Source organism: Dendrobates tinctorius, unplaced genomic scaffold (assembly GCF_039654945.1).
Source record: "Dendrobates tinctorius isolate UK_male_01 unplaced genomic scaffold, ASM3965494v1 ptg000192l, whole genome shotgun sequence".
Classification (NCBI taxonomy): Eukaryota; Metazoa; Chordata; class Amphibia; order Anura; family Dendrobatidae; genus Dendrobates; species Dendrobates tinctorius.
Genome location: NW_027361859.1, coordinates 8,952,892 through 9,197,884, shown reverse-complemented (window position 1 = coordinate 9,197,884; position 244,993 = coordinate 8,952,892). Strand labels below are relative to the sequence as shown.

Sequence of the window (244,993 nt, the reverse complement as noted above, 5' to 3'; positions counted from 1 at the left end):
CCATGACAGTGATTAACACATTAGCCAATGATGGGACAGTAGTAGTCCCATCATCCGGCTAATGTGTTGAATGTAAAAAAAAAAAAAAAAAAATTACATGCTACATACATGCTACATACATACTACATATATACTACATGCAACATGCATTCTACATACATGCTACATACTACATGCATGCTACATACTACATACATGCTACATACATACTACATACATAATACATATATACTACATGCATGCAACATACATACAACATATATACTACATGCATGCAACATGCATACTACATATATACTATATATACTACATGTAACATACATACTACATATATACTGCATGCTACATACATGCAACATACACACTACATGCTACATACATGCAACATACATACTACATACATGCTACATACATACACACTACATGCTACATACATGCAACATACATACTACATACATGCTACATACATGCAACATACATACTACATACATGCTACATACATACCACATGCATGCAACATGCATACTACATATATACTGCATATATACTACATGCATGCAACATACATATATACTACATACAATACATACATATAGACATACAGTACATATAACTGTAAAATATCAGTATTTCTATAATAAAAAATATACAGAGTCTAGTCCAGCTAGCAGAAGCTCTGGTTAGAGTGTGACTGAGCTATTCTGGATTCCTTGGCTCACACAGCTGTCTCTCTTGTCAAATGTATAGGTCAAGATAGTCAAAGCTGTCAAAATGTGACTATTTAGAGATAATGAATGGTTCTAAAGATCTCAGACTTTAGGCTTAAATATCTCAGACTAAGGTAATGCATAAATAACTGTATACATATTGTTAAAATAACTACGGTTCACTTAATATGGAAGAACTTCTGAACATAGTGGCAAGCCACCATATGTGGTTGTAATTTATAGGTCAGAATAGTATATAAAGCCGGTCTAACTCTTGTTCAGGAGATCTCATATCCCTTGAGACTCTCGAACACCCGGACAGCTGCTCAAGACTATATGTAAGAACAATGCTCGTTTTCTCTTCAAATAATTATTGCATGTCATGAACTTACTTTTCTTCATTTTTGTAATCACTTTTTGAATGAACAATTAAAAACAAGATTTATTTTATCCTCAACATTGCTTTTACTTTTTGATTCTCAACCGTGCAAGAAGATATATATATATATATTTTTCTACATTTTGGCGAGCCGTAGCCAGCCTGATCTTTTGTGCTAATTTTGGTTGGCATTCCTTCCTCGATTGTGCAAGGGGGGAGCACGAACTCTGCTAAAAACCACCTGTTGTACAAGCTTCCTCAGGAATTCCACTATTTCACGGCACAAAAATCACACTGAACCTGAAGACGACGGGTGAGGATCGTAAAGAGCTGCATGCGTCTCATCCAGACGGAGATCTGAGGATTGCATAAGGACACAGAGGACCATCCATTGACGGGAAAGACTCTCAATAGGTGAGAAAAAATATAATGGATTTTATACATGATTATGCTAAGAAAAGTAACATAGATTTCAAGTTTGTTCATAATCATACGGATGCCCAATTATGGTCTAGTTTGTATAATCAATGTGAGGCAGAAAATGTTAAAATTGACAAAAGGTTTTTCTCAGTTAGAAAATTACAAAGGAAACTTCAGAATGTTATGCAGCTAGTCCATGTGTATAATAGCTTAGTCTTTGAGAAAACTGAACCTAACACCTATAAAACATGCATTGTCACACAAGACATTAATCACACTGACACACCAGGTGACACACAAGAGTCTGACGGGGATTACTTTGATTGTCCAAATTGTTTGATTTTGTCAGAACATATAGAACAATTGGAAGATCAAATAGATACCAGGACAGAGTTATTGTCTAAATTACGACAAGATATAAAGAGGGTTTCTGTTAACACAAGATCAACAGGTAAACAGGAGGACAGTGTTGCCTCTTCATTTGTACCAAATATGCAAAATCCAGATGCTTCAGTAGAGGAATTAGAGGCAGTAGAATTACAACGGAAAAAATTACATGACAGAGCAGCACGCATTAATCTGAAAATACACGATCAGTTAATGAAAATTGTAAAAGACATTCCAAATTACAATGATAAGATGGATGCCTTTTATAATGCTGACACTTTTGAATCAAACACAGACAAATACAATCTGAATGATGAGCAAAAGAATAAAATATTCAAAGTTTGGTTACCTTCACATATGGGAAAAAGATTACAGACCACACCCAGATTAAATGATGAGAATGAAATGACACATAGTACAAAAGAAGACAGACTTAGACAATTAGTATTATTTACAACTGGAGAAGACATGCCTACAGTTGATATTTTAGGGAGTTTACAAACAAATATTTCTGAAGACCCATTCTCTTTTTTGGTAAAGTTTGAACAGGCCTATAGGATGGTAATGGATCTCAGGCCTCACGAAGAGCCAGCATCCATGATCAAATTTTTTGTAAAGAAGTTCAAGTACTTAGATCCTGCCTCAGTGCAATTGGCTAACACTCAGCCATCATTGCAAGAAGCAACAGTTTTTATTGACAGAATAAGGAGATCCATGAAACAAAATCAGGTCAAGGCTAAAATAGCGATAGTTCATGAGAAGGAAGACAGTCAACTGAAACCTAGAGCCACAGTATTCTCCAAGAGCAGGGATTACATTGAGCATAGAGGTAAAAATACTACACAAAGGAACAATATCCATTGTTATTTTTGTGGTATACCTGGACACTTGAAGTGGCAGTGCAGGAAATTTTTGAGAGCAGAATCAGAGATGGGTACACAAGGAACAGGTAAGCTTGGAAGGGAAAACGGACTCATGCCAAAATCATACACCACACCTTCCGCACCTGCATTACAATTATCTGCACCTGCTCATACTGCCAACAGACAAACACAGTCACCATATGCACCATTAATCAGACAGATCAGAGAGATGACAGTGAAGGAGACTGAGTCAAGGAATAGAATTCCAAGGTCTTTTAAAAAGGACACAGGTCTTCTCCCATCTCCTTCATCTTTCTGACAATCACAGACTATTCCTGAACCACATCCATTGGAATTTGTGACTCGAGTTACATTGGATGACTGTGGAAGACCATTTATCAAAGTAAGTTTAGCAGGCCAGAATGTTGTATTCCTCATTGACACAGGAGCTCAGTTAAGTGTTACAAACCTTGATTTGAAGCTAAACCCAGATTCACCAGTTTGTACAATTGTCGGTTTCAGTGGAAAAGGTGGAACTAAAGCAACCTTAGTTCCCAATGTGATTTTGGAAATACCTAGTTCTTTCAAAACAGAAATTGACATCTGGTATTGTCGTGATTCTGAAAATATACTTGGCACAGATTTTATGCAGAAATTCGGATGGGTAGTTGACCTAGGAAATCAAGTGATCTGGAAAGATTCCAATGGTTGTAAACCGGTAGTCATTGATCCTAATGATTATAGCCATGTTGGAAGTATTTGCTTGAATGATGTGGTGTCATCTGACCATTTGTGGCCTGACACTAATGATGACAAGGTATTGACAGAAATTGTACAGCTTTTTCCTTCTCTTTGGGCTCAGTTCAGGAATCAGGTTGGAACAATGAAAGACGTTATCGTGAATGTGGAGGGACGTGATCCCCCGCCACAGCGTCAGTATAAATTGCCTCCAGAATCAATTGACTCTATGTCAAAGATCATACAGGAATTGTTAGATCAAGGTGTTATCCGAAAGGCTAATTCTGTAAGTAACAATCCTTTGTGGTGTGTTTTGAAATCTGATGGTTCTTATCGAATGATATTGGATTTACGGATGTTCAATAAGCATACACCCAATGTCGCACCAATTGTGGCAGATACTCATGACATGATGGCAAGGTTAAATGCAAAGGCCAAATACTTCTCTGTACTGGACATCAGTAATGGTTTTTTCAGTATACCTCTTGAAAAGAGTTGTCAGTATAAGTTTGCATTTACTTTCTTGGACGAGCAATATCTGTTTTGCAGGTTACCTCAAGGAGCACATTTGTCACCTAGTGTTTTTCATCAGGCATTGGCAAAGGTATTATCCAGATTTTCGAGGCCTGATTGCATTCTGCAATATGTGGATGATATTTTATTGTCTACAGAGGATAAAGAGACACATGTTTCTCTTCTGACAGAATTGTTTGAGTTGCTGCATGATGCAGGGTTGAAATTGAACACCAAAAAGGTCAAATTGATGCAGACTGAGGTCAGATTTTTAGGGGTGCTGTTGAGTCCAGGAAAAAGGCAGCCACTGCAGGAAAGAATTGAGGCAATTGCTTCCCTACCAATTCCGACATCACACAAGGCATTGAGACATTTTTTAGGTCTTATGAATTATTCAAGGGATTTCATTGAGAATTTTGCAGATAAGGCCAGATCTTTATATGATCTTTTGAAAGGTGAAAACAGTGATTACTTTGGTCCTTGGGGTGATGAACAGCAAACCTCATTTGAACAATTGAAAATGAATTTACAAAATGCACCTGCTTTGTCCACAGTAGATCCTTCGGCTCCATTTGCTTTGCAAGTGCATACATCAGGAACATCTGTTTCTGCTGTATTACTGCAATTACAGGGAGAAGAGTGGAGAATTTTGGGCTATTTTTCAAAACTTCTCTCACCTGTTGAAAAAGGTTTTGAGACCTGTGCAAGACACTTGGTAGGTGTGTACTTTGCAGTCAAAGCAACCGAACATATTGTCGGGTTCAACAAAATCATTTTGCAAACTCCTCACTCTACACTAAAACTTCTCTTTGAGAATAATATCCCAGGTGTGTCACATCAGAGATTTGCTCATTGGTTATTGTCATTGTCTCCCAAACAAATTGAGGTAGATTACAAGGCCAAATATGTTCTTCCTCAGCTGATGCAATATGAAGGACAAACTCATGATTGTTTACAGTCTTTTCAGGATCCAAGTCCATCACTTTTCAGACGGAAAGCAGAGGTAACAGACGAACCAATTTTTGTAGATGGTTCCAGATTCTATTCAGATGGGCACTATTATTCAGGATATGCCATTTTTTATCCCAACAGAGGACAGGTTGTGAAGCACAAATTACCGAGTCATTTTTCAGCTCAAAGAGCAGAGCTAGAAGCAGTAAAAATGGTACTACAGCTGAATGAAGCAGATGATCAGTGTCCCATTACAATCTACAGTGATAGCTCTTATGTTGTAAGATCACTGACAGATTACTTGTCAGTTTGGGAAAAAAGAGGCTATGTAGATTCATCTAATAAGACTCTTGTTCACAGTGACACACTGAAGACAATTTTCAGGATAGCATCAAAAAACCCTAATGGTTTTGCTATTGTCAAGGTTCCGGCCCATAAAAAATCTGATGATGAATTATCTGTTGGAAATGCAACCGCAGATATGCTAGCCAAAGAGGCAGCCCTGACAGGAGAAGAGGTGTTTGAACCTGAACCTCTCGAGGTTTCAGCAGTTCAAAGAACAGACACGCATATCCCTTCTTTTGCGGAAGAACAAGAAAAAGACTCATCTCTTGTTGCTTCCCGGGTTGATCCAAAACCTCCCTTTGTTTGTGAAAACGGGGTTTTGTGTCATGACTTAAACGGGGAGTTGCGTCCTGTTGTCCCAAGACATCTACAGGTTGAGTTCACAAAATACAATCATGAAAGTTTGGGTCATTTGGGCCAACAAAAATTGTTAGGCATTCTCAGAGAGAAATTTTACTGGGAAAAGATGGAAGAGACAGTGCAAAGTGTTGTTCAATCATGTCTCATTTGTGCCCAAATTAATCCAAGACCAAAAGGACAGAAACCGCCACTACTCCGAATCGCACCTGCAGAGGGTCCATGGTCTACGTTACAAATCGACTACATTGGACCGTTACCATCAGGTAAAAATGGTCTCAGGTATGCATTGGTTGTAGTAGATGTTTTTTCTAAGTGGGTTGAAATTTTACCTGTCAGGAAAGATGATGCTTTGTCTACAGCTAGAGCATTAGTTAATCATGTCTTTTGTACTTGGGGGATCCCAAGAATGATCACCTCTGATCGAGGAAGTCACTTTACAGGAAAAATCATGCAAGCCGTTTGTGCTATTCTAGGGGTACGACAACAGTTTCATGTACCCTACCATCCACAGTCTGCTGGTATTGTGGAAAGGATGAATAGAACAATAAAATCCAGAATTGCCAAGATGTTATTGGACAAAGGCAATACTTGGGTTGATGCAGTACCTTTTGTACTGTTGAGTGTAAGAGGAACAACCTCTGCCACAACTCAGTTTACTCCTTTTGAACTGATGACAGGAAGAAAAATGCCATTGATTTTTCCTCATGAACCATTTTTGTCTACACCACAAAAAGATGCTGTTGTAAGGTCCAAATGGTTGCAATTGTTGCAGGAAAATTTGAAAACGATTCTTCCACATGCTGCATCAAGAATGCAGAGAATGGAGCCACCATATGTATCCAAATTCAAGAAAGGGGCTCTAGTGATGATTAAAACTTTCAGGAAGAATGGACCTTGGGAAAGTAATTGGGAAGGTCCCTTTGAAATTATCGAAACCATGGGACAAGTGATGATACTTGTGCAACGAGCATCTAAGGTGGTTAAAAATACCCGCAGACAACAAAAATTGTGGGTACATGTTGATCAATGCAAACTGTATATTGCAAAATAATGATACTGCATTTCTTTTAGGAAGAAATGGATTCCAATAAGAACTGGAATACGAAACTCCACGTCCTTGATGGAAGGGATTCAACACCAATCCTTCAGGAGAAAAAGACATTTCCCAGGAAAAGCTACTATCTGATGGGAATCACATTTCTGCTGTTTTGTACTGTTTCAACTGTGATCTACGCTGAAGATATTTCACACCATGGAACAAATACTAGTGAAGTGAAGGAACTTTTCAAAGGAACTTTACATCCAAGGAAACCAAGAGGAACGAATCTACAAAGCTTAATAGATGAAGACATACCGGACGATTCAGTAGATATTACTGGAAACATTTGCATGGGTTTTGGTGCAAAATGCTGTATTGAGCTACACTTCATACATGACACTGACATAATATTACACGCAGCCACAGGACCTAAGACGAAGTTCACACAGTTACAAGGAGATTATATACACAATAATAAGACAGGCACATGGGAATGTAGTCCTACAGATGTGTTATTCTGGAATATAGAGATAAGAGGTGAAGAGAGAGCTGTGTGGTCAGGAGACATTACAAATGATATGATCGCAAAAGGGAAAGTTGAAACATCCAAAACAGATGCTTGGTTAAGGACACAACTATTTGGGAAAGTTTTAGATCCTGCATTTCTTTCTATTACAGAAGGAGACGAGGATTGGGTAAAAACATGGAACTTTCAGATAACCAGAGAACCAGTACAAGTACAGGTATCTGTAGTTTTTACAGTTTCAAATACTATAGCTCCAGAAGTAAGGGTTACACCACAAGCAGTATATAGTCAAGAAAATATGTCTCCTTTATTACTAAAATGCAGCACGAGGTTAGAGCTACCTTCAGAATCTTTGTTAATATGGACCAAAGATAAATCATTTTTGGGAAGTTTTTCAAATGGTCCAACAAATGTTATACACAGAGGTCAATCCGGTAACGTGAGATGGTTAAATAAGGATTTTATTTTTTCTGTAGATAATCCATCTCCTAAGGATTCTGGACTTTACCAATGTTGCATTTTAACGAAATATAACTACAAACAATGTAGAGATGTAAAGGTAAATATATGGTCAGCAGTAGATAATGTATGCACACAGACAAGATTTCAACCATCTACTCCTTTTCAGATTAATCAGTTCCAAACTAAACCTCTGTTACGAGATGGAGTGTTTCTGATCATGGTATGGACCTTTAACATGTCTAACTGGAAAATCTCTTCTAGATATCCCCAGTGTCAACCACATCTCACTAACATGGAGATGGGAATAGAACAATGGTTTGGGAAAAGAACTTCAACACAGGTTAGGAGTAAGAGGGGAGTGTTAGAAGGTATTTTGGGGGGATTAGGAACAGTAGGAAGTTTAATTAACACTATGGACATTCATACACTTAAATCAGATCTGGAAAATATTGGGTATATTGGAGGAAAAGGGGTAAAGATTCAGAAAAGCTTGAATCAAGTCCTTGAAAAGATGGTTTTGAACACTGCTACTGTATTGGGATTTTCTGTATCACATCTTCAAGATGCTACTTTAGCTTTAATGGAAAGTGAACAGGAATCTCAAGTGGCCAAAACATGTCTAGAAATTCAGATTGAATATTCCACCAATCTGAAAATGATTGCACAAGCCTTACAAAGTGGAATTACCCCTTTAGGGCTAATAAGAAATTTGCCCATAGAATATAACTTTGCGTTAAACCATACAGATTTGTGGGTAAATAAGTGGTTAGGATGTGAACAGAACATTTGTGTAGGAACATCACTGATTCCAGTGTCAGGAAGAGAAGAAACCCTGGTTCCTATAGGTGTTCTGGGAATTCCTGTCAGCCCTACACAATTGTTATATTATCAATTACAGTACACAGATTTTGCATTTGATGGTACAAACATTGAACAATTAGACATTTCGTCATGCTTAAATTTTGTTTCCAAGGTAATGTGTCTACCTGGACAGGATAAAGTCATTTATCATTCATGTTTCCATAATCATACTTCTTGTCATGCCAGAGTTGAGAATGTCCACACGATACATGACTTGGTGACACCAGTAAGCGCTAACAAAACTTGTTTCCAAGTCATGTCAGGAAGAGAAGCAGTTTCTGCATTCTTCTCATCTTGTGTACATGTCGAAAATCTGACAATGGGTTTATATTGTATTGAGGGAAATGTTAAAACTCTCACAAAGAAGGAAGGAAGTATTAATATTACGTCAATAGGCTCAAGACGTCTGAAAATCCTTCCGATCCAGTTCAATTTGTCACAAGTCAATAAATTCCCTTGGGATTTGTGGACAAATGAAATAAAGAAAGACAAGGGTTTATTAAATCTGCTGACAAAACAATTAAAAGAAACTGAAATTGTATTTAGACATGAACAAGGTAATCTAAATGATATTGAACATGAATGGACGAGTATGTCAGGCTCATCTTGGTGGAGAAATTTAGGAAAATCTGTAACCAGTTGGTCACAGTCTTCAGCGAAAATGGCAGCAGGAAATGTATTGTCTAATCCGATCGTTATTTTATTTATCATAGTTTTGCTGTGTATAATATATCAAATAATTATTATGTGTAAAATTAGGAGAATTTATAAGAATATAAAGATAGAAATGAAAAAGGAAGATGATATTTTAAGAGAGATGTTAAAACGGAAAAAAATATAACTCTCTGATCTAATTTTTGTTTTTACAATAGGTTTGAAAATTCAGATGACATTCAGGGCAGATGGTGATACAAGGTTTTCAGAATAAAGAATGAATGTGATACGAATGGTGAGAGAATGAGTTAGGATTGATTATGATATTTCTCAAATCATAATCAGGGGGGACTGTAAAATATCAGTATTTCTATAATAAAAAATATACAGAGTCTAGTCCAGCTAGCAGAAGCTCTGGTTAGAGTGTGACTGAGCTATTCTGGATTCCTTGGCTCACACAGCTGTCTCTCTTGTCAAATGTATAGGTCAAGATAGTCAAAGCTGTCAAAATGTGACTATTTAGAGATAATGAATGGTTCTAAAGATCTCAGACTTTAGGCTTAAATATCTCAGACTAAGGTAATGCATAAATAACTGTATACATATTGTTAAAATAACTACGGTTCACTTAATATGGAAGAACTTCTGAACATAGTGGCAAGCCACCATATGTGGTTGTAATTTATAGGTCAGAATAGTATATAAAGCCGGTCTAACTCTTGTTCAGGAGATCTCATATCCCTTGAGACTCTCGAACACCCGGACAGCTGCTCAAGACTATATGTAAGAACAATGCTCGTTTTCTCTTCAAATAATTATTGCATGTCATGAACTTACTTTTCTTCATTTTTGTAATCACTTTTTGAATGAACAATTAAAAACAAGATTTATTTTATCCTCAACATTGCTTTTACTTTTTGATTCTCAACCGTGCAAGAAGATATATATATATATATATATTTTTCTACAATAACATAGAGTACATACTTACCGTCACTTGTCACTTTGATCCCCGAAGCCATTGTCACCTGAGGGATAAATATCAAAATAAAAAAACACCAATATACTTACCCCGATCCGCAGAAGTCCACGAGGGTCCCACGTCCATCTTGCGTGGAGAACAGCAGCATCAGCTGATGCTACCATTCTCTACCAGCTCCAGGAATACAATGACGGAAGGTAGGTATCCTTCCGCACTGTATTCCTCCACCACTGTAAAAAAAAAAGTCCCTAGTCTCACTTTATGCCATTGCTGCGTGGGAATTTCCCACGCAGCAATGGCATAAAGTGAGACTAGGGACTTTTTTTTTTTTTTAAAGTGGTGGAGGAATACAGTGCGGAAGGATACCTACCTTCCGTCATTGTATTCCTGGAGCTGGTAGAGAATGGTAGCATCAGCTGATGCTGCTGTTCTCCACGCAAGATGGACGTGGGACCCTCGTGGACTTCTGCGGATCGGGGTAAGTATATTGGTGTTTTTTTATTTTGATATTTATCCCTCAGGTGACAATGGCTTCGGGGATCAAAGTGACAAGTGACGGTAAGTATGTACTCTATGTTATATGTACTGTATGTCTATATGTATGTATTGTATGTAGTATATATGTATGTTGCATGCATGTAGTATATATGCAGTATATATGTAGTATGCATGTTGCATGCATGTAGTATATATGTTGTATGTATGTTGCATGCATGTAGTATATATGTATTATGTATGTAGCATGTATGCAGCATGTATGTAGTATGTATGTTACATGTAGTATATATGTAGCATGTATGTAGTATGCATGTTGCATGCATGTAGTATATATGTTGTATGTATGTTGCATGCATGTAGTATATATGTATTAGAATCATAGAATCATAGAATCATAGAATCGTAGAGTTGGAAGGGACCTCCTGGGCCATCTGGTCCAACCCCCTGCTCAAAGCAGGATTCGCTAAATCATCCCAGTCAGATGTCTGTCCAGCCTCTGTTTGAAGACTTCCATTGAAGGAGAACTCACCACTTCTCGTGGCAGCCTGTTCCACTCATTGATCACTCTAACTGTCAAAAAGTTTTTTCTAATATCTAATCTGTGTCTCTTCCCATTCAGTTTCATCCCATTGCTTCTAGTCTTTCCTTGTGCAAATGAGAATAAAGTTGATCCTTCTACAATGTGACAGCCCTTTAGATATTTGTAGACAGCTATTAAGTCTCCTCTCAGTCTTCTCTTTTGCAAACTAAACATCCCCAAATCCTGCAACCTTTCCTCATAAGACAGGGTTTGCAGACCGGTCACCATTCTGGTCGCTCTTTTCTGAACTTGCTCCAGTTTGTTGATGTCTTTTTTAAAATGTGGTGCCCAAAACTGGACACAATATTCCAGATGAGGTCTGACCAAAGAGGAGTAGAGGGAAATAATGACTTCACGTGATCTAGACTGTATGCTTCTGTTAATACATCCTAGAATTGCATTTGCCTTTTTTGCTGCTGCATCACACTGTTGACTCATATTCAGTCTGTGATCTATTAGTATACCCAAGTCTTTTTCACATGTGCTGTCACTTAGCCCTATTCCTCCCATTCTATATATGCTTTTTTCATTTTTATTGCCCAGATGTAGTACTTTGCATTTCTCCCTGTTAAAAACCATTCTGTTAGTTGCTGCCCACTTCTCCAGTTTATTTAAATCTTTTTGAATCCTCTCTCTCTCTTCTCTAGTATTAGCTATCCCTCCTAGCTTTGTGTCATCAGCAAATTTAATCAGTTTACCCTCAATTCCTTCATCTAAATCGTTGATAAAGATGTTGAACAATACAGGGCCCAGGACAGAGCCCTGTGGTACCCCACTTGAGACATTCTTCCAACTGGATGTGCAGCCATTTACGACCACTCTTTGGGTCCGATCACTAAGCCAGTTATGAATCCACCTAACAGTTGCCTTGTCCATTCCATACTTAGTCATTTTTTCAATAAGGATTGTATGAGAGACTTTGTCAAATGCTTTGCTGAAGTCAAGATATACTATATCTACAGCATTTCCTTGATCCACCCAATCAGTGATACCGTCATAGAAGGAAATTAAGTTAGTCTGACATGACTTATTAGTTAGAAACCCATGCTGACTCTGTTTAATCACTTCATTCTTATCCAGGTATTGACATACATGTTGTTTAATAATTTGTTCAAAGATCTTTCCTGGTATAGAAGTCAGACTCACCGGCCTATAGTTGCCTGGGTCCACCTTCTTCCCCTTTTTGAAGATAGGAACAACATTTGCTCTTCTCCAGTCTTCTGGCACTTCTCCTGTTCTCCAAGAATTTTCAAAGATTATGGAGAGGGGTTCAAAAATTTCTTCTGCTATCTCCTTCAGTACTCTGGGGTGTAATTCATCTGGACCTGGAGACTTGAATTCATTTAGGTTAGCTAAGTGTTTCCTCACTATCTTTCTGTTTATAGATATCCTGGATTCTTCTATTCCCTTAATAGGACAGTGAATAACAGTTGATGTTGCATTTCCTTTCTGAGAGAAAACAGATGCAAAATAGGAATTTAAAAGTTCAGCCTTCTCAACATCCTGTCTTACCATTTCATCATTTTCATCCTGTAAAAATCCTATAGCATCTTTGACTTTTCTTTTACTTTTGACATATCCCCAAAATCCTTTATTATTGCTTTTGACATCTCTTGCAAGCCTCAGTTCATTTTCAGCTTTAGATAATCTGATTTGTGCCCTGCAGGTTCTGCAGACAGCATTATATTCTTCTTTAGATATGCCTCCCTCTTTCCATTTTATAAACATTTTTTTCTTCCTTTTTAGCATGTGCTTAAGTTCTGTGTTCATCCATCCTGGTTTCCTTAAATGCTTCCTATTCTTCCCTCTTTTCGGAATTGTTAACAACTGTGCTTTGAGAATTTCATTTTTCAAGATTTCCCATCCTTCCTGGACATTTTTGTCTTTAAGGATATCCAGCCATTGGATCCCTCCAATTCTCTTTCTGAATCCCTTAAAATCTGCCTTTCTGAAATCTAACCTTGACGTCTGAGTCTTCACAGGTCTTCCACCTCTAGTTATCCAAAATTCTAAAATAGCATGGTCGCTACCTCCTAGGGTCCCAGCCACTTTTACCTCCTCAACCATTTCCTCCCTGTTTATAAGGATTAGATCCAAGGTAGCAGTTCCCCTTGTTTTCTCCCCTACCTTTTGGAAGATAAAGTTGTCAGCAAGAGAGGATAAGAATTTCCTTGACCTGTTAGTTTTGCCTGAGAGAGATTCCCAACAAATGTCTGGATAGTTGAAATCTCCCATGACAACTATGTCATATTTTTTGGAGAACTTGGCCATCTGATGCATAAAGAGTTCATCTATATCTTCGGCTTGCACAGGCGGCCTGTAGTAAATGCCTACAATGGTGTCCTTTCCATTGTTCTGTCCTTGTATTCTTACCCAAACAGTTTCCACAGAACTCCCAGTCTCTGAAGCTTCAATCTCTGTGCAGATATACGCGTTTCGAACATACAATGCGACACCCCCTCCTCGTTTATCAAGTCTGTTTCTTGCAAATAAGTTGTATCCTTCTAGTCTTGTATTCCAATCATGTGTATTGTCCCACCAAGTTTCAGTGATTCCAATTACATCATATTTCTTTTCCTGTGTTAGTAGTTCCAATTCTCCTTGTTTGTTGCCCATGCTTTGTGCATTAGTATAGAAACATTTTAGTTTGTGATTGGTTTCTCTTTCTCCAATATTTTTATTAATTAGATTCTTTCGTCTTTGTTCTTCCTTTCCACTTCTAATAGCAGAGTTCTCAATAGCATTTGTCAGGTGTATGGCTTTTTCTGGTCTTTTGCTTCCCTTCCCATGTTGTTCTAGTTTAAAGCTCTCCTTACAAGTGTAGCAAGGCGACTTCCAAATACATGCTTTCCAGTCTTCGTAAGGTGCACCCCATCTCTAGCAAGTAGTCCATCGTATAAGTAGTTCACTCCGTGATCCAGAAATCCAAATCGTTGCTGACGGCACCATCGACGTAGCCAGTTGTTCACCTGCAGAATCTTATTCCACCTCCTTGTTCCATGGCCGTCCACTGGGAGGATGGAAGAGAAGACCACCTGCGCTCCCAGTTCTTTCACTTTCTTGCCTAAGTCTTCAAAGTCTCTGCAGATGGTTTCCAGGTCGTTTCTTGCGGTGTCATTTGTCCCCACATGTAGTAGCAGGAATGGGTAGTCATCTGTAGGTCTGAAGAGTCCTGATATCCTGTCAGACACATCTTTAATTTTTGCACCTGGAAGACAGCACATTTCTCTTGAAGTTATATCCGGTCTGCAGATAGCAGCCTCTGTTCCTCTCAGCAGGGAATCCCCCATGACCACCACTCTCCGTTTCTTCTTCACAACATTTTTCTTTCTCCATCCAGGAGGACTCTGAGGGCGTACAAGGTTGCTGTTTGTTGGCAAAGTCTTATCCTGATGTATTTCTTCATCGTTTTCCTGCGTGAGAGCCTGGTACTGGTTTCTGAGCAGTATGGGTGCTGACTGCCTCCTGATCCTCCTGCTTCTCTGGGTCACATGTCTCCATTCCTCTGTTTCTTCAGGTGCACTTCGAATTTCTTCTCTTTCTGTAACATGAAGAGATAATTGTGCTCTGTCCAAGAACTCTTCACCTTCCTTAATGATCTTCAACGTAGCTAACCTCTCTTCGAGATTTTGTAACTTTTCCTCCAACAGGGACACAAGCTTGCATTTGTGGCATGTGAAGTTTGGCTTTTTCACTGGTAAATCTGTGAACATGTAGCAAGAAATGCAGCTCACCAAATGGCTCCTGGCCTCTTCCATCTTGAGATTTCTTAAAAACGATGAAAGATGAGCCAAACTATCGGCGCGCGGTTTTTCCGATTTCCTCTTTTCAGCTGCAACCGCCAAAACCCAGTGATCGTTGAGCTCGCGGAGACTCTTCACTTATCCCAGAAGGCACTGGGAATATGCAAATGATCTCCTCAAGACTCTTCCCCTGGTTTTCCGATTTCCTCTTTTCAGCTGCAACCGCCAAAACCCAGTGATCGTTGAGCTCGCGGAGACTCTTCACTTATCCCAGAAGGCACTGGGAATATGCAAATGATCTCCTCAAGACTCTTCCCCTGGTTTATGTAGGTAGCATGTATGTAGCATGTATGTAGTATGTATGTTACATGTAGTATATATGTAGTATGCATGTTGTATGTATGTAGCATGTATGTAGCATGTGAATTTTTTTTTTTTTTTTACATTCAACACATTAGCCGGATGATGGGACTACTGCTGTCCCATCATTGGCTAATGTGTCAATCACTGTCATGGTAGCAGGCATCGCCCGATGGGACTTGTAGTCCCATCGGACGATGCCTGCACAGACCCCCGGAGCCTGCACAGCTCCCCGGCAGGCCGGCACAGACCACCGGAGCCGGCACAGCCCCCCGGCAGGCCGGCACAGCCCCCCGGCAGGCCGGCACAGACCACCGGAGCCTGCACAGACCACCGGCAGGCCAGCACAGCCCCCCGGCAGGCCGGCACAGACCACCGGAGCCTGCACAGACCACCGGCAGGCCGGCACAGCCCCCCGGCAGGCCGGCACAGACCACCGGAGCCTGCACAGACCACCGGCAGGCCGGCACAGCCCCCCGGCAGGCCGGCACAGACCCCCGGAGCCTGCACAGACCACCGGCAGGCCGGTACAGACCCCCAGACAATCGGCACAGCCCCCCCGAAGGCCCGAACTGACGGCGCATCATGATGCGCACAGACAGCGCATCATGATGACGTCATTTCGGCAGCCAATCAGAGCCACAAAAGTGGCTCATTGCATTTTGGACTTCCGATTCCGGTATCCGATACGAAAAAAGTATCGGTACTCGGTATCGGAATTCCGATACGGCAAATATCGGCGGTACTTGCGGTATCGGAAAGCTCAACACTACTGGTGGGTCGTTCTTGGGGTGATAGGTACGCTATATAGTTCTCCATAGTATGTTCCTAAAATTTTGTTTATCGTAAGGGGATCAGATTGAATTAATCCCGAGGGGTCCTTAAGCTGGTAAATCCCCTGTTAAGGTCTGATACCCCTGGCCAGATTAGCCAGGATTCTGCCAGCTTTGTTTCCATATCTATAAAAAATATATCTCCCTTTGTGTCAAAAACAGCATTTCCCTCCTTTCAGCCTGGAGATTAAAGTCTGCCTGTTTTTGTAGCCAGTACTCTTTGTTAGCAGGGGATGAATCTGTGAGGAAGTTAGTGTAAGCCTTTCTGAGCTCCTCTGTTAACTCCCCATACCTCTGTAATGTACACTAAAGCGAACACGTAAGCCATAATTTTCCGTCTAAGTACAGCCTTCGCTGTTTCCCACAGGAGCGAAGGGTCATTTTGATGTAACTCATTGTCAGTTAAGAATTCCTGTCAGCACATCCTGAGGGAAAAGGCAAAGGAGTCATCTGCGTATAAAAAATTAGGGAATTTCCAGAGGAAGTCAGTACCCTTCTGATTGGTCTCCCTCAGGTCTAGCAGCATAGCGGAGTGGTCCGAAATAGTGTTGAGCCACCCCCCTAGTGTTCGAGTTCGGTTCGGTTCGTCGAAAGGAGGCAAGTTCGTCGAATGCTTGACAAACACTGTCAACCCCCATTGAAAACAATGGCAGGCAAACACAAACACATACAAAACACCTTCAAAGGTGTCCCAAAGCAGACAAACTGCTCAGAAGACACAAATAACACATGGAAAAGGGACAAATACATATAGAAAAGAGATGGAGGAGTAAAAGGAGGAGGAGGAGACACAGATATAGGCATGTCATGCCCTTATAAAACCAAGAAAGGCTTGAATAAAAATCTAAAATAAAAAAAAATTCTAAAATCGAAGACGATCATATACCGCCGGACTTCCCACCATAAATTATGCCAACTGCCGATCGGGCGGCGTTATTCCCACGACCCTCCGAACAGTGTCCATGAAGGCACAGTCTTTGGTTTCCGGGGGGAGTATGGTTGCAGAGCTGAACCTTAAAGGAATGTCCGGAATGGCACCACCAGGAGTGGAGCCTGCGGCTTAATTGGACTCCACACAGGAAACCTCACCCTGGCCGGCCATGGAAAGCATTGACAGATTGCAAGCTTTTTCGATTTTGTGGGTGGTGGTGCATGGCCGTTTTTAGCTGTGCTAGCGATTTGTCAGCTTAATTCCGTTAACGAACGAGACTCCGGCATGCCCCCGCAGTCCGCGTCCAGCTTATTAGAGGACAGGCAAGGCTCTGCCACGCGTGATTGAGCAATAACAGGTCTGTCATGCCCTTACATGTCCGGGTCTGCACGCGCGCTACACTGAACGGACCAGCGTGTGTCTACTCTTCGCTGACAGGTGCGGGTAGCCCGCTGAACCCCGTTAGTGATGGGGATCTGGGATTCCAATTCTTCCCTGCGAACGACGATTTCCCAGTAAGTGCAGGTCAACCGGAATTCTGGAATTAGGCCTAACTGGCATTCCTGAAAGAATGAGAAAATTAAGTGTCCAAAGCACAGGTGCTGTAGCTTGCTTACCAGCTGGGCTCCTCTGCTGAGTAGCAGACAGTGCTTACATAAACAGGCGGCATAGCTTGGTTCACGGGTGGGCTCCTCTGCTGAGTAGCAGACACAGGTACTAGGCCCAAAGTATTCACTGGGCTAAATGGAGTTACAAACTAGTTCTTACGTAAACAGGCGGCATAGCTTGGTTGATGGGTGGGCTCCTCTGCTGAGTAGCAGACAGAGCTACAAGGCCCAAAAAGATTGAATGCGCTAGGTTGCTGGGTGGGCTCCTCTGCTGAGTAGCAGACACAGGTACTAGGCCCACAGTATTCACTGGGCCAAATGGAGTTACAAACTATTTCTTACATAAACAGGCGTTGCAACTTGCTTCACGGGTGGCCTACTCCACTGACTAGCAGACACTGAAGCTTTGGAGCAGACCTCTAAATCACAGGCCATAGTATGACTAAAGAGGTCTGCAGACTCACCCATCTCTGTAACCCCAAGCCATAGTCTATGTAGTTTCTTAAGGTTAAAAAGGGGGGGTGACCCCACCCACCTTGAATTGCCGATGCCAACGCCATGTAAAACACAGCAAGGGGACTCCAAAAAGAGTCTCCATTTTGTCCAAAAATTGGGGCACAGAAACCACTTAAGTGGATTCACTTGTCCCAGAGTTGCTTAAAATACTTGCTGACTCTGCTGAGGTGATTTTCATAAATCATTACGCTTTTAGTCTCCCCAGGATGACACAGGGGTTAAAAATTCTTTGCGGATCCACGATTTGTTCATCTTTATGAACATAAGTCTGTCTATATTGTCAGTGGAGAGCCGCGTGCGCTTGTCTGTCAGCACACCACCAGCAGCGCTGAACACACGTTCAGAGAGAACGCTGGCTGCGGGGCACGACAAGATCTCCAAGGCGTGAGTGGTGAGCTCAGGCCATTTTTGCAGATTGGAAGCCCAAAAAGAGCAATGGTCCAGTTCCACAGTCATGGCATTGATGTTACCTTGGAGATACTCCTGTACCATCCTCTCTAGGCGCTGACTATGTGTCAGACTTTGCGTTTCCTGTGGCCTTGCAAAGGATCGCCGAAATAATTGGTGAAACGACTGCAAAAAATTGCTGTTACCACCAGATACGATGTTAGTGGAACGGTTAGAGCGATGACTCGACAGTCCCACGGTTGCCAATTTAGAACTCTGAGATTCACTACGTGCACCACTGGTGTTTTGTGGAAATGCAGATGTAAGATTCTGTAACAGCCTCTGCTGATACTCCTGCATGCGTGAATCCCTGTCTATGGTAGGAATTAGTTCGCCAAATTTACTCTTGTACCTTGGATCTAAGAGTGTGGCAACCCAGTAGTCGGCATTACTTCGGACTCTGACAATCCGAGGGTCATGTTGCAGGTAGTGCAACAAGAAGGCACTGATATGTCTTGCACATACAGGAGGACCAAGTCCTTGTTGTCTTGGTGGCGACGAGTCAAGAGTCATGCTTTGTTCCTCTGCCCCTCTCCCCCCAACCTCACACAACAGAAATATCATCAAGCTCTCCCTCATCTGATGAGTCCTCCATGTCCATCGCCATTTCAACCTCCAACTCTTCCTCGGCTCCTGCGCCTTCCTCAACAGTTTGGCTGCTACCATGCGCCCTCGTTATTCCCTCTCCCAGACCCTCCAATGCCAGCCGCCTTGGTACTGCCGACCATCTGGACCTTGGAGATATTATCCCTTCCGCATACGACTCCTCCTGTTCCTCCTCCTCCTCCTCTTGTCCCACCACCTGACTCCGAATACTGTTTAACATGTGCTCTAGCATGTAAATGACGGGAATAGTCATGCTGATAATGGCATCTTCAGCACTAAACATTTTTGTCGGCATTTCAAAACTCTGCAGAAGGGTGCATAGGTCCCTGATCTGAGACCACTCCTGCAGCGTGATTTGCCCCACCTCTGGATCCCGGTGGCCCAGGCTATACGTCATAACGTATTGCACCAGGGCTCGTCGGTGCTGCCACAGTCGCTGCAACATGTGCAGAGTTGAATTCCACTGTGTCGGCACGTCGCATTTTAGCCCGTGAACTGGCAGGCCCAACGACTTCTGGAGAGATGTGAGTCGTTGAGCTGCGGGATGCGAACGGCGGAAGTGAGCACACAGCGACCGTGCTCTCTGCAGAAGGCCATCTAGTCCGGGATAGCGGGCTACAAATTGCTGGACAACCAGGTTCAAAACGTGAGCCATACAAAGCACGTCTGTGACATTGCCCCGGCGAAGGGCCGCACCCAGGTTTGCAGCATAGTCGCACACGGCCTTCCCTGGCTGCAGGTTCAGTGGAGTCAGCCATCGATGGAACTCAGTCTTCAGAGCTGACCACAACTCCTCAGCTGTGTGACTCGCATTTCCCAGACATTTTAACGTAAACACTGCCTGATGCCGTTGAACCCTGGTGCCAGCATAGTAAGGTGTGCAGGATTCCTTCTGCGCAGTTACAACGCGGGTGGCATTACTAGACAGGCTTTGAGTGCAGGACCGAGAGGAGGTTGAGGAGGCAGAAGCAGTGGAGGAACTTCGACCTACAGAGGATTGACGCGCAACTTGTGGGGACGGCAAGACTTGGACAGCAGCCCCTTCTCCTGCTGTCACCATAGTTATCCAGTGCCCAGTCAGAGACATGTAATGCCCCTGTCCATGCAACATGCTGGTGTAGCGCAGGCACAGCTTTCTTTGAGAAGTAGTGGCGACTGGGCATCTGGTACTGGGGCACTGCGACCGACATAAGGTCTCGAAAATCTTCTGTGTCCACCAGGTGGAAAGGCAGCATTTCTGTAGCCAAGAGCTTGCAGATGGTGAAATTCAACCTCTTAGCTTTGTCATGGGTAGGAGGAAATAGAGGGCTGGCTGCCATGCGTAGACGGGGTTGAGTAGGTTGTCCCCGGCAAACTGCTGGTCTGTGAGGAAGGTGCAGGCGGAACAATTATGTTGCCTTGATCTGAATGTGGTGCTCTCGAGGTCGCAGAGACACCAGCAGGTGTTTCCACTTCCAAATTAAAGGAAGAACTGCCAAGCACACTGGCTGTTGCGGGTAAAGAGGTGGATGTTCTGCGTCCAAACATATGTGTGCCTGCTGTCCCCCCAGTCACAGAGGATGAAGAGGCCACGGATGCACAAGATGGGGCAGACGGTGGATGGGCAGGGCCGCTGGGCCGCATTGTAGCACAGTGAGCTTCCCACGGCACCTTATGCCTCATATCCATGTGACGGTTCATGCATGAAGTACTCAAACTAGTGAGTTTTTGCCCTCTGCTTAGCTTTTGGTGACAAATCTTACAGATCACATGCGTTGGGTCATCCTTTGGAATTTCAAAAAATGCCCAGGCTATGCAAGGCTTAGAGACCATGCGACCTGAGGAGCCACCATGACTTCTGCTCACAGGTACAGTTGTGGTTGAGGATGCAGTTGTTGACGTGCTTCCAGTACTCCGTCTCTGTCCAGGAAGGCGCAACCTAACCTCTTCGTCACTATCATCCTCCTCCACCTCCTCTGCTGACCTCATCGACTGGAGGACTGTGGGTTGACGGTAAGTGGGATCTCCAACCTCGTCATCATCACCCTCTGTGTTCCCATACCCCTCGTCCTCAGAACCGACCTCTTCCTGCCGTGACCAATCAGGTATCTGAGTCTCATCATCATCTTCCTCATTTTCTCCACAAACATGACTTACATTTTGGGAATGAGGGTCTAGATTATGCTCAGAAGAATCTTGTTCATCTGGGCCTGGATCTGACTCACAAAGCTTCTGGGCATCAGTGCACATCATTTCCTCACCTGGACTCACCTAAGCTTTGGAGCAGACCTCTGATTCCCAGGCGATAGTATGAGTAAACAGCTCTGCAGACTCAACCATCTGTGATACACCATACTCAGACGGGCGGCTGGAGACTTTGGAGCTGTGAGGAAGCAAGTGCGCTGCGGCTGACAACTCTGAGGACTGGAGTATTTGTGAGGTTGTAGTTGAGGTGGAGGAAAGCCCACTTGAGGGAGCACTTGATATCTGTTCAAGCACCTGCTCTTTTTGTGCCTCATCAGGAATTTGTGATTGGCGTGTCCGCAAGAAAGAGATCATATCCGATTGTCCACGAAAAGAAGTAGACATCTTACTTTGGCAGGAAGATGGTCTTTCTTCAGCAGATGTTCCAGTTGCTTTAGCACCTATCCCATGGACACAACCTTTTTTTCCCTTTGCAACACGCCTATTACCCTTTTCACCAGCAGCAGGCCTTTTGCCACTCATTTTGGTGGTTAAGTTATTTATTGGCAACTCTGTAGATGTTTGCCCAAACAACAATGGATGGAAACCAAGCAGAGCTCAGTGACCAAATTGTGGTACTATGCCCAAAAGGATTTTCTGGGTTAGATGTGGTAAAAAACACACACCGCTACTAGGCCAAAAAGGATTTTGTGGACAAGATGCGGTAAAAAAATTAGTAGAAACACACACGGAGTAGCTCCTTGACAGGTGGACTACACCGCTGAGTAGCATACACCGCTACTAGGCCAAAAAGGTTTTTCTGCACAAGATGCGGTAAAAAATTATTAGAAACACACACGGTGTAGCTCCTTGACAAGTGGACTACACCGCAGAGTAGCACACACCGCTACTATGCCCAAAAGGTTTTTCTGGACAAGATGTGGTAAAAAATTATTAGAAACACACACGGAGTAGCTCCTTGACAGGTGGACTACACCGATGAGTAACAGACAATGCTAGGATTGGCTGAGCTAGATTTGGACAGATGCTGTGAAAAAGACTAGCACAGCACTGGCACAGACCTGCCTGCCTACACTTGCTATGAACTACTGTAACGTAGCCCTGAAAAGGGCTGTAATTACAACTAGTCCCTACTCCCTAAATCTCTCTCTATATGTAAGCTTGAATTCGCTGTAAATTCACACTGATTTAGTCTTGTCAGTTTGTGAGTGACCTTGCTGATCACAAAAGGGGGTAGACATTTGCGGTAGAGCAGCGAAGTATTGTATAATTTTATGACAGCAGAAAGATGCAAGCTATTTAATACAATGCATTTTCTCTGTTTACTGTCCGGAGAGAGGGGGATAAAACCCTTTCCAACGAAGGTAGCTGATATTATCACCACAGATTAGGATCTCCATCCCTTATAATGATCGCTCTGTCCCCTTATAAGTACACAAGTTATTCACAGGAACCTTGAGCTCTTTGGGGCTCTTCACTTAGCTGCTCTTATTCTTCTGCATCTGGGGCACCCTCACACCCATGGCTGTGGGGTACTCAGTACCGGGCACAGTGGATCTCAATGGGAGTTGTCACGGTAGCTGTGGCCTGGCCCGTGGCCCTGGGCGCCTATTGTAAATGTTCAGTGTCAATGAATAAGTCGTGACGCCACCTGTGGTGTTCGGCAATGTAGATGTTAGGCCGACACTGTAGACAGATCCTCTGGGACAGATGGTGTGGTGCAGCAGTGATGGTATAGCCCTCCACTGGCAGGGCTGTTGTCCCAGGGCAGAGTAGGTATGGTGACACTTAGGCGGTGTAGTGTCAGGCGCAGAGGATGTAGCAGTGCCGGGCAGGTTGACGCAGGAATAAGTGGAGGACACCAGAGCATGTAGTTCCAAAGCTTTACGCACAGTCTGTGTACAAACAGGTGCCTGCTTCCGCGCAGTGTCCTCCGGGTCTGGGACTCAGTCAACCTCCAGGCAAGATGAAGCACTCCTTTCCAACACTCCACCAACTTGTGCTTTTATGAACGTCTCCTCTTATAGCGCCTTTAGATGAAGTACTCCTAGTACTGAGTTACACTGGAGTTCCTCTCGTCTGATGTTCCTATGAACTCTACTTGTACAGCAGACAGCTGTAGCCTGCTTCGGGGACTCCTTGCTACTGAGTCCTGGCTCACTATCCAGTTGCTGTTGTGCCCCCAAGTCTTGTGTGGGAATAAAGTGGTCACTACTTCTATTCCTCCGGTGTCTGCTGCAGGACCATTAGTATAATAATAATAATAATAAATTTTATTTTTATAGCGCCGACATATTCCGCAGCACTTTACATTTCAGAGGGGATTTGTACAGACAATAGACATTACAGCATAACAATAATCACATACAGTAGATTATAACACATACCAAGAGGAAAGAGGGCCCTGCTCGCAAGCTTACAGTCTATGAGGAAAGAGGGAGACACGAAAGGTGGGTGGTAACAGTTACCCTGATTGTATGGACCAGTCATAATGTTAAGTGTGTAACAGTACAGACACAGAGGGCTAATGGAGGCATAAAGCATGTGGGAACATGATGCGGGGAACCTGGTTATGGTAAAACTTTTGGCTCTGCCACACAGGGATAGATTAGGTTAATGTGTTGGGGTGGTAGGCCAGTCTGAATAAATGCGTTTTCAGGACACGCTTAAAATTGTGGGGATTGGGGACTAATCGTATTGACCTGGGAAGTGCATTCCAAAGAATTGGTGCTGCACGTGTAAAGTCTTGGAGACGGGAGTGGGAGGTTCTGACTATTGAGGATGCTAATCTCAGGTCATCAGCAGAACGGAGGGCGCGGGTAGGGTGGTATACTGAAACAAGGGAGGAGATGTAGGGTGGTGCTGAGCCATGGAGGGCTTTGTGAGTGAGGGTAATAAGTTTATACTGAATTCTGGAGTGGATGGGTAGCCAGTGTAATGACTGGCACAAGGTAGAGGCATCAGTGTAACGATTGGTGAGGAATATGATCCTGGCTGCAGCATTCAAGACAGATTGGAGGGGGGAGAGTTTGGTAAGAGGGAGACCGATTAGAAGAGAGTTACAATAGTCGAGACGAGAATGAATAAGAGAAACAGTAAGAGTTTTTGCAGAGTCAAAGGTAAGAAAAGGTCGAATTCTAGAAATGTTTTTGAGGTGCAGATGACAAGAGCGAGCCAGTGATCGAATGTGGGGGGCAAAGGAAAGCTTGGAATCAAGTATGACCCCAAGACAGCGGGCCTGTTGCTGGGGAGTAATAGTGGAACCACACACAGAAATGGGAATGTCGGGTATAGGTACATTAGTAGAGGGAGGAAACACCAGGAGTTCAGTCTTTGACAGGTTCAGTTTCAGATATAGTGAGGACATGATATTAGACACAGCGTTTAGACAATCGCCGGTGTTTTCTAGAAAGGCTGGCGTGATGTCAGGAGAAGGAGCGTATAATTGGGTGTCATCAGCATAGAGATGGTACTGGAAACCAAATCTACTGATTGTTTGACCAATAGGGGCAGTGTACAAGGAGAAGAGGAGGGGACCTAGAACCGATCCTTGGGGGACCCCAACAGTAAGGGGAAGATGAGAGGAGGAGGAACCGGCAAAAGATACAGTAAAGGAGCGGTCGGAGAGATAGGAGGAGAACCAGGAGAGAACGGTATCCTTGAGGCCAATGGAACGGAGCATAGTGAGGAGGAGCTGATGATCCACAGTGTCGAATGCTGCAGAGAGATCCAAGAGAATTAGCATGGAGTAATGACCATTTGATTTAGCTGTTAGCAGATCATTAGAGACTTTAGTGAGGGCAGTTTCAGTGGAGTGTAAAGAGCGGAAACCGGATTGGAGAGGGTCGAGAAGAGAGTTTTCTGAGAGATAGCGGATAAGACGGGAGTGGACCAGGCGTTCCAGGAGTTTAGAGATGAAGGGAAGATTAGAGACAGGTCTATAGTTAGCGGCACAGTTTTGGTCGAGGGATGGTTTTTTAAGTAGTGGATGTATGATGGCATGCTTAAATGAGAAGGGAAAAATACCAGAAGAGAGAGAGAGGTTAAATATTTTAGTTAGGTGAGGGGTGACAGCAGGGGAAAGGGACTGAAGGAGCTGTGACGGAAATGGGTCACTGGTGCAAGTAGTTGGGTGAGAAGATGCAAGGAGCCTGCTTACTTCTTCTTCTGTGACTGGTTCAAAATCAGAGAGTGAGTTAGATGCAGTGGGGGAGGGAGAACGGTGCATGGTATGAGGTGATTGGGAGATAATTTCCTGTTGGATCTGGTCAATTTTTTCTTTGAAGTAATTGGCCAGATCGTCAGCTCGGAGCTCCGTGGTTGGGGCCTGTACTCTTGGATTGAGTAGAGAATGAAAAGTGTCAAAGAGACGTTTCGGGTTATTGGACAGTGAGGTGATGAGGGTGTTGAAATAGGTTTGTTTGGAGAAGTGAAGGGCAGTGTTGTATGTTCTAAGCATAAACTTAAAATGGATGAAATCTTCGGGTAGATTGGATTTTCTCCACAGACGTTCGGCGCACCTGGAGCACCGCTGCAGGAAACGTGTTTGCACCGTGTGCCAGGGTTGTCGCCGTCTGCGTTGTGGTGTTCTATTTATAGGGGGTGCAAATTCATCCAGGGCACTTTGAAGTGTTTCATTGTAATGCTTCAATGCAGAATCAGGACATGAGAGGGAGGAGATAGGGGCCAATGAAGACTGCAAGTTCTTCATAAGTTTCTGGGTGTTAATGGCCTGTATGTTTCTATAAGTATGGACAGTGAGGGTGACCTGAGCAGCCTGGCAGTTCTTGATAGAGAATGAAAGAAGATTGTGGTCAGAGAGCGGGAGAGGGGAGTTTGCAAAATCATCCACTGCACAAAGCCGAGAGAAGACCAAATCGAGGGAGTTTCCGTCTTCATGCGTTGGAGAATTAGTAAGCTGCGAAAGGCCAAATGAGGAGGTTAGAGATAAAAGGTGAGTAGCAGATGGGGAGAGGGGAAGAGCAATGGGGATGTTGAAATCACCCATGATGAGGGTAGGGATGTCACAGGAGAGAAAATGTGGAAGCCAAGTGGCAAAATGATCCAGGAACTGATGGGAGGGGCCGGGAGGACGATACACCACCGCCACTCGCATGGAGAAGGGGGTGTAGAGTCTGACGGCATGGACCTCAAAAGAAGGGAATCCATAGTATCCATAGTATCCATACAACCTCGGGGACTGGGCCCCGGCCTTGCGCTTAGAACTTCTAGGAAGGGTTCTCGTCTCACCCACGTCCTCTGTTCTCTTTTACTCCTCACGTTCCTTACTAATCCTTTCTTTCTATGGAGAGTCAGGCTTTCAGTCTATGTTGCTCTCTTTCTCCCTTTCCCGTGCCAGCAGACCCAGGTCACTGGGATCTTCTGCAGCACTTCCATCCATCTATCCCTCTCTCTAGGGATCTTCTTCTCTCTCCAACCAACTACTGACTGACTAACTTAAACTCTTCCCGCTCCTAGGAATGTCATCTAACTCCACCCACCTCCCAGCACATTTTGTGTTCCAAGCAGGGAGCCACCAAGGAGTGCTTTGCTATACTCCAAGCAGGGAGCCGCGGAAGGTGCTTTGCTACACTACTTTGTGGTGTGAGGTGCAGGTGTTGGAGCGTGGCCAGGAGTCACCACCTTACCTGGATGGTGGGATACCACACCTCAGGAGGAGGTGCAGTACCTCTGTGGCGACTGAGCCCCAGGGGCGCCACACATCCTTCAGGACAGTGGTGCATTTAGGGAATTGTAGGTATCTCTCTGTGCGGTCCTGATCTGTCCTCAGGGCTTTTTGTGGCTGCGCTTCACTAGATTTGTGCCTCACTAATTTTCCTCGGCTGCAGCTCACCTCCTCTGTACCCTCAGCACCACTATGCGCCTAGATCTTTGGCTACAGCCTGCCCGTCACAGTCCCCTCACCACCATCTGCTCGCAGCCCTGCAGGACTAACCTTCACCTCTGGACCTCTCCCTCCAGCACCTGCGTCTCAGTTACAGCTCTCCGCCTTCTGCACACCTCTCGACAGGGTGAGTGATGAGCTAGGCCCGTTGCCGCGGGCGCAGCTATGTGTGGCACCCGTGCAGCTGCCGAATAGAATGGGGAGGGCGTTCAGCTGCTCACCGCTGGAAACCTCCACTTCCAAGCCTGGCCTGCCTCCACTTCAGCTGATCGTTCCCGGTCCGACGTCTGCTCTTTGGTGGGTCACCTGTCGCCGTCCGCTGTCTGCAAGCCCGAGATACAGGCTTTACTAGGCCCCATGCCTTCCTGCTAGGCCGCGTTCCACGAGGGCTCCTGCTGTCTTAATTCAGCTGTGGATTCTTGGCTGAGACTGCTGGCTGGGTCTGCTGCAAGGCTGATTTGTAGAATCGGTCTCTTGGGCTCTTTTTTCGTTTTCTTAGGGCCTGGATGGCTTGGATTGTCTCAAGCTTAGCAGGAGCTCCTTACTATGAGTCTTGCTCTTCAGGCGGCTATTTTGGATCTCTCTTCACACCTCTTTTTCAAGAAATGGGAGAGGAAATTTAGAACACTTAGTTCATCAAGGCTACCGACATCGTTCACATCAGTCCTGATGAAGGAAAACGGTAGATTTGCCACAAATCTTATTCCTGTTAGGGGCTGGAGTAAGATTTGTGGCGGCGTAAGCTTGTCATAAATTAGAGAAGCAGACTTTGACAGGCTTTGTCCTGCCCTAGCTCAACCCATTTTAGCAGAGCATTGCACAAACACCAATGATAGAAAACTGCAAACCAATAATAATAAAACTTACATTTTATTAAATATATAAAACAGAAACCACAAGCACTACAAACATAATAAGGACAAGACATCACAGGCAAGTTTGAAAAAAAAAAAAAAGTGGGGGTCACCTAGTGACTGATGAATAAAAACCAAAGTGGAAGCTTTGCCAAATAGGTGGTATATGACATGAATAAAATACAATAAATAGGTGCCAAATATAAAGTTTAGTAGCAATGGGATAATAACATCAAACAAATAAAAAAGGTGACCTAACTATTAAGTGAGTTAAAACGATCACACTTGTCAAAGTAAGCCATCTAGAAAGACACCTGTACATCTATGGGTAACAAGTACAACACAATATGGCAAATAGATTCAGTGAATACCCACAAACTCCAAGAGACCAAGGCAAGGAACTAGGTCCCACCGCACCCGACGCGCGTTTTGCAGGAATTGCTTTTTCCAGGGGTGATGGGAAGTTAAAATGCAATATCCAATATTTAAGAGAGAAGATATCCAATAAGGTGACTGTATTACTTCCACACCTGTGTAGAAAAAAATTACGGCCTTCGGCTTATAACCTGCAGCTGTATACACAAAGCGATGCCCACCAGTAAGGTTGCACACTGAAACCAGCAGAAGAGGTGGATACCCATGACGCTACTGCACGTTATATATGTCATATATATATTATTCTCATCATATATCACCTACTTGGCAAGGCTTATTTAAAAGTCACTAGGTGACCCCTGCTTCTCTTTTTAACTTGCCTGTGATGTTGAATTCTTACTGTATTTGTAGTGTTTGTGGTTTCTGTTTTATATACTGTATTTAATAAAATGTAAGTGTTTTATTATAATTGGCTGTATTTTTTCTATTATTGGTGTTTTCTGTCTATAATACATATAAGCCTTACTATATGGATTGTGATCATAGGTGTTTAGAGGTTTGTGAACGTAGCATAAAATTGCCAAAAGGTTCACGTCTTCTCAATGTTGCATGCCTTTTTATGTTTTTACCGTTTTTTTTCAATATTTACTATTTTGACATATTTTAAGTTTTCAGATGATTCAACTACTTTTATTGTAATATAATGCAGATACGTTCAAAAGGAAGCTTTTAACAAACAGGCAGTCCCTGCATGTATTCAAGCTGTCAAGCAGCCGCAAATCATGCGGCTGCGGAAACTCAGGCACAATTTACGAGCACGCCCAAAATACTCGGAGAACACCCGAGCATGCTCGGAAAACTCGAGTAACGAGTATACTCGCTCATCACTAGTAATTTGTCATTCGTCAGTCCATTAAACCTTTGAAAAATCTATCTTCAGATATTTCTTAGCCCAGTCTTGGTGTTTCCTTTTCTGTGTCTTGCTCATTGGTGGTCGGGTTCAGGTTCCTCACCTCAGTCATGTCTCTGAGCACTGAACATCTTCTACTTCTCTGTCTTGCTCAGTGGTGGTTCGGTTCAGCCACCTCACCTCGGCTGTATCTGCAAGCACTGAACACCTTGTACTTCTGTGTCTTGCTCAGTGGTGGTTGGGCGCAGCCTCCTTACTTCGGCCATATCTCTAAGCATTAAATACCTTGCACTTTTGTGTCTTGCTCAGTAGTGGTCAGGGTCAACTTCCCCTCCTCAGCTGTGTCTCTGAGCCCTTAACTCCTTGTACTTCAGTGTGTTGCTCAGTGGTGGTCTGGTCAGCCTCCTCACCTCGGCTGTACTTCTGGCCTCCTGGGAGGTTGCAGTTCTGGAGTATGACAGCAGTGGAGGATAATGACTTACTGATTGCTTCACGCTTGATTCTTCTCACATCTTTGGCAGTTAATATAATTTTTTTTTGAGGGGGGAAAAAAGTTTTTTTGACCCTAATGACTACTGGCAGCAGAACGTTTGCTGGTTCTATGATCACCCCAATATTTGAGCAATAAGTCAGGTAAATATCTTATTTGGCCCATTTTGCCTGAGGAAAACAAGCTTGACATTGGGAAATATGCATAAAATGATGATATGGTCAAAATACTCATTGCCTAATAATTCTGCATACAGTTGCGTGCTTGGATAGCGTCTTGTCTGAGCATGCTCTGGGTGTTATCTGAGGGTGCTTATATATCATGCTAGAGTTCCTGCGGCTGTTAGGGAATCCCCCCAAGTTCAGGCTGTCTAACAGTCGCAAATCATGCAGCCGTAGAGACTCGGAACATAATATACGAGCACTCCCAGATGCTCAGATAACAACCGTTTGTGCTTGGACAAGACATTATCCGAGCATGTTCGCCCATCGCAACACACAGTATATGTCTTCCAAAAAGTTCCACCTTTGATTCATCAGTTAATAAAATATTGTAAAATAAATTCTTAGTCGGTTCTGCGCTGTACACCGGGGGTGGACATATTATTGGTGCAATTTGTGTGGCTGCACAGGGGCCCAGGAAGTAAGGGGGCCCATTTCTACCTCCAAAGCAGGTACAATTTTACATATTTTAGGAGCTCTTGGACTGCAGGGCCCATGTATTGTTTTTGCACAGATGCTCTTTTCTGTTTTTGTCCACCAATGCTGTACACATTATACACACAGCTCTGCTCCGTACACCTCATACACACACTGCTCTGCTCCGTACACTTCACACATATAGCTCTACTCGGCACACCTCGTAGACACACGGCTCCGCTTTGTACACCTCACACACAAGTGGCTCCTCTCCGTACACCTTGTACACACGGCTGCACTCCGTACACACACACCTCGTAGACACACGGCTCTGCTCCATACACCTCGTACACACACTGCTCTGCTCCGTACACCTCGTACACACGCGGCTCCGCTCTGTACACCTCGTACACACACGGCTCTGCTCCGTACACCTCGTACACACGGCTCTGCTCTGAACACCTCGTACACACGTGGCTCTGCGCCGTACACCTCGTACACACACGGCTCTGCTCCATACACCTCGTACACACACGGCTATGCTCCATACACCTCGTACACACACGGCTCCGCTCTGTACACCTCGTACACACGGCTCTGCTCTGTGCACCTCGTACACACGGCTCTGCTCTGTGCACCTCGTACACACGTGGCTCTGCTCCGTACACCTCGTACACACACTGCTCTGCTCCGTACACCTTGTACACACACGGCTTTGCTCCATACACCTCGTACACACACGGCTCTGCTCCGTACACCTCGTACACACACGGCTCTGCTCTGTACACCTCGTACACGCGTGGTTCCGCTCTATACACCTCGTACACAGACGGCTCTGCTCCGTACACCTTGTACACACACGGCTCCGCTCCGTACACCTCGTACACACACGGCTCTGCTCCATACACCTCGTACACACACGGCTCCGCTCCGTACACCTCGTACACACACGGCTCTGCTCCATACACCTCGTACACACACGGCTCCGCTCCGTACACCTCGTACACACACGGCTCCGCTCCGTACACCTCATACACACATGGCTCCGCTCCGTACACCTCGTACACACACGGCTCCACTCCATACATCGTACACACACGGCTCCGCTCCGTACACCTCGTACACACACGGCTCCGCTCCATACACCTCGTACACACACGGCTCCGCTCCGTACACCTCGTACACACACGGCTCCGCTCCGTACACCTCGTACACACAGGGCTCTGCTCCGTACACCTCATACACACACTGCTCTGCTCCGTACACTTCACACATATAGCTCTACTCGGCACACCTCGTAGACACACGGCTCCGCTTTGTACACCTCATACACACGTGGCTCCTCTCCGTACACCTTGTACACACGGCTGCACTCCGTACACACACACCTCGTAGACACACGGCTCTGCTCCATACACCTCGTACACACACTGCTCTGCTCCGTACACCTCGTACACACACGGCTCTGCTCCGTACACCTCGTACACACGGCTCTGCTCTGTACACCTCGTACACACGTGGCTCTGCTCTGTACACCTCGTACACACACGGCTCTGCTCCATACACCTCGTACACACACGGCTATGCTCCATACACCTCGTACACACACGGCTCCGCTCTGTACACCTCGTAGACACGGCTCTGCTCTGTGCACCTCGTACACACGGCTCTGCTCTGTGCACCTCGTACACACGTGGCTCTGCTCCGTACACCTCGTACACACACTGCTCTGCTTCGTACACCTCGTACACACACGGCTTTGCTCCATACACCTCGTACACACACGGCTCTGCTCCGTACACCTCGTACACACACGGCTCTGCTCTGTACACCTTGTACATGCGTGGTTCCGCTCTATACACCTCGTACACAGACGGCTCTGCTCCGTACACCTTGTACACACACGGCTCCGCTCCGTACACCTCGTACACACACGGCTCTGCTCCATACACCTCGTACACACACGGCTCCGCTCCGTACACCTCGTACACACACGGCTCTGCTCCATACACCTCGTACACACACGGCTCCGCTCCGTACACCTCGTACACACACGGCTCCGCTCCGTACACCTCATACACACATGGCTCCGCTCTGTACACCTCGTACACACACGGCTCCACTCCATACATCGTACACACACGGCTCCGCTCCGTACACCTCGTACACACACGGCTCCACTCCATACACCTCGTACACACACGGCTCCGCTCCGTACACCTCGTACACACACGGCTCCGCTCCGTACACCTCATACACACAGGGCTCTGCTCCGTACACCTCATACACACACGGCTCCGCTCCGTACACCTCATACACACATGGCTCTGCTCCGTACACCTCGTACACACACGGCTCCGCTCCGTACATCTTATACATGTGGGGAAGGTGACTTGATGGACAGACGTGACTGGTAGAAGGAGGGGATGGTTTGTGCACTAGTGACAGAGATTGACAGGTTAGAAAGGTAACAGCAGGGAAAGACAGAAAAGAGAGTGCAGTACCATGAAATGACCACAAGATGGCAGGGGAGAGTAGTACAGGACTTTGCATCAGCTTAGGGCTTAGGAATCCGCTTAGTCATGGGGGGCGGGGAGATAGGAGCCCGGGTGGGAAATTCCCCTGTGAGAGAGGGGATAAATAGAAGAAGGCGGGGTTCCAGGAGAGTTTAGTCCCAGGAGGAGCTCAGAAGAAGACGGAGAAAGTGAGAAGAGCTCTGCCAGGGGGACGGACCAAGGAGAGACAGTCAGGAGGGTGGCCCTGACCCGACGGACTGCAGGACAGGCAAGGAGAAGAGGCAGCCAGGGGGGAGACCCTGACTCGACGTACCGCAAGACAGACGAGGCCCCGGGGGTACTGATTGGAAGACGATCTCGGGCAGGTGAAGCGCTGGGGGTAGATTGGTCTAGGACAGCCCCCAGTGAAAGATCCGCGAGGTGCGTTACTGTGACTGGAGCTGAAGAATAGGTACCCGGGCCTGCAATACAGTGGTGTAAAGGAGCTGCGGTGCGTGTTTGGTGGTCGTCAGGAGGACGACAAATAAATCCGGAACTGTTACAAGTGGAAGCTGTCTCCGTCTCATCTTTGCCTCATCTGGTAAGCAGTGGTCCACCCCCCTAGCCCGGCCCCCTACCACATACACACATGGTTCCGCTCCATACACCTCATACACACACGGCTCCGCTCCGTACACCTCGTACACACACGGCTCCGCTTCGTACACCTCGTGCACACACGGCTCCGCTCCATACCTCATACACACACGGCTCCGCTCCGTACACCTCGTGCACACACGGCTCCGCTCCATACCTCATACACACACGGCTCTGCTCCTTACACCTCGTACACACACGGCTCCGCTCCATACCTCAAACACACACGGCTCCGCTCCGTACACCTCGTGCACACACGGCTCCGCTCCGTACACCTCACACACACGGCTCCGCTCCGTACACCTCGTACACACACGGCTCTGCTCCGTACACCTCGTACACACACGGCTCCGCTCCGTACACCTCATACACACAGGGCTCTGCTCCGTACACCTCATACACACACGGCTCCGCTCCGTACACCTCATACACACATGGCTCTGCTCCGTACACCTCGTACACACACGGCTCCGCTCCGTACATCTTATACATGTGGGGAAGGTGACTTGATGGACAGACGTGACTGGTAGAAGGAGGGGATGGTTTGTGCACTAGTGACAGAGATTGACAGGTTAGAAAGGTAACAGCAGGGAAAGACAGAAAAGAGAGTGCAGTACCATGAAATGACCACAAGATGGCAGGGGAGAGTAGTACAGGACTTAGCATCAGCTTAGGGCTTAGGAATCCGCTTAGTCATGGGGGGCGGGGAGATAGGAGCCCGGGTGGGAAATTCCCCTGTGAGAGAGGGGATAAATAGAAGAAGGCGGGGTTCCAGGAGAGTTTAGTCCCAGGAGGAGCTCAGAAGAAGACGGAGAAAGTGAGAAGAGCTCTGCCAGGGGGACGGACCAAGGAGAGACAGTCAGGAGGGTGGCCCTGACCCGACGGACTGCAGGACAGGCAAGGAGAAGAGGCAGCCAGGGGGGAGACCCTGACTCGACGTACCGCAAGACAGACGAGGCCCCGGGGGTACTGATTGGAAGACGATCTCGGGCAGGTGAAGCGCTGGGGGTAGATTGGTCTAGGACAGCCCCCAGTGAAAGATCCGCGAGGTGCGTTACTGTGACTGGAGCTGAAGAATAGGTACCCGGGCCTGCAATACAGTGGTGTAAAGGAGCTGCGGTGCGTGTTTGGTGGTCGTCAGGAGGACGACAAATAAATCCGGAACTGTTACAAGTGGAAGCTGTCTCCGTCTCATCTTTGCCTCATCTGGTAAGCAGTGGTCCACCCCCCTAGCCCGGCCCCCTACCACATACACACATGGTTCCGCTCCATACACCTCATACACACACGGCTCCGCTCCGTACACCTCGTACACACACGGCTCCGCTTCGTACACCTCGTGCACACACGGCTCCGCTCCATACCTCATACACACACGGCTCCGCTCCGTACACCTCGTGCACACACGGCTCCGCTCCATACCTCATACACACACGGCTCTGCTCCTTACACCTCGTACACACACGGCTCCGCTCCATACCTCAAACACACACGGCTCCGCTCCGTACACCTCGTGCACACACGGCTCCGCTCCGTACACCTCACACACACGGCTCCGCTCCGTACACCTCGTACACACACGGCTCTGCTCCGTACACCTCGTGCACACACGGCTCCGCTCCATACCTCATACACACACGGCTCCGCTCTGTACACCTCAAACACACACGGCTCCGCTCCGTACACCTCGTACACACGCGGCTCCGCTCCATACCTCATACACATACGGCTCTGCTCCGTACACCTCATACACACACGGCTCCGCTCAGTACACCTCGTACACACGCGGCTCCGCTCCGTACACCTCGTACACACACGGCTCCGCTCCGTACACCTCGTACACACGCGGCTCCGCTCCGTACACCTCGTACACACATGGCTCCGCTCCGTACACCTCGTACACACACGGCTCCGCTCCGTACACCTCATACACACGCGGCTCCGCTCCGTACACCTCATACACACGCGGCTCCGCTCCGTACACCTCGTACACACGCGGCTCCGCTCCGTACACCTCGTACACACGCGGCTCCGCTCCGTACACCTCGTACACACGCGGCTCCGCTCCGTACACCTCGTACACACGCGGCTCCGCTCCGTACACCTCGTACACACACGGCTCTGCTGCATCCACCCTGTAAACCCCTCCTGACCCCACACAGAAACTTCCCCTCATCCAGCACCATGACAACCAGCACAGCAGAGTCCTGCATACACTGAGGCCCCTGATCATGTGACCCCTGACTCCTCCCCTCCTGTGACCTCATCCCAGGTCCTGTGTGCACAGAGCAGCCATATATGTGGAGTGCGGCTCTGCAGGTGGAGGTAGGTGCTGGAGGTTCCCTGTCAGGATTACTTATTACGCTGCCTTCTATATCGCCTCCTTAATCCGCAGCCCTGTACACACATTATTATCACACTCACTATAGTCCTTTTTCGCACGTGTGACTCCATTTTCCATCTGTGAAGTGATGGCCTTTTCATCTGTGCCTATGACCTATATTTCATCCATTTTTCTATATGATTAACCCCTTAGGACCAGGCAATTTTCATTTTTGCTCTTTCGTTTCCTCCTCTCCTTCTAAAGGCCGCAGTTGTTTGTTTTCCATCGATATCGTGCCCAAACGCATCGTTTATGCCGGATGAGTTGTCGTTTTAAAATCTACCATTCATTGTACCATAAAATGGACTGAAAACAGGGGGGGGAATCCAAGTCCAGTGAACTGGTGAGAACCCCCCCCCCCCCCCAGCAGAACTTTGCAATTGCTTTTTGGGAATACGTTTTTGGTCTTTAATCGCCTAGCTAAAATTACCCGACAACCTATTTCTCCTAGTTGATACGTTATTTTTCGAAACTCCTCGAAATTTAAATAGCAACACCGTAAAGGAATTGTGGAAATCACAGAACGGACGGATATGTTACTTTAACCCTCCGTCAGGAACAATGGATCTGACAGGCGCAGCTCTTCTACTTTCATTTCTCCCTTCTCACCAGATTTTCAGGAAACCCCCTCCCTCTAGATAGTCTCCAGGCTCTAGCTGCTGTGTGAAACCTGATACCACAGTTGGTCTGTAGAGCTTCAGGAAGGAAGATATAGCTGTGCTGGCTTCTGAGGCTCATTGGTCCCGAACACATCACACTTTATAAGGTTGGTATGTAATGTTTTTAGTCATTACTATTGTTTATTTAGCTTGTTTTATGAATGGATAGAGAAAGGTTTGTAGATATTTCATATAAATAAGGCAGATTTTCTTACAAATGAAAGTGTACTTCTCAGGAGTTTTGAAATTTGTGTATATCAAAGTTATTACTTTTATGTTGAGTAAATGGGTTTGTTTTGCACCTGATAATGTGTAGTCTCTTTTATTACATCCCTATGAAGGTCTCTGATCACTTTTAGATCACTGAAATTTAGAAAATTAGATGTTCTAGGCATTTTTCTAGCCTGCGCTTGACAGGAACATTGTTCCATTACGAGTTAGTGCGAATATTGTTCCTGACGGAGGGTTAAATGCTGAAAAAATGGAAGCAAAGTTTTCAAAACATCTCCGTCTATTCAGTATCAAGTATGAGCGTCACACGCAGAAATTCCGGCATTTACAACCTTGGATGAACTCTCTTGGGCAAACCATCAAGATCCGCTGCTGGCGGCTGCCTTTGCAATTTCAGATCAATGACATCTCAGATGGGCTCGATGGGAGACAAGTCCGGAGACGCTGCAGGCTAAGATAGTACGTTTAGGCCGCTCAGGCTTTTGGCATGGTGTTGTACTGTTGAAAATTGGCTCCTAAGCTCATTTGGGGAAAATAACCACACCACTGGTTCCACGGCCAAATCAATGTTACACCGAGCAGTTAAGTGTACATAGAATGGTAGCTAAAGGGGGAAGACTATCGTACATTATGCCACTCCACACCAGAATCCCAGAAGTAGGACTGGTGTGATGTTCACTTGTGAAGGCCTCTTCATGGCATTGCCTAAGTGGTGTCATCAGATTCGAAGAATGGTGCAAAGTGAACTGTTCTGTACTAGTGCTGAGCCAGTATACTCGTTGCTCGGGTTTTCCCGAGCATGCTCAGGTGTTGTGAGCTCATCTGTTCATTCACCTTTTGTGTCCGAGGATCTCCCTCTTCTGGTGAAGGAAGGTAGTGAGGCTGATTTGGATGAAAGAAACCAACCACCTGATCAGGTGGATTGTGATTGGATATCAGGAACTTCAGACTGGATATAAGGCAGCCGACGCTCTTCTGAGTGGCTGGTGATTTCTCTGCTGGATTCTTGGAGACCAGTCTGATTCCTGGTTCCCAAAGATAAGTTCTTGCTCTGCTATTGAACTTAGTAGTTTTGGTTTTGTTTACTTTGTTTTTCGAGTTCAGCCATCCTCGGCTGGGGGTGTGCTGGATTCTTATTCCTTGATTAGTGTTCTCTTTTGCTCTGCTTTCAGAATATTCTGAGTGCTGATATAGGGTTTGAAGTCTAGTGACTTCAGGGTCCTTTTTGCTTATCAGTTGTGTTGGTAATATTTTTAGCAGGGTTTTCTCGGATTGCAGACAGCAGCTTTTCTGTCCTGTCCTTTTTAGTTAGCTTGGGCCCCATCGTTTGCTCATCCTATCTATCTGTGTTAGTGTTTTCATCTTGTTTCACCGTCATTATATGTTGGGGGCTGCCTATTGCTTTTGGGTCTGCTCTGGGGCAGTCAGTTTTCCCCTTTTCTCTCTTTAGGCTTATTTAGCTCTCCGGCTGTGATGAGGTGTCTAGGATCACCGTAGGAACACTCCACGGCTACTGCTAGTTGTGTGATAGGATTAGGAGTCTGCAATCCGCTAGTTTCCAACCTCTCTGATTTTCTGGGCTGAGCTTGTGTTTTGTTTTTTCCTCCTCGGTGACTCAATCATAACACTCAGGTGTCCGAGTATTTTAGCGTGCTCGGAGATCTAGTTTTCGTCGTCTCATCTGCATGATTTGCCGTTGCTGGACAGGCTGAATACATGTATGGAATGCTTATTGTTAGGGAATTCTCACATGTATTCAGCCTGTCTACAAGTCGCAAATCATGCAGCTGAGACAACAAAAACTAAATCTCCGAGCACGCCAAAATACTCGGAGGACACCCGAGCAACGAGTATACTCGCTCATCACTATTCTGTACTGAAAGTGAAATTAGACAGATGTTACAGCATAGTCGCCTGCGGATCACCCGCTGACATGCGGCGCATCTTGTAAGACCACAGCATGTCAATCTCTCTTGCAGAGACTAGTGTCTCCGCAACAGAAATTTAATCAATAGAATGTACTGAATGTGGTAACTCCGCAGGGTTCAGTGAACACATGCGGATTTACCTGCGTCGAATAGACAGCATCGTTTTCGATGCAGCAAACATACGCTGCATCAAAAGCCTCCGGATCGTGGGCACATAGCAAAAGGGGTTTATATGACCTTGGACTATGAGCTAGATATTGAGCTCTACATGTCCATTGACCTCATACAACCTTAAAGGCTATCATGGTGCAGAGCAACACAACAATTGCGTTTGGAATGGAGGTCTATGTTCAGTGTTGAGTCCGATTTTTGTCTTGGATGCAGTGAGAACCGGAGATTGGTCTGGAGACCATGCAACAATGCCATGAAGAGGCCTCAACGAGGGATTGTGAAAGTGTTCCAAAAACCCTTTTAGAACATGACAATACAAGGACGCTTGTTTCTCGTGCTACCATGAGCAGCTTGCATTACCTAAACACGCTACCATGGCCTGCAGCATGTCCAAACTTGTCAAACCTTCGAGAACATCTGGAACATCATTGCTTGGTAATTGCTTAGGTAGCTGCCAGTAGCAGATCTTGATGATTTACTTGCCCAAGTGCAACAACAAGGCAGAAACTGCTTTCTTGAACAACTATTAATCACTTTTAGCAGCCAAGGCGTGTAAGTGCTGGGATTTCTGCACTCAATAGATAAAGAATACATCTAAGAGTTTTGAAATTTTTTGAACTTAAAACAATTAGACTTGTGTCACCATTTCTAATACCATTAACTTTTTTTTTTATTTATCTATAAATCTATTTGAGGCCTTTTTTTATTGTGCTTTTTTCTGGAACCGTCTTCTGCTTCATCTTGAGCCACGGCCACTTGATGGATGAACACTTTGTAGTAAGTTTGACCTTGCGCAAGCCTAGTTAGGTCCACCAGGATCTTCTCCATAGTTATCTTGATATCATCAAGCAATTGGGTTGCTATTCTTGTTCTTCGCCTTGTTCCTTCCATTCTTCCCACTATGATGTCCTTCTCCGGTGATTACTCTCGACAAATGATGTGTTCAAGGTATGGAAATCCTTGCTTGGCGTTCCTTGCTTTGAGTGACCTTTCTCACGTGAATTGTTCAAAAATTGATTTGTTGTGCATTAATCTGTAGTTTTTGTTGCTAACATCTCTTTGTACATGTGATATTTTGATCACTTTTTGTATTTTGGGGCGAAATATTGACAATGAGAAAAAAATTTTATTTTTCCCATTTTGACATACAGCATTTGGGATACATTTTTCTATATTTTATGGCTTCAGTAATTACATAATTAAAACAGAATTATTCTGTTTTACAATATCTTGCTTACTTAATGTTTGAAAAAGGGGGGTTTATGTAAACTTAGAAATTATTTTGTGATTTTTACATTTTTAACCACTTTCCTTTGGGAATTTGAATTTGCAATCGCTTTATTTCCTATTCACTACAATACAATTCTGGGGTTTTACAGTATATTGTAAAATTGACAATTAGTGATGAGCAAGTATACTTGATGCTCGGGTGATCTCCGAGTATTTTTGCGTGCTTGGGAGATTTAGTTTTCATCGCCTCAGCTGCATGATTTGCGGCTGCTACATGCGTGGAATGCCTGTTGTTAGGGAATTCCCACATGTATTCAGCCTGTCTACTTGTCGCAAATTATGCAGCTGAGACGACGATAACTAAATCTCCCAAGCACGCCAAAATACTCGGAGACCACCCGAGCATGCTCGGGAAAACCCGAGCAACGAGTATGCTCGCTCATCACTATTGATAATCTGATATGAAGTCCTGCCACAGGGCACGACTCGTAGAACACATGGGGGCTTTCACTGAACCATGATTAATTCTAGAGGGTAAACTGATGCGTTCAGCGCTACCTACAAATAAATCTGTTCGATGCTAGATCCTAAGCTTGCTCTGTATTTTGATGGTATTAGATGTAAGATGGAAATTGCCAATGGAATAAAAAACACAGATGCATAAGAGTATTTCATAAGCATCTTCTTGAAATCAGTCCATGAAAAATAGATAATACATGATAATTTTTATAATATAATATGCAATTCTCTATAATCTAGAGCTCTGGTAAAAAATTAAGAGACCACTGCAAAATTTACAGTTTGTCTGATTTTTCTCTTTATAGGTATATTTTTGGGTAAAATGTAAATTGCTCTTTTATTCTATAAACTACTGACAACATGTCTTCGAATTTCCAAGCACTAAATTTTGTATTTATTTTCAGAAAATGAGAAATGGTCAAAATAACAAAAAAAAGTCATGCTTGCAGACCTCAAATAATTTGCTAAGAAAACAAGTTCATAATCATTTTGAAACAACAATACTAATGTTTAACTCAGGAAGAGTTCAGAAATCAATATTTTGTGGAATAACCATAATTTTTAATCACAGCTTTCATGCGTCTTGGCATGCTTTCCACCAGTCTTTCACACTGCTTTTGGGTGACCTTATGCCACTCCTGGTACAAAAACTTAAGCAGTTCTTTTTTGTTTGATGGCTTGTGACTATTCATCTTCCTCTTGATTACATTCCAGAGGTTTTCAATGTGGTTCAGGTCTGGAGATTGGGCTGGCCATGACAGGGATTTGATGTGGTTATCCTTCATCCACACAATGATTGACCTAGCGCTGTGGCATGGTGTATTGTCCTGCTGGAGAAAACAGTCCTCAGAGTTGGGGAACATTGCCGCCTGAGCAGAAGGAAGCAAGTGTTTTTCCATGATAACCTTGAATGCGGCTTGATTCATACGTCCTTTGCAAAGATTAACCTGCCCAATTCCAGCCTTGCTGAAGCATTCGCAGATCATCACCAATCCTCTACCAAATTTCACAGTGGGTGCAAGACAATGTGGCTTGTACGCCTCTCCAGGTCTCTGCATAACCATTAGATGACCAGGTGTTGGGCAAAGCTGAAAATTAGACTCATCAGAGAAGATCACCTTACTCCAGTCCTCTATGGTCCAATCCTTATGGTCTTTGGCAAACTTCAGCCTGGCTCTCCTTTGCTTCTCATTGATGAAAGGCTTTTTTCTACCTTTATGACTTGAGCCCTGCCTCTAGGAGCCTGTTACAAACACTTCACCCCAATTGCCATTCCTTATGTAGGTCACTTGATGTCATCCTGCGGTTGCTGAGTGACATTCGAATAAGATGACGGTCATCCTGGTCGGTGGAAAGTCATTTTCGCCCTCTGCCGGGCTGTAGCTTTGTTGTCCCCAATGTCTGCTGCTTGACCTTGTTGTAATAGACTGCTGTCTTGGAATTTTTTTTTTTTATTATTCTTTATTTAAAGACTCACAACAAAATCCAGGTTAACATAATAATTGAAACCAGACAAGTAGACGAAAGCAAGCAATACAACTTAACTCCTGACCAAGACAATCGTCCACGAGTCCTTAACATCCGAGGACCCGGTAGTAGAGGTCAGTTCTTTCATTTTTTAACTTTTAACAAACAGTATAGGAAAGAAAAGACAGAGCAGAGGAAGAAGGAGAGCAGTTGAAGCGAAAAAGAGAGTGGGGGCAAATAAGTAATGGAGCCAAGTGAGGCAAAAAAAAAAAAAAAAAAGGGAGGGATGGAAAAAACGAGGGGGTAAGGGAAGGAGTACCCACCCGACCAAGTCCACTACTCAACCTGATGTTTTCAGTTAACCTCAGGGGGTTTGCCTCCAGCATTAGATCACAATACTCACTAGAGCTTCGAAAATCCATCCATCTAAGCCAAGTAGCCCAAAACTTTGGGTATGATTCATGTATGGATGAGGTGAGGTCCTCCATTTACATAATTTCATTGACTTTTGCGATCCACTGAGTTATGGTTGGAGGAGCAGGACTCTTCCATCTCTCCGGGATGCAAGCCCTCGAGCCATGATCAAAAATTTCAACAGATAGGATTTCTAAGATCCGGAGAGAGATTTCATTATGTTGGAGTAGTATCAGAGCCGGGAGTCAAGTTTTCGGAACAGCCCGTAACCCGACAAATAATTTCCCACACCTCTGTCCAAAATGATTGCAAAACGTCACATTGCCAGAAAATATGAAAAATCGTGCCCTCTGCCCTTCCACACCTCCAGCAGTTCGGGTCAATTTCCGGAAATATGGCGTGCAACCTCGAGGGCACTCTGTACCATCTGGACAAAATCTTATAGCCAGCCTCCTGGAACCTAGAGCTAATCGAGGCACAGTGTACAAGGGTAAAAATTCGAGTTCTCTGATCTTCCGTAAAATAAATATTTAAATCTCTCTCCCACTGCGCAAAGAAAGAAGGGGGCGACCGGCTCCGGGGGTCCATCAACATAGTGTAGGTTTTAGCTAAGGTGTGTCTGATTGGGCCCGGGCTATTACATAAAAGCTCAAATTGGGTTTTGGGTTGTCTAAATGAACTTTTAGGGGGAAGGCTGCTGAAAAAGTGGGTAAATTGAAAACCCCTACAACTGCCCAGGGGTATTGAATCTGTTTTGGAGGTAAGGTCACTCAGAGAAGGCCAGGAGGCTCCCTCTCCCCAGTTTTCTACGCTATCCATCCCCGAATCTATCAACAGACGAAAAATGGAGTCCGAGCGGCTAGGGACAAATTTAGGATGACTCAACACTGGAGTGAGAGGAGAAGCCTCTGGGAGTAAATGTAAACGGACTAGTGCTGTATTGCAGTATTTTAAAGTGGATCCAGTAGTCAGATGGGATTTGATTTGCTCTGGGGCCAAAAGTAATACCCATAGGAGGGTCTTCAATGGGTTCGGGCAAAAACTTTGTTCTATTTGAACCCATGCCTTATGGTGACCATTTCTGCACCAGTCTATCATTCCTGCTAGGTGGCCTGCCAAGTGATACATTTTTAGGTCTGGAAGTCCCACTCCCCCCAACCTCTTGGGTCTGCAGAGAACCTCCCTCTAGTCTAGCAGATTTTTTTCCCCATATAAACGAGATTTGAATGGACCCTAATTTTCTAAAAAAGTTAGCAGGGATATTGATGGGGAGAGCCTGTAGAATATACAGGACCCTCGGTAATATGTTCATCTTAAAAATTTAGCATCTGCCAAACCAGCTGAAGGATATCTTGGACCACCTATCACAGTCTACTTGAATAGATGTTAAAAGGCTAGGGAAGTTCCATCGATATAGAGAATTGATGTCTGCAGATAGTCTTACTCCTAAATATTTCAGGTGTTGAGTAGCCCATCTGAAAGTAAAGGACTTCTGTAAAGATCTTACAAGTTCCGGGGAAGAATTAATGTTAAGCGCCTCGGATTTTGAAAAATTAATCTTGAAATTAGACAATTGGGCATATGTTCTGAATTCATTCATTAGGTTAGGCAGGGAGTTCTAAGGTGAGGTAACGAAGAAAAGAAGGTCATCAGCGTATGTTCCTACTTTATAAGTGTTTTGAAGTACTTGAATACCCGAGATATTGGGGTTGGTTCTAACATGTCTAATAAAGGGTTCAAGGGTGAGGATTAAAATGAGGGGGGACAGAGGGCATCCCTGTCGTGTGCCGTTATAAATATAAAACAGATCTCAAAGTGCATCGTTCACCCGGACCCTGGCGGAAGGGACTGAATATAGAGACAGGATCCACTGAAGCATCCTTGTTCCCAGACCCAGGTGAATGAGGGTCTCTTCCATGAAAACTCAATTGACCCTATCAAATGCCTTCTCGGCATCAGTGGATAAGATGATTGATGGGACATTCCGGGATTTAGCATGATGAATTAAGTTAATAGACTTAATAGTATTATCTCTGGCCTCTCGGCCTGGCATAAATCCAGCTTGGTCCGTGTGAACGATTTCCGAGAGAAGGGGAGCCAGTCTAGATGCAAGGATCTTGGCAAAGAGTTTTACATCAACATTTAACAGGGAAATGGGGCGGAAGCTTGCACACTGGGTCGGGTCTTTCCCTTCTTTATGTATCACCGCAATATGGGCTCTCAGAGAATCTGGATGTGGGGGGGTTATTTTTAGACATTGAATTAAAGGAAGCTAACATTTCCAGGATTAGTAAATCTCTGAATTTTTTGTAGTAAAGGGCCGTAAAGCCGACGGGACCTGGTGCCTTACCCGTTTTACAAGCAGAAATAGACGAGCACACTTCTTGTTCTGTTATGGGTTCCTCCAGCATCAAGATGTCACTGGAGATCAGCATTGGTAAACCTGCCTTCGTAATATATTCCTTTACATGGGAACGAAAACCAAGCGAGGCGGTGGCAGGATGTTAGCGTGGGTGGTCTGGAGAAGGAACCTCCGGGAGTGGACCCCCTGGACCGTGGCACCGAGGGGCCCCGGGCGAGCTGCCAGATGGAACCGACCCCTATACAGGGACCGTTAGGAGCAGGCCCAGGGGTTTGAGTACCACGGTAGCCGGTACCGGAGTAAGGCAGAGACTGGAGTAGGACGGCAAGGACACTGAAGGCAGGACTGGAGTAGGACAGCAGGAACACTGGAAGCTGGACTGGAGCAGGATGGCAGAAGCACTGGAGGCAGGACTGGAGTAGAACGACAGGAATACTGGAGGCAGGACTGGAGTAGAACGACAGGAATACTGGCGGCAGGACTGGAGTAGGACGGCAGGAACACTGGAGACAGGACTGGAATAGGACGGCAGGAACACTGGAGACAGGACTGGAGTAGGACGGCAGGAACACTGGAGGCAAGACTGGAGTAGGACGGCAGGAACACTGGAGGATGGACTGCGGATGAGAACAAGGACATAGGTAGCAGAACTGAGAGGCTGCTGCGGGGAGCAGCCGAGAACGGAACTGCAGGAGCAGAGAGCACACGATGAAGCAAGGGTCAGAGTGCTAGGAAACACAACGATAAGGCGCCTCCCTCAGGGGGAAGCGGCCTGATATGGCCCGTCTGGTCAGCCATTGGTCCAAAGGTGCTTCCGGGTCAGGGCTCAGCCGGAGCAAAAGAAGCAGGAAGGAGGCGCGGCCTATGGCACATGCGCATAGCATGCAGGGAAGGCATCGGTTGCAAGCCCGTCTCAGGTGACCGCCGCGGCCGTCGGGTGGAGAGAGGCTGCAGCATGGGAGCGGAGGCCGACTGCGGCGTGGGAGCGGAGGTCGGGTGAGTATGGCGGAGCGGTGTAACACAGGATTTTTATTATCTGAGTTGTAAAGGGACGCATAAAATGTCTGAAAGGCTTTTGCAACGTCATGGGACGATTGGACACGTTTAGCATGGGTGGTGGAGAATATTTCTGGAATGTAAGACCTAGCTCCTTGCTGTCTTAATGCTTTTGCGAGGGATTTGCTACATTTGTTCCCATGTTCGTAGTAGTGCCGCCTACAATGGGCTAGAATCCCCTTGGCCTTTTTATTAAGAAGGTTACGCAAATCGTCTCGCACCTTAATGAGTGCAATTTTTGCCGCTTCTGTAGGGGAAGTTTTATGGCTTGTTTCCAGTATTTTTAATTGGGTCAGAAGGGCGTCAAGATCGGCCTCCCTCTTCCGCCTCGCCCCATGTTTTATCAATAATCCTCTGATCACACATTTATGAGCCTCCCCAACAGTGTTTGGAGAAGTATCAGCAGATTTGTTTAGTTCAAAAAATTCTCTCAAGGTCTGGAATATCTCCTGAGTAACCATAGGATCATCCAAGAGAGAGGAGTTTAGTCTCCACTGCCATTGATGGGAGGCCGAGGAGGGCAGGGCAAGCACGATAGAACAGAGCGCATGGTCCGAGAAGGTAATGGAGTCTATGTCAGTCTCCTGTATCTTAGAGATATCTTTGTGGTGTACGAAGAAATAGTCTAGTCTTGTATAAGAGTCATGGACTGACGAGTAAAAAGAGAAGTCCCTTTCCGATGGGTGTAGTAGTAGTCTCCAAGTGTCGATAAGTTGGTGATCATGTAATATCCTTCTAAGTCTACGTAGTGCTACTAGGGAATGAGATGAAGCTCCAGAATATGTGTCTACAGATGGGTCAAGTGCGATATTGAGGTCGTCCCCCAGGACCAGAGTACCCTCTGAGAACTCAGCAATAGAATCCAAGAGACTCGCCAGTGCAGAGTCCTGTCCGACATTAGGTAAATACACAGAGGCAAGAGTAAAGATGTGGGAAGCTATTTTCCCCTTTACCAACATCATTCTACCCATGTTATCCGTGCGAGAATCCATAAACTCCCATGGGAGAGCCCAGAAAATCAGGATACCCGTCCCTCTGGATTTTGAGTCAGGAGAGCAGCTCTGATACTCCCCTGGGAACCAATGAGAAGATAGTTTGACTGGCTTGGCTGGGCTGGCATGTGTTTCTTGCAAGAAAGCGATTTGGATATGGGATTTTCTCAAAAAATTTGTCAGAATGGCTCTCTTGCCTAAACTATGCAATCCCTTTACATTAATTGAGCCACACTTTACCTCCATTGGGATGGCATGAGGCATAGTGAAAGCATGCTGTGGGTCCCCATGTGTGTTTGGGGGGAATGGGCAGGTGGGAGGAGGGGTGAAGGTAAGAAGGGAATAGATAGGGGGAAAAGAAAAATAAAAAAATAGGGAAAGAAAGTAGTTAATGTGAAACGCTAAAAAGAAGAATGGAGGAAAATTCCTCCACCAGTAGTACTGGTGAGCTCTCCACACCCCGAGCAAAACGAAGTCAAAGAACTACCTAGCAAATCCAAATTGGACTTGCAAGTACTTTGGGGAACACAGAAAACCTTAGTCAGTGCCCCGACGGACAAAGGACATAAGAACATACATTAACTGAGCAAGATAAGATAATACTAGTCCCCCACAAGAACCCAACCCAACCCCAATTTGGGTAATATAACCTCAGGTTTCTTCCAAATCACAGAGTATACAATTCTATCAGTCAGAACAGGGGAGAGGAGGGGAGGGGGGACCAAGATAATTTTACACATGGATATATTAAACTCAGGCATTTTAGATGAACAAAAGCATACAAGCCGCAGCCCCATGGGACAGGATCCCAATAATTCCCTCCAAGTCTACCTCATCAGACAGGAGGGAGGAAGCCTCATAATAATAGCCATATAACATTTGCAGCAGAGTGTCAGATGGGAGCCTCAGAGGGAGTGGATCTCCTTACAAAATCAGCTTTCTCCTTTTCCCGCACATGGGAAGATTGTCTGCCCCTATTCCTTCTCTCCCTCTGAGGTAGTGGCTGAGGACGCTCAACTTGTAGCAAATTTGGTATAGGGAATGGTGATATGTCCAAAAATTTGAACAAATCCTTGAGCTCATCTGGGTGTTTAAGGGTGAGGATAGAGCTCTCTCTCCGTACGATTAGATGGAATGGGTGGCCCCACCGGTAAGTGGCTCCAGACTTCTTGACCTTTTGTAGTAGTGGCCGAAGCAGACGTCTCATAAACAAGGTGCGAGCTGAAATATCTGGAAACAAACGGATCTCCACTCCCTCCAGGGAGACTGGCCCAGATGTCCAAGCTTTACGTATGATACTCCCTTCTCTGAGAAGTAATGCATTCTGCACAGAACATCTCTGGGGTTCGCGCTGGAAGGTGGCCCCTGACGTGTGATTCTATGGATTCTGTCAAACACAAAAGGAGTCTCTGGCATTCTTTGCATAATTTGGTTAAAGATGGCTGTGACTTTTTGAGATAAGGTATCCATGGTGACGCTCTCAGGTATACCTTTGAGGCGCACGTTATTGCGTCGACCACGATTCTCCTGGTCATCCAGCAACAGCATCATGTCCTGCATATGAGCCTGTGATGATGAGAGCTCCTGCTCCAGAGAAGACAGCCTCTCAGATAGTGACGCCGTAGCCTCTCAACTGAGGCCGTGCGAGCGGATAGTGTGTCCATATCATTTCTTCGGGCTGAAACTGCCCTTTCCTGTGGAGCTTCTATCCTAGCTATCAGGCAGTCTATGTCTGCTTTAGTAGGAAGGGCTTTGATTAGCTCCTGCAGGCCGTGGAAGTCAGACTGGGAGACTGCATGGATGGGGCTGCAGTGTACTGTGGCATTGCCTTCTGCCTGGGTCTCTCACTGCCAATATCCACCAGCTTTATCTCCCTGGTCTGCAGCATTCTTGGTGTGCACTGAATCTGGGCTTCGGTGGGGGGTTGAGTCACCCTCCCCAGGTGAGACCCGAGCACTCCTTCCCTGACTCCCCTCAGACTTGTCCTCTGACATACCTCGTGGTCTCACAGTGCTGGACGCCATTGCTGAGGCTGTTGCTGGCTTCCCCTTCGGCATACTGCTCTGTAACATGCGGGTCAGGGCTGTTTCTTTGTGGTGGGAAGGGACCGTGGTGGGAAGGGACCCGAGTGTTGTTGGAACCAGTTCCCCTTCTTCTGGAAGCACACATGGACCCTGTGGGTGAGTTAAAGTGAAGTATATTCTCCCTTTCCCAGGAGCACTAGGAAGCAGCTTCTTCACTCCATCAAAGCTAAGCCACGCCACGCCCCTGTCTTGGAAATTTTACGGATGGAGGCAACATGACGCTCACTGTATCCCTCTGCTAGTAAAGCCAGAATTGAGCCCTTCTTTTCCTCACTTAGGACTTTTCTTTTCAACTCCTTTGGCATGGTTAAAAGTTATTTTTTCACTCCTATTACTTTTGGGAAATGACTAGCACTTGTTTTGCCATCCAACTTGTCCGATTGCAAGAGGATTGTGAACCCCACAGCAGGGTTTTTTATACTTTCCTTCGTTAAATAAGATTTGGTTCAGGTGATCACCTAATCAGACGCACATTAAGTAGAATGAGGTGTCCTCTGGTTGGAATTCAACTGACATTGGAATGGAATGGCTGTCAGATGTGTAGAGAAGCTGATTTTTATAAAACTGTGCAGTGGTCTCTTAATTTTTGCCAGAGCTGTATGTCCATAAAGTTCCCATCTATGAAAGTACAAAATGAATTAACCCTTATAGTAAGCATCATAATGAAAAAAATATCAAAGTCAGAATTGGCGTTTTTCAGTCACAGCACTCCGCCATGCAGATTTTTTTTAAGCACCATAAAAGGGCAGACTGCAGAAGAAATGTCATTAATGGCACACCAAAATGAACATATTGACGTAACTCATTGGTTATATTTGGCTTGACGGAATATCATAATCACTGTAGAGAAAAGCTTGCAGAATACATGTTCTAAGAATCAAACAATGTTAGAGTTGCAAAGTAAATAAAACTAAAAAAAAAAACAACAGTATACCACATCAGTCTGTCGTTCTGTCCCATGCCTTAATCCATGTCTGGGGGCTAAAAAGTTTTCAACCTGGACTGTGCCAAGATGCGACCGTCCAGGCTGAGAACCACTGGTGACTGATCTGCTGCGAGCGCAGCCTCAGTGACCAGTGGTGACGTCATCTAGGTTACCTCTGGTCTGTGGGGCTGAACTGCGGTGACCTTGGTGAGATCCCCGGAGAGAGAGATTTCTCAGCCGTCAGATCGGGATTTAGGGTAACGGATGGCCATCCGTCAAGATCCGCCGGTAATGCAAGCCTATGGGGAAAAAAACGGATCCGCCAACAAAAATGGCGGATAAGTTTTTTTTGCAAAACGGTGGATCTTGACTGATGGAGACAAATGGATGTGTGAAACAGGCCTAATGAATACACCCATCAGCCGCTCCTGCTCTCACTGTTATTAGTGATACAGGCGTCGGATGATGGGAGCTGTATCCCATCAGCTGACACCAGTGACCGGAGGTAAACTTTATACCTCCGATCACAGCTAAGGAACCGCGGCTCTCTGGCCGGCGGGGATGATTTCAGCGCCGATCAGAAGCGGTGTTTGCCACGCTGTCATGCACATGACAGCGTGGCAAACACTGGATGTTCGGGCCCCCATTCAAGTGAATGGGTTCCGGGTACTGTTCTTGTACCTGAACCGGAACTTTTTGTAACTGTTCAGCCGAACCCAAACATTCAGGTATCCGCCCATTAACACTCACCACCTTTTGTGGCAGCCTGTTCCACTCATTGATCACCATCACTGTCAAAAAGTTTTTTCCAGTATTTCACCTATATCTTCTCCCTTTCAGTTTAATTCTATTGCTTGTCATGTTTTCATGTGCAAATGAGAATAATGATGATCCCTCTACACTGTGACCGTCAGATATTTGTAGACTGCTAAGAAAGTTTGGCCTGATTGATGCCACCAAGAAAAAAAGCAATATTCTTGAAGACATTGAAAAGGAGAGTAGAAACAGGAGTGATAAGACCATGACTTACCAGAGCATATTATGCAGAGACTAGGTTCATAGAAATATTTTTATACCATATTTTATTGTCTTTAGAAACACTGTTGAGTTATATTGTGAAATATCTACAAAATTATCTAAATTTATTTGCTTGTATGATCCCAAATGGCGCATACAGTGGGTGAAATAAGTATTGAACACGTCACGAGTAAATATATTTCTATAGATGCTATTGACATGAAATTCTCACCAGATGTCGGTAACAATCCATTCAATCCGCATAGTCAAAGAAATCAAACCATAGATAGCCATAAATTAAGTTACCGTATATACTCGTGTATAAGCCGAGATTTTCAGCCTGTTTTTTGGGGGCTGAAAGTCCCCCTCTCAGCTTATACATGAGTCATATACCTGGGGTCGGCGGGGGAGGAGGAGCGGGGGTGTCAGAGATCATACTGACCCCCCTGGCGCGGTCTCTGCAGCCCCCCACTTCTCCCACGGTCTCCCTTCCTGCCTTCAGTGGTCACTTGGTACCGTTCATTAAACTCATGAATATACGGATATTCATGAGTTTAATGAGCGGTACCACGTGACCGCTGAAGGCAGGAAGGGAGACAGTAGGAGAAGCGGGGCTGCAGAGACCGTGCCAGGAGGAGGTAACTATATCCAATATTCAGGAAAAATGCAGGAAAAAACGGAATGCCTCACCATGTCAATGTGCTTGGTAGCCTTGAATTTGCCAGCAGCGATCCAAAAAATTCCGTCTGATCATCGGATCACAATGAGAGGAAAAAAAAAGGTTGTTTATATCCAATATTCACCTGTCCAGGGTCCATCGCTGCTCACCACTGTCTGCTACGTCCTGTGTCAGTGACGTTTAGACAGCAGAGGGCGCGATGACGTGGTTAATGCGTGCAGCGCCCTCTGCTGGCTGAACAGTCACTGACACAGGAAGCGGCAGACAGCAGCGTGCAGCAATGGACCCCGGACAGGTGAATATCTCAGGTGCTGGATCCTGAGCAGGAGAGGTGAGTTTTTTTTTTTTGCAGCAGCATATGGGGGCATAATATGTGGAGCATCTTATAGGGGCAGCATTTGGGGGCATATTCTATGGAGCAGTATATGGGGGCAGCATATGGGGGCATATTCTATGGGGCAGCATATGGGGACATAATCTATGATGCATCATTTGGGGCATAATCTATGGAGCATTTTATGGGAGCATAATCTATGGAGCATCTTATTGGGGCATAATCTATGGAGCATTTTATGGAGCATCTTATGGGGCATAATCTATGGAGCATTTTATGGGGGCATAATCTAAGGAGCATCTTATGGGGCATATTCTATGGAGCAACTTATGGGGCCATAACCTTTATGGAGCATTATATGAGGCATATTATTCTATGGAGCATCTTATGGGGGCATTATTAACCTTTGTGCAGCATTATATGGGGTGTATTTTGTATGGAGCATTATATGGGGCTCCTGATTCAATATGAATATTGAAAAACATTTAACCTACTGATGTCTCAATTAATTTGACTTTTATTGGTATCTATTTTTATTTTTGAAATTTACCAGTAGCTGCTGCATTTTCCACCCTAGGATTATACGCGTGTAAATAAATTTCCCTGTTTTTTGTGGCAAAATTAGGGGGGTCGGCTTATATACGGGTCGGCTTATACGCGAGTATATACTGTATGTGTAATAATGAGAAATGACACTGGGAAAAAGTATTTAACACGCTTACTGCAATTTATTCAATACTTCGTACAAAACCCTCTGTTGGTGATGACCGCTTCAAGATGCCTCCTGTTTGGAGAAACTAGTCTCAAGCAGGTGTGATTTTGGCCCATTCTTCCACACAAAAACTCTTCAATTCCTGGAGGTCCTTTGGGCTCCTCTTATGAACGCTGAACTTTAGTTGTTGCCATAAATTTTCTATTAGATTCAGGTCAAGTGATTGGCTGGGTCATTCTAACAGCTTTATTTTATTTCACTGAAACCAATAGAGAGTGTCCTTGGCTGTGTGTGTGGGATCATTGTCTTGCTGAAATGTCCACACTTGTTTCATCTCCATCATCCTGGTAGATGGCATCTGATTTTTATCAAGAATGTATCAGTACATTTGTCCATTCATCTTTCCTTCAATTATATGAATACATAGTGTGTATAATGGCATCCAAAGAGTTCAGTTTTGGTCTCATTTGACCAGACTATATTCTCCCAGTATTTCACATAGTTGTCTAAATGTTGTTGAGCAAACTTTAAACGCGCTTGTAATGTACAGCATACATATTTGCTTGTGGTTATGAACATTATACAGAGCATAAACACTCTTATTAATATACGGGTAATACATGCGCAATCCCCCAAGCATATACAAAGAACAACGGCCTATATATTATAAAAATGTACATCAATCATATCTCACAGGCCTCTATCATGTCGCTTAGATAATGCAGATCGATTATAAATTCCTAAACTAAACTACAACTACGTCAACTATTTACCAATTCGCAGCCTACTGTCCTTCACCATAGTGTCTCACATGCAATGTCTCCATTCTACTATGTAAGATGAGAAAAATTCCACTTCTCCCAGATCTTTTCAAATTTACCCGGGCATCCCCTGTTCTGATAGAATGTGCGCTCATATGGAACAATCGTATTTACTAGGTTAATCCAGGTTCTGAGAGAGGGACATGAATTGCCCATCCACCGTAGTGCCATTACTTTCCATGCCATAAACAGCGTTTGACGTAGAAATATCCCAACATGGTGACCCCAAATCTCCTCCTCCCATACCCCAATCAAGCAGACCAGTGGCTCAAGAGGGACAGGAGTTTGCACCAGTGATGACAAGCATAGCGTCACCTCTTTCCAGTGCTGTAGGATGGTGGGACATTGCCATATCATGTGGATAAAGTCTGCATCTGGTGCATGACAACGCAAGCATTCTGATGATTGGAATCGACCCATCTTGAAAAGTCATATCGGAGTCAAATATGATTGGTTTATTATATACAGCTGTATCATTCTATTATTAATAGATGGTGATACTCCGATAGGAGACTCCAGGATCTCTTCCCACTTCCCTTTACCTGAGCTTATAGCAGACTCTGCTCCCACCGACAACCTGTACGTATATAAAGAGGAGATAAGGCCCTGGGGACCCTGTGAATTAAGTATTCCTATCAATGGTAGGGATGAAATGGCACGGCCCACACACCTTATGTGCGACTGAAGAGCAGATCTTAGTTGTAAATAGCGGAAAAATTGAGATCTCGGGACATCATGTTTAGCCTGTATCTGCTCAAAAGACATTAAAGTCCCATGATCATACAGGTCTCCTATCAGGGAGACATTATGTTGAATCCAAAAATCAGTGGACGGGTGATTTAGTAATATCGGAAAATAGGCGTTTTTCCATAGGGGCATTTCAGCTATGATATCCTTAAATCCAATCACTTTTTTAATTTGCCTCCATACTAATCGTGCCAGACGGAGCAGGGGCAGCAAACGAGGGACACCAGGCCTCTCCAACTCCAGGAAACCCAGTGGGCAATCAGTTCTTGCAGCGTGAAGCAAGTGACTTTCAGAATTAGGGAGATCATTACCTGGCATCCATTCACTGAGAGCTTTAGCCTGTCCAGCCAAATAATATAGAAAGAAATCTGGTAGCGCCGCCCCACCTCCCTTTTTAGGCCTCTGTAGAGTGGACAATTTAAGTTTGGGTCTGGTTTTCCCCCATATAAAAGATGTGGCCTGGGAATTAAGATTCACAAAAAAAGGGCTTAGGTACCATTACAGCACTGTGCTGAATGGAATAGCTAAGTTTGGGAAGTAATATCATTTTAATCAGGTTGATGCGTCCGGCCACAGACAGCGGTAATTTGCTCCAGGTTGCAAATTTAACTCTAACCAGTTCCAGCAATGGGTAGATATTAATTTGTAAGTCGATCGTGCTGTTATGGGATATATGAACACCTAAGTATTTAAAACTAGATACAATAGACAGCGAGGAAAGAGCCTCAAGTCAGGGCATCGGGGCATGGGATAGGGGTAGCAGGGCAGACTTTTCCCAATTTATATATAAGCCCGAATATTTACTGAATCTATCTATGGTGGCAGTCACTTGAGGCAAAGTTTCCTCCGCCTCATCCATAAATATTACCATATCATCTGCGTATAAACCTATGGTATCTACCCGACCCGCTATATCTATACCCCTAATGTCAGGGGAAGACCTTATACGTATTGCCAATGCCTCAATCGCAAGGACGAATAGGGCCGGGGAAAGGGGGCACCCCTGACGGGCCCCCCTGTGTAATGAAAAGGACTCAGATATGGAATTGTTAACAATAATACGGGCTTTAGGTTTCATATACTGTATAGTGTTTTAACCCATTTTATAAACTTATCACCGAAGCCATACCTCTGTAGGCATGCAGAGAGGAAAGGCCACTCAAGAGAGTCAAAAGCCTAGCGATGCCAGTGCCCATTTGTTGTCTGGCATTAGAGAACTATATTGAACTATTCACTGGACTCTTCTGATATTAACTGAAGTGCTTTTACCAGGCATAAAGCCCATCTGGTCAGGATGTATAAGGTTCAGTATAATCTAATTTAATCTGGTGGCGAGAATCTTTTACTGCAGAGTATTTTTGCAAATTTGTCATTTTGTGTTTTCTTGTTGTATTTTGGCGAGAATCTTAGTAAAGATTTTATAGTCCACATTTACTAACGATATGGGACGATAGGAACCACATTCCATAGGGTCCTTCCCCTCTTTCCTAAGCACTATGATATTGGCCTCGTAAAAGGATTCAGGCATAGATTACCCTTCCCATATTCCCCGAAATACCTTTTTCAAAAGTGGCGTATTAATATGTCTCGGTACTTCCTATACAATTCAATAGGGAACCCGTCCGGCCCAGGGGCCTTCCCAGACGCCATGTCCGTTATGGCATTCTCTATCTCCTCCACAGTGAATTCAGTGTCCATAAAGGCTTGCTGATCAGGATCTAAGGTAGGGAATGTTACATCCGACAAGTAATCCAAACACTCCAGATTATCAGAGCCACTTTTAGATTCATATAATGACATAATAATTACAAAAGCTGCCAAGAATCTCCTCAGTTGAAGACACCAACGAATCATCCGACTTACGGATCTGCAATATTGTATTAGAGGTATTATGGTGGCGCACCAGATACGCTAAAAGCTTACTTGCTTGGTTTCCCAGTTCAAAATAGGATTGGCGAGCAAAGAATAATTTGCGCCTAGACTTAGTGTCTATATGCTGGGTGTATAATCGCTGGGCCGCCAGCCACTCAATCCTATTGCCACTGGTTTGGTTAGATATGTATGCAGCCTCTGAATCCTTCAATCGCCGTTCTACCACCTCATCCTCTCGTGAGGTTACCCGCTTAATATAAGAGTTTGTGGAGGACAAGCAGACCCTCAGATATGCCTTAATGGCATCCCAAAATATATTAATATCCTGAGGTTCCTGGTGAGACAAAATGAAACAATGCAGTTGATCAATTGTTCTATCGGGAGTTACTATCAATTTCAGCCAGAAAGGGTTCAACTTCCAAGCCATCCTGTTATTTAATTGCCCTTACGTGAGTCTGAGGATGACCGGGCTGTGGTCTGAGATCCATCTACTATCATGCTCCACACTATCCACCCACATCGCCAGACTGCTGGTTCCGAATATGTAATCTATGCGCGATAGGGAGCGTTTAGTGGATGAGTGGCAGTTATGCTCTCTCAACTCTGGGTGCCGCACTCTCCACAAATCCAGCCACCCGCTACCCTCCATAAACAACGACATTTGGGTTGTTGTCGGCGAAGGAACCCCCCCAGCTACTCCATCATCCAATCTAAATTTGTCGAGACAATTGTTCATAACCATATTAATGTCCCCCATACAGATAACATCCGCGTCCGGATAATTTAGGGCGAAACTCACCGCCTTCTGAAGAATGGACAAATTAGCCGGAGGCGGATTATAAACACATAAAATTACATATTTCCTGGCATGTATTGATGCATATACGAAGACAAATTGACCCTCAGGATCCCTCCGGGTCACCCTGGCTTCCCATCTAACATCTCTGTGTACCAGCAGTGAAACCCCTCTCTAGTAACTTGTATGGCATGCATGAACAAACCATTGTACCCAAGGCTTCTGCACGCACCAGGCTGTATCCCTGGTCAGATGCGTCTCCACCAAGGCCACAATGTGAGGGCGGTAGTGTCTAATCTGTGAGAAAACTTTGGTCTTTTTCCGGGTGGTTTTATACCTCTCACATTCCATGTCATAAATATCATTTCAGACCCCATATTTACTCCGGTGGACATGGCCTACATCAATATCCGAGTAAAATTTAGAGACACCACACATAAACTGAAAGTGCTGCTGGCTGCGAATTATATATCTAGAGAACAAATAAAACCACTACAAAAAAACATCAAAGTGGAAAAGTAAACAGTATGTTAGCAAAGTCCTGCTCTCCCAACACGAAATAAACACGAGGATACCATCACTGGGCTCAGTGTCCGGTATTGTTGGTAATCCGGACGCCCGTGGGAAAAGCTCCAATCAGACCGTTAATAATAAAGAAAAAAGAAAGGATTCTGATTAACAGTAAAAAAACATTAGGATTCCTTCGCAGCAGACCCTGTGTGGGACCGCAACCACTCAGCCGCCTCCGCCGGATCCATAAAAAATATAGAAGAACCCTCGTGGACCACCCGAACCCTGGCCGGATAGATCATTGAGTACACAACATTCCTCTCCCGGAGCTGCTTCTTGATTTCCATGAATAGTGCTCGTTGTTTCTGGAGTTCCATGGAAAAATCCGGAAAAATTGAGATTGTGGCATTGTTGAACTTGATGGGACTTTTCTGTCGAGCCAGACGTAGGATCACATCTCTGTCCCTGCAGGTGAGGAGACGTGCCAAGATAGGTCTAGGTGGGGCTCCAGGAGGAAGAGGTCTTGTAGGGACCCTATGAGCCCTTTCCACAGCAAATGTTGGGGAGAATTCATCTCCCAGAGAAGTTTTGAGCCACTCTTCTAGAAACTGTTCTGGATGTTGACCTTCCGAGTGTTCCGGCAGACCAATAACCCGGATGTTATTCCGACGCATTCTATTCTCCAGGTCGTCTGCTTTTTGCCTCCATGCGTTCACCGAGCCCGCCGCTTTTGTAAGCTTGGCTTCCAAGGGTGCAATGGTGTCCTCTACCTTGGACACCTTTGTCTCCATCTCCGTAATGCACCCTCTCATGGCCTGCATATCTTGCCGAAGACGCCCCACCTCGGTATGCACGTCCTCTATTTTCCCCGTCAGTGATGTCCTAGTTAAGGAGATGGCCTGCATCAGTTGCTCAGATGCCTGTTTGAGGGTTAATTCCTCCTGCTCCTCTTCACCCTCAGAGGGACGGTTTTTACGCTGAGTCTGTGAGGGGTTATTTCTGAGGGACCGGGTAGTATCAGAGTGGTCAGGTCTAGCAAATTCTTTCAATTTTTCAGCTGCTCCTGCCCCCTTGGAGCGGTTCATTCTCAATAGCAATATGGCACAGCCGAGTAGCAGAAATGGTGTGTCCAGGAGACCCCCAGGCCCAAGTTATACACAGCAGTGTTATGATAATGATAAGCATCCCAAGGGCGGCACAAAGCAGAAGGGCCACACAGGAGAATGGAACTCGGCTCTGAGGAGTAAACAAGAGGCCCTATGGCTGGGGAGGGATCCGCAGTGCCCGCAGAGACAGCAACCAGGGATGAGTCTAAAGGACCCTGAAGTAATAGCACCGACTAGCTGGGCGATTTAGCAGAGGGGAGTGCGGGGCCCAATCTTCCAGAGCACTCACCACTACTCCCCTTCAAATCCACAGGATTTGTGCTCACTGTCCTGTTAGTGCTGCGACGAGGGAGCCAGCGCCGCGTCTCTCACAGCCAGAGCACGCGCTTCTGAAAATGGCCGCCGCCCCGTGCAGGCCCCGCCGGCTGCCCCAGCCCTCCCTCACCGCCGTCAGCCCACCGAAATCTGGCCTCCCGCGGGGGTCCCGAGATGCACCACAGGTCAGGGGGTCTGATACCGGCAAGTCTGCCGCGGTACCACGGGTCCGCTAACAGGATCGATTTAGGATGTAAGGAGCTCTCCTTGAACGCGTCCTCTCTCGGCCGCTACATAGCCACGCCCCATTGAACATGCTTTTTGTTTAGCAGTGGAGTCTCGCGTGATGAGCGTTCATACAGGCCATGGAGGTTGAGTGCATTACTTATAGTTTTCTTTGAAATAATTGTACCTGCTGATTCCAGGTCTATAACTCTCCACAAGTGATCCTTGGCTCTTGGACAGCTCTTATGATAATTCTTGTCACATCTCTGTATGAAATCTTGCAGAGAACATCTGGACATAGACAGTTTATAGTGAAATGTTGTTCTTTCCACTTCCAGATTAATGCCCCAAAAGTGCTCATTGGAACCTTGAGTAATTTAGAAATTCTTCTATAATCAATGCCATCAGTATGTTTTACAACAATAAGGTTGAGATTGTCTTGAAACAGTTCACAGGTTTTACCCATCCTGAGATGTTTCTTGTGTGGCATCTTGATTATGAGACACCTTTGAACCAGCTGATATTATCTTTCACTAAGTGGCAGGATTGCTTTCTAATTAGTGGTAGATTTCAGCTGGTGTCATGAATATCCATGACTTTTTGTACCTCTCTTTCTTCATGTGTTCAATACTTTTTTACCTGTGCCATGTTTCATTTCTTTGCCTTTGTGGATTTGATGGATGTTACCAACAATTGGTGAGAATTTCATGTCAATAGCACCTTTAGAAATATATTAACTTAGAAAATTGCTGACATGTTCAATATTATTACACCCTTTGTAGGTACTATTCATTTAACAACCTCTAGATGTAGGAAGTGCTTTACCACATTATTGCTTTAAAACTTGAATAATTGTATGTTTTTACACTTGCTCATCGTCTTTCCATTTAGGTTCTTACAATACTGGATACTAATAATTGATCTACATAATTTTCCTCACCCATCAAGGATGGATATGGACAGGAACAAGATGGCAGAGAAAATATTACACCTCACCCTAGAGATACTCTTCCGGCTTACTGGAGAGGTGAGAAATTCTGATAATATCACATGACATCATTCTTATCTGATCTGTGGGAATAACGGCTAGAATTCGAGAGATGAGTACTGTAGTGAGATTTATTAATGTGTCTCTCCATAACCAGGATTACACTGTGGTAAAGAAGACCTCTTGTGAGCACTATCAATCCCCAGTGTCTGAGGGAAGAGTTCGAACCATGAGCCCAATCTCGGGACCTCCACCTCACCCCCTGATGCATGAAGACATCAATAACCAGAAGATCCTAGAACTCACCTACAAGATGATTGAGCTGCTGACTGGAGAGGTGACACTGCTGGGAATGCTGGGACATTATACAGTAATGCTATGAAGGGAGTGGGGGGATGACGGTATCGATGTATGTGTCAGGTTCCTATAAGGTGTCAGGATGTCGCTGTCTATTTCTCCATGGAGGAGTGGGAGTATTTAGAAGGACACAAAGATCTGTACAAGGATGTCATGATGGAGGTTCCCCAGCCCCTCACATCACCAGGTAATAGAACTAAATACACAAGGCCTATCATTATCTGTATGTAAAGAATGAATTCAGTCCCTGTATGTGTTTCCTCCAGATCTATCCAGTAAGAGAACACCAGAGAGATGTCCCTGTCCTCTTCTTCCACAGGACTGTAAACAAGAAGATCCCAGTGTTCCTCAGGATCATGAGGTAGATGGAGAGAAGGTGTCATGAGATCTCCTCTATGATGTGTAGACGGCTGTGAAGGTCTTGTGCTCAGTCTTGTTTTGTCCACCAGTATTATATGGTTTATACTTGTGTAATGAGAACGGTGGAGATGGCAGGATTAGAGCTGATCATAGATGTGACTTCTCCATCTGTCTGTGACTTTTTCAATATTTGTTTCAGGGTGAAGATCTGACCCATAATAATACTACAGATCCATATCTGAGGGATGATGAGTGGTGTAAAGAGGAGATTATTACATATGACTACCCAGGTGAGTAGTAACCACTAAATACAGAGAAGTCACAGAATCCTTTTATGAGAGAAATATATAACTATTGATATTTTTACAACAGCATTGATGACTGTGAAGGGGTTACATACAGAAAACATATATAGAATTCAATGAACAAACTAACAATAATAGACTGGAACAGAGGGAAGAAGACCCTACCCTTGCGGGCTTACAGTCTACAGGGTAATGGCGAAGGAGACAGTAGGTTGAGGGGATTCTGCAGCTGCGGAGGTGGTGATGTGACAATGGGGTCATTGCAGTATGCAAGCTTTCTTGAAGAGATGGGTTTTCAAGTTTCGTCTGAAAGTACCAAATGTGGTATATAATTGGACGTGTTGGGGCACAGAATTCCAGAGGATAGGTGATACTCGGGAGAAGTCTTGGAAGCAATTGGTTGCAGAACTCATCAGTGTGGAGGCGAAAAGAAGGTCTTGGGAGGATCGGATAATACATGCTGGAAGATATCGGAAAATTAGTTCAGAGATACTGTATATAGAAGTGACAAAATTTGGACAGTCTTGTATAGGACAAAAATACTTTTACAGGAGGGTGGTTGGCCGAAGACAACAATATGACTGGACTGCAAAGATTTTTATTCCAGATTTTTCCACTTTTCACTCTTGGGGACAGTAATCTGTCTCCTTGGCATCCCAAATCTTCAAGATAAGTTCTTGTCACATGATACAGTTAACTATTTATTATAACTCAGAGAAAACAAATAGTAAATGGAAAACTAGCAGAAATTATTTAACTTATTCCAACACCCATTGTACATGTATAGCATAATAGGCGAGAAGTATTGCAAATCACTATACATGTACTTCACTGTGATGGAGCTGGCTCAGGAGATGAGGTAGTAAAGGTCAGCTGTACATTTTAGCTGACACTTTTCTGCAACCATCATTATCGATGTTACTAGGGAAGAGCTGACCCTTGCAAGGTCGGGTTCGACCAAAACTTTAGTTCAAAGTTTGGTTTGCATACCAGAACTGTACCTGATTTGGAACCAGAACCCAAAATCCATAGAAATCAGTGGGGACCTGAACTTTAGAGCTGGAATCTCTTTCTCTCAAACTCCCAAGAGAAGTCAATGTTTGGAGTTCAGCACTGGACACTAAGCGTCCGGTACAAACACTGAACTTCACAGTTCAGGTTCGCTTATCTCTACTACTGACAATAGTAACAGTAGCAGTTAATTGTTCGAAAGTAAATGGGGACCCCCTTTTTTTATTCCATCATTTTCCCCATGACACAATCACAGGGTGCTGACTGCTGCTATGGCTATCTGGCCAGTTATAGCGGCCTGTTAGATCCTTCTTATAAAAAGCTCTAACAGGTCATATCTCGGTGTAAAACGAACAAATGTAAAATGTTTGCCAAGTGATCAACTTATTCACTGTTCAAGTCAACAGTTTGTGTAAAATCAAAAATAAACAAAAGAAGGTACAACATAGCTGGTGTCACCACCTTCACAACAACGCAAGTTATAAAAATGTCACAATATTTAACTTGTTTGGTGAAAACAGGAAAAAGTAAATGAAAAAAAAAAATTTGTGAAAATGCTGATGTTTCATCATACTGTCATGCAAAAAGAGGAGGAAAAATTTAGATTTAGAAAAGTGGAAAGACAAAAAAAAAATCTTATATTGCTGCAATCAAACTTACCTCAAAAATAAACTTTTCTAATCACTTCTACCGTCCAATGAACAGTGTTAAAATGCTGAATTTTGTTTATTTTGCTTCCCAAAAGTTGAAATTAAAAAATGATATGCCTCAAAATCTGCCAATAAAACCTTGAACTCATCTTGTAAAAAAACAAACCCCAACTTCAGTACATATTGTGTCCATGGAACAATAGGGGATTCCTATGTTATTGGTAGCAGAAAGGTTCTGGAGAGGTAATAATTTCCAAAAACCATTCCAGCCATATTGGCCTACTCAACGGCACATGCTTTTCCCTTCTAAGCCCTGCAGGGTGCCCAAATGACACTTAGCGGTTGCATATATTAGACACTGCTGTTATGGGGACAACCCACTTAAGAATTAAAGGGAATGTGTCACCTCATTTTTCCGGTATGAGATGCGGCTTATGTACAGCATTCTGTAATGCATTCTGTAATGCTGTAGCTAAGCCCCAGATATAACCTGAAAGATAAGAAAAACTAGTTAGATTATACTCACCCAGGTGTCCGATCTGGTCCGATGGGTGTCGCGGTCCGGTCCAGCGCCCCCCATCTTCTGGCGATGACGTCCTCCTCCTTACTTCTGTCGCGGCTCCTGCGCAGGCGTACTATATCTTCCCTATTGAGGGCAGAGCAGAGTACTGCAGTGCGCAGGCGCCGGGAAAGGTCAGAGAGGTCCGGCGCCTGTGCACTGTAGTACTTTACTCTGCCCTCAACAGGGCAGATCAGTACGCCTGCGCAGGAGCCGTGGCAGAAGTAAGGAGGACGTCATCGCTTCAAGCTATATGTGGTATTTTCCTGAGGAAGGGGTGGTAGTCACCCTAAAAGGCGTAGATTAAACCACTTCTTAACTGTTACTACGTCTTGGAAATCTATTATTTGGGCAGCGCGGACTGGCATCCACATCTTCTCTGCAGTGTATTGTATTGTCGGGTCGTTGACCAACCTGTGGATCTTCGGCAGCCTCTCCTACATGTGCTTTAACCACCTAATACCAGGTGAGCAGCTTCCTACTTAAAAAGTGCTAACTTACTATCGGATAAGACCCTATTGTGCTTTGTGTCTCCCTTGCTTTATCTGTTAGGGCAAAAATGAGGTGACAGATTCCCTTTAACTGTTAGATTGTGATCTATTTCACATCACCGTCTTAGTTAAAAAGCAAATTTTGCTCCATGCCTTGTAATTGTTATGTTTGTTTTCTTTTAATTATTAAGGATGCAAAATATCTGTGTTAATTTTAGTTGATATTATTCAAAAATAATAAAATTATTTTTACTCGTGGCAGATGACTGTCCCAGGAGCTCAGAGGAACATTGGATATCATTAGATTGTAAAGATAATTGTGGTTTCACGCAAGATACATATGAAGAACATGTCACAATTCCAAATCTAGTTCATCACAGCAAAGAGCTATCCTCTGATCCTTTTGAACAGGTCCTATTTTCTGATTCATCACAGAATGTTAAGAAAAGTAAATGTCACCGAAAACGTGTCCTAAATCAAAAGGGACCAAAAGGGGAGAAGCCGTTTTCATGTTCAGATTGTGGGAAATGTTTTAACCGGAAATGGAGTCTTGTAGTACATCAGATAATTCATACAGGCGAAATGCCATATTCATGTTCAGAATGCGGGAAACCTTTTAATAATAAATCAAGTCTTGTTAGACATCAGTGGGTTCACACAGGGTTGAAGCCGTATTCATGTTCAGAATGTGGAAAATGTTTTAAGCTGAAATGGTGTCTTGTAGCACATCAGCGAATTCACACAGGCGCAATGCCATATTCATGTTCAGTATGTGGGAAACTTTTTAATAATAAATCAAATCTTGTGAGTCATCAGTGGGTTCACACAGGGGTGAAGCCATTTTCATGTTCAGAATGTGGGGCTCTTTTTACGGACAAGTCATCTCTTATTAAACATCTAAATATTCACACAGGGGAGAAGCCGTACTCATGTTCAGAATGCGGGAAATGTTTTAACCAGAAAGGCAATCTTATTACACATGAGAAAAGTCACACGGGGTTGAAGCCATTTTCTTGTGAGGAATGTGGGAAATGTTTTAGTGAGAAATCTATTCTTCATAGACACCAGAGAATTCACACAAATGCAAAACCCTATTCGTGTTCAGAATGTGGAAAGTGTTTCAACCGGAAATCATGTCTTCTTACACATCAGAGAATTCACATAGGAGGAAAGCTGTATTCATGTTCAGAATGTGGGAAATGTTATACGACTAAATCGAGTCTTGTTAGACATCAGTGGGCTCACTCGGGGGTGAAACCATTTTCATGTTCGGTATGTGGAAAAAGTTTTAGCCAGAATTCAGATCTTGTTAGACATCAAAGAACTCACACGGGAAAGAAGCCATTTTTATGTCCATAATGTGGGAAATGTTTTTCTAAGAGATCAAGTTTTATAGACCATCAAAAAACTCACGCAGGGCAGAGGCCACTTTAACCACTTTACCCCCAAGGGTTGTTTGCATGATAATAACCAGGCCAATTTTTACAAATCTGATCACTGTCCCTTTATGAGGTAATAACTCTGGAACGCTTCCATGGATCCCGGTGATTCTGACATTGTTTTCTCGTGACATATTGTACTTCATGGTAGTGGTAAAATTTCTTTGATATGACTTGCGTTTATTTGTGGCAAAAACGGAAATTTGGCGAAAATTTAGCAATTTTCCAACTTTGAATTTTTATGCCCTTAAATCACAGAAATATGTCACAAAAAATACTTCATAAGTAACATTTCCCACATGTCTACTTCACATCAGCACAATATTGGAACCAATTTTTTTTTGGTTAGGAAGTTATAAGGGTTAAAAGTTAAACAGCGATTTCTCATTTTTACAACACCAATTTTTTTTTAAGGGACCACATCACATTTGAAGTCACTTTTTGAGGGGTCTATAGGATAGAAAATACCCAAAAGTGACACCATTCTAAAAACTGCACCCCTCAAGGTGCTTAAAACCACATTCAAGAAGTTTATTAATCCTTCAGGTGCTTCATGGGAATTTTTGGCATGTTTAAATAAAAATGAACATTTAACTTTATTTCACAAAAAATTTACTTCCGGTCCAATTTTTTTTTATTTTACCAAGGGTAACAGGAGAAATTGGACTGCAAAAGTTATTGTGCAATTCCTCCTGAGTACGCTGATACCCCATATGTAGGGGTAAACCACTGTGTGGACGCATGGCAGACTCTTTTTATTGTAAAAAATAGTTTTTGCATCACCACATTTTGAGAGCTATAATTTTTCCATATTTTGACCCACAGCGTCATGTGAGGACTTGTTTTTTTGCGGGAAGAGTTGACGTTTTTATTGGTACCTTTTTCGGGCACATGACAATTTTTTATTGATTTTTTATTCCGATTTTTGGGAGGCAGAATGAACAAAAGCCAGCAAATTCATTAATTTCTTTTTTGGGGGGTTGTTTATACCATTCCGCGGGTGGTAAAATTGATAAAGCAGTTTTATTGTTTGGGTTAGTACGATTACAGCGACACCTCATTTATATCATTTTTTATGTTTTGGCGCTTTTATACAATCAAAACTATTTTATATAAAAAAAAATATTTTTGCATCGCTTTATTCTTGTTTTTTGCGGAACAAGATGAAGTTTTCAGCGGTACCATGTTTATTTATATCCGTCTTTTTCATCGCGTGTTCCACTTTTTGTTCGGTGGTATGATGATAAAGCATTGATTTTTTGCCTTGTTTTTTTTATGGTGTTCACTAAATGGGTTAACTAATGTGACAGTTTTATAGGTCGGGTCGTTACGGACGCGCCAATACCAAATATGTGTACTTTTATTGTTTAGATTTTTTTTTTTCATTCAAATATTCATTTATTGATATGATAAATATTGATTTTTTTATTTAAATATTTTTACAATTATTTTTTTTTTCTTTATTCTTACTTTTACACTTTGTCCCACTATGGGATAATCATTGTTTGCAGGCTGATCGCTTATATGGCATGCAGAGGAAGCAGCGTCTGCATGCCATATAAGCTGTCAGCACTGCAATCGGTGCACACTGACCTGAGAGATTTTCTGATCATGCACTGCGCATGACAGGAAGTTTCTCAGCTCTGGTAACCCGGATGTCGTCATGACGACATCGGGCTACCATAGCAGCGATCTGGACCCCGGGTCACTCCGTGGGGCCTGCGATCCAAAAGCAGAGGGGCTGCTAGCCCCTCTGCCGGCACCGGAACGCTGCGATCTTGTTTGATCGCAGTGTTCCGGGGGTTAAAGTGCCGGAAGCGGTCTGTGATCGCTCCAGGCCGGGTGTCAGCTGTGAGAATCAGCTGACGCGGCCGATCGCCATGACATACTATCCCGTCCATGGTCTAATTGTGCTGGGGCACATGGACGGGATAGTATTTCAGCCGGCACAAAGGGGTTAATGTACCATATGAGGAAAGTGAGACCATAAATAAGGCTTACTGCCAAAACATGTAAGTCCGTTCCAAACCTTCTTTCTTGCTACCCTTCCAGTTATCATTACTGAAAGTATTTAAAGGGGATCTGTCACCCCATTTTTGGACTATCAGCTGTGGCCACCGCCATCAGGGACTTATCTACAGCATTCTATAATGCTGTAGATAAGCCCATGATGTAACCTGAAAGATGAGAAAAAAGAGTTAGATTATACTCACCCCGGCGTTCGGTCCGGTCCGATGGGTGTCGCCGTCCGATCCGGCACTTCCCATCTTCATACAACGATGTCCTCCTCCTTCTCCCTCGGCTCCTGCTCAGGCGTACTTTCTCTGCCCTATTGAGGGCAGAGCAGAGTACTGCAGTGCGCAGACGCCGGAGCTCTCTGACCTTCCCAGGTGCCTGCGCACTGTAGTAATTTACTCTGCCCTCAACAGGGCAGAGAAAGTACGCCTGCACAGAAGCCGAGGGAGAAGCAAGGAGGAGGATGTCATCGTATGAAGATGGGAGGTGCCGGACCGGACTGCGACACCCAGCGCACGCGAATATGCCCCCCGGTGAGTATAATTTAACTTGGTTTTTTTATCTTTCAGGTTTCATCTGGGGCTTATCTACAGCATTACAGAATGCTGTAGATAAGCCCCTGAAGGCTGTTGCCGCAGCTGATAGGCCAAAAATTATGTGACAGATTCCCTTTAATGAATTAATGAATGCTACGTATTATATATACTTACCTGGAATGGATCCTTTCTTTTACCTCCTCATATGCGAAAAGTGTTTTAACGAAAAGCTAGCTCTAAATGGCCAGGGTCCCAGCAAGACCTTGTCAAACTTCAGTTACAAACTCTAAATGTTGGCCCTCAATATAAAAGCTCAAGCATGGGTAGTATCTAGCACCTAGTTTCACTCAGATGTCACTTAAATCTCTCCTTACACACCTTTGTGGCACAATCCCCATTTACCCCATCCAGTGGACCATACCATTCGTAACCTGTGTATAAGGAAGGATCTCAAGTATTTGGTGCAACTTTTTGTTAAATCCTCCTTTTTTCCTGCCTTTGATATCTTAAAATGTTAATATGACCTGCCTAATTCTACCTTCTTTCAGTTTCTCCGGTTCAGGTTCCTTTGGTGTGCAGTTTGGCTTACTTCAAGTGTAATTGGGACCCTGTAATTTGGAGTCGTTACCAAGATCAATTGATCTGGCTAAACCCTTAACATGTACAGTATACATAGTTTGTTATCTACGTCTGCTACTAAACCTTTTGATAGTGTCCTAGTGAAGTGGAGGGGAGGCTCTTTTTAGTCTTAATGGCAGCAATAGGATTAAACTAGATTCTTTCCTGCCCTTTGGAATACGCTCCAGAGATGTTTAATATATTACAGATTTGTACATACAGTAGAATATACTACAGACAATTAGACTGCAAAAAATGTGAATCTTTGACTTGGATCTTTGTTTTCTATGTAGAGGACTACAGGGAATTTTCATTTATGCTGTCTGGTACTACCCTAAATCGACCTGGTCGGTAATGGTCTTTTTTATGCACCCTTACTTTCAGTTCCCTAAGGTCTTCTCTTCACAGGTGTGCTTTTATAGGCATCTTGGATGATATTGTGCATAATACGCTCTTCTTTCTTATACTTTGTTTCTGTGCTTGAAAAGTGGTTATAATGGAGTTAAAATTGACAGATACTCCACCATTATTATTACACTTTGCTTATGTATCGACATCATGTTCCACAGTGCTTTACATACATTATCATGTCTGTCCTCGATGGGGCTCACAATCTAAATTCCCTTTCAGTATGTCATTGAAGTGTGGGAGGAAACCCACGCAAACATGGGGAGAACACACAAACTCCTTGCATTTGTTGTCCCTGGTGGGATTTGAACCCAGGACCACAGCGCTGCAAAGCAACAGTTCTGCCCATTATCCCACTGCTTCAATTTGCAATTTGGCTAACAAATATCCCTTTCTATAAACTATTCTATATGTCCAGAAAATGGGCAATTAAATTAGAGAAGATCTGGTTGCGTTGGCTTGAGACAGAGACTACGGGCGTTTCTGAGACCTCTTCCCCAACTGTCAATTAACTAGGTCGTTTACTCTCTACACTACTTCTTTGGGTTTGGGAGGAGGAATGAATATGGTGTTATAAGTCATACAGACCATTTGGTCTTGGTTTGTGGAGGCTATGACCAGTCTTCCAACTAAGTTGTGATGTTAATTTTATAAGTGTTCTACTCTATCATGTTTGTCCATCATTATGATGATCGTGTTCTCATTTTTGCATGCCTTAACAAGGACAAACAGTTTATTTGCTTTATGTACATGTTCTTGTTCTTTGTTATAAATAAAAAAAAACTTTAATAAAAAAATCTGACACAGGAAAACATTTTCATGTGTAGAATGTTTTAAATGTTTCATGAACATATCACATCTGCTTAACTATGAAATGCAGCAAAGTGCATTGTGGGTTTTGGTGTTTTCTCGCCAGTTTGAACCATCTCAGTCAATAGTGGATATGAAGTATGTTTATGCAAGGTCTTTAAAATGTTTCCTTCGCTGTCTTGCAAGACTGGGTGTACCTGGCCACCTGGGTACTGAACCCTGACACCACCCATACCTTGTCAAACAAACACACATAAATAGCTTTATTTGAAAAAAATGTGTTGGTCCATGAGTTAAATGGGCCATCATTGAGTAGAGTGCTTGTGGCAGACAAAACTTACCACCCTTTATCCACAAATCTTCCTCAAGTATGCAGGAATATTAGGAGTGACAGGTGCCACCGATGTCCTGGTCAACTCTAGGCCTCTTCGCTGCTTCCTTGATGGCTGCATCTGCATAAGTATTTCCTCTAGCTTCATTGGGTCTGCTGAGGTGTAAGCTTCACTATGCCAAGCTTAGTCAGTAACAGGAAAGCCTGACACATGGCTCTGCTCCGTTCACCTCGTACACGTGCCGCTCCGCTTCGGACACCCCGTACGTGGGCGGCTCCGCTCCTTTAAACTCGTACGCATGTGGCTCCGTTCCGTACACCTCGTACACACACATGGCTCCACTCCTTACGCCTTGTACACATGGCTCTGCTCTGTACACTTCGTGCACACACGCGGCTCTGCTCCGTATACCTCGTACACATGCGGCTCCGCTTTGTACACTTCGTATACATGCAACTCTGCTCCGTACACCTCGTACACATGCGGCTCCGCTCTGTACACCCCATACACACACGGCTCCGCTCCATACCCCCTGTACACACATGGCTCTGCTCCGTACACACATGGCTCTGCTTCATCCACACTGTAAACCCCCTCCTGACCCCACACAGAAACTTCCCCTCATCCAGCACCATGACAACCAGCGCAGCAGAGTCCTGCATACACTGTGGCCACTGATCATGTGACCCCTGACTCCTCCCTTCCTTTGGTTGCACAGGAATAATTATATTACAGGACTGTGTTTTTCTTGATTTCTAAGTCATATATATGGAAGCAGATTAACGGGATGAACTCCTCACAGGGAGATACAGGGTTAAATGGGAGAATGGCAGATCAATTATAAAGGATATAAAGAGTCAATAAACAAAACGACAGTAGTTCTTTGGTACACTTAGCGTGTCTGGGGGTCCTTCAGGCTGCAGGCACTCCTTGGGGGGTTGATAGCGCTGACAACAGCTGGTGTGGTGTTGGTTCAAGGAGATTCTGTTGACAACGGCGGTCCATCTTCTGGCGGCAGCGGTTGGTCTTCAGCACCTTCTGCTGAGCCCCTAGTCCATGAGCATATGCGACTGGAACAAGGTGTTGTGTGACGCCCCCAGGAGTATGGTCGCCACAGTGGCATTACCTTCCTCCTAGGGAGGGTGATGTCATGCTTGGAAGCAATGAAAGGGTCTATCAGACCAATACAGCACACAGCACAGTTCCCACTCCAGGCCAGCAGAGGGAGCTCTGAACCAAACTGGGGGAGGGGCTGCTCTCTGTGGCCAGGAAAGGGAAGTTAGTGAAGTTCGTGTGAGGAGGGAAAAGAGTGTGGATGTGGAAAAGAGCGGCTGGAGGATTGAGCAGAATTCAGGCTCACTTCTAGCTGTAAGCGCATGGTCCAGAGTCCGGTATCCGAGGTTGTATGGATGCTGATGATCCTGCAGCAAAAACCAGAGGGACAAGAGGCTGTAAATGCTCTGTTCCCACATAAGACTCGGAGGCACAGCAGCAACGAGGGTGAGCCAGAGAAAGAGGAGGCTATGGCTGTCTGCCATACGAGGGGAGTTCTAAAAGAGAGCAAGCAAGAGGAACTTCAGTGTAACTCAGAACTGCAAGTACCTCAGATAAGCGCTAGGAAGGAGACTATACAACCCATCTGCATAGAGAAATTCCTAAGTTGCTTCCAGGCTAATCAACTCCTGTTCCATCTGTAATCTGGATCCTGGACTGCACTTACAAAGCAAAGTGTAAGGCTACGTGCACACGCGGATTGGGGTGCGGATTTGGCAGCGCGGATTTTGTAAAATCCGCAGGTAAATCTGCAGGTCAAAAGACCTGCGGTTTTACCTGTGGATTGCTCTGCGGTTTTGCCCTGCGGTTTTTCATCTCAATGGAGGAGATGGCAAACCGCAGCGGAATCCGCAGAAAGAATTGACTTGTCAATTCTTTCTGCGGTTTCAAAACCGCGCGGAAAAATCTGCACCGTCTGCACTGCGGTTTTGTATTCCTGTAGGGAATAATGGTACTGTACACCGCAGCAGAATCCGCAGCGTGTGCACACACCCTAAAGGTAAAGGAAACTGCACCCTGTTGTGAATAGGGGCAGTTCGGGAGAAGTCTTGGAGGTTGGGTGAGGAGCGAATAAGTGTGGAGGAGAGGAGGTCTTGGGAGGACCGGAGATTATGTGAGGGAAGGTATCGGGAGATTAGTTCAGAGACATATGGGGGAGACAGGTTATAGATGGCCTTGTAGGTCAGTATTAGTAATTTGAATTGGATGCGCTGAGGGAATGAGAGCCAGTGAAGAGATTTGCAGAGGGGAGAAGCGGAGGAGTAGCGAGGAGAGAGATGATTTAGTCGGGCAGCAGAGTTAAGGATGGACTGGAGAGGTGCGAGGGTGTTAGCAGGGAGACCACAGAAAAGGATGTTGCAGTAGTCGAGGCGGGAGATGATGAGGGCATGCACAAGAATTTTAGTAGATTGAGGGTTGAGGAAAGGAAGGATTCTGGAAATATTTTTGAGCTGGAGGCGACAGGAGGTAGAAAGAGCTTGGATGTGCGGTTTGAAGGACAGGGCAGAGTCAAAGGTTACTCCAATGTGAAATGTTAATTTGGTGTCGGGCAGCCATAGGAAAAGATTACCAAGCATTGGTAAAGCCAGTGTACTCTGATAGCCGGCCCACTGTCCTGACAGCCAGAGGGGTAGTTGATGTCGGCAAAGGGAGATTACCTGTATGCCTCTTGAATTGTGGGGAGGAGGAGGCCACAATACCTCGGTATGCCACAGTTGCTAAGCTGTTTACTGTCAGTAACAACGCAATACAGGCAGCAGAGCCCTTGGTCTCATCCGACCAGGAAGGGGACAATGGCTCTGTAAAGCAGCTGGAGGAGTGGTGTCAGCAGCTGCATGTGGGAACTGACTCCGCCCCTTCATACCAAAAGAATGGGGTTCACCGAGTGGCTCAGGAGTATGAGCGGGTATTCAGCAAACACCCTCTAGACTTTGGGAAGGCAAAAGGGGTTTAACACCATATCCCCACTGGAGATCATCTGCCCATTAAAGAAAAGTACCGGCCTATACCCCCAACACAATATCAATGTGCCAAAAGTATGTTGAGGGAAATGAAGGAAGCTGGGGTGATCAGAGATAGTTGTAGCCCCTGGGCAGCCCCAATAGTCTTGTGAAAAAGAAAGATGGTACCATGAGAATGTGTGTTGATTACAGAAAAATTGACAGCATTACACATAAGGATGCCTACCCATTACCCAGAATTGAAGAGTCATTAGCTGCACTTAAAACTGCTATTTTTCCACCTTAGATCTCACTAGTGGGTATTGGCAGGTTCCCGTGGCAGAGGCAGACAAGCAGCAAACAGCGTTTACCACACCAATGGGCCTCTGCGAGTTCAACTACAGTACATGCCGTTCGGGCTCTGCACCGCCCCAGGGACATTTCAACGGCTAATGGAGTGCTGTCTTGGTCCGGAGACCAAGACTCGGAGGCACAGCAGCAACGAGGGTGAGCCAGAGAAAGAGGAGGCTACGGCTGTCTGCCATATTAGGGGAGTTCTAAAAGAGAGCAAGCAAGAGGAACTTCAGTGTAACTCAGAACTGCATGTACCTCAGACAAGCACTAGGAAGGAGATTACACAATCCATCTGCATAGAGAGATTCCTAAATTGCTTCCAGGATTATCAACACCTGTTCGATCTGTAATCTGGATCCTGGACTGCACTTACAAAGCAAAGTAAAGGTAAAGGAAACTGCACCCTGTTGTGTCATTGCCTTCTTCCTGCAACCCATTCAGCACTGCTACATCTCTGTGCCTAACACTACACCCTCTTCCTCAACACCTATTACCACTGCCCTGGGACTACAGCTCTACCTGTGAGGAGCGATTACATCTTGCTGCCTTATATCATCTGTCCCAGAGGATCTGCCTGCAGCGTCAGCTTAACCCCTTCATTGCCGAGCACCACATTTGGCATCATGTATCATCCACCTATAAACTTTATTCAGCCACATTTCACCCCTTTTGCATGGACGCCCAGGGCCACGGACCGGGTCACCGCCACCGTGACACGTCCCTCTGAGACATCGGCCTGGTACTAAGTAACCCCACTGCCCTGGCGGGCGGTCCATTTGCGATACCTTCGGGGTTCACCGTGGGCGAGCAGGAATATGCCAGTAAAGTGGGCCACAGTCGTCAATCCGGCACCCGGTTCTCCCTCTGAGGCACGTGCACTGTACTCACGGTTGCGGCACACACAGCACCCCCTCTCTACTAGCTACTGGGTATACTGCGCTTTACCCTCTGTAGTCCCCGCTGCTGTCGACGGGAGTCCCAGGGCGCAGGCCGGCACATTCCCGTAGCTCAAGGGATGGAGCACACCTTTCTCTGTGCTGCGCTCTGCCTGCTCCCGCCAAGACTGACTTTCCACGTGCGCTGTGGCTGTGACCGTCTAGCCACGCCCCCTGCTTCTGAGTGCAGCGGTCTGTCTGGTCTCTTACTCTTTCCCCCGGACAACAGAGGAGACAGCCCTGACAGTTCCGGACCCGGAACAAGACAGGTACCCACAGCCCTGTTCTCCTCACACTCCCCCTCTCCTTTAGCTCACCATTCCACGGGCGAGAGTTCCTGTAGTAAATGTTGACAATCCTCTATCTCTTGGGTGATTCGTTGCCAATTAAATTGGTCTTGTTCGTAACGGTTGGTTGGCACTCCAGCTGTGGTCCGTTCTGTGCGGCATAAATCTGGTTGAGTAGTGGAGTCAGGTTGGGTAGTGGAGTCAGGTTGAGGGCGGGGACGCGCCCAGGTTCAATGGAGCAGTCAACTCGGGAGGCTCAGGCTCCTGTGCCTCTTCTGGGTTGATAAGTGGCGGGCCAGAGAATTCTTCACAGTCGACAACTGTAGGAGGGACTGCCTTAGGGATGTTTTGCTCTCCAAGTGGTCGGGGTCTTGTGACAAACAAGGGCGTAGCATATTTCGATGGACCACTCTATCTAATGAGGGCATCTTCTTCCCCTTCAGGTTGAATCTCCTAGACAGAACCTTTGGATACAATCCGGCATTTCACCCAGTACGGGGTCTTCTCCCACCGATATTCCAACTTGCCCCGAGGTCGCTTGTCTCAAATCAGTACTCGGTCTCCGGCCTTGAGAGCTGTTACTCGTAGGGGTGTCGTCTCATGGTGTTCAAGCTCCCGAAACTTGGTCTGTACCAATCGATGCAAAGTCTGTAAACGGTGTCGATGTTCACGGACCCAAGTGGACACCCCCGTCCAAGTGTAGTTCTCAGTGTCCAATTCCAGCTCAGTGATCTCACGCCATTTTCGGCCGAACAGCAGGGTGTATGGCGTGTATCCAGTTGTGCCATGTACTCGGTTATTGCACACCCAAACTAATTTAGCCACATACTCAGGTCAACGGACTTTCCGGTCTTCCTCTAGCGTCCTCAGCATCTGAATCAGCGTCCGATTGAAACGCTCACAAGCTCCATTTCCTTGTGAATGGTAGGGCAGCGTTCTGGATTTCTCAATCTAGTGCATGCGATGCAATTCTTCCATTACCTTTTTTTGGAAACAGGTGCCTTGGTCAGAATGGATTCTCTTTGGACAACCGTATACTAGGATAAAGTCTCTACAAATGGCCTGTGTCGCCAATTCAGCAGTCTGATCCCGAGTCGGAGTTACCACAGCAAATTTGGTAAAATGATCGGTCATCACCAGTGTTCATATCCTAGGTGAGTTGGACCCACAGTCAAGTAGTCGATCATCAATACCTCTAGGGTAGCAGAAGTCATGATGGTCTGCGTTGGGGCCCTCTGCTCTGGAGGTTTGGCCAGTTCACAATTCCTACATCGGTGACAAGCGTCATTTACTGCCATCTTTAGCCGAGGACGGTAGACCAACTTCTGCAGCCACTGGAATGTCTTCTCCGGGCCAAAGTGGGCCCCCCTCACATGAGCTTTGGTGGCCACCTCACTGATCAGTTTTTCGAGAAGCACCACTTGTCAGGTGACTCCCAGCTCTCGTGCTAGCTGCATCTTCTGGTACAAAAAGCCGTCTTCCAATTGGAGCCTCTATCACTGCTGGAGGATCTGCAAGGTTCCCAGGTACAGGGCCTCCCTCTCTTCTCGACTTCAAAGTTTTATCAACACCACCCATCGCCTCAACTGAGCGAGTTCCCCATCCTCTTGCTGCAGCCAGACCCAATCATCGCAGGGCCGTCCCCGTGGGGTGTTTCCCGGGCGCCTCCCCGATCTGTCCCTGCGTTGCCGCCAATGCCCTGGCAGGGTTCCGAAACCCAGGGATCTCTTGGCCTCCAGCTCTTCGTCCCAATTACGCCCAGGTCACTCATTATTCACTCTGGATAGAGCGTCAACATGAGTATTCTCAGCTCCCCTCCGATATGTGATCCTGTATCGGTACTTCACCATACGGACCACCCATCTCTGCTCCAGAGCCCCCAGTTTTGCATTCTCCAGTTGGGCCAGAGGATTTTTATCGGTACGTACCAAGAATTCAGATCCTGACAGGTACTCAGTGAATTTCTCGGTCATTGCCTTCACTAGGACCAGCAGATCCAGCTTGAAGGAGCTGTAATTATCCGGGTTTCGTTCAGAGTCATGGAGGCACCGGCTCACATGAGCAATCAATCACTCTTTCCCATCCTTCATCTGCGACAGTACAGGTCCTAATCCATGTAGACTTTTTTCCCAAGTAGCCCCGTCTTCAATCCAACATTTTATCCTGGGGAAAAAAGGATTTTCTAGAGGGGTCTCAGTCGCCTATAATTATCTTAACTCTCCCACAAATGATAAGCTTCAATCCATGGTCAAATGGGAAAATGACCTAGGCACTTCCTTTACCCAAGAACAATGGCACTTAGCCATATCCTGGCCCCTTAAAAGCTCATCATGTATTAACCACATGGAAACTGCAAAAAAAAATTCAACTTGACTGGTACCTCCCCCCTAATCGTATAGCCCATTTCTTTCAAGGAACTTCCTCTCTTTGTTGGAAAAACTGTGGCGAAATAGGCACGCTTTTACACTCTTGGTGGTCTTGTAAATTAAAACCCTTTTGGGATGATATATTTCAGATACTATCAGCTTGTACTGGATTCGCAGTTCCAATGAGCCCTGCATTAGCTTTATTAAACATAGGCATCACTGATCTTCCTTATGCTAATAGATGGCTCTGTTCTTTTGTACTTACTGCCGCAAGACAAGCCCTCGCCTCCAATTGGAAATCATAATCAATCCCATCACTGGATGACATTTGGTGGAGAATGGACTCATTCTGTTCACATGAACTAATTCTATCATGGGACATTTCTAAAAAGGATAAAACTCAACAAAGATGGAGCGCGTGACCTGACGTAAAAAAATTATTCTGTATTTAACAAATCTATGTATAGCAAGTACACCTTCCACCATTGAGGGAAACGATCTGATAGTCTGTGGAGTTTTGAATTAGCCAATTTACTTGGTGGATTCCTATAGATTTTTACACTTGGAGAGTATACCCTTCCATATATTTTTTTTTCTCCCCCTTTGTTAACTTACTGTTTTGATATCCCTGTTCTTTCCCCTACCCCAGCCGAGAGGAAAGTTTCAACATTTTCAGTTTATCCTCTCTCATTCCCTGGTTCATTACTTCAGTGTATTTTTTGTTATATTATTTTTCAATGTATCAATACTGTACGCTTTATTGTACTTATGATGAACCTGTTAATCTACCCCCCCTTTGTTATACCTGTTATTTCCAAAAATCCTTAATAAAAAACTATTGAAAAAAAAAAAACACGGCACTCATATAATGCTTTGAAATAAGTGCTCAAGTAGGGTATCCGGCCCGTCGTACAGATAATAACAATAAACTTGGCACTCTATTCGTGAAAAAAGAAGGTTCCATTTATTTTGCATTCAGACAAAACTGCTGTTATTAAATGTTTTTGGTCCGCTACTGGATCTCCCATTCTCTGTTTTTTCATATTCTCATCTGAGATTATTCTCTCAACCCTCTGAACTGGGATCTGGGGATGGAATTTTTAACTGCGAGGGGATGAAAACTGTTGTAGTGCAAAAGACTATTTCTGTCCATTGGTTTAGTAAATAGATCAATAGAAAGCTCACCTTCCTTGTTTTTACAAACCATCGTGCTCAAGAAACTTATATTCTCCATATTGTACTGTAATGAAAATTTTAATTCGGGCCAAATATTGTTAATATAGTCGTCAAACTGTAGAAGCGATTCAATGGGGCCATTCCAAACACAAAATATATCATCGATAAATGTGCGCCAGATTACAGAATGCTGTTGGAACAGAGGATGAGTTTATAGGAATTCCTCCTCAAAAGCTGCCATATAGGCAAGTGCATAAGGGGGCTACATTAGAGCCCATCGCGGTGCCCTGTTGTTGAATGTAAAAGGTGTCCTGAAACATAAAGTAATTTTCCTTAAGGACCAATCCCAATAGATCTGAGCAAAAATGTCTAATCTTCATATCAATGCCGGCTCCAAATCAATAGTCTATTTATAGCTCTCATCCCTTTCTCATGTGCGATGGTTGTATATAAGCTGTTTACATCCCAGGTGGAAAGCAGGTGCCCAAGGACCTCCTTTCCTAAACAGTACCACTATGGACGCACATATATATTTATTGAGCCCTGTTTTTTCACTTTTTTCACATTTTTCACACTTTTCAACACTGCTCCATTTTTCCTTAATGCTACAATATACAAATGGATATTTCATGTGAACTCTTGTATCTCACACAGTATGATGCTCTCGCTAGGATATGGTTTCCATGGCCATTGTCACACTCTAGTTGTCTACTCTCTTGACATAAAATAATCATGTTATGTTTAAATCTTTTTGTATGCAAGCATTATATGACATATAATTAGATTTCATGTTTCTTTTACTTTATGTATGTTCTAGAACCGATTTACATACTATTCTGATGAAGGTCCAATGGCGGGCCGAAAAAGTTTAATAACGGCAATTATGTATGGATGCAAAATAAATTCTTCTTTTTCACGAATTGAGTGCCAAGTTTATTGTTGTTATCCTTCCTTAAGGTGGTTAGGGGGTGGTTCAGGGGACATCGCCAACGTCAATTGGATGGCCTCTGGTAGTATCAACTCTTCTGGCGTACCCATTACTTCACTTTTGGGCGGGAGCGTAAGACCTCTCCTAGGTTGACACATCGCACCAGCACATTACCATCGTGAACTGTGGCTAACGTCCGTGCAATGAGGAGCCCTGGAGGTAGTTGTTCCATTAAAGCGGGCTTTACCTGAACTTCCACTCCCTCAAGAGGGATGCAGGCTCAGCTGGGTAAAGTGAGCACAGTCTGACCTGGGGGTAGGACGAAGTTTGCAGTGGCTGGAACGATCACCTTCCCCAATGTCTTTCCTTCACTCGATGTCTCTTAGTCTTGAGCCACCCGTATCAACTGCTGAAACACCTTTCTCTGGGGGGTGTGAGGGCCCCATCGATTTAAGAACACATCTGTGGACCCCTATGACCAAGATGCTCCAGAGTTCTTTCAACACGTTCATTCCTAAAGTCACAGTGGGACCATCGCCTGGATCCCCGGTGGTTAACGTGACTCCCTTCCAGCCCACATCTTTGCCACACATGGTAATTTGCATCCAGACCACCCTTGTGACCGGGATGGGCAAATGACTAGCCGCCGTCAATTTAATTATTGGGCCCTATTCAGGCCACATCGCCTGTGGAAAATGGCATCTGAAATAAGTCTCGGGCATAGTAGTCACTTGAGACCTGGTATCAACTAAACAGCAGATGGCCCGACCATCCATTTCAGCCCATACAAGAGGACTTAGAGACACTAAACTTGTGGGACTTCCTTTTCTCCTTGACTGCTTAGGCTCCGGGCGGTGTCCCCCAGCCGTGGAGCCCGCTAGTTTAACGGGTGGCAGTTAGATCTCCCCCGGCATGCGCATCCGTGGGCAAAATGTCCAATGTCTCCACAAGCAAAGCAAATTGGCAGTCCTCCCTTGCGAGGTTGTCTCCTTTCCTGGCGAGGCATTGGATTAATTCGAGCTCTGGGGGGATCCGGGTCTAGGAGAGGTTTCTTCTTTAAGTCGGACCATTCTTCTTGCATTTCCTGGATTTCCTTCCGGATTTCGCTCCCCCAACTTGGTTCAATTGCCAGCACAGCAGATACCTCCCCGGTCCGGACCTTTCCTGCTGGGGCTGTCACTCCCTGCTCTTGCTCGCGTGCGTCCGCCTCTGCCCCAACCTCCAAGAAGGACATACGTGGATTAACTTGCAAGCACTCCCGCAGACTGTTTAAGCAGTGCTTCCCTAAAGCCTGCCACTAACTGGTCTCTCAAAACTATGTCAGGAGGCCCTACACCTACATCATCCCGCTTAGCAATCGCAGCGTGGACCTCCTGCTTTTGCGCGTCGGGGTATGTGACCTGGGTCCATGCGGGATTCTCACACCTATAGGTAATTATTTCTTGTTTTTGATTACCTTATTATGTATTCTTTACAACTGTTTGCACAGAGTGGTATAGTGATTGATGGATCTTAGGCATTGATGTATTGTTCACATGTTCACTATATTTAAATGTATATGCACCCAACATTGGGGATATCTATGGCTATTTGCTTGCAATACCTGTTAACTCTGTATTGTAACTTTTGTATCCCTGCCTGTATCCATTGGTCATTCATTATACCCATGGATTTAGTCATATCATATATGATGAAAACCCATATACTGATCCCTTTAATGTGATGAATAATACAAAATTGATTCTTTCAATATTTTTTCAATAAATATTATCTTTGTATATAGTGTGGTAATTTTTGGACTCTTTGTTTCTCCTTGACAATACTATAGAGTCTGCCTGTGGTGGGTGCATTATTCTATAGAGTAGGCCTATGGTAGATACAATATGCTATAGAGTCTGCCTGTGGTGGGTGCATTATTCTATAGAATCTGCCTATGGGGGGTGCATTATACTATAGTGTCTGCCTATGGCGGGGTGCATTATACTATAGAGTCTGCCTTAGGGAGTGCATTATACTATAGTCTGCCTATGGGGAGTGCATTATACTAAATAGAGTCTGCCTATGGGGAGTGCATTATACTATATAGAGTCTGCCCAAGGTGAATGCATTATACTACAGTATATGGAGGCCTATGGGGAGTACATTATACTATAGAGGCCTACGAGGAGTTCATTATACTATATTGAGAACTATCTGGTGCATTGTAGTATATAGAGGCTATCTAGGGGTCATCATACAGTGTAGAGATTACAGTGAGGGGGCCATCATACAGTTTTGGAGCCATTAAACAGTTTGGAGGCTGGTAAGCGGTCAGTATACTGTGTGGGTGGTACTATACAGTGAGGAGTCATTATACTGTGTATAACGGAGCTGTACAGGGGGAAACCCGTGACATTTAATAATGTAAAGTGGGCACTTATTGTTATAGGAAGATTCAGGTTACTGTGACTGTCAAAGGGGCACACAGGGTATTATTACTTTCTAGGTTTCTAGGGGGCAAAATGTGGACACTGTTTTCTAGGGCACTTGCACAAGACATTACTATATTCTGGAAGTTTGTTTTACCATCTAGAGGCACAACGTTCCACAAAGCAGATGCAGTAATAGGGACACATGGTGTCAGTGGCTCAGTATTGGGGTATCAGCAGGATAAGGAGTTTCTGCAGGTTGGGAATAGATGGTGATGGGCCTGGAAATATAAGAAGTGAAATGTATCTTTGTTGTAATCTCTGCAGACGAGTCCTGACTGGAAGAAGGTGTCATGTCGGTCTGTGCCAGATGAAAAAGAAGGGAAAAGTGAACAATTCCATCAGAAAGAACGTCTTCTGTAAGTCGCCATCTATAACTGTGCTGTGATCTCTTTTATGTTCTGTAGGACTGGTATCTACCACTGACCATATGGCGGTAATATTTATGTTGCTTTTTTTAGCAACAGCGCGGTCATCTGCTGAGGTTCTCCTACATCCACTATTAGGGTGCGTCACCCAGTTGTAATCAAGGTTACCTGGTTAGGGGCCCACTCAGAAGTTTCGCCTTCCCCCCGAACCAAAACCCTAGCTACGCCTCTGATTGCCCAGCTTGAAACTTGACACAGATCAGGTCGTGCTATCAGTGGAGTCATAGGCTCTAGCGTCGCCCGATCTGTGTAAGTTCAAGCTGCAGCAATAACTCACAGTCCCACATCAGGCAGCTGTATATAGGATCATAGGCTGACTGCTCCTGAGCCTGACTGCAGGACATCATACACTGCATATAATATATAGAGCCACTATATATTATATCATGTATGGCCTGTAGCCCCGTCCAGGAGTGATCAGTCAGTGCATAAATCATAGTACAGGGTGGGCCATTTATATGGATACACCTAAATAAAATGGGAATGGTTGGTGACATCAACTTCCTGTTTGTGGCACATTAGTATATGGGAGGAGGAAAACTTTTCAAGATGAGTGGTGACCATGGCAGCCATTTTGAAGTTGGCCATTTTGGATCCAACTTTATTTTTTTCAATGGGAAGAGGGTCATGTGACACAACAAACTTATTGAGAACTTCACAAGAAAAACAATGGTGTGCTAATGCAGGGGCCATTATACAGCTTGGGGACTAATTTGGGGACCGTTATACAGTTTGGGGACTAATGTGGGGCCATTATACAGTCTGAGGGCTACTTTGGGATTAATCAGTATTTTGTGGGAGCAGTGGGAACATTATGCTATGTGTAGGGGAGCTGTGGGCTCTTCATACTCTGTATAGCAGAGCTGTGGGCCCAATATACAGTTATGGCCAAAAGTATTGACACAAATGCAATTTTGTCAGATAATACTCAGTTTCTTCCTGAAAATGATTGCAATCACAAATTCTTTGGTATTATTATCTTCATTTAATTTGTCTTAAATGAAAAACCACAAAAGAGAATGAAGCAAAACATTGATCATTTCACACAAAACTCCAAAAATGGGCCAGACAAAAGTATTGGCACCCTCAGCCTAAAACTTGGTTGCACAACCTTTAGCCAAAATAACTGCGACCAACCGCTTCCGGTAACCATCAATGAGTTTCTTACAATGCTCTGCTGGAATTTTAAACCATTCTTCTTTGGCAAACTGCTCCAGGTCCCTGATATTAGAAGGGTGCCTTCTCCAAACTGCCATTTTTAGATCTCTCCACAGGTGTTCTATGGGATTCAGGTCTGGACTCATTGCTGGCCACCTTAGAAGTCTCCAGTGCTTTCTCTCAAACCATTTTCTAGTGCTTTTTGAAGTGTGTTTTGGGTCATTGTCCTGCTGGAAGACCCATGACCTCTGAGGGAGACCCAGCTTTCTCACACTGGGCCCTACATTATGCTGCAAAATTTGTTGGTAGTCTTCAGAATAATGCCATGCACACAATCAAGCAGTCCAGTGCCAGAGGCAGCAAAGCAACCCCAAAACATCAGGGAACCTCCGCCATGTTTGACTGTAGGGACCGTGTTTTTTTTCTTTGAATGCCTCTTTTTTTCTCCTGTAAACTCTATGTTGATGCCTTTTCCCAAAAAGCTCTACTTTTGTCTCATCTGACCAGAGAACATTCTTCCAAAACGTTTTAGGCTTTTTCAGGTAAGTTTTGGCAAACTCCAGCCTGGCTTTTTTATGTCTCGGGGTAAGAAGTGGGGTCTCCTACCATACAGTCCCTTTTCATTCAGACGCCGACGGATAGTACGGGTTGACACTGTTGTACCCTCGGACTGCAGGGCAGCTTGAACTTGTTTGGATATTAGTTGAGGTTCTTTATCCAACATCCGCACAATCTTGCGTTGAAATCTCTTGTCAATTTTCCTTTTCCGTCCACATCTAGGGAGGTTAGCCACAGTGCCATGGGCTTTAAACTTCCTGATGACACTGCGCACTAGGGTGATCGCAAAAAATCGATGTCGCAATTTTGTCCGTCTGGACCCCACAAAACGATTCCCCTTTCCAGATATTGAGATAGCCAAAATTTCAGCTCGATCAAACGACGTTAACCCGTGCCGCTCGTCGCTCAAAGTTTGAAAAAATCCAAATTGAGGTATTTTAAGATTTAGGTATTTTGCATAGTCTGTTAGACTATAAAGAATGTGACAACAACATTGCAGAAATAGCCCTGACCAAATTTTCGAACCATTTGTGGTATTTGAATTCAGAGTTGGTGGGATTATCGTTTTTTGATCCCACCATTACAGACAATGAAAAGTTGTTAATGGCTAATAAATTGCTCAGTAGCACAGATGAACCATCAGAGCACGCTAGGGTTGTAAAGCCAAAAGTTAGGAAAGAAAAATTAAAAGAGGTAGGAAGTAACCGACTTTAACGACCTTCTGACAAAAGATGAAGAACAAAAGCAATATGTCCTGCAAGTTGTAAGCAAATGCCGAGCATTATATTCTGACGTTTCAAAAACTACTTTAACAAAAGCTCTTGAATAGATTAGATAACTATGTAAAATTATCAACTCATGTAGGTTAGCGTGCTCTGATGGTTCATCTGTGCTACTGAGCAATTTATTAGCCATTAACAACTTTTCATTGTCTGTAATGGTGGGATCAAAAAACGATAATCCCAACAACTCTGCATTCAAATACCACAAATGGTTTGAAAATTTGGTCAGGGCTATTTCTGCAATGTTGTTGTCACATTCTTTATAGTCTAACAGACTATGCAAAATACCTAAATCTTAAAATACCTCAATTTGGATTTTTTCAAACTTTGAGCGACGAGCGGCACGGGTTAACGTCGTTTGATCGAGCTGAAATTTTGGCTATCTCAATATCTGGAAAGGGGAATCGTTTTGTGGGGTCCAGATGAACAAGATTCCGACATTTTTCCCCCCCCCATATGAGATCCGGTCACCCTACTGCGCACGGTAGACACAGGAACATTCTGGTCTTTGGAGATGGACTTGTAGCCTTGAGATTGCTCATGCTTCCTCACAATTTGGTTTCTCAAGTCCTCAGACAGTTCTTTGGTCTTCTTTCTTTTCTCCATGCTCAATGTGGTACGCACAAGGACACAGGACAGAGGTTGAGCCAACTTTAATTCATGTCAACTGGCTGCAAGTGTGATTTAGTTATTGCCAACACCTGTTAGGTGCCACAGGTAAGTTACAGGTGCTGTTAATTACACAAATTAGAGAAGGATCACATGATTTTTCGAACAGTGCAAATACTTTTGTCCACCCTCTTTTTTATGTTTGGTGTGGAATTATATCCAATTTGGCTTTAGGATAATTCTTTTTGTGTTTTTTCATTTAAGACAAATTAAATGAAGAGAATAATAACAAAGAATTTGTGTTTGCAATAATTTTCAGGAAGAAACTGAGTATTATCTGACAAAATTGCAGGGGTGTCAATACTTTTGGCCACAACTGTATTGTGTATAGGGGAGCTGAGCGTCCACCATACTTTGCATTGCAAAGCAGTGGGACCACAATACTGTGTATTGAGGAACTGTAGGCCCACCATACTGTATTGGGAAGCTGTGGGCCCACCACACTGTGCATTGGGATCTGTAGGCCCACCATACTGTGTATTGGAGAGCTGTCGGACCAACATACTGTGTATAGCAGAGATGTGAGACCATCATATTGTGCATAATGGAGCTGTGGAACCACCGTACTGTGTATAATGGAGCTGTGGGTCCATCACACTGTTTATTGGGGAGCTGTGGGCCCATCATACTGTGCATAGGGAAGCTGTGGACCCATCATACTATGTATAAAGGAGCTGTGGGCCCATCATACTGTGTATAGTGGAGATGTGGGACCATCATATTGTGTATAATGGAGCTGTGGGACCACCGTACTGTGTATAATGGAGCTGTGGGCCCACCGTGCAGTGTATTGGGGAGCTGTGGGCCCAATATACTGTTTATAGGAGAGCTGGGTGCCCATCACACTGTGTATAAGTGAACTGTGGGCCCATTATACTGTGCGTATGGGAGGTGTGGGTCCATTATACTGTGTATAGGGGAGCTGTGGGACCACCATATTGTGTATTGGGAAGCTGTGGGACCACCATACTGTGTATTGGAAGCTGTGTGACCACCATACTGTGTATAGTGGAGATGTGGGACCATCAAGCTGTGTATAGCGAAGATGTGGGACCATCATACTGTGTATAATGGAGCTGTGGGCCCATAAAGCTGTGTAGAGAGCAGTTGTGGGAACATCATGTTGTGTATAGAGGAGCTGTGGGTGATTATACTGTATATAGGGGAGCAGTTTGCCCATCATAATGTATATAGAGGAGTTGTACATTGGGGACTCAGGGGACATTAGTAGATGTTAAGTGGGCACTTAAGAGGCATAATTGTTATAGGGGCACTCAGAGTACTATGGCCATCGTGTGCTTGCTGGGCGTTATTAGTTTGTAGGGGAAAAATGTGAATAGTATTTTCGTTGGCATTTACACAGTGCATTAATATTTTCTAGAGGGCACAAAGGAGGCATTATTTCTATGTAAGGGGAACAGTGGTGGCATTACTATGTGGGGCAGTTAGAGGATAGCTGTTATTGTGCCTAACAGCAGGTGCAGTAATAGGGACACATACGGCAGCAGCGGCTCAGTATTGGGTATCAACAGGATGAGGGGTTTGTGCAGGTTGGGGATAGATGGGGAAGGTGCTGGAAATGTGAGAAGTCAGATATGTCTTTGTTGTAATCTCTGCAGAAGAGTCCTGGTTGTAGAAGTTGTCATGTTGGTTTAGGCCAGATGGAAAAGACAGTAAAAGTGAACGATTCCACTAGAAGGAAGTCAATTGTAAGTCAACTGAAGAGGCTGCCGCAGCACTATGGAGACCACAGCATCATCTTCATTATCTATGAGACCCAGTTCTGTATGTAAAATGGCAACTTTGACCGATCCTGCGTTTAAGAGCAATAAATATGACTGAGCTTTAATACTGGGCACAGCTGTGACTATATGTTAAATTGTCGTGTTACACGCAGCTCACTTCTTGTAAAATTCAGGTACACAAACATATTACAAGCTCACCATATGACAAGTGGGCCTGTGCACCTTCAAATGCCAGGGCTGAATTCTAGTCCTAATCCGACCCTGGCTTAAAGAAAATGGCGCTGGTGTTGGCACATGCACAAATTTAGATCTCAGCTCAATTACTGTACTTGCTGAGATCTCAATCTTGCATTCGCGGCCTCCAGCAAAATTTTACTGAGGACCACCGGGAGGTCAATGTGCGCAGCAGGGACACTCCCTCCTGCCAGCTCAGAGCCCGCAGTATAGCCCCACTCCTGCTGTCAAATCACATAGATGTGACCATTCTCCGCCAATGCCGCCCCCTCAGTAAGGTACATGTGACCCCTTACATGCCTGGTCCTGGAGACAGGCTAAAAAATTTTTTCCCATTTTCCTCCTTTAAACTTGGGATGTGTCTTATAGTCTGAAAATTACGATATGTGTGTATGTATATCTACAGTATATTATATATATTATACATACAGTGGGGAAAATAAGTATTGATAAACTTTTCCCACCTATAAAGAATGGAGAGGTCTGTAATTTTTATCGTAGGTACACTTCACCTGTGAGAGACAGAATCTAAAAATAAAAACCAGAAAATCACATTGTATGATTTTTATGTAATTAATTTTTATTTTATTGCATGAAATAAGTATTTGATCACCAACCAACCAGCAAGAATTCTGGCTCTCACAGACCTGTTAGTTTTTCTGTAAGGCTGGGGTCACACTGGCGAGGAATACGGGCGAGTGAGAGGCGCTAAAAGCACGCATTAGACACGGACAAATGATTCTCTATGGGGTCACTCGCACCAGGCGTATATTTCTCCTCAGTATCCTACGCTCCGTGCCAATCGCAGCATGCTGCGATTGTCAGCGTACTACGCCCATAGTACGCCAATGCAAGTCAATGGGTGCGCAAAAAATACGGATTACACACAGACCACACATGTGACCTGCGAGCAATACGCAGGTCTTTTGGCTGGTGACAGGAAATGGGCCAATCCATCATCAGGAAGCCTAGACATGCAAATGAGCTCAAAAAGCGCTCCAGACATCCAGGAAGTACGCCTCCACGGAGTACAGCAGCAGCATGGCGTCCACATATATTAATGTTGAGATGCTCATTGTGCTGGTGCAGGAGCGTCCAGAAATATGGGACCCACGCGATGCAAACTATGCGAACCGCACAAGAAAGGAGGCGTCATGGAGGCGCATCTGTCGCCAGATGTACCATGACTTTGGTGACAGACCACGTGATGAGCAGCATAAAATTCGTAAGTGCAACCATAAAAACATCATTAACCTTAGCGCGCGCTAAAAAATGAATCTAGAATCAGCACCCCCCTTCCTGTGCATGTAGTTTTATTAGCCTCATGAGGCCGTTACATTTGGATGTGACACGTGGCTTCACACAGCCATAATTTGGGTTTAGGCCACAAGCTCCTCATCCTCCTAGCCAATAAAATTAGTTTAAGTGTAGCTAATGAGACCCTGTGTATCGGCCCAATTACATATGCCACCATGGGTAGAACGCACACCCCAGAAGGCCCCATGCCTAGACTACTGTTAGAAAATGTGACCTCTCAAATATGTGATTTTGAAAATATTTCCTGTCACATTGCAGTGGAAGATGTGATGAAACGCTGGCGAAGCATCAGGACCAGTTCCGCCGGGAACGCCAGCAGCGGTCCAGGAGTGGGGATGCTGGGCATGTGAAGAGAAAATATATATACTATGACCGGCTGAACTTCCTCGCCCCAATTCTGGATCTGAGACCGTAAGTACATACCTCACACCACATTACACAAATACATTACACAAATACTTTACAGGGACAAAAATATTGATGTATTTTTGCCTCTGTTCTATTTCATAACAGAACTCAATCCAATCTTACGGATCGAGGAACGGCCTCAGAGGCAGAGTCCATTATAGATCCTGTAGGGGATGAGGTGGCTGGCCCATCTTCTCCCCCTACAAGAAGGATGGCTGAAGATGAGGCATCACAAGACAACACAATGGCTGGCCTACACACAACACCACCAGGACGGTCTGCTGCTGCCACATCACCCATCCTGGAAGAGCCGGGCAACTTGAGCAGCAGCCCAACTGCCCAGATCAGGTCCTCCCCACAGGCTGCTCTAATATCACGGCGAACAAGAAGAAGGCGCCAGGTCACTATTCAAGACAGCAGGACCAATGTGGACACAGGGGTGCTCAATTATTTGTCTAGAGTAACTACAGATGATGGGGAGGAGGCCTATGCACGTAGCCTCACCCTTTATCTCCGTGCCCTTACCCGTGAGGTCCGGCTCCGTATTAGGGGATGTATTCAGGTCCTGCTTGGTGCAAGCACCCCCCCCCAATACCCCATATGAGGTATTTGAATTTCTGGAGAGGTGGCAGCTCTCACCACGAAATTTAATGCGCATGAGACCATCCACACAGATGCTTGCTCAAGCAGGGTCCGAACAGCCCCTAGTACGTGGGCCAACACCTCAAGCCCTTCCTCCCCCTACCCAACCTTCTATTCCGCAGCCCCAAATGTCTTCCTCAAGCCAACCCCACCAATATGGCCACTTGTACCCACCCAGTGTTGGAGGCTGGTCCCAACCTGGTTGGGGACGATCTGGCTATCTTGGTGGGTATGAGCCACGTGCCTACCAGAGCCAACAAGAAGCCCATCACCATCATCATTACTCTGGCCAGTATCCCCAACAGTCCCAGGAGGCAGGACAATTCCAGCATCATGGGCAACAGTATGGCCCCACACAGGGCGATGTTGGCCACAATGTCCAGCAGCACCCACAGGCTGTTCTTCCACGTTCCCCTTCCCCAACCTATGAGGATTTATGATTCTGATGGGTGGAGATGTCCAGTGAGTTTTAACTGGTGCTCCTAATAGAAATGAAAAAACAGGTGTTCTCCATCACCAACATTTAGAACATAATTTAACATTCACATTTTTAAACAATGTTTTCCAAACATATGAAACAATCCATCATGATAGGCAACGCTACCTCACGCCTTTCAGACAGATATTACATGTGTGTAGAAAAGAGAATATTTAAATGCGCTATACTGTAAAATGAAAGGATGAAAATACACTACTCACTTGCTAACGCCTAGGAAAGGCGTGCTCGCCTTAGTTAAGTAGTCACCTTTTTTGTTAGCAATCTGTATTAAAAAAATTCAAGGCGACCAGCATTCAGAATATCACGCTCTCTCTATGTCTTAACAAGTGAGTTTTGTATTTTCATCCTTTCCAGTATAGCATGGTTAAATATTGTCTGTTCTACAGACAGGTAATATCTGTGTGAAAGCTGTGAGGTAGCCTTGCCTGTCATGGTGGAATCTTTCTATGATTGGAAAACATTCTGAGGAAATGTGAGTGTTATCTTGTAGCCTTTATTTTGGTGATGGAGCTCACCGTTTGTTTGCAAATCTAGTTTCATCTAGTCATGCAGCAATGTTGTTATTGCCTAATCTTTGTTGGTGTTTTGTTATGTTATGTTAATTTAACACCAAGTTAAAGAAGGCACAAAGGGTCATTTTGCCCATTGCAAAATTTTAGTTCTGGCAATATTCTGTTTGCCTTTAAGCAAAACAAAAAAAAAAAAAGGCAAAACTAAAAATTTGTCTACTCTAGTTAACGTCTCTGTGTGATTTTTCACAATCCCTCACAACATACTAACAGACACCAACCAATGCAATGAAACACTCATAGAATCATAAGGGCTTGAGTAATATATATTTAGACACAATTAAAGAAACAAATTATAACATAGACACAGCATGCTCTTGCCAAGAAGTTGCCCCCTCAGGTGAGATAAAGTAATTAGTGAAAATATCACGCACTTTTAGGCCAGAGAGCGGTCTACGTTGAGGGTTCATAGGTGGTCTCACCCTGCGCACATTGTCCGGCCTACGCACAACACCATCAGAGGAGGAACAATCATGTATCCTGGTGAAGTTATGCAGAACAACACAGGCTTTCACAACTTCATTCACATTTTGCTCACTCAACTGAATGGCAGACTGGAGTACCCGCCATTTGGCACCAAGAATCCCAAAGGAACACTCCACCAGTCGCCTAGCACGTGATAGGCGCAAGTTAAAAATTCTGCGCCTGTGGTCAAGGTTGCGCCGGCGATATGGCCTCATGACATTGCGCGATAACTGAAAGGCCTCATCTGCCAAAAGGACATAAGGGAGCCTGGTAGCTGGCGTGGTGGTGGTAGATCCAACTGGTTGGTGCGTAGCCGCCGAGCCATTATGGAAGTATTGAAGACTCTAGAGTCTCCCGTCCTTCCATAGGCCCCAATGTCAACAATTATAAACTTGTATTGAGGGTCTACCAGAGCCAACAATACAACAGAAAAGTATTGTTTATAATTGAAGAATTGGCAGCCTGAGTTCGGCGGCTTACGCACCTTGATATGTTTGCCATCCAGGGCCCCAATACAATTTGGAAACTGGCAGTCCTCCTCAAAGTCCCTTGATATCCTTAACCAGTCTTCCATCCTGGGCTCGGGCATGACCACTTGATGAAGTCTTGTCCAGATTTCTGCACATGTAGACCTCACTATGCCTGAAATGGTTGACTTGCCAATGAGAAACTCATGGTGGAGGGCGGCATAAGACAGGCCAGTGGACAGGAAGCTGTAGAACAACAGAAATAATAAAGTTTAGAATGGCTAAAGTAAAAAAAAATCAGTTACATGCCGACCAAACATGGTAGGAATTGAGAGAGAATAACACACACATATTTGGTGGCACAATGACTAAGTGATATGCAGGACATATTAGATGTAACATTCTGGTGTGTCAGTTGAAACATATTTGGAGTAAGATGAGGGCATTAAACTTTGTCCAAGAAGGCCAAAAAACATAATTTAGCACACACATTATGAACATAGAGAATGTGGTTGTGTATTACATACCGTATTGTGAGTAGAAGTCGCTCCTCTGCAGATATGGCTTTGAGCATCCTTGTGTCCTGAAAGGTTATCCCAGGGCGCACTGTCTCCAAGAGTCGATCAAATGTGGAAATGCTCATGCGACAGTACTGGTAAAATTTCTCCGGATGCTCCCGCAGAGAAGAATAGAGGCGGTGAAAATGACCTCTTGTGAGTCGTTGCCTCAAAAGTGGATGGACGCCCATGCGTCTCCTCCTCCGCGGATCCACTGTCACAGGATATGGTTGCCAAAAGCGCCGTGACAAAAGCCAGGTAAAGAGAACCTGCTCAGTTGTATTGAATCTCAGACCCTCTGCCATGCTGCACAAAGAACACCAACACACCTAGTGAAAGCAAGGTGACAAATGGACAGAATGTAGGCAGCCACCTGTTTCTGAGTGTCTAAATAGGGTGCAGGCTAATGATTTAAATTGTTTGCAGGCCTCAAAACCGTTAAATGTCCATTTTGCAAGGCTGCGCGAAAATCTCGCCATACGGATTGCATACGGATGCCACACGGATTACATACGGATGCAGACATGCGCAAAATACGCGACCTCACCTTGCTTACGGATGACCTACGGAGCACTATTTAGGGGTCATTCATCCGTATTACGGAAGTAAACTACGGACCGTATTTTGCGCAGGTTAGTGTGACTCCGGCCTAAGGAGCCTCCTACCCTGCACTCATTAACTGTATTGCACCTGTTTGAACTGGTTACCTGTGTAAAAGACTCCTGTCCACACACTCAATCAATCTCACTCCAATTTCTTCACCATGGCCAGGACCAAAGAGCTATCTAAGGACACTAGGGATAAAAATTGTAGACCTGCACAAGGCTGAGGTGGGCTAGAGGACAATAGGCAAGTAGCTTGGTGAGAAGGCAACAACTATTGGAAAATTGAAGAAACACAAGATGACTGGCAATCTTCCTTGGTCTGGGGCTCCATTCAAGATCGCACCTTTTGTGGGAAAGGATGATTATGAGAAACTTCACTGGAGGACCTGGTCAATGACCTGAAGAGAGCTGGGACCACAGTCTCAAACATTACTATTTGTAACACACTACGCCGTGATGGATTAAAATCCTGAAGGGCACGCAAGGTCCCAGTGCTCACACCAGCACATGTACAGGCCCGTTTGAGGTTCACCAATGACCATATGGATGATCCAGAGGAGGCCAGGGGTAAGATTAGATCAAAATAGAACTTTTTGATATCAACTCCACTTCCCATGATTGGAGGAAGAATAAGGATGAGTACAACCCCAAGAACATCTTCCCAACCATGAAGCATGGTGGGGGAATTATATCTTGGGGGTGCTATTCTGCAAAGGGGACAGGACGATGCACCTTATTGAAGTGAGGATGGATTGGGTCATGCATCATGAAATTTTGTCCAACAACCTCCTTCCCTCATTAGGAACACTGATGATGCGTTGAAGAGGCTGTAGTAAAAATCAAAGCAAATAGAGTCTTATCCAATAAGACACAATATAGTTTTTATTAGATTATACTAACCTGACAATTCCGTTGTTAAGGCATAGAATGTGGGTATCAGCTGTAGCAGATCCACGGGTCAGCAAGTGACCGTTTAGCATCAAGGTGAAAGGATATTTGTGGACAGTTTTCGAAGTACTGAATAGACTGAGACATAGATCCAAATATGATTTGATTGGAAAGTAGTGGTTTATTCGATGCATATCGAAGTTAAAAGTTACTTCTTCATCAGGAGAGGACCACATGTATACAGAAAATGCAGGGGTAGCGTTTACATAGGTTTTTTTTTAATATGGGCGCCAATTGAAACACATGACAAAAATGTCAAGAGTTCACTAAAGCACCACAAGATACAACACAAGATATACATGAATAAAAAAAAAAATGGGGACAAATTGACATGATTTAAGAAATTGACAATATATTTATCTGTTTTACAGCAGGAATTCCCAATGAGAAATAAAACAGAAAAAAAAGAGACAAGAAAATGGACAAGAAGAAGAAGAATGATGGGCATTTACTTATTAGCAAGATGTTTTTCTTGTTATAAGTGTGTTTTATAATTTGTGAGTTCTCTTGTGTGTAACAAGAGATGATTTATGTGCAAAACATTTCCCACAATCTGAACATGAAAAAGGCTTCTCCCCTGTGTGAGTTCTCTGGTGTTTAACCAAATCTGATCTCTGGGTAAAGCATTTCCCACATTCTGAACATAAATATGGCTTCTCTCCTGTGTGAGTTCTCTGGTGTTTAACAAAAAATGATTTAACTGAAAAACATTTCCCACATTCTGAACATAAATATGGCTTCTCTCCTGTGTGAGTTCTCTGGTGTTTGACAAAAAATGATTTATCTGCAAAACATTTCCCACATTCTAAACATGAAAAAGGCTTCTCCCCTGTGTGAGTTCTCTGATGAATAACAAGAATTGATTTCTGGTTAAAACATTTCCCACATTCAGAACATGAAAAAGGCTTTTCTCCTGTGTGAGTTCTCTGGTGTTTAACCAAATCTGATTTCTGGTTAAAACATTTCCCACATTCTGAACATAAATATGGCTTCTGTCCTGTGTGAATTCTCTGGTGTTTAACAAAAAATGATTTATCTGAGAAACTTTTCCCACATTCTGAACATAAATATGGCTTCTCTCCTGTGTGAGTTCTCTGGTGTGAAACAAGAGATGATTTATCTGCAAAACATTTCCCACATTCTAAACATGAATATGGCTTCTCCCCTGTGTGAGTTCTCTGATGTTTTACAATCAATGATTTATTGTTAAAACATTGCCCACATTCTAAACATGAAAAAGGCTTTTCTCCTGTGTGAGTTCTCTGGTGTGTCACCAAATCTGATTTCTGGCTAAAATGATTCCCACATTCTAAACATGAAAAAGGTTTCTCCCCTGTGTGAATTTTCTCATGCCTAACAAGATCTGATTTCTGAATAAAACATTTTCCACACTTGTAACAAGAAAATCTATTCTCCGTTGTGGGAATTTTTTGATGTCTAAGAAAAGATATTTCGATGGGAAAACTATTTCCATATTCTGAACATGAAAACTGCTTCTTTGCTTTAATAGCAGTTTGTTTTTCAATGCTTATTTTGTGACTTTGATTTTCCTTAGTAATCGGAAATGAATCAGGAGACAGGACCTGTTTCCAAGGATCAGATGATAAATCTTTGCTGTGAAGGGATGATGGTATATCTGGAGTAATGGCATTCGCTTGAATTGTATCCTGTGGAGTCTCAAGATCATCTGATTTAAAAATTGAAGATGTCAGCTGTTCCTCTGATCTCTTAGTACAGTCGTCTGCCAAAAATAAAACCAATTTTTTTTTAATAAAATATCCTTCAACTTTATATTTTGAACATTTCTACTTACAATACATTTGGAAATGGCAAGTTATGTAGAAAAATTCATTTATTCACCAAGACAATGACAGATCACAGTCTGAGAGAAAACCTTATAGGATGAAGCTCTAGAGCCTCACAAATATTGGAATATTTTATTGGAATATATATTGGGGGAGGGAATATTGTGATCTAGAGGCAAAATGGTGATCATGCGATTGTGACTAAAAGATCATTCAGTTACTACTCACCTGGGTAGTCATAGCTAGGAATGTCCTCTTCACATTGCTCATCACCCGTCACATATATCTTTGTAGTATTAATATGGGTCAGATCTTCATCCTGAAACAAATATTGTAAAAGTCACAGATGGAGAAGACACATCTATGATCAGCTCTAATCCTGCCATCTCCACCGTTCTCATTACGCAAGTATAAAACATAATACGGGTGGATAAAACAAGACTGAGCACAAGACCTTCACAGCCGTCTACACATCATAGAGGAGATCTCATATCACCTTCTCTCCATCTACCTGATGATCCCGAGGAACATAGGGATCTTCTTGTTTACAGTCCTGTGGAAGAAGAGGACAGGGACATCTCTCTGGTGTTGTCCTCTTACTGGATAGAACTGGAGGAAACACATACAGGAACTGAATTAATTCTTTACATACAGATAATTCTAGGCCATGTGTATTTAGTCCTGTCTATTACCTGGTGATGTTAGAGGCTGGGGAACCTCCATCATGATGTCTTTGTACAGATCTTTGTGTCCTTCTAAATACTCCCACTCCTCCATGGAGAAATAGACGGTGACATCCTGACACCTTATAGGAACCTGACACATACAATGATACCGTCATCCCCCGATCCCTTCATAGTGCTACTGTATAATGTCCCAACATTCCCAGCAGTGTCACCTCTCCAGTCAGCAGCTCAATCATCTTGTAAGTAAGTTCTAGGATCTTCTGGTCATTGATGTCCTCATGTATCAGGGGGTGAGGTGGAGGCCCCGTGATTGGGCTCAGGGGTCTTCCCCATCCCTCAGACACAGGGTCCTGACAGCGCTCACTAGAGGTCTTCTTCACTACTGTGTAATCCTGGTTATGGAGAGACACATTAATAAATCTCCCTACAGACATTTCCAGAGACCTCACCTCTCCAGTTCTGTCCATCTGTTATTCCCATAGATAAGAATGATGTAATGTGACGTCATCAAAATCTCTCACCTCTCCAGTAAGCCTGGAGAGGATCTCTAGGGTGAGGTGTAATATCCTCTCCATCGTTTTGTTATTGTCCTTGCTTGATGGGTAAATCAGAAAAGTTCTCTCAATATAGAAGATCTCCACTCAAAAGATCCAAAATTGTAGGAACCTGAATGAGAAGAAGATGAGCCGATGTAACATCATAAACAATCCCATATAATAATACAATTACTGGAGATAATAAGGGGAAACATATAAGGAGATGTTATATTTATGAATGAACAGCTAGACTTACATCCAGTTACATTCACTAAAAAGATAAAAATGTCTACTTCTGGAATAATCTGTCCCCAGAATGTCTCCATTACATGTACAGCTCGTCCCGCAGATTACAGCCCCTCATACATCTATAGCACCGGCCCTATTCCACAATTCCAGACCTGGGAACCTGATCCAGGAATGGGGGAAGGGAGGATTTATACAGTAGGAGGTGGGTGGTAGAATAGTGTGGGGCAACTAGTTGTATCTTACTATGTGGGGGGAGGATGGTTCTGGGCAACATTATGCTTTGTGTGGGGGGTCAGAATGGGGCCCTGTACTATGAAGACTAGAGATGAGCGAATAGGTGGATAGGTGGAGCTGATTATCGGGAGCTCCACGTATCCGGGTTCCCAATGCAATTATTCAGTAACTGCTGTAGCTATTCGCTCATCCCTAATGAAAACAATCCGTTTCCTCCCTTCCTGTCTCCCAGAGTTGGGTCGTATGTATCTATTACAGGAAACAGAACAGAAACGTTATGATTCTTATAAAGTGGCAACAAAGACCTCAAAAGAGTCTCCTAAGTGCTGAAGGGGTTAATGTCCCCCGCACCAAGTAATGGGGAATCTCCAGCACCTACCTCCACCCGCAGAGCCGCACTCCACATATATGGCTGCTCTGTGCGCACAGGACCTGTGATGACGTCACAGGAGGGGAGGAGTCAGGGGTCACATGATCAGGGCCTCAGTGTATGCAGGACTCTGCTGTGCTGGTTGTCATGGTGCTGGATGAGGGGAAGTTTATGTGTGGGGTCAGGAGGGGTTTACAGGGGGGATGTAGCAGAGCCACGTGTGTACGAGGTGTACGGAGTGGAGCCGTGTGTGTACGAGGTGTACGGAGCGGAGCCGTGTGTGTACGAGGTGTACGGAGCGGAGCCGTGTGTGTACGAGGTGTACGGAGCGGAGCCGTGTGTGTACGAGGTGTACGGAGCGGAGCCGTGTGTGTACGAGGTGTACGGAGCGGAGCCGTGTGTGTACGAGGTGTACGGAGCGGAGCCGTGTGCGTGCGAGGTGTACGGAGCGGAGCCGCGTGCGTACGAGGTGTAAGGAGCGGAGCCGTGTGCGTGCGAGGTGTACGGAGCGGAGCCGCGTGTGTACGAGGTGTACGGAGCGGAGCCGTGTGCGTACGAGGTGTAAGGAGCGGAGCCGTGTGCGTACGAGGTGTACGGAGCGGAGCCGTGTGCGTACGAGGTGTACGGAGTGGAGCCGTGTGCGTACGAGGTGTAAGGAGCGGAGCCGTGTGCGTACGAGGTGTACGGAGCGGAGCCGCGTGTGTACGAGGTGTACGGAGCGGAGCCGTGTGTGTACGAGGTGTACGGAGCGGAGCCGTGTGCGTACGAGGTGTAAGGAGCGGAGCCGTGTGTGTACGAGGTGTACGGAGCGGAGCCGTGTGCGTACGAGGTGTACGGAGTGGAGCCGTGTGCGTACGAGGTGTAAGGAGCGGAGCCGTGTGCGTACGAGGTGTACGGAGCGGAGCCGCGTGTGTACGAGGTGTACGGAGCGGAGCCGTGTGTGTACGAGGTGTACGGAGCGGAGCCGCGTGTGTACGAGGTGTACGGAGCGGAGCCGTGTGTGTACGAGGTGTACGGAGCGGAGCCGCGTGTGTACGAGGTGTACGGAGCGGAGCCGCGTGTGTACGAGGTGTACGGAGCGGAGCCGTGTGCGTGCGAGGTGTACGGAGCGGAGCCGTGTGTGTACGAGGTGTACGGAGCGGAGCCACGTGTGTACGAGGTGTACGGAGCGGAGCCACGTGTGTACGAGGTGTACGGAGCGGAGCCGTGTGTGTACGAGGTGTACGGAGCGGAGCCGTGTGTGTACGAGGTGTACGGAGCGGAGCCGTGTGTGTACGAGGTGTACGGAGCGGAGCCGTGTGTGTACGAGGTGTACGGAGCAGAGCCGTGTGTGTACGAGGTGTACGGAGCAGAGCCGTGTGTGTACGAGGTGTACGGAGCAGAGCCGTGTGTGTACGAGGTGTACGGAGCAGAGCCGTGTGTGTACGAGGTGTACGGAGCAGAGCCGTGTGTGTACGAGGTGTACGGAGCAGAGCCGTGTGTGTACGAGGTGTACGGAGCAGAGCCGTGTATGTACGAGGTGTACGGAGCAGAGCCGTGTGTGTACGAGGTGTACGGAGCGGAGCCGCGTGTGTACGAGGTGTAGGGAGCGGAGCCGTGTGTGTACGACGTGTAGGGAGCGGAGCCGTGTGTGTACGACGTGTAGGGAGCGGAGCCGTGTGTGTATGAGCTGTACGGAGCGGAGCCACGCGTGTACAAGGTGTACGGAGCAGAGCCGTGTGTGCAAGGTGTACGGAGCAGAGCCACGTATGTACGAGGTGTACTGAGCCACGTGTGTATGAGGTGTACGGAGTGGAGCCGTGTGTGTACGAAGTATGCGGAGTGGAGTCGTGTGTGTACTTGGTTTACGGAGCAGAGCCGCGTGTGTACGGAGTGGAGCCATGTGTGTACGGGATGTACAGAGCGGAACCAACTGTGTACGAGGTGTACAAAGTAGTCTTTTCCCGCGGGCACAGGAGTACACAGCAGAGCCCTGAGGAGCACTCTGGTCTATACCATCTTTTCCTTAATAATACTATATACTGTACCTTTGTATCTCTTATAGCCAATATGTAATGAAGTTTTGGCTTGGAAATTATTTCCTCTATCTGAAATTATAATTGATGAGTTTTTTTGACATGCTGTATCTCAGTTATATTTTCTCTTAATAATGTGCATCGTATGACATATATTTATTTGTTTCTTTGTTTCTCTATTTTTCTTTTATTTTAACCCCTTTACCCCCAAGGGTGGTTTGCATGTTAATGACTGGGCCAATTTTTACAATTCTGACCACTGTCCCTTTATGAGGTAATAACTCTGGAACACTTCCATGGATCCCGGTGATTCTGACATTGTTTTCTCGTGACATATTGTACTTCATGTTAGTGGTAAAATTTCATTCATATAACTCGTGAAAAAAATGGAAATTTGGCAAAAATTTTGAAAATTTAGCAATTTTCCAACTTTGAATTTTTATGCCCTTAAATCACAGAGATATGGCACCCAAAAAAATTAATAAATAACATTTCCCACATGTTTACTTTACATCACCACAATTTTGGAACAAAAATTTTTTTTGTTAGGAAGTTGTAAGAGTTAAAAGTTGACCAGCAATTTCTCATTTTTGCAACACCATTTTATTTTTACGGACCACATCACATTTGAAGTCACTTTGAGGGGTCTATATGATAGAAAATACCCAAAAGTGACACCATTCTAAAAACTGCACCCCTCAAGGTGCTCAAAACCATATTCAAGAAGTTTATTAACCCTTCAGGTGCTTCACAAAAAAATTACTTCAGGTCCAATTTTTTTATTTTACCAAGGGTAACAGGAGAAATTGGACTGCAAAAGTTATTGTGCAATTTGTCCTGATTACGCTGATACCTGATATGTGGGGGGAAACACTGTTTCGGTGCATGGCAGAGCTCAGAAGGGAAGGAGCGCCGTTTGACTTTTTCAATGCAAAATTGGCTGGAATTCAGATCGGACGCCATGTCGCGTTTGGAGAGCCCCTGATGTACCTAAACAGTGGAAACCCCCCACAAGTGACCCCATTTTGGAAACTAGACCCCCCAAGGAACTTATCTAGATATGTGGTGAGAACTTTGAACCCACAAGGGCTTCACAGAAGTTTATAACGTACAACCGCACAATTAAAAAATCATATTTTTTCCACAAAAATGATCTTTTCACCCCAAATTTTTAATTTTCCAAGGGTAACAGGACCCCAAAAGTTATTGTGCAATTTGTCCTGAGTATGCTGATACCCCATATGTCAGTGTAAATGACTATTTAGGCGCATGGCAGAGCTCGGAAGGAAAGCAGCGCCATTGGACTTTTTTGGCTGGAATTTATATCGTACACCATGTCGCGTTTGGAAAGCCCCAGATGTGCCAAAACAGTGGAAACCCCCAACAAATAACACCATTTTGGAAACTAGACCCCCCAAGGAACTTATCTAGATGTGTGGTGAGAACTTTGAACCCCCAAGGGCTTCACAGAAGTTTATAACGTACAGCCTTACAATTAAAAAATCATATTTTTTCCACAAAAATGATCTTTTCACCCTCAATTTTTATTTTTCCAAGGGTAACAGGACCCCAAAAGTTATTGTGCAATTTGTCCTGAGTACGCTGATACCCCATATGTGGGGGTAAACCACTATTTGGGCGCATGGCAGAGCTCGGAAGGGAAGCAGCACCATTTGACTTTTATGGCTGGAATTGAGATTGGGCGCCATGTCGTGTTTGGAAAGCCCCTGATGTGCCAAAACAGTGGAAACCCCCCACAAATAACACCAATTTGGAAACTAGACCCCCCAAGGAACTTATCTAGATGTGTGGTGAGAACTTTGAACCTCCCAGGGCTTCACAGAAGTTTATAACGTACAGTCGTAAAATCAAAAAATCAAATTTTTTCCACAAAAATGATCTTTTCACCCCCAATTTTTATTTTCCCAAGGGTAACAGGACCCTAAAAGTTATTGTGCAATTTCTCCTGAGTACACTGATATCCCACATGTGGGGGTAAACCACTATTTGGGTGCATGGCAGAGCTCGGAAGGGAAGCAGGGCCATTTTACTTTTTTGGCTGGAATTGGGATTGGGCGCCATGCCGCGTTTGGAAAGCCCCTGATGTGCCTAAACAGTGGAAACCCCCCACAAATGACACCATTTTGGAAACTAGACCCCCCAAGGAACTTCTCTAAATGTGTGGTGAGCACTTTGAACCCCCAAGGGCTTCACAGAAGTTTATAACGCCCGGGTGTGAAAATAAAAAATCATATTTTTTCCACAAACATGATCTTTTAGTCCCCAATTTTTTATTTTCCCAAGGGTAACAGGAGAAAATGGACCCCAAAAGTTGTTGTCCAATTTGTCCTGAGTACGCTGATACCCCATATGTGGGAGAAAACTACTGTATGGGCACACGTCGGTGCTCGGAAGGGAAGTAGTGACGTTTTGGAATGCAGACTTTGATGGAATGGTCTGCGGGTGTCATGTTGCCTTTTGAGAGCCCATGATGTACCTAAACAGTGGAAACCCGCACAAGTAACCCCATTTTGGAAACTAGACCCCCTAAGGAACTTATCTAGATGTGTGGTGAGCACTTTGAACCCCCCAGTGCTGCACAGAAGTTTATAACGTACAACCGTACAATTAAAAAATCATATAAATATCATGATATTTTTGCCCCCAATTTTTAATTTTCTAAGGGTAACATGAGAAATTGGACCCCAAAAGTTGTTTTGAAATTTGTCCTGAGTAGGCTGATACCCCATATGTGGGGGTAAAGCACTGTTTGGACACATGGCAGAGCTTGGAAGGGAAGGAGCACCTTTTGACTTTTTCAACGCAGAATTGGCTGGAATTGAGATCAGACACCATGTTGCATTTGGAGAGCCCCTGATGTGCCCAAACAGTGGAAACCCCCCAATTCTAACTCCAACCCTAACCCCAACACACCCCTAACCCTATTCTCCACCCTAACCCTAGTCCTAACCCTATTGGGAAAATGGAAATAAATACATTTTTTAATTTTATTATTTTTCTCTAAGGGGGTGATAACGGGGGGTTTGATTTACTATTTATGGCGGGTTTTTATTTTTGGCAGCTGTCACACGCTAAAAGACGCTATTAATTGTAAAAATAGTTTTTGCATCACCACATTTTGAGAGCTATAATTTTTCCATATTTTGACTCACCGAGTCATGTAAGGTCTTATTTTTTGCGGGACGAGATGACGTTTTTATTGGTACCATTTTCGGGCGTGTGACATTTTTTGATCGCTTTTTATTCCGATTTTTGGGACGCAGAATGAACAAAAACCAGCATTTCAAGAATTTCTTTTGGGGGGTGCGTTTACACCGTTCCGCGTGGGGTAAAATTGATAAGGCAGTTTTATTCTTCGGGTCAGTACGATTACAGCGGTACCTCATTTATGTCTTTTTATGTTTTGACGCTTTTATGCAATGAAAACAATTTTATATAAAAGATAATTATTTTTGCATCAGTTTATTCTGCGAGCTATAACTTTTCAATTTTTTCGCTGATGATGCTGTGTGGTAGCTCTTTTTTTGCGGAACAAGATGACGTTTTCAGCGGTACCATGGATATTTATATCCGTCTTTTTGATCGCGCGTTATTACACTTTTTGTTCGGCGGTATGATAATATAGCATTATTTTTTGCTTTGTTTTCTATTTTTATTTTTTAAGGGGTTCACTAAAGGGGTTAACTAATGAGAAAGTTTTATAGGGCGGGCCGTTACGGACGCGGCGATACCAAATATGTGTACTTTTATTGTTTCTTTTTTATTTCCAAAAAATGAATTTATTAGGGAATATTTTTTTTTATTTATTTAGCGATTTTTTATAAATTATTTTTACACTTTTTTTTTTTAACTTTATTACAATGTCCCAGGGTAGACATCACTGTCATGTGTGAGATCGCTGATATGACACATCACAGATCGCTGTGACAGATCAGCGATCTGACATAGGCACTGCAGAAGGCTTCCTCATGCCTGCACTTTGCAGGCACTGAGGAAGTCGGCTCCCTGCAGGCCCCCGAAGGTACCTGCCGCCATATTGGATCCGGGGACCTGCAGGGAAGGAGGCCTCCAGAGCAGCGCAGAACATCGCGCTGCTCCGGGGGGCTCAGGGAAGCACGGAGGGAGCCCCCTCCCTGCCGATGCTTCCCTAAACCGTGTTTGATCGCAGTGTGCCAGGGGTTAACGTGTCGGGGGCGGTCCGTGACCGCCACTGACACATAGTGCCGGGTTTCAGCTGTGATTATCAGCTGACACCCGGCCGCGATCAGTGTTATGACGTATTATCCCGTCCTTGGGAATTAAGTCCCAGGGCACATGGATGGGATAGTACGTCATATGGCAGAAAGGGGTTAAGCTCTAGTACAATACTCTGATGAAGGTCCATAAACAGACCGAAAACGTTCAGTAACTTTCTTTGTCTGGATACTTAATAAATGGAACCCATTATAGCGCACCTATACATTTAAAAGGGATTTTGCACTTTCTTTTTCTCTGATCATAGATCCGCTTTGTAACTTGACAGATCAGGTGTCCAATCTGACCCAAATGATGCAGGAGTTGTCAGTGGAACATAGGGCTCTTACTTCCTCTCACAAGCAACTCCAGTGGGAGCTTACTCAGACTGTTAAATCTTTTCAGGGTTCCATGACTAAATCAGCTGTTAGGCAATCTAACCCCACTGATTTGTCCTTACACTCTCCTGAACCTAAGGTCGGGCTCCCTGATATTTTCTCTGGTGAGAAGGAGAGGTTTCTTGCATTCAGAGAAAGTTGTAGGCTATTTTTTCCCTTAGGCTGGAGTCACACACAACGTCAAAAAAATCGGTCCGATTATGACGGACCACAATCGCACAAATGTTTCATGAACAGTGATCCGTCTGTCATCCGATTGTAATTCGAGGATGCGATTTTCTCGCATCTGAGCGTCCGTGTGACATTCGTTTGACATCCGTGTGACATCCGTCTGCCGAGATTTTCTCGGCGGCTTGCAAAATGGACATATAATGGAGCCCAATGACAGGTTAAAACACAAACGAAAGAATAGATATATATACACATAGAATACATATATATATATAAATGTCATTGTGACATATATATATATACAGTATATATATACAGTATATATACAGTATATATATATATATATTTCATAGAGTTCTACATAGAAGAATAGCCGCTAATTCAATTGCCGGCTTCTGTAAAATCATTCCAAAACCCGACATGAAATGACACATGGTTTACATACAGTAAAGCATTTCATTTCATGTATTTTTTTTTTATATGTCGCTGACTAATAATTAAATTAGGGTTTGTGTGTAAAATTTGGTACATTTAGGTGTTAAATTAAGGGGTTAATTCGTTGAAAAAATTGCGTGGGCTTCCGCGGTAAAAGCGCAACCAGAGAGGGAAAGCCAGTGAGTGAGGGCATATTTTAATAGCCTAGATAGGGACCTTTGTTTTTGCCCCCCCACCGGGCCCCTACACACCCCAGAAAGGCGCATCTATAAGATGCGCCTTTTCTGGCACGTAGCCTCTCTATTCCCATTGACCTGTAGCGGTGGCTAATGGGTTAATATTAATGGGTTAATGTCACCTTGCAATTGGAAGGTGACATTAAGCCGATTAATAATGGAGAGGTGTCAATAAGACACCGTTCCATTATTAACCCTAGACTATTAAAGGGTTAAAAAAACAGACATTAATTAAAAATTATTTTAATGAAATAAAGACACCAAGTTTTTGACAAGATTTATTCCTCTGCTAATCCAAAAATAAACCATCGACCTGTAACAAAAATAAAACAAAAAAGCAATAATATCCTTACCTCTCTGCTGGTCAGTCAGGTCCCCTGCTGCAACCCATCAGAAGGGGTTGACTGGTTTACAAAGGGGACCGGTGCTAATGCGATCAGCCCCTCTGTAAATCACTGCAGAGTGAATTAATCTCTGCGCAGCCTCCCTGGCTGACCGGAGATGAACTAATGAGTGCGGGAAAGTTTCTGCATTTTTTCCCACGCTCATCAGTTCACCTCAGGTCAGCAAGGGGACTCCACGCAGCCTCACTGACGTCCCCTCACCCCCCTTTTCGTGGTATGCATGGTCCCCTCACCCCCCTTTCGTGCTATGGATGGTACTCTCACCCCCACGAATCCTAGTATGCATGGCAGCCTATTCCTCATCCTGGTATGCATGGTCACCTAACCCCCCAATCCTGGTATGCATGGTACCCCCTCATCCCTATCCTGGAATGTATGGTCCCCTCACCCCTCTATCCTGGTATGCATGGTACCCCTCATCCCCCAATCCTGGTATGCATAGCCCCCTAACCCCTCAATCCTGGTATGCATGGTCCTCTCACCACCCAATCCTGGTATGCATGGTCCCCTCACCCCCCTATCCTGGTATGCATGGTCCACTTACCCCCATTCCTGGTATGCATGGTCCTCAAACCCCTCTTTTCATGGTATGCAGGGTCATCTCTCCCCCCAATCTAAGATGGTAGCAGGCTTGGTCACCACAGGAGAATCAGCAAGGAAGCTCCTAGAGAGGGCGTCTGCCTTGACATTCTTTGTTCCAGGAAGAAAAGAAACCACAAAATCAAAACGTGTAAAAAACAAGGCCCACCTAGCCTGTCTAGGGTTCAAGCGCTTAGCCGTCTCTAGGTAAATCAAATTCTTGTGGTCAGTGAGGACCACGACTTGATGCTTAGATCCCTCCAACCAATGTCTCCACTCCTCAAATGCCCATTTCATGGCCAACAGTTCCCTATTCCCCACATCATAGTTAGGTTCAGAGGGAGAGAACTTTCGGGAAAAGAAAGCACAGGGATTCATTTTAGATGTTACAGGATCCTTTTGGGACAAAACAGCTCCTGCACCAATCTCAGAAGCATCCACCTCCACCTGGAATGGAAGTGAGACATCAGGTTGCCGCAAAACCGGGGCGGAGGTGAATCTTCGCTTCAACTCCTGAAAGGAAGAAACAGCCTCCGGAGACCAATTCAACACATCAGCACCCTTTTTAGTCAAATCAGTCAATGGCTTGGCAATACTAGAAAATTTTGCTATAAATTTCCGATAAAAATTAGCAAAACCCAAAAACTTCTGGAGGGCCTTCAAAGAAGTGGGCTGAACCCAATCGTGAATGGCCTGTACCTTGGCCGGGTCCATTTCAATAGTTGACAGGGACAAAATAAATCCCAAAAAAGAAATCCTCTGTACTCCAAAAAGGCATTTAGATCCCTTGACATACAGGGAATTCTCCCTCAAGATCCGGAACACAGTCCGAATATGTTCCACATGAGAATCCCAATCCTTGGAGAAGATCAAAATATCATCCAGATAGATAATCAAAAATTTATCGACAAAATCTCAGAAAATATCGTTCATGAAGCACTGGAAGACAGAAGGGGCATTAGTGAGCCCAAAAGGCATCACCAGGTACTCAAAATGTCCCTCCGGAGTATTAAACGCCGTGTTCCATTCATCCCCATGCTTAATGCGAATAAGATTATACGCCCCCCTGAGGTCAAGCTTGGTAAACCAGCAAGCACCTTTAACTCTGGAGAATAGATCAGAAATCAGGGGTAACGGATACTGATATTTAACAGTAATTTTGTTGAGGGCACGATAATCAATACAAGGTCTTAATGATCCATCCTTTTTGGCTACAAAAAAAAAACCGGCACCCAAGGGTGACGAGGATGGTCTAATATGACCCTTCTCCAACGCCTCCTTAATATAGGATCGCATAGCCTCGTGCTCGGGTACAGATAAATTGAAGAGCCGACCCTTGGGAAATTTACACCCCGGGCTCAGTTCAATTGCACAGTCATAACTCCTATGAGGAGGCAGAGACGCAGACTCATTCTCAATAAATACATCATAAAAGTCCGCCAAATAATCAGGAACATCATGCGACTGAGGAGAGGTGGAAAACACCGGAGCCTCACTAAAGGCACACCGACAACCCCAACTCACCACAGACACAGATTTCCAATCCAAAACTGGATTATGAATCTGTAACCAGGGAAACCCCAGAACAACAGTATCATGCAGATTATGCAACACCAGAAATCTGCAATTTTCTTGATGGTCTGGGGCGACCCGCATTACCACCTGGGTCCAAAACTGAGGTTTATTTTTAGCCAAAGGAGTAGCATCAATTCCCCTCAAAGGGATAGGCGTCTGCAGAGGTGTCATCGGAAATCCACAACGTTTAGCAAAATCCAAGTCCATTAGGTTTAGGGCTGCTCCCGAATCCACAAACGCCTTGGCGGAAAATGTGGACAGGGAGCAAATCAGAGTAATAGCCAGAAGAAACTTAGGTTGAACACCCCCAACAGAAAACGTGTGTGCAAAGCGTTTCTCTCGTTTGGGACAGACAGAAATAATATGCGAGGCATCTCCACAGAAAAAACACAGCTTATTACGCCTTCTGAACTCCTGACGCTGCTCTCTGGAAAAAACTCTATCATATTGCATAGGTTCAGACATTTGTTCAACAGGTGGCAACACCTCTCGTGCAGCTTTGCGTTCGCGCAAACGCCGATCAACCTGAATGGCTAATGACATAGAATCGTCAAGACCAGAGGGAACAGGAAATCCCACCATAGTATCTTTTATGGCTTCTGACAACCCCTTCCGAAAGAGAGCAGCCAAGGCATTATCATTCCAGGTAGTAAGTACTGCCCACTTTCGGAATTTTTGACAGTACAATTCTGCAGAATCACGACCCTGGCTCAATGCCAGCAGGGTCTTTTCAGCCTGATCAATGGCATTAGGTTCGTCATACAACAACCCCAAAGCTTGAAAGAATGCGTTCACATTAGTCAGAATAGGATCATCTGGTTTCAAAGAAAACGCCCAATCCTGGGGATCGCCACGCAGCAAAGAGATGACAATTTTAACCTGCTGCGCGGAGCTCCCTGACGAGTTAGGCTTCAAGGCAAAAAATAATTTACAATTATTTTTGAAATTCAAAAATTTAGACCGATCCCCAAAAAATACATCAGGTGTAGGAATCTTTGGTTCAGCATCATGTGAATGAGCAAGGTAGGCGGAAATTCCCCGCACTTCCGCAGCGAGCTGCTCCACACGATCAGACAATTGCTTTATCTCCATTGAGAGGAAAAAAAAAAAAATTCCCCCTACGGCCTTAGAGATGTAGAGGAAAAAATATACACACTTTTTTTTTTTTTTTTTTAACAATTCTTTCCTGCTATTGAGTACCCTAGAATCTGCGGTATGGCGGGTGATTCGGTTATGAATGAGTCACCGTAGGAGGCAAAAGCAGAAATACAAGCTAAGTCCAGAAAACCAGAGAAGTTGGCAACTATCAGATTGCAGACCCCTGAACCTATCAACACAACTAGCAGTAGCCGTGGGGGGTTCCTACGATGCCCTAGACCCCTCGATCACAGTCAGAGAAATACATAGGCCTAAAGAAAGAAAGGGGAAATCTAAACTGCCCCAGAGCAGACCCCAAAGCAATAGGCAGCCCCCAACATATAATGACGGTGAAGCAAGATGAAAATACTAACACAGACAGAAAGATAGACTGAGCAAAGACGGGCCCCAAAACTACCTAGATAGGAAAGGAAAGGAAGGCTGCTGTCTGCAATCTGCCAAAACCCTATCAAAGACATAAGCCAACCAGCTGATATGAAAAAGGCCCTGAAGCAGCTAGGCTTCAAAAACTGAATCAGTACTCAGGTATTTTCAGAAGACAGAGCTAAATGAATTCAGCACACCCCAGCAGGGAATGGCAGAAATCCAGAAAAACAAAGCAAAAACAAAGGCAAAGGACAAAAGCAAAAGGCCGAGCAGCAAACTTAGCTTTGGAGGAGCAGGGATTCAGACTGGTCTCCAAGGATCCCACAGAGAAATCACCCGCAGGGCAGAAGGGCGTCGGCAGCATTATATCCAGTCTGTAACTCCACTCAGCCAGTCACAATCATCAGCCTCAGGTGTTTGACAATCAGGCTCACCACCTTTCTTTACCAGAAGAGGGAGTTCCTCGGGCCTCAGTAATGAAGGGGAAAATGAACTCACAACAGTACCCCTCATCCCCCAATCCTGGTATGCATAGCCCCCTAACTCCTCAATCCTGGAATGCATGGTCCTCTCACCCCCCAATCCTGGTATACATGGTCCCCTCACCCCCCCTATCCTGGTATGCATGGTCCTCTCACCCCCCTATCCTGGTATGCATGGTCCTCTCCCCCCCCCCTATCCTGGTACGCATGGTCCCCTCACCCCCATTCCTGGTATGCATGGTCCTTAGACCCCTCTTTTCATGGTTTGCAGGGTCCTCTCTCCCCCCAATCCTGGGATGCATGGTCCTCTCACCCCCCAATCCTGGTTTGCATGGTCCTCTCACCCCCCTATCCTGGTATGCATGGTGCTCTCACCCCCGTATCCTGGTATACATGCTACCCCTCACCCCCCAATCTTGGTATGCATGGTCCCATCACTCCACTTTTCGTCATATGCATGGTCCCCTCACCCCCCTTTCGGGGTATGCATGGTCCCCTCACCCCCTTTCGTGGCATGCATGGTCCTCTCAACCCCCCTTCGTGGTATACATGGTCCCCTCACTCCCCTTTCGTGGTATGCATGGTCCCCTCACCCCCCTTTCGTGGTATGGATGGTACTCTCACCCCCACGAATCCTGGTATGCATGGCAGCCTATTCCTCATCCTGGTATGCATGGTCACCTAACCCCCCAGTCCTGGTATGCATGGTACCCCCTCATCCCTATCCTGGTATGTATGGTCCCCTCACCCCCCCTTCCTGGTATGCATGGTACCCCTCATCCCCCAATCCTGGTATGCATAGCCCCCTAACCCCTCAATCCTGGTATGCATGGTCCTCTCACTCCCCAATCCTGGTATACATGGTCCCCTCACCCCCCTATTCTGGTATGCATGGTCCTCTCACCCCCCTATGCTGGTATGCATGGTCCTCTCACCCCCCTATCCTGGTATGCATGGTCCTCTCCCCCCCTATCCTGGTATGCATGGTCCCCTCACCCCCATTCCTGGTATGCATGGTCCTCATACCCCTCTTTTCCTGGTATACAGGGTCCTCTCTCCCCCCAATCCTGGGATGCATGGTCCTCTCACCCCCCAATCCTGGTTTGCATGGTCCTCTCACCCCCCTATCCTGGTATGCATGGTGCTCTCACCCCCGTATCCTGGTATACATGCTACCCCTCACCCCCCAATCTTGGTATGCATGGTCCCATCACTCCACTTTTCGTCATATGCATGGTCCCCTCACCCCCCTTTCGGGGTATGCATGGTCCCCTCACCCCCTTTCGTGACATGCGTGGTTCCCACACACCCCCTTCGTGGTATACATGGTCCCCACACCCCCCCTTCGTGATATACATGGTCCCCTCACTCCCCTTTCGTGGTATGCATGGTCTCCTCACCCCACTTTCGTGGTATGCATGGTCCCCTCACCCCCCTTTCGTTGTATGCATGGTCCCCTCACTCCCATTTCCTGGTATGCATGGTCCCCTCACCCCCTTTTGTGGTATGCATGGTACCCTCACCCCCACCAATCCTGGTATGCATGGCACCCTTTTCCTCATCCTGTATGCATGGTCACCTAACCCCCCAATCCTGGTGAAACGGGGTCTACCAAGCTGGAGTACCTCTTTCAGTACCACCCCGTGTTTTCGGAGGTCCGCTCTGTGTTGGCTGGAGTCTGAATGAATGGTGCTGGCTGGAATTCCTTGGTTACATGGGCGCATATAAAAAAATCAATGCTTCGCCACGTATTTCCAGTCTGACAACACTTTACTCACAGGACACAGAATATATCACACAGATACAGAGGGCAGGCCAATAGAAAAGCGGCAGGCCAGACATGCATTACAAAAGCCGCAGGTGGCCGGAGCCTGCTGATGTTTACTGTGGGAATTACAAAGGTGGGGGGAGGGCGGACAAAAGGAGAATATCGTGTCCCCTCTGCTCAGGGGCGCAGCCTGTGGGCTGATGCATTAGGGACATGCATCTCACATAGAACCTATTATACATACATATAATTGCACAACATATTCTGGGTGCTGAGTGGTTCTGTAGCACGTAACACGGCTCCCCCTTTTCAGCGACGCGATCGGCATACACAGTCTGATCCTCAACGGAGTGGTTTGGGGATGACCGAAGTTTATGGGGTTGGTATATGTTCCGTTTGTCGACTTAGTCCATCGGCGTTACCGTTTTGTTTGCCGGGTCTGTGGTGGATGGTGAAGTCCAGAGGTTGTAGGGCTAAACTCCACTGCAGCAATCTGGCGTTGTCTCCGGAGACCTTATTAAGCCAGACTAGGGGATTATGGTCCGTTAGGAGGAAAAACTGTCGTCCATACAAATATGGTTGAAACTTCTTGAGTGCCCATACTACCGCCAGGCACTCCTTCTCGATGGCCGCTTAGCTTACTTCACGGGGCAGTAGTTTCCGACTCAGGTAAGCTACTGGGTGTTCTTGGCCGTCCAGCCCTACTTGGCTCCGTACTGCCCCCCATCCAAACATAGAAGCGTCTGTGTGAACCAGGAAACGTTTAGTTGGATCGGGTGCGGCCAATACAGGGGTATTGGTGATGGCGTCCTTTAGTTGGCGGAAGGCTTCCTCACACTCTGAGGTCCAGGTTACCTGGTGGGGTTGGTTCTTACGGGTCAGATCAGTGAGGGACTTGGCTACGCTGCTGTAATTGGGAACGAATTTCCTGTAATACCCCGCTTTCCCTAGAAACACCATGACCTGGGTTTCAGTGCGTGGGATGGGCCATTTGGCTATGGCCTCAATCTTGGCTGGTTCTGGTCACTGTTTCCCACTTCCCACCCAATGCCCTAAATACTGAACCTCTGCTTTGCCCACGTGACACTTCTTTGGGTTCAGGGTGATTCCGGCCTGGTGGATTCTGTCCAATACTGTCTCTAGGTGATTTAGATGCTCTTCCCATGTCGCACTGTAGATGACGATGTCGTCCAGGTAGGCACAAGCATAGTCCTGGAGACCATCCAGAAGCCGGTCAGTCAGCCTTTGGAAGGTCGCCGGGGCATTCTTCATACCGAATGGCATAACTCGAAACTGGAATAAGCCGAACGGGGTGACAAATGCCGACTTGGGAATAGTGTCAGTACTAAGGGCAATCTGCCAGTAGCCTTTGCATAGATCGATGGTGGTCAAATACTTTGCCCCCACCAGTCGGTCTAACAACTCATCCACACGCGGCGTGGGGTATGCATCCGTCACTGTTTTCTCATTGAGCTTATGATAGTCTACACTATACCGTGTAGTCCCATCCTTCTTGGGCACTAACACTACGGGGGATGCCCAGGGACTATCTGACTCTTCAATGACCCCTAAACGCAGCATCTCTTGTATCTCTTGTCGCATCCCCTCTCGTACAGACTCAGGGACGCGGAATGGGTTTTGTCGTAGGGGGGTCTGATCCTGGGTCTCAACCTTGTGTTGTGCCAGGCGAGTGTACCCCGGTCTCTCTGAAAACATCCTCTGTCGCAGCCTCAACAACGCCTCCGCCTGCTGTCTCTCCCGGGGGCCTAGGTCTTCCCCCAAGTGTACCTGGTCCCATGTTTTAGACTGAGTCCTTTCCCCTAAGACAAGGGAAGTCCAGCTAAATCCTCTGCTTCAGGTGCACAGATGGCCACTACCTCTTCAGGGCGCTCCCGGTAGGGCTTCAGCATATTCACGTGGAACATGCGGATAACCCTGGGGTCGTCACAATCGGCGACATTATAGATTGTGTCGGCTATTTTCCCCACTACCTGGTAGGGCCCCTGCCATGCAGCTTGAAACTTATTCTGCTTAGTGGGCTCTAACACCAGGACCTTCTGTCCTATTTCCAAAGTGCGCTCTCTGGCCCTCCGATTGTACCATACGCGCTGGCGCCGCTGGGTCACCTGCAGGGTCTCACGTACAACCTGGGTCAGCTCCTGTAGGCGGTCCCGGAATTCCAGCACATAGGGTACAATAGGTACCCCTTCTATGAGGCCCTCCCCCTCCCAGTGTTCCAGCACTAAGTCTAGGGGTCCCCTTACCCGTCTCCCATATACCAGCTCGAACGGGGAGAACCCCGTGGATTCTTGGGGCACCTCCCGATAGGCAAACAGGAGGTGTGGCAAGAATTTCTCCCAATCCCTGTAGGTCCTGGTAAAAGTCCCAATGAGCTGTTTTAATGTCCCATTAAAGTGTTCACACAACTCATTGGTTTGCGGGTGGTACGGGGCGCTTCTAATGGACTTTACGCCGCACAGCTTCCACAGTTGGTTGGTCACCTCTGCTGTAAACTGGGCACCCTGGTCCGAGATAATCTCCTGGGGAAATCCAACCCATGAGAAAACCTGGAGCAGGGCGGCCGCCACCGTCTCTGCCAGTATGTTAGGTAACGCAACCGCCTCTGGATACCGTGTGGCATAATCTACCACTGTCAATATATACCTTTTCCCGGACGGACTGGGTTTGGCTAACGGCCCTATCAGATCGACCGCTACTCGGCTAAATGGTTCCTCCACAATGGGGAGGGGGCGTAATTTGGCCTTGCATCGATCCCCCCTCTTGCCAATGCGCTGACAACTGTCACAGGTCTGGCAGTACTGACGAACATCATAGGTTACCCCCGGCCAAAAGAAGTTTTGTGTCAGACGATGCCTGGTGCGACTGACGCCGAAGTGCCCGGCCAAGGGTATATCATGAGAGATTTGCAGTAGCTCCTGCCTATACTTCTTGGGAACTACCAGCTGTTGTTTTATAGTGGGGCTCGTCCCTGTGTGGTGCTGCTCTGTGATCCGGTAGAGGAATCCCTGCTTCCATACAAACTGTTCCCCTTCCAGTACTCCTCTCCCCTCCTGTGCCTTCCCACGATATCCCTCTAATAAAGGATCCTCAAGTAACTCCATCTTAAATTCATCTGGGGTGGCCCAAGAAATGTGTCTGGCTATGGGAATACGTGTAAGGCTGGGATGTCTTACCTGAGCCTCCTCTGAGTGTGATTCCGCCTCCGTAGCTCGAGCTTGTCTCCGGGTGGTCACAGGATAGGTCTCAGCCAGAGGGGCCACCGAGAATGCAGACAACATGGGCCCCAAGTCAATTCCCAGCAAGACATCTGCAGGCAAATCCTCCATCAAGCCGACCTCAACAAGGCCATCCCCGACTCCCCAGTTCAGGTGAATCCTGGCAGTGGGCAGTCGATGAATAGCTCCCCCTGCTACACGGACTGCCACTGTCCGGTCCGTCTTCTCTTGGTCCCGGACGAGATGAGGCTTCACAAGGGTCAAAGTTGCCACAGAATCTCTTAGTCCCTGCATACGTTTCCCATTAACCCACACGACCTGTCGATGCTGTTGTCGATTATCTGCCCGGGCTGCCTGCACGGGGTCTACTTCATGCAGCACTTCCTCCATCTCTTCCACCCCTTGGTTAGTCGTAGCCCCCAATGCCGAGTCAGCTTCGTCTTGGTAGCAGTGTACAGCAGCCCGGCTGAAGGTAGCTGTTCTCGCCTTTGGCCACTGGGTATGCTGAGTCCGGTTGGGACATTGTCTTTGCAGGTGGCTCAGCTGATGACAGGTGTGGCATCGCGCCCCAGGGGGACTGTGGTAGGCCGGGTTTCTAGTTGGTCCCCCTACAATCTTCGGTGGTTTGGGGCCCTCCAGGTCCATGGGCGGGCCCCTAGTGACCACCTGTGATCCGGACAACTGTGGCCTCCTGGCATCATGATGTTCATAGGCCAGACGAGCGGCTTCCTCAAGAGTCGTTGGCCGCCTGTCCCGAAGCCATTCCTGTGTCTCGGGGTTTAGTCCATTAAAGGATCGTTCTAACAGGAAGAGCTGGAGGACGTCCTCCTTAGTGGTTGCTTGGCTCCCTTGTACCCACTGTAGCAGTGACCGCCGTAATTTACAGGCCCATTCAGCGTGGGTATCGGTTACGCGTTTTATAAGTCCGCGGAACTTTTGGCGGTATGCCTCTGGTGTCAGCGCATACCGGGCCAAGATCACTTCTTTGATCCGCTCATAGTCCATACAGTCCTCATCAGGTACCGTGCGATAGGCGTCCGCTGCCTGGCCTGTCAGCTTGCTGGCCAGAATCTGAACCCGTTCCTCCGGCTTCACTTGATGAAGGGCACACTGCCGCTCAAAGTCCTGCAGAAAGCCATCAATGTCTTCCTCTGCCTCCCCCAACTGTCGGAAGGCATTATACTGGATCTTTTTGTGGCTTACTGATGAAAGTACCTGGTCGAAGGCCAGAGCTCCCCCTGCTCCCTGACTCTCCTCTCTCCGCTCTGCCATCTCCATCTTGGCCAGCTCCACTTTGGTCCGCTCTGCCATCTCCATTTTGGCTAGCTCTATCCTGGTCCGCTCGGCCATCTTTTCCTTCAGATCAGTACGCACATCAGCCATCACCTCTCGTATGATCTCTACTGCAGGGTTTGCGCCATAGAACGCCAGTCTGTTCTTTACCTCCCTCTGGAATTCGGTCTCCTCCACGTTCACATTGGGGGGCGCTGCACTTCCATGATGGCTGCTATCAAATCCGCTTTTGTTTTGTTGCTGGCGATCAACCCTCGGGCTTCCACCAGATCTTTTAATGTAGTCCTCTTTAACTTCTGGTAGTTATTTTCCATTCATTCCTTTCCTCCTGTAGAAGGGGTATCATATCCCACTGCTGCCACCAGTGTTTCCGGGGTCTACCAAGCTGGAGTACCTCTTTCAGTACCACCCCGTGTTTTCGGAGGTCCGCTCTGCGTTGGCTGGAGTCTGAATGAATGACGCTGGCTGGAATTCCTTGGTTACATGGGCGCATATAAAAGATCACTTCTTCTCCACGTATTTCCAGTCTGACAACACTTTATTCACAGGACACAGAATATATCACACAGATACAGAGGGCAGGCCAATAGAAAAGCGGCAGGCCAGACATGCATTACAAAAGCCGCAGGTGGCCGGAGCCTGCCGATGTTTACTGTGGGAATTACAAAGGTGGGGGGAGGGCGGACAAAAGGAGAATATCGTGTCCCCTCTGCCCAGGGGCGCAGCCTGTGGTCTGATGCATTAGGGACATGCATCTCACATAGAACCTATTATACATACATATAACTGCACAACATATTCTGGGTGCTGAGTGGTTCTGTAGCACGTAACACCTGGTATGCATGGTACCCCCTCATCCCTATGCTGGTATGTATGGTCCCCTCAGCCCCCTATCCTGGTATGCATGGTACCCCTCATCCCCCAATCCTGGTATGCATAGCTCCCTCACCCCACAATCCTGATATACATGGTCCTCTCACCCCCCAATCCTGGTTTGCATGGTCCCCTCATCCCACTAACCTGGTATGCACGCTCCCCTCACCCCCCAATCCTGGTATGCATGGTCCCCTCACCCCCCTTTCCTGGAATGCATGGTCCCCTCACCCCCCCAGTCCTGGTATGCATGGTCCCCTCACCCCCCTTTCCTGGAATGCATGGTCCCCTCACCCCCCCCTGTCCTGGTATGCATGGTCCCCTCACCCCCCCCCCAGTCCTGGTATGCATGGTCCCCTCACCCCCCTTTCGTGGTATGCATGGTCCCCTCACCCCCCTTTCGTGGTATGCATGGTCCCCCTAACCCCCCTTTTGTGGTACGCATGGTCCCCTCACTCCTCTTTCCTGGTATGCATGGTGCTCTCACCCCGTATCCTGGTATACATGCTACCCCTCACCCCCCCAATCCTGCTATGCATGGTCCCCTCACCCCCCTAACCTGGTATGCATGCTCCCCTCACCCCCCAATCCTGGTATGCATGGTCCACTCACCCCACTTTCCTGGAATGCATGGTCCCCTCACCCCCCCAGTCCTGGTATGCATGGTCCCCTCACCCCCCTTTTCGTGGTATGCATGGTCCCCTCACCCCCCTTTTGTGGTACGCATGGTCCCCTCACTCCCCTTTCCTGTATGCATGGTGCTCTCACCCCGTATCCTGGTATACATGCTACCCCTCACCCCCCAATCCTGGTATGCATGGTCCCCTCACCCCCCTTTTCGTCATATGCATGGTCCCCTCTCCCCTCTTTTGTGGTATGCATTGTCCCCTCACCCCTTTTCATGGTATGCATGGCCCCTCACCCCCCTTTTGTGGTATGAATGGTCCCCTCACTCCCCTTTCCTGGTATGCATGGTTCCCTCACCCACCTTATCGTCATATGCATGGTCCCTTCACCCCCCTTTCGGGGTATGCATGGTCCCCTCACCCCCTTTCGTGGTATGCATGGTCCCCTCACCCCCCTTTCGTGGTATACATGGTCCCCTCACTCCCCTTTCGTGGTATGCATGTTCCCCTCACCCCCCTTTCGTGATATGCATGGTCCCCTCACCCCCCTTTCGTGGTATGCATGGTCCTCCCCCCTTTCGTGGTATGCATGGTCCCCTCACTCCCCTTTCCTGGTAAGCATGGTCCCCTCACCCCCACCAATCCTGGTATGCATGGCACCCTATTCCTCATCCTGGTATACATAGTCACCTAACCCCTCAATCCTGGTATGCATGGTACCCCCTCATCCCTATCCTGGTATGCATAGCCCCTCACCCCTCAATCCTTGTGTGCATGGTACTCTCACCCCCCAATCCTGGTATACATGGTCCCCTCACCCCCCCTATCCTGGAATGCATGGTCGCCTCACCCCCATTCCTGGTATGCATGGTCCTCTCACCCCCTTTTCCTGGTATGCATGGTTCTCTCTCCCCCCAATCCTGGTATGCATGGTCCTCTCACCCCCCATCCTGGTATGCATGGTCCTCTCACCCCCCAATCCTGGTATGCATGTCTTCTCATCCCCCAATCCTAGTATGCATGGTCCCATCACCCCCCAATCCTGGTATGCATGCTACCCCTCAAGCCCCCAATCCTGGTATGCATGGTCCCCTCATCCCCATATCCTGGTATGCATGGTCCCCTCACCCCCCAATCGTGGTATGCATGGTCCCCTCACCCCCCTTTCGTGGTATGCATAGTCCCCTCACCCCTCTTTTGTGGTATGCATGGTCCACTCACTCCCCTTTCATGGTATGCATGGTGCTCTCACCCCCCCGTATCCTGGTATACATGCTACCCCTCATCCCCCAATCCTGGTATGCATGGTCCCCTTACCCCCTATTCGTCGTAAGCATGGTCCCCTCACCCCCGTTTCGGGGTATGCATGGTCCCCTGACCCCCCCTTTCGTGGTATGCATGGTCCCCTCACCCCCCTTCGTGGTATACATGGTCCCCTCACTCCCCTTTCGTGGTATGCATGTTCCCCTCACCCCCTTTCATGGTATGCATGGTCCTCTCACCCCCCTTTCGTGGTATGCATGGTCCCCTCACCCCCATTCCTGGTATGCATGGTCCTCTCACCCCCCTTTTCCTGGTATGCATGGTCCTCTCTCCCCCCAATCCTGGTATGCATGATCCTCTCACCCCAAATCCTGGTATGCATGTCTTCTCATCCCCCAATCCTGGTATGCATGGTCCTATCACCCCCCAATCCTGGTATGCATACTACCGCTCACCCCCCAATCCTGCTATGCATGGCCCTCTCATCCCCTTATCCTGGTATGCATGGTGCTCTCACCCCCCTATCCTTGTATACATGCTACCCCTCACGCCCCCAATCCTGGTATGCATGGTCCCCTCACCCCCCTATCCTGGTATGAATGGTCCCCTCACCCTCCAATCCTGGTATGCATGGTCCCCTCACCTCCCTTTCCTGATATGCATGGTCCCCTCACCACCCTTTCCTGGAATGCATGGTCCCCTCACCCCCCAATCGTGGTATGCATGGTCCCCTCACCCCCCTTTTCGTGGTATGCATGGTCCCCTCACCCCCCTATCGTGGTATGCATGGTCCCCTCACCCCCCTTTTGTGGTATGCATGGTCCACTCATTCCCCTTTCATGGTAGGCATGGTGCTCTCACCCCCGTATCCTGGTATACATGCTACCCCTCACCCTGTCCATTGTTCTGTTTGGAGAATTATCTGGTGCCCATTATTCTGTATGGAGCATTACATTGGGCTCATTATTCTGTATGGAACATTATATAGGGCCCATTATTCTGTATAGAGCATTAAATGGTGCCCATTTTTCTGTACTGAGCATTATATGGGGCTCATTATTCTATACCAAGCATTATATGGGGCCCCTTATTCTGTACATAGCAATATATGGGGCTCATTATTCTGTATGAAACATTATATGGGGCCATTGTTTTGTATGGAGCATTATATGGGGTACATTATTGTTTTTGGAGAATTATCTGGTGCCCATTATTCTGTATGAAGCATTACTGGGAGCCCATTATTCAGTATAGAACATTATATGGGGTCCATTATTCTGTTTGGAGAATTATCTGGTGTCCACTTTTCTGTACAGAGCATTATATGGTGCCCATTATTCTGTATTAAACATTATATGGGGCTCATATATGGAACATTATATTGGGCCCATTATTCTGTATGGAGCATTATATGTGGCCCATTATTCTATATGGAGCATTATATCGGGCCCATTATATTGCATAGAGCATTGTATGGGGCCCATTCTATATGAAGCATTATATGTGGCCCATTATTCTGTATGAAGCAACATATGGTACCCATTATTCTGTATGAATCATTATATGGTGCCCATTATTCTGTATGAAGCATTATATGGTACCTATTATTCTGTATGAAGCATTATATGGTGCCCATTATTCTGTATGGAGCATTATATGGTGTCATTATTCTGTACTAAGCATTATATGGTGCCCATTATTCTGTATGGAGCATTATATGGTGTCATTATTCTGTACTAAGCATTATATGTGGCATATTATTCTGTATGAAGCATTACATGAGGCCCATTATTTTGTATTAAGCATTATATGTGACCCATTATTCTATATGGAGCATTATATAGTGCCCAATTATTTTGTATGGAGCATTATATTGTGCCCATTATTCTGTATGAAGCATTAAATGGGGCCCATTATTCTGTATGAAGCATTATATGGTACCCATTATTCTGTATGGAGCATTATATAGGGCCCATTATTCTGTATGGAGCATTATTTGAGGCCCATTATTCTGTCGGAAGCATTATATCTCGCCCATTATTCTATATGGAGTATTATATGAGGCCCATTATTCTGCATGGCACATTATATGGGGCCCATTACTCTGTATGGAGCCTTATATGGGGCTCATAATTCTGTATAGAGCATTATATGGGGCCTATTATTCTGTATAGAGCATTATATGGAGCCCATTCAGTAGGAAGCATTATATGTGGCCCATTATTCTATATGTAGCATTATATGGGGTCCATTATTTTATATGGCGCATTACATGAGGTTCCCAATTCTGTTCGTATCATTACATGGGGTCCATTATTCTGTATGGAGCATTATATAGGGTCCATTTTTCTGTATGGAACATTATATAGGGACAATTTATCTGTATGGTATTTTGTATGGCACATTATATGGGGCTCATTATACTGTATGGAGTATTATATGGGGCCATTATTCTGTATGGCGCATTATATGGTGGCCATTATTCTGTAAGGAGCATTGCATGGGGTCCATTATTCTGTATGGAGCATTATAAGGGGACATTATTTTGTATGGAGCATTATGTGAGACCCATTAGACCATATGGAGCATTATATGGCATTTATTTTACTGTATGGAACATTATATGGGGTCCTTTATTCTCTATGGAGCACTATATGGGACCCATTATACTGTATGGTGCATTGTATGGGATCCATAAATCTGTATGGAGCAATATATGGGGCTCATTATACTGTATGGAGCACTATGTGGGGCTTATTACACTGTATGAAGCACTATATGGAGCACTATATGGATCTCATTATACTGAATGGAGCAATATATGGGGACCATTATACTGTATGGAGGACTATGTGGTGCCCATAATACTGTATGGAGTGCTATGTGGTGCCCATAATACTGTGTAGAGGATTATATAGGAGGAAATTGACTTTTGTAATTGGTACACTGCTGAGAACAGTTTCTACTGGTAGGGTACATTTATCAATATCCTGTTTACCTCTAATACTACAGGTACTGAAACCCTGCAACCTGTGGGACCCGAGATCGTCTGAATCCCCTCTGCTGTATGGTATTGTAGAATTTACAATAGATCTCAATCATGTATTGTAAGATGTAAGTGAAATCTTTGGCATTGTGCTATACCTATATTTCTCTGCTGTATCTGTGACTCATGAATTGTGTTATGAGACTCTTTTGTTGGGTGCCAACGAAAACCTGGAGCCGGCCTTGTATGTCTGTCTGTGCATGTATGTATGTTTATACATGTGTGTGCATGTGTTTATGCATGTGTATGTGTGTATGTATGTGTGTATGTGTTCATGCATGTGTGTGTATGTATGTGTGTGTCAGTGTGATGTATATATGTATGTGTTTATGCATGTATGTGTTTATGCATGTGTGCATATGTATGTGTGTGTATGTGTGCATCTGTGTGTATGAAAGTGTTTATGAATGTGTGTGTTTGCATATGTGTGTATTGGTAACGGGCTGGGTGGTGTAATCACTGCCATGGAGCAAGGAAAGCCTGGAGGGGCGCAACTAGGTGCCTCACCAAATCCTAACTTGGACCCACGGTGGCTGAAGAAACCGTGATCCGAGGAGGGATCAAGAAGGTGGACCAGGTGCTACTCCGAGACTGAGCCTGGGAAGATGGCAGCTGCCCCCCCAGAGTCTGGTATCTGGGGCGGCCCAAAGGAAGGAATAGTAGATGCAGGTAGGCATTGAAGGAACATGGGAACCAAGGATACAGACTGGACTGACGTAGAGATGACTGGACTGGACCTGCTGATGAACAATAGAGCACTGGCAGGTGTGGACTTGGACTGTCTGATAAACAGAAGAGCATTGGCAGGTGCAGACTTGGACCGGCTAATGAACAGAAGAGAACTGGCAGGTGCAGACTTGGACCTGCTAATGAACAGAAGACAACTGGCTGGTGCAGAATTAGATTGGCTGGTGAATAGAATGACACTGACATGGCTGATAGACAGGCAAGTATACGGGGACGCGAGCACTGGGACCTGAGAACTAAGAAGAGTGTTTTAGGAAACAAACTTACAACATTGCACAGGAACCTTCATGCTAGAGAAGGTGTGTTAAATAGTAAGTGTCCTCCAGCAATTGGCTGGGGACATTTTAGGAGGACGTGTGCAGCCCCATTAAGAGAGTGGAAGTGTGTGCACCCCCTAAGCAAAGCATTCATCTACAGGCCCTGAAGGAGGAGATAGAGCATGATGGGAGCCGTGGCGGTGTGTACGTTGGCATCTCTCCTGGAGGAGAAGGGCAGGAAGCACAGCTGCAGTACTCCCCCTTTACGCTACCTTTCAAGCTTGCAAGAAATCTCTCCAGGAGGAGAGGGACATGGATGTTTTCTCTGGGCTCCCATAACCTCTCCTCAGGACTGAACCCCTTCCAATCCACAAGAAAAAAGGACTTTCCTCTTACTCTCTTGGTGGCCAGAATGTTTTCTACCTCCAAAATTTCTTCAGTGCTGACGGGAGCAGGAGTGGTATCATCCAGATCTTTGAAGAAAGAACTGAAGATGACAGGTATGAGAAGAGATACATGTAAGGAATTGGGGAATCATAAGGAGGCTGGGAGTTTGAGTTGTAGGCTACTGAATTAATTTCTTTCAACACCTCGAAGGGACCAATGTAGCGACGACCCAACTTATAGGAGGGCACCTTGAGACGGACATACTTAGCTGACAGACATTATTTCTCCAGGATGAAACAGAGGCGAATCCAGACGTCTCTAGTCCAAATGTCTTTTCATCCGCTCAGAGGATTTTAATAAGGATGATTTGGTGTCCTTTCAGATCTCTGAAAAACTCTTGGCTAGGGAATCTACAGCAGGAATATCGCAGATGATAGACATAGGAAGCCAAATTTTGGGGTGTTGACTGTAGACCACAAAAAACAGAGATTTGGCAGAAGATTCGCTCACAGCATTGACAAAGTGCCGTATGGAAATTAGTCAGGAACTGATCAACCTGTTCCACCTGGCCATTGGACTGCAGATGGTAGGACAATGAGGAATCCAAGGTAACATTCAGTACCTTAGAAGTAGCCCTCCAGAAACGAGATGTAACCTGGATGCCCCTATCTGAGACAATGTGGAGCCGTAGACCATGGAGATGGAAAATATGTAGAATTAATTCCTTTGCCAGCACTGGCGCAGATTGAAGCCCGGGCAGTGGAGTGAAGTGGACCATCTTGGAGAAGATATCCACAACCACCCAGATGACTGTACTCTCGACCAATGCTGGCAGATCAGTGATGAAATCCACAGCAATATGCTGCCAGGGGGCAGATGCCACAGGCAAGGGAAGGAACCGACCAGCTGAAAGCTGCTTGGGAGTCTTGTTTTGGGCACAGGAGGGACAGGCAGAGATGAAATCTGCAATATCTTTGCACAGAGTCATCCACCAATAGTGTCGGGAAATGAGAAGAGCCTTCTTCATCTGTCCAGCATGGCATACCAACTTAGAGGAGTGACCCCAGAGGAGAACCCATCTCCTATCAGGTTCAGTTACGTAAGTCTTACCGGAGTGACGACGAGACAAGTCCAATGAAGTGACTGTAATTAACTTGGAGGGCTCGACAATGTGTTTAAGTTCCTCCTCCTGGTCGGAGGCCTGGAAGGATCTAGAAAGGGCATCTGCTTTTATGTTTTTGTCAGCTGGTCGAAAATGGAGTGAAGTTGAAGTGAGCAAAGAACAAAGGCTACCTGACTTGTCTTGGGTTAAGTCGCTGTGCGGATTGCAGATAGGCAAGGTTCTTGTGATCATTGTATATAATCACAGTGTAAAGTAGTCCTTCAAGCAAGTATGGCCACTCTTCCAGAGCCAGCTTGATCGCAAGCAGTTCTCTATCGCCTATAGAGTAATTGCGTTCAGATGCAGAGAAGATCTTAGAAAAGAAGCTGCAGATCACCATGAGACCAGAAGAGGACTTGTGAGGAAGAAGCATCCACCTCCAGAAAGAATTGTTTATTATGATTAGGATGGTGCAGCACTGGAGCCGAGGAGAAGACCTGCTTGGAAGATACAAAGGCATTTTCGGCTTCTGCAGTCCACTCCTTAGGATTGGCCCCGTTGCAGGTCAGAACAGAAATAAGAGCAGTCCAAGAGGAGAAATGCGGAATGAATTGGTAATAGTAATTTCTGAAGCCGAGAAATCGCCGGATAGCCTTAAGACCATCTGGACGGGGCCACTTCAGGACAGCGGACACCTTCCTGCAATTCATTTTCAGGCCAGTCTCAGTACTGATGCACCCAAACAATGGAAGAATCGTCTGCCCGAAGAAGTCCACACAGTTTGTTCTTAACCTCAGTAGAACCTGGTGAACGTCCCTCCTGTGTGTTGGCAGATCTGGAGAGAAGACTAAGATGTCATCTAGGTACACTACCACACACATGTAGATGTCATTAACTAGTTCCTGGAAGACAGCTGGGGCATTACAGAGCCCAAATGGCATAATGTGATACTCGTAATGAACGTTGCGGGTGTTAATGGCCATTTTACATTCGTCTCCCTGATGAACTTGAATCAGGTTATATGCCCTTCGTAGGTTGAGTTTCGTGAAGACTCTGGACCCTTTAAGGCGATCAAACAGTTCGGAGATGAGGGGAATAGGATACTTATTCTTAACTCTGATTTGATTGAGACCCCTATAGTTTATGCAGGGTCTCAAAGTACCGTCCTTCTTCACAAAGAAGAACCATGCTCTGGCCGGGGAGGTAGATTTCCAGAGAAATCCCCTGGCAAGGTTTTATATATTCGGACATGGCATGGGTCTCAGCCTGTGACAGGGTATAGACGTGGCCTTGTGGAGGAAATGCGCCAGGCAACAGATCAATCGGCTAGTTATATGGCCTATGAGGTCGCAACATTTCAGCATCATTTTTGTCAAAGACGTCTGCACACGTCCAATGTGCCACAGGCAAATTAATGTGGAAAGTCTCAGGTCGGGCAGGACAAATAGGAGTAAGGCAACTCTCGTGACAGCAGAGTACTTCTAAGGACCTCCAGTCCACGACTGGCTCGTGTGTTTGTAGCCATGAAAGACCTAGAATCAGATGGTGATACTGACCAGACAGCAAATAAAGAGGAATCTTCTCAGAGTGCAACATTCCTACCCGCAGTTTGACTAGTTTGGTAACAGAAAAGATGGCCTCGGAGAGGGGTCTTTCATCCATTGATGAAACCACCAACTGATCTTGTAGATGATTGACGTAGCTGTAGAAGGGAGGACTGGGCTGCCAGGGCTGCTGAAGTGCCGGGTCCGGAACTGTTGGGGCCGAACCTCGTGTTCCTCAAGGGAACGAGATTGCTGAAGGACCAAGCCGTTAACCAGGGTTGAAGGGGGCGTAGCCAGGCAAAGTAAGGTAAAGGGGGTTGCGTGGGGATGGAGAGGGGCTTCCCGCAAGAAAGCTGAGCAGGTGCGGATTGCGGCTTCTGTGATTGGAGCGATAGGCCGCAGCGTACAGAGACAGGATGGCAGCATGAGAAACTCACCCATACCGGCGGGTGTGCAGGGGAACGTGATCCAGACAGAACATCGCAGTATGGACGTTCAGGTGTCGGCTGACACACAGAGAGGTGCACGCTGGGCAGAGCATTGCAGCACAACCATTAGGGAGACAGCGGCTTCCCAGACAGACACAAGCCGAGTTGAACTTTGCGGAGAACTTTACTCTTTTGCTCTGCAGTTATATGGACTAGGGGCTCAGCGGGTAAAACCGGAGGCCGTCTGCTGCCCCCAGAAGCAGGACTGTGTATAGGGCAGAAACGCCTGAAGATGCCACATCGACCGCTTCCTGCATTCCACTACCTACGGGACCTTCAGAAAGTGACGAGCTGTGGAGTTACGATAAGTGAAACTGTTAACAAAAGACTGTCCAGTTAAACAACAATTATATCATTTAGTTATTGCACCCCTTTTTACCCGTTATCTCCCTGCGAGGAGTTCTTTGCTGTTGAGTAATTAAATACAGTTAAACTCTGTTCTGCCAAATTTGTGTTACTGCATTCCAGAACCTGCATATTACATAGTCTCCGCAACAGACCCTAGGCTCTAGAGTTTCCCAGTCTCTCAGGACAGGAGGAGATGACATGCTTGGAACTGTCACAATAGAAGCACCTTCCCTCGGTACAACGGGCCTCCTGGCAATGCTTGGCCATTGTCACCTGGTCCAGTTGCATAGGCTCTATGGAGGATGCAAAGACAGAGACTTACTGTAAAAGAAGCCTTTGGAAGGTAGGTGTCAGGCCTAAGGGTCTTCTCTCATGGGTCAACTTTCCGGAGTGCTTCTGGAACCTGATGTCAATCGGAGTAGCCAGAGACACCAGGTCATCCAGAGAAGAGGGTATGTCGTGACCGTCTAGCTGATCTTTGATTTGCTCAGAAAGGCCCTCTGAGAAAGTGGTCACCAGGGCTTCGTTATTCCAAGTGAGTTCAGACTAGAGTGCGCAGAAATGTAAAGCGTACTGGCCCACTGTGAGGTTTCATGCAGACAGAGGAGAGAAGAGGCCGCAGAGGACACACATTGAAATGCTTCCTGAAGGAATCTAGGAAACACTGGAGATTCAATATAAGGGAATTCCCTCTCTCCCATATGAGATTGAGCCAAGTCAAAGCCTCACCAGAGAGATGGGACATGATGAAAGCCACTTTGTCTTGGTCAGAGACAACCTGGTGAGCCAGGCGTTCAAAGTGCAGCGTGCGCTGATTAATAAACCCCTGACATAGGGCAGGGTCTCCCCCATCGTGTGAAGGTTCAGACATATGGAGTCTGGAACCAGTCACATAGCTGGCAGGATGTTGGTTCACGGCCAAGGTGGTTGCCGCTTGAGTATGTACGGGTGCCTTCGGACTTGTCAATGGATCCAGATGGGCGGTTACAGTCCATAGGTAGGAGAGCATTTTATCTTGCTGCTTAGTCTGGTGGGAGGCCTCCAGGCAGAGGTCAGAGAAAGAAGAGGTCTGCGGATTCCATGGCCTGTACAAACTGTAAGGGGCTGGGTGATGGAACCACTGTGCCGTGGAGCAAGGAAAGCCTGGAGGAGCGCAACTAAGTACCTCAACAAATCTGACTTCGGACACACGGTAGCTGACGATAGCGTTTTCTGAGGAAGGACCAAGGAGGTGGACCGGGTGCTACTCCAGGACTGACCCTGGGAAGATGGTAGTTGACCCCAAAGAGACAGGTAGCTGGGACGGTCAAACGGAGAAAAGGAGCCACTGAAACAGATGGGACAGGCTGACGTAGATATAACAGGCAAGTATACGGGGAAACCAGCACTGGGATCTAAGAACTAACAAGAATCTTTTAGGAATCAAACTTACAACATTTTACAAGCACCTCCATGCTAAAGGAGGTGCGTTAAATTGTAAATGTCCTCCAGCAATTGCCTGGGGACATTTTAGGAGGATGCGTACGGCCCCTTTAAGAGAGGGGAAGTGTGTGTTCTCCTTAAGCACAGTGCCCGGGACCTGCGCATGCTGCATTCACCCCAGGCAGCTGCAGACCTAGAAGGAGGAAACAGAGGACAGGAGCTGCAGTGGTGAGTACTCTGGCATGTCTGCCTCCTGCTCATCACGTAAATCAAGAGCCGCGGAGACACCATCACATGTTTCTCAACGCAAGCAATGACTAGCCAGGTCTTTCACCGGGAAGGAACAACCACGGGAAGGACAGTTTCCAATGAAGGAAACCACCTATGCCAAAACATGGTATCCATCCACAGACAGCTGTTTCGGGGTATTGCCCCTCATCAGTGTGGAGTAGGAAACTGGCTTGTAGGAGCAATGCCTAGTGAAAGACTGTGAAAAATGAGGATGAATGAACTCATGGAGATCAACATCCAACACTGCGGAGACACCATCACATGTTTCTCAACGCAGTAATGCTAGAGCAATGCCCCGTCCCTCATGGGAAATATGCAAAAACATGTAAATCAAGAGCCGCGGAGACACCATCACATGTTTCTCAACGCAAGCAATGACTAGCCAGGTCTTTCACCGGGAAGGAACAACCACGGGAAGGGCAGTCTCCAATGAAGGAAACCACCTATGCCAAAACATGGTATCCATCTACAGACAGCAGTTTCTTTTTTTTTTTTCTTTTTAAAACCATTCAGGTTAGTTATAAACTACTCAATATAAGCTCATCAACTTAAACGTCGTTGTTTCAACTCTCATCATCATGGTTCATATTTATTTTAGTATAACAAACCAAGGGTATACACAAAATACATCCTGAACATCAATAAACATCACTAAAATTCACTGATATTTGACCAGGTGATGCCATTTTTTAAATTTCCAGACACCCTCTGCATCAGAACCACCACCGCCTTCGCTGTCTAATTTATAAATCAAGAAAGGATCAGCCCGACACACTTATTCACAGATACATGCTTCTCTTTGAAAATTCCTAAATTCCTCACATCCCACAAACTCTGCATCACACAAGTCATAATTAACCATAGTATTCTATTTTTCACACGACCACATGCACCAATTCCAAACATCGCAACACGCCAGTCAATAAAACTCACACCCGCTAACTCCTTACACAACCCACCTACACACTTCCACACACTGCACGCGTAATTACAGTCCCACATAGTATGCCACACAGTCTCACATCCACCACATCCTTCCCTTGGGCACACATCAGTTCTGGTCAGACCTCGTCTCTTCTGAACCTGTCGCACAGGCAAAATATTGTGCAAGGACATCCATACAATATCCCTTTGTCTATTAGAAATCCCGTGCGTTCCCAAACTCTTCCATGCAACCGAAACTTTATTCCCTCTCAACCCCACAATATTACATTCCACATCATTCTTACGTATTATTTTCATCACATTCTTAGCCATTCTAAAATCATTCATCGGTACACTCAGTAAATCATGCTTCCTCACAAACTTCTCAATCACCTCATACCAGACTGGACACTTGAAAGCAACAGGCACTCTAGCATCCCTCTTTCTCCAACATAAGCCATATAACATCCAACCAGCAGAATAACTTGCCATATACGCTCCCTTATTTCCTTTATTCAGCAAAATAACAACAGTTTTGATATACTGAAGCCCCAGAAAAATCTCAATGTTTGGAAAGGCCATGCCACCATGGTGACACGCCTTGAAAAGACTCTCTCTCTTAAGTTTCTCTATTTTACTGCTCCAGAAAAAAGTAAAAACTAACTTTTCCACTCTTTTTATTTTCCTACATGATGGTGGAAAAACTGTTGCAATAAAGAGCAAAATCGGAAGAATCACCGCTTTTATGACCAAATCTTACCACTCAAGGTCAAGTCTCTCAGTCGGCAAAAATTTAACTTACGCTCTATGCGCAATCCACACTCCTCCCAGCTCTCCTTACCTTCCAAGTCCTTATTAAATAATACTCCCAGCACATTGATAGCACCCTCCTCACACTTTACCTCCTCCATTTTAACCATGTCATCCCCAAAACATTTAAAACTACATTTACTACAATTCACTCTAAAGCCAGATGCACCACAGAAAAACTCCAGAAGCAACTTAACCCTTCTCATAGACGCAACACTTTCACTCACAGCCACAACATCATCCATATATCCAAGAACTTTCACATGCTTCCCACCACTCCCAGGTACCAACAAACCTCGCATCATTTTATCACATCTCACCAAGCACAACAGAGGTTCAATCACACATACAAACAAGACAGGGGACATGGGACACCCTTGCCTTACACCAGACTTAATATTCACTTTCTCACTCAACCACCCATTAACAAGAAACTCACTTGACACACAATCATACAAAGACATTTTCCCATTCACAAATTTTTGAGGAAATCCCATTCTCTCCAGAACTTTAAACAAAAACACATGCGAGACCCTATCAAACGCTTTCTCAAAATCAATTGACAGAACCATACACTTCCATTTCCTTCCCATGCAGTCTCCAATCAAATCCCTTAATAGCAATAAGTTATCACTCATACTTCTTCCAGGCACAGCACACACTTGATCTTCATCCACAACACTACCAATCACCTCACGCATACGACTCGCCAACAATTTGCTATAGATTTTGTAATCTGCGTTCAGCAATGTTATAGGTCTCCAATTCTCTAAACACTTTCTCTCACCTTTCTTATGCACCAGCACAACCACCCCCTCTTTCATTGATTCACACAACTTACCACTCTCCCACATATACTTACATATCTCAGTCAAATCAGCACCCAGAAAATCCCACGCCTTCACATACAATTCTACCGGAAATCCGTCTTTACCTGGAGTCTTATTCTTTTTAGCACTCTTCATCACATTTTCTACTTCTTCCATAATTACGTCCTCATTCAAAATATCACATTCTCCACTATCCAACTTGTTCTCTAACCCATTCAGCACTTCTGAAACAAGACCAGAATCAATCCATTTTTTATCATATAACTTGCTATAGAACCTATTCACCTCCTTTATCACATTGTCACCTGACACACACAAACCATTCCTATCCAGGATTTTATCCATATCAGCCTTTCTCCCATTCATTTTCTTAAAAAAAAACCTCGTGCACGTTTCATCTTTCTCAAGATGTTCTATTTTGGTGCGATAGATGATTTCTTTCCCTTTTTCATCCATAACACGCTTTAATTCACTCTTTGTCTCAGCCAGCAGATCAGACACATCCATGTCACTTTCTCCACACTTCCTTAACCAGTCTAAGCGCCTGTTTAAATCATTAAATCTACTCCGATAAACAGCAGCTTTTTTATAGCCCCACTTTTTGAAGAACTTTTTGCAACACACCTTAACCCAGTCCCACCATTCCAGTACACACGCAAAATCCCTCTTACATACTCTCCACTCTTTATACTTTATTTTTAATTCATTCATCACATCCTCATCTTCTAACAATCTTACATTCAGCTTCCAAACCCCACCCCCATACACACAAGTCATCAATCGCACTAAACACACCTCTCAAACACTCATGATCAGAAAAAGGTACAGCATTTCGTTCAAAATTCATACACAACATATTTTTGGAAAGCAACATTTTATCTATCCTGGATGCAATACCACCCCTATCAGCATGGTACGATGGCGGTGGTGGGATGCCAAATTTCAGAGCAGCAGCATCTAGAAGGGAAAAATCAGAAATAAGATTGGATAACTTTTTACCAGTTATGTCACAATTCCCTTCTGTGGTGCAATTAAAGTCTCCAACTAAAACTGTAAGCATTTTGCCCGGAAGAAACAAACTTAATTTTTCCAAAAGAGCCAGACGCTCCTTTTTCCTGTCATGTCCTGATGGACAGTACACATTAATAATTCTAGCCCGCCACCCCCTATAACTAACATGTGCAATTATACATCTACCCACCTCTACCACCGTGTAGCTATCTAAACTAATCTCCCTGTTACCCATTAATATCCCTACACCATCATTCCTATTAACACATGAGCCAGACCATACATGCTGTCCGTAAGGCCAGTCCTTATCGCTTGGCGCGTCCACAATCCCACATTCCTGAAGACAAAAGATGTGAGGATTCATCTGTTTAATATAATCTAGAAGGATTGCCCTCCTGAATTTGTATCTAATTTGCCTGACATTCAGGGACGCAATGCCCCAACCAGCTTGGGGAGCCATAACATGACTGTGTTATTTACATGACGACAAACACGCCAAGTCCTCTTCAGCCGTTTTCGTCTTCCATTTGGAACTGCAACTCCTCGAATCTGTTTACGTCTGCGGGAATGCCTAAAAAAGCATTGGTGTCAGGAGAGAAGGCATTCTGAGGGTAACTATGTTCACTTACTGGACTTAAACCAACTTCACCGGGGTCTGCCCAATCCGTTCTGGGCTTCTTACAGGAAGTTCTAGACTCCTCATCCTCAGAGGACCTCGCAAGAGTGAAGTCACCTTGATCTCCACAACTGGCCAATTCCTCCTCAGTAGCAAACCAAGATACACTGGGGGTATTGCCAAGAGTACCTTCCAACTCCCCCTCCCCACAGACATCAGACTGATGAGGGAGCTCACATTCAACATCAGTAGCTTCCAAAACTGCCACCTCTGGGCTGGGAGACTTTGTTTGGGGCAGGGCCTCCTCATGTGCCTCCATGATTTCAGGTTCCTCAATAAGTTCCGGGTCTGAAACTTGTGGAATGTCAACAACAGCAGCAGGGGGTGGAGCTGCCCCACCTGAGTCCTCAGCCTAAGACCTAGAACTGATCCTGGCCTTACAGTCCCGATACTTATGGCCCTCCTCACCACAAGCATTACACATAACAGGATTTGTGCAGTCTTTTGCCATATGGCCAGAAGCATTGCAATTCCTGCAAGTTGGAATCTCCTTGCAACTATCCTGGGTATGCCCGAAATATTTACACCTACTGCAATACATCGGGGCATCTGGAAAGAACAAAAAAAACAGTATTTTTCCCAATTGAAAAATTAAGAGAGGGGTAATGGATGCCTCCCGGGCCTTGGGGATCCATCCCAAATCTCACAAAAAATTTGTACTTCTCGGTCCAGAGCCCTTCTCCATTCAGGACCCTGTGGGAGTACTGAACATAAATGCAATGTCTTTTCAAAAATAAAGCAATGTCCTCCAGGGAAACAAAAGGGTTGTGCATGAAAACTACAAGTGGGATATCTCCCTTAGAGTACAGCACAGTAAAGGTAAGACCTTCCAGCAAAGGATTTGCCACTCCATTTTTCAGGGCAGTAAACAAATTCTGGCAAGCAGCCATAGAAGATAGCACCAGTACATACCTGCCTTCTCTCCTAAACTCCTGCAGGCATATTATATCGGACTTTCGAATCTTCAGGATGTCATAAAACACCATGTTGACCAAATATCCCAGGGAAAAATGCAACTTCTTATCTTCAGCGATGTCAATCCTGAATGTATTTTTGACCCAGCTATCACCGGTCCCAGAGAATTGAAGTCGGACTCCCATCGTCCACAACTCCAAGGATTTCCTCCCCGAAACCTCCTGGCTATCTCCCAAAAGCAGCGACCGGCTTAAGCCACCGAAGTGGCGATGCCGGAAGGTCAAGAGACAACACTCAAGGTATTCAGGAAACTCCCCACCTCATCAGTGTGGAGTAGGAAACTGGCTAGTAGGAGCAATGCCTAGTGAAAGACTGTGAAAAATGAGGATGAATGAACTCATGGAGATCAACATCCAACACTGCGGAGACACCATCACATGTTTCTCAAAGCAGTGATGCTAGAGCAATGCCCCCATCCCTTATGGGAAATATGCAAAAATTTACATGTTTTTGCATATTTCCCATAAGGGATGGGGGCATTGCTCTAGCATCACTGCTTTGAGAAACATGTGATAGTGTCTCCGCAGTGTTGGATGTTGATCTCCATGAGTTCATTCATCCTCATTTTTCACAGGCTTTCACTAGGCATTGCTCCTACTAGCCAGTTTCCTACTCCACACTGATGAGGTGGGGAGTTTCCTGAATACCTTGAGTGTTGTCTCTTGACCTTCCGGCATCACCACTTCGGTGGCTTAAGCCGGTCGCTGCTTTTGGGAGATAGCCAGGAGGTTTCGGGGAGGAAATCCTTGGAGCTGTGGACGATGGGAGTCCGACTTCAATTCTCTGGGACCGGTGATAGCCGGGTCAATAATGCATTCAGGATTGACATCGCTGAAGATAAGAAGTTGCATTTTTCCCTGGGATATTTGGTCAACATGGTGTTTTATGACATCCTGAAGATTCGGAAGTCCGATATAATATGCCTGCAGGAGTTTATGAGAGAAGGCAGGTATGTACTGGTGCTATCTTCTATGGCGGCTTGCAAGAATTTGTTTACTGCCCTGAAAAATGGAGTGGCAAATCCTTTGCTGGAGGCATCCATTACCCCCTCTTAATTTTTCAACTGGGAAAAATACTGTTTTTTTGTTCTTTCCAGATGCCCCGATGTATTGCAAGAGGTGTAAAAATTTCGGGCATACCCAGGATAGTTGCAAGGAGATGCCAACTTGCAGGAATTGCAATGCTTCAGGCCATATGGCAAAAGAGTGCACAAATCCTGTTATGTGTAATGCTTGTGGTGAGGAGGGCCATAAGTATCAGGACTGTAAGGCCAGGATCAGTCCTAGGTCTTACGATGAGGTCTCAGGTGGGGCAGCTGCACCCCCTGCTGCTGTTGTTGACATTCCACAGGTTTCAGACTCGGAACTTATTGAGGAACCTGAAATCATGGAGGCACATGAGGAGGCCCTGCCCCAAACGGAGTCTCCCAGCCCAGAGGTGGCAGTTTTGGAAGCTACTGATGTTGAATGTGAGCTCCCTCTTCAGTCTGATGTCTGTGGGGAGGGGGAGTTGGAAAGTACTCTTGGCAATACCCCCAGTGTATCTTGGTTTGCTACTGAGGAGGAGTTGGCCAGTTGTGGAGATCAAGGTGACTTCACTCTTGCGAGGTCCTCTGAGGATGAGGAGCCTGGAAATTCCTGTAAGAAGCCCCGAACGGATTGGGCAGACCCCGGTGAAGTTGGTTTAAGTCCGGTGAGTGAACGTAGTTACCCTCAGAATGTCTTCTCTCCTGACACCAATGCTTTTTTAGGCATTCCCGCAGACGTAAACAGATTCAAGGAGTTGCAGTTCCAGATGGAAGACGAAAATGGCTGAAGAGGAAGTGGCGTGTTTGTCGTCATGTAAATAACACAGTCATATTATGGCTCCCCAAGCTGGTTGGGGCATTGCGTCCCTGAATGTCAGGCAAATTAGATACAAATTCAGGAGGGCAATCCTTCTAGATTATATTAAACAGATGAATGCTCACATCTTTTGTCTTCAGGAATGTGGGATTGTGGACGCTCCAAGCGATAAGGACTGGCCTTACGGACAGCATGTATGGTCTGGCTCATGTGTTAATAGGAATGATGGTGTAGGGATATTAATGGGTAACAGGGAGATTAGTTTAGATAGCTACACGGTGGTAGAGGTGGGTAGATGTATAATTGCACATGTTAGCTATAGGGGGTGGCGGGCTAGAATTATTAATGTGTACTGTCCATCAGGACACGACAGGAAAAAGGAGCGTCTGGCTCTTTTGGAAAAATTAAGTTTGTTTCTTCCGGGCAAAATGCTTACAGTTTTAGTTGGAGACTTTAATTGCACCACAGAAGGGAATTGTGACATAACTGGTAAAAAGTTATCCAATCTTATTTCTGATTTTTCCCTTCTAGATGCTGCTGCTCTGAAATTTGGCATCCCACCACCGCCAACGTACCATGCTGATAGGGGTGGTATTGCATCCAGGATAGATAAAATGTTGTTTTCCAAAAATATGTTCTGTATGAATTTTGAACAAAATGCTGTACCTTTTTCTGATCATGAGTGTTTGAGAGGTGTGTTTAGTGCGATTGATGACTGTGTGTATGGGGGTGGGGTTTGGAAGCTGAATGTAAGATTGTTAGAAGATGAGGATGTGATGAATGAATTAAAAATAAAGTATAAAGAGTGGAGAGTATGTAAGAGGGATTTTGCGTGTGTACTGGAATGGTGGGACTGGGTTAAGGTGTGTTGCAAAAAATTCTTCAAAAAGTGGGGCTATAAAAAAGCTGCTATTTATCGGAGTAGATTTAATGATTTAAACAGGCACTTAGACTGGTTAAGGAAGTGTGGAGAAAGTGACATGGATGTGTCTGATCTGCTGGCTGAGACAAAGAGTGAATTAAAGAGTGTTATGGATGAAAAAGGCAAAGAAATCATCTATCGCACCAAAATAGAACATCTTGAGAAAGATGAAAAGTGCACAAGGTTCTTTTTTAAGAAAATGAATGGGAGAAAGGCTGATATGGATAAAATCCTGGATAGGAATGGTTTGTGTGTGTCAGGTGACAATGTGATAAAGGAGGTGAATAGGTTCTATAGCAAGTTATATGATAAAAAATGGATTGGTTCTGGTCTTGTTTCAGAAGTGCTGAATGGGTTAGAGAACAAGTTGGATAGTGGAGAATGTGATATTTTGAATGAGGACGTAATTATGGAAGAAGTAGAAAATGTGATGAAGAGTGCTAAAAAGAATAAGACTCCAGGTAAAGACGGATTTCCGGTAGAATTCTATGTGAAGGCGTGGGATTTTCTGGGTGCTGATTTGACTGAGATATGTAAGTATATGTGGGAGAGTGGTAAGTTGTGTGAATCAATGAAAGAGGGGGTGGTTGTGCTTGTGTACAAGAAAGGTGAGAGAAAGTGTTTAGAGAATTGGAGACCTATAACATTGCTGAACGCAGATTCCAAAATCTATAGCAAATTGTTGGCGAGTCGTATGCGTGAGGTGATTGGTAGTATTGTGGATGAGGATCAAGTGTGTGCTGTGCCTGGAAGAAGTATGAGTGATAACTTATTGCTATTAAGGGATTTGATTGGAGACTGCATGGGAAGGAAACGGAAGTGTATGGTTCTGTCAATTGATTTTGAGAAAGCGTTTGATAGGGTCTCGCATGTCTTCTTGTTTAAAGTTCTGGAGAGAATGGGTTTTCCTCAAAAATTTGTGAATGGGATAATGTCTTTGTATGATTGTGTGTCAAGTGAGTTTCTTGTTAATGGGTGGTTGAGTGAGAAAGTGAATATTAAGTCTGGTGTAAGGCAGGGGTGTCCCATGTCCCCTGTCTTGTTTGTATGTGTGATTGAACCTCTGTTGTGCTTGGTGAGACGTGATAAAATGATGCGAGGTTTGTTGGTACCTGGGAGTGGTGGGAAGCATGTGAAAGTTCTTGGATATATGGATGATGTTGCGTCTATGAGTAGGGTTAAGTTGCTTCTGGAGTTTTTCTGTGGTGCATCTGGCTTTAGAGTGAATTGGAATAAATGTAGTTTTAAATGTTTTGGGGATGACAGGGTTAAAATGGAGGGGGTAAAGTGTGAGGAGGGTGCTATCAAAGTGCTGGGAGTATTATTTAATAAGGACTTGGAAGGTAAGGAGAGCTGGGAGGAGTGTGGATTGCGCATAGAGCGTAAGTTAAATTTTTGGCGACTGAGAGACTTGACCTTGAGTGGTAAGATTTTGGTCATAAAAGCGGTGATTCTTCCGATTTTGCTTTTTATTGCAACAGTTTTTCCACCATCATGTAGGAAAATAAATGAGTGGAAAAGTTAGTTTTTACTTTTTTTCTGGAGCAGTAAAATAGAGAAACCTAAGAGAGAGAGTCTTTTCAAGGCGTGTCACCATGGTGGCATGGCCTTTCCAAACATTGAGATTTTTCTGGGGCTTCAGTATATCAAAACTGTTGTTATTTTGCTGAATAAAGGAAATAAGGGAGCGTATATGGCAAGTTATTCTGCTGGTTGGATGTTATATGGCTTATGTTGGAGATAGAGGGATGCTAGAGTGCCTGTTGCTTTCCAGTGTCCGGTCTGGTATGAGGTGATTGAGAAGTTTGTGAGGAAGCATGGTTTGCTGAGTGTACCGATGAATGATTTTAGAATGGCTAAGAATGTGATGAAAATAATACATAAGAATGATGTGGAATGTAATATTGTGGGGTTGAGAGGGAATGAAGTTTCGGTTGCATGGAAGAGTTTGGAAATGCACGGGATGTCTAATAGACAAAGGGATATTGTATGGATGTCCTTGCACAATATTTTGCCTGTGCGACAGGTTCAGAAGAGACGAGGTCTGACCAGAATGGATGTGTGCCCGAGGGAAGGATGTGGTGGATGTGAAACTGTGTGGCATACTATGTGGGACTGTGATTACGCGTGCAGTGTGTCGAAGTGTGTAGGTGGGTTGTGTAAGGAGTTAGCAGGTGTGAGTTTTATTGACTGGTGTGTTGCGATGTTTGGAATTGGTGCATGTGGTCGTGTGAAAAATAGAATCCTATGGTTAATTATGACTTGTGTGATGCAGAGTTTGTGGGATGTGAGGAATTTAGGAATTTTCAAAGAGAAGCATGTATCTGTGAATAAGTGTGTCGGGCTGATCCTTTCTAGATTATACTTGATTTATAAATTAGACAGCGAAGGCGGTGGTGGTTCTGATGCAGAGGGTGTCTGGAAATTTAAAAAATGGCAGCACCTGATCAAATATCAGTGAATTTTAGTGATGTTTATTGATGTTCAGGATGTCTTTTGCGTATACCCTTGGTTTGTTATACTAAAATAAATATGAACCATGATGATGAGAGTTGAAACAACGACGTTTAAGTTGATGAGCTTATATTGAGTTGTTTATAACTAACCTGAATGGTTTTAAAAAGAAAAAAAAAAAAAAAAAAGAAACAGCTGTCTGTGGATGGATACCATGTTTTGGCATAGGTGGTTTCCTTCATTGGAGACTGCCCTTCCCGTGGTTGTTCCTTCCCGGTGAAAGACCTGGGTAGTCATTGCTTGCGTTGAGAAACATGTGATGGTGTCTCCGCGGCTCTTGATTTACATGTTTTTGCATATTTCCCATAAGGGATGGGGGCATTGCTCTAGCATCACTGCGTTGAAAAACATGTGATGGTGTCTCCGCAGTGTTGGATGTTGATCTCCATGAGTTCATTCATCCTCATTTTTCACAGTCTTTCACTAGGCATTGCTCCTACTAAACAGCTGTCTGTGGATGGATACCATGTTTTGGCATAGGTGGTTTCCTTCATTGGAGACAGCCCCTTCCCATGGTTGTTCCTTCCCGGTGAAAGACCTGGCTAGTCATTGCTTGTGTTGAGAAACATGTGATGGTGTCTCCGCGGCTCTTGATTTACATGTTTTTGCATATTTCCCATAAAGGATGGGGGCATTGCTCTAGCATCACTGCGTTGAGAAACATGTGATGGTGTCTCTGCAGTGTTGGATGTTGATCTCCATGAGTTCATTCATCCTCATTTTCCTGCCCATCACCAGCGTACTCACTGCCATGGCTCCGGTCCTCCTCTGTTTCCTCCTTCCAGGTTTGCAGTTACCCAGTATCGCCTCATGCCCCAAAAAAACTTTTCCTTTTTATTAAAGATGTTCTTCATGATCGCCAAATATTGTGATGGATTATACTCCATTCTAACATAATATTTAGTGTTTCTTAATATCCTCAATGCTTCCATTATATATAACGATTTATTCAATAAAACTACAACTCCACCTTTGTCAGCATTGCATATAACACTTTCCTAGGGCTATTCCTAGGTTCTCAGTCTCCTGTGTTGCTGTATCCATAATCAAAATTGTCGCTATTTTTTCACTGCACGACTTACATGAGTCTAAATGCTCTCAGTGTGAAAAACAAGATAATCTTGTAGTTATGAAACCTTTTAATGGCTAACAAAAATAAAATAAATGATGTTACAGAGCAAGTTTTCAGGACTTCTTAGGTCCCTTTCTCCTTCCTATAGCAGAGATGGACATGAGTCTATCACTGGTAGTATTGTTCTATCAAAGTCATCACAATCTTCAATGTGCACAGTAAAAAACAGATGAGTTAATAATAATAATCTTTATTTACATAGCGCCAACATATTCCGCAGCGCTTTACAGTTTAACAATTTCAAAACACAAGTCATAAGTAACAATGTTACTTAGTAATAAGCCATACATCTGTTTCCAATATAGCCCACAATTTTCGTGTATCAAAAAAATTGTCCATAAATTTTTACCTGTTCTCTATGAAGATGATAAATTGGCGCAAATTCTGTCATCTGGCGTAAATGTGGTGTCTAGGAGAGCGCCTTCGTTGGGGAGCATATTATCACCAAGCATGTTTTCACTAGATTGCAAAAAACCTAAGGAAAATTGGCTTACTACCAAAGGTTTTTACAAGTGCAGCGCTAATATTTGTAAAATGTGCAAGCATGCGCAGGAGTCTAAGGAGTTTAGTAATAGTGATCACACTCTAAATTTTAAAAATTACATTAATTGTAATTCGAGCAATATAGTATATAAAATCAATTGTGATCAGTGTAATATGTCTTATGTCGGGTTCACATCCAGACAATTAAAAATACGAATTAGGGAGCACTTGCATGACATAAATAACACGAATAATTTTGTAAGAAATATCTCAGCAGCTTCAAAGCATTTTATCGAATGTCATGCCAGAAGTACATCACACTTTAAAGTACAGGGGATTGAACGAGTGAACTTGTCATCTCGGGGGGGAGACATCAGACGATGTCTCCTCACCTGAGAAGCATTTTGGATCTACCATCTAAACACTAGATATCCGAATGGTCGGAATAAAAGACATGACTTAATGTTGCACTATTGTTAATGTTTTTTTATCTTGTATGTGTATCGGTATATGTATGTCTTGTTCGGACAAAGGACCTGTCTGAGATGTCATGTCTAGTGTTGAGCGATACCAGCCGATACTGAAAAATATCGTATTGGAATGGATCGGCCGATCTAAAAAAATTATCGGGTATCGCCCATTCCGATACCGGAAGTCCCATTCAAGTCTATGGGACTTCCGGTATCGGAATAAGAAAAACCCTTTTCTGTCTGTACGGGGCTCAGGAATCCAGTGTCGGGAGGTAGGTATCCTTCCGCACTGTATTCCTCCGCCACTGTAAAAAAAATCATCCCTGGTCTCACTTTATGGCAAATGCTGCGTGGGAACTTTTTCACACAGCAATGTCAAAAGTGAGACTAGGGACTATTTTTTTTACAGTGGCGGAGGAATACAGTGCGGAAGGATACCTACCTACCGACACTGGATTCCTTGAGCCCCTAGAGAGCGGTCGCATCAGCTGATGCTGCTGTCCACGGGATATCGGCATGGGACACGTGTGGATTTCTGCGGATCAGGGAGTATATCGCTTGTTTGTTATTTTCATATTTTTCCTTAGATGACACTGGCTTCGGGGAACAATTTGACAAGTATTGGTGAGTATGTACTCTGTGTTATATGTACTGTATGTCTATGTATGTATTGTATGAATGTATTGTATATAGTATGTATGTATTGTATGAATGTATGTATGTTGTATGTATGCAGTATGTAGTATGTATGTATGTTGTATGTCTGTAGCATGTTGTATGTATGTAGTATGTATGTAGCATGTATGTAGTATCTATGTATGTTGCATGAATGTAGTATATATGTAGCATGTATGTAGTATGTATGTAGTATGTATGTTGTATGAATGTAGTATATATGAAGCATGTATGTAGTATGTATGTATGTTGTATGTAGTATATATGTAGTATGTATGTATGCTGTATGAATGTAGTATATATGAAGCATGTATGTAGTATGTATGTATGTTGTATGTAGTATATATGTAGTATGTATGTAGTATGTATATAGTATGTATGTAGTATGTATATATGTAGCATGTATGTAGTATATGTATGTAGTATATATGTATGTTGTATGTATGTAGTATGTATATAGTATGTATGTATATATGTAGCATGTATGTAGTATGTATGTAGTATGTATGTAGTATGAATGTAGCATGTATGTAGTATGAATGTAGTATATATGTAGTATGTATATATGTAGTATGTATGTAGCATGTATGTAGTATGTATGTATGCTGTATGAATGTAGTATGTATGTAGTATGTATATATGTAGCATGTATGTAGTATGTATGTAGTATATATGTATGTTGTATGAATGTAGTATATATGTAGAATGTATGTAGTATGTATATATGTAGTATGTATGTAGCATGTATGTAGTATGTATGTATGCTGTATTAATGTAGTATGTATGTAGTATGTATATATGTAGCATGTATGTAGTATGTATGTAGTATATATGTATGTTGTATGAATGTAGTATATATGTAGTATGTATGTAGTATGTATGTAGTATGTATGTATGTTGTATGTAGTATGTATGTAGTATATATGTATGTAGTATGAATGTAGTATATATGTAGTATGTATATAGTATGTATGTAGTATGTATATATGTAGTATGTATGTAGCATGTATGTAGTATGTATGTAGTATATATGTATGCTGTATGAATGTAGTATATATGTAGTATGTATATAGTATGTATGTAGTATGTATATATTATGTATGTTGTATGTATGTAGCATGTATGTAGCATGTATGTAGTATGTATGTATGTAGTATGTATGTAGTATGTATGGGGTTTTTTTTTACATTCAACACATTAGCTGGATGATGGGACTACTACTGTCCCATCATTGGCCAATGTGTCAATCACTGTTAGTGTAGCAGGCATCGCCCGATGGGACTTGTAGTCCCATCGGACGATGCCTGCACACACACAAGACCCCCGGCAGGCCCGCACAGACCACCGGCAGCCGGCACAGGCACCCGGCAGTCGGCACAGACCCCCCGCAGTCGGCACAGACCGCTCATCATGATGACGTCATTTCAGCAGCCAATCACAGCCATGCCAATAGTTAACATGCCTAACAGGATGTGCCCACACTTCTGAGGATTCCCATTGGCTGAATCAAATCAAACAGGCTGATAGCTTTATGGGAACTTCCGATTCCGGTATCCGATACGAAAAAAGTATCAGAAGTCAGTATCGGAATTCCGGTACAGCTAATATTGGCCGATACCCGATACTTGCGGTATCGGAAAGCTCAACACTAGTCATGTGATTACTGTGAGTAATTTTATTGGTTAGCTACATATATATATCTGACCCAAGGTGGAGTCTGAGTATGGCTTTGACAAAGACCATGTAGGTCGAAACGCGTAGCCCCATCTTGTTCTGCTCTGGTGCGGTTATATGGAGAATCTAATGATGTGTCATTTTAACGCCATTCAATAAAGATGTTATGCAGCTGGAGCTGATCTCTTTTTCTTCTGATTTCCTGACATTGGTCTGTACGGAGCTCCGAGATACTGCTTCTGGTTACTGGTGAGCTGGGTTTTTCTTCGTTTACCACTATTGCACAGTTTTGATTGCCGTGCCCCCAGTTTTCTTTCTCCATCCAAAGTGAGCACCATTTTATAACCCACCACCTCTAGAACTTTGTTATGTTTTAAGAAAAGTGCAACATGGCTACGGATATTATGAAGGATCGATCCAAAAAAGCCGCACAGGTGTTTTCAAGTCAGCCTGATCAGGGTGCGGCAGACTTCGATGAGAGTCTCAACAAGCTTGAAAAGCTATTAACACAAGAGACCAAAGTCTGGTGGGACCACGCCACTTTGAATAACTATGTGGCCAAGGACATGATACAAAGAGATCTGCGTATAAAAAAATTGCCAACTACTATCTACTCAGATGATTTTAAATATGAGTGGAATACAATTCTAAGTAATGGTTCGTTAAACCTTATGAAATTAATAATAAAGTATGAGGACCAGAAATTAAAGGAAGTTCAGCACAAAATGAGTGCATTAAATGCCTCAATGGTTGGGTATAAATCGTTGACACAATTTGATTCCCTCGTAGCTTCCATCAACCAAAAGGTTTCCATGTTGGAAGAAGAAATCATGGACAGAAAAAAAAGGAAGTTTGCTAGAGATCTAAATGATTACTCTACTAACAAGGTTTATGAATGGGGCAACTGGGACAATATTAATAAAACTCCCAAGTCCCTTTTGAAGCATAGCCAGACTCACAGTAAGCGCAGAAATTTTAAAAGGACATTTAAATCACATGTATCTTTCACCTCGTCAGACTTGGATTCTTCGGATAATCCTCTAAATGCTTCCGATGTTTCTATAAATGAGAACATTCCTGGTCCATCTAAACAAGATTATCGACGTTCAAAAAACGCCGGAGGCGTGGGGGCAGAAAGCATCGCAGGAGCACAAGGGGTTACCACTCAGAGGAAGAAGCATCAGTACTGACACAGGACTATAGCAATGTTCTTAATTTGTCTGCAGTCAATCTCACTAAAGAACAAATTCAAATTCTTTCGTTAGGTCTCAACTTTGTTCCGGACCAGGATTTTGATCTTTTTTCCACCATTTTGGATGTCAACAAATTCATGCGCAACTTAACAGTTAAAAAGCATTTTTTCAGCAAAAGTGATTCAGATGAATATTTTTCTCCAAGTCGACACAATTATTTTCAAGGCGTTTGCCATGAATTTATTGACATTAATTTTGATGAGCAACTAGCGCTTAATAATTTACAAGATTTGGAAACGCAATCTCCACGCAAAGCGGGTGAATGTGACCAATCTCTTGCTTTTGTCACTAAAAATCCGTATTTTTACCCAGTGCAGACAAGACCAAGTTGCATGGACCGGTTTCAGGAGATGGTTGAGAGGGAATTGCTTAATCTTTATAACCGGACTAAGTCTCAAAATAAATTTAACCCCTTAATGTCTAATGACGGACACAGTCCGTCATCAGACATCCCCCCTACTTTGATGAGGGCTCTGGCGCTGAGCCCGCATCAAAGCCGGGACATGTCTGCTGTTATGAACTAGTTAAGTCCCGCTGTCAAAGCTGACAGCGGGCATTTAAATAGCATTTCCGGCCGCCGGGCCAGAAATGACCTCATCGCCGACCCCCGTCACGTGATCGGGGGTCAGTGTCATGTTGACTGGGCAACCAGAGGTCTCATAGAGATCTCTTTGGTTGTTCCAGGCTGATGGCTTTCAGCGTCACCCGGTGGTCGGCGCTGAAAGCACAGCAGTAAATCTGCTATATATGGGCTATCTGCTCATCGCCCATATGTAGCAGAGCTGATCGGGTTGCGCATGCTTCTAGCCTCCTATGGAGGCTATTGAAGCATGCCAAAAGTAAAAAAAAAAATGTTTAAAAATTAAAAAAAACTAAAAGTTCAAATCACCCCCCTTTCGCCCCAATCAAAATAAAACAGTAAAAAAAAAAAATCCCACATACACATATTAGGTATCGCTGCGTTCAGAATCACCCGATCTATCAATAGAAAAAAAGCATTAACCCGATCGCTAAACAGCGTAGCGGGAAAAAAATTCAAAACGCCAGAATTACGTTTTTTTGGTCACCAAGACATTGCATTAAAATGCAATAACGGGTGATGAAAAGAACATATCTGCACAAATGTGGTATCATTAAAAACGTCAGCCCGGCACGGAAAAAATAAGCCCTCACCCGACCCCAGATCATGAAAAATGGAGACGCTACGGGTCTCAGAAAATTGTGCAAATTTTTTTTTTTTTTTTTTTTTAGCAAACTTTGGAATTTTTTTCACCACTTAGATAAAAGAGGACATAGACATGTTTGGTGTCTATGAACTTGTAATGACCTGGAGAATCATAATGGCAGTTCAGATTTAGCATCTAGTGAACCTAGCAAAAAAGCCAAGCAAAAAAACAGTGTGGGATTGCACTTTTTTTGCAATTTCACCGCACTTGGAATTTTTTCCCGTTTTCGAGTACACGACATGGTAAAACCAATGGTGTCATTTAAAAGTACAACTCGTCCTGCAAAAAATAAGCCCTCACATGGCTATATAGACAGAAAAATAAAAAAGTTATGGCTCTGGAAAGAAGGGGAGGGAAAAATGAAAATGCAAAACCAAAGATACCCCTGGTCGTTAAGGGGTTAATAGAAATGTATCTATCCATCAGCATACAATACTAAAAGAATTGAAGGAGAACTCTACTCTGGTTATAAAAATGTCTGATAAGGGTGGTGTAGTAGTGGTGTTAAATTCAATAGATTATCACTCAAAAATGATGGAATTAGTATCGGATAACACCACCTATAAAAAACTACGACATAATCCCTCTCAGGAATTTAAAGAAAAAAGTAGTGCCATAATTAAGGAAGGTCTTAGTCTGGGAGTATTGACAATCAATCAAGCTGATTTTTTAGAAGTACAAAATCCTGTCTTACCAATAATACACAGGGCCCCAAAATACATAAATTTGACGGCATTCCACCAATGCGGCCAATAGTATCAGGAATTGGGTCGAATAACGAACATTTGTGCCAATGGGTTGACTCGTTGCTTCAACCCTTGGTACAATGGACCCCTGGATACATTAGGGATTCTAAATAGGTTTTGGGCACTTTTTCCAAAAAAATTTGGTCTTCCGAGATATACGTGGCTCACATGTGATATGATCTCTCTATATACTTGTATTTTTCATGATGTAGCGATACGGGCTTTGCAGTTTCATTTTTCAAAGTATAGTAATTTTTCGGTTAAACTGCAAAATTATATTCTACAAGTTGTATCGTTTTTAATGTCACACAATTTTTTCATGTTCAATGGAGAGTTCTTTCTGCAACTAAAAGGAGTGGCAATGGGGGCCAAATTCTCACCATCCCTCGCTAATTTGGTAATGTCTTTTTGGGAGATGGAGTTTATATATTCTGTTTCCAATCCTTTTCTGGAGCAATTGGTCTGGTATGGCAGATATATCGATGACACGCTAATTATTTGGGGGGAGATGTATCTGCCATACCAGACTTTGTGACATATTTGAATTCCAACAGATATAATATCCAGTTTAATTATAAATGTAATTCTGAGAAAATTTCATTCCTGGATTTGATGGGTGTGGATGGTGCCATCATTCATACAAAAACGCATCATAAACCCTTTAGTGGGAACACCGTTTTACATGCAACAAGTAGTCATAATAAACACACAATAAAATCCATTCCAGTGGGTGAATACACAAGAGTCAAACGAAATTGTAGCTCCAATAGGGTTTTGAGGGAAGAATTTAGGCATGTTACAAATAAATTGAAGAATCGCAGATATCCAAACTGGACCCTGACTAGAGCGCAACAAATAGTGCAAACTAAAATCGGGAGGAATTAATTATGCCAACTGCAGTAAAAAATAAGGATAGAGACATGAGTAATAAGCCATATATCTGTTTCCAATATAGCCCACAATTTTTGTGTATCAAAAAAATTGTCCATAAATTTTTACCTGTTCTCTATGAAGATGATAAATTGGTGCAAATTCTGTCATCTGGCATAAATGTGGTGTCTAGGAGAGCGCCTTCGTTGGGGAGCATATTATCACCAAGCATGTTTTCACTAGATCACAAAAAACCTAAGGAAAATTGGCTTACTACCAAAGGTTTTTACAAGTGTGGCGCTGGGTGAGAACAAGGACTTTGAATTGGATCCTATAATGAATGGGCAGCCAATGTAAGGACTGGCAAAGAGGGGACGCGTCTGAGTACTGATTAGCCAGATGGATGACCCTGGCTACCGCATTAAGTATGGACTGGAGAGGGGAAAGTTGAGTAACGGGGAGGCCAATTAATAGAGAGTTACAGTAGTCCAGGTGGGAGTGGTTCAATGCGACGGGGAGGGTTTTTGTTGTTTCCATGGTGAGAAGAGGGCAGATGTTCTTTAGGTGTTTGTCGCAAGAGCGGGCAAGAGATTGTATATGGGATGTGAAGGAGAGATTGGTGTCAAACATAACACCCACAGAGAGGGAAATGTTAGATTTATGGAGGTTAGTAGACAGCGGGAGCAGAAGTTCAGATTTGGAGAGGTTGAGTTTCAGATAGAGAGCGGACATGATGTTGGAGACTGCGGACAGACAGTCACTGGCTGCGTTCTGTAGTACAGCGGGGGTAAGGTCAGGGGATGACGTGTATAGTTGTGTTAGGCCGGGGTCACACTGGCGAGGAATACGGCCGAGTGAGAGGCGCTAAAAGCACGCATTATTACGGACAAATGATTCTCTATGGGGTCACTCGCACAGGCGTATATTTCTCATCCGTATCCTACGCTCCGTGTCAATCGCAGCATGCTGCGATTGTCAGCGTACTGCGCCCATAGTACGCCAACGCAAGTCTATGGGTGCGCAAAAAATACGGATTGCACACAGATCAGACGTGTGACCTGCGAGCAATACGCAGGTCTTTTGGCTGGTGACAGGAAATGGGGCAATCCATCATCAGGAAGCCTAGACATGCAAATGAGCTCAAAAAGCGCTCCAGACATCGAGGAAGTACGCCTCCACGGAGTACAGCAGCAGCATGGCGTCCACGTACATAAATGTTGAGATGCTCATTGTCCTGGTGCAGGAGCGTCCCGAAATCTGGGACCAACGCGATGCAAATTATGCAAACCGGGCAAGAAAGGAGGCGTCATGGAGGCACATCTGTCGTCAGATGTACCATGACTTTTGTGACCGACCAAGTGAGGAGCAGCATAAAATTCGTAAGTAGAACGCAAAACATCAGTAACCTTATCGCGCAAGAAAAAAGGAATATAGAATCAGCACCCCCCTTCCTGTGCATGTACTTTTAGCCTCATGAGGCCGATAGATTTGAATGTGACACGTGGCTTCACACAGCCATAATTTGGGGTTAGGCCACAAGCTCCTCATCCTCCTAGACAAAAAAATTATTAAGTGTAGCTAAAGAGACCCTGTGTATCTGCCCAATTACATATGCCACCATGGGTAGAAAGCACACCCCAGAAGGCCCCATGCCTAGACTACTGGTAGAAAATGTGACCTCTCAAATATGTGAATTTGACAATATTTCCTGTCACATTGCAGTGGAAGATGTGATGAAACGCTGGCGAAGCACCCGGACCAGTACCGCCGGGAACGCCAGCAGCGGTCCAGGAGTGGGGATGCTGGATATGTTAAAAGGAAGTACATCTACTATGACCGGCTGTCCTTCCTCGCACCAATTCTGGATCTGAGACCGTAAGTAGATACCTCACACCACATTACACAAATACTTTACAGGGCCAAAAATATTGATGTATTTTTGCCTCTGTTCTATTTCATAACCGAACTCAATCCAACCTTACGGATCGAGGAACGGCCTCAGAGGCAAAGCCCATAATAGATCCTGTAGGGGATGAGGTGGCTGGCCCATCTTCTCCCCCTACAAGAAGGATGGCAGAAGATGAGGCATCACAGGACAACCCAATGGCTGCCCAACACACAACACCACCAGGACGGTTTGCTGCTGCCCCATCACTCATCCAGGAAGATCCGGGCAACTTGAGCAGCAGCCCAACTGGCCAGATCAGGGCCTCCCCACAGGCTGCTCTTACATCACGGCGAACACGAAGAAGGCGCCAGCTCACTATTCAAGAGAGCAGGACCAATGTGGACACAGGGGTGCTCAATTATTTATCTAGAGTAACTACAGATGATGGGGAGGAGGCCTACGCACGTAGCCTCACCCTTTATCTCCGTGCCCTTACCCGTGAGGTCAGGCTCTGTATTAGGGGATGTATTCAGATCCTACTTGATGCAAGCACCCCCCCCCAATACCCCATATGAGGTATTCGAATTTCTGGAGAGGTGGCAGCTCTCCCCCCGAAATCTAATGCGCATGAGATCATCAACACAGATGCTTGCTTAAGCAGGGTCCGAACAGCCCCTAATACATGGGCCAACACCTCAACCCCTTCCTCCCACTACCCAACCTTGTATACCGCACCCCCAAATGTCAGCCTCTAGCCAACCCCACCAATATGGCCACTTGTACCCACCCAGTGTTGGAGGCTGGTCCCAACCTGGTTGGGGACGATCTGGCTATCTTGGTGGGTATGAGCCACGTGCATACCAAAGCCAACAAGATGCCCCTCACCATCATCATTACTCTGGCCAGTATCCCCAACAGTCCCAGGAGGCCGGACAATTCCAGCATCATGGGCAACAGTATGGCCCCACACAGGGCGATGTTGGCCACAGTGTCCAGCAGCACCCACACAGGCTGCTCTTCCACGTTCCCCTTCCCCAACCTATGAGGATTTATGAGTCTGACGGCCGGAGATGTCCAGTGCGGTTTAACTGGTGCTCCAAATAGAAAGGAAAAAACAGGTGTTCTCCATCACCAAACTTTTTTACATAATTTAACATTCTTATTTTTTCACAATGTTTTCCAATCATATGAAAGAATCCATCATGACAGGCAAGGCTACCTCACGCCTTTCAAACAGATATTACATGTGTGTACAAAAGAGAATATTTCAACGCGATATACTGTAAAATGAAAGGATGAAAATACACTACTCACTTGCTAATGCCTAGGAAAGGCATGCTGGCCTTAGTGAATTAGTCACCTTTTTTGCTAACAATCTCTAGTAAAACAAATCAAGGCGACCAGCCTTCAGAATATCACGCTCTCTCTATGTCTTAACAAGTGAGTTTTGTATTTTCATCCTTTCCAGTATAGCATGGTTAAATATTCTCTGTTCTACAGACAGGTAATATCTGTGTGAAAGCTGTGAGGTAGCCTTGCCTGTCATGGTGGAATCTTTCTATGATTGGAAAACATTATGAAGAAATGTGAGTGTTATCTTTTAGCATTTATTTTTGTGATGGAGCTCACCTTTTTTTTTCAAATCTAGTTTAATATTCTCATGCAGCAATGTTGTTATTGCCTAATCTTTTTTTGTGTTTTGTTATGTAATGTTACCTTTCAAAAAAGTTAAAGAAGGCACAAAGGGTCATTTTACCCATTGCCAAAATGTTCTTATGGCAATATTATGTTTGCCTTTAAGCAAACAAAAAAAAAAGCAAAACTAAAAATTTGTCTACTCTAGTTAACGTCTCTGTGTGATTTTTCACAATCCCTCACAACATACTAACATACACTAACCAATGCAATGAAACAGTCATAGAATCATAAGGGGTTGAGTAATATATATTTAGACACACTTAAAGAAACAAATTATAACATAGACACAGCATGCTCTTGCCAAGAAGTTGCCCCCTCAGGTGAGATAAAGTAATTAGTGAAAATATCACGCACTTTGAGGCCAGAGAGCGGTCTACGTTGAGGGTTCATAGGTGGTCTCACCCTGCGCACATTGTCCGGCCTACGCACAACACCATCAGAGGAGGAACAATCATGTATCCTGGTGAAGTTATGCAGAACAACACAGGCTTTCACAACTTCATTCACATTTTGTTCACTCAACTGAATGGCAGACTGTAGTACCCGCCATTTGGCACAAAGAATCCCAAAGGAACACTCCACCAGTCGCCTAGCACGTGATAGGCGCAAGTTACAAATTCAGCGCCTGTGGTCAAGGTTGCGCCGGGGATATGACCTCATGACATTGCGCGATAACAGAAAGGCCTCATCTGCCACAAGGACATAAGGGACTGATTCTTCAGGGGAGCCTGGTAGCTGGCGTGGTGGTGGTAGATCCAACTGGTTGGTGCGTAGCCGCCGAGCCATTATGGAAGTTTTGAAGACTCTAGAGTCTCCTGTCCTTCCATAGGCCCCAATGTCACCAATTATAAACTTGTAGTGAGGGTCTACCAGAGCCAACAATACAACAGAAAAGTATTGTTTATAATTGAAGAATTGGGAGCCAGAGTTTGGCGGATTACGCACCCGGATATGTTTGCCATCCAGGGCCCCAATACAATTTTGAAACTGGCATTCCTCCTCAAAGTCCCTTGATATCCTCAACCAGTCTTCCATCCTGGGCTCGGGTATGACCACTTGATGGAGTCTTGTCCAGATTTCTGTACATGTAGACCTCACTATGCCTGAAATGGTTGATCTTCCAATGAGACACTCATGGTGGAGGGCGGCATAAGACAGGCCAGTGGACAGGAAGCTGTAGAACAACATAAATTGATAAGTTTTGAATGCCTAAAGTCCAAAAACATCAGTTACATGCCAACCAAACTTGGGAGGAATTGAGATAGAATACCACACACATATTTGGTTCCACATTGACTAAGTGATATGCAGTACATATTAGAGCTAACATTCTGGTGTGTAAGTTGAAACATATTTGGAGTAAGATGAGGGCATAAAACTTTGTCCAAGAAGGCAAGAAAACATACTTTAGCACACACATTATGAACATAGAGAATGTGGTTGTGTAGTACATACCGTATTGTGAGTAGAAGTCGCTCCTCTGCAGATATCGCTTTGCGCATCCTTGTGTCCTAAAAGGTTATCCCAGGGTGCACTGTCTCCAAGAGTCGATCAAATGTGGAAATGCTCATGCGACAGTACTGGTAAAATTTCTCAGGATGCTCCCGCAGAGAAGAACAGAGGCGGTGAAAATGACCTCTTGTGAGTCGTTGCCTCAAAAGTGGATGGACCCACATGCGTCTCCTCCTCCGCGGATCCTCTATCACTGGGTATGGTTGCCCAAAGCACCGTGACAAAAGCCAGTTCAAGAGAACCTGCTCAGTTGTATTGAATCTCAGACCCTCTGCCATGTTGCACAAAGAACACCAACACACCTCGTGAAAGCAAGCTCACAAATGGACAGTATGGAGGCAGCCACCTGTTTCTGAGTGTAGAAATAGGGTGCAGGCTAATGATTTAAATAGTTAGCAGGCCTCAAAACCGTTAAATGTCCATTTTGCAAGGCTGTCAGAAAATCTCGCCATACGGATACCATACGGATTACATACGGATGCAGACATGTGCAAAATACGCGACCGCACCTGGCTTACGGATGACCTACGGAGCACTATTTAGGGGTCATTCATCCGCATTACGCATGTAAACTGCGGAGCGTATTTTGCGCTGGTTAGTGTGACTCCAGCCTTAAAATGAAAACCTGGCACTCAACTTAATGCTTGGTGAGGCAGTTTATTGTAGTACCAGAAAATGTTTCGGTCGATATAGACCTTCATCAGTTACGTGCTAGTATTTTTGAAAGTAGCTTGAAGGAGGGCGCTTTTTATGTTATTCACTGATAACGACAGTAATCAAATGGTCAGAATGCTGCTGTATCGCAGGATAATCTTAATAGTTGAAAGATAAACTGCCTCACCAAGCATTAAGTTGAGTGCCAGGTTTTCATTTTATCATATATGGTTTGGGAACCTAACTTGGCACCACTACAGTAGTGCACATGGTGTTTTCTACTAAGTGTATAGTTGTGTGTCATCAGCATAAAGATGGTACTGAAAGCCAAATCTGCTGATGGTCTGTCCAATTGAGGCCGTGTAGAGAGAGATGAGAAGGGGGCGAAGGACTGAACCCTGAGGAACCCCGACAGCGAGAGGAAGAGAAACTAGGACAAGTCTTGCATCTTAATACCCAGCACTGCCGCCAGCACTCGGTATCGGAGCGTGCGGCTGCATAGAAATACATGCAGCCACATGCTCCTCTCCCGAGTGCCGGCAGCAGTGCCAGGTATTAAGATACGAGACTCATCCGAGTTTCTGGCACGTGTGATCCCGGCCGTATATGGAGACTCTGTTCTTGGTCATATAAAGAGGGTTGGAGTAAAATAGAAACTGCCTGAATATGAGACCTTGCCTGACCTCTGAGTTCTGTGTAAGGACTATGGAGATAGCGCTATTCTTCTGTATAATGGGTCATGGCACTGGGGCCCTAATATTTCTGTACAGGGGTCTCTGGAGAGTTAATCTGATCCAAGAATTGGGGGAAGGGAAAAAGAAGGGAAAAGGGAATAGATACATTTTATTGTAATTTCCCTTAAAATAACTGTTTAAAAAGGGGGTTTTCATTTCCTCCCCATTTTGTGCTGTCAAATGTTTCCAAAGTATATGAAATCATTGGAAATGCGTTTAAAGACCTTGTGTGGAGCGGTAAAGAGCTGAGGCTAAAGAGTCCTTATCTCCTAAAGAGGGAGGATTGGCAACTCCGAATGTCGTTACCTATTTTCGGATTACGAGTTTAGGAGAAGAGGGAGGAGAAAATTTTGGGGGTGGACGAAAGGGTTGCAATATTTGTCCATATGATGTGTATATATATATGAACATACAGCTCTGGCAAAAATTAAGAGACCACTTAAGTTTTATAAAAATCAGCTTCTCTACATGTCTGACAGACATTCCATTCCAGTGTCACTTGAATTCCAACCAGAGTACACCGCATTCTAGTTAATGTGCTTCTGAACCAAATCTTATTTAATGAAGGAAAGTATAAAAAACCCTGCTGTGGTGTTCACAATCCTCTTGCAATAGAACAAGTTGGATGGCAAAACAAGTGCTAGTAATATCCCAAAAGTAATAGGAATGGAAAAATGACTTTTAACCATGCCAAAGGAGTTGAAAAGAAAAGTCTTGGGTGAGGAAAAGAAGGTGTCAATTCTGGCTTTACTAGCAGAGGGATACAGTGAGTGTCAAGTTGCCTCCATCCTTAAAATTTCAAAGAAAGCAGTCCATTACAACAAGGTCAAGCAACAGACATTAGGGATAACAAAGCTACATACCGGCAGAGGGCGAAAACGCCTCTCCACTGACCGGGATGACTGTCATGTTATTCGGATGTCACTCTGCAACCGCAGGATGACATCAAGTGACCTACAAATAGAATGGCAAATGACAGCTGGGGTGAAGTGCACAGCAAGAACAGTTCGTAACAGTCTCCTAGAGGCAGGGCTCAAGTCATGTAAAGCTAGAAAAAAGCCTTTCATCAATGAGAAGCAAAGGAGAGCCAGGCTGAAGTTTGCCAAAGACCATAAGGATTGGACCATAGAGGACTGGAGTAAGATAATCTTCTCTGATGAGTCTAAGTTTCAGCTTTGCCCAACACCTGGTCATCTAATGGTTAGATGGAGACTTGGAGAGGTGTACAAGCCACAGTGTCTTGCACCCACTGTGAAATTTGGTGGAGGATTGGTAATGATCTGGGGATGCTTCAGCAAGGCTGGAATTGGGGAGGTTAATCTTTGCGAAGGACGTATGAATCAAGCCGCATACAAAGTTATCCTGGAAAAACAGTTGGTTCCTTCTGCTCAGGCAATGTTCCCCAACTCTGAGGACTGTTTTTTCCAGCAGGAAAATGCATCATGCCACACAGCTAGGTCAGTCAATGTGTGGATGAAGGACCACCACATCAGATCCCTGATATGGGCAGCCCAATCTCTAGACCTGAACCCCATTGAAAACCTCTGGAATGTAATCAAGAGGAAGATGGATAGTCACAAGCCATCAAAGAGCTGCTTACATTTTTGCACCAGGAGTGGCATAAGGTCACCCAAAAGCAGTGTGAAAGATTGGTGGAAAGCATGCCAAGACGCATGAAAGCTGTGATTAAAAATCATGGTTATTCTACAAACCTAGTCATCACAAGTGCACCAGGTCCAGCACCTTGTTTAACCGCGAGCACACGCTGTTACTCACATTCATTTAATCCACAGTGCCTGAGCTTAAGTTGCTCCCTATCTGAAAACAACCACCTTGATCCAGTGTTTTTTTCTATTCATTCTGCAGTAAAGGCCCTTTTACATTTAGCGATGCACCAGCGATCTGACCAGCGATCCGACCCGGTCAGGATCGCTGGTGCATCGCTAAATGATCGCTAGTGAGCTTCCACACAGGCAGATCTCACAGCGATGCAGCAGTGACGCAGCGGACGATACTCACCTTTCACACACAGCGATCCTGACGTCCTCCCGCCCGCCTCCACGCGTCGCTCGTCGTCACAGCAGGAAGCCCAGCAGGAAGCTGACGACGAGATCAGCGATGGACAGCGGGGGAGCCGGTCGGAGGTAAGTATCACACATAGCGATATCGCTATGTCACAAAATCGGTGACGTTATAGCGATATCGCTAGCGATATCGCTTAGTGTAAAACCCCCTTAAGTGTAGCTTATATCTACCATCAAAGCAGCCCTTATTTATTGTCTCTTGTCATTGGTTTAACATTTACTATTACCATTTCCCTCTATCAGAAATCTTGATTGTAAACACCCCTAATCCTGTTGCTTCAGCATTGGTCGTATCGACCACAGCACCGTTTTTTTTTTTTTTCTGGACTGGACAGACAAACTCAAGTGAGTGCTACAGGCCCAGTTGAATTACTCACAATTATGCAAAACAGGTTAATTTAATTTGACTCTTTATCCAGCAGTTTTTTATATACGGATTCATGGTCATTATGACAGTGTGAAACATCTCGGATTCTGAGAAAACATCTTTGACTCCGAGATTCTTCCCACACCACTAAGTGAGTATCCGGCAATCGGATTCTTCTTTTTTTTTTTTTCCCCAGTATAGCGCAGTGTATTCCTTTATTTATCAGTTTAACATTTTTTACCAGGCACCGGCACAGACCCTGTTCATCACCTGCTGCATCTGGGAATATTTTCTTTCTTCGAGTGGACAAGCGCCAGTGTGTCAACTACTTACATATTCATTGTCTCTTAATTTTTGCCAGAGCTATATACACATGGGGAATATTGACTGTGCAATGAATATGGCTTTTCATTGGTTTTTGGATAAAATATATTAGTAACTGCCTATATTTCTAATTCTCATATACTGTATTTCTCAGACGTTAAGGCTATGTGCACACGCTGCGGTTTTTGCTGCGGTTCCGCTGCGGTTTTGGCCGCAGCAGAACTGCAGCAGTTCTGCAGTGTACAGTAGCATGTTATCCTATGGGATTTACAATCTGCTGTGCACATGCTGCGGATAAGCTGCGGCTCTGAATCCGCAGAAAGAAATGACATGTCACTTCTTTTCTGAGGATTCTGCTGCGGTTTACCATCTCCTCCATTGTAGAGGTGATAAACCGCAGGTCATTTTACCTGCGGTTCCGCAGATAAAAAATCTGCAGACCAATCCGCAGCGTGTGCACATAGCCTAAGACGCATCCAAGGTTTAGGCAGCAGAAAAAAAGGCAAAAACATTTTTCCTACTAATTAAATCATCCCTGATGGTGTAAACTGGAGTGGTGAATATCACTGATTGTAATGCACTAGGGTAGAATATGGAAGTCATAAAGTAATAAATCTATTATTAGTGTTTCTCTGCACCATGTGTTTTATTCACATATAGCTTCACAGCTTGAACATTAACCCCTTCACACCATGGTAATTTTCTGCTCTTTCATTTTTTCCTCCTTTTTTAACCATATAGTGTGCTGGAGAACGGGAACATTTCCAAGTGCAGTAAAATGGCAAAAAGAAGTGCAATTTCATGTTTTTGGATTTTTTAAATTTACCCTATCCACTATATGGTAAAAGTGACATAGCAATATGGTTTTCCAATATGATTTCCTGAATTCAGCAACACCAAATATGTGTATTTCTATTTCATTTTCAATTGGCCAAAATGGGGGTCATTTGAACCTTTGTTTTTTTTTTTTTAATTTTTTCATATTTATAACAACTTTTTTTTACTGGTAATTTTATTTTTTTTAGCCTCCTTAGGGGACTTGAAGCTGCGATCATCTGATCACTTGTGCCACACATAGCAGTGCTTCAGCACTGCTCCTGGCTGTCATGACAAACCATCAGCGCCTCACAATCATGTGATAGTGGTGCCAAAGGGCTGCCGGAGTGACCTGTTTCTGGCTGATGCATGTTAAATCCTGTTGTCAGAAATGGACAGCGGAATTTAACTGTTTAACATCCGAGGGTGGAACTCTGATTCACCTGTGGCTGTTAAAGGCACATGACAGCTGGTTAAATCAGGTATCATATACGAGGAAAGATGAGGGCTTAGTGCCAGATACTGTATCAAAGTAAGGGACATGACATATGATGTAAATATATGTCATGAGGGGGTTAATGAGAACTGTGCCCCGCACATATATGCACACAACTCTGGTGCATGGACAGTGTACGCCCACTGAGCTCTATTACAAATGCAAATTTTGTATACACACACAGGTCTGCTACACATGCACATTTACATACACATATGATTTTTGTACAGTTAAAAATATAATTTCTATGTGTTATTGTAAACAACATATGATACTCCAGTAATTCATTTTCACATTCCAGGCATCATAATGGTTTCTCTCTGTGTGGTATTTTTTAAGTTTAAGAAGGTAACATTTCCCACATTCTGAATATGAATATTGCTTCTCTGACGTGTAAGCAATCCGATGAGCAACAATAAATGATTTATGTGCAAAATATTTCCCTCATTATGAAAAAGGCTTCTCCCCTGTGTGACTTCTCTGGGGTGAAACAAGACATGATTTTTCTGCAAAACATTTCTCACATTCTGAACATGAAAAAAGCTTCTCCCTTCTCTGAGTTCTCTTGTGTGTAGCAAGAGATGATATATGTGCAAAACATTTCCCACATCCTGAACATGAAAAAGGCTTCTCCCCTGTGTGAGTTCTCTTGTGCGAAACAAGAGTTGACTTATCTGCAAAACATTTCCCACATTCCGAACATGAAAAAGGCTTCTCCCCTGTGTGAGTTCTCTTGTGAGAAATAAGAGATGACTTATCTGCAAAACATTTCCCACATTCTGAACATGAAAAAGGCTTCTCCCCTGTGTGAGTTCTCTGGTGTGTGAAAAGTGATGATTTAGCTGCAAAACATTTCCCACATTCTGAACATGGAAAAGGCTTCTCCCCTGTGTGAGTTCTCTTGTGTGAAAAAAGTGATGATTTATCTGCAAAACATTTCCCACATTCTGAACATGAAAAAGGCTTCTCCCCTGTGTGAGTTCTCTGATGACTAACAAGAATCGATTTTTGGTTAAAACATTTCCCACATTCTGAACATGAAAAAGGCTTTTCTCCTGTGTGGGTTCTCTGGTGTCTAATCAAATCTGATATGTGGCTAAAACATTTCCCACATTCTGAACATAAATATGGCTTCTCACCTGTGTGAGTTCTCTGATGTTTAACAAGATCTGATTTCCGGTTAAAACATTTCCCACACTTGGAACAAGAAAATCTATTCTGTGCTATGTGAAATTTTTTATGTTTAAGAGAAGACGTTTCAAGGTGAAACCTATTTCCATATTCTGAACGTGAAGCTGGCTTCTTCGCTTTAATAGCAGTTTGTTTTTTAATGCTTATTTTTTTACTTTGATTTTCCTTAGTAATTGATAATGAATCAGAAGAAAGGGCCTGTTTCCAAGGATCAGATGATAAATCTTTGTTGTGAAGGGATGATGATATATCTGGAGTGATGGCATTCACTTCAATTGTATCCTGTGGGATCTCAAGATCATCTGATTTAAAAATTGAAGATGTCAGCTGTTCCTCTGATCTCCTGGTACAGTCATCTGCCAAGAATAAAACCAATTTTTTTTTTTACAAAATATCCTTGCATTTTACATATTTGAAAATTTCTACTCACAAAGCAATTAGAAATGGCAAGTTATGTAGAAAAATTGAATTATTCACAATGACAATGACAGATCACAGTTTAAGAGAAAACTTTATAGGATGAAGCAGCAGAGCCTCACAAATATTGGAATACAAAGCCACCAAAAATTGTTATGTAGGTGAAAATGATACCAATAAAAACTTCTACTTATCCCACTATAACAAGCCCCCACTCAGGTCCATCATCTGTCAATGGAAAAACACAGAGGTTTCCACATTATTAGTGGCTCAAAGGCTCTTGAAAAGCAAAACGTCTTCTATAAACCAATCCAGCAATATCTGCTCTCCCAAAGTCAAATCTCCCCTCGCCTCTGAGCCTTGCTGTGTGCCTAAACCACATTTAGCACCTACGTATTTGCTATTGCTGTAGTGATAAGTACCCACTTAATTTACTGTGTTCCTGTCTCCTGGAGCACAATCTGGGCACTATGTGTTAGATAATAAAATGGTATATTTGCAGTTTTCACTAGCATGCACTGCATGCTAATTTCCAGAAAAACACTGTGGAATCAAAATAGTCACTACTGATAGGGAATTCTATATGTCCTTTTAGTATTAATGTATTTCTGGGGTCTCACATGCATACGCTGTATATGAAAATGCTGTCTCACGATGATAATCACCTATAACCTTATTCTTCATAAGAAATTGTACATGATGGATAAACAGCTTACTGCACCCAGTTGGACATTGAAACTACACGTCCACATGCTAGGTAGGGACTGGGGATGTAGCACTTAGTAACCCTCAAAAACACAGATAACGGAGCTATAACCGTCATGAGGATAGATTAATTGGATTGATATTGGGGTCTTGTGTAACTTACACAAGACCTACTAAAGTTTCCATCACGCCTGCACAAATACTAATAATTAACAGCCGAGTACAATCTGATTGGTTATAGAATATGATTGGTTGAAACCATTTATGCTTACTGTTGAATAATCAATTGTCCAATAAAATACGATGATGTAATGTAACCGCCTACTCAAATGAGTATATAAGCTACCTGATTAAATTGGCATCTTGTGACATCCTGCAGATACATAACTTGTCTCTGTGTGTGTTTGTCCACCACTACTCGAGTAGGCCTCAAACCAATAATCTGGCAACCCTCCAGCATATCGATCTCCCATTGAGAGATAAAGATCAAATCTCAGACTCTTCAGTTGGCGTCCCTGGGTGGGCTGGTCACAACTGAAGACCCCGGCATCTGAGATCCGGCAGCCGCAGACTGAGGCCTAGAGGACACACAGACCAAAATCACTGGTGAATGTAAGAGCCATTGTTTCTTACAATTCTCTGTGTCTCCCCTTGCCGCATGTTCTGTAGCCGGCTCTTGGGTACAGTATAGTCGTGTCTTCTTACATAACCAGCACAAAGAACCGTAGAATATCCTTGTGATACGTAAAACCGTATACTGGAGGGAGAAAACTAAAAGCTGCTACGTATGATTGCAACATGAATGAATGACCTAACCTTGAGGGTGCTAAGAATTCTTTACTGCCTCTGCCCTGTTATGAATGAGTCACCGAGGAGGAAAAAACAAAAAGCAAGCTAAGCCCAGAAAACCGGAGAGGTTGGTAACTAGCGGATTGCAGACCCCTGATCCTATCGACACAACTAGCAGTAGCCGTAGAGCGTGCCTACGGTGGTCCTAGATGCCTCGTCAAAAACGGAGAACTAAATAAGCCTAAAGAAAGGGAAAATCTAAACTGCACCAGAGCAGACCCCAAAGCAATAGACAGCCCCCAACATGTATAGTCGGTGAAACCAGATGAAAACACAAACACAGATAGAAAGATAGGGTGAGCAAACGATGGGGCCCTCACTAACTAGAAAGGACAGGAAAGAAAAGCTGCTGTCTGCAATCACGCAAAAAACCCTGCAAAAATGTCCAACACGTCTGATAGAAAAAAGGCCTGAAGTCGCTAGATTTCAATTCCCTATATCAGCACTCAGGTATATTCTGAAGACAGAGCAAAAGAGATCAACTGATCAGAGACAAAATGGGGATTCAGCCCAGTCCCAGCCAGGGCTGGCTGAACACAAAAACTAAGTAAACCAGACAAAAACTCATATGAACAATAGCAGAGAAAACTTAGCTTTAAGAAGGCAGGAACCAAACTGGAAACCAGAAGCCACAGTCAGGAAAAATCACCAGCAAGAAACTAGGGAGTCGGCTGCCTTAAATCCAATCAGAAACTCCTGATGTCCAATCACAGTCCTCTTCCTCAGGTGGTCGGTCTCTGCCATTTAGATCAGCTTCATTACCTCCCTTCACCAACAGAGAGAGTCCAGATAGAGAACTCACTACTCCTCTATCAGCACAGCCAGCTCCACAACCCTCACCAGAAGCCAGAGGCAAACCCGAAAATGAGCTCACAACAGTAACCCCCTTGAGGAGGGGTCACCGAACCCTCATCCACGCCACCGAGCCGATCAGGATGGGCCCGATGAAAAGCACGAACCAATCTATCAGCATGAATATCAGAGGCAGAGACCCAAGAATTGTCCTCCTGGCCATAACCCTTCCACTTGACCAAATACTGGAGTCTCCGTCTAGCCAGACGAGAATCCAGTATTTTCTCTACCTCATATTCCACATTACCTTCAACCAATACAGGGTCAGGAGGTGCCGCCATAGGAACTACTGGCTCAACATATCTCTTCAACAGCGACTAATGAAACACGTTATGGATCTTAAACGTAACAGGAAGAGCCAATCGAAAATAAACCGGATTAAGAATCTCCAAAATCTTGTAAGGTCCAATAAATCTTGGCTTGAACTTTGGAGAAGCCACCTTCATAGAGATATTCTTTGAGGACAACCAAACCATATCACCCACTTTAAACCGGGGACCAATGGTCCTATGCCGGTTAGAAAACTGCTGGGCCTTTTCCTGGGAGTGAGACAGCTTATCCACTACTTTGTCCCAAATCTGCTGCATTCTCTCTACCACAGTGTCAACACCTGGGCAGGCTGAAGATTCCACTTGCCCTGAAGAAAATCGAGGATGAAACCCAAAGTTACAAAAAAAGGGCGACATCAAGGTGGCAGAACTAGCTCTATTATTTAAAGCGAATTCGGCCAAGGGCAAAAATGAAACCCAATCATCCTGATCAGCAGATATAAAACATCTCAAAAAGGACTCCAAAGTCTGGTTTGTTCTCTCCGTCTGCCCATTGGTCTGAGAGTGAAACGCAGAGGAGAAGGACAACTGAATTCCAGCTTGGAACAAAAGGCTTTCCAGAATCTGGAAACAAACGGAACTCCTCTGTCCAATACAATGTTCTCAGGAATCCCATGCAACCGAACCACCTGTTGTACCTGTTTACCTGTTGTAAAAACAAGGGTACCAACTCTGAGGAAGATGGCAACTTTGGGAGTGCTACAAGATGGACCATCTTAGAGAATCTATCACAAATCACCCAGATAACAGTCATTCTCTGAGAGACAGGAAAATCAGAAATAAAATCCATTGAAATATGGGTCCATGGCCTCTTAGGTACTGGCAAGGGCATCAACAACCCACTAGAGCGAGAACAGGGTTTAGACCGGGAACAAGTCCCACAGGACTGCACAAAATTCCTGACATCACGAGATAAGGCAGGCCACCAAAAAGACCGACTCACCAAATCTCTGGTACCAAAAATACCTGGATGACCAGCCAATGTGGAGCAATGAACTTCAGACATCACTCTCTTCCTCCACTGGTCAGGAACATACAATTTTCCCATAGGACAACGCTCAGGTTTGTCCTCCTGGAATTCTTCCAGAGCACGTCTCAAATCGGGCGAGATGGCAGAAAGAACTACCCCCTCACCTAGGATGGTAGTAGGCTTGGTCACAATAGGAGAATCAGCAAAGAAACTCCTAGAAAGGGCGTCTGCCTTAACATTCTTAGTGCCTGGAAGACAGGAGACCACAAAATCAAAACGCGTAAAAAACAAGGCCCACCTAGCCTGTCTAGGATTCAAGCGTTTGGCCGACTCAAGGTAAATCAAATTCTTGTGGTCAGTGAGGACCACAACTTGATGTCTAGCTCCCTCCAACCAATGTCTCCACTCCTCAAATGCCCATTTCATGGCTAACAATTCCCGATTCCCCACATCATAGTTGCGTTCAGATGGGGAGAACTTTCGTGAAAAGAAGGCACAGGGATTCATTTTAGATGTCACAGGATCTTTTTGGGACAAAACAGCTCCTGCACCAATCTCTGAAGCGTCTACCTCCACCTGAAAAGGAAGTGAGACATCAGGTTGCCGCAAAACCGGAGCAGAAGGGAACCTCCGCTTCAGCTCCTGAAAGGCCGAAACAGCCTCTGAAGACCAATTCAGCACATCAGCACCCTTCTTAGTTAAATCAGTCAGTGGTTTAGCAATACCAGAAAAATTAGCTATAAATTTACGATAAAAATTAGCAAAATCCAAAAACTTCTGGAGAGCCTTCAAAGAAGTGGGTTGAACCCAATCATAAATGGCCTGTACCTTGGCCGGGTCCATTTCAATAGTTGACGGAGACAAAATAAATCCCAAAAATGAAATCCTCTGTACACCAAAATTGCACTTCGATCCCTTAGCATACAAGGAATTCTCCGTCAAAATCCGGAACACAGTCCGAACATGTTCCACATCAGAATCCCAATCCCTGGAAAAGATCAAAATATCATCCAGAGAGATGATCAAAAACTTATCCACAAAGTCCCGGAAAATATCATTCATGAAGGATTGGAAGACAGAAGGGGCATTAGTGAGCCCAAAAGGCATCACCAGGTACTCAAAATGTCCCTCCGGAGTATTAAACGCCGTCTTCCATTCATCCCCATGCTTGATGCGAATAAGATTATATGCCCCCTTGAGGTCAAGCTTAGTAAACCAGCAAGCACCTTTAACTCTGGAGAATAAATCAGAAATCAGGGGTAACGGATACTGATATTTAACCGTAATTTTGTTGAGGGAACGATAGTCAATACAAGGCCTTAATGAACCATCTTTCTTGGCCACGAAAAAAACCCAGCACCTACGGGCGAAGAGGATGGTCTAATATGACCCCTCTCCAACGACTCCTTAATATAAGATCGCATAGCCTCATGTTCGGGTACAGATAAATTGAAAAGTCAACCCTTGGGAAATTTACACCCAGGTCTCAACTCAATTGCACAGTCATAACTACTATGAGGAGGCAAGGAAGCAGACTTGCTCTCACTAAATACAGTGGGGCAAAAAAGTATTTAGTCAGTCAGCAATATTGCAAGTTCCACCACTTAAAAAGATGAGAGGCGTCTGTAATTTACATCATAGGTAGACCTCAACTATGGGAGACAAACTGAGAAAAAAAAATCAAGAAAATCACATTGTCTGTTTTTTTTTCATTTTATTTGCATATTATGGTGGAAAATAAGTATTTGGTCAGAAACAAAATTTAATCTCAATACTTTGTGATATATCCTTTGTTGGCAATGACAGAGGTCAAACGTTTTCTGTAAGTCTTCACAAGGTTGCCACACACTGTTGTTGGTATGTTGGCCCATTCCTCCATGCAGATCTCCTCTAGAGCAGTGATGTTTTTGGCTTTTCGCTTGGCAACACGGACTTTCAACTCCCTCCAAAGGTTTTCTATAGGGTTGAGATCTGGAGACTGGCTAGGCCACTCCAGAACCTTGAAATGCTTCTTACGAAGCCACTCCTTCGTTGCCCTGGCGGTGTGCTTTGGATCATTGTCATGTTGAAAGACCCAGCCACGTTTCATCATCAATGCCCTTGCTGATGGAAGGAGGTTTGCGCTCAAAATCTCACAATACATGGCCCCATTCATTCTTTCATGTACCCGGATCAGTCGTCCTGGCCCCTTTGCAGAGAAACAGCCCCAAAGCATGATGTTTCCACCACCATGCTTTACAGTAGGTATGGTGTTTGATGGATGCAACTCAGTATTCTTTTTCCTCCAAACACGACAAGTTGTGTTTCTACCAAACAGTTCCAGTTTGGTTTCATCAGACCATAGGACATTCTCCCAAAACTCCTCTGGATCATCCAAATGCTCTCTAGCAAACTTCAGACGGGCCCGGACATGTACAGGCTTAAGCAGTGGGACACGTCTGGCACTGCAGGATCTGAGTCCATGGTGGCGTAGTGTGTTACTTATGGTAGGCCTTGTTACATTGGTCCCAGCTCTCTGCAGTTCATTCACTAGGTCCCCCCGCGTGGTTCTGGGATTTTTGCTCACCGTTCTTGTGATCATTCTGACCCCACGGGGTGGGATTTTGCGTGGAGCACCAGATCGAGGGAGATTATCAGTGGTCTTGTATGTCTTCCATTTTCTAATTATTGCTCCCACAGTTGATTTCTTCACTCCAAGCTGGTTGGCTATTGCAGATTCAGTCTTCCCAGCCTGGTGCAGGGCTACAATTTTGTTTCTGGTGTCCTTTGACAGCTCTTTGGTCTTCACCATAGTGGAGTTTGGAGTCAGACTGTTTGAGTGTGTGCACAGGTGTCTTTTTATACTGATAACAAGTTTAAACAGATGCCATTACTACAGGTAATGAGTGGAGGAAAGAGGAGACTCTTAAAGAAGAAGTTACAGGTCTGTGAGAGCCAGAAATCTTGATTGCTTGTTTCTGACCAAATACTTATTTTCCACCATAATATGCAAATAAAATGAAAAAAAAACAGACAATGTGATTTTCTGGATTTTTTTTTCTCAGTTTGTCTCCCATAGTTGAGGTCTACCTATGATGTAAATTACAGACGCCTCTCATCTTTTTAAGTGGTGGAACTTGCACTATTGCTGACTGACTAAATACTTTTTTGCCCCACTGTACATCATAAAAATCAGCCAAATAGTCAGGAACATCATGCGACTGGGGAGAGGTGGAGAAAACAGGAGTGTCGCCAAGAGCACACCGACAACCCCAACTCACCACAGACACAGATTTCCAATCCAAAACCGGATTATGGATTTACAACCAGGGAAAACCCAGAACGATGGTATCATGTAAATTATGCAACACCAAAAATCTGCAATTTTCTTGGTGGTCTGGGGTGACCCGCATTATCACCTGGGTCCAAAACTGAGGTTTATTTTTCGCCAAAGGAGTAGCATCAATACCCCTCAAAGGAATAGGCGTCCGCAGAGGTGTCATAGGAAAACCACAACGTTTAGCAAAATCCAAGTCCATCAGATTCAAGGCCGCTCCTGAATCCACAAAAGCCTTCGCGGAAAATGTGGATAAGGAGTAGATCAGAGTAATTGCCAAAAGAAACTTAGGTTGTACACCACCCACAGCAAATGTGTGTGCAAAACGTTTCTCTTGTTTAGGGCAGACAGAAATAACATGGGAGGCATCTCCACAGAAAAAAACACAGCTTATTACGCCTTCTAAACTCCTGACATTGCGCCCTAGACAAAACTCCATCACATTGCATAGGTTCAGACATTTGTTCAAAAGGTGGCAGCGCCTCCCATGTAGTCTTGCGTTCACGTAAACGCCGATCACCTTGAATGGCTAATGACATAGAATCATCAAGACCAGAGGGAACCGGAAATCCCACCATAGTATCTTTTAAAGTTTCAGACAAACCCTTCCGAAAGAGAGCTGCCAATGCACTATCATTCCGTGTAGTAAGGACCGCCCACTTTCGGAATTTCTGACAGTATAACTGCAGGATCCTGACCCTGGTTCAATGCCAATAGGGCTCTCTCAGCTTGATCAATAGCATTAGGTTCATCATATAACAACCCCAAGGCTTGAAAAAATGCATCCACCTTAGTCAAAACAGGATCTTCAGGTGTCAAAGAAAACGCTCAATCCTGGGGATCGCCGCGCAGCAAGGAGATGACAATTTTAACCTGCTGCGCAGAGCTCCCTGATAGGTTAGGCTTCAAGGCAAGAAATAATTTACAATTATTCTTAAAATTCAAAAATTTAGAACGATCCCCAAAAAACACATCAGGAGCAGGGATCCTTGGTTCAACAGCATGTGAATGAGTGAGATAGGCGGAAATTCCCCGCACTTCAGCAGCAAGCTGCTCCACACGATCAGACAATTGCTTAATCTCCATCAAGGAGAAAAAGAAAAAAAAAGAATCCTCCTACGGCCCCAGAGAAAAAGAGGAGAAAATATACATAGAAAAAAAAAATTCTGACACTTTTTTTTTTTTTTTTTTACAAGTCTCTCCTGCTTTTGAGTACCCTAGAATCTGCGGTATGGCTGGTGATTCTGTTATGAATGAGTCACCGAGGAGGAAAAAACAAAAAGCGAGCTAAGCCCAGAAAACCGGAGAGGTTGGTAACTAGCGGATTGCAGACCCCTAATCCTATCGACACAACTAGCAGTAGCCGTGGAGCGTGCCTAGACGCCTCGTCACGGCCGGAGAACTAAATAAGCCTAAAGAAAGAAAGGGAAAATCTAAACTGCCCCAGAGCAGACCCCAAAGCAATAGACAGCCCCCAACATGTATAGTCGGTGAAACCAGATGAAAACACAAACACAGAAAGATAGGGTGAGCAAATGATGGGGCCCTCACTAACTAGAAAGGACAGGAAAGAAAAGCTGCTGTCTGCAATCACGCAAAAAACCCTGCAAAAATGTCCAACACATCTGATAGAAAATAGGCCTGAAATCGCTAGATTTCAATTCCCTATATCAGCACTCAGGTGTATTCTGAAGACAGAGCAAAAGAGATCAACTGATCAGAGACAAAATGGGGATTCAGCCCAGTCCCAGCCAGGGCTGGCTGAACACAAAAACTAAGTAAACCAGTCAAAAACTCATATGAACAATAGCAGAGAAAACTTAGCTTTAAGAAGGCAGGAACCAAACTGGAAACCAGAAGCCACAGTCAGGAAAAATCACCAGTAAGAAACTAGGGAGTCGGCTGCCTTAAATCCAATCAGAAACTCCTGATGTCCAATCACAGTCCTCTTCCTCAGGTGGCCGGTCTCTGCCATTTAGATCAGCTTCATTACCTCTCTTCACCAACAGAGGGCGTCCAGATAGAGAACTCACTACTCCTCTGTCAGCACAGCCAGCCCCACAACCCTCACCCGAAGCCAGAGGCAAACCCGAAAATGAGCTCCCAACACTGCCCCTTGGGAGTGTCGCTCCATGATAACTGGCTTGCAAGGATACATGTGAGAACACGTCTCTGGCGGCATATGCATGAAGAAGGCTGCGTACGTCCTCTTGGGGAGTGCTAGAGGTACAGTTACGGTGTTACAACGCCGATTGCGACAGGATAGGTCTATCTACCTTCTATCCTGTCTCATACGCCCAAACTGCCCCCTAATGGTGCTAAAGAACTTTGAGGTAGTAGGTATCACATTAGCCTGCATATTAATGATAGCTCTTGTCTTCTGGTTGATAAATAAGATCTCTGAGTATACAAGGTCTAGTTGAGGGAAAGATTCTTACTGGGCCGATGAGAAAATTTGGGTCATACTAGTCTGCCTATGGTTAAATTGAATTTGCTCTCTGGTTGATATATATAGATTTGCTGAATATACTAGGACCAATTACAGAGAAGTGCCATCTCCTACTGAGCACATAGAGATTTAGTGGCAGGTGACCGGGTGGGGTCACGTTGGCCAAACCACTAAATAAGTAAACTTCTTTATCAGGATTCTACGGGTCTGATACCTATCAACTGGGAAAGTGGGGAGGCAGTTTAGGACACGCAAGTTCAGACACTGAGCAGAAACCCCTTATAACAACGGCACGCAAGCCTATGCATCGAATTAGCGAAGTGCAGTCAGCATAGGTCAAGAAATTGCAAGCAAAGTGATAAAGAAGTTGGAAAGTGGGCTCAAAGCAGCCGCACGTATTAAGAGAATAGTGAGTAACAACCAGACAAAGAGGCAGACAGAGAGGAATAGAGATAGAGAGATCAGACATTGATCGAGAACCACATGTAACAACAGTCTAGGCGCGGCCTGTACATTGAGTTAGCGAAGTGCAGTCAGTATGGGTCCGCAAGCCACAGACATTTGGGCATTTTAGGATAGGCCAGGAGAATTTTAGCCCCCACGAGTGAAAAAAGTGTAATAGACATAGTCAAGTATCAACCAGAAAACAAAGAAAGGACGTTGTGAAGCACCAGGAGATAGGAAGGAGGGGCTGCAGTGACCAGCAGCTACGGAAGATCTCAGACAGATGTAACAAATTTAATGAGATAAAAGTTTACCTACCATTACTAAATCTGTATGTGAAAGAATGTGAATGACCTTTGAGACTCCCTGCTGATAAGTGAAAGTGCATGATCTTACGTGTAAAAAGAAACTTTGTGTGAATGAGAGGACATTGCAGATTCTGTGTGGAAACTGCAATTTTCAAAAGAAAATCAGATGCGAATCAAGTTTTGCATGATAGATGGATATTAGCTGGGACACACCCAGGCACGAATGTGAAGAAATTTCATTATGTACATTGCAAAGCCCAGACGGCCAAGTCTTCCACAGCAGATGTTTTCGTGTTAGGAATAGAGCCTCCCGTTGAGTGTACGGTGTGTATATTGTGGGTTGCATTGTACAGAAAAGTTCTGTTTTGTGGTCCCAAGCTTGCCTTGTGTGTTTGCCAAGTATTCCATAAGAAAATGTTGTGTCTTAATTGCACATTTGGATTGATGCTTATTATATCCCCTGAAGGTTGGAGAGTTGCTAAAATTGTACCAGGAGGGTACGGCCAACAGCTCACTGGTTTTGGATCTCTGTCAGACAGATTTCCAGAGTATAAAGTATTCTGGCTCAATGTACATGGAATTCCTGCTATTCCCTGAGTTGATGGGATATTGTTAAGTGACATAGGGAATTATAATCTTGTCAGATGTCCGTTAAATAATGGAGAGCCAGAATCTTACCTTGTCCAAGCGCAGCTGGCTGCTCTCCTCACTGGGTTCACACTGTGACATAACACGTATTTGTTAAAGGTATACAGCTAGTTTTGCCTTGATGTTAAGTTGCGTTCAGAATGTGTAATGTATGTTGGTAAGGAAGTAGAGGCAGATGGTTCAAAGTACAACTTTGATTTGAAGCAGTGTCAGATATCTATGGAAGGCAATTGTCACGTAGTAAAGATAAGGAATGCTTTTAGTATGTTTGCAAGAAAGGAAAGCGTTTAGTTTTGCAGTCAGTTTTGTTGGATAAAAAAAAAAAAAAAGGTTTTTCCTGTTATATGTGTTATGGAAATCCACCACTCTGCCCCCTATTTGGTACTAGCATGGTGATTTCCAAAGGGGGGGGAGAGGAGAGGAGAATCCGCCATTTTTTTGTTATCTTCCATCTTAATGGAAAATTATTATTTTGAAAATATGCTAATCCATAAGGGTATCTCTCACTAATCTGGACGTTGAGTTTCTTTCCGGAAGGTCCAAGAACCTGGTTGTATGGCGATCACACAGCATGAGATAGTAGAAAGCAGAACCACTCCTCCCTCATAACTCTACAGGGGAAGTGGAGTTGACGGCACTCATTGAGGCATCTAGGGGGCCTTAAGGTAAGCAAGACACTACATATACAAGTTCCAGATATTGTTTTCAGGTGAACCCACAACTACGGCCCCATATGGGGAGGAAAGGTCTTTTCTTACATCAACAGGCCCTGAAAGAGGTTGCCATAGTGAAGGTGAGGGCACATATGAAAAAGAACCAATGGAGCACGAAGCAAACAAGGTGGCTGGGAACCAGCCAGAAGACCAAAGTACTGGGAGACCCCTGAGGCGCCTCCACTGGTCATGGTGAGCATTAAAAATAACCAGTTAGACTTAAGTATCTTACAGGCTCTGACTAAGCCACCAACCGGGGAAGAGACTGAAGTCTGGTCAGAAGCTGGAGCTCAGAACCGTGGATGGCGGGACAGCGGGTATGTTTTGTCAAAATCCTTGCCCCATGTGATGGCTCATGACTCAACGCACGTGAGTGAAGACAAAACTATGTGCTCTGAAGAGAGATGTTGGGTCCACCTGCTTAGCTTTACATTAACATAGATTAGATGCGCACAACACAGATAGAATAGAAAGATGCCATAAACACACACGTGCACCTGGGCCCTTCTACCCGTTTCAATGACTGCAGATTGACTTCATACAAGCTGCCCAAGGTAAGATGTATGAGGTATGTGCTCGAGTGTGTTGATCTCTTTCCAGGGGACTGGAAGCCTTCCTGATGTCAGAAACTACCACAACTGAGGTACTCCTTTGTCCCCACAAATGTTGCAACTATATGACAACCTATGCAGCAGGTCCAGAGTCCAAAAAGGGACTCCCATTTGTGTATAAATAAGTTTTTGATTCTATTCTAATAAGTTTTTGATTCTATTCTAGTTAATCCAGACATTGGTTGCTGACCAAAAGACATGAAGACCACTGGAGCCACTGGTTGATGGTCCCCGCTAAGCCACGTCCGTAGAGCTTAAAGGAAGACCAGTCCATGCAAGCTACTATGAGGTCCTGGAGCAGAAGAATGAGGGTCCTGCCCCTGATAATGCTGGCAGCTTTACTGCAAGAAGGACAGATGGACGAGATACCTTAAAATAACACATCAGTAACCTTGTGGTTTGACACCAGGGTAGCAACAGCTACGTTTAGGGTGGACTTGTGTCAGATAGTGAAGTGTCAATGGAATCTTAAATTTGGGAAAAAGAGTAGCAACCCCAATTACAAATATCTAACAGGAACTGAAGGGGTGGTGGTATATATCTGTGTAACTAGACCTGGAAATGAGAACTGTAACTCTTGGTCAGATGCGGCTTGGAACACGGGAACTTCATGGGGGTATAAGCCAGAGGAAGCCATGACTCGTGTTAGTTCGTAAGGAAAGCCTCTTCTCAAAAGGATGAATATTGCTGTACCCATTCCAAAATGGGGTTGTGATCCAGAGGTTTTGGACTGGAGATTCTCTTGCAATCCTCTCCTTATAACCCTGGACGAACCCTCTCTTGGAGATGAAGGTCTCTATGTATTGGGACTGTATATGCCAGGTAGACAGGTTCAACAGGGAACATTTTGGTTGAAAGCTGTTCCTGCACAGGACAAGGAACAAGGGGAGGACAAACCCCAAAGGTCAGGAGAAATGTTGGATGTTGATGGAATTGGGGAATTAGGCTATGAGGAGAAGTTAGCCGTAGAAACGGGCTACACAGAGAGGAATGAATGGTTGCTATGGATGAAGTACACTACCGAGCAAAATAACAAATCTGATTGTATTGCATGTGCAACCGCTAGGCCCCATTTGGGGACTATTCCCCTCAGATATTCAGAACAGGACCAAGTAGATTTACAGTGTATTCTATCTCTGTATAACGCCACATATTACCCTAGTGGTCATGCTTTGTGCCAATCTCTATCAGCCCGGTATCCAATAGCAAAAATTGATCAAGTGCCACCTAGAGTTTACGCATATCCAGGTGACTATACTTGTTTCCTGAGGACAGGACCAGGGAGATGGGTAAGAAATCTAACTTCAGAGTTTTGTCACATCACCATCCCCATAAATACAGATACAGGAGGTTTTAAAGCCAGTTGGTTTCATAACCAAACTATAGCAAGGAGTGATATATGGTGGTTTTGTGGAGATATGAAATTAAGGTCTAGGTTGCCACCAAGTTGGATTGGTAGCTGTGCTCTAGTCCAGGTGCTCATGCCATTTAAAATAATTTCATCAGAAGAAATAAAAGGAGGTGGAATGAATGTTGAAACTCTACACAGAAATAGAAGATCGGTACCTGCTGGGTCCTTCGATCCTAGAGTTTACATAGACAATATAGGAGTACCCAGAGGGGTACCTGATGAATACAAAGCTAGGAACCAGATAGCAGCAGGTTTTGAATCAATTTTCTTCTGGTGGGTGACAGTTAATAAAAATGTGGATTGGATAAATTATATTTATTATAATCAGCAAAGGTTTATAAATTATACGAGGGATGCAGTAAAAGGGATAGCTGAACAATTAGGCCCAACTTCTTTAATAACACACCAGAATAGAATGGCTTTAGATATGTTGCTAGCGGAAAAAGGGGGCGTATGTAAAATGTTTGGAACATATTGCTGTACCTTCATTCACAATAATACTTCACCAGATGGGAGTATCATAAAGGCGTTGGAGGGTCTTACATCCCTGTCCGAAGAACTGGCAGAAAATTCTGGTATCAACAATCCGTCCATGGACTGGCTGGAATCCTGGTTCGGTAGATGGAGTCATCTTGTGTCCAGCCTTCTCATCTCTCTCGCAGTAGTAGCAGCAGTACTTGTGACCTGTGGATGCTGCTGCATACCGTGCATCAGAGGACTACTTCAAAGATTGATTGATGCGTCTATTACAAAAACTATGTACATTGGATTCAAACCCCATAGTGATGAATATGAGCAAATGGTATGAGGTTGAGAATAAGATATGATGTCCCTTTCCATATGGGGAATTCGGCAGAAGAAGGGTTGGGAAGTCCGACACTGGCATTAGGCTTTTGAATGTACCTATATGTGAATGGTAGAGTCATATCTGTTCTCAAAAGGGGGGACTGATAGGGAATTCTATATGTCCTTTTAGTATTAATGTATTTCTGGGGTCTCACATGCATACTCTGTATATGAAAATGCTGTCTCACGATGATAATCACCTATAACCTTATTCTTCATAAGAAATTGTACATGATGGATAAACAGCTTACTGCACCCAGTTGGACATTGAAACTACATGTCCACATGTAGGTAGGTAGATACTGAGGATGTAGCACTTAGTAACCCTCAATAACACAGATAACGGAGCTATAACCGTCATGAGGATAGATTAATGGGATTGATATTGGGGTCTTGTGTAACTTACACAAGACCTACTAAAGTTTCCATCACGTCTGCACAAATACTAATAATTAACAGCCGAGTACAATCTGATTGGTTATAGAATATGAATATGATTGGTTGAAACCATTTATGCTTACTGTTGAATAATCAATTGTCCAATGAAATACGATGATGTAATGTAACCGCCTACTCAAATGAGTATATAAGCTACCTGATTAAATTGGCATCTTGTGACACCTGACTCTGTGTGTGTTTGTCCACCACTACTCGAGTAGGCCTCAAACCAATAATCTGGCAACCCTCCAGCATATCGATCTCCCATTGAGAGATAAAGATCAAATCTCAGACTCTTCACTACTCCTATAGATTACATCACTAAGGGTTATAATTTTCAAAATGGAGTCACTTTATGTAGTTTTCTACTGCTCTGGATTACTATCATTTTGTCATATTAGGGCTTCTTCAAATGGAGTGTCCCATCTCTTATGGTATCTCCTAATGTGACGCCGGCTTCTGTCACCAGGTGTGGCCTTGTTCATTCTGCAGATCACATTGGTAATGAAGTAGACGTCGGAACCAAAAGCTCTAGGCAGCACAAGCTCTGTCCAGCCAATAAAATTAGGATGCCTGGGACCTGAAGTACCATCAAGTCTGGCAGTAAGGATGTGTGTGCTGTCCAGGCAAAGTAATCACATCCCTGACTCAGCCAACTGGAAAGCACCACACCCTACTAAAGCTACAACCGTATACAGGGTATTTTCGGATTCATAAGTTGGAAAATAATTTGTAAGGTCCACTTTTACTCTTGTGAAAATGAAAAAAATGGGGCTACATTTTTTGTTTCTATGAAGAATGCAAATTTCTAGAATCGCGGCCCCTCAGAGTAATTTGTTACCAAAAGAATAGGTTTTGTAAATATAATTAGATACAAAAAATGGATGTTGAAAGAATAAAATGGGATGTTGTAAAAATGCTTCTGACTTAAAGCTAAAATACAGTAAATGTAATTTATTAATAGGGATGAAGGAACCCGAACTTTGAAGTTTGGGGTTCGTATCGAACAGACATTTTACTGTATGTCTGGTTTTCTGTATGGGTTCTCCATTCTAATAAAGCTTTTTGAAAGGCTACAGCCAATCAACAAGCTTTTAGACTGTGGGCACTTCTAGAGCCATCACAGCCATGAGAGGTATTGGCATGCCTGTGATTGGTCAGCACAGCACGTGACCCAGCCTGTATAAAAGCCGGATCAAGAGTTTTGCCGCCATTATGATTTCGTTTGTGTAAAGGTAGGATGCAGCTGGAGTGAGAGATATATTCTGACTGTGCACTCTGCAATTACAATGCTGTATGCACTCTGCAATCCCCATATGTGCTCTTTCTGTGGTAAACGCTGCTGTGTGTAATCTGCAAACCCGTGTGTGAGTACTGTGCTGAAAGCCGCTGTGTGTGCCTTTAAGCTGCTATGTGTACTCTGTCCATACCCCCGACCGTGGGAGTACAGTCCTTTTGGCTGCTATGTGTACTCTGCCCCACCCCCGCCTGTGAGAGTAGTGTACTGTCCTTTCAGCTACTGTTTGTACTCTGCCCCCTCCACCTGCGGTAGTAATGTCCATTAAGTCGCTTTGTATTATCTGCACCCTCCGCCTTTGGGAGTACAGTCCTTTAAGCTTCTGTGTACATTCTGTATCCCCCACCTGTGGGAGTAGTCCTTTCAGCTGCTGTGTATACTCTGCACCCTCCATATTTGGGAGTACTGTGCCTTTAAACTGGTGTGTGTACGTTGCACCCTCCGCCTGTGGGAGTACTGTTTATTAAGCCCCAGTGTGTACTCTGCACTCTACGCATGTGGACTACTGTCCTTTAAGCCATTGTGTGTACACCGCAAACCTTCATGTGAGAGTCCTGTGCTAAAAGCTGCTGTGTGTACTCTGCACCCTCAGTCTGTGGGAGCATTGTGCCTTTAAGCTGCTGTGTGTTTTCTACTAGTCTTAGAAATAAATAATTGCCATCTGTGATGCTAGGGAGACTCCAAGGGTGAACCCACAGGACCACGACGACTAACCTCCCTTGGGCGAGCTGGCCAGGTCGACCACACCCTATACAGGGAGCATTAGGGGCAGGCCCAGGGGAGACTATCCCCATGGAAGCTGATACCCGGGGACAGAAGGAGGGAGACACAGATGAGTGGCGGACTGGAAGGCAGGAAGCAGGATCCGGAGACCACAGGAGACACTGCTGCAGGTCCGGAATGGCACAACTGAAGAGAAGGGGCTGACGACATAGGAGGGGGCAGGCACGGGCTGGGAATGATGGGTACTAGAAAGGAACACAAGGAGGTCACTAGGGGAGGTCAACAAGAGGTACGTCAGTGCAATGGTGCAGAACAGAACGCAAGACAAGAGAGAGGGAGAGGAGCGTGGGCCCGAATCAAATGTGAAACACAAATAATAGTCAGGCACAGAGCAGGGGGCGAGGCTACCTGATATAAGGCGCGTGCTGCAGGACTTGCAGGTCAAGGTCCTCCAGGATCATAGAGTAAAGGGATGGAGCGGCTGCAGTTCATCCAGGAAGGAGTGTGCCGCAGGGTCTGTGGTGCGAGGTGCGCATGCGCACCCGATGAGAGACAGAGGCCAGACCGGAAGCGAGGGAGCTGGGTGACGGTAGGAAGTTAATCCTGGCAGAGGGATGAAATGGGCCATCTTGGAAAATCGATCCCTGACCAGAATGACTGTGTGACCCGAAGACCGAGGCAGATCAGTAATAAAGTCCATTGCAATATGTTGCCAGGGAGCCAAAGGAACCGGAAGGGGGTGCAAGAGACCAGAGGGTAGGTGCCAAAGGACTTTGTTTTTGGCACAAGATGGACAGGAGGTGACAAAACTTCGGACATCTTGAGGAAGAGAGGGCCACCAATAGAAACGAGAGATGAGAGAGTTTTCTTGAGGCCAACATGGCCTGCCAGCTTGGAGGATGACCTCAATATAAGACTCGCTTCCTATTGCTTTCTTGAACAAAAGTCTTACCCGGAGGCAATGAAGTCAGATTAACAGGAGCAACCACGATGACCGTTCTAGGATCCATGATGTGCGATGGTTCCTCTTCACTGTCGGTGACCAGAAAAGACCTGGATAAGGCGTCTGCTTTGAGGTTCTTATCGCCGGGATGGAAATGAAGCTCAAAATCAACACAGGCAAAGAACAGCGACCACCTGGCCTGCTGGGGATTAAGCCTTTGTGCTGACCGGATGTATGCCAGGTTCTTGTGGTCTGTATAGATCTTGACTGGATGTACAGCTCCCTCCAGGAGATACCGCCACTCCTCCAAGGCTAATTTGATAGTGAGCAGCTCTCTGTCTCCAATGGCATAGTTCCTCTCCGGGGCTGGAGATCGTCTTAGAGAAGAAGCCGCAGGTGACCAGTCGTCCATAGGAAGATCTCGGAGAAAGAACAGCACCGGCCCCAGTGGCAGAGACATCCACCTCAAGAGCGAAGGGTTTGTTAGCTTCAGGACGATGGAGTATGGGAGCTGCAGCAAAGGCTTGTCTCAAGGACCAAAAGGCGTTCTCAGCCTCAGGAGACCAGAGGTGAGGGTTGGCTTCCTTACAGATAAGGGTGGAAATAGGACCGGTCAAGGTGGAAAAGTGTGGGATAAACTGCCGGTAGTAATTAGCAAAACCAAGGAATCGCGGAATCGCCTTATCTCCCTGGGGACGCGGCCAGTTGAGTACGGCGGACACTTTTCCCGGGCCCATACGTAGGCCTGAGTTGGAAATGATGCAACCCAAGAATGGCAGAGAAGACTGTTCGAAGGCGCATTTCTCGAGCTTGGCATAAAGATGATGCTCTCTCAGACGAAGTAACACTTGGCGGACGTCTCTTCTGTGAGTAGACAGGTCCGGGGAAAACACAAGAATATCGCCAAGTACACTACAGGAGTAGAGTAGATCTCGGAATACGTCGTTGACAAACTCCTGTAACACTGCGGGGGCGTTGCACAAGCCGAAGGGCATGACCAAATACTCATAGTGGCCATCACGGGTGTTGAAAGCAGTCTTCCACTCATCTCCGGGGCGAATACGGATCAGATTATAGGCCCCACGAAGATCCAGTTTTGTGAAGAAACGTGCCCCACGCAGACGGTCGAACAGCTCCGGAATGGGAGGAAGCGGATATTTGTTTTTAATGGTGATATCGTTGAGACCTCGGTAGTCAATGCAGGGACGGAGGGACCCATCCTTTTTCTTGACGAAGAAGAAGCCTGCTCCTGCGGGTGAAGAAGACTTGCGAATAAAGCCTCTGGCCAGATTCTCTTGGACATATTCGGTCATGTCCTGGGTCTCTGAAGGAGACAGCGGATAGATCCGATCTCGGGGCAGAATGGAGCCTGGAACAAGTTCAATAGGACAATCATATGGGCGATGCGGAGGTAGGCTCTCTGCCACCTTGTTGAAGACGTCCGCAAAGGCCCAATAGGCAGAAGGTAAATCTGGAGACACTGAAGTCGGTCGTGAGGAGTTCCTCAGCTGGACGGAAAGCAAATACTTATTCTGGCAAGACTATCCCCAACGCAGAATGTCACCAGAGCGCCAGTCTAGAGTAGGCTCATGTGTTCTCAACCAAAGAAGTCCCAAAAGGAAGGTATGGGACAACAAGGGCAGCACGTAGAAGGCTATCCTCTTCCGGTGTACGGTGTAAGGCTCCAATCTGAAGTTCCATGTCATGATCCAGGACGGGGTTTCGCTTTGGCCCGTCCTGATCAGACTGGGGGTTGTTCCGCCTCTCTCTGGCAGAGGGCGGCTATTTAATGCTCACTGGACCTAGGTCCGGTGTCAGTTATACTCCTGCCCTCGGCTGAGTTAGTTGACCTTGTGCGTACGTGTGCCTTGTGCCTGATATCTTGCTTGCTTGTTTGGTATTGATCCGGTTCTGTCCCTGTTACGAGTTCTGCCTGGCCCTCTTGTACTGCGCTACCTCTCGTGTATGACTCTGTTTGTGACCCGACTTCTCTCTGCTCGTCCCCTTGGTACCATGTTGCCCTCTTGTGTATGACCTTTGGCTTTGTCTGACTACCCGTCTGTTTGTCCCTCCTGTGCCTCGTTTGCCCGTACTGTTGTGACCTCCGTTTTTCCTGACTCTGAGTTGTATGGTGTCCTGTCATATCTGAAAGCAGGATGCTAAGCCCCGCCCCCTTGCAGTCACCTGACCATAGGTCCTGTGCCAGCTTGCTAATTTCAGTGTCCGCAGGTCCTGTGCCTCTTTACTTTCTGGTGGTGACTGGACCCTGACACTAATAGTTTGAAGCACGCATTGTCACCTCTGCTGCCCGCTCCACAGGTATCTTTTAGCACTGTTTCTGTACTCAGGACACGCGCACTGGCTCTGTGAGCTAGTGTAGTGCGGTGTCTCTGACATTCCAGCTCTTCGGTGACCAAAGTAACGGACACCCACAAGGGTTGGCCATCGACCGAAGCAATCTGCCGAGGAGTCTCCATGGACCTGACAGGGACTTGAAGCTTCCTAACCGCCTCGAGCTGAATGAAGTTTCCAGCCGCACCAGAATCTATGTAAGCCCACTCAGAAAAACGCTTGGAGCCCAGATGCAAAAGAACAGAAAGGGTCAAAGGAAGAGAGGAGTCACAGGTACCTAGGGAGGCCTCTCTTACCTGTCCTAGGCGGAGGCGTTTCCCGGATGCTCGGGACAGGAACGCAGGAAGTGGGATGCACTCCCACAATAGAAGCAGAGGCCCTGTGCGACCCTCTCTTTCCGGCGCTGCTCCACCGGCTTGAGTCGATCTACTTGCATGGGTTCCGGTGCAGGAGCCACAGCTGTCACAGGGCGCGAGTGGGGAGGACTGCGGGTAGCCGGGGTGAGGTGAGGAAATCTTCTCTCTCTAACGGCCTCTTGGGAGCGCTCCTGATAGCACAAGTCAATGCGGGTAGCTAGGGAGATCAGATCCTCCAAGGAGGTTGGAGTTTCGCAGCCCGCCAACTCGTCCCTGATTCGACCCAAGAGTCCTCGCAAAAGGCTCCTACCAAGGCCTCATTATTCCAACCCAGCTCAGAGGACAGGGTACGGAACCGAATGGCGTATTGACCTACCGAGAGCGTGCCCTGGTGAAGATTAAAAAGCGACTCGGTAGTAGAGGCTAGGCAGCCCGGCTCATCAAACACCTTACGAAAGGTGTCTAGAAAGGTAGAAAGTTGGGAGACTAAGGGGTCATCCCGTTCCCAGAGAGGATTTACCCAGGCTAAAGCCTCCCCCTCTAAATGAGACACAACAAAGGCCACCTTGGCTCGGTCAGTGGAGTATTGGTGCGGCAGCAGCTCAAAGTGTAGCTGGCATTGGTTTAAAAAACCCTTACACAATTTGGGATCGCCACTATACCGTGGGGGTTTCGCCAAACGGGGCAGCGGGTGTGGAACCGCAGCCTGGGCCAGGGCAGAAGCGGCGGTCTGAAGGGCTAGGAGGTGATTATCCACTGATGCCATATAATTTAGAATGTGGGCCTGAGTGTCACGCTGCTGAGCAAGCTTCTGTTGGAGGCTGGCCAGCTGGGAAGCACACCCATGATCAGAGGCCTGCAAGGCCGAGAGACGGAACTCCATGGTTTTGGGGAAGGACATTATCCTCGCTTGATTTTCCCATAAGAACATGAGTTCCTTTTGGGTTGGGGTTGAGGTACCAGCGGGGTCCATGGCCTGACTATACTGTGATGCTAGGGAGACTCCAAGGGTGAACCCACAGGACTGCGACGACGACCCTCCCTCGGGCGAGCTGGCCAGGTGGACCACCCCCTATACAGGGAGCGTTAGGGGCAGGCCCAGGGGAGACTATCGCTGCGGAAGTTGATACCCGGGGACAGCTGGAGGGAGACACAGATGAGTGGCGGACTGGAAGGCAGGAAGCAGGATCCGGAGGCCACAGGAGACTGCTACAGGTCCAGAATGGGACGACTGAAGAGAAGGGGCTGACGACATAGGAGGGGCAGGCATGGACTGGGAATGACTGGCACTAGAAAGGAACACAAGGAGGTCACAAGGGGAGGTCAACAAGAGGTACGGCAGTGCGAAGGTGCAGAACAGAACGCAAGAAAAGAGAGACTCAGAGGAGTGTGGGCCCGAATCAAACGTGAAACACAAATGATAGTCAGGTGCAGAGAAGGGGGCAAAGCTACCTCATATAGGGCGCTCGCTGCAGGACTTCTGGGTCAAGGTCCTCCAGGATCATAGAGTAAAGGGATGGAGCGGCTGCAGTTCATCCAGGAGGGAGTGTGCTGCAGGGTCTGTGGTGCGAGGTGCGCATGCGCACCCGACGAGAGACAGAGGCCGGATCGTTAGTAAGGGAGCTAGCTGACGCGCGCTCACTCCGGGAGTGGATCGGGAGAGGTGAGCATGCCGGGGCAAGGAGGGTGGCACGGAGGTGGCGGCCGCGGGCACGATAGCGGGGGCAGGGGCAGCGGTGGCAGAGGCAGCGGCTGCAGCGGCAGGCGTGATACCATCAGTCTTCTCATTGCTCTTAGTAGGCTCCAAAAATTATTTTTCAAACCTGGAGTGTGTTTTCTAGTACTTTTGCAAATCAATATATTGCTTCAGCCATCTCAATTCCATTTCTAGACCCCAAAATTAAAATATCGGTGTGTGTTTTCTAGTAGTCTAAAAACTAAATAATTTGCATTAGGCTACTCATTGCCACTAGTAGCCCAAATAAATATTTTTTCAGGAAAGGGATCTGTTTTTAGTTGTCTGGGAAATAAATAATTGGCATCAGACGTCTCATTGCTATTAGTAGCCACTAGTGACTTAGCCACTAGGGACTGCGGTGTCAGGATATCTAGTCTTTTTCAGTATCTAATCTATTAATCCTGAGTGAGTTGCTACATAGGCATACCCTAAACGTTGTTACCTGCTAATATGGACTATATCAGATGGTGGTGCCAGATGTTGTGACATGCTGACTAAGGTTTTACACATTTCTGCCATGCTAACTCTTCCCAGCTACCTAGGAAACTTCCTCTTCTGCACTGTGCTTCCACTGAGCCCCCGCTGTCAAGTGAAGGTGCCGTCAGTAGTGCATCTATCAGCGTGCGCTTGTATCCCTGCATTTTAGGATCACTCTGTAGTGATGAAAAAATAAGAATGGCACATTGTGATTGTAGTGGGGATCCAGCGGGGTGGCCACACAGTAATCTGCATTTGTAACAATCCTGACAACTCGGCGGTCATTGAACAGGCACAGCAGCATGTATTGCCTTGTGTGTGCCAGGCTGCCCAGAGGCAACGATAAAGTGTCTTCAGTGTGAGGTGTATTGTCTGCGTCCTCTCTATTGTCTGTTTCCCCCCAGCCATGCTACAGTGATGCCTGTGAGCTGCTTTGAACACGATAGCTCCTGACGAAGCCACTTTGCGGTGGCGACACGCGTCGGGCATCTCCACAAGCTCCCCCTATCTGAGCGGTATTGTATTGGGACAGAGCGTGCAGGACTCATTCTTTTTTTTTTTTTTTTGAGATTTCTTTTTGCAGGCAATCCTTATTGGTGTCCTGATCTATTTCTATTGTGCCCTTCTCCTGCTCGCTGCACATATTTTTGACTGTCCATTTATTTCAATACCTGTGGCTCTTTTTTCATTATCTTGTTGGTCCAATCATTTTCATGGGCTTTGTTAGCATATGACATGTCTGGGTATTTTCTACTGCACTGGGATATCGTGTGCAGGATTTACACCTAGATTTTGTGTGATATATTTTTTTGATGACTCTCATTGGTGTCTGTGTCCATTCTCAGAGTGTCTTGAACTGCACATTGGGTTTTTTGGATATCATACCAGCACATTTGGTTATTGTCAATGATCACGATTGCCCATTCATTTACATGGGCTTTGTGGTCCTAATAGTTTTCATGCAGGTTTCCCTTGTATAGTCATACATTATTACCAAGTATGCTAAGTTTCTTTATGAAGTGTTCTACAACAATTTGCACTTAAATAATATATTATATGGTGCTATTTTTGTACGTATGTTGTTTTGAACATTAAGCCATTTGTAGTATACTCATCACTGATCTCTTAGGGGTGTGTCTTCAGAGCTTTATTATGAGCTTTCCTTGGTGTTTTGTATATATGTCATGTTTATGACTTTTTAAATGTTTTTATATGGTGTTGTCTATGTGTACTTAGTAAAAATTATTGTATTGAGGTGATCCCTGCCTTCTGGTCAGTAGCTTTTTCTTCATATCCTTTTAGTAATCTGCATTTGTAACAATCCTGACAACTTGGCGGTCATTGCACAGGCACAGCAGCATGTATTGCCTTATGTGTGCAAGGCTGCCCAGAGGCAACGATAAAGTGTCTTCAGTGTGAGGTGTATCGTCTGTATCCTCTCTATTTTCTGTTTCCCCCCAGCCATGCTACAGTGATGCCTGTGAGCTGCTTTGAGTGCCACCCTGCTTTGAACACGATTCTTCCTAATCCTTCAAAACTGTTCCCTGGCTGGACATTTGTGTACTTTGCCACTGTTGGTACAAGAACCCATCCTCAAAGACATGTGGATGCCTAGTCTGATCATGTTGTGAATGGTTCCTGCTCCTCCTCTTCCACCTATATTAGTATACCCAAGTCTTTTTCACACGTGCTGTTGCTTAGTTCTATTCCTCCCATTCTGTAAATGTAAAAAAAAATTTCCCTTCCCAAATGTAGAATCTTGCATTTGTCCCTGTTAAATACTATTCTATTAGTCACTGCCCATTGTTCAAGCTTATCTAGATACTTCTGAATCCTTTCTGTCTGCTGTAGTGTTAGCTATCCCTCCTATCTTTGCATCGTCTTCAAATTTGATTAGTTTACCTTCAGCTCCCTTATCTAGATCGATTATAAAAATAGTAAACAACACTGGCAAAGTGGTGTTGTTCCGCAGAGCGATTCACCCTTGTGTGCTGTATCTCAAACTCCACTTTCGCCTGCTGCATACACAGTCTCTCCAGCATGTGAAAGGTGGAGTTCCACCTTGTGGGTACATGACAAATGATGTGGTCAGTGGGAAGGAAGAAGTGAAGCTACAGCACAGACAAGCGAGCAGCAGCAGGTTGAAAGCACCAAAAGCACACATAGATTGTCCACTCATTCTGGCTGGATGAGGAGATGAGGGAGGATATGAAGCAGGAGGAGGAGGCAGCATGGACAGAGACAGCTGACTTAATGACTACAGGCGGGCTGAGGTGCGCAGGCCAACTTAATGGCTAGAGGCCAGCTAATGTAATAGCTAGGGGCCAGCCGCAATACACAGTAGCAGCTGGCCTCAGTGCTTTTTCACCCCTATGTCTCTTTTGCTATGCAGATGGGGCAGCATGACTACCACCTGTTCCTCCAAACTGCCCAAATCATTTGGATGGTCTTAACTATATGTGGGGTCTAGAACCTCATCATCTCCCATCACGTTATCACACCTCTCCAGTTTGTCCTAAATTCTGCTGCCCTACTAATCCACTTCTGTCCTCGCTACTCCTATAATTCTCCCCTCTGCTAATCTCTTCATTGTCTACCAGTTCCACAACGTATCCACTTCAAGCTACTAACACTGACCTACAAAACCATCCATAATGTGTCTTCCTCATTTACCTCTGGACTACTCTCACGATATCACCTTCTACCATTTCTCCTCCACAACCGTATGTTCCTAATACAATCGCCTGCAAGACTTCTCCTGAGTATCCCCCATTCTGTAGAATTCTGTGGCCCAACACGTTAGATTATCCCGTACATTCTGAAATTTCAAGGGGATCTTGAAAATCCATGTCTTCAAAACAGCTTAGTCTCTGCAATGTTCCTGCTGCCACCTCACCAACACCAGTGCTGCTGTAGCCCCCGAACCTACTGTCCATATCCCCATTATCCTGTAGAATCTAAGGTCACAATGGTTGAGTCCTCTCCAATCTGTACCTGTCTGTCACTATTAGTTTGTTCATTGTAATTTCTATTAGTGTTTTGTATGTAACCCCTTTTCATGTACAGCACATTAAAAATTACTATTAATAATAATCCCCCGCATGATGTTCCACCCTGTCCTCACAACTGCCCTCCTTGCCAGACTACTAACACGAGAAAGCTGCAGCAGTTGGCACCTGTGTTTCACCATCAGGGATGTGCTGCGGAGGTCCCCTGACCGTCTGCACTACCCAACTCATGTACTCATATTCTTACAGAACAAGTGGAATTTCGGGGCCTCATACTGGCAAAATTTTCGAGTCCCCCTTGAGAGTCCACCCAGGCACCACCCCAGCATCGCCTCCAACCCTCGAACCATCCACAGTCCCACCGCCCTCTTTTGGAAAAACTCCAATTCTGCACCACATCCGCAGCAATCGCACATTTACAGTTCCCATCACCACATACATAGCTAGCAGCTTTTGTATTGGCCAAAAGATTTTTTAATCCGCCACCATGACAAGGTAGACTTTATTGGCCGTGCTCCACTCTACTGTAACTTACTAAACATTTGTAAAAATATCCAAAACAATTTAGGAATATTTTTTAATTTTTAAAATGACCAAAAACATCACAAACAAGCAGGCACGGACTGGCGCTGAAATTCAGCCCTGGCATTTGAAATCACACAGGCCCATGCTGTCCTTGTCCCCAAGCATTAAATGGGATATATTACTAACATTAGCCTGGATGGAGGAGAGCAAGATTTACTACAAGGCTAATATTTCTAGTGATACCCGTGGCCTGCTGGGGTAAATGACCGAATCAGGGACTTTGTGTCCGTCACAACTCTTAACAATATGGGTGTCTTCAGAAAACCGATTCTGTTAACAACATAGCAGACAAGGCAGCCCACGACCAGACAGGCCCTTCTGGCATTTGCCAGAATTGCCAGATGGCCAGTCCGGCCCTGGGTATCATGATATATTTGCTGGTTAATGGTGGTCTTTATGATCTACAATACATAAAATAGCTCTAATTGGAATACTTTATGATTCTGTATTTGTCTCTTTTGGAATCAAGATAATATTTGAAGTCAGTAAATTGCTTTTGGAGTGGTTGGATATTGTATTGTGTGCAAAACATTGCATCCTGGCTGCTGATCACCATAAAATACTGTCTTCTTAAGAGGCCATATATATACAGCATATGCTTGTTACAGCAGGTTAATTACCTGGAGGTATACGTTTTTAACATTGTCTTCACGTCTTTGTATGTGGTTTAGGGTCCCCTTGTATACACTTGGGTTTTGTTTATGTTGGTTTTTAATATTATCAATTAAAAGTTAACTTTTATCCATATGCTAGTTTCTACTTTCAATTGTTGGATATATATTCCTGCTCTTTAGCCACAGCAGCCAGCTTCTGCATCCTGTGACCCGCTGCTCGGCCGCTGCCGCTCCCCCTCCATCTTCTCAACCTTCACTCAAGTATAAGCCAAGGGAGGGCGTTTTCAGCACAAAAAAGTGTGCTGAAAAACTCGGCTTATACGGTATTACATGTCCAACAGGAATGTTTGTTTGGGGGGAGAACTTCAATACTAAACCGGAGTTGCACTCATTTATGGCGGACCATTGGAACACTAACGTGTTCTGAAAAAAGGTTCACAAACTATTAGTGCCCCCCATTTAAGGAGAGATTGTGCAGTGATCAGAATTCCTTAGGATTGAAAGCATAATATAATATATAACGTGGAATGAAGCCATGAAACCAGGGCTCGAACCATGCCAACACATCTCCTGCAGACGTGAATCAATGTACAGTGCCTACAAGTAGTATTCAACCCCCTGCAGATTTAGCAGGTTTGATAAGATGCAAATAAGTTAGAGCCTTCAAACTTCACACAAGAGCAGGATTTATTAACAGATGCATAAATCTTACAAACCAAAAAGTTATGTTGCTCAGTTAAATTTTAATAAATTTTAAACATAAAAGTGTGGGTCAATTATTATTCAACCCCTAGGTTTAATATTTTGTGGAATAACCCTTGTTTGCAATTACAGCTAATAATCGTCTTTTATAAGACCTGATCAGGCCGGCACAGGTCTCTGGAGTTATCTTGGCCCACTCCTCCATGCAGATCTTCTCCAAGTTATCTAGGTTCTTTGGGTGTCTCATGTGGACTTTAATCTTGAGCTCCTTCCACAAGTTTTCAATTGGGTTAAGGTCAGGAGACTGACTAGGCCACTCCAACACCTTGATTTTTTGCCTCTTGAACCAGGCCTTGGTTTTGTTGGCTGTGTGCTTTGGGTCGTTGTCTTGTTGGAAGATGAAATGACGACCCATCTTAAGATCCTTGATGGAGGAGCTGAGGTTCTTGGCCAAAATCTCCAGGTAGGCCGTGCTATCCATCTTCCCATGGATGCGGACCAGATGGCCAGGCCCCTTGGCTGAGAAACAGCCCCACAGCATGATGCTGCCACCACCATGCTTGACTGTAGGGATGGTATTCTTGGGGTCGTATGCAGTGCCATCCAGTCTCCAAACGTCACGTGTGTGTTTGGCACCAAAGATCTCGATCTTGGTCTCATCAGACCAGAGAACCTTGAACCAGTCTGTCTCAGAGTCCTCCAAGTGATCATGAGCAAACTGTAGACGAGCCTTGACATGACGCTTTGAAAGTAAAGGTACCTTACGGGCTCGTCTGGAACGGAGACCATTGCGGTGGAGTACGTTACTTATGGTATTGACTGAAACCAATGTCCCCACTGCCATGAGATCTTCCCAGAGCTCCTTCCTTGTTGTCCTTGAGTTAGCCTTGACTCTTCGGACAAGCCTGGCCTCGGCACGGGAGGAAACTTTCAAAGGCTGTCCAGGCCGTGGAAGGCTAACAGTAGTTCCATAAGCCTTCCACTTCCGGATGATGCTCCCAACAGTGGAGACAGGTAGGCCCAACTCCTTGGAAAGGGTTTTGTATCCCTTGCCAGCCTTGTGACCCTCCACGATCTTGTCTCTGATGGCCTTGGAATGCTCCTTTGTCTTTCCCATGTTGACCATGTATGAGTGCTGTTCACAAGTTTGGGGAGGGTCTTAAGTAGTCAGAAAAGGCTGGAAAAATAGATAATTAATCCAAACATGTGAAGCTCATTGTTCTTTGTGCCTGAAATACTTCTTAATACTTTAGGGGAACCAAACAGAATTCTGGTGGTTTGAGGGGTTGAATAATAAATGACCCTCTGAATAAACTTTTCACAATTTAAAAAAAAATTAAACAAAGAAATAACATTCTTTTTTGCTGCAGTGCATTTCACACTTCCAGGCTGATCTACAGTCCAAATGTCACAATGCCAAGTTAATTCCGAATGTGTAAACCTGCTAAATCTGCAGGGGGTTGAATACTACTTGTAGGCACTGTATATTACAGCCATCAGCCATGCACAGCTTAGAGATATATCATGGCACAGGTGTAATTTTTTTGTATAGTTTATCGCAATCCTTGAAGTTAGTTGGTTTTAAAAGAAATTAAAACATCAGGATAAAGGGAAACTCCGTTGTTATTGCACAGAAATTTACACTAGGCCTCACTGCACATTCAATGTTGTTGACCTAATAGCAAAGTTTGGCCAGAAAGACTGGACCTGGTCTTGTAGGGACCATATGAGCACATTCAGCAGCACAGAAGGGAGGGAAGGGAGATTCATCCAATAAGATATCAGGGATCTAGGAAGCCAACACCATCATTACCCTCCGCTTTCTATTACAGGCCCATCATAATATTTTTCTTCAAGTTTTTTCTATCTTGTTGGTACATTCTAAGTACGCTGTCATTTGGCTTTGTAGTATACAGATCTGGGCAGGTAAGGGTCAGTGTGTTCTCATCCCAGGGGGAAGATGGATATGACAGGTTTTAAGGTCTACAGAAAAGGACTTTCAATGTGTAACGTAATTTAAACAGTTTCAGGGGGCAGGGCGGGGAAGGGAATGATGTGATCTAGAGACAAAATGGTGATCAAGCGATTGTGATATGGCTGGACTACATGACCAATAAAGCAGCCACAGCCAGTGACTGTATTTAGTGGTTGCTACTCACCTGGGTAGTCATATATAGGAATCTCCTTTTTACACCGCTCATCAACCCTCACATATGTCTCTGTAGTATTAATGAGGGTCAGATCTTCACCCTGAAAGATATATTGTAAAAAAAGTCACAGACAGATGGAGAAGTCACATCTATGATCAGTTGTAATCCTGCCATCTCCACCATTCTCATTACACAAGTATAAAACATATAATACTGGTGGATAAAACAAGACTGAGCACAAGACCTTCACAGCCGTCTACACATCATAGGGGAGATCTCCTGACACCTTCTCTCCATCTACCTGATGATCGTGAGGAACATTGGGATCTTCTTGTTTACAGTCCTCTGAAAGAAGAGGACGGGGACATCTCTCTGCTGTTCTCTTACTAGATAGATCTGGAGGAAACACATACAGGAACTGAATTCATTCTTTATATATAGATAATTGTAGGTCATGTGTATTTAGTCCTGTCTATTACCTGGTGATATGAGGGGCTGGGGAACCTCCATCATGACATCCTTGCACACATCTTTGTGTCCTTCTACATATTCCCACTCCTCCATGGAGAAATAGACAGCAACATCCTCACACCTTATAGGAACCTGACACATACAATGATATCGTCATCCTCCGATCCCTTCATAGCGTTACTGTATAATTTCCCAGCATTCCCAGCAGTGTCACCTCTCCAGTCAGCAGCTCAATCATCTTGTAGGTGAGTTCTAGGATCTTCTGGTTATTGATGTCCTCATGTATCAGGGGGAGAGGTGGAGGCCCCGTGATTGGGCACAGGGGTCTTCCCCATCCCTCAGACACAGGGTCCTGACAGCGCTCACTAGAGGTCTTCTTCACTACTGTGTAATCCTGGTTATGGAGAGACACAGTAATAAATCTCACTACAGACATTTCCAGAGTCCTCACCTCTCCAGTTCTGTCCATCTGTTATTCCCATAGATAAGAATGATGTAATGTGACGTCATCAGAATCTCTCACCTCTCCAGTAAGCCGGAAGAGGATCTCTAGGGTGAGGTGTAATATCCTCTCCACCATTTTGCTATTGTCAATGTCCTTGCTTCATGGGTAAATCAGAAAAGTTTTCTAAATATAGAAGATCTCCACTGAAAAGATCCAAAATTGTAGGAACCTGAATGTGAAGATGAACTGAAGTAACATCCTAAAGATTCACATATAATAATACAATTACGGGAGATAATAAGGGGAAACATATGAGATGTTATATTTATGGATAAACAGTTAGACTTAAATAAAGCTACATCCACTAAAAAGATAAAAATGTCTACTTCTGGAATAATCTGTCCCCAGAATGTCTCCATTACATGTACAGCTCGTCCCGCAGATTACAGCCCCTCATACATCTATAGCACCGGCCCTATTCCACAATTCCAGACTTGGGAAACTGTTCAAGGAATGGGGGAAGGGAGGATTTATACAGTAGGAGGTGGGTGGCAGAATAGTGTGGGGCAACTAGTTGTATCTTACTATGTGGGGGGAGGATGGTTCTGGGGGAACATTATACTATGTGGGGGAGGATTGTACTGGGGGAACATACTATGTGGGGGAGGATGGTACTGGATGGAACATTATACTGTGTGGGGGGGATGGTACTGGGGGAACATTATACTATGTGGGGGGAGCATGGTACTGGGGGAACATTATACTGTGTGGGAGGAGGATGGTACTGGGGGAACATAATGCTGTATGTGGGGGGAGGATGGTACTGGGGGAACATTATACTATGTGGGGGAGGATTGTACTGGGGGAGCATACCATGTGGGGGAGGATGTTACTGGGGGAACATACTATGTGGGGGAGGATGGTACTGGATGGAACATTATACTGTGTGGGGGAGGATGGTACTGGGGGAACATTATACTGTGTGGGGGGAGGATGGTACTGGGGGAACATTATACTGTGTGAGGGGAGGATGGTACTGGGGGAACATTATACTGTGTGGGGGGAGGATGGTACTGGGGGAACATTATACTGTGTGGGGGGAGGATGGTACTGGGGGAACATTATACTGTGTGGGGGGAGGATGGTACTGGGGGAACATTATACTGTGTGGGGGGAGGATGGTACTGGGGGAACATTATACTATGTGGGGGGAGGATGGTACTGAGGGAACATTATACTGTGTGGGGCCAGAATGGGGCCCTGTACTATGAAAACACTCAGTTTCCTCCCTTCCTGTCTCCCATAGTTGGGTCGTATGTATCTATTACAGGAAACAGAACAGAAACGTTATGATTCTTATAAAGTGGCAACAAAGACCCCAAAAGAGTCTCAGTGCTGAAGGAGTTAATGTCCCCCGCACCCAGTAATGGGGAGTCTCCAGCACCTACCTCCACCCGCAGAGCCGCACTCCACATATATTGCTGCTCTGTGCGCACAGGACCTGTGATGAGGTCACAGGAGGGGAGGAGTCAGGGGTCACATGATATCCGGAGTGCAGACGCTACATGGAGACTTCTCCTCAGTCAGTGACGTTCCCGCCATTATTTCCCCTCACTACTGGCACAATTATCCCGTGCCGCCTTTTCTACACCGTGTTATGAGTGGAATGTAACGTGTGATTTCTCTGCTTGGAGACAAATAGACCCCACACATGAGGGAATTATCACCAGATACCAGACGGCTGCTATATGGCGGTATATTATTTTGCGATCAATTAGAGATGAGCAAATATTTCAATGTTCCGTTTACGATGGTTGAATTTGCAATATTCGCCGATTAATTCATCGAATATTCACTGAACATAACCGAACACCATTCAGGTCAATGGGTGGCAAAAACAAACACATGCACAACACCTTATAACAGCCCCAAATGCTGCCAAAACAAGTCAAATCAAATGAGGGGCAGACACCAGGAAAGTGGCCTCAATTCACCCACAGTACTAATTGCAGAAATCAGCCAGGCATGAGGTATCGGAGTCTGGGACACCATTTACAGCTTTCAATTGAACGTCACAGTAAGATGAGGTGGGTGAGGGATCGGTGTAGGCCTGCTGTGCTGTGAGCCCTTATACCACATATGCGACGCCCGCTAGGGGCGGGGTTACTCGGTATCGGGCCGGTAGATCCTTTGGGGGATATGTCATGGCAGCAGTGACCCGGTCCGTGACCCTGAGCGTGCAATGTAAATAAAAGATGGGGTAATAGTTTCTGGGGAAATATATTTGTGACGCCACCCTTGGTGTTCGGCAATGAAGGTGATAGCTGACGCTGCAAAAGAGACCACTGGGGCTGTTGGTGATGCAGCAGAGTTGTTACAGCTCTCCCACAGGCAGAGCTAGGCCCCAGGGCAGTTATAGGTGTAAAAGATGATGATGGTGGTTGTGGTGCAAGGCAGGTGACACAGTAAATAAATCCGAGGACACAGTGGAGTGCAGTTTCCACACTTTTACTCACAGTTTTCCAGTTACATTTCCCAGCCGGGGTGCTGTGTCCTCCGGGTTGGTGGTCCAGCCAGCTCTCAGGTAATTTGGGGTACACTGTGTCAGAACCCCCTTCAGATGTTCCTTCCCTGGCCATCTCACTGCGCTGGCTCCCTCCTCTTCTACCCTGCGCCTTCACACACAGCCTCAGATCCTGTCGGGCAATGTACTTGATCCTATACGGCTGCCTTTTCAGCGATTGTGTGTGGATGTGTCTGCAGCACATGCAGATACCGCAGCCTCCAGTTAGCTACCTGAGTCCTCAGTTTCTTCACTAGTCTGGGGCCGGTCCCCTTCTGCGACCTGGTCCCTCCACCCGACTACGGTCGGTGTGGATTCGGACGCCACGGGTGGATTCCTTACTTCCTGTGCCCCTAGGACCCCTTCTTTCTCTCCTCCTTTCTCTCACACTGTGCTAGTCTAGGGATGTGTTCCTTTCTTCTTCAGTCCCCAACACCAACTCCCTTCTCCTTCCTGACTCCTCCTACAACTGTCACTCCTGTTTCCATGACAAGTCCCTCTTTCTTTCTCCACCCACACCCTCTACCTAGCTCCTCCCGGGCCCTGAGAGGTACAGTGTTGGATGTAAGTGTGTGGGTTCTGGGTAGTACCCCTCTCCTTACCCGAGAGCGGAGTACCACACCTCTAGCTGAAGTGCAGTACCTCTGTGGCAACTGAACCCTCAGGGGTGCCACACATGCAACACCTCTACCTGCTTTCATGCAAAGCCACACTCAGGTGGCACAAATAACAGTTTTGCAGACTACCATTGTCAGAAAAATGTAAGAATGGTAACACGGGTAGTTGAATCCAAGGAATTGGAGGCCTGATGGTCTCGGAGGCCTACTGCTACAGGTAACACGCATGAAGGAGAGCCAACCAGAAGTCTACACATTTACAAAAATTAGTGGCAGACACCAATAAGGTGGCATAAATTGCAATACAGCAGAACTAGTATAGCGGGGATATCTCTTCCACCGAAGCCAACCCAGCAGATGGAGACTGTAACAGGCAACATGGTGGAACCACTGTGCCGTATTCCTCTGAAAGCCTGGAGGGGCGTACCTAGGTGGCCTACCAAATCAAGTGGCAGCTGTGCTGTTCCATCTAAAGTTATGATTATATGCTTTATATAGATTGTGTTATGTTACCATTCTTTGTGTTCAGTTTTGCATTTGGTCTGCTGCCAACTGCTGTCCTTTTTCTGTATAGCAGCCTGCAGCTAATTAATTCTAGTACATGCCTTCCACTTTCGGGTCAGGTCACTCCTTCTCTTCCTGCTTTCAGCCATTCTTAGTTTCATTTTCACCCGGGAGAGACGCGCCTGTACCGAGCAGTGAAAGGCATCAGTTTTTTGACCACCTTGCTCCAATTTGCTCACCTTGCTCCAACTTGCTACCAATTTGCTGCACACCTTGCTTCACACACATTGCTGTATCACTTTGGTCGTTACATCTGCACGTCTGGAGAACCTACTGCATTGCCAATCATACGCTGTATGTCCAGATCTCCAAATAAACAAGTCTGGACTTCACAATATTTGGTGTGTATCATCTCTCCGGACGCATGAACAGCAAAACAGCAACAATGGTCCTGTCTGCTCTGCATTGAGGAAACGGAAGGTGGGAATCTCTCCCAGCCCCAATCAACTACACCTCCATTCGCCTCATGTGGGGACAGAACAGTCAAAAAACTGCCTTGAAGCCCGGCAAAAAATCCTAACCCGTCTGCCTGCTCACATACTGCAGCCCTGCTCTGCTAAGAAACTCTGCAGCGTCACCCCAGACCACACTGTGCATAGAGACTCCCTGAATATTATACAACATCGCTGCTGATTGTCGGACTGCAAAACAACCACAATTCTCTAAAAACACATTGGGAATCTTACCAGGACGTCTTAACTAAGCTGCACTGCGATTTCCAGCCCCCAATTCAAAAGTTCAGTTTCTTAAAGAGACAGTGCACCTTAAATCAAAATGGCCGAAAAAGACCCTGCACAGTCTCCCACTGCTGGAACAGAGCAAATACTACCCGATACTGTCCATTATGAAGAGGGGGAAACAGAGCCAACTTCAGAAACAGAGCCAACTTCAGAAACAGACCAAGACTCACGACCAAGACGCTCTGTCAATCCAACCATAAAGGCTGTCGAAAACTATCACAGAACAAAGGATGAGTTCAATGACAACCTGGACGACCTATGGGAACGAGTCACCTCCCTCATATCAAGCATCCAACGCCACAAAAATGATGCAGCGAGTCTACAGGACACTATAAAACGGCTAGACACGGCCCACGGAAGATACAAGAGACTATCCGCAAGGTACGTTGCCTTCCTAAAAGACTCTAATATTGATAAAGCCTCATCAAAGTTAAGCAAAGTAGATTCCACAGAAAGAGAAAGGGACGCCGCCGTGCAAGACACCAAAGATAAAGCGGAGCTCTATATCGCTTATCTGCAAGAATCAAGATCCCACAGGTCAGGCTCATCCAGACACTCTTCTCGGTCATACAAATCATCCTGCTCAAGGAATTGCAGAGTGATCTAAACTAAGATGTTTCTTTACAGAAAAGAAAGCAGAAGCAGAGGCTCAAGCAAAGATTCTTCAAACACAAATGGAGGAAGAAATTGCGCTAGCCGAAGTAAAAATACTCGAGCAAGCATTGAATCAAAACCTCGACCCAATTTGCCTACCACCATTGGAAGAAGAGGACCCAGCCGTTCGTACCAATGATTATGTGCAGAAACAGATATCTGCAGCACACATCTTCTCCAGCGATGTTCAACCCAACAATGTGGAAACGTCCAAGTCAGCTCAACTTACGGTGCCAGTGTTACCCACAGCATCTGCAGAGACCCAAGACCAACGCCATAATGTGTCCCCTCAGGAGCAGCAATCATCACAAGACGATCACAAGATGCATTCCAGTCCATCTCCACAGTTCAAGCCGCAGTCATCAAAATCTCCAGAGGTTAAACCACAGCTCCAACCCTGCAGCAACATCATTATACCCGGTAACAATTCACCCTTCCACGCCACACAGCTTATATGCCCGAGAGGCAACACAGGCTAACACGGTAACAAGGAGTGAAGGATCGGACATGTCCGAGTTTGCCAGGTTTATGGTGAGCAAAGATCTAAGCACTAGCCTCTCAAAGTTTGATGACTGTGCAGAGAACTACAGAGCCTGGAAAGCAACCTTCAAGGCCACCATTACTGACCTCAACCTATCCGCAGAACAGGAGCTCGACCTCATGGTAATATGGTTGGGTCCTGACTCCACAAACTGTATCAAGAGTCTTCGGACCGTCTACATGGGGCAAGCCGAAGCAGGTCACGCTGCTGCCTGGCTGAGACTCGAAAGAACTTATGGCAGCGCTGAAGCCATAAAAAAGTCCCTATTCAAGACTGCAGAAGGTTCCAAGGATCAACCTTAAGGAAGCCCACAAGCTTCTGGACTTAAGCGATCTGCTTATGGAGCTGGAACTCGCAAAAAGAGACCCTCGTCTGTCTGGATTGTGGTACCTGGACACCGCCCATGGGGTGAACCCAATCGTCTCAAAGCTGCCACATAGTCTAGAAGAGAAGTGGGCAGTATGCGTTTCCAGGTACAAAAGGTCACATGATGTCACCTTTCCTCCGTTCAATCAGTTCTGCAAGTTTGTCGACGAACAGGCCCAAATGAGGAACGACCCTAGCCTAGACTTCCTGGAGTCTAACACTACAGCTCCAGCAACACCGTCATCAAGGTATGAAAGCGTCTCACATAGACGCAAGGACTTGAGAAATAGTGTAAGTTTCAGAAAGACTAACCTGCCACCACCTGCAGTAACTGCCGATAAACAGTACAATATTCCGTCGAGAGATAAGTCTTTCAATCGTGAGTGTCCCATTCACAAAAAACCACACTCATTGAACAAATGTAGAGGCTTCAGGTCCAAAACCATGCAGGAGCGCAAGAAAATCCTCAGCGAACTTGGGATATGTTTCAAGTGCTGTGCCTCATTAGAACACATGGCCAAGGACTGCAAATCTGCCATTAAGTGTGAAGAGTGTCATAGTGACAAACACCCATCAGCTTTGCATCCAATCTCAGCCACCAGCGATCCAGCAGTCACAGTTACCTCTAGTCCGGCTACAAGCCATGGCGGGGAGCCATAGAATAACGCCAAGTCTACCACGGCTGTCTCCTGCTCATGCTCAGAGGTATGTGGGGAGAGCCAAAGTGATAAATGCTGTGCCAGGATATGTCTAATCAGAGTTTATCCAGAAGGGCAACCAGAGAAGTCAGTAAAAATGTATGCCATCATTGACGATCAGAGCAATCGATCCCTAGCTGGACCTAACTTCTTTGAAGCCTTTGGAATCAAGGGACCAGCAACGCCCTATACTCTGAACACTTGCTCAGGTCGCATAGAGACTAGCGACAGGAGGGCGCAAGGTTTCATTGCTTCTCCTGTCAACGGAGGCGTAGAAATACCCTTACCTATGCTAATCGAATGCGATCAAATACCCGACCAAAGGGATGAGATCCCTACCCCGGAAGCTGCGTTCCACCAACCACACCAAAGGCACCTAGTGTCAGTGTTATCCCAACTATGGACTCAGATGCTGAAATCCTACTTCTGCTCGGCAGAGACAATTTAAGGATACATAAGGTCCGGCAACATTGCAATGGTCCTGACTATGCCCCCTATGCACAGAGACTCGACTTGGGGTGGGTAATCATAGGAAATGTGTGCTTGGACCGAACAAGAGTCGATTCCTTTAAGGCCTATGTACGCAAAGACGGACGAGCTACTTTCTGCAAACCATGCCCTCATCACTATGAGGTGAAAGAGAAGCCTCCAGATCCTGTACAGCTGCCTCATGTCACTCCTTCCCCCTATGCAGACGACTTAGGAAGATCGGTGTTTCAAACAACTAAGGATGACAACAAGGTAGCCCCGTCAATGGAAGACAAGGAATTTGTCAGAATAATGGACAATGAGTTCCTTAAGGACGAGACCAATCACTGGGTTTTTCCCCAACCCTTCCGAGCTACTAGGGTAAGACTCCCGAATAATCGTGAACAAGCCTTGTCCAGATTCAACTCTCTCCAGCACACCCTTAGCAACAAAACGGAGATGAAAGAACACATTGTCACCTTTATGAGCAAGATATTCAGGAATAACCATGCGGAGCCAGCGCCTCCCTTAAAGGAAAACGAGGAGTGCTGATACCTACCCTCATTCGGAGTATATCACCCACGGAAACCTAAGCAAATTAGAGTTGTCTTTGATTTAAGTACCAAACATCAAGGTGAATCTCTCAACGATGTCCTCCTCACGGGTCCTAATCTTACAAACAATCTAGTAGGAGTGTTGATGAGGTTCCGGAAAGAGCCCATTGCCATCACCGCCAACATTGAACAGATGTTCCACTGTTTCATAGTCAGAGAGGACCATAGGAATTTCCTCAGTTTTCTGTGGTACAAAGACAATGACCCCAGCAAGGAGATGGTGGAGTATCGCATGAGGGTGCACGTATTCGGGAACAGCCCTTCCCCCGCAGTGGCAACCTATGGCCTGCGGAGAACCGCTCAAGAAGGAGAGAACGAATATGGAACAGATGCCAGAGACTTTGTAGAGAAAGACTTCTATGTAGATGATGGACTAAAATCTCTACCCACAGAAGAAGCGGCTATCGATCTACTCAAGAGGACCCAAGGTATGCTGTACCAATCTAAGCTTAGATTGCACAAAATTGCTTCAAACAGCCAGGCTGTCATGAGAGCCTTTGATTCAAGTGACCATGCACCAGGATTCAAGGACATAGACCTGGGACCAAACTGTCCGCCTGTGCAGAGAAGCTTAGGCTTGAGGTGGAACCTGTCAGTCGACACCTTCAGTTTCCAAATCAACTGTGCAGACAAACCATTCACTAAACGTGGTGTCCTGTCAGTGGTGAATAGCTTGTACGACCCACTGGGGTTCGTAGCACCAATTAGCATACAAGGTAAATCCCTTCTGAGACAGCTTTCCGAAACCTTCAAGGACTGGGATGCCCCACTCCCTCCTGATAAGGAACCAAAATGGGAAACCTGGAAGCAGTCTTTGTGTGCCTTGGATGAGAGCCACATACCGAGATGCTACGCCAGAACCTCACTTGCTGCTAGCACTAGGGAGGAACTCCATGTGTTCTTGGATGTATCCACGGAGGCCATTGCAGCAGTTGCCTATCTGAAGGTGACGGGACCTGACAATCAAGATTACATTGGGTTCGTCTTCGGCAAGGCTAAATTGGCTCCCAAGCCTGATCACTCTATTCCCAGGCTTGAACTCTGTGCAACCGTGCTTGCTGTAGAACTCGCAGACTTTATACAGAACGAGCTGGACACCAACATAGACGACGTACAATACTACAGTGACAGTAAGGTTGTCTTAGGTTACATCTACCACCAAACAAGGCGCTTCTACGTGTACGTCAGTAACCACATCGAGAGTAAGGAGGTCTTCCAAGCCTGAACAATGGCACTATATCCCATCTGAACTTAATCCAGCTGACCATGCCACTAGACCTATGTCTATAAGGTCCTTTGCTAACTTTTCTTGGCTTTCAGGTCCTAAGTTTCTGTTGGAACAGAAGGGAAGTGAACGTGTCCAGGAAGTCTTCAGCATCCAGGATCTGGATGGCGATCCAGAGGTCCGCTCCAAGGTCAGTGCTCTGGCGATGAACACTAAACCAACCTCCAGCCTCGCTTCGAACGCTTCTCCAATTGGATGAAACTTGTCAAGACTATAGCAAGGTTAGTGCACATTGGACAAGGACTGTCGCGGTTGGCACGTCTGTCATAAACCACTCTCTGCCGAGGCATTTCTCACTGTGAGTCCCTTATAATATGTTACGTACAGCAGAACTTATTCAGTACTGAATGGGAATGCCTACACCACAAACAGCAGATCCCTCTGAAAAGCCCCATTGCCCATTTGAATCCAGTAATGGACAGCTTCGGTTTGCTGAGAGTCAGTGGTAGTTTAAATCAAGCCAAGATTGTGGCTTCAGAGCAACATCCTTGCATCATTCCCAGTAAACATCATATCACTGATCTACTGATCAGGCACTTTCATGAAAAAACCGAGCACCAAGGCAGGCACATCACAGAAGGCAAGTTACGGTCTGCAGGGCTTTGAATCATAGGTATGAAAAGACGTGTAGCAGGATCACTACATCGCTGTGTGCAATGTCGGAAAACCAGAGGAAAACAGGTACATCAACAAATGGCCAACCTGCCCTCTGACAGACTGAGTGCCGAACTGCCTTTCACCTACGTTGGCCTAGATGTCTTTGGGCCATGGATGGTATCTGCACGCAGAACTCGAGGTGGCCACGCCAACAGCAAACGTTGGGCCATACTATTCACTTGCATGAGTGTCCGTGCTGTCCACATAGAAGTAATAAGAGTCTATGGACACATCCAGCCTGATCAACGCTATCCGGCAGTTTCTAGCGATCAGAGGACCAGTGAAACAGTTGAGGTCTGACCGCGGAAGCAACTTCATTGGTGCATGTCAAGAGCTGGATATTGACATCAAGCCAATTCAGGATCAGCTGGCAGAAAGAGGTTGCACCTGGGTCTTCAATCCTCCGCATAGTTCTCACATGGGAGGTTCCTGGGAAAGGATGATCGGGATCTCGCGCAACAGCCTGAATTCTATGTTTATGGATGTAAACTCTTCGAGGCTTACGCATGAGACCTTGGTTACTCTTCTGGCCGAAGTTTCTGCCATAATCAACTCAAGACCAGTTGTCCCAGTGTCAATGGATCCCAAAATGCCGACCATTCTTACGCCAGCAACTCTTCTCACCCAAAAGACCGGGAACCCGCTAACAGTAAGCAGAGAGTTTACTCATGCAAACACCTACTAGAAACAGTGGAAACGTGTGCAGCACCTCGCTGACTACTTCTGGAACCGATGGAGAAAGGAGTATCTCGTGATCCTCCAAGGAAGAAGGAAATGGCGACAGAGTAAACCGAACTTGAAAGAAGGAGACGTGGTGTTAATGAAAGAACAGCAAGCCCAAAGAATCGACTGGCCTATGGGAATCGTCACAAAGACCTTCCCTAGTCAAGATGGTAAGGTCCGGAAGGTGGAGCTGAACGTCCTTAGGAAAGGCGAGCCAAAGACATTTGAGAGGCCAATCCACGAGCTCGTATTGATACTACCAATTGAGGACATTCTGGTAGGATGAACCATGAACAGGACACTGCCCTAGTACTTCGTCCATTGGATTACCGTTGGTTCAGAGACAGTTTGGCCTAGTGCGGCTTCTCCGATCCGAAGATGGGTTTTCATTGGATTGTCTCAGGAACTGTCATCTACCTCGTTTTGAAGTTGTTATTGCATTGCATACATATTTGTGTTTCCTTTCTAGGTTATTGAACTTTACTTAAACCAAAAAAAATACATTAATATAGTGAAAGCCCTTTCGGAATTTCAGACGGGGAGTGTGCTGTTCCATCTAAAGTTATGATTATATGCTTTATATAGATTGTGTTATGTTACCATTCTTTGTGTTCAGTTTTGCATTTGGTCTGCTGCCATCTGCTGTCCTTTTTCTGTATAGCAGCCTGCAGCTAATTAATTGTAGTACATGCCTTCCACTTTCGGGTCAGGTCACTCCTTCTCTTCCTGCTTTCGGCCATTCTCAGTTTCATTTTCACCCGGGAGAGACGCGCCTGTACCGAGCTGTGAAAGGCATCAGTTTTTTGACCACCTTGCTCCAATTTACTCACCTTGCTCCAACTTGCTACCAATTTGCTGCACACCTTGCTTCACACACATTGCTGTATCACTTTGGTCGTTACATCTGCACGTCTGGAGAACCTACTGCATTGCCAATCGTGTGCTGTATGTCCAGATCTCCAAATAAACAAGTCTGGACTTCACAATATCTAGTGTGTATCATCTCTCCGGACACATGAACAGCAAAACAGCAACAATGGTCCTGTCTGCTCTGCATTGAGGAAACGGAAGGTAGGAATCTCTCCCAGCCCCAATCAACTACACCTCCATTCGCCTCATGTGGGGACAGAACAGCAGTAGGCAAAAACTGGGACCCAAGGAGGGACAAAGAGGTGGCAACAGGTGGTACTCCATGGCTGACCTACCAAAGGTGGCAGCTGACCCCCCTACAGTGGGCATGCTTCTATGGCCCGAAGAAGGGATGAACAATGCATGCAGGCAATGTAGGGACTCTGAAACCACGGGTGCAGATAGGACCAGCTGAGGAACAGAAGAGCACTGGCCGGTGCGGGCTGGAATGGATGTTAGACAGATGCGATCTGGCAGGTGAAATCTGGACTGACTGATGGACAGAAGAGCACAGACAGGCACAAGCAGATGGGCACAGACAGGTGAGAACAGATGGATACAGGGTAGACAAGCAGATGGGTGGACCTGGGGAACCTGACAACTAGCAAGCATGCAAGGCAAACTAACAAAGTAGCTCAGGCACCTGCATATTGGAGGAGAAGTCTTAGGCTAAGTTCACACTTGCGTATGGCAGGGCTGCGTATGTCCTCCCTTAAGCTCCGCCTATGCTCCATCTACTTCCGCATGCATTCTGCGTTGTCCTGCATATCTATCTTTAACATAGGGTATGCAGGGACATGCGTTGTATGCTGATGCGTCCACATGCGGCCTTTTGACCTGTCCGCCGAACGCACAGAAATGCAACATGTTGCGTTACCGTGCGGTCGGCAGGCACGTCAAAACGCAGGATGCATGCTCAAGTAGGTGGAGCTTAAGGGAGGACTTACGCAGCCTTACACAGACCTGCCATACACAAGTGTGAACTTAGCCTTAAATAGAAGGTGTCACCCAGCTATATGCTAGGAATACCTTAGGTTCATGCAGGCGGCCCCTTTAGGAGGGAGGGAGCGTGCACCCTCAGCATGGTGCCCGGTCCTACAATTGAACCTTGGGGAGAGATGAGGAGGTGGTGTGTGAGTGGGAGACACTGAATTTCCTGTCTGTTAGGTGTGAGGAGATCCAACATACTACATACTCCCCTTACTACATCGCGCAGGCTCCCCGCCCATCCTTCCCTTCCACTTCCAGTGTTCATATACAATAACTTAACAGATATTTAAATAACACTGCCACCAATGCTCAGGTACATCACCACAGATGGTGGTGGCACGCCGTATACTGCACATGTGGTGCCCCTGAGGGTTCAGTTGCCACAGAGGTACTGCACCTCCTCCTGATGTGTGGTACCCCACCATCCAGGTAAGGTGGAGACACCTGACCACACTCCAACACCTGCATCCCACACAACATAGTAGTGTAGCAAAGCACCTTTGGTGGCTCCCTGCTTGGAACACAAAGAGTGCTGGGAGGTGGGTGGAACTTAGTCTGCACCAAAAGAGTGGGAAGTTATGGTCAGACTGACAGAGGAGTGAGACAGAAGATCCCCTGAGTGGGATGGATGGAAGGAAGTGCTGCAACAGACCTCAGTGACCTAGGTCTGCTGGCACAGGAAAGAGTTATATTCAGGAAGCCTAATTCTCCATAAGAAAGAAAGATTAGAACGGAACGTAAGGAGAAGAGGACTAAGGACTAAGGTTAGAGCAGAGCCCTTCCTCAAGTCCTAAGCGCATGTCCGGGGTCCGGTCCCCGAGGTTGTATGGATACTAATGGTCCTGCAGCAGACACCGGAGGAATAGAAGATTTCACCACTTTATTCCCACACAAGACTTGGGAGCACAACTGCAACGTGACTGAGCTGGGACTTAGTAGCAAGGAGTCCCCAAAGCAGGCTACAGCTGTCTGCCGTACAAGTAGAGTTCTAAGAACATCAGAAAGGACGAACTCCAGTGTAACTCAGTACTGTGAGTACTTCACTACGAGCGCTAAGGAGGGAGACGTTCAGGAAAGGCACATGTTGACGGAGTGTTGGAACGGAGTACTTCATCTTGCCCGAAAGTTAGCTGAGCTCCTGACCTGGAGGAGACGGCACGGATGCGGGCACCTGTACGCACAACAGACTGTGAGTAAAGCTTTGGAACTACATGCCCTGGTGTCCTCCACTTATTCCTGTGCCAACACACTCAGCACTGCTACATCACTGTGCCTGACACTGCACCATCTACATCTTCTCCCTATCTGCTCACATACACTGCCCTGGGACTACTGCCCTACCTGTGGAGGGCCACAACATCATTGCTGCACCACACCATCTGTCCCAGAGGATCTGTCTGCAGCGTCGGCTTAACATCTTCATTGCCGAACACCACAGGTGGCATCACGAATCATTCACTCAAACTTTAATCATCATCCACATGTTCAAACATCCTCTCTTTTACAATGGACGCCCAGGGCCGCGGACATCTCCCGTTGAAACCAACAAGCCCAGCTCCGAGTACCCCGCTACCCTGGGTGCGAGGGCGATCCACACACACTCATGGAAGACGTCAGTAAGAAGCCTTTTGATCCCCATTCCCCTGCTGGATTAGCTTTAAAGTACTTATGCTATATATCTTTTCCCACAGCTCCAGGGGGGATTCCTCTCTATTTGCTTTGATCCACTTTATATAAACTTCCTCTACTCCTAAGGTCAGTAGTCTCAACCTACCTCTCCAGCATGTTCACAGCATTCACTTTTACATATGGGCGCTATTTATACCCCTATCTCTAAATCTCGGGTCCCAAATCTTCCATGCCTCTATATCTCTGTTAACCCACACATTGCCAAAGTAATCTCTGAAAGGTTAACTTGCTGTTATAATGCATTATACTTATTCGTTATTCCATATCGTACAAAGGGCCAGTTATTACAAACAGATTACTATGTCTGTTTTTATTTTCACGTGTATAAATGTACAGCACATTAATTTCCTATGTGTAAAATTTTCTATGTGTTTGTTTTACAGTGAGGTTTGACAAAGACCCGGTAGGGTCAAAATGTTATGGCTATGTGCACACGTTGTGATTTGGTGCGTTTACGCAGCATTTTTTCCGAGCGGAAATGCTATAAATCTGCACTGGATTATTAAAGCAATGTTTATCAACTACATTCCTGAATTGTTGTGCACATGCTGTGGAAATTTCTGTCCTTATTCACAGCATTCTATTTTCTGCAGCATGTCAATTCTTTTTGCGGATCTGCAGCATTTCTGCACCCATTGACTTCCATTGAGTCAGTCAAATCCGCAGCAAAACCTCAGGTGTAAAAAGGTTTGAGGATTTGCTGCAGATTTGCATCCAAAAATGCTGCAGAGAAGGAAATGATATCAGGAGGAAGAGTGTGTGTGCAGAGAATATGTGCGTGTCTGTTTGCTGGTGTCTGTGTGTGTGGGAGGAACGGCCCCCATCGAGTTTCCGGGCCAGAACCAAGGGAGCCGTCATCCGGGTTCCAGGGGAAACTGTCCCTGGGGAGCAGAATTCGGGGACGGACCATTGTGACAGACAGATGGGCTGGGGGAGAGACCAGTATAAAGGAGGCGGGGAATTCCCGGGACGATGAGTCAGCAGACTGACACAGAGACAGCTGGAGACGGTGGCAGTGGCTGAAAGCGAGGGCGACTCACCAGTGCCAGGGAGGACGCTCACCGAGGACTCCAGAAGGACGGTACCGAGGCGATTATCCGGGACTTGCTGCCCCGCTCCAGCCCTCGGCCACTGCGGCCCCAGTTCGACCCACGGCCGCTGCCGCCTCCCTTCAGCCCGCGGCTGCAGCCTACCCGCGGTCACCCACGGCCGCTGCCGTCTCATTCCAACCTGCGGCTGCGGCCTGCTCCCCGCCACCTGCAGCCGCCCTGTTCTCACCAGTGGCCGTGGCGAGTACAGTACAGTAAGTTAGATCTTTGGCATTGTGATATATCTATATTTCTCTGCCGTATCTGTGACTCATGAATTGTGTTGTGTGTTAAAGGAGCCCACTGAGATTCTTTCACCCAGGGCTCATGAAAACCTGGAGCCGGCCCTGTGTGTCTGTCTGTACATTTGTGTGTATGTTTATACATGTGTGTGCATGTGGGAAGATGGCAGCTTTCCCCCCAGAGACAGTTATCTGGGACGGCCCAAAAGAAGGAACGGTAGATGCAGGCAGGCATTGAAGGAACATGGGAATCATGAAGACAGACTGGACTGACATAGAGATGAGCACTGACAGGTGTGGACTGGATCGGCTGATGAATAGAAGAGCACTGGCAGGTGTGGACTTGGACCGTCTGATGAATAGAAGAGAACTGACAGGTGCAGACTTAAATCGGCTGATGAATAAAAGAGCGATGGCATGGCTGATAGACGGACAATTATATATGGACATGAGCACTGGGACTTGAGAAATAAAGAGAGTGTTTTAGAAAACAAACTTACAATGTTGCACGGGCACCTCCACGGGGCAACTGGCTGGGGACATTTTAGGAGGATGCACGCGGCCCCTTTAAGAGAGGGGAAGTGTGTGCGCACCCTAAGCATAGTACCTGGGAACCTGCACACGGTGCGCGCAAAGCAAGCATCTACAGGCCCAGAAGGAGGAGATAGAGCAAGACAGGGGCAGTGGCGGAGAGTACCTAATCATCTATACTGAAGGAGAGGGGCAGTAGGCAGAGACGCCACCGCTACAGTACCACCCTTTATGCTCCCTGTTTTTCAGCCTTGCAAGAAATCTCTCCAGGAGAGGAGCATAGATGTTTTTCCTGGGCTCCCAGGACCACTCCTCAGGCCCGAACCCCTTCCAATCCACAAGAAAAAAGGACTTTCCTCTTACCCTCTTGGTGGCCAGAATGTTCTCTACCTCCAAAATATCTTCAGTGCTGACTGGAACAGGAGTGGTACCAGCCTGATCTTTGAAGAAAGAATTGAGGATGACAAGTTTTGAAAAGAGACACATGTAAGGAATTGGGGATTCATAAGGGGGCCGGGAGTTTCAGTTTGTAGTGACGACCCAACTTATAGGAGGGCACCTTGAGACGGACATACTTAGCTGACAGTCAGACTTTATCTACAGTATGAAACAGAGGCAAATACAGATGTCTCTTGTCCGAATGTATTTTCATCCGCTCAGATGATTTTAATAAGGATGACTTGGTGTACTTTCAGATCTCTGAAAAATTCTTGACTAGGGAATCTACAGCAGGAATATTGCAGGTGGTAGACATAGGAGACAAAATTTTGGGGTGTTGACTGTATACCACAAAAAAAACGGAGATTTGGCAGAAGATTCACTCACATCATTGACAAAGTTCCGTATGGAAATTAGTCAGGATCTGATTGACCCATTCCACCTGGCCATTGGACTGTGGATGGTAGGACAATGAGAAATCCAACCTAACATTCAGTAGCTTACAGGTAACCCTCCAGAAACGAGACGTAAACTGGATGCCTCTATCTGAGACTGTTATGAATGAGTCACCGGAGGAGGAAAAAACAAAAATACAAGTCCAGAAAACCGGAGAGGTTGTAGCTAGTGGATTGCAGACCCCTGATCCTATTCACAACAACTAACAGTAGTCGTGGGGTGTTCCTACGGTGGTCCTAGACACCTCGATCACAGCCGGAGAACTAAATAAACCTAAAGAAAGAAAGGGGAAATCTAAACTGCCCCAGAGCAGACCCAAAGCAATAGACAGCCCCCAACATGCATTGACGGTGAAAACAGATGAAAACACAAACACAGACAGAAAGACAGGCTGAGCAAACGATGGGGCCCACACTAACTAGATAGGACAGGAAAGAAAAGCAACTGTCTGCAATCACACAAAAACCCTGCCAAAAATAATGTCCATCACGTCTGATAGAAAAGGCCCTGAAGTCACTAGACTTCAAAATCACTATATCAGCACTCAGGTATATTCTGAAAACAGAGCAAAGAGATCAACTGATCAGAGACAAAAATGGAGTTCAGCCAGTCCCAACCAGGGCTGGCTGAGCACAAACACTAAGTAAACCAGACAAAATCTCATGGAAAAATAGCAGAGCAAAAACTTAGCTTTAGTAGACAGGACTAAACTGGAGGCCAGAGCCCAGAGCAGAGAGGATCACCAGCAACTCTACAGGGTGTCGGCGGCCTTATATCCACTCAGAGATTCCGGATGTCCAATCACACTCCACCTGTTCAGATGACAGGTTTTTCCCATCCAAATCAGTTTCACTACCTCCTTTCACCAGCAGAGGGAGTTCATCGGACATCAAAGGTGAAGGAGAAAATGAGCTCATAACATGAGACAATGTGGAGCGGTAGACCATGGAGACGGAAAATAGGTAGAATAAATTCCTTAGCCAGCACTGGCGCAGACTGAAGCCTGGGCAGCGGAGTGTAGTGGGCCATCTTGGAGAAGAGACCCACAAGCACCCAGAGGACTGTACTCTCGACCGATGCTGGCAGATTAATGATGAAATCCATAGCAATATGCTGCCAAGGGGCAGATGCCATGGGCAAGTGAAGCAACCAACCGGCTGAAAGCTGCTTGGGAGTCTTGTTTTGGGCACACGAGGGACAGGCAGAGATGAAATCTGCGATGTCTTTGCGTCAAGTCGGCCACCAATATTTTCGGGAAATGAGAAGAGCCCCTCTTCTCCGGCAGAGTCACCAGGGTACTTACCGCCATGGCTCCTGTCCTCCTCTGTTTCCTCCTTCCAGGTCTACAGTTGTCCAATATCGTTTGATGCACAAAAAAGTTTCCTTTTTATTAAAGATCTTCTTCACGATGGCCATCCCTGTTAAATCACTTTATTTCTTAAAATATTGTGATGGAGTATACTCCATTCTAACATAATATTTAGTGTGTTTAGTGTGTCTTAATATTTTTAATGCTTCCGTTATATATGATTTATTCAATAAAACTACTCCTTCACCTTTGTCAGCATTGCATATGACACTTTCCTAGGGCTATTCCTAGGTTCTCAGTGTCCTGTGTTGCTATATCCATAATCGGAATTGTGGTTATTTTTTCACTGCACGACTTACAGGAGTCTAAATGCTCTCAGTGTGAAAAACAAGATAATCTTGTAGTTATGAAACCTTTTAATGACTAACAAAAATAAAATAAATGATGTTACAAAGCAAGCTTTCGGGGCTTCTTAGGCCCCTTCCTATACCAGAGATGGACATGAGTCTATCACTGGTATAATTGTTCTATCAAAGTCATCACAATCTTCAATGTGCACAGTAAAAACAGAAGAGTTAGCTAAAATCATCCTCTGATTCTGAGCAGTAGGTTTTTTAAAATGAAAAGTAAACCCAGAGGCACACAGAAGGGAAAGTGCAGTAATAAACCAATCAGTAGTCGATCTAGTACAAGTGGCCGAGCGCAGACCAGATGCAAGTGACATACACATCACCGCTATTCCTGCGCATGCGAAGTAATGACGGGCTGTGCGCTCTACCTGCGCATGTGCGGTAATGACGCGGCTGTTAAAACGCCTGCGTGGGGAATAGCAGTGACGTCTAAATTTCACTGCACTCCCGATGCGATAGCATCGGGCCTATTTCTAGTGTGTATATATATATATATATATATATACACACATACACACACAGTATATATATACCAGGCAGAGGTGTATACAGGGGATAAATAGAACATGGGCCAGAGAGCGGCTGGCACCATCATGTATATATCTATATATACCACGCAGAGGTGCTTACAGGACATACAGGGGATATATATCACTGTTCCGCAGGTATATGTACATACTATATACATATACACACTTGTCATCCGCCTCTACCTCCCCGTGGCCTCCATGTCAGCAGCAGCTGTGATCCGGCCGCCCCTTCTCCCTGCACAGTGCTCACCCCCATCACACCTCAGCCTCCCCTCCAGCCTCTGACTTACCCCGGCCCGAGTCCTTCCCGCAGCAGAGTGGTGCACAGCCGGCCGTAACTTGTCACCGCTGGAGACTACAACTCCCACAATGCACTGGCTCTAGAGTTAGAATTCAGCAGGTGTATGCAGGGCAGCTATCAGGGCATTACTGCCCTGACTGGTGTATGAGACCAGATGAGCAGAGGGGGCCTGCTTCAGGCCCCGTCTCTTCTGCTCAACGGCACCCTGCGGAAGGCTTCTGCCAGCGCAGTAACTGAAGCTGCTTCCGAGATGCAGGTTCAGTTAAACTCTATTGCCGTGTGGGCCCGCACAGCAATAAATAAAAGCTGCCAGCCAATTGCAGGCTGGCAGCTGACGTCAGCGCTCACATCTCCGGCGTATGATGTCATTGTCATTCGCCGGCGATTCTGCACTTGAAATGCCTAGAGGGAACATCGCCACAGGAACGCGGCCAGGTAAGAAGTTTTTATTTTTGTTGAAAGCGGCAAGCCGCAATGTTTCGATGTCAAGATGGAGACACATGGACATGGCAAAATGGAGACATGGGGCAGAATGGAGACACGGGGCAGGATGGAGACACGGGGCAGCAGAGACACGGGGCAGAAGGGAGACGGGGCAGAAGGGAGACGGGGCAGAATGGAGACGGGGCAGAATAGAGACGGGGCAGAATAGAGACGGGGCAGGATGGAGACATGGGGCATAAATATGGGGCAAGATCATGGGACAGATGGGCCAGGATCATTGGACCTCAGATGGGGTAGAATGGATACCTTTGAAGGTGGGATCGGAGAACATATGGGGCCAGGATGGGAGAACATATGGCTGAAGCCAGGAATGAGACAAACGGGGGACAAGTTGGGGAATCTTATTATCATGTGGGCTAATTAAGGGATATTATTACTGCAGTGATGTATTTATTTTATTTTTTGAGGGTACTGTTTTAAATGGGGGAGCCAGTCCTGTTACTGTGCAGAGCGATAGTATGTTGCCTTTTTTTCTTCATCTGGTGTAGTGTAGAAGTTGAGAAAAAATTAAGTAATGTGTTCTGCAAGCGGAGTCAGTGTGTTACCTGTATACTGACACTATACACTGGATACTATATACAAAGGTCCTGTGTACAATGTCACCAGTGACCACTCTATTACCTTTACACTGACACTATATACAGAGCTCCAGTGTATAGTGTAGCTGATCACAGTATAACCTGCGCAAGATATACAGCACTCGTGTATAATGTCAGTGATGATCACAGTATTACCTGAACACAGACACTGCATACAAAGTACAGATTTCCTGTGTATAATGGAACTCATGGTGATATTAGTATTGTTTTTTTATTAATGATCAGTATTGTAATATTCAATCACTATGTGGTGGTAATATGTTGTGGCGGTATTTGTTCCTTGTATGTGCTATTATTTGGTCATTATGTGGTGGTAATATGTGGTCTAGTCATGGTGTGGTGGTATTTGTGAATTGTATGTGCTATTATTCAGTCACTATGTGGTGGTAATATGTTGTGGTGGTATTTGCTCCTTGTATGAGCTATTATTGGGTCATTAAGTGGTGGTAATATGTGGTCTGGTCATGGTGTGGTGGTATTTGTCCATTGTATGTGTTATTATTCGGTCACTATGTGGTGGTAATATGTGGTCTGGCCATGGTATGGTATTTAATCCTTGTAAGGCCGGGGTCCGACATACGAGAAACTCGCATGAGTCCCGCAGGTCAATACCTGGCACTGCCGCCGGAGCGTGTGGCTGCAAAGAAATACATGCAGCCGCACGCTCCTGTCCGAGTGCCGGTGGCAATGTCGGGTATTGACATGCGAGACTTGCGATTATGACGTGTGATTTTCTCGCATGTCTGACACCGGCCTATGTGCTATTATTGGTCACCACATGGTGGTAATGTGGTCTGGACATGGTGCGGTGGCATTTGTCCCTTGTATGTGATATTATTTGCCCACTGTGGTGGTAATGTGGTCTGAACATGATGCAGCAGTATTTATCCCTTGTATGTGATATTCCTCGGTCACTGTTGTGGTAATATGTGGTCTGAACATGGTGTGGCGGTATTTGTTCCTTGTATGTGGCATTGTAGGTCACTATGTGGTGGTAATATGGTGTCTGGTCATGGTGCTGTGGTATTTGTCCCTGGTATGTGATATTATTGGTCGTTTTAAAAATTGAAAAATAAATTAAAATATACCTAAATTGTATTGGATATTTTAACAAATGTTTAATAGGTTAGAGTAGAGTAGGGCCCGGCCAAAAGTGTCTACCTTGTCATGGTGGCAGCTTAAAAAATCCTTTGGCCTAAACAAAAGCTGCTGGCTATATGTGTGATCTGGTGATAGGAACTGTTAATGTGTGATTGGTGAGAAGTGGAGTTTTTCCAAGAGAGAGTGGTGGGACTATGGACAGTTCAAGGGGTGGAGGCGGGGCTAGGGTGGATGCCTGGGCGGAGTCTCAAGGGGGCCCCGAAAATTTAGCTAGTATGGGACCCTGAAATTTCTAGTGGCAGTCCTGGGTGTATGACAGTGCCCCCTTGTGTTCAGGATGAATGAGATGTGCTGGGGAAAAATGCAGAACAGCGATACTATCTGCTGAATGTGCAGTTGTGGCTGTTACTGCGCATGAGCGGGAATAGCGGTGACGTGATGTCACTTGCGCAGGCGCAAGTGACACTGCCACGGTGCCTTATGGGATACGGGGACAGCGGCCGGAAGTCTCAACTGGCAATTATTATATAGGATAAACATGAATGCTCAGTCTGGGGCAGACAAAACCCAGCGGATCGCTGTAACAAGCCAGGAAAAGCAACAACCATTCCAGTGAGGACAACTGAAGGGAGAAAACCCAGACAGCGTGATCACTATGTCCCCATGGCTAGCTCAGTACCCCAATAAAGAGGCAACCACCCACTTATGTTTTATTGTTTTTTTTTCATACCGTTTTATTATTCCAGTGATCCTTTCCTCTTAAAATTTTTTACATCAGCCACTGAGAACTAAACCATAATTAGAGAAAAAAACTGAAAAGAAGTTCTTGTTGGGCAGGATAGTAGGTCTTCTTTTCTCCTCCTTTCCCGAATATGAGAATTTGCCCATTGAGTATTGTTCCTAAAAAAGAGCAAGATAAATTTCTCACCACCTTTCTCACCCCAAGGGTGCATCATTGAACAATGGTATCTCCAAGGAAGATGCCTCATTTTCTTTTGTCTTTTTGACAGGGCCATTTCCTTAGTCCGTGACACTAGACAAGGAGCACTTATAGCAAAGTCTGAAATTTAATCAGCCTTTCGCCTTCTTCTTCCGGTACATCCTGACTGCTACTATCTGTTGGGTGCCATTTACGGTTATGAGTGTTATGTGGCCAGGTGGCCTACAACACACTATGACAAAGGTCTTTGCTCTTTGTAAGAGCCTCACTTTTTGGAATCATTTCCTTTAGTAATAGTGGTAGAACTTTGAGGTTCTGAGTTTAAGAACAAAAAAGTGTGCTAGAACAATTTTTTTTTTAAAACTTTTTTTGAGTAAAGTTATTACAATTATAAAATCATAATCAGCAGGTTTAGCCAATAGTTTATTAGGGAATGTATAAGAACTGACACCGCACACACATGCTAAAACAGCAGTAGAATGTTTAGTTTTAATTGATTATATATACTGTGATAGCATAGATGGAGTCAGACGAACCCTCCTACAAAACGTGATGAAGTCATTACTACAGGACTGTATGAGAAAGGGATTTATTCTACAAGAAACGCTGGAGCCACAAATGAGAGGATCCAGACCCCGTGGCTGGATACTCTGGGCCCCCAGCGTGTTAGGACCAGACAGGGTCTTTGTCCCTGGAGCTTATGTAAGGGTCAGCCAGGACAGTATTCATGGCTGAGCTTAAGGCCGGGATCACACCACTGTGTGTGATGCGAGAAACTTGCACGAGTCTCTTGCATCAACACCCGGCGCTGCCGCCAGCACTCAGGACCGGAGCTGCAGCTGCATAGAAATTCATGCAGCCGCAGCTCCGGTCCTGAGTACAGGTGGCAGTGCTGGATGTTGATGTGAGAGACTCGTGCGAGTTTCTGCATCACACACGGTAGTGTGATCCCGGCCTAACAGGCTTTGCGTGCCCTGGCCTCCCCTTACATAAGAAACACGTTTCACTTTCAGCTTACTTGCCTCTGCTTTCTCTGCACCGTCAGGGTTCTTCCTTTGTTCTTTAAGGTCACCTTTGGCCCTTGATGCAATAACAGAGTCACAGCCCGCTTGTAACAATAAACTTTACTTTCAGGAATTGTCAGGGTATACAGACTTAACACAGCATTCACAGCAGTTTCCACATTACACGTCACTTCAACTTTCCATTCTCTGCTCTCCCTGTCACATGGCTTGAGATTGGGTCGTACCATGCTGTACTTTTCCTGGCGTCCTCCTTGTGCAACCTTGCCTGTTGTGGGGGTTCCCTCAGCCTCCGGTTCGCCCGGTTCTGAGAGCATCTGCCCACGCAATGATCTGCCATATGGTGAGTGACCCGCCCATCTATCCTGCCATGTCCTTCTCTGTAGCCTCTTTCTCTGCAGCTCCTGAGGTGGTACCTGTGTAGTATCCCACGTTCTGGGTGCCTGGGCTCTCACTTAGATGAAACGTTACAGGATATTTACTGCTGCTCAGGCCTTTGCCCACCTGAGTTCTATGGGCGCCCTTGCCCTCCTGCCACTAATCAAGATGTTCCCTTCCTCTAACCAAACTGACCCCTCCTATAGTTAACTATTTACATGGTTATCTATCCTACAGTACTCTGTGCCCCATCTAGTGGACAATTTGTAAACTGCACTATCCCTAGTTAATACTTTAGTTGCATATTTACATATGAACATCCAATATCTTATAAATACATGTATACAGCAGCATAGGGTACACCTGTTAAACATAGTATAAAATACACATTCTAACGATATTGCATAACAATGAAATATAGATATATACACTTCATGCACTCCTACCCGAGACATGTTTGGGGGCTTAGGACAGCTACTGTGACCCCCTTACATCTACTTGATATAATGAGACTCTGATCTTGGTCATACTAAACTGTAAAGCGCTGCAGAATATGTTGGCGCTATATAAAGATTATTATTATTATACCAAGAGGGTTGGAGTAACATAGAAACTGCCTGAATATGAGACTTTGTCTGATCTCTGTGTCATGTGTAAGAACTATGGAGATAGTGCTATTCTTCTGTATAATGGAGCATGGCGATGGTGCCCGAATATTTCTGTAAAGGGGTCTCAGGCGAGATAATCTCACCCCAGCATTCTGGATTGGGGGAAGAGAAAAATGAATTGGGGACATTCTATCGTAATTTCCCTTAAAATACCTGTTTAAAAAAGGGGTTTTCATTTCCCCCCACTTTGTGCTGTCGTGTGTTCCAAGTTATTTAAAATAATTGGAAATGCGTTTAAAGACCTTGTGTGGAGAGGTAAAGAGCCGAGGCTAAAAGAGTCCTCATCTCCTAATGAGGGAGGATTGGCAACTCAGAATGTAATTACCTAATTTCGTATTACGAGTTAGGAAGAAGAGGGAGGAGAAAATGTTTTTTTTTTTTGTGGTGGAGGAAAAGATTGCAATATTTGTCCATATGGTGTGTGTGTATATAAATATATATATATATATATATATATAAATATATATATATATATATATATATATATATATATATATATACACACACACACACACACACACACACACACGCGTGAAATATTGACTGCACATTGAATATTGCTTTTTGGATTTAAGATATTAGTAAATATACTGTATTTTTCACCTCATAAGACGCATCCAAGGTTTAGGCAGAAATTGACAGTGGGATTTAACTGTTTAATAGCTGAGGGTGGAACTCTGATTCACCTGTGGCTGTTAAAGGCACATGACAGCTGATTAAATCAGCTATCATATACGGGGAAAGATGAGGGCTTAGTGCCAGATACTGCATCAAAGTAAGGGACATGACATATGATGTAAATACTGTATATGTCATATCTCATGAAGTGGTTAATGAAAACTGTGCAATGCACATACATGCAAACAACTCTGGTGCATGGACAGTGTACGCACACTGAGCTCTGTTACAAATGCACATTTGATATATACACACAGCTCTGCTACACATGCACATTTACATACACATATCATTTTTGTACAATATAAATTCTCTGTGTTATTGTAAACAAAATATGATACTTCAGTAATTCATTTTTCACATTCCAGGCATGATAATGGGTTCTCTCTCTGTGGGATTTTTTAAGTTTAAGAAGGTAACATTTCCCACATTCTGAATATGAATATTGCTTCTCTCCTGTGTGAGCAACAATAACTGATTTATGTGCAAAATATTTCCCACATTATGAGCATGAAAAAGACTTCTCCCCTGTGTGACGTCTCTGGTGTGAAACAAGAGATGATTTATCTGCAAAACATTTCCCGCATTCTGAACATGAAAAAGGCTTCTCCCCTGTGTGAGTTCTCTGGTGTTTAACCAGATTTGATTTATCTGTAAAACATTTCCCACATTCTGAACATAAAAAAGGCTTCTCCCTTTTGTGAGTTCTCTTGTGTGTACGAAGAGATGATTTATGTGCAAAACATTTCCCACATTCTGAACATGAAAAAGGCTTCTCCCCTGTGTGAGTTCTCTGGTGTGAAACAAGAGATGACTTATCTGCAAAACATTTCCCACATTCTGTACATGAAAAAGGCTTCTCCCCTGTGTGAGTTCTCTGGTGTGAAAAAAGTGATGATTTATCTGCAAAACATTTCTCACATTCTGAACATGAAAAAGGCTTCTCCCCTGTGTGAATTCTCTGATGACTAAGAAGAATTGATTTTTGGTTAAAACATTTTCCACATTCTGAGCATGAAAAAGGCTTTTCTCCTGTGTGAGTTCTCTGGTGTATAATCAAATCTGATTTCTGGATAAAATATTTCCCACATTCTGAACACAAATGTGGCTTCTCTCCTGTGTGAGTTCTCAGATGTTTAACAAAACTTGATTTATCTGCAAAACATTTCCCACATTCTGAACATAAATATGGCTTCTCTCCTGTGTGAGTTCTCTGGTGTAAAACCAAATCTGATTTTTGGTTAAAGCATTTCCCACATTCTGAACATGAATATGGTTTCTCTCCTGTGTGAGTTCTCTGGTGTTTAACAAGAAATGATTTATCTGCAAAACATTTCCCACATTCTGAACATGAAAAAGGCTTCTCCTCTTTGTGAGTTCTCTGGTGTGAAACCAAATTTGATTTCTGGTTAAAACATCTCCCACATTCTGAACATAAAAAAGGCTTCTCCCCTGTATGGGTTCTCTGATGACTAACAAGAGTTGATTTCTTGTTAAAACATTTCCCACATTCTGAACATGAAAAAGGCTTCTTCTCTTTGTGAGTCCTCTGGTGTGTAACCAAATCTGATTTCTGGTTAAAAAAATTCCCACATTCTGAACATGAAAATAGTTTCTCCCCTGTGTGCATACTCTCATGCCTAACAAGATATGATTTCTGGTTAAAACATTGTCTTGTTCCAAGTGTGGGAAATCTATTCTCTGCTATGTGATTTTTTTTATGTTTAAGAACAGACGTTTCAAGAGGAAAACTATTTGCATATTCTGTACGTGAAGCTGGCTTCTTTGCTTTAATATCAGTTTGTTTTTTAATGCTTATTTTGTGACTTTGATTTTCTTTAGTAATCGATAATAAATCAGAAGACAGAACCTGTTTCCAAGGATCAGATGACAAATCTTTGCTGTGAAGCAATGATGATATATCTGGAGTAATGGCATTCACTTCAATTGTATCCTGTGGGATCTCAAAATCATCTGATTTAAAAATTGAAGATGTCAGCTGTTCCTCTGATCTCCTGGTACAGTCATCTGCCAAGAATAAAACCAATTTTTTTTTTAAATTAAATATCATTGCATTTTGTATTTTTGAACATTTCTACTCACAATGCAATTAGAAATGGCAAGTTATATAGAAAAATTTAATTATTCACAATGACAGATCACAATCTAAGAGAAAACCTTATAGGATGAAGCAACAGAGCCTCCCAAATAATGAAATACAAAGCCACCAAAAATTGTTATGTACTTGAAAATGATACCGATAAAAACTTATCCCACTAAAAACAATTCTCTACTCAGGTCCATCATCTGTCAATGGAAAAAAACAAAGGTTTCCACATTATTAGTGCCTTAAAGTCTCTTGAAAATCAAAATGTTTCCATAAACCAATCCAGCAATAATAGCTCTCCCCAAATCAAATCTCCTTGCGCTTCTGAGCCTTGCTGTATGCCTTAAACAAATTTAGCATCTATGTATTTGGCATTGCAGTAGTGATAAGTACCCACTTAATTTATGGAGTGTGTGTCTCGATCCATTTTTGGATCTGTGTCAGTCTCGGCTGTTCACATTAAAACTTTTTTCCTTTCAGGCCATTGGGGGTTAACATCAGTTTTTTCCCCCGGTGGCTGCTGGTGTTACTGCATTGTGATTAATTATCTATGCAAGTGGGTGCCACTCCCACCTCCCTTTATAAGGCCACCTGGTACTGCAGCTCACTGTTGGTGATACACTGGCTCTTGGGAGACCAACCTAGCTGGAGTTCAGGAGCTGGCAGAGTTCTGTGGTACTTCAGTTGTATGCTGTTTTCAAGTGGCTAAATCTGCTGTTCAGGAGCATTGCAGCAAAGCAAGCAAAGTTTTGTTTTGTTTTACCTTGTCTGTTGGATCTTTCCTTTGGTTGGGGACTTGGGCCTCACTACCATTAAGTGTACCCCCAAGTTAAGGAAAGTCAGGACTCCCCCTTAGCCTTAGGGGCAGTTCAGGGGCCCTGGTTCCACATCACCTGTTTTCCCCTTACTGCCCCATGTCAAATGGAGCACAATCTGGGCACTATGTGTGGGATAATAAGATTGTATATTTGCAATTTTCACTCTCTAACATGCACTGTGTGCTATTTTCACGAAAAACACTGTGGAGTCAAAATAGTCACTACTCCTATAGATTAATTCACTGAGGGTTATAATTTTCAAAATAGAGTCACTTTATGTGGATTTCTACTACTCTGGATTACTATCATTTTGTCATATTAGGACTTCTTCAAATGGTGTATCACATCTCTTACAGTATCTCCTCCTACGGCGTCTGATTCTGTTACCTGGTGTGGCCTTGTTCCTTCTGCAGACCACACTTGTAACATAGTAACATAGTTAGCAAGGCCAAAAAAAGACATTTGTCCATCCAGTTCAGCCTACATGCCATCAGAATAAAACCCCAGATCTACGCCCTTCTAAAGAACCTAATAACTGTAAGCTACAATATTGTTACGCTCCAGGAAGACATCCAGGCCTCTCTTGAACTCCTCGACTGAGTTCGCCATCACTACCTCCTCAGGCAATGAATTCCAGATTCACACTGCCCTAACAGTAAAGAATACTTTTCTATGTTGGTGGAAAAACCTTATCTCATCGAGACGCAGAGCATGCCCCCTTGTGACCGTCACATTCCTTGGTATAAACAGATCCTCATATGTTGGGCTTTACCACAAGGTCCAAGCCCATGCTGTGTTGGTGGCTGGGTAACAATGAGGCTCGTTTCCTCCGCCCCGTCCCGCCAACCATGAACAAGAGAGGGGAGGATTATCCTCTTCACCTGACAGTTGCTTGCCCATCACCTCTTCCTCCTCCATTTGTTCCTCGGATCTTGCACCTTCAATAAGTTTGTCTGTTACCACCAGCCCCCCTCGATCGCAGTAATCCACCCTCCCTTGGCACCCAACTATGTGACGACAGTCTTGAACTTAGAGACAATGTTATCCCTTCCACATCCTCCTATGCTTCCTCTTCTTCTGGGACCACCATCTCGTCCCGCAGGCTATTCAAAGTCTGCTCCAGTGTATAGATGACCGGAATAGTGATGCTGATGACAGAGTCGTCTGCACTAACCATCTTAGTAGCCATTTTGAAACTTTTCAGAAGGGTGCAGAGGTCCTTAATCTGTGACCACTCTGTAAATGTGATATGTGCCACATCCATACTGCGTTGGCCAAGGCTACATGACATACTGCGTCAGGGATCGTTGCTGCTGCCACAGTCGCTGCAACATACGAAGAGTGGAATTCCACCATGTCGGCACATCGCATATCAACCTGTTAACTGACATGGACAAAGACCTCTGTATCGATGCAAATCGATCACCAGAGGGGTGTGAATGGCGGAAATAAGCACACAGCTTACGAGTTTTCTAGAGCAGCTCACCCAGGCCAGAATAGTGGCAGAGAAAACGCTGTACCACCAGGTTGAGGATATGAGCCATGCAAGGCACGTGTGTGAGTTTGCCTCGCCATAGGGCCGCCACCAGGTTCACACCGCTATGGGACACGGACATCCCAGGATGCAGGTTCAGCACAGACAGCCATTGATCAAACTCAGCCTAGAGAGCTGTCCACAACTTTTCAGCTGTATGACTGTGATCTCCAAGGCACATCAATTTTAACACTGCCTGACTGCAGTGAGCCCTGGCTGTGCAGTACAGAGGTGGTGGGGATTCGCTATGCACTGTTGAAACGCGTGTCTCATTAAGACAGAGGTTGAGGGCGCATGTGGAGGCCCTAGAGGAGATAAAGGAGGAGGAAGAAGTGGAGGAAGTGTTAAATGTAGAGGTTTGTCCTGCAAACCTTGGGACTTCCAAGACTTGTGGTGCAGTGCCAGTCCCCACAGTTACCCAGTCAGTGAGATGTAACTCCCTTAGCCATGCTTACTTGTCCAAGTGTCTGTGGTGAAATGCACCCTTGTCGACAGAGATTTTGTCAAGGAAAGGGTGATGTTATCTGCGACATGCTGGTGTAGCGCAGGCACAGCTTTCTTAGAAAAGTAATGGCGACTGGGTAATTGGGACTGCGACGGCCATCAGCTTTCACAAACCGTTTGTATCTACCAGGTGGAAAGGCAGCATTTCCGTGGCCAACAGACTGGAGATGATGAAGTTCAACCTCTTAGCTTTGCCATGCATAGGAGGAAAAGTCTTTGTTACTCACCGGTTAACGGTATTTTTCGGAGTCCATGACAGCACCACCTGAGAGGGGATCCGCCCTTAAGGAACAGGAAACCTACAGATACAAAAGGGCGGCACCTCTCCCACGCATCAGTTGTATTACAGAGCACAAGAGGACCTCCAAGGTTAATGGCATGATTTATGTACAATACTATTACTTAACTATTTATCACCAGTGGACATATATAAGAGGAAGAAGCGCACACCAAACTTAAAGACCAGGGCGGGAATCTACAGGTGCGGTCATGGACTCCGAAAAATACCGTTAACCGGTTAGTAACTAAGACTTTATTCAGTCGTCCATGACAGCACCACCTGAGAGAATTACAGAGAGTAATAACTACTTTAGGGAGGGACTACAGCCTGCAGCACCCTTACACCAAAGGAGAGGTCTGCGGAAGCACCCAGGTCTAGCCTATAATGACTATAAAAGGTGCTCAGAGAGGACCAAGTAGTCGCCTTACATATCTGATCAATGGAGACTTCTGATCTTTCGGCCCATGAGGTCGCCATGGCTCTGGTGGAATTCGCCTTCAGCTTCCCAGGTGCCGATCTGCCTTTGAGGTGTATGCTAGCGAAAGAGCCTCTCTAATCCACCTGGCTAGTGTGTTTTTTGATGCTCTAAGACCTTTCCTAGCGCCTTGGTGGGAGACAAATAAGGCATTATCCTTCTTCCAGGGATCGGTAACTGCCAGGTATTCTGTGAGACATCTCCTAACATCTAGGGTGTGTAGTTTCTTTTCCTTCTCGTTAACTGGATTAGGGAGGAAGGATGGAAGGACTATCTCCTGCGTCCTATGAAAACTAGAAACTACCTTAGGTAAGTATGCTGGATCAGGCCTAAGTATTACCCTATCGTCTCTGAACTGTATATAAGGAGGACGCCTAGATAATGCCTGGATATCACTCACTCTACGAGCTGACGTCAGAGCTACCAGGAAGGCTACTTTGAGGGAAAGGTTTTTTATGGAAGCTGATGAGATAGGTTCAAATTGAGCTTCTGTCATAGCCGTGAGAACTAGGTTCAAGTCCCACGGCATGAACCTATCCTTTACTACTGGTCTGGATCTACCTGTCGCCTTAATGAACCTACTGACCCAGTAGTTACCTGCGATGTTGCAGCTAAAAAGGGCCCCCAAGGCTGATACTTGTACTTTAAGGGTACTGGTGGAAAGCCCCATGTCCAGACCTTTTTGTAGGAATTCTAAGATTTGAACTATTGGTGCTGATTCCCCAGTGACTACTCCTGAGTTCTGAAGGAATCTTTTCCAGATTCTAATGTAAATTTTGGTTGTAATGATTCTCCTACTTTTAAGCAGGGTGTTAATCAGGTCTGGGGAGAAACCTTTATCTTTTAACAGTGACCGTTCAAAATCCACGCCGTCAGATGTAGGCCAGCCACCTGAGGATGGTAAACTGGGCCCTGGGATAGGAGATCTGGGATGTCCGGAAGATGTCCATGGATTGGACACCGACATGGTCCTGAGGCATGAGAACCATGCCCTCCTGGGCCAAAACGGAGCGATCACTATAATCCTCGCCCTGTCTTTTCTGATTTTCCTCATCACCAGGGGTAGTAGAGATAGGGGAGGGAAGGCGTATGCAAGCCTGAAGTCCCACTTTATCAGAAAAGCGTCTACCGCCAGGCTGGTCCTCTCTGGGATTCAGTGAGCAGAATTGCCTCACTTTCCTGTTTTCCTTGGTGGCGAAGAGATCTACCTCTGGTTGCCCCCACTTTTGTACAATCAGGTCAAAGATGGAGGTTTTTAGGGACCATTCCCCTTGTTTTAGCAGATTGCGGCTTAAGAAATTCCTTTTATATGTAGAGCTGTTAAAGACAGAAAATGCTGCTCTGCTAGTTGGAACAAACGCTCTGCTACATTCATCAGGGGCCAGGAACGAGTCCAGCCTTGGTGACTGATATAAGCCACAGTGACCTGATTGTCGGAGAACACTCGCACGTGATGACCCTGTAGATACACAAGGAGCTTTTTAGCTGCCTGCTCCACCGCTGTCAATTCTTTCAGGTTAGACGACATTTCTACCTGATGATGCTCCCATAGGCCCTGAACCAAAATCTCACCCATATGAGCCCCCCAACCGGAAGGGCTTGCATCTGTGGTGACTATGCGGGTTATGTTATACTCCCAGGGCACCCCCCTGGATAAGTTATTCCTTTCTAACTACCACTCTAGGGACTTCCTCGTGTTCCGGGACAAAGTTAGCTGGCCCTCCAGGTAACCCCCAAGGACTCTCTGATGTAATAAAATCTCGCCCTGTAATTTGTTTGTAAGAAACTGGGCTCACCGGACCGCAGGGATACAGGACGAGAGAGCCCTAAAGGGACATGTCTTTCCTGAGGGACATGGTGGGGTTATTGGAAGCGTTCAGGACCTGATAGTGTAGGTGAACTAACTTCTTAGGAGGCAGACGGCATTCCTGCTTCTCAGAATCTAAGATTAGGCCTAAGAATTGCTGGACTCTCCAGAAACACAGGAAAATTCTAGCCGTAGTCCCGAGGCTATCAACCCCAGGATCCAGTTGCTACTAGAAATTAGCGACCGGGCCGGGTAGAAGGCAGCTAGTCTCCCTCCTACGGAAGCAACTAGTCATTGCGGTGGCTTTTTAGCCTCACGCGCTGGCCCTTCCTGGCGCCCCCCTCCTCCAAACATAAATCCTGTACCTTTTCCTTCTTTTTTCATCCCATCTGCCTTGATCCCTGGACGACCTTCTACGGAAATATACCTTCCTGGTAAAGGGACGTCTATAAGAAGGAATCGGCAGACTGGGGAATTTCTTTTTAGCATCCCCGGCTTTTTCTAAAAGTTCGTCCAGCACGGGACCGAATAGATATTCCCCCTCACACGGAATGGAACAGAGTCGGGACCTGGCCTGGATATCTCCCGGCCAACAATTCAACCAGAGAGGCCTTCGAGCTGCATTCGATAATCCTGCGGTCCTGGCCGCCATCCTTGCCGAATCCACCGAAGAATCAGCTAAAAAGGCCGCAGCGTTTTGAATGATCGGCAGGGTCTTCCGGATGGATGCTCTCGAGGCTCCATCTTTCAGCTGAGAATCCAGTTGATCCAGCCAGACCAACATGGATCTGGCTGTGCACGTGGCAGCTACTGCTGGTCTTAGAGCGCCAGCTGACATCTCCCATGTTCCTTTTAGAAATGAATCCGCTTTTTTGTCCAATGAAACTTTTAAGGAAGCCATGTCGTCAAAAGGTATGGAGGATTTTTTTGAGGTTTTGGCTACTGCTGCGTCAAGCTTAGGGGTCTTGTCCCATCTGCTTACCACTGGGTCATCAAATGGGTACCGCCGCTTGAAGGCCAGTGGTAAGGTGCCCCTTTTCTCTGGCCTCTTCCATTCTCTGTCTATCAGGCTCTGGACCTTGTTATTTAGTGGGAAGGCCCTGCGCTTTCTTGGATCTAGACCACCGAACATCATATCCTGCGCTGAGAGTTCTGGTTTTGTGTCCGCTATCCCCATGGTGGACCTTACTGATTTGACTAGCCTATCCATTTGGTCCAAGGGGAAGCAGAAACGGCTAGAGTCTTCCTCCGAAGATGAAGAGGAGGCAGAGGGTTCTGAGGAGTCTTCGTCCTTCCTAGGGGCGATCAAGGACTCTGAACCCAAAAAACTAGCTTCTCTTCTCCTAGAAGATTCCCCTTGTGTTAGGGCTTTCATCTCTGTCCTGATTATTTCCCTCAGGCTTGTGGTGAAGTCAGGCGTCTCTTCCGCTACCTGTATAACGGGGTAGAGTGTAAGGGCCTGTCAATCTAGCCATGGACTATCGTTCCCTTTTAAACCCTACCGCTTGTCGCATGCACGGCTGACACAACTTTTTAGGGTGAGCATCTGACAAGGGGCAGCTACAGAGGGCACACTCCCTATGCTTCTGTTTACCCAAACTTTTCTTCCCCTGCAAAAAAAAAACATAAGGGAACACTGCATCAGGGTACTTTCACGGAGATCTCTTACCCATGCAGTAGAAGCAGGTACCTGATCACGGAGGGAGGCAGCGGAATCCTTCAGTCTGGAGGAACTTCTGCGGCTCGGCCCGCTCGTTCGTCCTTGCTTCTTTAGCTGGGCACTTGTATGAGGCTTCACTGAAGCCTGTCTCTGTGGGTGCTCCTGCACCTCCTCCTGTTGGTCTATGGGGGCTTCCATCGTATCCATTGCTGCAATGGGCCTTCAGAAGCACCCCAGCAGCGTCCCAGCCTGCCTTATATTGCCTTCCTCCGGATATCAAGGTCAGCAGGGTTCTGGCCAAGGGCACCTCCCACTTGGGACCCTCCCCGTCACCTCCCAGCCCCATGCTCCGGCCCCCCCTCCCCCTGCACGCGACCCAGGACAGCCGCGCTGCTGCGGCGCATACAAAAAAGCCGGCCCGCACCCGACTTCTGGTTTCGGCGTTCCCGGCCCCGCCCCCTCCGCTGCGTCCCTTCTGCCGCTCAAAATGAGCCTGCGGGAACGCGCGATAGGGAGCTGGCATGGCGCCCCCAGCCCGGTATGCCTCCAGCTCCCCGTGCGCCGATAAGCACCGCCGACTGGGCCCCAAACGCAGGACCGGGCCGGAATGAAGACCGGACCCCGGGGGGGCGCACCAGGAAGGGCCCGGGTTATACATACCTCTGGTGCCGGCACTGGAGACGGCTGTCCTCCGGACCCCTTGCTCCACCTGCTCCGCACACTGCCATGGAGACCTGCCCGGCCCCACCGTTGCACTTCCAGGGACCCCGCACTGACCGAGGTAGGAGACCCCCCCGCTACCTGGGTCGGTCAGCCGGCCTGGGAAATTCCTTGACGATCCATGACAGACGATCTGTAGGAAGTCCTGTCCTCTAGGAACAGGAAACCAACTGATGCGTGGGAGAGGTGCTGCCCTTTTGTATCTGTAGGTTTCCTGTTCCTGAAGGGCGGATCCCCTCTCAGGTGGTGCAGTCATGGACGACCGAATAACAATCTTGTATGTGACCACAACTGTGGAACTGTGGGCTGGCTGCATTGCTGAGAGAGAGCGGAGTTAGGTGAACGAAACAAACTGCTGGACCTTGAGAGAGGTGCAGGCGAAGATGTTACTGTGTATCGAGAAACTTGTGGGGTGCTCGTTCTAAGATTGGTCAAAATAGCAGGCATTTCCACTTCTGTTACAGCTGAAGGCGGGCTCTCAGTCAGCGTAACTACAGCGGTTAAAGAACCCGAGGTTCTGCGGTCGAAGACCTGCGTCTCAGTAGTTGGCATGGTAACAGAAGAGGAGGAAGCAGCAGCAGATGCGATTGATGGGGTCGCTGATGGTTGTTGAGGTCTGCTGGTCAGCATTTTTGCACAGTGGGATTCCCACAGTAAAGCATGTTGCTTGTGCATGTGAAGGTTCATACATGTAGTAGTCAAACTATTGCACTTTTTACCTCAACTCAGTTTTTTTGCAAAGTTGGCAGATTACGCGAGTTGGCTCATCATTTGCAGTGTCAAAAAAGGCCCAGGCTAGGCAACCCTTGCCATCTCTGCGAGCTGCAGACCCGCGGATGCTGCTTGTCACAGGCACAGCTGTGGCTGAGGATGCTTTGCTTGTCATGGCTGCATCGCTACGTGTCTGTGACATACTGCGCAACGTAACCTCCTCGTCTTCCTCCTCAAATGACCCACTCAGCTGTGTGCCTGCCTCTATGTACACGCCAACTGGGATCTAATACCTCATCATCATCCTCTGTGTTATCACATTCCTTGCCCTTGGAGTCACCCTTCTCCTCTTCTTGCCCTGACAGCACAGTACAGTGCACATGAGCCTCAGATATCTGATTCTCATCAGGATCAACTCCCCCCCCAGGGGTTAATGTTTGATGACGAGTGTCAGGTTGCTGTTCGGTCCGTACTTCGTCCTGTCCCGGATCCAAGCTAAAAAAAAATTTTGGGCATCGTTGCAGATTTTCTCCTCTTGACTCTGCAAAGCTTTTGAGAAAACTTGTGTTTTTGAGCACAGTATTAGCAACAAAAAATTAGATTTTAAACTCTGCACCACCTCTGCAAACAGCTGAATTTTCGCGACAGTAAATTTCAAGTTGAAATATGGCATGCTGTATCATGCTAGTCACAGAAAAAAGAATTGTTTGAGTGTGGATGAGGCCTCTATGACAAAGAAGTTATGCTACAAACAATTTGAAGGCCAGGTCCCCTACTGTATGACACTAGGAACAGAAGAATTTTTTTGTGGCCTATGGATCAGGCTTCTATAACACACTAAACGCTTCAAACTATTTTAATGTCAGGTACATTACTGTATGAAGTTAACAACAGAAGAATTTATTGTGGCCTCTGAATCAGGCCTTTACGTATAACACACTAGATGCTACAAACTACTGTATTTTAAAGTCAGGTCCCTTACTGTGTGATGTTAAGAATAGAAACATTTTTTGTGGCCTATGGAGCAGGCCTTTACGTATAACACACTAGATGCTACAAACTATTTTAAAGTCAGGTCCCCTAATGTATGATGTTAACAGAATATTTTTGTGGCCTCTGGATCAGGTCTCTACAGCTTAATTTCAACCCAACCAAATGACAAAGTGTGATACGGTGGGTTGTTTAACTTTTTGCAACTGAAAAACTATAATTTTTTTTTTAATGTGCCAAAGGGCTGCAGACAGGTTGATATCACCGCCACAAAATGACAAGGTGGGATACAGCAAGCTGTTTCACATTTAGCTAGAGAAAAAATATTAGAGTGCTATACTCGTGCATGGAGCACAATAGAAGCAGTGCACTTGTAGGACATGTGAACTGCTGGCTTTGTCTGTGTACCTCAGTAATGGCCAAAAAAAAGTGCTGGAAGGTAAATTTAACAGCCACACTGGACACTAGCTAGCTACACTATCTGAGTGATACATAATCACTAGCTAAAATCTTGCTGTTAACATTGCCAGCCTCGGGAGCAGCATCTCTGCGCTCTTACAGTGTCAACATGGCGCTAAAACAAGATGTCCACTATTTATATGGAGAGTGACATGTGATTTCAGCAGCCATTGTGTCAGGACATTGTGGGTGTTTCCTGTGCCCTGATTCGCTAGCCGCAATGTGCGCACATAAACTTAGGGAAAAAAATGACTGCTTACAAGAATGCTGCGCCTCTGAGCTCTGCAAACCTCCTCCCCTCATCAAACACCTGCCAAACGCTCATGATGCACCACCATTATCGTTGCTAAAGCACTGAAAATACTTTTGTAGCAACGCAAATATTTTCCCACAAATTTACCAAATGTTACCGATTTTATAAAATTTTGCTTGAGGTTCCGATCATGAATCTGAATGTGCCATATTCATGCCGAATTTAAGTTTGGCGATCATTTTGAGAACAAATTCGCTCATCACTAGTGGCCACAGAGTAATCAGCACTTGTAACAATTCTGCCAACTCGGCGGTCATTGGACAGGCACAGCAGCATGTATTGCCTTATGTGTGACAGGCTGCCCAGAGGTAACAACAAAGTGTCCTCAGTGTGAAGTGTATCGTCTTTATCCCCCAGGCATGCTACAGATGTCTGTGAGCTGCTTGGGGTGTCACCCTGCTTTGAACACGATTGTTCCTCATCCTTAAAAACGGTCCCCTGGCTGGCCATTTGTGTACCTTGCCGCTGTGGGTACAAGAACCCATCCCCAAAGACATGTGGATGCATGGCCTCCTCCTCTTCCACCTATTAGCATACCCAAGTATTTTTCACACATGCTATTGCTTAGTTCAATTCTTCCCATTCTGTTGATGTAATTTTCGTTTTTCTTGCCCAAATCTAGAATCTTGCATTTTTCCCTGTTAAATACCATTCTATTAGTTACTGCCTATTGTTCAAGATTATCTAGATCCTTCTGAATCTTTTGTCTTCTCTAGTGTTAGCTATCCCTCCTAGCTTTGCATCGTCTGCAAATTTGATTAGTTTACCTTCAGTTCTCTTATCTAGATCATTCATAAAAATGTTAAACAACACTGGTAAAGTGGTGTGGTTCCGCAGAGTGACTCACCCATATGTGCTGTATCTCAAACTCCAGTATCGCAGGCTGAGAACGCCAAAAGCACGCATAGATTGCCCGCTCTTTCTGACCAGATGAGGAGACGATGGAGGAAGAGGAGCAGGAGGCAACATGGAGAGAGACAGTTGACTTAATGACTAGATGCCGGCCAAGGTGTGGAGGGGCAGTCAACTTAATCCCTTAAGGACCGGGGTTCTTTTCTTTTTTGCGTTTTTGTTTTTCGCTCCCTTTCTTCCCAGAGCCATAACTTTTTTATTTTTTCGTCAATATGGCCATGTGAGGGCTTATTTTTTGCGGGACGAGTTGTACTTTTGAACAACACCATTGATTTTACCATGTCTTGTACTACAAAACAGAAAAAAAATTCCAAGTGCGGTGAAATTGCAAAAAAAGTGCAATCCCACACTTGTTTTTTGCTTGGCTTTTTTGCTAGGTTCACTAAATGCTAAAACTGACCCACCATTATGATTCGCCAGGTCATTACGAGTTCATAGACACCAAACATGTCTAGTTTCTTTTTTATCTAAGTGGTGAAAAAAAAATCCAAAGTTTGCTAAAAATCAAAACAAAAAAAAACAACACCATTTTCCGAGACCCGTAGGGTCTTCATTTTTCGTGATCTGGGGGTCAGGTGAGGGCTTATTTTTTGCATGCCGAGCTGACGTTTTTAATGATAGCACCTTTATGCAGACACGTTCTTTTGATCGCCCGTTATTGCATTTTAATGCATTGTCACAGAGATTAAAAAAAACGTAATTCTGGGGTTTTGACTTTTTTTTCTCGCTACACCGTTTAGTGATGGGGTTAATGCTTTTTTTATTGATAGATCTGGCGATTCTGAAAGCGGCGATACCTAATTTGTGCATGTGGGATTTTTTTTTTTACTGTTTTATTTTGATTGGGGTGATTTGAACTTTTAGTTTTTTTTTATTTTTAAACATTTTTTTTACTTTTGGCATGCTTCAATAGCCTCCTTAGGAGGCTTGAAGCATGCACAACTCGATCTGCTCTGCTACATATGGGCGATGAGCAGATCGCCCATATGTAGTAGATTTACTCCTGTGCTTTCAGCGCCGGCCACCGGGCGGCGCTGAAAGCCATCAGCCTGGAACAGCCATAGAGGTCTCTATGAGACCTCTGGTTGTCCAGGCAACATGACGCCGACCCCCGATCACATGACGGGGGTCGGCGATGAGCTCACTTCTGGCCCGGCGGCCGGAAGTGCTATTTAAATGACCGCTGTCAGCTTTGACAGCGGGATTTAACTAGTTAATAGGCGCGGGCGGACGGCGATTCCGCTCGCGTCTATTGCGGGCACATGTCAGCTGTTCAAAACAGCTGACATGTCCCGGCTTTAATGCGGGCTCAGCGCCGGAGCCCTCATCAAAGCAGGAGAGATGTCTAATGACGGACTGTGTCCGTCATTGGACATTAAGGGGTTAATGGATAGGGGCTGACCTTAGGACTTTATAGCAGCTAATGTAATAGCTAGGGGCCAGCAGCAGTGCGCAGTAGCAGGTGCCTCAACACTTTTTCATCCTGATTTCTCTTTGGTTATGCAGCTGCAGCAGCGTGACCATCACCTCTTCCTCCGAACTGCCCATGTCACTTGGATGGCCTTCACTCCATGTGGTGTCTAGAACCTCATCATCTCCCATCACATTATTACACCTCTCTAGTTTGTCCTGAATTCTGCTGCCCTACTAATCCACTTCTGTCCTCACTACTCCTCCAATTCTCCCCTCTGCTAATCCCTTCATTGTCTACCAGTTCCACAACCTATCCACTTCAAACTACTAAGACTGACCAATAAAGCAGTCCATAATCTATCTCCCCCATTTAACTCTGGACTACTCTCTCACAATATCTCCCACCACCTTCTCTCCTCCACAACTGTACATTCCTAATCCAATCACCTGCAACACTTCTCCTGAGTATCCCCCATTCTGTGGCCCAACACATTAGATGATCCTGTACATCCTAAAATTTCAAACGGATCTTGAAAACCCATGTTTTCAAAACATCTTAGGTCCTGCAATCATCTTGCTGCCACCTCACCAACATCAGAGCTGCTGCAACCCCCAAACCTACTGTCCCCTTCCCCATTATCGTGTAGAATCTAAGGTTGCAATGGCATGGTCATCTCCCCTCTGTACCTGTCCGTCACTATTAGTTTGTTCATTGTAATTTCTATTAGTGTTTTGTATGTAACCCCTCCTCATGTACAGCACCATGGAATCAATGGTGCTCTCAAAACAATTACGAGTAATAATCACCGACATGATGTCCCATTCCGCACAGGTGCCCTCCTTGCCAAACTACAAACAGCAGAAATCTGCTGCAGTTGGCACCTGTGTTTTATCACAGATGTGCGGTGGTAGGTCCCGACTATTTGCTACCCCTCTTATGTACTTATAGTCCAACAGAACAAACGGTTGGGCATCATTGTTGGCCAGGTCCAGGTGGATGGCCCAAGAAACCACAGCCTGCCGAGTCATCAAAAAGCACAAGTGACTGCTCCATGACTTGGGGCTCAGATTGTTTGCCTGAATTGCAAGGGGGTAAGATCAAAGACAGATACCCATGGACCACAGGTGCAAAATCTGAGCTTTCAGACGGGGATCGGGTGGAAGACCAAACAAAGGAACTGAAGAGACTCTCAGCCAACCAATCTAAAAGCACTTATTCTACTTGTGGCCCATCCTTTTGTCCAGCGGTACTTGTGCCTATGAAATTATGCAGAACGTCATTTTGCGGTACTTGTGCCTATGAAATTATGCAGAACATCATTTTGCCTGCTTGCACCAGAGGAAGGTGTTTCATTTGGGCATGTAGAAGGCAGGGCTGTGGAGTCAGTAAACTAAGGGTGAGTGCACACGTTGCGGATTGTGCTGCAGATTTTTCCGCGCAGATTTGGCTAAATCCGCAGGTCAAATGACCTGTGTTTTACCTGCGGATTAGCCTGCGGTTTTCCCCTGCGTTTTGACATGTAGTAATGGAGCAGGTGTCAAACTGCTGCGGATTTCACACAAAGAATTGACATGCTGCGGATTTAAAACCGCAGCTAATCCACGCGGAAAAATCAGCAGCATGTGCACTGCGTTTTTCAATTTCCACAGACTACAAAAGGTACTGTACAACGCAACAAAAACTGCTGCGGATCCGCAGGGCCAAATCCGCTGAGGATCCGCAGCAGAATCCGCACCGTGTGCACATACCCTAAGGTGCAAGCCACTCATAAGCATCAAGAATAAAAAGGCTAGACTGGACTTTGCTAAAAAAAAACATCTAGAAAAGCCAGCACAGTTCATGAAGAACATTCTTTGGACAGATGAAACCAAGATCAACCTCTACCAGAATGATGGAAAGAGAAGAGTATGGCGAAGGCGTGGTACAGCTCATGATCCAAAGCATAACACATCATCTGTAAAACACGGCGGAGGCAGCGTGATGGCTTGTGCATGCATGGCTGCTAGTGGCACTGGGTCACTAGTGTTTATTCATGATGTGACACAGGACAGAAGCAGCCGAATGAATTCTGAGGTATTGAGAGCCATACTGTGTGCTCAGATCCAGCCAAATGCAGCCAAACTGATTGTCCATCTTTAGTATGAAACAACGACCAATGACCCAAAACATAAAGCCAAAGCAACCCAGGAGTTTATTAAAGCAAAGAAGTGGAATATTCTTGAATGGCCAAGTCAGTCATCTGATCTCAACCCAATTGAGCATGCATTTCACTTGTTAAAGACTAAACTTCAGACAGAAAGGCCCACAAACAAACAGCAACTGAAAACCACCGCAGTGAAGGCCTGGCAGAGCATCAAAAAGGAGGAAACAGAGCGTCTGGTGATGTCCATGAGTTCAAGACTTCAGGCAGTCATTGCCAACAAAGGGTTTTCAACCAAGTACTAGAAATGAACATTTTATTTACAATTATTTAATCTGTCCAATTACTTTTGGTCCCTTTAAAAATAGGGTGGCACATGTTAAGGAGCTGAAACTCCTAAACCCTTCATCCAATTTTAATGTGGATACCCGCAAATGAAAGCTGAAAGTCTGAACTTCAACTGCACCTGAATTGTTTTGTTTAAAAATCATTGCGGTAATGTCTCGAACCAAAATTAGAAAAATGTTGTCTCTGTCCAAATATATATGGACCTAACTGTAATTGTGCTATATATATTGCCAATTTTCTAATTATACTGACACATATATCCCTATGTACGCAACAAGAGATGGATCACATCTGTTTCAAATAGACTAACACTTTACTGTTGCACTCCATTTTTTCTTCTGTAATCTTATTATCTGCATAACATGGAAAGTGTGCATGCGCGTTCTCTGTTTTGCTCTTTGTCGGGCACCTTTCTGTCTATAGACCTGTTGCGTTGGCCAGGTGCCGGTGGGGAAAAATGGGGGTGCGCCTTATGGTCCGGATGCACTTACCAAGGAGACACATCCGAGGCTGATGGGCGGCGGTTTGGCAGGTGATCGGCGGTGCGGGGGCTCCGCTGGCATTGGTGGAAATCCCGGAGCCCCCGCATATCCATCCCGGGCTGAATTGAGCTTCATGAAAATGGCCGCGCATAGTGAGATCTCGTCTCCCGAGATTTCACTCTGCGCATGCGCCGCCTCCAGCGGCCATTTTCATGAAACTCAATTCAGCATTACAACAATGGAAGTGAGGGGGCTTCGGCCTTTCACAAAAAGCCGGCGGAGCCCCTGCACTACCGATCACCTGCAAAAGTGCCGCACCAGCCCGAGATGGATGTGCGGGGGCTTCGGGATTTCTACCAATGCCGGCGGAGCCTCCGCACCACCGATCATCTGTAATAGTGCCGAACCAGCCGGGGATCGATGTGCGGGGGCTCTGGGATTTCCACCAATGCCGGAGGAGCCCCGCACCACCGATCATCTGCCAAATCGCCGCCCATCAGCCTAAGATGGATGTGTGGGGGCTTTCACAAAATGGCAGAGCCCCCACACCACCGAACCTGCTGCACCAGCCAGGGATGAGCCAGACCACCTCCTGTGACCCCACTCCACCAGCGCTCCATATCACACCCTACCCCCCAGGTAAGCTGAATAATTCGGACTGTAAGACGGACCCTCATTTGACGCATTAATTTTTTTCCCTATTTTTCCTCTGAAAATTTGGGGTGCGTCTTATAGTCCGAAAAATACGGTATATAAGTACAGCATATAATAAATATATATATATATATATATATATATATATATATAATGCAATTATGTTTTTCTGGAACTATTTCAATATATGTTCCTTAAGACTGTTTACTTACTAAAACAAGAAAACTCCACTAAAACTGTGTTGGATACCTCCTGCCCTGCCTCTTCCATCTACACCACCACTTCTACCTCCTTCACATTCTCCACTTGAGCCTGAGCCTCCGCCTCCTTGTTCAAGATTGTTATTTTTTCTTTTTTTTTTATTCTGTCTTACTTTAAATCATTCCTCTATCCACATTTGTTTGCAGGACAATTGTCCTGCTCTAACCCCCCTTGTAGCTTTCTTTTGCAGCCCCCTAGTCCTGACTATGACCATTTTACAGCCATTTTAAAACACCGAAGTTCAGGTCCCGATTAACTTCTATTGAGTTCAGGTTCAGGGTCAAATTCTAGGTCAAGTTCGGACCCGAACCAAACTTTTCAATGTATTTTTGTCAAACCTGGCAATTTTCAGGTGTTTTCAAAAATAAACACAAAATATATTAAACCTATAATTACCAGAAATATAAAGTAATTATTTCAGAATCACTGGAATCAGAAGAAGCATCCAAAGTTATCACCACATAAAGTGACACACATCAGATATAAAAAAAATGGGCCCTGATTAGGAACAGAGAACTGACTGTGGGAAGTGGTCAAGTTAGAGTATTTTGGGTAATATATACTGTATTAAAAAACTGAGTACAGACAATAACATCTACTGAAATGATCAAACTCAACAGTCTTAATCAGAGAAAAAATGAGTAACTAGTGGTGAAACCTCTCTGGAGTAAGGCAACTGTTAGGTGGATTCATAACTGGCTTAGTGATTGGACCCAAAGAGTGGTCGTAAATGGCTGCACATCCAGTTGGAAGAATGTCTCAAGTGGGGTACCACAGGGCTCTGTCCTGGGCCCTGTATTGTTCAACATCTTTATCAACGATTTAGATGAAGGAATTGAGGGTAAACTGATTATATTTGCTGATGACACAAAGCTAGGAGGGATAGCTAATACTAGAGAAGAGAGAGAGAGGATTCAAAAAGATATAAATAAACTGGAGCAGTGGGAGGCAACTAACAGAATGCATTTTTCCCTGTTAAAAACCAAAGTACTACATCTGGGCAATAAGAATGAAAAAAGCATATACAGAATGGGAGGAATAGGGCTAAGCAACAGCACATGTGAAAAAGACTTGGGTATACTAATAGATCACAGACTATGAGTCAACAGTGTGATGCAGCAGCAAAAAAGGCAAATGCAATTCTAGGATGTATTAACAGAAGCATACAGTCTAGATCACGTGAAGTCATTATTTCCCTCTACTCCTCTTTGGTCAGACCTCACCTGGAATATTGTGTCCAGTTTTGGGCACATTTTAAAAAAGACATCAACAAACTGGAGCAAGTTCAGAAAAGAGCGACCAGAATGGTGACCGGTCTGCAAACCCTGTCTTATGAGGAAAGGTTGCAGGATTTGGGAATGTTTAGTTTGCAAAAGAGAAGACTGAGAGGAGACTTAATAGCTGTCTACAAATATCTAAAGGGCTGTCACATTGTAGAATGATCATCTTTATTCTCATTTGCACAAGGAAAGACTAGAAGCAATGGGATGAAACTGAATGGGAGGAGACACAGATTAGATATCAGAAAAAACTTTTTGACAGTTAGAGTGATCAATGAGTGGAACAGGCTGCCACGAGAAGTGGCGAGTTCTCCTTCAATGGAAGTCTTCAAACATTTATTTATTATTGTGTTGTATATGTTATGTATCTGTAAAAGTAATTGTCATGATCCAGAATGGGTTTTGGGTATGGTCTCTCCTTTCCCGGTCCGGTCATGTCGGGGGTTAACTTTCTCTGCCTTGTTCCTGGGTCGGGTCTGCTATTTCTCTGCGCTGCATCCTGCAGGCAGTACCAGTTATATTTCCTGCCTACGGAGTGTGTAGCTGGCTCTGGTGAAACCCTGAGTTGTCCTGCTGCGTTTACCTGAATTTATCCATGTCTGTTCACTCCTCTCTTACCTGTCCCAACTCTGTGTGTCCCTGTGTGTTTGTATCTCCTGGTACTTGACTCTTCTTTGGCTCTGACCTGATTCTAACTCTTCCTTCTGGTAGTTCTGCTATGAACTGGTACTGACCTTTTGGCGCTCCTCTGATTGTGTTTGGGATTCCCCTTCGTACTACACTACTCTCTGGTATCGACCTGGCTTGTCTGACTATTCTGCTGCCACCTGGCAGTAGCCTCCCTGCAGTTCTGCTGGTCTGCTCTGAGCAGGATTTCAGCCCTCTCTCCACTCTGCTGCCATCTAATGTAGATTGCGCTACTCTGCACTTACCTGCAGTGCTGCAGCGTAACAGTAATGTGTTCACTGTATTCAATGATGTCTATACAGTTAGGGAAAGCGATAGTTAACTACTGTGGGCTGGAATTACAGCCACGAGGTGAGGGGGAAGCTGCTGCTTTCCCTCCAGAACTGCCTGGGACGTCGGACAGGACAGATGCATATACAACAGGGCACTGCCAGGCCTCCAGACAAGAGGGAACTGTTGGCCTGGATCCTACAGGACTGAGAAAAAGGGACTTACAGCTTGCACGACGGGTCTCCAGGACTATAGGAGGGCCCCACGCTGAGGGGGTCTCAGGCACCCAGATTTCAGCGTGTGCTTTGTTGTGACTTTCAGCTTCTGCGACCGTTGTGGGTATGATCGCAGACAGCGTCAGGGAGAGCAGTGATCCAGTGGTGTACTTTTGTTTGACATCTTATTCTCATCAACTTGTTCCAATAAAAGTTCTCTGTTTTCCCTGTTGGACACATTTGCCTCATCTACCTTTGATTTGCCTGAACTACTGCGGTTGGAGCAAGAACAAGGTATGTCGTGAGAAAGATTGTGTGAGTCTCATCTGACTATGTGCAAGGGACCAGGGGAGTTCTCGCTGTCAGAAGGCTCAGTGGACTGTACTGTGCCTTTAAGAACCCGGTTCTGAATACCCTCCCCTGTTCGCCCTTGTTACACTTGGCGTAGTGGCGGCAGGATGGACCCCTGCAGCTTAAAAGCTTGTGATCTGGAAGTGATCAGTATGGAGATGGCAGCTGACTGGGACTGTGAAACCGAAATGTGTAATGTGCTGCCCGAACTAGAAGGGATGGGAGCTGTTGGCTGATAGTGATCCCGAAGATTGTGAGTTTACACTCTGTGTCCTGCTGCCCTCTGTAGTAGTGCTGCAGGAGGCTGTTGTCGCAAAAATTGAAAATGGCGCCAAAGACGTAAAAGTGGAGTGAGTCCATGAAACCAGGGCTCGAGCCATGCCAACACATCTCCTGCAGGTGTGAGTAAATGTATATTACAGCCATCAGCCATGCACAGCTTAGAGATATATCATGGCACAGGTGTAATGTTTTTCCTGTAGTTTATCGCAATCCTTCTTGAGGTTAGTTGGTTTTAAAAGAAATTAAAACATCAGGATAAAGGGAAACTCTGTTGTTATTGCACAGAAATTCACACTTGGCCTCACTGCACATTTAATGTTGTTGACCTAATAGCGAAGTTTGGCCAGAAAGCCTGGACCTGGGCTTGTAGGGACCATATGAGCACATTCAGCAGCACAGAAGGAAGAGAAGGGAGATTCATCCAATAAAATATCAGGGTTCTAGGAAGCCAACACCATCATTACCCTCCGCTTTCTATTACAGGACCATCATATTTTTTGTTCAAGATTTTTTCTATCTTGTTGGTACATTCTAAGTACGCTGTCATTTGGCTTTGTAGTATACAGATCTGGGCAGGTAAGGGTCAGTGTGTTCTCATCCCAGGGGGTAGGTGGATTATCTAGGCTTTAAATTTCTATAAAATTTCAAATGTGCAAAGTAAACAAGTTTCGGAGGGCGGGGGAGTGAAAGTTGTGATCTAGAGCAGGGGTGGGCAATTAATTTTCCCAAGGGGCCATGTGAGAAACTGGCACTACAGTGGAGGGCCGAACCAATCGGCTGAACTTAAAGGGCGGTCCGAAACCAAAGGTGAAATTCATATTAAATGTATATTTATTCAGTGTAATAATCTAATCTTGTTTTCTAATATACTTCAAAGAAAAATTCCCTAACGTACCCTCTACATTCTGACTTTTTTTTTTTTTTTTTACGTCCCATGACATTTTGTTTGAGATTCAACAGTGCATGCTGGGATACTCGAATAACCTGTCATCAGGGGGCAGACGCTGCGGACACTGCCACAGCCTCTGCGCCCTCTCTGAAATGAGGCGCCATCAGTGATGTCTGTTTTGGAGGCTCGGATAGTCCTGCTCCCCTGCTATTGCGTCGGTTGTAAATTCTGATGCATACTCAGTATGAGCTTCTAATGATATATTCCTTTGAATGCATAGTGACAGTGCGCTCCCTTGCTGGCTCTAAGGAGATGAAATGACCCGACAGGGATCAATCCAGTCTCTGAAACAGATGATGCTTTATTTCATGGTGGGGAAAGCAGCCTCTGCCCCCTGATGATGTCCCATGTGAGTACCCCAAAATGCACTGGGATTCTCAAACAAATGTCATTGGAAGTTAAAAAAAAAAAAAGCACAAGCAGACAGGAGGTTAGAGTAAAGAGAGAATGGTAGACATTTTTTAACTGACATATATTAGAAAAGTGATTAGATTATTTAATATGAAAGTCACCTTTGGTTTCGAATCACCCCTTTAATTTTGCATAATATTAATTTTGTCACTTTATAAAAAGCAGTTACTTATGTGATGAAGTTTACATGAACGCATAAAAAAAAAATTGTTATTTTTATCCAGAAAAAGACGACTTTCCATCTGTATTGTCATCTGTACGGCATCCATTTTTATACATCAGAAGTGAATACAAATTTAAAGAAGAAATACAGTGTCCTGTGTTAGAAGAATATTTAGAATTGAGAGTCCTCAGTGGTTGATACCTTTTAATGGCTAATTTTCAGTTAGCCATTAAAAGGTATCAACCAACTGAGGACTCTCAATTCTAAATATTCTTCTATCTACTGGCTAACACGGTACAAAGATATACATCTTTCATGTCCTGTGTTAGTAATAGAAATGTATTCGTAAAAATCGGATGCTATATGGATGACTCATATGGCATCCAATTTTTTTTTATTTTTGCACACACATAGACTTCAACAGGCAAGTCTGATCCGAAATACAGAAGAGACCGATGGGTGCTGTGACATTTCTCATACAGACATTTTCAAGCTGTATTCTACCGTAAATAGCTCAATTCCATAACATTGCTCCTAGTGCTCTGTGTGAAGTCGGGTTTATTTTTTTCTCACGGACAGCACTTGGACAAATATTACAGTTGTGAAAACATAAGGAAAAAAAAAAACATACATACATTGTTTTTTACCTTTGGTTTTGCTTGCTTTTATGGCCAGTGTGAACATGCTTTTACATCATGCATGTCATTCAAGTCTACTCCAGTTCAGTTTTTTTTGTTTTTCTTCAGCATTTTTGTATTCAGAACAAATAAGGTGTGGCCTCTTTTCTACTGAGCTGTGTAGTTCATTTATAGTCCCTCTGAAGCTGAGTGTCCGTTTGGGACCCAGAGACTCTGCCACTATTCACGCTAGGTAGGTTTTAACCGTAAGGCCGGGGTCACACTAACCGACGCAAAATACGGTCAGTATTTTACATGCGTAATACGGATGAATGGCCCCTAAACAGTGCTCCGTATGTCATCCGTAATCAAGGTGTGGTCGCGTATTTTGCGCATGTCAGCATCCGTATGTAATCCGTATGGCGAGATTTTCTCGCAGGCTTGCAAAATGGACATATAATGGAGCCCTATGACAGGGTTTCTAACAGAAACCAAAGAATATAGACACATAGAATGCATATATATATATATATATATGTACGGTATTCTATGTGTCTATATCTATTCTTTCTTTCTTTATTAAACCTGTCAGTGTGAGTTTACTGTATAGCGCACTGAATTGCCGGCTTTGCTAAAAGACACCGGGTGCGTATTTCTCGCAAGTCACATGTGTGGTCCGTGTGTAATCCGTATTTTTTGCGCACCCATAGACTTGCATTGGCGTATTACGGATGTAGTACGCTGACAGTCCCAGCATGCTGCGATTGGCACGGACCGTAGAATACGGATGAGAAATATACGGCTGGTGCGAGGGACCCCATAGGGAATCATTGGTCCGTGTGTAATGCGTGCTTTTAGCGCCTTCACTCGGGCGTTTTCCTCGCCAGTGTGACCCCGGCCTTAGTGTAGTTACTGTCTCAAATGGGTACACCTTGCCGTGGTGGGACAGCTTTATACTTTTTTGATCAAAATAGTGTTTACCAAGTACCCTATGTTATTTAATGCACTTGCTTTTTCACTTATTTATTTTCATCAGGGTATATACACACATTGTTTTTTTCCGTTGGTTTTAGTTGTGTAAACACAGCCTGACAATGTTTCAAAAAGAAGAAAGGTCCAACTCCAGGAACAAAATCCAATAACTTTATTAATATCACTAAAACATTGACATGGCTGCTATAATCATCTTTATGGTATACCCTAGCATAGGGTTACCATGTGGAGATTGCCCAGAGAGAATCTGAATGCATTAGATTTTATTCCTGGAACTGGACCCTTCTTCTTTTTGAAACATTTTCAAGACGTTCTGGCAGAGATGTGTCCTTGCTCGGATTTGCTGCGTTCCACAGAAATTGCTGAGGGGTGAGCTGAACAAATTATTTTGTTTCTTTGCATAGCCTGATAATACTTGTGGCAATGAACTTATCGTAACACGTAATAGCAGTTGATCAAGCAATAAATTGGGAACATTGGAAAAAAGTTTTTCTCCCACCTCTACTCCACATGCAGAGATCCACATCACATATGGGGCAGGAGCTGACAGGCAGGGGGTGGGAATCCTTATTGCAGTCTATGGAGTGGATGTGATAAGCCACAGATTATAGGGGGAGCACTATGGGGGAGTTAACCCTTACCTGTCCTGGACAGGACATACAACAGTACAAGCTGGGAGCAAACAGGGTGGCAAGGGTTAACTATCACATAAAAAGGAGAGGACTCCAGCCTCCCGCTGTGTCAGTGGGCTGCACAGGAACACTCAGGGGGCCGGATGTGGCCCGTGGGCCGCAGTTTGCCCAGGTCTGATCTAGAGACAAAATGGTTATCAAGGAATTCTGATATGGCTGGACTACATGACCAATAAAGCAGCCACAGCCGGCAAATGAGAAGAATCTGTGGCTCTGTATTTAGTGGTTGCTACTCACCTGGGTAGTCATATGTAGAAATCTCCTCTTTACACCACTCATCACTCCTCACATATGACTCTGTAGTATTAATATGGGTCAGATCTTCAACCTGAAACTAACATTGTAAAAGTCACAGACAGATGGAGAAGTCACATCTATGATCAGCTCTAATCCTGCCATCTCCACCGTTCTCATTACACAAGTATAAAACATATAATACTGGTGGATAAAACAAGACTGAACACAAGACCTTCACAGCCGTCTACACATCATAGGGGAGATCTCATGACACCTTCTCTCCATCTACCTGATGATCCTGAGGAGCACTGGGATCTTCTTGCTCAAAGTCCTGTGATAGAAGACGACGGGGACATCTCTCCGGTGTTGTTGTCCTCTTACTGGATAGACCTGGAGGAAAAACATACAGGGACTGAATTCATTCTTTACATACAGATAATTATAGGCCGTGTGTATTTAGTCCTGTCTATTACCTGGTGATGTGAGGGGCTGGGGAGCCTCCATCATGACGTCCTTGAACACATCTTTGTGTTCTTTTAAATACTCCCACTCCTCCATGGAGAAATAGACGGCAACATCCTGACACCTTATGGGAACCTGACAGATACAATGATACCGTCACCCCCCATCCCTTCATTACTGTGTAATGTCCCAGCATTCCCAGCAGTGTCACCTCTCCAGTCATCAGCTCAATCATCTTGTAGGTGAGTTCTAGGATCTTCTGGTCATTGATGTCCTCATGTATTAGGGGGTGAGGTGGAGGCCCCGTGATTGGGCTCAGGGGTCTTCCCCATCCCTCAGACACAGGGTCCTGACAGCGCTCACTAGAGGTCTTCTTCACTACTGTGTAATCCTGGTTATGGAGAGACACATTAATAAATCTCACTACAGACATTTCCAGAGTCCTCACCTCTCCAGTTCTGTCCATCTGTTATTCCCATAGATAAGAATGATGTAATGTGACGTCATCAGAATCTCTCACCTCTCCAGTAAGCCGGAAGAGGATCTCTAGGGTGAGGTGTAATATCCTCTCCGCCATTTTGTTATTGTCCATGCTACATGAGTAAATCAGAAAAGTTCTCTCAATATAGTTGATCTCCACTGAAAAGATCCAAAATTGTAGGAACCTGAATGTGAAGAAGATGAGCCGATATAACATCATAAACAATCCCATATAATAATACAATTACTGGAGATAATAAGGGGAAACATATAAGGAGATGTTATATTTATGAATGAACAGCTAGACTTACATCCAGCTACATTCACTAAAAAGATAAACATTTCTATTTCTGGGATAATCTGCTCCTAAAATGTCTCCATTACATGTACACATCATACCACAGATTACAGCCCCTCATACATCTATAGCACCGGCCCGGGGCCACATCTCCAGACCTGGGAACCTGATCCAGGAATGGGGGAAGGGAGGATTTATATACTAGGTGGTGGGTGGTAGAATAGTGTGGGTGGAAATTGTAATAGCTTACTGTGTGTGGGGAGGATGGTACTGGGGAACATTATACTGTATGGGGGCATAATGGGGCATTACACTGTGTGTGTGGGGGTGATGGTACTGGGGGAACATTATACTGTATGGGGGGCATCACACTTACTGCATAAAGGGCATAATGGGGGCATTAAACTGTGTGGGGCCCTGTACTATGAGAACAATCCGTTTCCTCCCTTCCTGTCTCCCATAGTTGGGTCGTATGTATCTATTACAGGAAACAGCACAGAAACGTTATGATTCTTATAAAGTGGCAACAAAGACCCCAAAAGAGTCTCAGTGCTGAAGGGGTTAATGTCCCCCACACCCAGTAATGGGGAATCTCCAGCACCTACCTCCACCCGCAGAGCCGCACTCCACATATATGGCTGCTCTGTGCGCACAGGACCTGTGATGAGGTCACAGGAGGGGAGGAGTCATCAGGGGTCACATGATATGGAGACTTCTCCTCAGTCAGTGACATTCCCGCCATTATTGCCCCTCACTACTGGCACAATTCCCCCGCGCCGCCTTTTCTACACCGTGTTATGAGTGGAATGTAACGTGTGATTTCTCTGCTTGGAGCCAAATAGACCCCACACATCAGGGAATTATCACCAGATACCGGACGGCTGCTATATGGCGGCATATGATTGTGCTATCGACTCCATACCAGGAGCGAAAATGCCAAAATCTCATTTAACCCCTTCCAGGGAGGGCGGCCTTGAGAGACTATATTCAGAGTCCGGCTAAGGCCGGGGTCACACTAACCGACGCAAAATACGGTCAGTATTTTACATGCGTAATACGGATGACAGACCCCTAAATAGTGCTCCGTATGTCATCCGTAATCAAGGTGTGGTCGCGTATTTTGCGCATGTCTGCATCCGTATGGCGAGAATTTCTCGCAGGCTTGCAAAATGGACATATAATGGAGCCCTATGACAGGGTTTATAACAGAAACCAAAGAACAGATATAGACACATAGAATGCATATATATATATGTATTCTATGTGTCTATATCTATTCATTCGTTTTTAAACCTGTCAGTGTGAGTTTACTGTATCGCGCACTGAATTGCCGGCTTTGCTAAAAGACACCGGGTGCGTATTTCTCGCAAGTCACATGTGTGGTCCGTGTGTAATCCGTATTTTTTGCGCACCCATAGACTTGCATTGGCGTACTACGGGCGTAGTACTCTGACAATCACAGCATGCTGCGATTGGCACGGACCGTAGAATACGGATGAGAAATACACGGCTGGTGCGAGTGACCCCATAGAGAATCATTGGTCCGTGTGTAATGCGTACTTTTAACGCCTCTCACTCGGCTGTAATCCTCGCCAGTGTGACCCCAGCCTCAGGGTCGTATTCGGCCCTCCACCTCTAACCATTGTGGGGTTTTTTTCTTAAAAAAGGATGGAGGATTATATCTGTAGAGTGATTCACCCCTTCACGCTGCAGCTCTTTTGCGTTTTTGGCTCCCCTTCTTCCCAGAGCCATAACTATTTTTCCGTCTATATGGCCATGGGAGGCTTATTTTTTGCGAGATGAGTTGTACTTTTGAAAGACACCATTGGTTTTACCATGTCATGAATTAGAAAATGGGAAACAATTCCAAGAGAAGTGAAATTGCAAAAAAAAAAGTGCAATCCCACACTTGTTTTTTTTGTTTGGCTTTTATGCTAGGTTCACTAAATGCTATAACTGACCTGCCATTATGATTCTCCAGGTCATTTCGAATTCATAGACACCAAACCTGTCTAGGTTCTCTTTTATCTACGTGGTAAAAAAAAATTCCAAACTTTATTAAAAAAAAAAAAAAAGCGCCATTTTCCGAGACCTGTGTCGTCTCCATTGTTCGTGATCTCAGGTTCGGTAAGGGCTTATTTTTTGTGCGCCGAGCCATTTTTAATGATACCACATTTGTGCAGATACGATATTTTGATCGCCCGTTATTGCACTTTAATGCAATGCCACGGTGACCAAAAAAGTAATTCTGGCGTTTTGATTTTTTTTTTCACTACGCCGTTTAGCAATCAGGTTAATCCTTTTTTTTTAATCAATAGATTGGG

General features: G+C 45.2%; 3 protein-coding genes across 3 annotated transcripts; 1 reads left to right on the top strand and 2 right to left on the bottom strand.

Annotated features, from left to right (window-relative positions):
* Positions 1-36,157: 36,157 nt before the first annotated feature.
* LOC141055852 (uncharacterized) lies at positions 36,158-67,910 on the top strand. Its single transcript, XM_073552573.1, has 7 exons — positions 36,158-36,966; positions 60,264-60,399; positions 60,518-60,697; positions 60,781-60,904; positions 60,984-61,078; positions 61,277-61,367; positions 64,356-67,910. Exons 2-7 carry the CDS (start codon positions 60,322-60,324, stop codon positions 65,450-65,452), a joined length of 1,665 nt encoding a protein of 554 aa, XP_073408674.1. The 5' UTR covers positions 36,158-36,966; positions 60,264-60,321; the 3' UTR covers positions 65,453-67,910.
* A 25,996-nt stretch (positions 67,911-93,906) lies between these two features.
* Positions 93,907-243,282, bottom strand: LOC141055876 (uncharacterized). The gene is given in 10 exon segments (XM_073552591.1): positions 93,907-94,951; positions 158,755-159,275; positions 200,120-200,122; positions 216,215-217,721; positions 241,430-241,526; positions 241,719-241,819; positions 241,903-242,026; positions 242,103-242,282; positions 242,412-242,556; positions 243,046-243,282. Coding segments are annotated over 10 exon segments (3,345 nt in total). The 5' UTR covers positions 243,060-243,282; the 3' UTR covers positions 93,907-94,298.
* Positions 189,863-191,009, bottom strand: LOC141055863 (gastrula zinc finger protein XlCGF66.1-like). Its single transcript, XM_073552582.1, has 3 exons — positions 190,499-191,009; positions 190,190-190,369; positions 189,863-190,107 (listed from the first exon to the last, which is right to left on the bottom strand). Exons 1-3 carry the CDS (start codon positions 190,553-190,555, stop codon positions 189,967-189,969), a joined length of 378 nt encoding a protein of 125 aa, XP_073408683.1. The 5' UTR covers positions 190,556-191,009; the 3' UTR covers positions 189,863-189,966.
* Positions 243,283-244,993: the final 1,711 nt, after the last annotated feature.

Excerpts from the sequence above, each read along its gene's own strand:
- LOC141055863 (XM_073552582.1), bottom strand. The coding sequence starts at position 190,555 with ATGGTGGAGAGGATATTACACCTCACCCTAGAGATCCTCTTCCGGCTT. Across the intron at positions 190,370-190,498 it reads TCTTCCGGCTTACTGGAGAG|GATTACACAGTAGTGAAGAA; the intron begins GTGAGAGATTCT and ends CTCCATAACCAG. Across the intron at positions 190,108-190,189 it reads TTGAGCTGCTGACTGGAGAG|GTTCCTATAAGGTGTGAGGA; the intron begins GTGACACTGCTG and ends TGTATGTGTCAG.
- LOC141055852 (XM_073552573.1), top strand. The coding sequence starts at position 60,322 with ATGGATATGGACAGGAACAAGATGGCAGAGAAAATATTACACCTCACC. Across the intron at positions 60,905-60,983 it reads CCAGCCCCTCACATCACCAG|ATCTATCCAGTAAGAGAACA; the intron begins GTAATAGAACTA and ends TGTTTCCTCCAG. Across the intron at positions 61,079-61,276 it reads GTGTTCCTCAGGATCATGAG|GGTGAAGATCTGACCCATAA; the intron begins GTAGATGGAGAG and ends TATTTGTTTCAG.